This window comes from Phascolarctos cinereus, unplaced genomic scaffold, assembly GCF_003287225.1.
Source record: "Phascolarctos cinereus isolate Bilbo 61053 unplaced genomic scaffold, phaCin_HiC Scaffold_5;HRSCAF=322, whole genome shotgun sequence".
Taxonomy (NCBI): Eukaryota; Metazoa; Chordata; class Mammalia; order Diprotodontia; family Phascolarctidae; genus Phascolarctos; species Phascolarctos cinereus.
The window spans coordinates 2,878,428-3,087,983 of record NW_027555958.1 but is presented as its reverse complement, the minus strand read 5'-3'; the positions used below and the strand labels follow the sequence as shown (position 1 = coordinate 3,087,983).

The 209,556-nt window shown below is 43.6% G+C and overlaps 1 protein-coding gene and 6 pseudogenes across 6 annotated transcripts; 6 read left to right on the top strand and 1 right to left on the bottom strand.

Moving 5' to 3' along the window:
* Positions 1-22,300: 22,300 nt before the first annotated feature.
* On the top strand, positions 22,301-170,326 carry LOC110198831 (UDP-glucuronosyltransferase 1A1-like). Of its 6 annotated transcripts, none has more exons than XM_020973343.1 (5): positions 22,301-23,242; positions 162,277-162,408; positions 163,703-163,790; positions 165,586-165,805; positions 168,723-170,326. In XM_020973343.1, exons 1-5 carry the CDS (start codon positions 22,385-22,387, stop codon positions 169,018-169,020), a joined length of 1,596 nt encoding a protein of 531 aa, XP_020829002.1. In that variant the 5' UTR covers positions 22,301-22,384; the 3' UTR covers positions 169,021-170,326. The 6 variants fall into 6 exon arrangements, with proteins under 6 accessions (XP_020829002.1, XP_020829000.1, XP_078010726.1 ...); XM_020973341.2 differs by lacking the exon at positions 22,301-23,242 and adding an exon at positions 41,125-42,065; XM_078154600.1 differs by lacking the exon at positions 22,301-23,242 and adding an exon at positions 103,359-103,658.
* On the top strand, positions 37,095-38,042 carry LOC110198834 (UDP-glucuronosyltransferase 1A6 pseudogene; annotated as a pseudogene).
* On the top strand, positions 53,261-54,550 carry LOC110198835 (vacuole membrane protein 1 pseudogene; annotated as a pseudogene).
* On the top strand, positions 61,134-62,260 carry LOC144457454 (UDP-glucuronosyltransferase 1A6 pseudogene; annotated as a pseudogene).
* On the bottom strand, positions 69,097-71,070 carry LOC110198830 (alpha-(1,6)-fucosyltransferase-like; annotated as a pseudogene).
* On the top strand, positions 81,800-82,852 carry LOC110198833 (UDP-glucuronosyltransferase 1A6 pseudogene; annotated as a pseudogene).
* Positions 151,183-152,069, top strand: LOC144457880 (UDP-glucuronosyltransferase 1A1 pseudogene; annotated as a pseudogene).
* Positions 170,327-209,556: the final 39,230 nt, after the last annotated feature.

Genomic DNA, 209,556 nt, shown 5'->3' with positions numbered 1-209,556 from the left:
GTCCTCCTTTTGGCCTGGGAGCTCCTTGCAGGCTGGGACTGCCTTTTTCCTTTCTTTGTATCCTTAGGGTTTAGCACAGTGCCTGACACGTGATATGTACTTAATAAATGCTGCTTAGCTTGACCGGATGGTTCCTTGAGAAAACATCATGGCATAGTGAATCAAGCTGTATTCCTAGAGTCAAAAGCCCTGAGTTCACACCCTGCCTCTGATCCCTACTGGCTGGTGACCTGGGTAGGGGTCTTCTCCTCTCCTGGCCTCAGTTTCATCCTCTAGAAACTAAGGACATTGGACTAGATGGGCTCTAAGGTCCCTTCCAAGTCTGCCTATGGTCCTGTGGCTCTCTGCACATGCCTCCTGCCCCGCCTGGAGCCACCTGCCCCCTTCTTCCCTCCAAAGCTTCTTTTCCTCCCTTTCTCCCTCTCTCCTTCCCTCTCTCCCTGCAGGACCTCCCATGACATGCTCTCCTCCCCTCCCTCTTGAGGCCCTCAGTCTTGTCTTCCACTTAACAACATCAGTCATTGACACTGAGATAGCACAGTATCCACAGAGCTCCAGCAGTGTGCAGAAACATCTAAGAGCCTCAGCCACAGCAGCACCCACAGGCCCAAGGCCAACTCTCCATCCATCTCCTGTAGGCATTGTCCGGGGGCTGAGCAGAGTGCTTGGTGCATAGGCTCAATCAATGGTTTTCCTTCCTGCCTCCCTTTCTCTCTTCCTTCCTCCTCCCCTCCTTTCTTCCCTCTTTTCTTTTTTTCCTCCTTCCCTCCCTTTTTCCCTTCCTTCCTCCTTCTTTTCCTTCCTTCATCCTTCCTCCTTTCCTCCCTCCTTCCCAACATTCCTCCATCCTTCCCTCCCTCCCTTCCTCATGTCTCCCTTCTCTCTCTCCCTCCCTTCCTATCTCACAACAACCTTCTGAAGCAGTATTTGTCTCATTTACAACCAAGGAAACTGAGGCTGAAAAGTAGAGTGACTTGCCTAGGGCACATAGGCACCTAGCGTCTGGGACAGGATTGGAACCCAGATCTTCCTATAGCTAAGGCAATCATTCTTTCCACAAGGATGCCTACCGTGTTCATGCAGGTGACCCCCACATTGGCATCTCCAGGTGGGACCTCTCCCTGGTACCCAATAGAGGGCATGTCCTGTGGCCAGCTGATTATATTCACCTGAGAATCCTGCTTGTACTCTCTCCAAGCATCTAGAGTGGGAATGTTCTTCTTTTTGAAAGAGCCTGCCCTTCCCTCTCCTCCTTTTTCTGTTTTCTTGGGGGTATCACCATCCTTCCAAGAGCTTCAGAGCCTCCAAGATATTCTCTCCCTGCCTTCATTCAATCAATTACCAGACTTTGCTGGTTCACCTCAATGTTCCCTTGCGCATCTCTCCTTTTCCATCCTCTTATGTGGCCACAATCTAGTTCCATCTTTCACACAGCCACCAGTGACATTCTTAAAACCCAGGTCTTACCAAGTCACTGCTCTCCTCAAGAAGCCATGATGACTCCCTCTGGCCTCTAGCTCCTCTGTTTGGCCTTGAAAACCCTTCACAAGTTTGCTCCCAGCCACCTTTTCCCTCTTCTCCCCTCACCCCTTGCTCCAGCCAGCCTGGCCTTTTTTCATTCCTTTCCCATCACATTTCCTCTCCTGTCTCCATGCTGTCCTCTATGTCCACAGCGTACCCTCCCCACACTTCCCCTCGGGATTGTGGGATCACTAGTCTCCTCAAGGTTCAGCTCAAACACACCTCCTCCATGAAGCCATTCCTGGCCATCATCACCACCACCAGGGTCGGTTACTCCTCTTTCTCCAAACATTGACCTGGAATAAGAGGGATGCTTCATATCCCCACCACAATCATTGTAGAAGATCTAGACTTCTGGGTTGAATCAGCCCCCCATCTCACTTCAAGTAAATGTGTTAATGAGGTAAAAACAATTACATCCATTAATTAATCCAAGGCATTTCAATTAGGTCCAGAAAAAACTCTTGATCAGGGTGAAAAGGGTGGAGGCCATTGGGGGAAGCAATACTGACAGGAAGAATGTTGGGCTTGGCTGAAGAGAGTAAGTGGGGCTGGCCTCTTCCACCCTGGCATGGTCTCTGGAGGGCAAGCTCTTCACCTGCCCTGTCCTGCATTGCTAGAGTCGGCGAATCCCAAGCTCTCTTGCCCCAGAATCCCCAGGAGTGACTAGCAAGGCTAGGATCTGGTCTAAGTCCTGTGACTCCACATCCAGCCCCCGTCTACTGAACCACACTTCCATCCAGGAGCAGAGAAGGTTTGGCCTGAAGAAGAAAAGAGGAGACTTAGCAAGGATGTGGTAGCTACTTTGGAGGATTCAAAGGGTTTGGACCAGAGGGTGGAAAATGCCGAGGAGCAGACAGACACTTGGGATCTTAGAACTGGAAGGGACCCCAGAGGCCATTTAGTACAACCTCCCTCATTTGGAGGGATGAGGAAATTGAAGTTCAGAAAGGCTAAATGATTCTCCCAGGGTCATGCAGTACTATGTGTCAGAGGCAGGATGTCAGCCAGTGCCCATTCCATGGTGCCATACTGTCTCCCCTAAAAAGCTCAATGTCAGGAATCAACCTTCAAACAATGAGAGTTGTACCCAAGTGGACTGGGCTATCTCTGGAGGGGATGGGCTCCCTGTCACTAGAGGTCTTCACCCAGATCCTGGATGACCCATTTGTCTGGTACATTGTAAAACAGAGTGATTCCCAGGCATGGGCGGATCTTGATGGCCTCTGTACTCCCTTTCTGGTCATCTGAGCTGCATGGATTCTGGGGGGATGGGGCTCTTCTGTGATCTCTCATTCTCCCATCTTCCCAACTTTCCTTGATGTTTTCCTGATAGATAATACTACTCTTCTCTGCTGATGACTCCACCCCTGCTCAGAAGTCACCAACTTCTCTGGCTCCACTCTTCTTCCTTGGGCCCTTACTGAATGGCCAATGGCCGCTCATTGAAATGGGCCGTGGGTCCACATCATTATCCTCCGGAACACAAAATGTTGCCTCCTCCTCAAAGAATACAGAGGCCTCTTCCACAGGAAAAGCCTCCTCACAATTACCTCTAAATGTCTTGGGAGCCCTTTTGGCCCACACTCTTCTATACCATATTTTTGTTCCCTCTGTCTCTCTAGTAAAGGGAAGAATTTGCCTCTCTCTTCTCTATCACATTCGTTTTCTCATTTATATCTTCTTTGTAGCACTTTTTATATTCTTTCAATGAATTCTCCATTCTCCCCAATAACCTGGAAAACACGGACATGCTGCTTTTCTGTAGGATAAAGCCCAACATGTATTTTGTACTTCCGTACCCAAGTGTAAACGAAAATAGGAATATCACTTGGGTGGCTACATGGACGATGAGTGGAAGAAGGGAGGGGCTGGTCATAGAGGAACCAAAAGAGAGGCTTCTACAATTGTCCAGGTGAGAAGTGATGAGCTAAGGAAGTGCAAGCATGATGAGGAAGTGATGGATGACAGAAACGCCACGAAGGCAGAGCCAGCAGGGATGGGCACAGACGTGATGGGGTGGAAGTAGCGGTAGGGTGGGGCGAGGGAGTCAAGGATGACTTCAAGGCTGATAGAAAGATCAGGCAAGCATGGCGGTCATGCAAGGAATCAAGGAAGCAGTTGGTGATGTGGGCCTGGGCTCAGCAGAACAGTGAGGGACATTGATCTAGACATGCTGACTTGTCCATCACAGGCACTGAGTTAGCAGCTGATGCTACGAGAACTGAAAAAAGCAGAAATATAATTCTCTCACTAGCTCTACCTACCTTGTTTCTCCTCCCATCTCCAAATATTCATCTCTCTCCATTTCCCTAGCCATTTGGCAGTTGCCTCCTGATCCCAACTGGCTTTTTTAAAAGTTTTATTTAAAGGTTAATAGTGAACATGCGGCCACTAGGTTGCACAGTGGATAGAGCACTGGGTGTGGAGTCAGAAAGATCTGAGTTCAGATCTGGCCTCAGCCACTTATTAGCTATGTGACCTTGGGCAAGTCACTTAACCCTGTTTGCCTCAGTTTCCTCATCTGTCAACTGAGTTGGAGAAGGAAATGGCAAACCACTCCAATATCTCTGCCAAGAAAACCCCAAGAAGAGTTGGATGTGATTGAAACAACTGAAGAGCAAAAGTGAGCGTCCATTGAGTCTCCTAGCTGTAGGATTCTCCTGTTGGTGATCCTCTTTTCTTTCAACTGGGACATTAAGGAAATCTCTCTTTGGGCAGCTGGCACCCATTTCCTGAACTCAAGAACTCTTGCTCTCAATATTGCCCTCAGGTCATTCCCAAGGATGGAAATGCCCTTTCTCAGGATTGACAGTCTGACCTATGTTCAAAAAAAAAAAAAGGGAATAGGCAAAAGATTCAATGACAAATGGGAGGAATTCCATTTTCCAGAGTATCTGGGCCACTATCAACTGCTCACCATTGCTATGTGCTTCTCCTACAATCTTCCATTTTCTGCTCCCCTTCCCCTTGCTATACCCTAGTCTGGAAGTCCAAGGGGAAATGGGATAGGAAAGAGTGGAAACATCTTACAGCTCACTTTTATAGACTACCAGGTGGGCAGCTCCTTCTATTGGATGTTTTGTTTTTCTTTGCCTCAGTCAACCAATAAAGAAACAGGACCAACTAGAGGACTTTTCATGTCCTACTAGCAACATGCCCAGCTCCATTCCTAAAAGGTCCTTGCCCCCAGGACATTCTGACCATGGTAATCAGGCTGTTCTCTAGATCACCCCTCTTACAAAGGTTATTGTCCTTTAAAGTGAGATTATATAAACCCCTACAAAGCTGGAAAGAAAACTGGAATGAGACAAGTGGTTGGAGGCTGAGGAGGTCAATGTCCCTTGTTGTTTTCTTTTAAATGTAACCTCTGATCAGAATAAAATTATTGAGAAGAATTACAAAATCACACAAATCCAGAATCTCAGAGAAATAACGGACCTCAAAATGGTAAAACACTTCCTTTCCTCCTTCCTGCCTGGGTTTCATGTTACATAGGCTTGTATTTTGTCTCCGCCTAGCTTTCCTTTTTTTCCTCTCATATTTCTTTTCTTCCTTCTTTTCTCTCTGGGATCTATTTTTTCTGAAACAGAGTCTCTCCCTCTCTCAATCTGTCTCTCTCTGATGAGACAATTTCTCCCTTCCCCTCTTTCTCCAGTCAAGTCATACTTCCAGTTACCCATGTATTCTTTGAATTCTCTTGACTCTCTCTGTATATCTCAGCCTCAGTCTCTCTGTCTCTATCTCTCTCCCTCCCTCTCTCCTTCCTCTCTTTTCTCTCTTCCTTTTCTTCCTCCCTCTTTTCTTCTCTTCCCTTTACCTCTCCCCTTCTGTCTTCTTTTCCCTTCTTTTTTCCTTCCTTCTCTTTATCATCTTTCTCCTCTATGACAAAGCTCCAAGTTCACTCGACCTATAATTCCAACCTCTTGAGACATAATGCAGATACTGATTCTATTATTCAACATATTCTATTCCCAAGAGTCTGTGAATACCCAAATCTACTACCTTGTTACTCAGTTGTCATTCTTGCCATCTTTGATGGAAAAAAAATGTTAATAATGATGATGAAACTTAAAAATGCTAGCTTTTTTTTTAAAGAACTAGTTGTCTGACATTTAGCAGCCCACCATGACCGAAACAACTGAACAACAAAACTGAACAACCATAGAGTCCCCTAGATGAAGAAGTCTTCAAGTAGAGATTGGATGACCTTTTATTCATTCATTCAACAGACTTTCTTATGCCAGGCACTGTCCTAGGTCCTGGGGATACAAAAACAGACAGGAAATAATCCATCCTCTCAAGAAGCCAATATTCATTCTACTGGGGAGAAAGAAAAAACATGAATATAGAGAAGTAAATATGAATTACACACAAAGTAAATAAAGTCATTTGGAAGGAGTGGGTGGGGGGCTCAGGTGTGGCTGTGCAAGAGACAGCTCTGGAGTGAAGCCTGGAAGGAAGCTAAGGATTCTTCAAGACAGGGGTGAGCAGGGAGCATATTCCCTGGTAGAAGTTGTGGGGACAGCTTGGGTCAAGGCACAGAGGTGAGACATAATATCCTGTACTAGGCTGTACTTTAGAGCTGATGGAGAAGAGGAATGAGTGAGGTGGCCTACGGCCAGACTTCCAAGGGCTTTCAGGGACAGCAGAGATCATACTTGTTCCTAAAGATGATAAGAGCCACTGGCATTTGTGGAGCAGGGAAGTGATGCAGTCAGCTGTGAGTTTTAGGAAGACCATCTTCAATAGCTGTGGGAAGGGTGGATTCAAGCGAGGAGAGACTTGAGGAAAGGACAACATTATCTTCTTTGTTGCAAATGGAATTACTTTTCATACATGCTTTCTGAAGCAAGATTGCTCCTGTTTCTCTTTCCAAATGTTTTTTTCAACAAATTCCATCCTATGGTCAAGATGTCCCTCTTTCCTACTTTTTGTTTACACCATTTGTTGGATCTGCTTCTTACCCTTCAACTCTCATATTCTGACCCAACTTGTCTACTTACCACCTGTGCGATGTTGGGCAAATCAATTCTTTTGGCCCCAGTTTCCACATCTGTAGAATAAGAGAGTTGCACATAAATCATCAGCATTTCTATATATTACCAAAAAAATCCAGCAGAAAGAGATAGAAAGAGAAATTCCATTTAAAATAACTGCAGATGATATAAAATAGTAGAGAGTCTATCTGCCAAGACAAACCTAGGAACTATATGAACACAATTAAAAAACTTATTGGAGAAATATTAATTGCTTGTGGGTAGGCTAAGCCAATATAATAAAAATGACAGTTCTACCTAAATTAATCTACTTATTTGATGCCATACCAATCAAAGTACCACAAAAATATGTTATAGAGATAGAAAAAATAATAACAAAATTCATCAGGAAGAACAAAAGGCCAAGAATATCAAGGAAATTAATGAAAGAAAAAAGTGTAGGTGGTCTACCCATACTGGATCTCAAAACTGTATTACAAAGTGATAACCAACAAAACGATCAGGTACTGGCTAAGAAACAAAATTTGTGACATGATACACAATAGTATTCCATCACAATCATATACCACAATTTGTTCAGCCATTCCCTAATTGATGGACATCCTCTTGATTTCTAATTCTTTGCCACCACAAAAAGAACTGCTATAAGTACTTTTGTACATATAGATCATTTTCCTTTTTCTTTTATCTCTTTGGGATATAAACCTAATGGTGATATTGCACTATCAAAGGGTGTGGACAGTTTTCTAGCCCTTTAGGTGTAGTTCCAAATTGTTCTCTAGAATGGTTGGATCAGTTCACAACTCAACCAACAGTTCATTAGTGTCACATTTTTTTACATCCTCTCCAGCACTTGTCACTTTCCTTTTCTGTCATGTTAGCCAATCTGATGGATATGAGGTAGTACCTCAGTGTTGTTTTAATTTGCATTTCTCTAATTAGTCATGATTTAGAGTATTTTTTCATGTGACTATTGATAGCTTTCAATTCTTCTTCTGAAAACTTCCTTTGACCAACTCTTATTTTTATAAATTTTGCTCAGTTCCCTAGTATTTGAAAAAGAAGGTTTTTATCAGAGAAACTTTTTGCAAATTTTTTTTTCTCTTTCCTGTTTTCCTTCTAATTTTAGCTGCATTAATTTTATTTGTGCAAAAGCTTTCTAATTTCATATAATCAAAATTATCTATTTTGCTTTCCATAATCTCCTCTATCTCTTGTTTGGTCATAAACTCTTCTCTTATCCACAGACCTGATAGGAACATTTTCCCATGCTCCCCTAATTTACTTATGATGTTACCCTTTATGTTCTAAATTACAATTTTGACCTGATCTTGGTATACAGTATGAGATCTTGTTCTATGGCTAGTTTCTGCCAAAATACTTTCCTGTTTTCCCAGAAAAATTTTTGTCAGATGTTAAGTTCTTACTCCCAAATCTTGCATCTTTGGATTTATCAAATACTAGCTTACTATGGTCATTTACTACTGTGTTTTGTGTACCTAATCTATTCCATTGATCTAGCAATTTATTTCTGAGCCAATGCCAGATTGTTTTGATGATTATCACTTTGTTTGAGATCAGTTTGAGATCTGGTATTGCTAGGCCACATTCCTTTACATTTTTTTTCATTGATTCCCTTCATATTCTTGATCTTTTGTTCTTCCAGATGAATTTTGTTACTATTTGTCTAGCTCTATGAAATAATTTTTTGGTAGTTTGACTGGTATGGCACTGAATAAGTAAATTAACTTATGAAGAACTGTCATTTTTATTATATTGGCTCAACCTACCCATGAGCAATTAATATTTCTCTAATTGTTTAGATCTGACATTATTTGTGAAAAGTAACTGTGTTCACATATTTCCTGGGTTTATCTTGGCAAGTAGACTCCCAAGTATTTTATATTGGCTATAGTTATTTTAAGTGGAATTTCTCTTTCTATCTTCTCCTGCTGAGTTTTGTTGGTAGCATATAGAAATGCTGATAATTTATATGGGTTTATTTTATATCCTGCAACTTTACGGAAGTTGTTAATTGTTTCAATTAGCTTTTAGTTGATTCTCCAGGATTCTCTGAGTATAACACAATATCATCTGCAAAGAGTGATAGTTTTGTTTCCTCATTGCCCATTTTTATGCCTTCAATTTCTTTTTCTTTTCTTGTTGCTATAGCTAGCATTTCTACTGCAATATTGAACAATACGGGTGGTAATGGACATCCTTGCTTTGCCCTTGACCTTACTGGGAAGGCCTCAAATTTGTTTCTGTTACAGATAATGCTTGATCTTGGTTTTGGATAGATGCTACTTTTTATTTAGGGACAGCTAGGTGGCACAGTGGACAGAGTGCCAGGTCTGGAGTTAGGAAGATTCTTCTTCCTGAGTTCAAATCTGACCTCAGATACTTATTAGCTGTGTGAGTCTGGGTAAGTCACTTAACCCTGTTTCCTCATCTGTAAAATGAGCTGGATAAAGAAATGGCAAACCACTTGAGTATCTTTGCTGAAAAAAAAAACTCAAATGGGGTCACAAAGAGTTAAACATGGTGGAAACTACCAAACAACAATACATGTATCATTTTAAGAAAGGTTCCATTGAGTAGACTTCTGAGAGCCAAGATGGTGGAATAAGCAGTAAATTGCTGTAGCCGTCCCATAGTCAACTCTAGCAACCATAAAATAGCCTCCCAGAATAAATCCTGGAACAGCAGAACCAGCAGAGAGACAGAGTGGAGGGGTCTTTTAGCCTGGGAGACTTGGAGGATCGGCAAAGGTCTGTCTTGCTTGGGTAAAAGGGGAGTGCATTCCAGGATAGGAAGTGTCCTGGCAAGTTAGCAGCAAGCCCCACCTCAGCAAACCAGCCAGAAATACTGAGCCCCCGTATGATGGATCAGACAAAGGCCAACACCAGGACCACCTATGTGCCTTAGCATAGCTAGGGTAACTGGTAGACTCCAGGTCCAGGACCATATGCTTCATGGAGCACCAGGAGGTGGGGAGGAGGTATCCTCCAGAGTATAAAGAAAGTAGCCCAGACCTCCACATGCCACACCACAGCCCAGGGTAAACAGGCACCCTCCAATGGCCATATCTCCACATGTTTCAATGTAGCCCCAGGGAAAAAACAGAAAATCTCCATCAGGCCTCAGCACATGCCAGACACCACCACTAGGACTCCAGCTCAGCATCAGGTAAGCTGCCAGAGCCCAACAGCCTCCAGTAGCTCTAGCCACCTCCCCTTAACACAGCACCAGGTGCCAGGGTCCCCCGTAGGCCTCAGAGCAACATTGGTGTAGCACTAGGTTAACAATCAAGGCCTACCACCTATGGAACAAGAATCCTGAGACAGAGCCCTTTCCACCCTGGAAGCAGAGATCAAATTTAAAAGAAAGGAAAAAAGGCTAACAACAGTAAAAAAAAAAAAAAAGATGAGCAAGAAACAACAAAAAAAGAATCTAACCATAGAAAGTTATTATGGTGACAGGGAAGACCAAGACAAAAACTCAGAAGAGGACAACAATGTCAAAATACCTCTGGGCAAACCCCCAAAGGAAAATGGGGAGTGGTCTCAAGCCCAGAAAGAACTTATGGAAGAGCTCAAAAAGGAGCTTAAAATAAGAGGTAGAAGAAAAAATGGGAAAAGAAATGAAAGTCATGCAAGCAAATTATGGAAAAAAAAGTCAATAGCTTGGAAAACTGCTTTAAAAGAATTGACCAAATGGGAAATGGGATACAAAAGTCCACTGAAGAAAACAGCTCCTTAAAGAGTACAGTTGGCCAAATGGAAAAGAAAGTACAAAAGCTAACCACGGAAAATAGCACCTTAAAAATTAGAATTGGGCAAGTGGAAGCCAATGATTCTATGAGACAACAAGAATCAATGAAATAAAGTCAAAAGAATGAAAAAACGGAAGATGTAAAATACCTTATGGGAAAAATAACTGATCTGGAAAATAGATCTAAGAGAGACAATATCAGAATCACTGGACTGCCTGAAAGCTATAATCAAAAATAGGACATGCACAGCCATATAACCAAGGAAAACTGCCCTGATGACCTGGAACCAAACGGCAAAATAGGCATTGAAAGAATCTACTGACCACCTCAGGAAAGAGATCCCAAAATAAAACCCCCAAGAAATATTATAGCCAAATTTCAGATCTATCAGGTCAAGGAAAAAAATACAACAAATGGCTAGAGAGAAATAATTCAAATATTGGAAGTCACAATCAGGATCACACAGGACCTAGCATCTGCAACACTAAAGGACCAGAGGTCATGGAACATGATTTTCTGGCAGGCAAAGGAGCTAGGACTACAACCAAGAATCACTTACTCATCTAAATTAAGCATAACACATTAAAGGGAAAAATGCCCATTCAACAAAATAGAAGCATTTCAAGTTTTCATAAGGAGAAGACCAGAACTAAACAAAAAATTTGACCTCCAATAGCAAGATTCAAGAGAAGCATAAACAGGTAAAAAGGGAAGTGAAAACATAAGGGATTCAATAGAGCTAAACTATTTACCTCCCTACATGGGAAGATGATACTTGTAATTCCTAAAAACTGTATCACTAATAGTACAGCTAGAAGGAGTATACACAGACAGAGGGTATGGGTATAAAGTGAATTTGAGGGAACAAAATAAAAAATTAAGAGATGAGAAAGAAGAGTACAATGGGTGCAGAAGGAAGGGAGAGGTAAAATGGGGTAAATTATTTCATGTGAAGAGGTGCAAAAGACCTATCACAGTAGAGGGGTAAATGAGAGGGTGGACAATGAGCATCACTTGAAACTTACTCTCATCAGAACTGGTTCAAAGAGGAAATAATATACACAATCAGTAGAATATAGAAATCTATCTTACCTAGCAGGGAAGTAGGAGAGGAGGAGATCAAGTAAGGGGGTTTGAGACTGACAGAAGGGAGGGCAGATCAGGAGATGTGGGAGACAGAAGCAAAACACTGGTGAGGAGGGAAAGAGTGAAAGGAGAGAGAGGACAAACAGGAGGAAGAATAGGATGGAGAGAAATACACAGGTAGTAATCATAATTGTGAATGTGAATGGGATGAACTCTCCCATAAAATGGAAGCAGATAGCAGAGTGGATCAAAAACCAGAATCCTATAATATATTAGAAATAGTCTACCTGGCAGATCTGTGGGGAGGGGAATAATTCCTGACCAAACAAGAGACAGAGAGCATTACAAAATATAAAATAGATAATTTTGAGTATATTAATTTTAAAAAGCTATTACACAAACACAATCAATGCAACTAAGATTAGAAGGAAAGCAGAAAGCTGGGAAATAATCTCTACAGCAAATGTCTCTGATAAAGGCCTCATTTCTCAAATATATAGAGAACTAAGTCAAATTTATAAGAATACAAGCCATTCCCCAATTGATAAATGGTCAAAGAATATGAACAGACAGTTTTCAGATGAAGACATCAAAACTATCTATAAGCATATGAAGAAGTGCTCTAACTCACTTTTGATTAGAGAAATGCAAATTAAAACAATTCTGAGATATCACCTCACACCCATCAGATTGGTCAACATGACAAAACAGGAAAATGATAAATGTTGGAGAGGATGTGGGAAAATTGGAACATTATATGCATTGTTGGTGGAGTTATGAACTGATCCAACCATTCTGGAGAACAATTTAGAACTATGCCCAAAAGGTTATAAAAATGTGCATACCCTTTGATCCAGCAATAGCACTTCTAGGTCTGTACCCCAAAGAGATCATGCAAATGGGAAAAAGGCCTACATGTACAAAAATATTTATAGCAGCTCTTTCTGGTAAAGAATTGGAAATTGAGGGGATGCCCATCAATTGTGGAATGGCTGAACAAGCTGTGGCATATGAATGTAATGGAATACTGTTGTGCAATAAGAAACAATGAACAGGGCTTAGATTCTTATAATCTAGCCACTGCTCAGATTCTCAGAATCTAGCCAATAGCTCACTAATGTTCAGACTCTTTAAGAGTCTGCCCAATATGGCAGATATTCTAATAAACCTTGTCTTTGGCTGAAAAAAAAAATTAGAAAAGAGGGCAGCTAGGTGGCACAGTGAATAGAGTTCTAGCCTTGGAGTCAGGAAGACCTGAGTTCAAATCCAGCCTCAGACACTTAACACTTACTGGTTGGTTGCCTCTGGGCAAGTCACTTAACCTCAATTGCCTCACCAAAAAGCAAAAAAAAAAAAATTAGAGTGGAACAATTGGAAGCTAGTGACTTTATGAGAAATTAAGACATTGTAAAACAAAACCAAAGGAATGAAAAAATAGAAGACAATATGAAATATCTCATTGGAAAAACAACTGACCTGGAAAAAAGATCCAAGAGAGATAAATTAAAAATTATTGAATTATCTGAAAGCCATGATCAAAAAATGAGCCTAGACATCATCTTTCAAGAAATTATCAAGGAAGGGGTGGAGACAAGACAGTGGAGTAAAAGCAGTGACTTGCTTGAGCTCTCCCCTGAACCCCTCCAAATACCTGCAAAAAATGGCTCTAAACAAATTCTAAATCAGCAGAACCCACAAAAAGACAGAGTGAAACAAATTTCCAGCCCAAGACAGCCTGGATGATTTATCAGAAAGGTGTATCATGCAGGGCAAGAAGAGGAACACAGTTCAGCCTGGGTGTGCAGGCAAGCCAGGCCTCAGTGAACCTGGGGCAGGCCTCAGAGTTCTCAACTGTGGGCAGCTGAGACAGTTTCCAGACTTCTCAAACCAGGAACACCAATGACAACTTAGAAGGTCAGTAGGAAAAGTCTGTATCTGCGGTGGTCCCAGCCTCAGTCCCCAAGCTTGGCCCTGGGGTGGCAGCTCCTTCCTCAGCTTCCAGTCCACAGACTGATTTTGTGAATAGCTAACTCAGCTCACCACAAGAGCAAGGCTCCTATACTAACTCTGAAGGGATAAGGCCAGCTTGACCTTCTATCTCTAATGTGCATTGATGAGGTGGGAGAGCAGTGTAAGGTTCCTGTATCTCTTAATAGGTCAAAGAACTTGGGCAATATTTTAATACTCACCTCAACAGGCTTCGGATGTCTCCAGCTTCTTTAAGCTGGAGAACACCCCCCACAGAACACACGGGACAAAACAACTTTCAGTAGTTCCTCTTTATTCTTCCTCTCCTTCTCCTCCCCTCCTCTCCTTCATTGCTCTTTTCTTATCTATTTTTCTCCTTGTAAGCTCCAAATAAGCTCCCATTGGTTACCCTTTCTTACCTCTGCCCAGGCAAGCCACTGTACGCCACCCTGAAGATCTTGGCCTTGTAAGGAGCGCGTATCAAGAGTAGCGCTGACCAATCATTTACCCAAGATCGCCTCCTTCACCTCATGTCTTTTACATGATACCAGAGGTCCTCAGGCGACTACGTGCACTCCCTTAGGCTAAAGGTGGCAGGGGAGTCCGGGTCAGTCGGAACACACCCTACAAGCAGATGGAAGCAACTCCATTTAATTTTAACAAAGCATTCACTTAAGTAGTAAAGTAACAGGAACTTCTTCTCAAGTTATCATGATGTAGAGCTCATGCTGTGCTAAGGGCAGTGCATGTACATCCTGTGCACTTATCTGACTCCAATCCCAGATAAACTGCTAATGACCATACAATAACTAGGGGAGTTAAAGATTGTTAAAGATCCATAGAACGGAGCACCGAACCAGGCGACCTTTGCTCATAGATCAGTCACCGGAGAGGGGCCTCCACCCATTAGTGAGACCTCATGAATAGCCTGTGGCCCTGTACATCCTCACAGATCCCTAACAGACTGAGGGGGAATTGAGTGGCTGATCAGAAAGGGATTGCAGGGATCTCTTTGCTGGCACAGGATTCTCTTGCTTTGCCCGTGCTTGGATCTGGGATATGGTTCTGGATGGTGGTCCTGGGGCGAGGAGGAGTGCTGGCGTGGTGGAGCTTGCAGTGGCTGTAAAGAGAAAATCCTCCTCACAGTTCCAAGACAGAAAAGAGTGCTTGTAGTCACTCATAGACCAGAGCACAGTCCAGGAAAGGAGTAAACATCTCATCTTTGATCATACCACCTTTGAAGAACTGAAAATTTATAGGTCCCTAGAAGTATCTCTGAAAACAGCTGCACCAAACCCCTACCTTAACAAAGAGTTGAAAACTCAAGTAATTGGCTGTGAACATGAGCAAACTGCACAAAAAGTCAGACCATAGAGTCTTTCTTTGGTGACAAAGAAGATCAAAACATACAACCAGAAGAAGACAACAAAAGTCAAAGCTCCTACATCCAAAGCCTCCAAGAAAAATATGAATTGGTCCCAGGCTGTGGAAGGGCTCAAAAAGGATTTTGAGAAGCAAGTAAGAGAAGTAGAGGAAAAACTGGGGAGAGAAATGAGAGTGATGCAAGAAAATCATACTGAAGAAAATAACACCTTAAAAAATAGCTTGACCTTAATGGCAAAAGAGGTCCAAAAAGCCAATGAGGAGAAGAATGCCTTAAAAAGCAGAATTGGCCAAATGGAAAAGAAAGTCTAAAAGCTTACTGAAGAAAATATGTCCTTGAAAATTAGAATGAAGCAATTATGAGAAATCAAGACACTATAAAACAAATCCAAAAGAATGAAAAAATAGAAAACAATGTGAAATATCTCATTGGAAAAACAACTGATCTGGAAACTAGATCCAGGAGATACAACTTAAAAATTATTGGACTATCTGAAGGCCATGATCAAAAAAAAGAGCCTATACATCATCTTTCAAGAAATTATCAAGGAAAACTGCCCTGAAGGAGAAAGGGAGAGGTAGAATTGGGTAAATTATCTTACAGAAAACAGACAAGAAAAGGCTTTTACAATGGAAGGGAAATGGGGGAAGGTGAAAGGAGTAGGATTAAGGGAAATATAGTTAGTTTTTCACAACATGACTACTATGGAAGTGACTACACATGTATAACCTGTATCAAGTTGCTTGTCTTCTCAATGAGAGTGGGTGGGGAGGGAGGAAGGGAGAAAATTTGGAACCCAAAGTTTTAAAAACAAAAGTTAATCATTGTTTTCAAGAGCAACTGAGAAATAAGATACACGGGAAATGGGTTACAGAAATCTTTCTTGCCCTACAGGAAAATTGAAGGGGAAGGGGATAAGTGAAGGGGGAGGAGAGATAGAAAGGAGGGCAGATTAGGGGGGAGGGATGAGATGGGGAGAAAATTTGGAACTTAAAATCCTGTGGACGTGAATGTTGAAAACCAAAAATTATTAAATTAATTAAAGAATAAGAAATTATCAAGGAAAAAAAAGAAATGATGAACAGGCAGATTTCAGAAAATTCTGGAAAGACTTGTATAAACTGATGCAAAGTGAAATGAGCAGAACCAGGAAAACATTGTACAGTATCAGCAACATTGTGTGATGATCAGCTGTGAATGATTTAGTTCTTTTCAGCAACACAATGATCCAAAGAGCTCAAGAAGGAAAATGCTGCCCATATCCAGATAAAGAATTGATGGACTCTGAATGCAGATCGAAGCATTTTTTTCACATACTTCATTCTTTCTCACTTTTTTCTTTTGATCTATTTCTTCTTTCACTATTGTGACTAATATGGAAATATTTTTTACATGACAGCACATGTATAAACTATATCAAATTGTCTACCATTTTCAGAGAGGGGAGGGGAAGGAGGGAGGGAAAAATTTTGGAACTCAAAATCTTGTAAAAATTAATGCTAAAAATATTCTGAACATGTAACTGGGGAAAATAAAATATTATTAAAAAATAAAAAGAAAGTAAAAAGAAAGGTCCCATTGATTCCTATGCCTTTTTTCTAGTGTTTTTAATATGAACAATATTGTATTTTGTCAAATGCTTTTACTGCATCTTTTGAGAAAACCATGATTTTTGTTGTTATTTTTATTGATGTGGTCAATTTTGCTTATAATTTTCCTAATATTGAATCAGCTTTGTATTCCTGGTATAAATTCTACCTAGTTATGCTTTATAATCTTTGTGCTATATTTCTGTAATCTCCTTGCTAGCATTTTATTTAAAATTTTTGCATCAATATTCATTAAGGAAATTGTTCTATAGTTTTCTTTCTCTGTTTTTGCTCTCCCTAATTTAGGTATCAAAATCATATTTATGTCATAAAATGAATTTGTTAGGACTCTTTCTTTACTTTTTTTTTCAAATACTTTATATAATATTGGGATTAATTGTTCCTTAAATGTTTGGTAGGATTTGCTTGTGAATCTATCTGTTCCTGGGAATTTTTTTCTTAGGGAGCACATTAATGGCTTATTCAATTTCTTTTTCTAAGATAGGGTTATTTAAGTGCTCTATTTCTTCTTCTGTTAGTCGGGGTAGTTTATATTTTTGTAAATATTTAACCATTTCACTTAGATCATCAGTTTTACTGGCATATAATTGGCAAAATAACTCCTACTAAGTGCTTTCATTTCCTCTTCTTTGGTAGTACATTCACCCTTTTCATTTTTGGTACTAGTAATTTGGCTTTCTTATTTATTTTTTTAAATCTAATCAATGGTTTATCTATTTTATTGTGTGTGGGGGGCTTTCCCCATAAAACCAGCTCCTATTTTTACTTATTAGTTCAGTGTGTTGGTTTTTTTTTTTAACTTTTGATTTTATCCATCCCTCCTTTGATTTTCAGGACTTTTATTTTGGTGTTTAATTAGAGATTTTTAATTTGCAATCTTTCTAGTGTTTTTTACCTGTATGCCTAATTCATTGGTCAGTTCCTTCTCTCTTTTATTGATGTACACATATAGAGATATAAATTTCCCCAAGTACTATTTTAGCTGCATCTCACAAACTTTGGGATGTCATCTCATTATTGAAATTCTCTTTAACGAAATTATTGATTGTTTCTATTATTTGTTTTTTGACTCATTCTTTCAGATTTCATTATTTAGCTTTCAATTAGCTTTTATTCTCTGCTTCCATGGCTCTTTATTAAAATGTATTTTTACTTCGTTGTGGTTGGAAAACAGTGCATTTAATATTTCTGCATTTAGTTGTGAGGTTTTTATGCCCTAATACATGACCAATTTTTGTAAAGGTACCATGTACAGCTGAGAAAAAGGTATACTCCTTTTTGTTCCCATTCAGTTTTCTCCAGAGTTCTAGCATATCTAACTTTTCTAAGATTCTATTCATCCTCTTAACTTTTTTCTTATTTATTTTATCATTAGATTTATCTAGCTCTGAGAGGGGAAAGTTGAGATCCCCCACTAGTATAGTTTAACTGTCTATTTCCTCTTATAATTCATTTAGCTTTCCTTTAAGAATTGGATGTTATGCCATTTGGTGCATACATGTTTAATACTGATATTACTTCAATGTCTATATTCCCTTTTAGTAAGATGTAGTTTCCCTACTTATCCCTTTTAATTAGGTCTGTCTTTGCATTTGCTTTTTCTGAGATCATGATTGCTACCCTTGCCTTCAGCTGAAGCACAATAAATTCCACTCCAACTCCTTATTTTAACTCTGTATTTGTCTCTCTATTTCAAGTGTATTTCTTGTAAACATATTGTTGGATTCTGCTTTCTAATTCATTCTGCCATCTGCTTCTGTTTTATGGGTGAGTTCATCCCATTTACATTCACAGTTATAATTACTAACTATGCATTTCTCGCTATCCTATTTTCTTGCATTTATCTTCTTTTCTCTCTCTTCTTATCCTGGCCTTCCTCTAAAACCTTTTTTGTTTCTGACCACTGCATTTTTAAATCAACTCTCCCTTTGATCTTCTCTCCTTTCTCTTATCCCCTTCCCCTTCTACTTCCCTGTTAAATAAAATAGATTTCTATTAACAATTGAGTGTATGTATATATATATAGTTTCCCTTTTTGAACCAACTTAGATGTGAGATTCATGTGTTGCCTGACTGCCTCCCTACCATTTTCCCCTCCATTGTAAAAGCTCTTCCTTGCTTGCTTCTTTTATGTGAGATAATTTTTTCCATTCTTCCTCTCCTTTGCCCCTTCTCCCAGGGCATCCCTCTTTCTCACCTATCCATTTTTTCACATCATCCCTACATAACTGACTCACTCCTACACTCCCTTTCTATGTAGAATCTTTCTAACTACCCTAATAATGATAAAGTTCTTAGATGATATATGCATCACCTTTTCATATAGAAAGGTATACAACCTCCCAGGATAGTTGTGATGATCCAATGAGATAAAATTTTTAAATCTTGCCTAGCACAGTGCCTGGCACATAGTAGGCATTATATTAATGTTGGTCATTATTATTATTATTATTATTATTATTATTATTATTATTATATGGCATAAATGTATACAGAATAGCTACAAAAAATACAAGGTTTAGGAAGGGGTTAGGTATTTACGGAAATTTTTCATGTAAAAGCTGGTAGTTGAACAACATCTTAAAGGAAATTAGGGACTTTGTAAGTTTAACTTTATTAAGTCCTTTATGATTTCGCTTTCGTGTTTGCTTTTTTATGCTTCTCTTGAGTCTTACATTTGAAAGTCAAATTTTTTATTCAGCTCTGGTCTTTTCATCAGGAATGTTTAAAAGTCATCAGTTTTATTAAATATCCATTCCACCACACCCCACCTCCCCCAAAGACTTATACTCAGTTTTGCTGGGTAGGTTATTATTGGTTGTAATTCCAGCTCTTTTGCCCTCTAGAATATCATATTCCAAGTTCTCCATTGCTTTAACGTTGTAGCTGCTGAATCTTGTGTTATCCTGACTATGGCTCCATGATATTTGAGTGGCTTCTTTCTTGTTGCTTGACATATTTTCTCTTTGGCCTGGAAGCTTTGGAATTTGACTATAATATTCCTAGGAATTTTCATTTTGGGATCTCTTTAGGGTGGTGATCAGTAGATTCTTTCCATTCCTTTTTTATCCTCTGGTTCTAGGATATGAGGACAGTTTTCCTTGCTATTTTGTTTATGCTCTTTCTTTGATCATGGCTTTCAAGTAGGATTCCAATAATTCTTAAAGTATCTCTCCTTCATCTATTGTCCAGGTCAATTGCTTTCTAATAAATATTTCACATTTTCTTCAACTTTTTCCTTTTTTAAAATTTTGTTTTATTGTTTCTTGATATCTCATGAAGTCATTGGCTTCTGCTTGCCCAATTCTAATTTTTAAGGATTTATGTTTATCAGTGATTTTTGTATGTCTTTTTCCATTTGATCAATTCTGTTTTTTAAGGTGTTATTTTCTTCAATATCCTCCTCCCTTTTTTTTCTTTACCAAGCTATTGTCTTTTCATAATTTTCTTTCTTTGCTTTCATTTCTTTGCCTATTTTTTCCCCTCTATCACTCTTATTTGATTTTTAAAATCATTTTTCTTTTTTTTTTTTGAAAATCATTCTTTAGCTCTTCCAGGAATGCTTGTTGCACTTGTGTTCAATTCACTTTTTTTTTCTTCCAGTTCAGCTTATTATTGAAATTTCATAGAAGAGGAAACTGAGGGCCACAAAGGTAAAAGTGCTTTGGTGAAGGACACTCAAAGAGTAAATAGCAGACCTTGGATCTTCACTCAGTTTGTCAACACCAAAGCCAGCCTCTAAAATGCATTATATTGGCCTTCAGAGGGTCACTCAGTTGGCTCTGGGACTCAATTTCCTCATCTGTAAAATGGGAGTGGGGTGGATTAAATCAACTCTAAGGCCCTTCCTCTCTCTAATACTCTATATCCATCTACCCAATCCTAAGAATTTATCCATTCCCCACTCTTTATGGCTCTCCTCAGATGGGAGCTGGATCCATTTTTGCAAACACAGATGGTTAAGTAACTTACCAGTAGGTGCCCCTAGCACTGGTTTCAGTTACTGCTTTAGTAGAATGTGGGGCCTCTCTAACAACTCAAAGGACTTTGGGCTAAAGTTGAGCCTAGAATTACACAAGATTTTAATTGGCTCCAACCCCATTTTATTGCTTACACTGCATGTTGGTTATTCCATTTCCTTTATTTCTCTGAACGTTGCCCTTGGTGCAGGAGGATGGAAGTGTCTTCAGCTGGTTGGACTAGGGAAGCCTTCCTGCTAACAGGGTTGCCAAACCTATATAGAACCATACTTTTGAGTCTAAAGGTTTCTCTACCTTGCCTGGTCCCTTGACCCAGAAATCACAAATCTGGGCTCCCAGATAGGCATCCAGTAAAGATGAGATGACAAAATGGTGGGAGGGAGATGGGGAGCTGGCAGAGTTAACAGTGGAAGAGAAAAGAGACCTGGATTGAATAAATCAGAGGATCTCATTTGCACCGAGGTTTGTTGACTTCTGATCCAACACTTATTGACTTGACTGTTGGCAAGATCTTTTCCTCAATTGTGACCCTATGGTTTTGTACACCACTCTGGTAAGCTCTCCCCTTGGCCCATCTCTCACCACAGAGGAAGTGTATAGGCTTCCCAATTCAGAACTGAAAAGGGCCTGAGAGGTTGAGTCCACCTCTCACTCCCTTCTTGCAGATGAGGAAACAGGCTGAGAGAGAGGGGTTAAGTTACTTTCCAATTGTCAAACACTAGTAAGTGTCTCAGGCAAGATTCACTCTGCCCACCATACCATGACACCCAGTTGGCTTTGCCAGGGTGAAAGATTAATTAAACAAACCCAGTGCTGTTCCTTTCTATTTTTTTCTGCTGAAGACATTAAGAGAAACATCTACCCTTTGTTGTACTTGGGATCTTCCTCTGCCTCCCTCCTCCTGAAATCATGTCAAGGTGTGCTGAGCTCAATGTCTGCTGAAGATGCCCTGGCCAGACTGAGGGTCTCTCTCACAACAAATACAGGCACACACAGGCAGTTACAGGCATGTACACACATATAGGCACACACAGACACAAATGCACACAAGTAGTTACGTGCACATGAAGCAAACACACACCTCACACCCCTCCTCACAAGCACCAGCGCAGACACTGCTGTGGTAGGACATGCACATGCACACGTGCACATACCCAAGCTCATACACACATACACGCCCATGCATGAACACAGGCAGGGTTCCCTTTGCTCACACAGCTGTAAGGATAGACAGCTAGTGTCTCTGTAGTAGGACAGCTTGCGGAGCTGCCCCCCCCCTCACCTTTCTCATCATCTCACACCTTTTCTCTGCCACTGAACGTTGATCCTACTGAGCCGGCCTCCTTGCTGGGTCTTCACACATGATGCTTCATCTGCCAAGGATTCTCTCTAGCCATCCCCCATGCCTTGGGTGCTCTCCTTCCTCATCTCTGCCTCCTGGCAGTGTTCCAGCTAAAATCCTGCCTTCTACAGGAAGCCTTCCCTGATCTCTTTTCATACTCCTGCCCTCCACATTATCTTGTTTGGACATAGTTGTTTGCAGGCATATCCCCTACTAGAATGTGAATTCCTAGAGGACAAAGGCTGGCTTTGGCCTTTCCTTATATCTCCAGTGCATGGCACACAGCTGGTGTTTAATAAATGTGTGTTGACTGCCTGACACACACAGGGAAATGCTGGTTGCACTCCCACTGCGTCACCCATCCCCAAATTCCACTGGTCACCTTCTCCAAATTTTTATCTTTAAAAGTTCCATATGAAGTCTCCTGTAGGGGCTCTACTGTGTGGTTACCCAATTCATTAGTCCTGCCAGAGGCATTTATGAAGCATGCTCAAAATTGGGGTTAAAGTGTGCTCCTCCTAGATGATTAAAGACTATCTGTGCTCCGTGAGTGTGCCCTGATTAGCACATGCGATTAGTCAATCATTGACTAATGCCATTATTGTATAAGAAGGGCACCCTCCCTTCGTGCTGGCAGCCTTCCTTCCACTCCCTTTCACTGGGAGGCTTCCTCAGAAGCCCTACACAACAGCTGGCTTCCTCTGTGCTTCTAGCCCCAATGGCTTCTCCCCTTCAGCCTGGTGGCCTCATTCCCCTCTGGACATTTCTCCTGCTGGTTGGTGGTGTGGCAGAGGCAGGCAAGCTGCTGGTGTTGCCCATGGATGGGAGCCACTGGCTCAGCATGCGTATGGTGGTGGAGGAGCTGCATCAGAGAGGACACGAGTTGGTGGTCATCATCCCTGAGGTGAGCTGGAGGCTGGTGAAGACAGCCCCATACACCGTGAAAACATACAAGCCCTCCTACAGCTTCGAAGACCTCAACCGGGTATTCAAGAGATTTTCTGATAACCAGTGGGATGACATAGATAAAGGCCTGCTCATGTTGATGAACCCAAACATCACTTCATTCTTTGAGTATGTTTTTTCAAACTGCAACAGTCTATTTAAAAACACTGAGCTGTTGCAGTACATAAAGGAGAGTGCATTTGATGCCATCTTTTTCGATCCTTTTGACCAATGCGGCTTCATTGTGGCCAAGTACTTCTCCCTCCCATCAGTGGCCTTTGCTCGGGGGCTCTTTTGCCATTACCATGAGGAGGCGACCCAGTCCCCCGGTCCCCTGTCTTACATCCCTCGAGGACTCACTGGGCTCTCAGACTCCATGACCTTCATGGAACGCGTTTGGAATTCTATCACCCATCTTCAGGAAATGTTGCTGTGTCCCTTTTTCTTCCAAAAGACCTTGGATTTTGCCACTGATGTTCTCCAAAGGCCCATGACCTCGAAGGAACTGTACGGAGACACGTCCATCTGGCTGCTGAGAGGTGACTTTGTCTTCGACTACCCCAAGCCCTTGATGCCCAACGTGGTGTATGTTGGTGGCATCACCTGCCATGAGGGGAAGCTCCTGTCTCAGGTGAGTCATCTTCTTTGTGCACAAGAGGTCTTGGTTTGGGAGGAGGAATGGGAGCAGGAAGAAGGCTTTCTAAATGCCTCAAGTCAAGATGCCTTCAGTTCACATTTATCGGTCATTTCTTAATCATCATCGTGATCATAATCGTAGTAGTGGTCAAAGAGTTAAGATTTTGATCAATCAGTAAACATGTATTAAGTGCCTACTATGTGTCAGTCACTGTGCTAGTTCTGGGAATACAAAAAGAGGTAAAAGTCAGTTTTGGCCCTCAAGGAGCTTACAGTTTAATGAGGTTTGCAAAACACTTCACAAATATTTCTTAATTTGATCCTTAGAACTCTGGGAGTTAGGAGCTATTATATATACAGATGAGGAAACTGAGGTTGAGGGTAGTTAAGTGACTTATCCAGGGTCATTCAGCTAGTAAGTATCAGAGGCAAAATCTGAGCCCTGGTCTTCTTGACTCCAAGTCCCACCCATTATCTCATGATATCTCATGATTTCTTTTGTTGAGGTTTATGTTAATTAGTTGAGAGGGAGCTTGGCATGGTAGATGGAGGGTTGCCTGAGGTAGGAAAACCTGGGTTCTAGTCTCAACTCCAATAGATACATGCTGGCTGTGTAACTGAGTAACCGCTCAGCATTCCCAGGTAACTCGCTAAGAAGCAGAGCTGCGGCTCATTGGCATTGGCAGAGAGAGTTTTTATCCTGAGAATTCCATTCATCAATAAAACAAGGTCGGAGGACACCCTGGAGGTGGGGCCAGGCTACCTCTCTGTTTTGATTTATCAACATTGATCTCTCCCATGAGTGTGAAAAGAGGATACAAGAGATGAATGGAAGCAGAGTGTGCTGGTCTAAGAGTCAAGAGATCTGGTTTCTCTTCCTGGCTCAGCCACTGACCCACCGAGTGACTCTGGACAAGTGGTCTCAGCTTCCCTTTCTGTAAAATGAAGGGTTGGGCACAGTGCAAGGAAAGGGCTCTGGATTTGGAGTCAGAGGACCTGGGTTCAAATCTCAGCTCTTTCATTTACTACCTATATCCCTCAGGCTAGTGACTAACTCGTTCTGGGCCTCAGTTTCCTCCCTCCTAAAATGAGAGATTTGGATTAGATAATGACTAAAGTGCTTTCTGACACTGGATCGGTGGAGGATGAGGAGCTGTGCGGCCTCAGACAAGTCTCTCCCACTCTCTGGTCCCTAATTCTCCTCTGTTTAAAAACAATGATGGGGTTGGATTGAATGATCTCCAAGTCCCTGGCAGGTCCTGCTGTCTCTGAACCTTGGTCAGTCAGCTCGCCCCAAGGCAGCTCTGCAAGCCATCCTGTTCTTGTGCCGTAGACAGGCGCCTTTATTTTACTCCCCTGGCTCGGTGAAGAGAACATCTATGAACCCCTAGAGGCCAATTGCACCCTCGGCTTGGGAGTGAGTGCAGACGAATAAAAGGTGTAATTGGTATGTAGGGTCTTCTGCCTTAGCTGGGATTTCCCTTGCAGCCTTAACAAGCGAAACTGGTTTTTTTGCGTTGTTGGCTGGCAAGGGGTGGAACCTGTGACCCACGCATCTCCTCTCATTCACTGGCTGATCTTGGGGCCACTGGGGAGCTCCCCAGAAGGAAAGCTCTGCAGACGGTGGGGTCCCACCGGAGGGTCCAGGGCACTCCGTCCCTTCCGGCTGTAAGGGTCCATGGGCTGGGTTCTATAGTCCCTCTTGGTTCAATCTTCTCAGAGTCGCCAAGCAAGGCAGGAAAGACTAACTGATAAGGCCTGCTCTTGCCTAGGCCTCCCTCGGTTCTTCCCGGTCCCTTCCAGGCATCATGCCTCCGCACGTCTGAACCAGAGGAAATCGAGCCCCCTGTTTGGAAGCTTTTCAGTAGAACTAAGCATGTGACCTGGCTCCAGTAAGATGGAGGCATTCGTCAGGGCTTCAGCAGCCCCTCCGTTCTCGTGCATTATTGCCTAGTGATAGATCATAGGGACCTGCCGCAGCCTTTTAAGCTGGGGAGTGACGTGCTCAGAACCTCGGCTGGAGGAAAACCACTTCGGCAGATGCGCAGAGGGTGGAGTAGAGCAGCGCTTCTCAGTGTGAGGCCTGAGCCCGTATGTGGGATCACAAAAACTTGTCAGCGGGTCACGTTTTCTGAACACGCAATGACCAAAACTTAATTCAAAGCCTCATGAACCGCGCTTCCCCATGTCGCATCACGCCACTTCACCAAGCACGCAACACACGCACTTTGCGCTATGCGTGACCTTACACCGAGCAGCGCCAATAAACGCTGCCAGAAACAGCTCTGCTCAGATTCGAGACTACGGTCTGTTAAAAATGGCAGCGTTTCTACTGTACGCACAAAATTGTTAAATGGATTTCAGCGTGGGATTAGGACAGAATTTCCGACAACTTCTGAAATGGCCCTAGACATACCATTTTGTACTATGTATTTATGCAAAGTGGAGTTCTTAGCATTGACGACTATAAAATCAAAATATCAATCAACTCTGAAAAATGCTAAAGATGCTCTCTGTCCTGCAGCATCAAATATTCCACCAAGACTTAATTCTTTATGTAAAAATAAACAAGTACATCCATCTCATTAGTATGCAAATTTGCTTTCATCTTTAATAAATGGTAAAATTACACGTATATCAAAGAATTGTTTTAAAATAAATTTCTTTGTGATTTATTATCATCATAATAAGTATTATTTATATTTATTATTATATTATATATAACATTCTATATAATTTTTTTATATATATACCTATATACCTGGAGTTGTGTAAAAGTTTCTCAGGTGAAAAGGGATTGAGAGTGGAAAAAGTTTAAGAAGCCCTGGATTAGAAAAGAAGAGTCAAAGCAGGGAGGCTAATTAGGAAGTAATTAGGTGCGTAGGTGAGACATAAACGCACTACGTCCTCATCTCTGACCCTTGGCATCTCCAGTTTTCCTCAAAGCTGAGTTCAAGCAACATTACCTACCTTCACAAAGCCTTTCCCGAGCCCCCAGCTGCCAGCACACTCCTTCTGTAAGAAAGTGACCTCATATTTATTGCATGCATTTTTAGGATATATTTGTATGTATTCATGTCATCTCTCAGGAAAAATGTAAGCTTCCTGAAGGCAAGGACTGCTTGATTCTTGTTCCTTCCAACTTTAAATCTATGATTTTATGAGCTGGGTTTGATAATTGACTCTGCTGTTCATTACCTGTGTGACTTTGGGCAAGTCCCTTTAAATGGAGGGAAGGCTAAGCCTCATTTTCCCCATCTGTAAAATGAGGGGAGGGGTAATTAGATGGATGCTGGCTGAAGTCCTTTCCTGCTTTGACCTATGACCCCATAAACTGACACTAAATATCTCCTCCTGTCAGAGCACTGGCTCATGGTAGAATTATCTTTGTCCACAGAAGCTCAGACACTTTCTCAAGCTTGGGAGGATCGTGAGCTAGTCCTGATCTTTTCTCCTTCTGAATCCAGGGCCGGTGCTCTATTCACTGTGCCACCTGGATGCCCCTGGCCCCAATCTTTTGTCCTCCTGAATCCAGGGCCAGTGCTCTATCCACTGTGCCAACTAGCTGCCCCTGGTCCTGATGTCTTGAAGTCCTAGCTTCGAGATATGAGTCCTGGAAGCCTTGGCAGAAAGAGGAGGAGGAGTGGGGGGGGGGGGAGAAAAAGGGAGAAAAAATTTTCAACTCAAAAGCATATGGAAAAATAAATTTTTTTAAAAATAAAAATAATAATAAAAAAAAAGAAAGAAAGAGGAGGAGGAAGCAGTGTTCCTCCCCCTTTTCTTGGTAGGAATAGCATTAGGTGAAATTTGTTGGGGGGGAAAAAAGAAAGCAGTGATTGGCCTCCTTTCTCTGCCTACTCACCCCTTCCAGATGTATCCTGTGGTTGTTGTGGCTGCTGCTGTCACGTGTGACTCGGCGTGACCCCATGTGGGGTTTTCTTAGCAAGGATATTGAAGTAGTTTGCCATTTCCTTCTCCAGCTTATTTTACAGATGAGGAAACTGAGGCAAACAGAGTGAAGTGACTTGCCCAGGGTCACACGGCTACTATTACATGTCTGAGGCTGGATTTGAACTCAGGAAGATGAGTCTTTCTGATTCCAAGCCCAGTGCTCTATGCACTGTTCCACTTAGCTGCCCCTTTTGACAGTTGTTTTCTGTCAATCAGAGGTGTCCAAAAATGAAATGTCACCTAATTTCATTCATTTATTCATTCATCAAACCTTTATTAAGTACCTACTATGTGCCAGGGACTTCGCCATCCATGGAGGTGTTGAAGATTAATGTGGACAAAGGTTTGTTGAACTTCATAAGGGGTAGGGAAGGATTTTTGCATATGAAAAGTAATTGGACTACAATTTAGCAGTGAGGACCTAGAGAGCCACATGTAGCCTCGAGGCTGCAGGTTCCCCACCCCTGTACTAAATGACCTCTAAATCCAACCCCTTAGGGGTTTTATGGTTGCAGGCAAATACGAATAACAAATAGAATGGGATGCTTCAGTTCCCTTAAACTGAAGGGATGGCAAGGAGCCATGGTCATCTAGGAATAACTCCAGGGTCAATGTTTCAGCTCATCCCCTTGACAGTAACTCTTAAATCTGGGCTTCTTTTGCCTTGCTCAGTTGAAGCCCAGTGGGCTGCAGGCATCTTCATTTCCAGGGCAAATGTCCCAGCGGGAGTCTCTTCTCTTCAAGTTCTTCCTGCCATTGCTTGCCCTGGCTACTGGGGACAAGCTGCTGGTGGTGCCCATGGAGGGCAGCCACTGGCTCACCATGCGTCCTGTTCTGGAGGGGCTCAGCTGAAGGGGCCACAAGGTAGTGGTTCTCCTGCCCCACACGAGCTAGCGGATGAAGAGCCGGGACACCTTTACCACTAAAATATACCAGGTCCCATACACCGGAGAGCAGCTCAGTGAAGCCTTGAATGTCTTTGTGCTGGCCAATCTTCAGAAGCACCCATGGCCCCTGCCTTTTGTCAAGATTTTGCAAAGCACAAGGCCATTTGCAAAACTTATGGAGACTTCCTGTGAGAGTTTGCTGAAGAGCACTGAGCTCATCCAGGACCTGCAAGAGTCACTTTGACGCCATCCTCATCAACCCCCTCTCAGTCTGTGGGACGATCCTCGCCGAGCACCTCTCGCTTCCTTCTGCCGACCTGAGCCGGGGGCTGATGTGCAACTTGGACTACAGCTCAGCGCAGTGTCCGAGCCCCCCTGCCTGTGTGCCAAGGCTCCTCTTCACATTTACAGATCATACGACCTTCCTGCAAAGGCCGCCCAACATCTTCGTCTCCTCCATGGAGCCATTCTCCTGTTCTACTTGCACGCCATTCGACAGAATTGCCTCAGGGTTTCTCCACGGGGACGGGCACGTCAGGGACCTTTTGAAGCAGGCTGCTGTCTGGCTGTTGAGATATGATTCTGTTTTCGAGTTTCCTCGGCCAGTCACGCCCAACATGGTCTTTGATGGAGGCTTGCACTGCCGCCCGAGCAGACTTCTGCCGAGAGGTAGGCCCTCTTTCTGTTCAGTCAGAACTTCCATCCAATGGGATATAGGGGAGAGGCAAGAGTGCAGGTGGCCTCCATGGTCTTTCTTTAATAGCCCAACTCAGCACTTGGAAGGAATCACTGCTTCTCCAGGGCTCAGGGGACTCAATTTCTAAGGGAGAGAGCTGGACTCCACGACTTCTGGCTCTGCATTCAGTCTTCTGAGAATCAATTTGTTCACATCTTCTCTTTCCCCCTCCCCCATCATCAGTTTGTAAGCTCTTTGAGAACATTCGTGGAGGCAGGCCCCTGCAGACAGTGAGGATCTTTTTTGTTGAATGAGTGAATGAATGCAGATTTCTGGGTTTTCTTTGGGGGGAGAGAGAAGGGGCAACTATGACCTTTGCCTTCTCTTGGAACCTGCCTATCTTTGAGATCTCTAGGAAATCCATCTCTGAGTGGGTCTGACAGTCTTTACATTGTGCTACCTCGGGTGCAGATTCCTTCTGAGTCTTTGACTACGGATTGCCATGGCCAAAAATAAACGAATAAATACATACATAAGGGAAGACCTCACTCACAAAGAGTGGACTCCCATGGAAAACCTATGGGAGGACGTACAGACAAAAATCTTCTGTGTTGGGCAGAGACGGGCAGACTGCAACTTGATCATCAGTGGGAGCTCCAGAATCAATGAGATCCTAAGTCCAGTGAGGCCTCCAATCGGGCCCCGAGCACTTTCCAACCTCACCTTCCTAAGAGCCATGTCCCCTTCCTCACACAGTAGATTGAGGTCTGAAGAGCATGAATTCCGCTGTGTGGTGGTCCCACACTGTGGGTAGAACAAGCATGGCAGATCCCTCTTGTCAATGGGCTCTGGAGCCCATTCTATCCCTGCACCTATGATTCTAATCAACGTGTTTACTTCTGTTCATTTCTCCTGTTTCTGACTTGACAGGCTATTTAAACAGGTCAGGTGGGAGCCGCTGTGATGGCTTCCAGGGTCTTGGGTCAGGGGAGGTCCTTGAGCTGTGCTTTGGAGGAAGCTAGGGATTCTAAGAGATGGAGATATGGAAAGGGAGAGGACTCACTTGGGTAAAGGCATGGAGGCAGAGGGTGGACTGTCCTGAACGGGGGCCGTCTAGCAAACCAGTTAAGGCAGAAAGAAAAGGGTTTGGGCTGGGTAGCCCTTGGCATCCTACTTTGTCAGCAATAGAGAATCAGTTACACTCATGTCAAGCCTTTTAAAAAATGCCAGGGTATTTCTGCCCACTCTGGGTCCTCTGGATGTCGGCAGCCTTGAGCAGTGAGAGCTGATCCTCTCCATGGGCCTGAGGTGGGGCAGGATCTCCAAGACTAAGTTGGACTTGTATTGGCAAAGTTGCTTGGCTGGTTGCTTTTCTAAAAGACTTTCATCCACAGAAGAGGGTAGAGAAGGGTTTAATGGCTGACCCTGTTAACCTCCCAGTGTCCTTGCTGCTCTCTGCTAGGCAAGGGTCATCACCCAGGCAAGAAGCATTTCTCAAGCGTCCTCTTTGGGCGAGACCAGTTTGGGAGCAATCAGGCCAAGGAAGCTGTCAGGGAGCTGGGATGGCTCACCCAGCCAGCTCTGTCGCCTCTGCAAGGCGGTGTAGAGTAGTATATTTCTTTTTCTTTGGCCTAAAGCAGTTCAAACAGGTTATTTTTTTTATCACAGAAAAAATTGTGTGCATTAAGTTGGTCTACCATCAGCACGCTGAGCAGAAAGTGGTAAATGATAGGGAGGCAGGTCAAGTGCATTTGGAGCCCAGGTAAACAGCCAAGTCTCCAAATTGTGCAGTACACGCTTATCTGAGAGATGTGCCTGGCAAAGGCCTTTGGGGACCACAGGCTAGTTAATGCTGAGGCTCAGCAGGGACCCGAAGCCTCAATTTCTCATTAATCCATCCTGTCAATTTGTTTGTCAAGGGCCAGGCCAAACAAATAAGTTAATCTGTGCCTCACCCCATTGGGTGAGTGGCTCCTGAGCTCCTTTCTACCCCAAAGGAATTTGATCCCACACCCTGAAGAGACAGGGACGCCCAGGGATTCTTTTCAAGCCCTACACCCCTTTGGTAGGCAGTCTGCTGAAGTGGATGGGGTCTATCCCAGAAGCACGCTTTTAAACACACTAAATCAAAAGCACGGTTTAGAGGAAACAACCTGAGGCAAAGCCCCTTCCCTCAGTCAGGGCCAAGGTGGATGCGGGAGCTGTGACCTGGGAGTAAGGGCAGCCAAGGCGAGGGAGAGAGCTGCCTGACCAGGTGGGCTTCTACTGATGGAGTCTGGGAGAGAGCTTGTGGTCTGGCCCTTTGTGACTATGAGGACCTCCCTACTTGACAAACTGTGGGGAGAGATGATTCCAAGAGCGAGCCCAAGAGGAGCTGGGGAGATGGCATGGCTTGGTTGATGTATTATTATGTAAGAAGAGCTGAAGACACAGAGAGAAAGGAGGTGACTTCTGAGAAGAGATGGTGCTTGTGATGAGAGGAAGGGAGGCATAGTAACACCCGGCATGCCAGCCTCAGAGCCAGGACAGACCTGGGTCTCTGACACACCATGGCTGTGTGGTCCTGGCCAAGTCACTTAAGTGCTCAGGGCTCTAGGCAGAGCTCTAAGACTACAGATTGCAGGGAAGGCACCAACCTGCATCAGCAGAGGTTTTCTCACCTGGGAGCTCACTACAGTAAGTGAAATCATGGATCAAATCTCTATCCCCTATTTCCCTTGACAACTGGTGAAAAGGAAATTGCCTAATACCCACTTTGCAAACATGTGAAGAAGAACCAGCTAGTGAGATGGGGAGAGTTTGGGCTTAATCCACCAATAACTGGTCAGAATCAAAATATTAGATATAATTATTAAGAGACATGTTTAATGTCATATATATATTGTGCATATATATGTAGAAAGAGAGAGAAGGAAGAAGGAAAGAGAGACAGAGAGAGGAGAAACAGAGAGAGAGAGAGAGAGAGAGAGAGCGACAGAGACAGAGAGAAGAGAGAGAGACAGACAAAGACAGAGAGAGCAGAGAGAGACAGAGACAGAGACAGAGACACAGAGAAAGGAGAGAGACAGAGAGGAGAGACACAGAGAGATAGAGAGACAGAGACAGAGACAGAGACAGAGACAGAGAATATTAAGTGCTTCTTATGTGCCAGAAAATGTGGACTGAAAATATAAACTAAAGCAAGCCACTCAGCCCCTGCCCTCCAGGAGCTTACATTCTAGGGGATGTCCACAGGGCAGATGGGGAAGCCGTGGAAGGGATGGCCCAAGAGAAGACAGCATGAGTGGAGATGTCTGCAAAGACTCGTTCTGCCAGCAGAAACAGCTGCGATTCCATGTAGTTAGCAAGTGAACAGTTGGCTAAAACAGGAAGTCAGGGAGATAGAACACCAGCCCTGAAGTCAGAAGGACCTGAGTTCAAATCAGGCCTCAGAGCAAACACTTGACACTTACCAGCTGTGTGACCCTGGGCAAGTCACTTAACCCCAATTGCCTAAAAAAAAAAAGGGAAGTCAGTAGGGGGTGGTTTCTTCCCAGTCTCTTCTCCTTTTGGCCATGCCCCCCAGGAAGTGCTGTGTAGCCCGGCCCACTCTGCCTCCCCCACGCTCCTTGCAGCTCCAAAGCATTTTTGTCCTTCTCATTGGGTCTTGTTTTGCAAAGCCCCAAATCCCTCCCAACCCACCTTCTCAATGGAATTTTCCTGGAAACAGCTAATTTGAGAGGACTTAAATTTTTTGTCTTTTTGTCGATACTCTTTGTTTTTACATACTGTTTCCTTTCTCAGTGTACCCCTTCTTCCTGCCCTCCTCAGTGAACCATCCCTTAAAACAACACAAAAAGGGGGGGGGAGAAGCAGTGCAGTAACATAAACCAGCACATAGACCACAGCTGACAGAGTGTGTACTATTCTGTATCCATAGGCCCCCACCTCTGCAAAAAGGGCAGAGAGGTCCATTTTCTCTGCTTTCCTCCTGGACCAAACTAATAGCAGGCATCTGAACAGCACTTGAAGGTTTATAGTCAATAGACATTGATTAAGCACCTAGGAAGAGCCAAGTTTAAAGTCACCAAGGACTACAACTCAGGTCTGCTAGCCCCACGTTTTTCCATTAATAGTGACAATAAAAATTGCTAACATTTATATTAGTGCCTACTATGTGCCAGGCACTGGGACAAGTGCTTCCCATCTAATATGTCATTTGAGCCTTATGACAACCCTGGGAAGTAGGTGCTACTATTATCCCCATTTTACAGATGTAGAAATTAAGGTAGAGAGTGGTCCAGTGACTTGCCCAGGGTCACACAGCTAGTAAGTGTTTGAGGCTAGATTTGAACTCAGGTCTTCCAGATTCCAGGTTCAGATCTCTATCTCTGGTATGGCCGACTTGCTCTGTTATCTTGTTGCCTGTCTTCCTTTTTCTGACCTCTTTGAGCATACATGGATGGTATCATTCAAGCAGTCTTCTTCAGGGTGGGACTTGTGGGACTTGCCCCAAAATCCAGAACTGATGGTAATATTCCAACTGAGTCCCTGGTGAAGGCTCTCGCCTGGTCGGTGAAGTTGCCAGAGCAGGGTTGCAAAATGCACACCCCGAAGGTCTTTCTTGGCAGTGCCTCCCCCAGAGACCCCAAGAACTGATTAGGAAATGAGGCCCTGGGGTAGATAGACAGTAAGCCAGGCGCTTCCCAGGCCAGCTCGGCAGCAGCCCAAGTCTTTGTGGTGTGTTGGCTGGAGAGGGGGAGGCAGACAGCTGCCTCATTGGTCATCGGGGTGGCACAAAGGACCTCTTACAAGCTTATGGGCCCAGCAGGGAGAGGAGATGGGGACTGCACCTGGGACTTACCCAGGGTCACCCAGTCAGGATGAATCTGAAGCAGGATTTGAGCCCTATTCTTTGAGGCCACCACACTACTTCAATGACCCTTCAGTGCCTTAGTGAGTGGTCCTCATGTGTGGCTGTGCCTCTGCCAACTTCGCCTGACTGGTCCACCATCAGGCATGCATGTGCATCACACCTTTCACCCCAAGTGGCCCTCCCAGAGCTTGGACTACCCTGGCATGGCCTTTGTGAAGCCAAGGTCCCCTCTGCATCATGAAGGGGGGAGCAAGGAGAACATTCTGATGGCCCCAGCTACAATCCAGCCAGGAAGATGGCCGTCATTGAACCATGTCATCTACCCAGCTCTGATACCGATCCTCTCTGGCCTTACCAGCTATCCCCACTCTAGGCACTCTGTCCCCCTGGGCTGGGCCATCTTCCCTACTACTCTGCCGTCCACAGGTTTACCTGAGCCTCTCCCTCTTGACATCACTTTGCCTACAGTAGAACAGAAGCCCCTTGAGGGTGGAGACTGTTTCAGTTTCCCTTTTGTATCCCCAGTGCCCAAATCTCATGATCACAGATGAGAATTCCCCTTCCCCCAGTTTTACAGATGAACCTCAGACAGAAGAGATCACTTGCCGATGACACAGCCAGCTGAGAAAACTCCTACTAAGACAGAGAGGTGCCCCTCTGCCCTAGGGTCTCGAGGGCCTGGGGCCCGGAGGCTGCTCTCTGCCCGGTGTCCTTAACATTGCTGACACAGCCAGCAAGTGTCTCAAATGTGGACAGAGATTGGAACCCAGGTCTTTCTCACTCACTTTCTCACTTTCTTCATTCTTCAAGGTGCTCCACTGCTTTTCATAGTAGGTTCTTATTGGATTGAGATGCTCATTGGAATGATTTGATAGGGATGAGCTAACTTAAGCCCGGTAAAAAACAGGCCTCTCCCTCCAGAACCATCAAAGGCTGTCATTTTCCATGGCTGAGTTTTCTGGGTAGGGATGGCCTTAGCCCTTGAAGCACACCTTGACTTTTCCTGGTGCCATGTTCACTGGGAAAGCTTCTAAAATGTGCCACAAAAGAATCAGCTTTGGGGACTGCGTGCGAGCACATTTCATGCTCTGGTTGGGGCTGGCGGCCAAAGCCATGGGAATGAGGGTGGGGCAGAGAACAAGCCCACAAAACCCTGGGAACCCATGCACCTGTGTGCTTAGCCATGGCAAGCCTGGACTGGTGAGCCTTGAGGAGCCATGTGGCCCCTGATCTCTTAATCGCCCACTGTTGTTGGCTGTCCCATAAATTGTCTCACTCTGTCACCATCGTTCAGCCCTCTGGGACAGGCAGAGGCTCTGGGTGTCCTTCCTTCAGGTCGCCACTTCATTTTAGAGACATAGAAACAGATTTAGAGGGATGAGAGGACTCACCTGAATGGGGAGTGGGAGGAACCTCAAGAGCTTTCTGACCCAACCTCCCCATTTTACAGATGAGGAAAATGAGACCAAAGATAGAAAGCCAAAATCCCACAGGGACTGGATTTGAACTCAGGTCCTGTGGTACTAGCTATCTCCAGGGCCCTGCAACAAGGCCAGGGGCCATGTTTCAATCCCTAGAATCCTACCTTGGGATGTGGCTTCACTTTTGCCCTACTCAGGTGAGGATATAGCTCCCTATCGCCACCTGCTGGATCGTCCAGATCCCCTTGCTTCACTGGCTCCCTTCCTAACAGACAGAGACCCTTCCTGGTCTGGGTGCTAGTGATTGCCTAGACAACACTACAGAATTTGGTTGTTATTCTCATCTTTTTCAAAGGGATTCAGAGAAAAAGAGTCCTAGAACAAATGCCGTTCTTGCTGTAATAGCCTGTCTGTAGCCAGATTTGAACTTGAATGTCCCTGACTCCAGGTCCAGTGCACTATCCTTCATCCCACCTAGATGCCGCTGTATTAGAAAGTCATTTGATAGTCCTTATGAAAGGTGATGGTGATGAGGGTCTGACCTAGGTGGTGGATACATGAGGAGAGAAGGAGCACAGCTGAAGAGCTGTGTGACGTGACAAGTAACTGAACTTCTCAGAGCCTTGATCTTGCATTTGTCTAGTACCTGTCCCAGCTGCCTGGCAGGGTTAATGTTTAAGCCTGGGGTGGGGTGGAGGGTTGATACCAAGCCATGATTACTCCAGAGCTGAGTGTGGAGAGAAGTCAGGGGCTTCCTTGGCTTCCCCAGTCTCTCTCTCTCCTTCTCTGTAAAGTGAACACAGGTGAACTCTGAGGTCCCATGCTGCTCTCCATCTAGAACCAATGGTGCCATGATGCCACAGCAATCTGTCTCAGGAGCCTTCACGCATTAGTCACAGTTCTACCTTTTGGAGACCCATGGATGAACTCTAGAAACCTCTGTCACATGGCAGCTCTTCAGATCTTTGATGACGGCAACCCTGTCCTACCACCTGGCTTGGGATCCTGAGAGGAATGGGAGGAACTGTCTGTCAGGCAGGGTGGCCAAATGGGCTGCTTGTTTCAGCCTCTGGTCCTCCCTTTCCCTCCTCCAAGACTTGTCTTCACCAGGATAAGAGCTCCCTTTCATTCAGGGTTTCCTCCCCTCCGTGACATGTTTCCTGATGCTTTGGAATGCTGTTCACCAACCCCTGGAGCTGGAGTTCTTCACTCTTTTTGTGTGCTGGTTCTCTTAGGTAACAGTCTAGGGAAGCCTATGGAGCCCTCCCTTCTCAGAATCTTATTCTGAAGTGTGTGAAATAAAATACCTAGGAATAAAGTACACAATGAAGTGAAATGTATTGAAATGCAGGTATCAAAACTGAAAAACCAAGTTAAAGGATCCCAGGTTAAAAACCACTTCTCAAGGCCCACTCCACTTTGTCCAGAACTGGACATGATACTGCAGGACATAGTCTCATCAAGGCAACAGAAATGAGGCTCTTAGCTTCTCCAACTGCAGCTACAGGCTGTGGTTCTTTGACAGAAGTTATGGTTCCATTATTTGCTCTCTTCCCACTGTTGACACTCATTGAGTTTGAGGTACACTAATATCACCAGGTCCTTTTTCAAGCCAAATCTCTTCTAACTTGTATGTGTCCAGCTTATTTTTGGACCAAGAGTTATAAGAGTTTAGGTTGATATCTCTTGATTTTATATTTTTAAATTAGGCTGACCATTCTTTCAGCCCATGGAAGTCTGCTTGAATTTGGTTGTCATCCAACATATTAACCACCTCACCTAGTTTTATGGCCATTGCAAACTTGTCAAACCCACTGGTTATATATCTTTACTCATAAAAGAGTTGTGCAAGGTGTGCCGCAAGGTGTGACTTGACATCTTGGAGGTGAAAGCTGATCTACAGCCTATGTGGTTGCTAAAATGAGGGAGGTATCATTTCAGGGAAGGACCATGCTCACACCTGGACTCTGCATGCCCAGTCAAAGGTAAATATTAATGTGTAGACTTAGATCTGCTTGGAGACAAAAATTCCTCCAGAGCTTTGGGGAAAGAGAAGAGAGATTTTTCTTTATTTCCAACATGAAAGCTCACATTTTTCTCCCCTTCTATTGGGGAGTAGGAAGCCTTTTCTTCTTGAGTTTCTGGGCCAAGGCTGAAAGTGAGAAACTCCTGGTTTTCCCTCAAGATGGAAGTCATGGCTCAGCATGTGGATGTGATTGAAGAGCTCAGTAAGAAGGGGCATGAAATTATGGTCCTAGTGCCTGAAGTCAATTTGCTCCTTAAAGAATCAAAATTCTACAAAAGAAAACTCTACCCAGTCTCCTACTTCCACTCTGAAATGGAGAAGCGATTCCAGACATTTGGCCACAATCTCTTTGCAGAGAGATCTTTCCTGAGTAAAGCCTGGGTTGAGTACTGGAACGTCCAGCTTGTCATCGACATGTACTTCCTCAACTGTGACAGCCTGCTGAAGGACCCTGAGACCATCAGATACCTCGAAGAAAGCCAATTTGATGCCCTCTTCACAGACCCTGCCTTGCTATGTGGGATGATCCTGGCCGAGCATCTCTCCATTACTTCTGTACACTTTTTCTGAGGCTTTCCCTGTGCTTTGGAGCATACGATGAGCAGGACCCCCAACCCCATATCTACCATCCCCAGATGCTATACTGCCTTTTCTCACCAGATGACCTTCTATCAGAGAGTAATCAACTTCCTGGTGAATTATTTAGAGACCCTCCTCTTCAAGGACTTGTACACAAAATACCTAGACATTGCTGCAGACTTCCTAAAGAAAGAGGTGACCCTGCCAAGCCTCTATGGACAAGGATCCATTTGGCTGTTGAGATATGATTTTGTGTTTGAGTATCCCCGGCCCATCATGCCCAACATGGCCTTCATTGGAGGAATAAACTGCAAACCGAGGAAAAGACTACCACAGGTTTGTGATTTTTGCTTTCTTGGGCTCTTCTATCTCTTAACTCTGCCTCGGACCTGGCCTGTGATGGATGTCTGGTCAATGTTTGCTGGCTGGAACTGACATGCATTGAAATGAATTAGTAGATTGTGCCATTCCCCATCACTGATTCAACCAATCACACTGTTATTGTTCTGGATAGAAGAGATCCTGGTACCTTAAATTTGTGCATGTCTGCTGACCAGAGGACAGACTGACTGACTGTATTCCATACAGAAGGGGGTGGCATTTCCAACTAAGGGAACAACCAGGACATTCACTTAGTGGAGTGGGGGAGAAAGATGGAAGGAAGGAAAGAAGGAAGGAGGGAAGGAAGGACGGAAGGAAGGAAGGAATAGAATAGCAAGGGCCCTGGACTTGAAGGCTGGGCATTCAGGTTCATATTCCGATCTCTGCTCTGTACTAGCTGAGTGACCTGAGGAAGTCACATTTCCTTCCTGGTTCTCATTTTCCTTAGGTTTCAAATGAGGGACTTGGACTTGGTGGTCTCCAGTGTCCCCACTAACCCTTCTTACGGCTATTCTCTTGAGATCTAGGACCTAGTTTCTAATCCCAGCTCTGATCCTTTCTGAGTGACCTTGGGTACGTCACTTGTCTCAGGGCCTCAGTTTCCTCATCTATATGATGAGAGGATTGGACTAGATTAATCATTTCAGTTCTAGATAAATGATCCTGGTGGAAAAGATTTGTATGAGAAGAACAGGAGATAAATTTGGGCAGGAAAGATGGGAGCAATCCTCAAAGTTTAGAACAGAAAAAAATCTTTTTTCCCCATATATTTGTATTTTTTTTATTAAATACTTCCCAATCACGTTAACAAGATTTTTAACATTCTTTTTCTGAAAATTTTACTTTCAAATTCTCTCCCTTCTTCTCACCCCTTGAGAAGTCAAGCAATATGATAGCAGCTATACGTGTGAAGTCATGGAATAAGTATTTCCTTGTTAACCATCTTGCAAAAAAAACCCCACAAAAAAACCCAAGAGAAAAAAAAACAGTGAAAAAGAATGCTTCAATCGGCATTCAAAAGTCAAGATTACAAAGAAATCTTTCCAGCAGATCTAACAGAACTTCAGGCTTTTCAGATGAAGCCACTGAGAGCTGGAGACATTCAGTGACTTACCCAAGATCACAAAGTGTGTGGGGGACCATTTCCTGAGCCTCTGGCCAGGGCTCTCCCTGTCTATTGTACTACTGTCACTATGGGGGAGGGGTGATGACAAGGTAGAACAGCAACATGGAAGTATTTATCATGGCACCGCACGTGAGGAGGGGGTGGAGTGACCAGTCAGTAGTTTGTAGATTGCTCATTTATATAATAGTATTTAGTAAATCTCTACTCTGTACAAGGCATTGTCTTGGGCTCTCGAGGTGATGCCAGGTCAAATCAGAAAGCATTTATTAAGTGCCTAATGTATGTCAGACCCTGTGCAAAGTGCTGGACGTGCAGAGAAAGACAAAAGGACAGTCCCTGCCCTCAAGGAGCTCACAGTCTAATGAGGGGATAAAGCATGGAAACACGCCCATACAAAAAGGCATCAACAGGAGAAAATGAAGAACATCGACAGATGGAAGGCAGTGACAGGAAGGGCTTCTTGTGGAAGTGAATACTCTACTGGAGACCTGAAGGAAGGCAGAGGAGGCAGGAGACAAGAGAGAAGGAGGAAGAGAATTCCAGTCATGGAGGGCAGGCAGCCAGGAAAATTGCCCAGAGTCCGGGGATGAATGGTCATATGGGCAGAAGAGCCAGGACACCAGTGTCACTGGGTCCCAGTGTAGGTGGGAGGGTCACTGGATCCAAATATATGTGTTGGGGCATGATGTATAAGAAAAATAGAAGGACTAGAAACATAGGAGGGCGCTGGTGATGAAGGGCTTTGAATGTGGTGATGAGGGCCTGTAGCAGGGTGGTGGCATTGTCAGAGGTAAGGGGTGTATCCAAGACATGCTTCTGAGGTGGAATTGAGAGGACATGGTGACCAACTGGTAATCGGGGGTTAATAAGAGAGTGAGAAGGTGAGGATGATACCTGGGTTTCCAGCCTGTGTGCTTGGATTAGGGGGAGGAAATGGTGGTGCCCTGGAGAGTAAAGGGGAGTCTAAAAGTGTGAGTTTGGGGTGAGAGAGTTACTTACATTTTGGACACTGTGAGTTGAAACTGTATCTGGGACATCCAGGTCAGGATGTCCTATAGGTATTTGACCATATACACTGGAGGTCTACAGAGATTGTGGATATAAAAGGAAAAGAAACATGTTCCTGTACTCTACATAAAAATGGATCTTAGTGATTAGGAATATGAAGCCCAAAGAAATATGATTACCTGCATTTAAGGAGTTGATCATTTTATACCTGCCATTGTGGTGTGGAAATCTGGTTGGTGGGACACCAGGGGAGGTTGTTCTGTTCTCGGAAGCAGGAGAGAGAAGACTATTTGATGCTCTGTGGGGTCTGTGCCATGCCTTCCCTCCACTAGCCCAGATCACACTCTTCCTTACTTGTTTATCCAGGATGGTTCTTGCCCATGTCTTCCTAGAAATACTACTGCTGTCTAACTGAATCAAGGCCTTTTTTTTTTTTTTTGGCAATTGGGGTTAAATGACTTGCCCAGGGTCACACAGCTAGTAAGTGTCAAGTGTTTGGTCTGAGGCCAGATTTGAACTCGGGTTCTCCTGACTTCAAGGCCAGTGGTCTATCCACTGCACCACCTTGCTGCCCCCAGTCAAGGCCTTTCTTTAGGTCTACTAATATTTCAGGAGCACCAGAAAAGCATGTAGTTTGTCCACTGGTGTCTGATCAGGCTTCTCACCCTATGCTTCTCACACGCAGCCCACCTTCTCTTCTGGGCCCACAATTCCTGGATGATCCCCTTCTGCCTCCTCTTGCCCATTGATACTCACCCTTAATATGTTGACTGACAGGTTGCCAAATGAAATATTTTGGTCAAAAGGAAGAGAAATCAAATATGACAGAGATAGAGACATTGACATTATTTTTAATGATTAATCTAGGAAGTCAATCATATGAGTGGACAGCCAAAAGTTCATTCTCTCTTCAAAGTATCTTTTGCCTCATAAAATTTAGTGCTTTCATGACCAGGCAAAGATAAGGCACTGAGTTATTAAGACAGGGACCAGAGCAGGCTTTCCAGATCCTGCTCACTCTCAGAGCTTCTGGACCTTGCAGCGATGGCCACGGGGATCCGACCTTGGCCCTGGGCTCTGGTGGGGCTGGTTTTCTGTGCTGCTTGCCTACGCTCTGCCAAAGGGGGTAAGCTGTTGGTGATCCCCTTTGACGGCAGCCACTGGCTCAGCATGCGTCAAGTGGTCCAGGAGCTCAATCTGAAAGGCCATGAGAGTGTTGTCCTGGCACCAGAGCTGTCCGGGCACATCAGGGAAGGATGGTACTATGCTTTGAGGACCTTTCCAGTCACTTTCAGCAAGGACCGTTTTCATGAGTTAATCGGGTCTCATTTCCAATGGTCGTTTGACCAGAAACCTCTTCTGAAGAGATTCTTTGACATTGCTGTACTCTTTAAGATGGTGAGTGACATGTACTTTAGCTTTTGTGTGGACCTAGTCCACAACAAGGAACTGATGAAGTCCTTGGAAGAGGCCCACTATGATGCCGTTTTAACTGATCCTGCTAATATCTGTGGACCCTTTCTGGCTCTTTATCTGTCCATTCCAGCTGTTTATTTCTTGAGAGGACTCCCCTGCGGTTTAGATACTGAAAGCACTCAGTGCCCTGATCCATCATCCTATGTCCCTAAATGGACCACAGAAAACACGGACCACATGACATTCCTACAGCGGGTTAAAAACTTTCTATACCCTTTGCCCCACAACATGGTGTGCCAAGGATTCCTGAAACCCTATGAAAGCCTGGCTTTAGAACTTCTTCAGAGAGACACGAGTGTGGCAGATATCCTGAGCCATGGGTCTGTGTGGCTTGTGAGGACAGACTTTGTGATGGATTACTCTAAACCGATCATGCCAAACATGGTCTTCGTTGGAGGCATCAACTGTGCCAGTGCGAAGCAGCTCTCCCAGGTTGGTATGTTACCAACAGCCGGCGTGATGTAAGACAGAGTGGTGAAGAAAAAAGGGGAAGGGTGACTGGAGAAAGAAAAGTTGGGCCAGGTGAGCCTGAGGCCAGTGCTCATAAGACTAGTGTATTTTCAGGCATTAGATGATTACATACTACAGAAAACAGCTTTGTACCATGAGAAATGATCTTCAAGCGCTAATTAATAACATAAACCATCTAAGCAGCTAAAGATTCTCATTTTTTCATGAGAAAGTAGTTGTAATGCCAGATTTCATATCTATTGTTTTCCCTGCCCAGTTCTTAGTATTGTCTACCCGAGTCAGCCACCTGGCCTCAAGGCTGAGCATGAGTGAGAACTTAGAATCAACAAATCATAACAAATGGAGCTAGGGCAAGGGTTATTTATGGGAGGGGTTATCCCCCAGCAAGCCTCTATATGTACTGACCCCTAAAGTGTATAAGGACTTAGAGATTTTCTACAAGGACTCGGCCTCCCACAGTATGTGATGCATTAGCCAACATTGCAGGTACTAACCAGTGAATTAATTAGAACATCTTGTTTCTAAGAGAAAATCTGACTACATTTTAATTAGTCCCAAACTTTTGGTGACACAGGGTATGCCAGGAAAAGATTGTCTTATAAGTTTTGTGACATTTTCTGTTTTAGGCAGAACTACGGGGTTGACTTCAGGCAGAGGCATATCTCTGAGTGGTTTTCTTTGCAAACACTTTTTGCCATGCTCTCTTTGTGTCCTCAGTTTCCTGTAGTTCTCTAGTCTTTCAGGCCCTTAGGAATCAGAGGACCTGGCTCTGCCACTGACCAACTATGTGGCCATGGGGAAAGGGGTCTGCCCACTTTGCAGTTCATTTTCCTCTTTAGTGTAATAAGGGAGATGTAGTACACAGGCTTGGGCTTCTTAAATGACTCTTTGGGTCCTTGGTCAGAGGCTCACAGGCTCATAGGTTGAAGGAAACTCAGAGACCTTCTAGCCCCTCCCCTCAATTTACAAATGGTGAGAGGCAACCTGATTTGGTGGATAGAACATTGGACCTGAAGTCAGGAACACTTGGACTCAAACGTTTTCTCTCTATGTGTGATGCTGGGAAAGCCACTTACTGGACAGAGATGCCAAGTCTTTGGCCACCAGTTCCATCATCTGTAAAATGAGCCTGGACTCAATGACTTCTAAGGTCTTCAAATTCTAAAGCTATGAGACTATAGACTTGAGGGCAGGTAGATAGCAGAGTGAACAGAGTGCCAGACCTGGATTCAGGAAGACTCATCTTGCCAGCTGTGTGAACCTGGGCATGTCACTGAACCCTGTTTACCTCATCTGTAAAATGAGCTCAAGAATGAAATGGCAACACTCCAGGATCTTTGCCAGGAAAACCCCAAATGAGGCCATGACTGAAAATGACTGAACAATTACTACAACAAAATGAAATTCAAATTCAGGAAATTTAAATGCCTTGCCACAGGTCATGGAAGTAGGAAGCCTTAGAGGCAGGTGCTGCTTGAAAATATTATATATACATATATATATACACATATATATATATACATATATATGTATATATATACACATATATATACATATATATACACATATATATATATACATATATATATATACACACACATATTCCCTCCATTACACGTTCAAACAATGTTTTAACATTTTTCTTTTTATTTTGTGTTCCAAATTCTATCCCCTTCTTTCTCACCCTTTTGTTTTGGTTTGGTGTGGGTGGGTCATCCCATCAAAGCCACCTTGTGTCTGCACCCTTCTTCTATGTATACTACCTTTTCATTGCCCTTTTAGTAATAAAGTTCTTAAGGGATACAAATATTATCTTTCTATATAGAAATATAAACTATTTCACCTTATTGATTCTCTTGCATATTTTCTTTCTTGTTTCTTTTTTATCTTTTTATGGTTTACTTGAATCTTATATTCGGAGATCAAATTTTTTATTCAGTTCTGGTCTTTTAATTACGGATGCTTGAAAGTCCTCTATGTTGTTAAATGCCCACTTCTTTTTAGCAAACACTGAAATATTAAGATTTTAAAAAGTCATTTTTTACTAATGATGCTACACTTCTTTTTCATTCAACACTATAGTCCAAATAAGCTTGTAAGATATGGGACTTTTTTCACCTTTAGTGGGCCTAGAAAGGTTTTCCCTTTTGAGAAAATGGTGAATTCTGATAAATCTATTGACATATTGTGAAGCAGAAATATTGTGGAATTAAACAAATTTCCCAAAGTAAATCAGGCCTAGGAAGTGGCCTGATTTAAAACACACTGAAACTCTCCATTTTAAAGCAGGTACTATTCCTCCAAGTTAAGCTTAATATCCAATGTCATCAATATGTGGTTTGAGGATGAAAGAAAACGTGCTGAAAAATGTGAACTGAATGACAGATTTGGAGAAGAAATGTTTGCCAAAACCCCAGTGATGTTGCGTATTAAATTCATGGGAGTAGGGAGCCTTAGAGGCAGGAACTGCTTGATGAACATGGATTTTCTTTTAAAAATAATATAGACGCATATTTTGTTTTTCTCAAGTTATATGTTAAAACAATTTTAACATTTCTTTTTTTTTATTTTGAGTTCCAAATTCTATCCCTCCCTCTCTCCCTCCCACCCCTCCCTGAGACAGTAAGTAATCCAATGTAGGTTATACATATATAGTCATGTAAAACATTTCCATATTAGCCATTTTGTTATGAGAAGCTTCTTCCCAACCTGTCCTCCTCATAAGTATTTTACTTCTGATCACAGCCTGTCCCCAATCTATGCTCCCTTTTATCACTCCTCCATTCTCTTATTTTCATTCCCTTTTACTTCCTTATAAGGTAAAATAGATTTCTGTATCTAACCAAGTGCGTTCTTTATTCCCTCTTTGAGCCAATTCTGCTGAGAGTAAAGTTTAAGTTTTGCCCACCACCATCCCCATCTTCCCTTGCATTATAATAGCTTTTTCACACCTCTTTTCATGAGAGATAATCTGCTCCATTCTATCTCCCTTCCCACCTTCTTCTTCCAGTGCAATCTTCTTCCTCACCCCTTTGTGTTGGTTTGGGGGGGATCATCCCTTCAAAGGCACCTTGTAACCATACCCTCTGTCTATGTATACTCCCTTCTAATTGCCCTGTTATAATAAAGTTCTTGAGGGTAACAAATACCATCTTGCTATATAAACTGTTTAACCTTATTGATTCTCTTATGTTTTCTCTTTCTTGTTTCTTTTTTCTCTTTTTGTGTTTCCCTTGAGTCTTGTATTTGGAGGTAATTGTTTTTATTCAGTTCTGGTCTTTTTTTATCTTTTTTATCTTACACTTGAATACTAAAACTTAAATACATAACAAAATAAAAAGAAACATAAACTTAAATATTAAAACAAACATAAAATAAGAAAAGAAAAAAGCATGTCATGTGCATAGCAGAACATAAGAGAGAATTCGAAATACATAACAATAAATTTCCATTTCAAGAAAGCCTTTATATTAAATACTATGCATTGTGTTGAAAGCTGTCCATCTTTTCTTTGCTTCCTTGAAGTTTTTTTTCCTCTGCTGCACACTTTTTACTTTGTTCTTCTTTTCCCCCTTCCTCCTCCTCCCCTGTAGGCTACAATTAAGCATGGATATATTTATATATAGATATTGATATATACGGATACATACATTCCCTAAGAGATTCTACTCTTAATCTTTGTTTTTAGGTTTGTGCATATCTCTTATTTCCTATCCCTCCTGACTCCTCTACTTTACTTCTACTGCTACCTTGCCTTCCTCTTACTTAACCTACCCCCTTCCAACAATCCTTCCCTTATCTTCCCATTCCCATTAATCTAAACATCTTTCTATGTCCCCCTTTGACCTATTCCCTCACTCTACCCTCTCAAGTTTCCTCCCTTATCCTTTCCCCCTCCCTATCCCCTTAGTATTTTATTTCTTTCTAAATTCAGAAGACTTATATACTCTTCTACATTTATAGGTATTGTTTCTTCTTGAACCCATTCCCAATGAAAGTAGGTTTCCAGAACTAACAGCCCTCCCCCATCTCATTTTTCTGTATTGGTTCTCCTTCTCTCCCCTCATTTGTATAATTACTCTTTTTAGCTGTTCCTGAACAGTTTTACTTTTTGAAGTCATAGCATGCTCAGGTCTACCCCAATTTTTCTTCTTAGCTACCTAATCACTAATAACAATCTTAGACATATGTTTTACTTTTTACATAAATTAAAGGCTAACAGTATGTCCTTGTTGAGCCTCCTGTAATTGGTCTTTGGTGTGTACCTTATGTTATCTTGGCTTTTGTATGCCAAATCTTCTATTAAGCTCAAGGTTGTTTTGTTTTGTTTTTTTAACAAAGTCCTGAAAGTCTGACAATTCATTAAATATCCATTTTTCCCCCTTCAGGATTATGCTGGAACTTAAAGTTTTTTTCTCTTTTTTTCTTAATTTATTTTGATTTATCAACAATCAGTTCCATATGCTTTTGAGTTTTAAATTTTTCTCCCCCTTGCTCCCCCCCTCCCTCCCCAAGATGGCACACAATCTGATATAGGCTATCCATATACGTTCCTATTAAACATATTTTCACATTAGTCATGTTGTAAGGAAGAATTAGAACCAATAGAAGGAACCACAAGAAAGAGGAAACAAAACAAAACAGAAGGAAAAAATAGCAAATAGTATGTTTCGATCTGCATTCAAACTCCATAGTCCTTTCTTTGGATATGGATAGCATTTTCCATCATGAGACTTTTGCAGGTGTCTTAGATCCTTGCGTTGCTGAGAAAGGCTAAGTCTATCAAAGTTAGTCATCACACAACATTGCTGTTCTGTGTACAACATTCTCCTGGTTCTGCTCACTTCACTCAGCATCAGTCCATACAAGTCTTTCCAAGTTTTTCTAAAGTCTGCTTGCTCATCATGTCAAAACGATGGATGTTTGATGAAGGTCTCTACTAGCATTTGCTATGTTGTAGAACGGTGAGGCAGGTCAGGAGCTTCACTGGAGACTGGGAGAGGCTGGGAGCCACCTTGTGAATTATACAGCAGTGGATTAAAGGTCTTTGGAGGTGTCTCAGAATCAGATCATCCCAGCTTGTATTTTTCATACCTGATGCTGCAAAATCATATAGTAACTTTCAGTTTTCCAAGGCCTTCAAGGCCCTCAGCCTCAGGAACTCTTAGTGCCTGCCTGTTCTTATGTCAAATGGATTTTAACAGTTCACATCTTCCAAGCAGCAACACTGTAGCCAGGGCAGCCCTTCCGAGAAGCACCTTTGGCCCCAGGGGCAGCCTGCATCCTCCACCTTTGCTGCATGAAGAAGAGAGCCAGTTCTGGTCTTTTAATTAGAAATGTTCCAAACCCCTCTATTTCATTAAATATCCATTTTCCTCCCTGAAGGATTGTATTCTGTTTCAGCAGCAAGACCCTGAACGTATATTTTCTATATGAAAATGTCAACATTATTGATATGTCCTCTGATATTACAAATATTAATTTTTTGAAGTATACATGTAACAGTGACTACTTTGGCCCCACTGCCTGAATGCCAGCTAGGTCACATGTGACCCCAACTCAAGGAGGGAGAGATTAGGGAGGTCTAGGCCCTTGGCAAGCGTCTCTAGCTCCCATCAATGACGTTCACCCTACAGTAGCCACCAAGAGACAAATTAGCTTTTACAAAGCAAAGCATAAGCACAAATGTGCTCCCTTAACTCATGGGACTAAATCCTTCCTTAGTCTCTGGGAAGGGAAGGGAGATTAGGCTCCCAGCTTAGTTCAGTTCCTATGGAACCTAGTCCCAAGTTCAAATTCAACCCCTCACCTTGCGCTCATGTCCTGGGAAACTCCGACTTCTTTGACCTGCTTTGCCCAGGTGGCTGGCTGCAACATCTGGATTGGCATCCTGGCTACAATTCTCCCAGGACTCAAACTCCTGGGTCTCGTGGTCAGCACTTCCAGCACCTGAAAGTGAGGATGGCAAAGAGACCAGAGACCACAGTTCCGTTGTTCAGGGCTGCAAGAGAAAGGCAGGGGTGAGTGGAAGATGGAGTGGAGGGGAGAAGTATCCCCCTCCCCTCCTGGTTTGGTTCATGGCTACTGCTCTGAGAGTAAACTGGGATCTTCACCCTTCAGATGCAACAGGAGAGAGAAACTGGCCCATTCTGGCAGGTTTTTTTTTCAGCCAAAGACAAGGTTTATTAGAACATCCATCATATTGGGCAGACTCTTAAGGAATCTGAACATTAGTGAGCAATTGGCTAGATTGTAAGAATCTGAGCAGGGGGAGCTAGGTGGTACGATGGATAGAGCACTGGCCCTAGAGTCAGGAGGACCTGAATTCAAATCTGACCTCAGACCAAACACTTGACACTTACTAGCTGTGTGACCCTGGGCAAGTCACTTAACCCCAATTGCCTAAAAATTTAAAAAAAAATGAAAACAAAAAAAAAAGAAGAAGAAGAATCTGAGCAGTGGCTAGATTTTAAGAATCTGAGCCTCTGGCAGTTTTTTTTTGTAATGTCTTTTTTTATTAATTTATTTATTTTTAGTTTTCAACATTCACTTTCACAAGATTTTAAGTTCCAAATTTTCTCCCCATCTCTTCCTTGCCCTTACCCCAAGATGGTATGCATTCTGAATACTCCTTCCCCTAATCTGCTCTCCCTTTTATCTCTTTCCCCCTTCTCTTATCCCTTTCCCCTTCTATTTTCCTGTAGGGCAAGATAGATTTCTGTACCCATTGCCTGTATATCTTATTTCCCAGTTGCACGTGAAAACAATTTTTAACATTTGTTTTTAAAACTTTGGGTTCCAAATTTTCTCCCTTCCTCCCTCCCCACCCACCCTCATTGAGAAGGCAAGCAACTTGATACTGGTTATACATGTATAGTCATGTAAAACACTTCCATAGTAGTTATGTTGTGAAAAACTAACTATATTTCACCTTGTCCTATCTCACCCCATATCTATTCTATTCTCTCTTTTGACCCTGTCCCTCCTTAGAAGCATTTGCTTCCCTAGTCTGCCCTCTTCTCTATCATCCTTCTGCTCTCTTGTCCCCTTCCCCCCTATTTTCCTGTAAGGTAAGATAGATTTCCATACCCAATTGAGTGTGTATGTTATTCTCTCCTTAAGCCAAATCCAATGAAAATAAGATTCATTCATTCCCTCTCACCTTCCCCTGTTTCCCCTCCACTATAAAAGCCTTTTCTTGTCTGTTTTATGTGAGATAATTTACTCCATTCTGCTTCTCCCTTTCTCCTTCTCCCAGTAGAATCATCTCTCACATCTTAATTTTATTCTCCAGATATCACCCCTTCATCTTCAACTCACCCTGTGCCCTCTATTTATGTCTGTATATACATACATATAATTTCTCCCTCCAACTACCCTAATACTGACAAAGGTCTCATGAGTTACAAATATCATCTTTCCATGCAGGAATGTGAACAGTTTACCCTTAATAAGTCCCTTATGATTTCTCTTTCCTTTTTACCTCTTCATGTTTCTCTGGAGTCTTGTATTTGAAAGTCAAATTTTCTATATAGCTCTGGTCTTTTCATCAAGAATGCTTGAAGGTCCTCTATTTCACTGAATGTTCTGACAGTTTTTAAAGGTACAACCTGGACCTCAGTATGGAGCCAATTAAAAGCAGCTCTTCCACCCCAAACAGAAGGAGATACAGAATGCCTCTATTCCAGACTATCTGGGCATGTTCCAAATATCTCCTTGCCAGAGAGAGAGGGGTGAGGTAGGAGGAAGGGAGGGATGGAGAGAGAGAGAGAGAGAGAGAGAGAGAGAGAGAGAGAGAGAGAGAGGGAGAGAGACAGAGACAGAGACAGAGAGAGAGAGAGAGAAGAGAGAGGAGAGAGGGAGGGAATTATGCAGCATTTGGGAGATGAAAACATAGTTCTCTGTATTCTCCTTTCAGATTTCTTCAGTGTCTCTTTGGTTTTGTTGATGTTTTGCCTGTACATTACACTTATAGGTCACTCCCACTTGATGAGAGGTCTCTTGTAACAGAACAAAAGAGTTCAGTAAAACGTGCATTATACAGTACTCCAATCTGAAAATGTATGCATTTCACATCTTTAGCAACTACCCGACTTCCCCATTTAAAAAAAAATAAATCAACCGAAGTTCATTTTCTCTCTCTCCCACACTCTGCTCCATTGGAAAAAAGAAAAGAAAAGCAGATAAAATTTCTTATAACAAATAAGCACAGATAAGCAAAACAAATTCCCTTAATGGCTGTCTTTGACAATAGCCATGTCTCGCTCTGCACTCCGAATCTGTCCCTTTTCTATGACAGTCCTGTGGAACCATGAATGTCCATTCTATTGATCATAGTTCTTATGTCTTCCAAAGTGGTTTGTTTTAAAGTGTTTTGATCATGTAAATTATTCTGCTGGTACTGCTCATTTTATTCTTGATCAGTCTATAGAGGTCATCCAAACTATTCTTTTCACACTACTGATGTCATAGCATCAATTGTTCTTCTGACTCATTCATTTCACTCCGCATTAATTCATAGGAGCCCTTCCAAATCTCTTTGAAATCCTCTACTTCCTCATTTTGTGCACAGCATGATGGCATTCCCTCACATTCAGATTCCACAGCTTGGTCAGCCATTCCTCCATGAGGTGGGGTTCCGGCTTTGGCCAACACAAAAAAGAGCTGCTAAACCGATTTTTCTGTGTAAAGCACTTTTTCTTCTTTCTTTGATCTCTTTGGGCATAGGCCTAGCAGTGGCATAACTGGGTCCAAGGATTTAGTAACTAGGTATGTATAATTCCAAATGACTTTTCACAGCTGTGTCCACTTTATACATCTTCAGCTGATTTAGTCAATCAATGAATAGTTACTATGTGAAAGTTACCATGGATTCACAAAAATTAAACTATCCCTGTTCTCGAGGACCTTAAATTCTGCTGGGGATTCAATACAGTTGGACTTTCCTCATCTAGGACAAATATTTGGAGATTCTGTTGACATACTTTTTTAAGCTGGCATGGACAAAGCATTTGTTATGCCTTCACTTTCTTTACATCCTTTACATTTTGTGGGGCTGCCTTAAATCCTTCCACAGCTCTGTGTCGTGCAGGCCTGAATTAAAGTTACCTTGCTTCATGACCTAGGCTCAATCAAACAAGAAGTAGGGATTAGCGAAAGAGTGAAGATAACACCAAAGCCTTTGCTGTTCCCTCTGCAGTTCAAGGAGTGGCCTTGTCAAAGTCCATTCTGTGCTGTCTCTCCAGCAGGGCTGTTTTTCATGGAGATACTTCTTGGGGTCATAGATCATAGGAATTTTGAACCACGAACACCCTGGCTGCCCCTATCAGAGCCTGCCGCCGGGAAACCCTCCCCCACCTTCTGGTCTGTGTATTTCTTTGTTGGCTTCAGAAGTGATGCCAGTCCCATCCTTGATTCCCCTGGTCTTAGATGTCCAATATTCCATCGGGTTCTGGTTTGTCACAAATGGCGATCTTTCAGTTCTATAATTTCATTTTTTCCCCCTATTCAGGTTTATATTCAGCTTTGCTGAGCAAAGCCCTACTGTTTAATGTAGGCAAAGGCTGCCAAGTTTTGGTGTTTCCCTTATTAAATACCATAGAGTTACAGAGCTACAATTTTTTTTTATGTTGCTTGTTCTATTTTCTCCTTTCAAAGGAACTTGAAACTTGGCTAAGAGTTTTCATTCTGGGATCTCTTCTTAGGTTTCTTCTGATTCTTACATTTCCAAATCAAATTTTCTGTTCAGGTCTGGTCTTTTCCTCAAGAAAGTCTGAAAATCCTCTAACTCATTAAAGGATACACATGCACTTTTGCTATGTCAGGTGAGGCCTGGGAGGGAGCTATTCCTTCCTGATGCAGGATTTGGTTTGCATACTCCATATTTTTATCCCAGACCAAGTTTCTTAAGAATACTGCCAGATGCTTTCACATCAGATGCTTTCTTCAATAGGTCTTCAAAAGTAGAACAGGTCCTGGGCCTGGGCTCCGGCTTCTGCTCGCTGTTTCTGCTGCTCAGCTTCTGCTCCTTGACTCTTGCACTGCTCTGAAGTTCACAACTTAAAACAGCTTCAGGGCAAATCAGCTTGCAGTCTTCTTTTCTTCTTCATTCCCCTACTCTTCTCTCCAGGGCCAGCTCTCAATAGAACTCTGCTCTTGACTCCTGTGGCAATGCAGGCAATGCACATGCCTTGGCCGCAGGTGTGCTTCTGCCCTCTTGCCTTTGCACTGCTTTGCAAGTGCCCTGGTCCTTCCCACGTGTTTCTGCCTGCCTGTGTAGTTCAGCTCTTTGAACCCTGGGGGAATGCCCCAGTCCTGGTTATTTTCAGGTGGGCAAACATCCAGGCTGGGGGTGGGGATGGCTCTGGTCCTAATTAGAAAAGAATTCTTAGGAGCAGCTAGGTGGTCCAGTGGATGGTGCTCAGACCTTGGAGTCAGGAGGACCAGAATTCAAATCCAGTCTCAGACCAGATACTTGACACTTACTAGCTGTGTGACCCTGAGCGAGCCACCCAACCCTGATTGCCTCACCAAAAAGGGGGGAAAAAATTCTTAACTTGCAAACTGAGTTATTTTAAATATATACACATCAATATCTATATTTCATATAATAAAATACTATGTATTTTATTCTATGCATTTCAAATATTCAGATAAGGTATCTCAATACAAAAAATAGGAACTTGGGGTGTGTAGTGTTGTCGAGGGTTAGAGGTTTAGGGGTGCTGGACCCCAAAATCATAACAGCCAGGTCCTGCCCAAGTGAATTTGACCCAAGCCTTCTTTCAGGCAAAGACAAGATTTATTAAAGATCCACCATATGGGCCAGACTCTTCAGGAATCTAAGCATTTGTGTCACTAATGCAAGTGGGCCAGATTTTAAGAATCTGTTGACATAATTGAAATCTAAAATATGCCACATCTAAATTGGTTTATGAAAGGCTGAGCAACATAACATCTAAAGTCCTGTCTAACTCCTCTGGTTTTTTACTTGTATGATTGCTGAGTGGCCAGTAGCAGAAAGCTTTATGAAAGAGGTATAAATTCCCTTTCCAGTATTCAGGGATGTGAACTTTCTAACACACAGCCTGGAACTTCCTAAGCTGTTGTGATTGTGTTGTCTTTCAAGGCACAACTGCAAGTGGAGCAGTGTCCTGGTTGGGTTCACCATTCGTTTATGCACCATCATCTCAGAAGTTAGGCTGGAAGCCTGCATGTGGAGAGTTGGCACAGCCATTGGAGAGCAGCCCCTTTAGTTCATGGCCAAGGCAGGGTGGCTGTCAGGTGTTGAACCTGATGAAGAGGCATCCCAGGAATTTGAAGAGATGCTGTAGCATGCAGATTCTCCACAAGACTTTGCATTTCAGCCTAAGTTAGCAGGTCAGAACATGGTACAGAGGGGTTTGCTTTTTGGGAATTTTGTACTGCACTTCAATTCCACACCTGCTGTTTGATTTGGCAGGAATGACATGTGGATACTTCTTGTTCCCTTTTAGACTTTCTTTGGTGCAACCCTTTCTGGAAAAGCAGTGGTTAAGATGCACACCCAGATGCTCTTCATTATTATAACTTTCAACAAACACATAGTAGAACAGCTCTGGCTCTCACTGGGGGCTGTCCTCAGCCTAGGTGCTTCTCTGCAGAAACCTTTCCAAGAAATGGAGGCTCAGCAGCAGAAGCTTCACCAGAAGACAAAAGAGGGTGTGACACAAGGAGAAAACTGGTTTTCCTGGGTGTTTGAAACTCTAGTTATGATCACAGGTATGCTCCTTCATCTTATCCATCATCGCTGCCATGGCACAAAGCTTTGCCCAATGAATCTAGCAGCAAATGTACTCGGAGAGGGAAAAAAATGAGGCTGATATGTAATTTAACATGCTCGTTCACAGAAACTAGAATGATGGGATCTACCTAACTTGACAGTATTGTAAGCAGGGAGATGAAAAAAATCAACCCTTTTGGAGGTGAGGGGAAGAAAAACTTTGTTTTTGAAAGCACTTAGTTCATACTTTTCATTGACAGACTTGTATGGAAAGGAAAGATATAAAGTCTCTTCTTCATGCAGTCTAAGTTAGGTTTCCTGAGTTGGATGGCATGTGCCATTTAATGTCATTTTCAGTTACTTCCAAAATTAATGCACAACATTACAACTAAAGACTTCAAGCCACCTCCCTCACCAAAAAGCCCTTCTCATCAAGTGCATCAAGCTCATTTGGCTCAGCATAAGTGGGCGCTTTCTTTTTCTAAATCATCAAAATACAAATAAATGATAATAGATTGGATAAGAGCCTTCCATATTTCTCATGGTGATATTTAATAGTCTACCCTGCCCAGCCTTCTTTCCTCAACCACCCAGAACAAAAGGTCATCCTATAATGCATTGCACACCTCTGGGCTGCCTTTTACATTTTAAGACAGTGTGAGCAAAATCTGGCTGGTGCCTCAAAATTAGCTGGCACCCACTTTTCATTCTCTATATTTAGAATGAAGTCACACACACAAACTTTATGAAGTCATCTCTGATCATTCAGTATAAAACAAGAAGTCGATGGAGGGCACGTTGGGGGGTAATGTGGCAAGGAGGATGTGGAGCCAGGTTGTCAAGGGTTTTAAATGCTAACAAAGGAGTTTCCATTGCTTTCTAGAGGCCAGAGGAGCAGCAGAAGGTATTCTAACTACCTAAGGCTTTAAGGGGAGGGGAGAGTGGGAAAGGAGGAGGTCTAATCCTGCCAGATCTCAGACTTTATGATAAAGTTTTAATCATCAAGATGATTTGGTACTGAGGTCTCAAACTATATTATAAAGCAGTAATTACCAAAATAAGCTGGTACTGGCTAAGAAATAGAGTGGTGGATCAGTAGAACAGATTAGGTACAAATTATGTCATAGTAAATGACCATAGAAATCTAGTCTGTGGTAAACCCAAAGGTCCAAGCTTTTGGAACAAAAACTCATTACTTGACAAAAACTACTTGGAAAAGTGTAGCACAGTATGGCAGAAACTAGGTGTAGACCAGCATCTCACACTATGTTTCAAGATAAGGTCAAAATGGGCACATGATTTACACATAAAGAGTGATGCCTTAAGTAAATTAAGAGAGCATAGAATACTTTATTTGTCAGATCTATGGATAAGGGAAGAATTTAGGATCAAAGAAAATATAGAGAACATTACCGAATGTGAAGTAGATACTTTTTATTTTATAAAATTTTAAAAAGTTGCACAAACAAAACAAATGCACTCAAAGTTAAAAAGAAATCAGAAAACTGGGACGTTTTGCAACAAGGCCTCATTTCTCAAATATACAGAGAACTGAGTCAAATTTATAAAAATAAAAGTCCTGCCCCAATTGATAAATGGTCAAAGGATGTGAACAGGCAATTTTCAGAAAAGGAAATCGAAGATATCAATAGTCATATAAAAAATGTTCTAAATTACTATTGATTAGGAAATGCAGATTAATACAAATCTGCTGTACCAACTCACACCTATCAGATTGGCTAATATGACAAAAAGGGGGAAATGATAAATGTTGGTGGGGCTGTGAAAAACTGAGGATGGGAATGGAAAACTGAGACACTAATGCTCTGTTGGTGGAGTTGTGAACTGATCCAACCGTTCTGGAGAGCAATTTAGAACTATGCCCAAGGGGCTATAAAACTGTGCACACCCTTTGATCCAGCAATACCACTGCTGGATCTATATCCCCAAAACAACAAAAAGGCAGGGGGGTGGGGAGGGAAAGACCTAGTTGTACCAAAACATTTATAGCAGCTCTTTTTGTGGTGACTAAGGATTGAAATTTGAGGGGATGCCCATAAGTCGGGCAATGATTAGACGAGTTGCGGTTTCTGGTTGTGATGGAATATTACTGTGCTATAAGAAATAACAAGCAGGTGATATCAGAAAAACTGGAAAGACTTGCATGAACCGATGTAAAGTGAAGTAAGCAGAACCAGGAGAACACTGTACTTAGTAACAGCAATACTGTACGATGAAGAACTGTGAATGACTAAGCTATTTTCAGCAGTGCAATGATCCAAGACATTCCCGAAGGACTAATGATGAAGCATACTCTCCACTTCTAGAGAAAAAAAACACTGATATTGTTTGAATACAGCCTGAAGCATACTATTTTTCACTTTCTTTTCCTTTTTTTCTCTTATTTAGTTCTTGTATGAAATGACTAATATAGAAATATTTGACGTGATTACACATGTATAAACTACATCTGACAGCCTACTGTCTTGGGAGGTAGAGAGGGAGGGAGGGATAGAATTTAGAACTGAAAAGTGAAAAAACAAATGTTAAAAAACTGTTTTAACATGTAAATGGGGGAAAATTTTATATATATATATATATATATATATATACATGTTAAATATTTTTTATTGATATTCAATTTAACAACTATTCAAAAACAAATTCTGAAATACCTCAGCAAAAGGATTATCCTTGTTAAATGGAAAAATGGTGTATAGGACTTAAACTTTTTTAAAAAATTAGGCTATGCACTCCATTTATTTAGTCTCAGAGAAATGAAGTTTCTCACATGTTAATTTTCTGGATAATTGAAGTTCACCATGTAAAGTATTGACTTAAAAAAACTTTAAACATTTTAGATAGAAGTCTTTTTATAACTGTTCCCTGTATTTCCCAAACCTCTTGAACAGAGTATACTTAGGGCAAAAGTGATGAACAATCATTTATTAGTACCAGGACTCAAGGAATAATATCAGCACAGTCATTGAGGTTTGCAGGTTTATTTATCTTTAATTAAATGATAATGCTTTTTTTCCCAGTTATTCTGCCTGCTTTTTATATTATCCATGGTATGCTTTGTTGTCCCTTCTTCTGGCTATCAATGCTTCTACCAAAAGGAGCCCCTTTATAACCAGGGTGATTATAACTGTGTCCCAATGGGTTTTAGTGACAGTATGAGGAGTTTTCCAATGAGTAAAAAGCATGAGTCTTATGGTTCTTATGGAACCTGTTTTGGCTGCTCAAAGGCCTCTTTTCTTTCTTTTCTGTTTTTTGTTTTCTTTTGCTTGTTTGTTTCACTTACTGCCAGGTTCTTGGTGGTGTTCTGGATAGTTGAGGTTGCGACATAGGCTGCCTCGGAATAAGTGAGTTATTACTGTATCCACACGAGCAAAGCAATGTTAGTATGGACTGTTGGCCAGGCTGTGAAAGTGTCCTCATTACATAGAAGAGGACATCGTCATGGCATTCATTAAACTGAGATTGTGTGCCCATAAAGTCTGTCAGACGATGTTGGGCTAGTACCAATAGGACCTTCTCCTGGCTTCTTGGCTGGTTTCTCTTCCTGAGCAGCAAGAGTCGATGCAGGTTCCCAAGCTGCTGCAGCTGGCATTGAAGGCTCAGATGTGGGTGGAGGGCTGGGAGCCAAGGCCGGGGAAGAGACAGGGCTTGAGCTGCAGATCTGCTGTGGATGAACTAACTGTAGTAGTGGGAGCGGGATCATATGGTTGAGTTGTCCATGGTGACGGTGTGGAAGTGGCTGCTGCCTTGGGTTTTGTCACCATAACCACCACAAAGTTCTTCTCATCAATTGTGGATTCCGGGAGAGCAGTATCACCGTTGAGGATTTTGCCTGAATAAATTCATTTTTGGCCTGCTACTGGAAAGGCATCCTTTCTCTCTTTCGATTCAGCCTTCTCTTTCAGTGGCTTCATGGTTTCCTCAGGATTGATGGAGATCTTGAAGGTCAGTTGTTGGAGGGTCTTCAGAGTGTTCTGCATGGTGCCGTCACTGCTGCCCCAGATGCCAGGGTTGCTCTGGGCTTGGTTGGTCTCTCGGGCCTGCTAAGAGGGAAGTCGAGGTGGCTGGTGGGCTTGGTCACATTCATCCTGTGAGGCAGCCTTTCCCATCGGGCCTGGGCTGCTGCCACCCCCGCAATCACCTTTTCTCTCCATCATGGGGCCAGTGGGGAGTCTGTCCTCACAAGCTGTGGACAGGTCTGGGAGGCAGGCAGTGAAGCCACTGGTTCATGAGGGACTGGGCACCACCACTGTGACTCGCTTCAACATCCCCCCTCCCCCTCTCACACACACACACACACACACACACACACACACACACACATATATATGACAGGTCAGAAAACATCGTATCATTGTTTATAACGTATCTTTGAGAAGACTCATTGAAGGGTACCAGAAATAAAATAAAATAAGATGCCTGGGTAACCCACACACACACACACACACACACACACACACACACACACACACACACACACACACAAAGATGATTTGGTGGTGGTTTTAAAAATTGAGAAATCCATCAGCAGAAGAAATTAGGTACATGGCAAACAGAAGAAAATGAACCCAGGAGCCCTGTGTTTGATAAACCCCAAATCCTCAGCTATTGGTGTAAAGACTCACTCTTCTACTGGAAAAACTGGGAATCAGTCTGGCAAAAAATTAGGTGTAGACCAACACTTCACATCATATACAAAAGTAAGCTCCAAATGCATACGTGACAAATATGAAAGATCGTATCACAAAACAATGAAAGATTTGCAAAGCACTTTATATCCTCTATTTCGTTGGATTATTATGAGGTTAGTAGAGGAAGTATCCCATTTTATAGATGAGAAAACTAACTATAGGAGAAGATGAGTGACTTTCTGGGGGTTATGCAGCTAGAGTATGTTGAAGGTAGGATTTGAAGCCAGGTCTTTCTAACTACAAGCACAGGCCCCTATGCATGACTCCATGCTATTAAAAGTGTGTGTGCATGTATAATAAATAGTCAGTCAGTAAGTCAACAATCATTGTTAAGCATCCACTATGAACCAAGCACTGTGCTAAATTCTAAGGATACAAAGAAAGACAAAATACAGGCTCTGCCCTCAAGGACTCCACAGTTTAGTAGAGGAGACAAGTTGCCAACAGCCATGTACAAACAATACACAAAATAAATTAGAGATAAGGGACAGAAGAACAGGCAGAGAAATTAAACAGGACCAGGAAAAGCTTCATGCAGAAGATAAAAGGTTATCTCAGGCTTGAAGGATGCCAGAGATACAACATAGAAAGGAGGAGGAAAAGAATGCCAAGCATGAGGCATGGCCACTGGAAAAGCCCAGAGTGTCCAGATGGAACAGCAAGGTGACTGTATTTCAGTATCGTACAGTGTGTGGAGTGGTGCAAAATGTGAGAAGACTGTACAGTTAGGAAGGGTGCAGGTTGGGAAGGGATTTGAATGCTAAACAAGTATTTTAAATTTTATCCTGGAGGTGATAGGAAGCGATTGGAGCTCACTGAGTAGGCCAGGGCAAGGGGTTAACATAGTCAGACCTATGCTTATAGAAAATAACTTTGTCAGCTGAATGAAGGGTAAATTGAAGTGGGGAGAGACTTGAGTCAGGGAGATCAAATAATGATAATTATAATAGCCAGCACTGATATAGTGCTTTAAGGTTTGCAAAGCATTTTTAAAATATGTGATTTGATCCTCACAACTACTTTGGCAGGAAAGTACAGGTGGTGAAACTAAGGCAGACAGCAGATAAATGACTTGCCCAGGGACACATGGCTAGTAAATGTCCATGGCCTGATTTGAACTTGGATGTTCCTGACTCCTGGTGCAGTGCACTATCCTTCATCCCACCTAGATGCCTCTGTAATAAAAAGTCATTTGATAGTCCTGGTGAGAGGTGATGGTGATGAGGGTCTGAACTAGGTGGTGGATACATGAGGAGAGAAGGAGCACAGCTGAAGAGCTGTGTGACGTGAGACAAGTAACTGAACTTCTCAGAGCCTTGATCTCTGCATTTGTCTAATGCCTGTCCAGCTGTGTGCCAGAATTATTATTTAAGCCTGGGGTTGGGGGTGGGGGGGGGGTTGATACCAAGCCATGATTACTCCAGAGCTGTTTGTGGAGAGAAGTCAGGGGCTTCCTAGGCTTCCCCAGTCTCTCTCTCTCCTTCTCTGTAAAGTGAACACAGGGGAATCTGAGGTCCCATCCTGCTCTCCATCTAGAACCCAATGATGCCATGATGCCACAACAATCTGTCCCTCAGGAGTCTTCACCCATTAGTCTCAGTCCTACCTTTTGGACACCCATGGATGGACTCTAGAAGCCTCTGTCACATGGCAGCTCCTCAGATCTTTGATGACAGATACCCTGTCCTACCCTTCTGAGGGGAGTGGGAGGAGCTATCAGGCAGGGTGGCCAAATGGGCTGCTTGTTTCAGCCTCTGGTCCTCCCTTTCCCTCCTCCAAGACTTGTCTTCACCTGGATAAGAGCTCCCTTTCATTCAGAGTTTCCTCCCCCTCTGTGACATGGTTTTTTGATTCTTTAGGATGCTGTTCACCAACCCCTGGAGCTGGAGTTCTTCACTCTTTTTGAGTCCTGGCTCTCTTAGGTAACAGTCTGGGGAAGTCTATGGAGCCCTCCCTTCTCAAAATCTTATTCTGAAGTGTGTGAAACAAAATACCAAGCAGTAAAATACAAAGGAAGTGAAATGTATTGAAATACCAGTATCAAAAATACTGAAAAAAACAAGTTAAAAGACCCCAGGGTAAGAACCTTCTCAAGACCCATCCCAATTTATCAAGAACTGGCCATGATACTGCAGAACATGGTCTGATCAAGGCAACAGAAAAGGAGGCTCTTAGCTTCCTCCAACTGCAGCTGCATGCTTTGCCTCTGCTTCCCATTGTTGACACTCATTGAGTTTGAAGTCCACTAAGATCACCAGGCCCCTTTTTAATCCAAATCTCTTCTAAGTTGTACTCATGCAGCTTATTTTTCAGACCAAGGATTATAAGACTTTAGATTGATATCTCTTGATTTTATATTTTTAAATTAGACTGACCATTCTTTCAGCCCATGGAAGTGTGTTTGAATTTGGTTGTTATCCAACATATTAACCACCTCACCTGGTTTTAAGTCCATTGCAAACTTGTCCATCGTTACCCATAAAGAGATTGCATGAGGTAAGGCTGAGGATAGAGCCCCGTGACTTAGCATTGGAAACCCTCCCAGAGGTGAAGGCTGATCTACTGCCTATGTGGCTGCTGAAATGAGGCAGGTATCATTTCAGGCAAGGACCATGTTTACAACAAGGCTTTGCATGCCCAGTCAAAGGTAAATATTAATCTGTGGACTTAGGTCTGCTTGGAGAAAAAACTCCTCCAGAGCTTTGGGGAAAGAGAAGAGAGATTTTTCTTTATTTCCAACATGAAAGCTCACATTTTTCTCCCCTTCTATTGGGGAGTAGGAAGCCTTTTTTTCTTGAGTTTCTGGGGCATGGCTGAAAGTGAGAAACTCCTGGTTTTCCCTCAAGATGGAAGTCACTGGCTCAGCATGCGGGATGTGATTGAAGAGCTCAGTAAGAAGGGACATGAAATTGTAGTCCTAGTCCCTGAAGTCAATTTGCTCCTTAAAGAATCAAAATTCTACAAAAGAAAACTCTACCCAGTCTCCTACCCCCAGGCTGAACTGGACAACCGTTTCGAGGCATTTGGCCATAATCTCTTTGCAGAGAGATCTTTCCTGAATAAAGCCTGGGTTGAGTACTGGAATGTCCGGCTTATCATCGACATGTTCTTCCTCAACTGTGACAGCCTGCTGAAGGACCCTGAGACCATCAGATACCTCGAAGAAAGCCAATTTGATGCCCTCTTCACAGACCCTGCCTTGCCATGTGGGATGATCCTGGCCGAGCATCTCTCCATTACTTCTGTATACTTTTTCCGAGGCTTTCCCTGTGCTTTGGAGCATACGATGAGCAGGACCCCCAACCCCGTATCTACCATCCCCAGATGCTATACTGCCTTTTCTCACCAGATGACCTTCTATCAGAGAGTAATCAACTTCCTGGTGAATTATTTAGAGACCCTCCTCTTCAAGGACTTGTACACAAAATACCTAGACATTGCTGCAGACTTCCTAAAGAAAGAGGTGACCCTGTCAAGCCTCTATGGACAAGGATCCATTTGGCTGTTGAGATATGATTTTGTGTTTGAGTATCCCCGGCCCATCATGCCCAACATGGCCTTCATTGGAGGAATAAACTGCAAACCAAGGGAAAGACTACCACAGGTTTGTGATTTTTGCTTTCTTGGGCTCTTCTATCTCTTAACTCTGCCTCGGACCTGGCCTGTGATGGATGTCTGGTCAATGTTTGCTGGCTGGAACTGAAATGCATTGAAATGAATTAGTAGATTGTGCCATTCCCCATCACTGATTCAACCAATCACACTGTTATTGTTCTGGACAGAAGAGATCTTGGTCCTCTAAATTTGTGCATGTCTGCTGACCCAGAGGACAGACTGACTGACTGTATTCTCATAGAGAAGAGGGCTGACATTTCCGACTAAGGGAACAACCAGGACATTCACTGAGTGGAGTTGGTAAGCAGGAAGGAGGGGAGGAAGGAAGAAAGGAAGGATGGACGGAAGGAAGGAGTAGAATAACAAAGGGCCTGGACTTGAAGGCAGAGAACTAAGGTTCATATTCCAATCTCTGCTACATGCTAGCTGAGTGACCTGAGGAAGTCACATTTCCTTCCTGGTTCTCATTTTCCTTAGGTGCCAAATGAGGCACTTGGACTTGGTGGTCTCCAATGTCCCTCCTAACCCTCCTTAGGGCTATTCTGTTGGGATCTAGGACCTAGTTTCTAATCCCAGCTCTGATCCTTTCTGAGTGGCCCTGGGTAAGTCATTTCTCTCCAGGCCTCAGTTTCCTCATCTACATAATGATGGGATTGGATTAGATTATTCATTCGAACTCTAGACAAATGATCTATAGGGGAAAGATTTGTATGAGAAGAACAGGAGACAAATTTGGGGCAAAACCGACCAATTTTCAAAGTTTAGAAGAGGAAAAATATCTTTTTTTATATATTTTTATTTCCTTGTTAAATAATTCCCAATTACATGTTAACGAGATTTTTAACATTCTTTTTCTGAAAATTTTACTTTCAAATTCTCTCCCTTCTTCTCACCCCTTGAGAAGTCAAGCAATATGATAGCAGCTATGCATGTGAAGTCACGGAAAAAGTATTTCCTTGTTAACCATCTTGCAAAAGAAAACCCATGAAAAAAAAAGAGAAAAAACAGTAAAAAAGAATGCTTCACTCAGCATTCAAAGTTCAAGATTAGAAAGAAATCTTCCAGCAGATCTAATGGAACTTCAGGCTTTTCAGATGAAGCCACTGAGAGCTGGAGACATTCAGTGACTTACCCAAGATCACAAAGTGTGTGGGGAACCATTTCCTGAGCTTCTGGCCAGGGCTCTCCCTGTCTATTATACTACTGTCACTATGGGGGAGGGGTGATGACAAGGTAGGAGACAGCAACATGGAAGTATTTATCATGGCACCACACGTGAGGAGGGGGTGGAGTGACCAGTCAGTAGTTTGTAGATTGCTCATTTATATAGTAGTATTTAGTAAATCTCTACTCTGTACAAGGCATTGTCTTGGGCTCTTGAGGTGATGCCAGGTCAAATCAGCAAGCATTTATTAAGTGCCTAATGTATGTCAGACCCTGTGCAAAGTGCTGGACGTGCAGAGAAAGACAAAAGGACAGTCCCTGCCCTCAAGGAGCTCACAGTCTAATGAGGGGATCAAGCATGGAAACACGCCCATACAAAAAGGCATCAACAGGAGAAAATGAAGAACATCGACAGATGGAAGGCAGTGACAGGAAGGGCTTCTTGTGGAAGTGAATACTCTACTGGAGACCTGAAGGAAGGCAGAGGAGGCAGGAGACAAGAGAGAAGGAGGAAGAGAATTCCAGTCATGGAGGGCAGGCAGCCAGGAAAATTGCCCAGAGTCCGGGGATGAATGGTCATATGGGCAGAAGAGCCAGGACACCAGTGTCACTGGGTCCCAGTGTAGGTGGGAGGGTCACTGGATCCAAATATATGTGTTGGGGCATGATGTATAAGAAAAATAGAAAGAGTAGAAATATAGGAGGGCGCTGGTGATGAAGGGCTTTGAATGTGGTGATAAGGGCCTGTAGCAGGGTTGTGGCATTGTCAGAGGTGAGGGGTGTATCCAAGACATCCTTCTGAGGTGGAATTGAGAGGATGTGGTGGCCAATTGGTAATCGGGGGTTAATAAGAGAATTAGAAGGTGAGGATGACACCTTGGTTTCCAGCCTGTGTGCTTGGGTTGGGGGGAGGAAATGGTGGGGCCCTGGACAATAAAGGTGAGTTTAAAAGTGTGAGTTTAGGGGAGAGTGAATTACTTCCATTTTGGACATTGTGAGTTGAAGCTGCATCTTTGACATCCAGGTCAATGTGTTTGACCATGTGACACTGGAGGTCTACAGAGACTGTGGATATAAAAGGAAAAGAAACATGTTCCTATATTCAACATAAAATGGATCTTAGTGATTAGGGATATGAAGCCCAAAGAAATGTGATTCCCTGCATTTAAGGAGTTGGTCATCCTATACCTGCCATTGTGGTGTGGAAATCTGGTTGGTGGGACGCCAGGGGAGGTGGTTCTGTTCATGGAAGCAGGAGAGAGAAGACTGTATTTGATGCTCTGTGGGGTCTGTGCCACACCTTCCCTCCACTAGCCCAGACTGCACTCTTCCTTACTTGCTCATCCAGAATGGTTCTTGCCCATGTCTTCCTAGAAATACTGCTGCTGTCTAACTGAATCAAGGCCTTTTTATTTTTTTATTTTTTATTTTTTGGCAATTGGTGTTAAATGACTTGCCCAGGGTCACACAGCTAGTAAGTGTCAAGTGTTTGGTCTGAGGCCAGATTTGAACTCGGGTTCTCCTGACTTCAAGGCTGGTGGTCTATCCACTGCACCACCTTGCTGCTCCCAGTCAAGGCCTTTCTTTAGGTCTACTAATATTTCAGGAGTACCAGAAAAGTATGTAGGCTCTCCATTGGTGTTTGATTAGGGTTTCTCATCAGAAGAGTGCCCCACAATTCCTGGATGATGTCGTTCTGGGCCCACAATTCCTGGATGATCTCCTTCTGCCTCCTCTTGCCCATTGATACTCATCAGTAATATGTTGACAGACAGATAGGTTGCCAAATGAAATATTTTGGTCAGAAGGAAGATAAATCAAATATGACAGACATTGACATTGCTTTTAATGATTAATGTAGGAAGTCAATCATATAAGTGAACAGGCAAAAGTTCATTCTCTCCTCAAAGTACCTTTTGCCTTATAAAATGTAGTGCTTTCATGACCAGGCAAAGGTAAGGCACAGAGTTATCAAGACAGGGACCAGAGCAGGCTTTCCAGATCCTGCTCACTTTCAGGGCTTCTGGACTTTGCAGAGATGGCCACAGGGCTGCAACCTTGGCCCCAGGCTCTGGTGGGGCTGGCTTTCTGTGCTGCCTGCCTCAGTTTTGCCAAAGGGGGAAAGCTACTGGTGATCCCCATGGATGGCAGCCACTGGCTCAGCATGCGTGAAGTGGTCCAGCAGCTCAGTCTGAGAGGCCATGAGAGTGTGGTCCTGGCACCAGAGCTGTCCACGCGCATCAGGGAAGGACAGTACTATGCTTTGAGGACCTTTCCAGTCACTTTCAGCAAGGACCATTTTCATGAGTTAACTGAGTCTCATTTCCAATGGTCGTTTGACCAGAAACCTCTTCTGAAGAGATTCTTTGACATTGCTGTACTCTTTAAGATAGTGAGTGATATGTACTTTAGCTTCTGTGTGGACCTAGTCCACAACAAGGAACTGATGAAGTCCCTAGAAGAGGCTCACTATGATGCTGTTTTAAATGATCCTGTTACTCCTTGTGGAGCCCTGGTGGCACAGTATCTGTCCATTCCAGCTGTTTATTTCTTGAGAGGAGTCCCCTGTGGTTTAGATATTGAAAGCACTCAGTGCCCTGAACCATCTTCCTATGTCCCCAAATTTGCAACAGAAAACACTGACCGGATGACATTCCTACAGCGAGTCAAGAACATTCTGTATCCTTTGCCCCAGAAGATGGTGTGCCAAGTCTACCAGAAACCCTATGAAGTCCTGGCTTCAAAACTTCTTCAGAGAGACATGAGTATAGTGGATATTCTGAGCTATGGATCTGTGTGGCTTCTAAGGACAGATTTTGTGATGAATTACCCTAAACCGATCATGCCAAACATGGTCTTCATTGGGGGCATCAACTGTGCCAGTGCAAAGCAGCTCTCTCAGGTTGGTACGTGATACCTTAGCCCACATTGCAGGTGCCACTGAGCAGGTTAAGTAGAGCCTCTTGTTTCTAATTAGTCCCCAAACTTTTGGTGACACAGAGTGTGCCCAGAAAAGATTGCCTTAGATGTTTTCTTGTGGCAGTTTCTTAATTAGGTAGAACCGTGGGGTTGGCTTGAGGCAGAAGGATGTGTCTGAGTGCTTTTGTTTAAAAATTGCTTTTGCCATGATTTCTTTGTGTTCTCATTACCCCTGCTTCTCTGGTGTTTCGGGTCCATAGGAATCAGGAGACCTGACTCTTCCACTGACCAATATGTTGTCATGGGGAAAGGGGTCTGCCTTCTTTGCAGTTTATTTTCCTCTTTAGTCCAATAAGGGAGACATAGCACACAGGCTTGGGCTTCTTAAATGAGTCTTTGGGTCCTTGGTTATAGCCTCAGAGGCTCATAGACACACCTCAGAGACCTTCTAGTCCCTCCCCTTATTTTACATATGGTGAGAGACAACCTGGTTTGGTGGATAGAACACTGGAGTTGAAGTCAGGAACAGTTGGATTCAAACATTTTCTCTCTGTGTGTGATGCTTGGAAAGCCAGTAACTGGGCAGAGATGCCCACTCTCTAGGCATTAGTTTCATCATCTGTAAAATGATCACGGACTCAGTGACTTCTAAGGTCTCTTCAATTTCTAAAGCTATGAGCCTATAGAACTGAGGGCAGCTAGATAGCAGAGTGGACAGAGTACCATGTAATGGGAACCTTGACTAGGTTGGAGGCTCTGGGATTGGAGAAAAGCTAAGGAATATGACAGACGAAATGAACATTGACTCAATTAGACATAGGAAGTGACAGGAGACAGGGGTTGAAGGAGAGGAAAGACACAACTCCACATTTTGAATCCAGGTGACTCAAAGGCTGCAGTTGCCACAAACAGAAATGGAATGGTTTGGGTGAAGAGGAGTGGGAAGTTGGGGAAAATACACTGATTTGTGTTTCAATTACAAATCTCAATTCAATTCAATAAACACTTCTGGAGAAATGATTTAAGAAGAAAGGCAATGTGGTGTAGATGATAGAGAGATGGCCTTGGAGTGAGGAGGGTGAGGGTTCAAGTTGTCCTCTGCCCCAAAGGATTGCACATCAGGGACTCTTTCTGACCAAAAATACAAAAGTGTTCATTGGAACAGATGGGAAGAGTAGGAGACACTTGGCTTCTATGACCACATGATATTCTCTTTATTATACGTGGGCAGGTCTGATCTGACACACACTATAGACTTCGGGAGGCCTGGGAGATAGTGGCAAACATCTCGCGGACAGAAGGAAATGATTAGCCAAGGGACATCTTATCATTCCATGACCTTGATGAAAGGTTGCTTTTTTGTTGTAGTAGTTTTATAATCAGTATTCCAGAGTTCTTTGGGGTGGGAATTTGCTCCATCCAAATAGTTAACAACTTGTTCTTCACTCTTGGCCTAAATAACTGTTCCAGGCACTGAGCCATTATTAACTGCATGCTACATGACAGGCACTCTGCTGTGCTCCAGGACACACAAAGAGGCAAAAATCACCTCTGCCCTTTAGAGCTGACACTCTAATGGGATGAGACAGCGAGCAAATAATGAGGCACATTCCAGGTGGATGCAACTGATGGAAGTTAATGGGAGAGAGGAAGGATTCATAGCTAGGGAGCAGAGGAAAGCCTCCTGAAGTGGGTGAAATGTAACTGAGACCTGAGGGATGCCAGGAAAACCAAGGTTCTAACAGAGATACCTGCTGCAGGAATAGTGATGAAGACTGTGCTCTGTGCTATTGCATCAGCTGTTGGGGAGGGAGGCCATCCACTGAAGACAGGGGCACTGAGGTCCTTGACTCATGAAAACTAATGTAGAATACTCTTCATTCAGAAAGGCATGTGGTGGTCATTATTCCCAAGAGTTTGTCTCATAATCTTGTTGGATAAACACTTTCCAAGTAGCATTTCCTAGCAAACCCCCTTCATGGTTCTTCCATCTACTTCTTTTTTTTTGTTTTTTGTTTTTTGGGGGGTTTTTTGCTGAGCAACTTTATATTAAGCACATAGGCAAATTTAGCTTTGCTTCTCAGAACAGAATGATTGTATTCAGGGACCATACAGGAACGTCTACTTGATCCCTGAAGATTTCTCAGGAGAAACAGAAAGTCAGAGAAACTGAAGTTAGGCATGAGGAAAAAGCTACAAAACTCCTCCCCTTTCTCCTTTTATCATCATCTTCCATTTTACTGTATGTTTTCATTACAATGTTGATTGCCAGTTCTCTCACTGACCGGAAATAGGAAAAAAAAATTACAAAACTTTCGTTTTTTAAATTTATTTTTTGTTATCAAAGACAAGGTCCAGAAACATTAAGTACTGAGGAATTTGGTCATGACATTGTTTTAGAAAAGTTCCTAATGGAGGGTGAATAGTTTATCTTCAGATGTATCCTTCATTTATTAATGATGAGGTGATGAATCAATGCAATTACCTTAAAAAAAATTGAAGAAAAGAACATCTAATTGTCATTCTCAATCTGTTGGTTGAAGCGGATTTGGTGGTCATGGCACCACCAGTCATTAAGAACCAATTCTTCCCCCACTAAGATAAGTGGAGTTCGGTTCTTCTGAACAGGTCTGAACAGATCTCTCAAATATAGGCACCATGTTTGAAATCTCACACATATGCAATATGTTCATGTCACTCAAATTACATAATGTGGCAGTGTTAAAAAAAAATGTCAGAATTATAGTCAATTAATGACAGAGACAGTGTAGGCCAAATGCTCACTTGATGATGAATGGATGGAACCTTGAAAGAAGGGGCAAGGGAGAAAACAACTGTTTGCATGTGAGTAGGCTACTGGTCTGCGCACAGGGGCAAGTGCATCGTAACAAAATGTGTTCGTTAGGGAGGAATTCTAGTGATGGTTCATCCACTTGTTTTAAGCTGTTCATTCAGTCTCAGTCCTGAAGGCTCTTATTTGTTTAACTCTGGGTTAAAACATAAATTCAAAGTCTAGTTACTATGCTGTTTGGCTCAAACCAGGTGAACTGAATGAGTCTGTTCCATTCCCTTGCTTGCAAATTTATTTCTCAGCTTCTGGGTATGTGGGGTACTTGACTCTCTCTATTTTCTCCTTCACTTTATGGGAAGGGTACAAGCCTGTTCTCCCTAGTTTTCTATCAACACCTTTAGAATAGCCATCCCAGTGGTTTCCAGCCACGCCAATAACATCTCCAGGGTCCATGGGGATTTCATCAGCAGCTCGTGGTTGGTTAGGATAAATAGCAATCTGGTTGTGGTCATTCTTGCCCCCAAAATAATAAACGTCATCCAAAGAATGGAAGTAGGCAGAGGCATCTGGATGCAATGTCTGCACAATTTCATAAGCAACTCGACAGACCTGGGATGAAAATGTACAGACTAGGAAATCTGCCTGTGACAGAAAGCGTATATCCAAGATCACATCTCGTAGGGAATTTTCTGCATATCGATTGTGTAGTCCAGCTGACCGGGACATGGAGTTATCACTGATAAATTCATAATTTGGTTACTTACAGCATCATCCTTATAGGAACTGTCTCCTATGATGTTGTTTCTCCTAATGTGTTTTCACAGAACCAATGAAATCATGTTAGGTGGGGTAAGCTTGGATTTTGCCTCCTTCAATAAGGAAGGATCATCTGTGGCCAAATAAACTCTTTGTTTTGTCCACATACATTCTGTGTTCAAGAAGCTGGAAATGCTCTTCTATGTGCACTACATATTCCTCAATAGGATGGAACACACCTTCTGTCCCCACTTTGTCTGTACGTTAGACACAAACTCCCATAACTGGATGCTTGAAACCAAGCTTTTTGGTGCCCTCTTCCGTTTCCTTTTGTATCCAAGGCTGCGGATGAAGGCTGTCAACAATGGGAAGCTCTGCTACCTGAATGTTTGGGTCATTTATCTCACCTGTCCAACATCCAGCAGTAGTACCTGTTCAATCTGTTCATGTCTCACTTACAGGTCTAAATACAGTCTCGCATCCACCAGTAGCATAGCACTAGTTATGGGATTCCAAACTGAGAGTTCTCTGAGTGCCATACGCAATCACGAAGCAGCAGACAATAAGGTGGAGTTGACACCCATATCCACAGCCTTTGTTGATATTATATACCAGCTTCTTGGCTTGTCTGCAATCCTTGGGGTTCTGAAGACATGTTATTCTCCTCTGGACCAGCTCTGTCAGATCTTTGGCTTCTTTTTCCTGCCAATCACTTGCTCCATCTGCTTGACTGAGGTAGTACAGATCTGTCATTATTGACCTTTCCTGATTACCCAAATCAAATAGAAATTCATCCACATGTCTTTGCAGTTGATTCCCTTCTAAGTTTTTCAATTTCTTCAATTCACTCTGGAGAAAAAAAAAACAGAGCTCTTTAGCTCCATTTTCAATTCTCCTCCTCAGTAGTTTATGATCCTTCCCTAGACCTGCATCTCTGATTTGCTTCTTGTAATTTTCTATCTGTTCTTTGGCTTTTAAAAGCTGTTCTTCTAAAGCACATACCCTTCCTGCAGCTGGTCCCTGGTCCATGGGACCTTCTGGTATCCTGAGAGACTCTGCCATCTGCCTCAAGTCTTCATTCTGTTGTTTTAAGCGTTCAAGCTTTGCCAGTATCTTGGAGAGCTCTCTGCTACAGTGATCAGGATGATCATTGGCCCGTACCAAATGTCCACCAAAGTAAAACAACAAAGGCCCCCAAGCAAAGAGAATGAGCATAATCCAATGCCAGGAGCCAGTCCATGCCCTCATTTTCAGGTTCTCAACTCTCTCCATTTGCATCTAGAGCTCAAAGAGCTGCAAACAACATGGTGACTTGGACACTAGAGCAAAGGTGGATTGGTTGCCTTTTCTTTTTTTTATTTCAGCACATGATGTTTCAAACAAATTAGTATTAGTTGGGAGTTCTGGGGCAATTTCTTTCAGAAGTCCTTCCGGTGTTGTGAGTAGGAAGCTTTTGTTCCAGTCCTTGGATTTGACATTCTTCCTTTCCTTTGTAAGGAATATACTGCCACAACCACAAGATGTTTTCAGAAGAATGTGCTTCTGAGTCATTGAAATTATCAACTGTAAGCCAATTCATGGTGACATCTTGGAATTCTTATGAATTTTTCATTTCTGATCTGTCCATGTTCCATGGAGGCAGAGGAGGAGGGCTCCAGTGGCTCATCTCCAACCACCGCCCCCTCCGGCCATTGCTGCCCTGGGAAAGAGAGGTGGGAGTGGGACAGGTGGTAGTGGGGAGGCGGATGCTACTCTGGACACGGGGAGGAGAGTCTTCCATCTTCTTCTGAAGGCCCATTGAGTGATGTGCCTGAACCATGTGAAAGGCCACAGAGGCTGGAGGGTCATCAGAGTGAGATGAGTGTGTGTGTGTGTCTGTGTGTCTGTGTGTCTGTGTGTCTGTGTGTGTGAAGGTGAGAGAGTGGGGGACAGAAAGAGAGTATGTGAGAGAGTGGGGCAGGGGAGTGAACAACCATCCACATACGTAGTAACACATAAGCAATGTATTCTATGACATTATAAGAGTATCACAGTATAGTATAGATAACATATAATTATCACATATCAATTATGTTTATTGTATCATGGAATAAGAGAAAGAGAGCTAGATTGAGAGACAGGAGACCCGAGTTTGAATCTGCAATCTTCTTTGTCCTGGGTGCCTCAGCATCTCAGTCTGGAGAGCAGCTGGGAGGGCTAGGGCATGACAGTCCAGGAACTAAAGAACAAGGGGAAGGGGAGAGATTCATCTTCTCTTTTATTAACTCATTTTCACTTTTTTTTTTACTAAAGCCAATAATGTGACATGCCACATAGCTCATGCAATCAAACTTCCTTAGGTTCTGTTAGGAGAGGGAGAAGGTCCCAGACCAGGAGAGGGATGGTTCTGCTTTGTCCTGCCCTAGCAGACCACATCTGGGTACTTAGGTGGAGTTTTGAATGACATAGTTTCAGGAGGGCATTGGTCAGTCTCAAGATTTTCCAAAAAAAAAAGAGGTAGGTGATGAGAGCCTTGTGAGTGGAGAAAAGGCAAGAGATATGACAGATGATATGAACTTAGACTAAATAAGACATGGGAAGTGATAAGAAAATGTGGATGAAGAAAAGGAAAGACCCAACCCAAGGTTGTGAATCTTGGTGACTGCAAGGCTGAGGGTGCCATGAATAAAAATAAGAGGTTTGGGTGAAGAGGAGTGAGAAGTTGTGGAAAATACACTGAATTGTGTTTCAATTGCAATGCTAATTCAATTTAGCAAACATTTCTGGAGTAACAATTTAAGACAGAGAGACAGTGTGGCAGAGATGATAGAGGGGTGGCCATGGAGTGAGAAAAATGAGGGTCCAAGTGTTCCTCTGACCCAACGAACTACAAATCAGGGCCTGTTTCTGACCAGGAAGGCAGAAATGTTAGTATGAGCAGACAGGAAGGGTAGGAGACACTGGGGTTCTATGACCACATCATCTTCTCTTTGTGTTACATGAGCGGGTATGATCTGACACACTCTACAGACTTGGGAGAGCAGGTTACAAAGAGTTCTGAGGAAGGAGAGGGGGATCCCCTCCCTTAGGACCTTACAACTGGACATTAGATGGTTCAAGAGGCCTTGGGAGCTTCCAAGAATGAAACTCAGACAGAAAGCCAAAGAGGAAGCTGAGAAGGAAGAGAATCAGAGCAGAGCAGAAAATAGGAGAGAGATATCCGAGGAAGAAGGAGGGGACACCAGTGTCCAATGTGGCAGAGAAGTCAGGTCAACTGGGAACAGAAACCACATCCAAGGGGGATAAGTAAGGAGTGAGCAGGGAGGAAATGTCATCTGGTGCAGACCACTCATTAATAACAACGAAGCAGGAGAAAGTTGGAAAGAAGAATGGGCAGCCAAGCTGCTGGTCAAGTCCCTTCCACTCTCTCGGCCTCAATTTTCTATTGTGTAAAATGGCAAAATTGGATGAGATGACTTCTAAATCCCCTTCAACCTCAAAACTGGGGAGACTTGATCCTGATATACATGTGCTGTCAAGGCAGTTTTGCTCTGAGTGTGTTTTTTGGTCTAGGGGAGGAGAAATCAATCTGGAGGAAGAGAGAACAGTGGAGAGTGAAAGAACGATGTTGACATTTCTTTTAATGATTAATCTAAGGAAGTTCATCATGTATGTGAATAATCAAAAGTTCCAATTACCTTTTCCTTCATTAAATTTATTGCTTCCATGACTAGGCAAAGATAAGGCACAGAGTTATCAAGACAGGGAACAGAGCAGGCTTCACAGATCCTGCCACCCTCAGGGCTTCTGGACTTTGCAGAGATGGCCACAGGGTTCCAACCTTGGTCCTGGGCTATGGTGGCACTGGCTTTCAGTGCTGCTTGCCTGGGCTTTGCCAAAGCCGGGAAGCTGCTGGTGATCCCCATGGATGGCAGCCACTGGCTCACAATGCGTGAAGTGGTCCACGAGCTCACTCTGAGAGGCCATAAAACTGTGGTCCTAGCACCAGAGCTGTCCATGCACATCAGGGAAGGACAGTACTATACTTTGAGGACCTTTCCAGTCACTTTCACCAAAGACCTTTTCCAGACGATGATGCACAAAAATTCCCAGAAGGTGTTTGACCCAGAACCTTTGTTGAAGAGATTTCTCGATATGATTACAATCTTGAAGAATACCACTGACATGTACCTTAGCTTTTGTACGGACTTAGTCTATAACAAGGAACTGATGAAGTCCCTGGAAGAGGCCCACTATGATGCCATTTTAACTGATCCTGTTTTCCCCTGTGGAGCCATTGTAGCACAGTATCTGTCCATCCCAACTGTTTACTTCTTGTGAGGACTCCCCTGTGGTTTAGATGCTGAAAGCACTCAGTGCCCTTACCCATCTTCCTATGTTCCTGGATTGGGCACAGAAAACACAGACCAGATGACATTCCTACAGCGGGTAAAGATCATTCTATACCCTTTCTCCCAGAACATGTTGTGCCATATGTTATATTCACCATTTGAAAGACTGACTTCACAACTCCTTCATAGAGACATGAGTATAGTAGATGTCCTGAGCCATGGGTCTGTGTGGCTTGTGAGGACAGACTTTGTGATGGATTACCCTAACCCGATCATGCCAAACGTGGTCTCCATTGGGGGCATCAATTGTGCCAGTGCCCAGCAGTTCTCTCAAGTTGGTATGAGATACTTTAGCCCACCTTGCAGGTACTACTCTGTGGATTAATTAGAGCATCTTGCTTCTAAAAGCAAATGTGGCTACATTTTTAATTATTCCCCAAACTTTTGGTGACCCAGGGTGTGATGAGAAGAACATTGCCTTAGAAGTTTTGTTATATTTTCTGAATTAGGCAGAACTGTGGAGTTGGCTTCAGGCAGAAGGATATGTCTGAGTGCTGTTGCTTGCAAACACATTTTGCCATACTTTCTTTGTGTTCTTATTACCTCTAGTTCCCCAGTCTCCAGTCAGGTCCTTAAGAATCAGGAGACCCGGCTCTGCTACTCACCAGCTGTGTAGCCATGGGGAAAGGGGCCTGCCTTCTTTGCAGTTTATTTTCCTCTTTAGTCAAATAATGGAGACACAATACATGGACTTGGCCTTCTAAAAGGAGTCTTGGGTTCTTGGCCATAGGCTCACAGTCTCATAGGTTGAAGGGACCTCAGAGACCTTCCAGTCCCTCCTCTCATTTTACAAATGGTGAGAGGCAACCTGGTTTGGTGGATAGAACACTGGGCATGAAATTAGGAAGACTTGGATTCAAACATTTTCTCTCTGTGTGTGATACTTGCAAAGCCACTTACTGGACACAGATGCCAAGTCTTTGGCCATCAGATTCATCATCTGTAAAATGAGCCTAGATTCAGTGACTTTAAAGATCTCTTCAATTTCCAAATCTATGAGCCTATGGAATTGAAGGCAGCTAGGTAGCACAGTGGACAGACTGTCAGACCTGGATTCAGGAAGACTCATCTTACCAGCTGTGTGAATCTGGGCGAGTCACTGCACCCTGTTTGCCTCAGTATCCCCATCTGTAAAATGAGTTCAAGAAGGAAAAGGCAACAATCCATTTTCATTCCCAATAAAGCCCCAAATGTGGTCGTGAAGAATGAGACACAACTGAAAAATGACTGAATAACTATAACAACAAAATACAATTCAAGTTCAGGGAATTTAAATGATTTGCCACAACTCATGGAAGTAGGAAGCCTTAGAAGCAGGTGCTGCTTGATGAACATATATTTTCCTTTAAAAAATATATATATATATATATATACATATATATATACATACACATATTCCCTCAATTTTCTAAATCATCAAAATACAAATAAATGATAATAGATTGGATAAGAGCCTTCCATATTTCTCATGGTGATATTTAATAGTCTACCCTGCCCAGCCTTCTTTCCTCAACCACCCAGAACAAAAGGTCATCCTATAATGCATTGCACACCTCTGGGCTGCCTTTTACATTTTAAGACAGTGTGAGCAAAATCTGGCTGGTGCCTCAAAATTAGCTGGCACCCACTTTTCATTCTCTATATTTAGAATGAAGTCACACACACAACCTTTATGAAGTCATCTCTGATCATTCAGTATAAAACAAGAAGTCGATGGAGGGCACGTTGGGGGGTAATGTGGCAAGGAGGATGTGGAGCCAGGTTGTCAAGGGTTTTAAATGCTAACAAAGGAGTTTCCATTGCTTTCTAGAGGCCAGAGGAGCAGCAGAAGGTATTCTAACTACCTAAGGCTTTAAGGGGAGGGGAGAGTGGGAAAGGAGGAGGTCTAATCCTGCCAGATCTCAGACTTTATGATAAAGTTTTAATCATCAAGATGATTTGGTACTGAGGTCTCAAACTATATTATAAAGCAGTAATTACCAAAATAAGCTGGTACTGGCTAAGAAATAGAGTGGTGGATCAGTAGAACAGATTAGGTACAAATTATGTCATAGTAAATGACCATAGAAATCTAGTCTGTGGTAAACCCAAAGGTCCAAGCTTTTGGAACAAAAACTCATTACTTGACAAAAACTACTTGGAAAAGTGTAGCACAGTATGGCAGAAACTAGGTGTAGACCAGCATCTCACACTATGTTTCAAGATAAGGTCAAAATGGGCACATGATTTACACATAAAGAGTGATGCCTTAAGTAAATTAAGAGAGCATAGAATACTTTATTTGTCAGATCTATGGATAAGGGAAGAATTTAGGATCAAAGAAAATATAGAGAACATTACCGAATGTGAAGTAGATACTTTTATTTTATAAAATTTTAAAAAGTTGCACAAACAAAACAAATGCACTCAAAGTTAAAAAGAAATCAGAAAACTGGGACGTTTTGCAACAAGGCCTCATTTCTCAAATATACAGAGAACTGAGTCAAATTTATAAAAATAAAAGTCCTGCCCCAATTGATAAATGGTCAAAGGATGTGAACAGGCAATTTTCAGAAAAGGAAATCGAAGATATCAATAGTCATATAAAAAATGTTCTAAATTACTATTGATTAGGAAATGCAGATTAATACAAATCTGCTGTACCAACTCACACCTATCAGATTGGCTAATATGACAAAAAGGGGGAAATGATAAATGTTGGTGGGGCTGTGAAAAACTGAGGATGGGAATGGAAAACTGAGACACTAATGCTCTGTTGGTGGAGTTGTGAACTGATCCAACCGTTCTGGAGAGCAATTTAGAACTATGCCCAAGGGGCTATAAAACTGTGCACACCCTTTGATCCAGCAATACCACTGCTGGATCTATATCCCCAAAACAACAAAAAGGCAGGGGGGTGGGGAGGGAAAGACTAGTTGTACCAAAACATTTATAGCAGCTCTTTTTGTGGTGACTAAGGATTGAAATTTGAGGGGATGCCCATAAGTCGGGCAATGATTAGACGAGTTGCGGTTTCTGGTTGTGATGGAATATTACTGTGCTATAAGAAATAACAAGCAGGTGATATCAGAAAAACCTGGAAAGACTTGCATGAACCGATGTAAAGTGAAGTAAGCAGAACCAGGAGAACACTGTACTTAGTAACAGCAATACTGTACGATGAAGAACTGTGAATGACTAAGCTATTTTCAGCAGTGCAATGATCCAAGACATTCCCGAAGGACTAATGATGAAGCATACTCTCCACTTCTAGAGAAAAAAACACTGATATTGTTTGAATACAGCCTGAAGCATACTATTTTTCACTTTCTTTTCCTTTTTTTCTCTTATTTAGTTCTTGTATGAAATGACTAATATAGAAATATTTGACGTGATTACATATGTATAAACCACATCTGATAGCTTACTGTCTTGGGAGGAAGAGATGAAGGTAGGGACAGAATTTAGAACTCAAAAGTGAAAAAAAACAAATGTGAAAATTGTTTTAATGTGTAATTGGCGGAAAATAAAATAAATAAACAAAAAAGTGAGACTAGATCAAGAAATCATCAATAGGAAGATCAAAAGTCAGAAAAAATCTTAACAGTGCTTATAATGGATCTTAGAGAAAACTCATTAAAGGGCACTGGAAAGAAATAAGGTGCCTAGGCGGCCACAAAAAAGGATGATTTGGTACTGGTCTTTAAAAATTACGAAATCCATCAGCAGAAGAAATTAGATATATGACAAACAGAAGAAAATGAACCCAGTAGCCCTATGTTTGATAAACCCCAAATCCTCAGCTATTGGTGTAGGGACTCGTTATTCTACAAAAACTACTGGGAAAACTGGCAATCAGTCTGGCAAAAATTAGGTGTAGACCAACACTTTCTACCACATACCAAAATAAGCTCCAAATATACACGTGACAAATGTGAAAGATCCCATCATAAACAAATTAAAGGAATAGGGAAGAAATTGCCTGTCAGTTATATGATTAAGGGAAGAATTCAAAACCAAACAAGGGATAGAAAGGAGTATGCAAAAGAAAACAGATGATTTCAATTATATAAAATTAAAAGGTTTTTGCATCAACAAAACCATTGCAGCAAAAATTCAGAGGGAAACAGTTATTTGGGGGAAAAAATCATTGCAGCAAGTTTCTATGATACAGGTCTCATTTCTAAGATATATAAGGAACAGATTCAAATTTGTAAGACTAAAAGTCATTTCCCAATTGATAAATAGTTAAAGGATATAAATAACTTACATTCTCTCTCTCTCCCTCTCTCTCTCTTTTTGGCTAGGCAATGGGGTTAAGTGACTTGCCCAGGGTCACACAGCTAGTAAGTGTCAAGTGTTTGGTCTGAGGCCAGATTTGAAGTCAGGTCCTCCTGAATCCAGGACCTGTTCTTTATCTGCTGTGACATCTAGCTGCCCCGATAACTTACATCCTCATGGGGAAAACTATATATGTAAAGTACTGGTGTGCAGGAAAGGCTGTTATGGACAAAGACATTGAAGAGAATGATCAATAGGGTCACAGGACAATTGACTAAAAGAACCTTTCCAGGAAGGGGGCTGGGTCTAGGCAAGAGAATGTCAATGTTTACCAGTCACAGCACACGTCCCAAGGGTTAGGTAATCATCTATTAGAAAATGTTGCTCTTAATTGTTTAGAGCTCAGTTCTGTGTCTGAGAAGTTGTGGGTAACAACTTAGTTTATGAGTATGTTGTGATTTGACTATAGTTGATGGCTTGAGTTGTTGTGTATACTTTGAGGTCTGGATTTGGAGTGGAGGGATTTGTCATCTGTCAACCATGAAAAATAGAGAGCTTCTGATGTATAATTCTAACAAGGATTACCAGATGTAATAATAATTTTAAATGACTTTCCTAAGGTGACACGAGCAGAGAGTGTTAAACTGAGCATTTCAGCCTAGGCCTTTTATTAGTAGTGATGATTACGATGATGATGATGATACGAATAGTCATAATAATAAAAAGCATATGATGATTAAAGATTGGCAAAGCACTTTATATACCATACCTCATTGAATTACGATGAGGTAGGAGAGGAATGATCCAATTTTACAGATGAGAAAACTAACTATAGAAGAAGATGAGTGACTTTCCCAGGGTCATGCAGCTAGTGAATGTTGAGGGTAAGATTTGAAGCCAGGTCTTTCTAATTACAAGTACAGTCCTCTGTACATGACTCCATGCTATTAAAAGTTTGTGTGTGTGTGTGTGTGTGTGTGTGTGTGTGTGTAATAAATAGTCAGTCAGTAAGTCAGCAATCATTGTTAAGCTTCCGATATGAAGCAAGCACTGTGCTAAGTTCTAAGGATACACAGAAATGCAAAATGCAGTCCCTGCCCTCAAGGACCCCACAGTTTAGAAGAAGAGACAAGTTGTGAACAGCCATGTACAAACATTACACAAAATAAGTTGGAGATAAGGCACAGAAGAACAGGCAGAGAAATTAAACAGGACCAGGAAATGCTTCATGCAGAAGATAAAAGGTTATCTCAGGCTTGAAGGATGCCAGAGGTACAACATGGAAAGGAGGAGGAAAAGAATGCCAAGCATGAGGCATGGCCACTGGAAAAGCCCAGAGTGTCCAGATGGAACAGCAAGGTGACTATATTTCATGATCATATGGTGTGTGGAGTGGTGCAAAATGTAAGAAGACTGTACAGTTAGGAAGGGTCCAGGTTGGGAAGGGATTTGAATGCTAAATAAGTATTTTAAATTTGATCATGGAGGGGATAGGAAACTACCAGAGCTCACTGAGCAGGCCAGAGCAAGGGGCTAACATAGTCAGACCTATGCTTATAGAAAATAACTTTGTCAGCTGAATGAAGGGTAAATTGGAGTGGGGAGAGACTTGAGTCAGGGAGATCAAATAATGATAATTATAATAGCCAGCACTGATATAGTGCTTTAAGGTTTGCAAAGCATTTTTAAAATATGTGATTTGATCCTCACAACTACTTTGGCAGGAAAGTACAGGTGGTGAAACTAAGGCAGACAGCAGATAAATGACTTGCCCAGGGACACATGGCTAGTAAATGTCCATGGCCTGATTTGAACTTGGATGTTCCTGACTCCTGGTGCAGTGCACTATCCTTCATCCCACCTAGATGCCTCTGTAATAAAAAGTCATTTGATAGTCCTGGTGAGAGGTGATGGTGATGAGGGTCTGAACTAGGTGGTGGATACATGAGGAGAGAAGGAGCACAGCTGAAGAGCTGTGTGACGTGAGACAAGTAACTGAACTTCTCAGAGCCTTGATCTCTGCATTTGTCTAATGCCTGTCCAGCTGTGTGCCAGAATTATTATTTAAGCCTGGGGTTGGGGGTTTGGGGGGGGGTTGATACCAAGCCATGATTACTCCAGAGCTGTTTGTGGAGAGAAATCAGGGGCTTCCTAGCTTCCCCAGTCTCTCTCTCCTCTCTGTAAAGTGAACACAGGTGAACTCTAAGATCCAATCCTGCTCTCCATCTAGAACCCAATGATGCCATGATGACACGATAATCTGTCCCTCAGGAGCCTTCACCCATTAGTTGCAGTTCTACTGTTTGGAGACCCATGGATGGACTCTAGAAGCCTCTGTCACATGGCAGCTCTTCAGATCTTTGATGAGGGCAACTCTGTCCTACCCCCTGGCTTGGGATCCTGAGAGGAGTGGGAGGAATTGTCTGTCAGGCAGGGTGGCCAAATGGGCTGCTTGTTTCAGCCTCTGGTCCTCCCTTTCCCTCCTCCAAGACTTGTCTTCACCAGGATAAGAGCTCCCTTTCATTCAGGGTTTCTTGATTCTTTGGGATGCTGTTCACCAATCCCTGGAGCTAGAGTTCTTCATTCTTTTTGAGTCCTGGCTGTCTTAGGTAACAGTCTAGGGAAGTCTATGGAGCCCTCCCTTCTCAAAATCTTATTCTGAAGCATGTGAAACAAAATACCTAGGAATAAAATACAAAGGAAGTGAAATGTATTGAAATGCCAGGGTAAGAACCTTCTCAAGACCCATCCCAATTTATCGAGAACTGGCCATGATACTGCAGAACATGGTCTAATCAAGGCAACAGAAAAGGAGGCTCTTAGCTTCCTCCAACTACAGCTGCATGCTGTGGTTCTTTGCTTTGCCTCTGCTTCCCACTGTTGACACTCATTGAGTTTGAGGTCCACTAAGATCTCCAGGCCCCCTTTTAAGCCAAATCTCATCTAAATAGTACTCAGGCAGCTTATTTTTCAGATCAAGGATTATAAGACTTTAGATTGATATCTCTTGATTTTATAATTTTAAATTAGACCAACCATTCTTTCAGCCCATGGGTGTCTGCTTGAATTTGGTTGTCATCCAACATATTAACCACCTCACCTCGTTTTATGTCCATTGCAAACTTGTCCAATCTTTACCCATAAAGAGATTGCACTAGGTAAGGCTGAGAACAGAGCCCCATGACTTGGCATTGGAAACCCTCCCAGAGGTGCAGGCTAATCTACAACCTCATGGGTGCTGAAATGAGGCAGGTATCCTTTCAGGCAAGGACCATGTTTACAGCAGGGTTCTCCACGCCCAGTCAAAGGTAAATATTAATCTGTGGACTTAGGTCTGCTTGGAGACAAAAATTCCTCCAGAGCTTTCTGGAAAGAAAGAGAGATTTTTCTTTACTTCCAGGATGAAAGCTCACATTTTTCTCCCCTTCCACTGGGGAGTAGGAAGCCTTTTCTTCTTGAGTTTCTGGGCCAAGGCTGAAAGTGAGAAACTCCTGGTTTTCCCTCAAGATGGAAGTCACTGGCTCAGCATGCGGGATGTGATTGAAGAGCTCAGTAAGAAGGGACATGAAATTGTGGTCCTAGTCCCTGAAGTCAATTTGCTCCTCAAAGAATCAAAATTCTACAAAAGAAAACTCTACCCAGTCTCCTACCCCCAGGCTGAACTGGACAACCGTTTCGAGGCATTTGGCCACAGTCTCTTTGCAGAGAGATCTTTCTTGAGCGCAGCCTGGGCTGAATACTGGAATAACCGGCTTGTCATCGACATGTTCTTCCTCAACTGTGACAGCCTGCTGAAGGACCCCGAGACCATCAGATACCTCGAAGAAAGCCAATTTGATGCCCTCTTCACAGACCCTGCCTTGCCATGTGGGATGATCCTGGCCGAGCATCTCTCCATTCCTTCTGTATACTTTTTCCGAGGCTTTCCCTGTGCTTTGGAGCACACAATGAGCAGGACCCCCAACCCCGTATCTACCATCCCCAGATGCTATACTGCCTTTTCTCACCAGATGACCTTCTACCAGAGGGTAATCAACTTCCTGGTGAATTATTTAGAGACCCTCCTCTTCAAGGACTTGTACACAAAATACCTAGACATTGCTGCAGACTTCCTAAAGAAAGAGGTGACCCTGCCAAGCCTCTATGGACAAGGATCCATTTGGCTGTTGAGATATGATTTTGTGTTTGAGTATCCCCGGCCCATCATGCCCAACATGGCCTTCATTGGAGGAATAAACTGCAAACCGAGGAAAAGACTACCACAGGTTTGTGATTTTTGCTTTCTTGGGCTCTTCTACCTCTTAACTCTGCCTCGGACCTGGCCTGTGATGGATGTCTGGTCAATGTTTGCTGGCTGGAACTGACATGCATTGAAATGAATTAGTAGATTGTGCCATTCCCCATCACTGATTCAACCAATCACACTGTTATTGTTCTGGACAGAAGAGATCCTGGTACCTTAAATTTGTGCATGTCTGCTGACCCAGAGGACAGACTGACTGACTGTATTCCAATACAGAAGGGGGTGGCATTTCCAACTAAGGAAACAACCAGGACATTCACTTAGTGGAGTGGGAGAGAAGGAAGGAAGAAAGGAAGGAAGGAAGGAAGGAAGGAAGGAAGGAAGGAAGGAAGGAAGGAAGGAAGGAAGGAAGGAAGGAAAGAAGGAAGGAAGGAAGGAAAGAAGGAGTAGAATAGCAAGGGGCCTGGACTTGAAGGCAGAGCGCTGAGGTTCATATTCCAATCTCTGCTATGTACTAGCTGAGTGACCTGGGGAAGTCACATTTCCTTCCTGGTTTTCATTTTCTTTAGGTTTCAAAGGAGGGACTTGGACTTGGTGGTCTCCAGTGTCCCCGCTAACCCTTCTTATGACTATTCTCTTGAGATCTAGTTTCTAATCCCAGCTCTGATCCTTTCTGAGTGACCTTGGATAAGTCACTTCTCTCAGGGCCTAAGTTTCCTCATCTATATAATGAGAGGATTTGATTAGATTATTTATTCTAACTCTAGAGAAATGATCCCTGTGGAAAAGGTTTGTGTGAGATGAACAGGAGATAAATTTGTGTAGGCAAGATGGGCCCAATCCTAAAAGTTTAGAATAAAAAGAAATCTTTTTTTCAAACATTTTTATTTTTTTAAATACTTCCTAATCACATGTTAACAAGATATTTAACATTCTTTTTCTGAAAATTTGAGTTCCAAATTCTCTCCCTTCCTCTCAGCCCTTGAGAAGTCAAGCAATATGATAGCAAGTATGCATGTGAAGTCTTGGAATAAGTATTTCCTTGTTAGCCATCTTGCAAAAAAAAACAACACAAAAAAAAATCTCTAGAGAAAAAGACAGTAAAAAAAGAATGCTTCAATCAGCACTCAAAGTTCAAAATTAGAAACAAATCTTCCAGCAGATCTAATGGAACTTCAGGTTTTTCAAATGAGTTCCCTGAGAACTGGAGACATTCAGTGACTTACCCAATATCACAAAGTATGTGGGGGTCAGTTTCCTGAGCCTCTGTCCAGGGCTCTCCCTGTTCATTATACTAGTGTCACTATGGGAGCAGGCTGATGACAATGTAGGAGAAGGTAGCATGGTAGTATTTATCATGGCACCACGTATGATGAGGGAGTGGAGTGGCCAGTTACTAGCTTGTAGATTGTTCATTCATCCAAATAGTATGTATTACATCTCTACTCTGTACAAGGCATTGTCTTGGGCTCTCCAGGTGATGTCAGGTCAAATCAACAAGCATGTACTAAATGCCTAATATACATGGGTTTACATATATGTGTGTATGTATGTACATATACATATATGTGTGCGTGTATGTGTGTTTGTGAGTGTGTGTGTGTGTGTGTGTGTGTGTGTGTGTGTGAGAGAGAGAGAGAGAGAGAGAGAGAGAGAGAGAGAGAGAGAGAGAGAGAGACTCTGTGCAAAGTGCTGGACATGCAGAGGAAGACAAAAGGACAGTCCCTGCCCTCAAGGAGCTCACAGTCTAATGAGGGGATCAAGCATGGAAACAAGTCCATACAAAAAATCATCGACAGGAGAAAATGAACATCCACAGATGGAAGGCAGTGACAGGAAGGGCTTCTTGTAGAAGTGAATACTCTACTGGAGACCTGAAGGGAGGCAGAGGAGCCAGGAGACAGAGAGAAGGAGGAAGAGAATTCCAGTCATGGAGGGCAGGCAGCCAGGAAAATTGCCCAGAGTCCAGAGATGGAAAGTCAAGAGTGGCAGACCAGTGTCACTGGGTCCCAGAGTAGGTGGGAAGGTCATTGGATCCAAACTGTATGTGTTTGGTCATGACATGTAAGAAGACTAGAAAGGTAGGAAAGGGATGGTGATGAAGGGCTCTAAATGTGATGATGAGGGCCTGTAGCAGGGTGGTGGCATTGTCAGAGGTGAGGGGTGTATCCAAGACATGCTTCTGAGGTGGAATTGAGAGGACATGGTGGCCAATTGGTAATCAGGGGTTAATAAGAGAGTGAGAAGGTGAGGATGACACCTGGCTTTCCAGCCTGTGTGCTTGGGTTGGGGGGAGGAAATGGTGGTGCCCTGGACAGTAAAAGGGGAGTTTAAAAGTGTGAGTTTAGGGGGGAGTGAATTACTTCCATTTTGGACATTGTGAGTTGAAGCTGCATCTTTGACATCCAGGTCAATGTGTTTGACAATGTGACCCTGGAGGTCTACAGAGATTGTGGATATAAAAGGAAAAGAAACATGTTCCTCTACTCAAAATAAAAATGGGTGTTAGTGATTAGGGACATGAAGACCAAAGAAACGTGATTCCCTGCATTTAAGGAGTTGGTCATCTTATACCTGCCATTGTGGTGTGGAAATCTGGTTGGTGGGACTCCAGGGGAGGTTGTTCTGTTCACGGAAGCAGGAGAGAGAAGACTGTATTTGATGCTCTGTGGGGTCTCTGCCATGCCTTCCCTCCACTAGCCCAGATTGCACTCTTCCTTACTTGCTCATCCAGGATGGTTTTTGCCCATGTCTTCCTAGAAATACTGCTGCTGTCTAACTGAATCAAGGCCTTTCTTTAGGTCTACTAATATTTCAGGAGCACCAGAAAAGCTTTTAGGTTGTCCATTGGTGTTTCATTAGGGTTTCTCACCACAAGAGTGGCCCACCTTCTCTTTTGGGCCCACAATTCCTGGATGATACCCTTCTGCCTCCTCTTGCCCATTGATACTCATCAGTAATATGTTGGCCAACAGATGGGTTAACAAATGAAACATCAGAATCCTAGAGCTGTATGGGCTCATAACAGTGACTTGGTAGTTCTGGTCAACTCAACAGTAATGAGTAAGGTGGAAAGGAGGGGGAATTTAGGAAAAATCATAATGGGATCTATTTTGGCCACGTTGAGTCTGACCTCCCCCTGGGAGCTTTCCTTATACTTCATTTAGTTCTGGTGGTTTTCTAACATCCTTTGGCCATTGATTCCCCAAGAAATCATGTCCAATTGTCCAGCAACTAGGAAAGCATCCCTTTCATTTACCAGCTCCCTCTTGTGTTCTAGAAACACAAAGTGAGTCTTATAAGGAAGGCAGTGTTGCATAGTGGTGCCCTAGTGGAGAGAGAGAGAGAGCTAGTGCTGAAGTTGGAAATCCCTGGGTTGGAATCTCACTTGTGGTCTTTGCTCTGTGGCTAGGAACAACTGACTATAGTGCTCTGCACCTCAGTTTCCTCATGTCTAAAATGCAGATAATAAGATCGATAAGAGTCTCAGCAATCCTGCAGATTAATGCATGTGTCGTAGCAATGCCATGTGCTAAATGGGTAGCATCAGTTTAGTGGCCACTATGTGCCAGGCACTGTGTAGGCCCTGGGGCCACTGAGACAAAAATGCAAACAGTCCCAGCCCTCATTCTGTACCCTTCTATGAAATGAGGTTCTGCAATCAACCTCTGTGTGTGTGTGTGTGTGTGTGTGTGTGTGTGTGTGTGTGTTCTAATTTCCAGAGATTCCATCACAGACTTGCATTTTAGATAGAGTTTCTGAGTTGGAACTCAAATCCACCTGTGGAAACAGATCATCAGCAAATGTTTAACAAAGGGCAAATAACCTAGTGCTCCACACAGTGGGAGGGACCATGGAGTCACAATCAATAAGAACAATGGAAAAATACAGAAGATGTTCCAAAGCCTACCATGACTTAACGGCTTTGATGCCATTTTAAAATTATTGTTTATCTTGAAGATTTGCTAGCTCAGATCATTGAACATGGTTTGGAGCTGACCAAAGTCCCAACCTAAGGAGTACTGCAAGGATGATGACTTTTTGAATTCATCCATTCATTCAACAAATGTTTACTGCTCCCCTCTCATATAAAAGGAAGACTCGTGCTGGGTATTCTGGAGAATCATAGAATCTAAGGCTCTGAGATTTTGAGCTGGAGACAGTCATCAAGGGCAGCTGCTCAAATCCCTCTCATTTTACATGGAATATAGTGGATACAGGGAGGAAATAAGTATTCAAAATTCACCAGATTTATTCAGCATCTATTATGTGCGGTACGGTTCCCACTTACCTTGCCCATTCTCTTTCCTATGATTCCCTTTTCACATCCTCTGTCCGCTTTCCTTTCCTTGCAGCCCATTCCATGCCCCATTTCCACACATTGGCACAGAGAGACCCATCTCAGTAACACACTACCTACCAGCTTTGTGGAAAGCACAGCCCATGTGCCATCTCCTCCAGGGGCCGCTTCCTACTCCTCCCCTTCCCCAGTCATTCATAGGCTCTCCTTCTTGATATCACTTGGCATTTCTGTTCCATCTTCTTTGTGTTACTGACTTGTTCCTGGGCTTTGCCCCACATCCCCTCTAACATGTCGCCCCTTAAGTAGGTGGTCTTCTGGTTTGGTCTTTGTATGCCAAACACACAACAGGCACTGGCTCTAATAAATAGCCAGTGTTTGTCAAATTGCATTGAATTTAAAAGAAGTCTTGGTCTCTGCCCTCAAGTACATGAGGGATCCATGTATAAGGTGGTAGGAAATGAGGGATGGCATAAGAGAGAGGAAATCCCCAGCACTAGTGTGTGAGTACCCAAAGGTGGTGAGGCACCGGACCAAGGTCATCCAATGATGTTTTCTCTAGTGCACTTGATTCTTGGCTCACAGCTACCAAATGCTAGGCTTTCGGCCAGATGGGTCCAAAAGATAGAACCAGTCAGTAATGCTTTGGTCCTAAACTCTTCAATCGATCCGAGATCTCCATGAAATGGATAGCTTCTTTGGGGATGCAGATTGGCTGTTCAACTCTTCCGAGTGCCTTGAGAAACAGCCATGTTTCCATTATTGACTTCCAAACAGTCCCCTACTGCCTGTGAAAGTAGTCCATCGCACCACAGGACAGTATTTCAGGCAAAACCCATATTCCACTCCTTAATCAACAAGTAATATGCGTCAGGATTGGTGCTATTCCTTAGATCAGGGAGACCTGAGTTGAAATCCCAAATCAAACACATGGTGTGGGACCCTGGAAAAGTCACTTACCCTCTCTCAGGTCTCAGTTTTCTCATATGTAAAATGGGAATGATAACCACACCTACCCTCAGGGTTGTTATGAGGATAAGATGACATAATATTTGTGAAGGACTTCTCAAATTTTAAAACACTGCATCAATGTGAGATGATGGTGATGATGATGATGATGATGATGAAGCTATGCCTTTTCAGCTCCCTTGCAGCTCCGAGATTCTACCATTTGCTACTGCCAAACTCACAACATCAGGCTTCTGAAACAAGGTTGAGGCCTGATGCAATTGGGAATGAAAGAAGGAAAGCAATGGGAATAGGTCTTATCTACTCATAGTAGTCAAGGGAGGAAGGCTAGGAACGATCCAACGGAGGAGACCGTGGGCAAACCCCATCTACTCCCTCCATGCCTTTCCACAGTCGGTTTGTCATGTGCAGATGTCCTCTATCCTTTCTCCAGCATCGTAGAGTCCCTACTCAAATCCCAAGTCAATTGGCACCTACACTTTCTCGTTGCCTCCTTCCTCTTCCCATCTACTTTGTGTGTGCTTGTCTGTGCATATGTTCAATTCTCTTAAAAGAATGCATGGCCTCTGAGGATGAGGCTTATTTCCCTTCTCTGCTTGTAGCCCCAGAGCCCAGTATGATACTTCAAACAGGTTGTGTTTGTCCTTCACTCTCAAAGAAGACCGTAACATCAGGGAGATGATGACATGACTTGCAATTGACTGCTTTGAGTGAGGGAGGGCTGTGCAAGGTCACTAGACTCACTTTCTCCTCCAGCACAACCTCAACTAGAGTGGGGGCTTAGCAAATGCTGTGTTGGAAAAGATTGAATGGGAAGAGACTGGAAGATCAAGTTAGATCGTGGATTTTGCAATAGTCTAGGCAAGAAGGGATGAGGGAAGAAACTAGGACAGGTGCTCTGGAAAGAAAGAGAAAGGGATGGCTGACAGAGATGGTGGTGAGGTAGAGTTGGCAAGGGCCCCCAACTAATTGAATGTTGGACTTGAAGGAGAGGGAAGAGTCAAGGCTAACTGGGATGGTGAGCCTGAGTAACTGGAAGGCTGGTGAAGCCATGAACACAAGAAGGAGAGCTTGGATACGAAGGGATCGACGTGAGGTAGAACAGGTTCCAACTCCAATTCAGTGCGATTCCTTACACACTTGCTAAGCAACGGCTATGTATGAAGTCGAGGGGCCCAGTTCTTCTTCTGCCACACTGAATTACAATTTGGGGTTTCTTTCTGACCAAGTAGTCAGAAATGTTTGTGTGGGCTGACATAAAGGAGTAGGTGCTTGGGTCATGTGACCACATCATTTCTTTATAATACATCAAGCAAGCAAGCAATAAACATTTATTAAGCAACTGCTCTGTGCCAGGCATGGTGTGAACCACTCAGGAAAAAAAAAGAAAAGAAAAGAAAAGAAAAGAAAAGAGAAGAGAAGAGAAGAGAAGAGAAGAGAAGAGAAGAGAAGAGAAGAGAAGAGAAGAGAAGAGAAGAGAAGAGAAGAGAAAGAAAAGAAAAGAAAAGAAAAGAAAAGAAAAGAAAAGAAAAGAAAAGAAAAGAAAAGAAAAGAAAAGAAAAGAAAAGAAAAGACAGTCCCTGCCCTCAAGGGGCTTACCATCTAAGAGTAGGGAGACAACATGCAAACAAATATATACAAAACAAGCCTATACAAGATGAATAGGAAGTAATTAAGAGAATGTATGCACTAAAATTAAGAGAAGTCAGCAAAGGTTTTCCGTAAAAAGACAGAATTTTAGTTGGGACTTAAAGGAAGGCAGGAAGGTCAGTAGGCAGAGCAGAGGAGAACGAAAGCATCCCAGGCAAGGGAAACAGCCCTTGAGAAAATGTCTGGAGTTGAGAAATAGAGTGTCTTGTTCTTGGAACGGCCAGGAGGCCAGTGTCACTGGATCAAAAAGTATATGGTGGGGACAAAGGCGTAAGAAGACTCAAAAGGGAGGAGGGCGATGGGTTCGAAAGACCTTTGAATGACACACAGAGCATTTTGTATTTGCTCCTAAAGATAACAGAGAGCCACTGGAATTTGTTGAGGTGACGGTGTGACATTACTGGACCTGTACTTTAGGAAAATCACTTTGGTGGCTGAATGGAGGATGGATTGAAGTAGGGAGAGACTGGAAGCAGTCAGACCCACTAGCAGCTATTGCCACAGTCCAGGGGTGAGGTGATGAGGGCCTGCACTAGAGTGGGGGCAGTATGAAAAGACAGAAAAGGGCATATTGGAGAAATTCTGCAGATATTTCAATGATTTGGACAGGACGAGTGAGAGATACTAAAGAATCCAAGATGACTCTGAGATGAAGAACTTGATGTCCTGGAAGGATGGTCTCACCATCTACACTATCAGCCAAGGTACAAAATGGAGGAGATTTAGCAAGAAAGATAATGAGTTCTGTTTTGGACAAATGGAGTTTAACATGTCTACTAGATGTCCAGTTCAAGACGTCTGAAGGATGTTGGAGATGAGAGATTGGAGGTCAGTAGAGATTTAGGGGCAGGACAGATATGTTTGAGAATCATCAGCATAGAGATGGTAATTAAATCCATGGGAGCTGATGAGATCCAGCAGGATCTGAAATACATTGTAGACTTTGGGAGAACAGATTACAAAGAGCTCTGAGAAAGGAGAGAGGATCCTCTCCCTTTGGACCTAAAAACTGAACATCAGATGGTTCAAAAGACCTTGGGGTCTTCCAAGAATGAAACTCAGACAGAAAGCCAAAGAGGAAGCTAGGGAGGAAGGAGGAGAATCAGAGCAGTACAGAAAATGGAAGAAAGAAATCCAAAGAAGGCGGGGACACCAGTGTCCAGTATGGCAGAGAAGTCAAGTCAGATGGGAACAGAAACCACATCACAAGGGAGTAAGTAAGAAGTCAGCAGGGAGGAAATTCAACCTGGTGCAGACCACTCATTAATGGACAATGTGCAGATAAGTTCTCAGGCAAGTCCTTTCCCTTCTCTTGGCCTCAGTTTTCTCTTCTGTAAAATAGTGGGATTGGATGAGATGACTTCTAAATGCCCTTCCACCTTGAAATTTGGGAGGCTGTAATCCTGACATACAAGTATGTATTGCTAAAGCAGTTTTGCTCTGAGTGTATTTTTGGTCCAGAAGAGGACAGATCAATGGAGAGGGAAAGATATTGGCATTTCTTTTAATGTTAATCTAAGGAAGTCAACCAAACATACATGTGAAGAACCAAAACTTTAATCTCTCTTCCAATTACCTTTTGCCTCATTACATTCAGTGCTTCTGTGACCAAACAAAGATAAGGCACACAGTTGTCAAGACAGGAAACAGAGCAGGGTTTACAGAACCTGCGCTTTCTTAGGGGTGCTGGACTTGGCAGAGATGGCCATAGGGCTCTCAGCTTGGCCCTGGGCTCTGGTGGGGCTGGCTTTCTGTGTTTTCTGCATGGGCTTCATCAAAGGGGAGAAGCTGCTGGTGATCCCCATGGATGGCAGCCACTGGATCAGCATGCATGACATAGTCCAAGAGCTCAGTCTGAGAGTCCATGAAAGTGTAGTCCTGGCACTGGAGCTATCCATGCATGTTAGGGACTGATAGTACTACTCTTTGAAGACCTTTCCAGTCACTTTCAGCAAGGACCATTTTCAATAGTTAATGGGGTCTCCTATGCTTTTGACGTTTGACCTGAAACCTTTTCTGATGAGATTCTTTGACATTGCTGTACTCTTTAAGATGGTGAGTGACATTTACCTTAGTTTTTCTTTAAACCTAGTCCATAACAAGGAGCTGATGAAGTCCTTGGAAGAGGCTCACCATGATGCTGTTTTGACTTATCTGTTAACCCCTGCAGAGCCCTTGTGGCCCAGTATATGTCCATTACAGCTGTTTATTTCTTGTGAGGACTCCTCCGTGGTTTAGATACAGAAAGTACTCAGTGCCCTGACCCATCTTTCTATATCCCCAGATTGGCCATAGAAAACACAGACCAGATGACATTTCTACAGTGCATCAAAAACATTCTATACCCTTTGCGCCATGGCATGATATGCCATGTGATATATTCACCTTTTGCAAGGCTGGCTTCAGAACCCCTTCAGAAAGACATGAGAATAGTGGATATCCTGAGACATGGATCTGTGTGGGTTATGAGGATAGGCTTTGTGATGGATTGCCCTAAACCAATCATGCCAGATACGGTCTTCATTGGGAGCATCAACTGTGCCAGTGCCAAGCAGCTCTCTCAGGTTTCTATGTGATACATTAGCCAACATTGCAGGTACTAACCAGTGGGTTAATTAGAGCCTCTTGTTTCTAAGAGGAAATCTGGCTACATTTTTAATTAGTCCCCAAACTTTTGGTGACACAGGGTGTGCCAGGAAAAGATTGCCTCAGAAGTTTTGTGACATTTTCCAAATTAGGCAGCACTGTGGAGTTGGCTTCAGGCAGAGGGATATATCTGAGTGGTTTTCTTTGCAAATACTTTTTGCCATGCTTTCTTTGTGTCCTCAGTTTCCTGTAGTTCTCTAGTCTTTCAGGCCCTTAGGAATCAGAGGACCTGGCTCTGCCACTGACCAACTATGTGGCCATGGGGAAAGGGGTCTGCCCACTTTGCAGTTCATTTTCCTCTTTAGTGTAATAAGGGAGATGTAGTACACAGGCTTGGGCTACTTAAATGAGTCTGTGGGTCCTTGGTCATCAACTCACAGACTCATAGGTTGAAGGGACCTCAGAGACCTTCTAGTCCCTCCTCTCATTTTACAAATGGTGAGAGGCAACCTGATTTGGTGGATACAACATTGGACCTGTAGTCAGGAACACTTGGACTCAAACGTTTTCTCTCTATGTGTGATGCTGGGAAAGCCACTTACTGGACAGAGATGCTAAGTCTTTCGCCATCAGTTTCATCATCTGAAAATGAACCTGTACTCGTGACTTCTAAGGTCTCTTCAATTTCTAAATCTGTGAGCCTATAGAATTGAGGGCAGGTAGATAGCACAGTGGACAGAGTGTCAGACCTGGATTCAGGAAGACTCATCTTGTCAGCTGTGTGAACCTGGGCGTGTCACTGCACCCAGTTTGCCTCAGTTTCCTCACCTGTAAAATGAGCTCAAGAAGGAAATGGCAAGGGCATCTACGTGGCATACAGGATAGAGCTCCGGCCTTGGAGTCAGGAGAACCTGAGTTCAAATCTGACCCCAGACACTTGACACTTATTAGCTGTATGGCCCTGGAAAAGTCACTTCACCCCAATTGCCTTACCAAAAAGCAAAAAAAAAAAAAAAAAAAGGAAGGAAATGGCAACATTCCAGTATCTTTGCCAAGAAAACCCGAATGTGGTCAAGAAGAGTTGGACATGGCTGAAAATGATTGAACAACTACAACATCAGCAAAATACAATTCAACTTCAGGGAATTTAAACAGCCTGTCTCAAGTCATGGGAGTGGGAAGCCTGAGAGGCAGGTGCTGCTTGACGAGCACAGATTTTCTTTTTTTAAAAAGATTTATGTTCCAAATATCTCCTTGCCAGAGAGAGAGGGGTGAGGAAGGAGGGAGGGAAGGAGGGAGGGAGGGATGGAGAGAGAGAGAGAGAGAGAGAAAGAGAGAGAGAGAGAGAGAGAGAGAGAGAGAGAGAGAGAGAGAGAGAGAGAGAATTATTCAGCATTTGGGGGATGAAAACATAATTCTCTGTATTTTCCTTTCAGATTTCTTCAGTGTCTCTTTCGTCAATTCATTTTTTAAGGTTTTGTTGATGCTTTGTTTTCACATTACATTTATATGTTACTCCCACTTGATGAGAGGTCTCTTGTAACAAAATAAAAGAGTTCAGTAAAATGTATATTATACAGTACTCCAATCTGAAAATGCATACATTTCACATCTTCAGCAACTACCTCACTTCTCTATTTCAAAAAATTCAACAGAAGTTTATTTTCCCTCTCTCCCACATTCTACACCATTGGAAAAAAGAACAGCAGACACAATTTCTTGGCACAAATCAGCACAGACAAGTAAAACAAATTCCCTTAATGGCTGTCTTTGACAATAGCCACGTCTCGCTCTGCACTCGAATTTGTCCCTTTTCTATGACGGATAGCATGTTTCATCAGCAGTCCTCTGGAACCATGAACATTCACTCTATTGATCATAGTTCTTATGTCTTCCAAAATTGTTTGTTTTAAAGTGTTTTGATCATATAAATTATTCCGCTGGTACTGCTTATTTTATTCTTTATCAGTCTATACAGGTCATCAAAACTATTTTTTATACTACTGATTTCTTACTTGCACGCCACATTCGACAGAATTGCCTCAGGGTTTCTCCACGGGGACGGGCACGTCAGGGACCTTTTGAAGCAGGCTGCTGTCTGGCTGTTGAGATATGATTCTGTTTTCGAGTTTCCTCGGCCAGTCACGCCCAACATGGTCTTTGATGGAGGCTTGCACTGCCGCCCGAGCAGACTTCTGCCCGAGGTAGGCCCTCTTTCTGTTCAGTCAGAACTTCCATCCAATGGGATATAGGGGAGAGGCAAGAGTGCAGGTGGCCTCCATGGTCTTTCTTTAATAGCCCAACTCAGCACTTGGAAGGAATCACTGCTTCTCCAGGGCTCAGGGGACTCAATTTCTAAGGGAGAGAGCTGGACTCCACGACTTCTGGCTCTGCATTCAGTCTTCTGAGAATCAATTTGTTCACATCTTCTCTTTCCCCCTCCCCCATCATCAGTTTGTAAGCTCTTTGAGAACATTCGTGGAGGCAGGCCCCTGCAGACAGTGAGGATCTTTTTTGTTGAATGAGTGAATGAATGCAGATTTCTGGGTTTTCTTTGGGGGGAGAGAGAAGGGGCAACTATGACCTTTGCCTTCTCTTGGAACCTGCCTATCTTTGAGATCTCTAGGAAATCCATCTCTGAGTGGGTCTGACAGTCTTTACATTGTGCTACCTCGGGTGCAGATTCCTTCTGAGTCTTTGACTACGGATTGCCATGGCCAAAAATAAACGAATAAATACATACATAAGGGAAGACCTCACTCACAAAGAGTGGACTCCCATGGAAAACCTATGGGAGGACGTACAGACAAAAATCTTCTGTGTTGGGCAGAGACGGGCAGACTGCAACTTGATCATCAGTGGGAGCTCCAGAATCAATGAGATCCTAAGTCCAGTGAGGCCTCCAATCGGGCCCCGAGCACTTTCCAACCTCACCTTCCTAAGAGCCATGTCCCCTTCCTCACACAGTAGATTGAGGTCTGAAGAGCATGAATTCCGCTGTGTGGTGGTCCCACACTGTGGGTAGAACAAGCATGGCAGATCCCTCTTGTCAATGGGCTCTGGAGCCCATTCTATCCCTGCACCTATGATTCTAATCAACGTGTTTACTTCTGTTCATTTCTCCTGTTTCTGACTTGACAGGCTATTTAAACAGGTCAGGTGGGAGCCGCTGTGATGGCTTCCAGGGTCTTGGGTCAGGGGAGGTCCTTGAGCTGTGCTTTGGAGGAAGCTAGGGATTCTAAGAGATGGAGATATGGAAAGGGAGAGGACTCACTTGGGTAAAGGCATGGAGGCAGAGGGTGGACTGTCCTGAACGGGGGCCGTCTAGCAAACCAGTTAAGGCAGAAAGAAAAGGGTTTGGGCTGGGTAGCCCTTGGCATCCTACTTTGTCAGCAATCGAGAATCAGTTACACTCATGTCAAGCCTTTTAAAAAATGCCAGGGTATTTCTGCCCACTCTGGGTCCTCTGGATGTCGGCAGCCTTGAGCAGTGAGAGCTGATCCTCTCCATGGGCCTGAGGTGGGGCAGGATCTCCAAGACCTAAGTTGGACTTGTATTGGCAAAGTTGCTTGGCTGGTTGCTTTTCTAAAAGACTTTCATCCACAGAAGAGGGTAGAGAAGGGTTTAATGGCTGACCCTGTTAACCTCCCAGTGTCCTTGCTGCTCTCTGCTAGGCAAGGGTCATCACCCAGGCAAGAAGCATTTCTCAAGCGTCCTCTTTGGGCGAGACCAGTTTGGGAGCAATCAGGCCAAGGAAGCTGTCAGGGAGCTGGGATGGCTCACCCAGCCAGCTCTGTCGCCTCTGCAAGGCGGTGTAGAGTAGTATATTTCTTTTTCTTTGGCCTAAAGCAGTTCAAACAGGTTATTTTTTTTATCACAGAAAAAATTGTGTGCATTAAGTTGGTCTACCATCAGCACGCTGAGCAGAAAGTGGTAAATGATAGGGAGGCAGGTCAAGTGCATTTGGAGCCCAGGTAAACAGCCAAGTCTCCAAATTGTGCAGTACACGCTTATCTGAGAGATGTGCCTGGCAAAGGCCTTTGGGGACCACAGGCTAGTTAATGCTGAGGCTCAGCAGGGACCCGAAGCCTCAATTTCTCATTAATCCATCCTGTCAATTTGTTTGTCAAGGGCCAGGCCAAACAAATAAGTTAATCTGTGCCTCACCCCATTGGGTGAGTGGCTCCTGAGCTCCTTTCTACCCCAAAGGAATTTGATCCCACACCCTGAAGAGACAGGGACGCCCAGGGATTCTTTTCAAGCCCTACACCCCTTTGGTAGGCAGTCTGCTGAAGTGGATGGGGTCTATCCCAGAAGCACGCTTTTAAACACACTAAATCAAAAGCACGGGTTTAGAGGAAACAACCTGAGGCAAAGCCCCTTCCCTCAGTCAGGGCCAAGGTGGATGCGGGAGCTGTGACCTGGGAGTAAGGGCAGCCAAGGCGAGGGAGAGAGCTGCCTGACCAGGTGGGCTTCTACTGATGGAGTCTGGGAGAGAGCTTGTGGTCTGGCCCTTTGTGACTATGAGGACCTCCCTACTTGACAAACTGTGGGGAGAGATGATTCCAAGAGCGAGCCCAAGAGGAGCTGGGGAGATGGCATGGCTTGGTTGATGTATTATTATGTAAGAAGAGCTGAAGACACAGAGAGAAAGGAGGTGACTTCTGAGAAGAGATGGTGCTTGTGATGAGAGGAAGGGAGGCATAGTAACACCCGGCATGCCAGCCTCAGAGCCAGGACAGACCTGGGTCTCTGACACACCATGGCTGTGTGGTCCTGGGCAAGTCACTTAAGTGCTCAGGGCTCTAGGCAGAGCTCTAAGACTACAGATTGCAGGGAAGGCACCAACCTGCATCAGCAGAGGTTTTCTCACCTGGGAGCTCACTACAGTAGTGAAATCATGGATCAAATCTCTATCCCCTATTTCCCTTGACAACTGGTGAAAAGGAAATTGCCTAATACCCACTTTGCAAACATGTGAAGAAGAACCAGCTAGTGAGATGGGGAGAGTTTGGGCTTAATCCACCAATAACTGGTCAGAATCAAAATATTAGATATAATTATTAAGAGACATGTTTAATGTCATATATATATTGTGCATATATATGTAGAAAGAGAGAGAAGGAAGAAGGAAAGAGAGACAGAGAGAGGAGAAACAGAGAGAGAGAGAGAGAGAGAGAGAGAGAGCGACAGAGACAGAGAGAAGAGAGAGACAGACAAAGACAGAGAGAGCAGAGAGAGAGAGAGACAGAGACAGAGACAGAGACACAGAGAAAGGAGAGAGACAGAGAGGAGAGACACAGAGAGATAAAGAGACAGAGACAGAGACAGAGACAGAGACAGAGAATATTAAGTGCTTCTTATGTGCCAGAAAATGTGGACTGAAAATATAAACTAAAGCAAGCCACTCAGCCCCTGCCCTCCAGGAGCTTACATTCTAGCGGGGATGTCCACAGGGCAGATGGGGAAGCCGTGGAAGGGATGGCCCAAGAGAAGACAGCATGAGTGGAGATGTCTGCAAAGACTCGTTCTGCCAGCAGAAACAGCTGCGATTCCATGTAGTTAGCAAGTGAACAGTTGGCTAAAACAGGAAGTCAGGGAGATAGAACACCAGCCCTGAAGTCAGAAGGACCTGAGTTCAAATCAGGCCTCAGAGCAAACACTTGACACTTACCAGCTGTGTGACCCTGGGCAAGTCACTTAACCCCAATTGCCTAAAAAAAAAAAGGGAAGTCAGTAGGGGGTGGTTTCTTCCCAGTCTCTTCTCCTTTTGGCCATGCCCCCCAGGAAGTGCTGTGTAGCCCGGCCCACTCTGCCTCCCCCACGCTCCTTGCAGCTCCAAAGCATTTTTGTCCTTCTCATTGGGTCTTGTTTTGCAAAGCCCCAAATCCCTCCCAACCCACCTTCTCAATGGAATTTTCCTGGAAACAGCTAATTTGAGAGGACTTAAATTTTTTGTCTTTTTGTCGATACTCTTTGTTTTTACATACTGTTTCCTTTCTCAGTGTACCCCTTCTTCCTGCCCTCCTCAGTGAACCATCCCTTAAAACAACACAAAAAGGGGGGGGGGGAGAAGCAGTGCAGTAACATAAACCAGCACATAGACCACAGCTGACAGAGTGTGTACTATTCTGTATCCATAGGCCCCCACCTCTGCAAAAAGGGCAGAGAGGTCCATTTTCTCTGCTTTCCTCCTGGACCAAACTAATAGCAGGCATCTGAACAGCACTTGAAGGTTTATAGTCAATAGACATTGATTAAGCACCTAGGAAGAGCCAAGTTTAAAGTCACCAAGGACTACAACTCAGGTCTGCTGGCCCCACGTTTTTCCATTAATAGTGACAATAAAAATTGCTAACATTTATATTAGTGCCTACTATGTGCCAGGCACTGGGACAAGTGCTTCCCATCTACTATGTCATTTGAGCCTTATGATAACCCTGGGAAGTAGGTGCTACTATTATCCCCATTTTACAGATGTAGAAATTAAGGTAGAGAGTGGTCCAGTGACTTGCCCAGGGTCACACAGCTAGTAAGTGTTTGAGGCTAGATTTGAACTCAGGTCTTCCAGATTCCAGGTTCAGATCTCTATCTCTGGTATGGCCGACTTGCTCTGTTATCTTGTTGCCTGTCTTCCTTTTTCTGACCTCTTTGAGCATACATGGATGGTATCATTCAAGCAGTCTTCTTCAGGGTGGGACTTGTGGGACTTGCCCCAAAATCCAGAACTGATGGTAATATTCCAACTGAGTCCCTGGTGAAGGCTCTCGCCTGGTCGGTGAAGTTGCCAGAGCAGGGTTGCAAAATGCACACCCCGAAGGTCTTTCTTGGCAGTGCCTCCCCCAGAGACCCCAAGAACTGATTAGGAAATGAGGCCCTGGGGTAGATAGACAGTAAGCCAGGCGCTTCCCAGGCCAGCTCGGCAGCAGCCCAAGTCTTTGTGGTGTGTTGGCTGGAGAGGGGAGGCAGACAGCTGCCTCATTGGTCATCGGGGTGGCACAAAGGACCTCTTACAAGCTTATGGGCCCAGCAGGGAGAGGAGATGGGGACTGCACCTGGGACTTACCCAGGGTCACCCAGTCAGGATGAATCTGAAGCAGGATTTGAGCCCTATTCTTTGAGGCCACCACACTACTTCAATAACCCTTCAGTGCCTTAGTGAGTGGTCCTCATGTGTGGCTGTGCCTCTGCCAACTTCACCTGACTGGTCCACCATCAGGCATGTATGTGCATGACACCTTTCACCCCAAGTGGCCCTCCCAGAGCTTGGACTACCCTGGCATGGCCTTTGTGAAGCCAAGGTCCCCTCTGCATCATGAAGGGGGGAGCAAGGAGAACATTCTGATGGCCCCAGCTACAATCCAGCCAGGAAGATGGCCGTCATTGAACCATGTCATCTACCCAGCTCTGATACCGATCCTCTCTGGCCTTACCAGCTATCCCCACTCTAGGCACTCTGTCCCCCTGGGCTGGGCCATCTTCCCTACTACTCTGCCTCCACAGGTTTACCTGAGCCTCTCCCTCTTGACATCACTTTGCCTACAGTAGAACAGAAGCCCCTTGAGGGTGGAGACTGTTTCAGATTCCCTTTTGTATCCCCAGTGCCCAACACTCAGGATCATAGATGAGAATTCCCCTTCCCCCAGTTTTGCAGATGAACCTCAGACAGAAGAGATCACTTGCCGATGACACAGCCAGCTGAGAAAACTCCTACTGAGACAGAGAGGTGCCCGCTCTGGGGGCCTGGGGCCCGGAGGTCTGCTCATCTGCCCGGTGTCACTTAACATTGCTGACACAGCCAGCAAGTGTCTCAAATGTGGACAGAGATTGGAACCCAGGTCTTTCTCACTCACTTTCTCACTTTCTTCACTCTTCAAGGTGCTCTACTGCTTTTCATAGTAGGTTCTTATTGGATTGAGATGCTCATTGGAATGATTTGATAGGGATGAGCTAACTTAAGCCCGGTAAAAAACAGGCCTCTCCCTCCAGAACCATCAAAGGCTGTCATTTTCCATGGCTGAGTTTTCTGGGTAGGGATGGCCTTAGCCCTCTGAAGCGCACACCTTGACTTTTCCTGGTGCCATGTTCACTGGGAAAGCTTCTAAAATGTGCCACAAAAGAATCAGCTTTGGGGATTGCATGCGAGCACATTTCATGCTCTGGTTGGGGCCGGCAGCCAAAGCCATGGGAATGAGGGTGGGGCAGAGAACAAGCCCACAAAACCCTGGGAACCCATGCACCTGTGTGCTTAGCCATGGCAAGCCTGGACTGGTGAGCCTTGAGGAGCCATGTGGCCCCTGATCTCTTAATCGCCCACTGTTGTTGGCTGTCCCATAAATTGTCTCACTCTGTCACCATCGTTCAGCCCTCTGGGACAGGCAGAGGCTCTGGGTGTCCTTCCTTCAGGTCGCCACTTCATTTGAGAGACATAGAAACAGATTTAGAGGGATGAGAGGACTCACCTGAATGGGGAGTGGGAGGAACCTCAAGAGCTTTCTGACCCAACCTCCCCATTTTACAGATGAGGAAAATGAGACCAAAGATAGAAAGCCAAAATCCCACAGGGACTGGATTTGAACTCAGGTCCTGTGGTACTAGCTATCTCCAGGGCCCTGCAACAAGGCCAGGGGCCATGTTTCAATCCCTAGAATCCTACCTTGGGATGTGGCTTCACTTTTGCCCTACTCAGGTGAGGATATAGCTCCCTATCGCCACCTGCTGGATCGTCCAGATCCCCTTGCTTCACTGGCTCCCTTCCTAACAGACAGAGACCCTTCCTGGTCTGGGTGCTAGTGATTGCCTAGACAACACTACAAGAATTTGGTTGTTATTCTCATCTTTTTCAAAGGGATTCAGAGAAAAAGAGTCCTAGAACAAATGCCGTTCTTGCTGTAATAGCCTGTCTGTAGCCAGATTTGAACTTGAATGTCCCTGACTCCAGGTCCAGTGCACTATCCTTCATCCCACCTAGATGCCGCTGTATTAGAAAGTCATTTGATAGTCCTTATGAAAGGTGATGGTGATGAGGGTCTGACCTAGGTGGTGGATACATGAGGAGAGAAGGAGCACAGCTGAAGAGCTGTGTGATGTTGGACAAGTAACTGAACTTCTCAGAGCCTTGATCTCTGCATTTGTCTAGTACCTGTCCCAGCTGCCTGGCAGGGTTAATGTTTAAGCCTGGGGTGGGGGGAGGGTTGATACCAAGCCATGATTACTCCAGAGCTGAGTGTGGAGAGAAGTCAGGGGCTTCCTTGGCTTCCCCAGTCTTTCTCTCTCTCCTTCACTGTAAAGTGAACACAGGTGAACTCTGAGGTCCCATCCTCCTCTCCATCTAGAACCCAATGACACCATGATGGCATGAAAATCTGTAGCTCAGGAGCCTTCACCCATTAGTTGCAGTTCTACCTTTTGGAGACCCGTGGATGAACTCTAGAAGCCTCTGTCACATGGCAGCTCTTCAGATCTTTGATGTTGGCCACCAAGTCCTACCACTTGGCTTGGGATCCTGAGAGGAATGGGAGGAACTGTCTGTCAGGCAGGGTGGCCAAATGGGCTGCTTGTTTCAGCCTCTGGTCCTCCCTTTCCCTCCTCCAAGACTTGTCTTCACCAGGATAAGAGCTCCCTTTCATTCAGGGTTTCCTCCCCTCTGTGACACGGTTTGTTGATGCTTTGGGATGCTGTTCACCAACCCCTGGAGCTGGAGTTCTTCACTCTTTTTGTGTGCTGGTTCTCTTAGGTAACAATCTAGGGAAGCCTATGGAGCCCTCCCTTCTCAGAATCTTATTCTGAAGTGTGTGAAATAAAATACCTAGGAATAAAGTACACAAGGAAGTGAAATGTATTGAAATGCAGGTATCAAAACACTGAAAAACCAAGTTAAAGGACCCCCAGGTTAAAAACCACTTCTCAAGGCCCACTCCACTTTATCCATAGCTGGACATGATACTGCAGGAATTGGTCTGATCAAGGCAACAGAAAAGGAGACTCTTAGCTTCCTCCAACTGCAGCTGCAGTCTCTGGTTCTTTGACAGAAGGTATGGTTCCATTACTTTATCTCTGCTTCCCACTGTTGATGTTCATTGAGTTTGAGGTCCACCAAGATCACCAAGTCCTTTTCCAAGCCAAATTTCTTCTAAGTTTTGCTTGTGCAGCTTAATTTTTAGACCAAAGGTTATAAAACTTTAGACTGATAATTCTTGATTTTATATTTTTCAATTAGACTGAAAATTCTTTCAGCCCATGGAAGTCTGCTTGAATTTGGTTGTCATCCAACATATTAACCACCTCACCTAGTTTTATGGCCATTGCAAACTTGTCAAACCCACTGGTTATATATCTTTACTCACAAAAGAGTTGTGCAAGGTGTGGCACAAGGTATGACTTGGCATCTAGGAGTGAAAGCTATTCTACAGCCTATGTGGCTGCTGAAATGAGGCAGGTATCATTTCAGGCAAGGACCATGTTTACAGTAGGGTTCTCCACGCCCAGTCAAAGGTAAATATTAATCTGTGGACTTAGGTCTGCTTGGAGACAAAAATTCCTCCAGAGCTTTCTGGAAAGAAAGAGAGATTTTTCTTTACTTCCAGGATGAAAGCTCACATTTTTCTCCCCTTCTACTGGGGAGTAGGAAGCCTTTTCTTCTTGAGTTTCTGGGCCAAGGCTGAAAGTGAGAAACTCCTGGTTTTCCCTCAAGATGGAAGTCACTGGCTCAGCATGCGGGATGTGATTGAAGAGCTCAGTAAGAAGGGACATGAAATTGTGGTCCTAGTCCCTGAAGTCAATTTTTTCCTTAAAGAATCAAAATTCTACAAAAGAAAACTCTACCCAGTCTCCTACCCACTCTGAAATGGAGAACGTTTCGACATTTGGCCACAATCTCTTTGCAGAGAGATCTTTCTGAGCGCTGGGTGAATACTGGAATAACCGGCTTGTCATCGACATGTTCTTCCTCAACTGTGACAGCCTGCTGAAGGACCCCGAGACCATCAGATACCTCGAAGAAAGCCAATTTGATGCCCTCTTCACAGACCCTGCCTTGCCATGTGGGATGATCCTGGCCGAGCATCTCTCCATTCCTTCTGTATACTTTTTCCGAGGCTTTCCCTGTGCTTTGGAGCACACATGAGCAGGACCCCAACCCCGTATCTACCATCCCCAGATGCTATACTGCCTTTTCTCACCAGATGACCTTCTACCAGAGGTAATCAACTTCCTGGTGAATTATTTAGAGACCCTCCTCTTCAAGGACTTGTACACAAAATACCTAGACATTGCTGCAGACTTCCTAAAGAAAGAGGTGACCCTGCCAAGCCTCTATGGACAAGGATCCATTTGGCTGTTGAGATATGATTTTGTGTTTGAGTATCCCCGGCCCATCATGCCCAACATGGCCTTCATTGGAGGAATAAACTGCAAACCGAGGAAAAGACTACCACAGGTTTGTGATTTTTGCTTTCTTGGGCTCTTCTATCTCTTAACTCTGCCTCGGACCTGGCCTGTGATGGATGTCTGGTCAATGTTTGCTGGCTGGAACTGACATGCATTGAAATGAATTAGTAGATTGTGCCATTCCCCATCACTGATTCAACCAATCACACTGTTATTGTTCTGGACAGAAGAGATCTTGGTCCTCTAAATTTGTGCATGTCTGCTGACCCAGAGGACAGACTGACTGACTGTATTCTCATAGAGAAGAGGGCTGACATTTCCGACTAAGGGAACAACCAGGACATTCACTGAGTGGAGTTGGTAAGCAGGAAGGAGGGGAGGAAGGAAGAAAGGAAGGAAGGAAGGAAGGAAGGAAGGAAGGAAGGAAGGAAGGAAGGAAGGAAGGAAGGAAGGAAGGAAGGAAGGAAGGAAGGAAGGAAGGAAGGAAGGAAGGAAGGAAGGAGTAGAATAGCAAGGGGCCTGGACTTGAAGGCAGAGCGCTGAGGTTCATATTCCAATCTCTCCTATGTACTAGCTGAGTGACCTGGGGAAGTCACATTTCCTTCCTGGTTTTCATTTTCTTTAGGTTTCAAAGGAGGGACTTGGACTTGGTGGTCTCCAGTGTCCCCGCTAACCCTTCTTATGACTATTCTCTTGAGATCTAGTTTCTAATCCCAGCTCTGATCCTTTCTGAGTGACCTTGGGTAAGTCACTTCTCTCAGGGCCTCAGTTTCCTCATCTATATAATGAGGGGATTGGACTAGATTAATCATTTCAGCTCTAGATAAATGATCCTGGTGGAAAAGATTTGGATGAGAAGAACAGGAGATAGATTTGGGCAGGAAAGATGGGATCAATCCTCAAAGTTTAGAACAGAAAGTAATCTTTTTTCCCCATGTATTTTACTTTATTTTATTAAATACTTCCTAATTACATGTTAACCAGATTTTTAACATTCTTTTTCTGAAAATTTTAGTTTCAAATTTTCTCCCTTCCTCTCACCCCTTGAGAAGTCAAGCAATATGATAGTGGCTATGTATGTGAAGTAATGGAAAATTTCCATGTTAGCCATCTTGCAAAAAAAAAACCACAAAAGAAACACAGGAGGAAAAGACAGTAAAAAAAAAGAATGCTTCACTCAGCATTCAAAGTTCAAGATGTAATGGAACTTCATGATTTTTGGATGAAGCCACTGAGAGCTGGAGACATTCAGTGACTTACCCAAGATCACAAAGTGTGTAGGGAACCATTTCCTGAGCCTCTGGCCAGGGCTCTCCCTGTTTATTATACTACTGTCACTATGGGGGAGGGGTGATGAGAATGTAGGAGACAGCAACATGGAAGTATTTATCATGGCACCGCACATGAGGAGGGAGTGGAGTGGCCAGTCAGTAATTTGTAGATTGCTCATTTATATAATAGTATTTAGTAAATCTCTACTCTGTACAAGGCATTGTCTTGGGCTCTCGAGGTGATGTCAGGTCATATCAGCAAGCATTTATTAAGTGCCTAATGTATGTCAGACCCTGTGCAAAGTGCTGGACGTGCAGAGAAAGACAAAAGGACAGTCCCTGCCCTCAAGAAGCTCACAGTCTAATGAGAGGATCAAGAATGGAAACACATCCCTACAAAAAGGCATCAACAGGAGAAAATGAAGAACATCGACAGATGGAAGGCAGTGACAGGAAGGGCTTCTTGTGGAAGTGAATACTCTACTGGAGACCTGAAGGAAGGCAGAGGAGGCAGGAGACAAGAGAGAAGGAGGAAGAGAATTCCAGTCATGGAGGGCAGGCAGCCAGGAAAATTGCCCAGAGTCTAGGGATAGATGGTCACATGGGCAGAAGAGCCAGGACACCAGTGTCACTGGGTCCCAGTGTAGGTGGGAGAGTCACTGGGTCCAAATGTATGTGTTGGGGCATGACGTATAAGAAAAATAGAAAGAGTAGAAACATTGGAGGGTGCTGCTGATGAAGGGCTTTGAATGGTGATGAGGGCCTGTAGCAGGGTGGTGGCATTGTCAGAGGTGAGGGGTGTATCCAAGACATGCTTCTGAGGTGGAATTGAGAGGACATGGTGGCCAATTGGTAATCAGGGGTTAATAAGAGAGTGAGAAGGTGAGGATGATACCTGGGTTTCCAGCCTGTGTGCTTGGGTTGGGGGGAGGAAATGGTGGTGCCCTGGACGATAAAGGGGAGTTTAAAAGTGTGAGTTTAGGGGGGAGTGAATTACTTCCATTTTGGACATTGTGAGTTGAAGCTGCATCTTTGACATCCAGGTCAATGTGTTTGACCACGTGACACTGGAGGTCTACAGAGATTGTGGATATAAAAGGAAAAGAAACATGTTCCTATACTCAACATAAAAGTGGATCTTAGTGGTTAGGGATATGAAGCCCAAAGAACTGTGATTCCCTGCATTTAAGGAGTTGGTCATCCTATACCTGCCATTGTGGTGTGGAAATCTGGTTGGTGGGACGCCAGGGGAGGTGGTTCTGTTTATGGAAGCAGGAGAGAGAAGACTGTATTTGATGCTTTGTGGGGTCTGTGCCACACCTTCCCTCCACTAGCCCAGATTGCACTCTTCCTTACTTGCTCATCCAGGATGGTTCTTGCCCATGTCTTCCTAGAAATACTGCTGCTGTCTAACTGAATCAAGGCCTTTTGTTTTTGGCAATTGGGGTTAAATGACTTGCCCAGGGTCACACAGCCAGTAAGTGTCAAGTGTTTAGTCAGAGGCCAGAGTTGAACTCAGGTCTTCCTGACTTGAGGGCCGGTGCTCTATTCATTGCGCCACCTAGCTGCCCCTAGACGTATTTTTCTTTATGAAGCATCTTTTCTTCTTTCTTTGATACCTTTTGGGCATAGGCCTAGCAGTGGCATAACTGGGTCAAATTATACACCAGTTGTGTATAACTCCAAATGTCCTCCCATAGCTGTACCCACTCACTGGTGTCAGTTGATTTAGTATATCAATGAATATTTACTATGTGCAAATTACCATCCATAGGGGGGAAAATAAGCTATTTCTGTCCTCAAGGACCTTAAATTCTACTAGGGATTCAACAGAGCCTGACTTTCCTCATCTAGGAGAAATAATTGGAGATTCTGTTGACATGTTTGAAATCTAAAATACGTCACATCTAAATTGGTTTGTGGAAGGCTGGGTAACATAACTTCTAAAGTCCTGTCTAGCTCCTTTGGTTTTTTACTTTGCATGAATGTTGAGTCTCCAGTAAAAGAAAACTTTATGAAAGTGACAAATTCTCTTTCCAATATTTAGGGAAGTGAACTTTCTAAGATGCAGCCTGGAACTTCCGAAGCCATTCTGATTGTGTTGCTCTTCAAAACACAATTGCGAAGGAAGGGTGGCCTGGTTGGTTTCAGGACCCTAGACACCAGTCCAGTCTTTAGGCTTCCTTCTATCCACTCTGTGTGCATGTTTCACAGGCCCATCCCTACAGTGAAACAGGGAAGCAGTTTATCTGAGGGGCAGGAGAAGCAGTTGGCTCTAGGAAAAAGAAGAGCAATCCTAGAAGTTTATCCAGAAAGCAGGAGAATGGTTATAAGTTGAGAAGTCCACAAGCATTTCGTCAGCCCGTGTGCCTTTTGCCTGTGCAGAAATCAAGGCTCAAGTATTATTCTTTACTGAATTATTTCTATTTGTGCAACCATGTATATATCTGTTGAGTCTAAGGTACATTCATTATTGATTTTGCAAGGAATTCGCTCTTCCTTATAATGAATATTTCTGAACATTTCTGTAAAAGAGTGCACAACAGGGTTCCACCCCTGTCTCAGCCCCTGAATCTTAAATGTCTGTGCAGTGTCAGACAGCCAACAAACATATATTAGAATTTACTCTCAATTAGGCACTATGCCAGGGCTGGGGGTACAAAGAAGGGCAAAATCCAGCTGCTGCCCTCAAGAAGCTCAAATTATAATGAGTGCAGTAGTGTGTACATAACTGAGTATATACAAGATATCTACAGAGTACATAAAAGATAATCTAGGAGGGGAAGGTACAGGTGCACAAGGGTCAGAGCTTGGTCATAAACAGTGGCCAAAGCAGGATTTGCATACAGTTCATCATCTCGGATTTCACAACTTGTGTAATAAACCTCAGGCAAGGTTGCTGGGTTTGGGGACTAAATCAGATGCCTTGATGACTCCCAAGGACAATTCCCCTCTAAAAAGAATTTGCCATAGCTGCTGACTTTTTCTACTGGGCAGCTGAGATATTCTTCAGTCATCACCCTTTCATGGCCTTAAAGGGCTTAGAGTTAGTAAGGAATTTGCCGGAGTGGAAGGCACTGGTTTTGAGATGGGTCATGAAACCTGGCTTCAACTCCTGCCTTGGTCACTTGCTGCCTGTGGGATATTTAACAAATCCCTTAACCTCCCTGGCCCTCAGTTTTCTCATCTTGAAATGGGCAGTTTGCATTAGGTTCCTTCCCACTCAAGATCTATGATTCCGTGATCCCATCCCAAGCCAAAGAGGTCAGAAAAGGAGGTCCATTGGTGGCCCAGAGGAGAAAAAGAGACCTGGGGTCAGGGAGAAAGAGACATTCACCCCTTTTCAATCATTAATCTGAAGAGATTAATCATATATGTAACAAACCAAAAGTTCAGCCTCTCTTCCAATTATCTATCATTTCATTGCTTTATTCCACAATGGCCAGATAAGGATAAGACATAAAACTGCCAGGCTGTGAAAGAGAACAGAGCAGACTTTACAGACCTTACTTTTTCTTACACACCCTGGACTTTGCAGAGATGGTGACAGGGCTCCGACCTTGGCCCTGGTCTCTGGTGGCACTGGCTTTCTGTGCTGCCTGCCTGGGCTCTGCCAAAGGGGGGAAGCTGCTGGCTATCCCCATGGATGGCAGCCACTGGCTCAGCATGCGTGAAATAGTCCAGGAGATCAGTCTGAGAGGCCATGAAACTGTTGTTCTGGCACCAGAGCTGTCCATGCACATCAGAGAAGGGCCATTCTACACTTTGAAGACCTTTCCAGTCACTTTCAGCAAGGACCAGTTTCATAATATGCAGGAAAATCCTTATTTGCTCTTTGAAACTGCACCTGTCCTGAAACGATTCTTTGACATGGCTGGAGGCATGAAGGATTTTGCTGACATGCAATTTGGCTTTTGTTCTGACTTAGTATCTAATAAGGAACTGATGAAATCCCTGGAGCAGGCCCACTATGATGCTGTTTTAACTGATCCTGTGGTTCCTTGTGGAGCTATCATGGCTCAGTACCTCTCTGTTCCAGCTGTGTATTTCTTCCGGGGAATCCCATGTGATTTCACAGCTGAAGGCACTCGGTGTCCTGATCCATCCTCCTATATTCCGAGGATGTTCACTGAGAACACTGACCACATGACTTTCCTGCAGCGGGTAAAGAACATTTTGTATACTTTGCCCCAGTCTGTGGCATGCCATGTGTTTTTTTCCTCTTTTGCAAGATTGGCTTCAGAACTTCTTCAGAGAGACATGAGCATAGTGGATGTTCTGAGCCATGGATCTGTGTGGCTTATGAGGTCAGACTTTCTGCTGGATTACCCCAGGCCAATCATGCCAAACACGATCTTCATTGGAGGTATGAACTGTGCCAATACCAAGCAGCTCTCCCAGGTTGGTATGTGACATGTAACAAGCCACCATGTTAGTTGCTACCCTTTGGTCAAATGAGAGCATACTGATTTTTATTTTTAGCGTATGGTTTTTAAGAGGAAAATCTTGTTACTTTTCTATTTTCTTAATTATATCTTATTTTTCCCCAACTACATATGAAGACAATTTTTAATTTTCATTTTTTAAAGTTTTGAGCTCCAAATTCTATCCCTCCCTCCCTCTCCTGCCCCTCCCTGGGATGGTAATCAATCTTATATAGATTATGTGTGTGCAATCATGTGAAACATTTCCATATTAGTCATTTTGGGCAAGAAAATTAAGAAGGAGGGAAGGAAGGAGGGAAGGAGGGAAGGAAGGAGGGAAGGAAGGAAGGAAGGAAGGAGGGAAGGAGGGAAGGAAGGAAGGGAAGGAGGGAAGGAGGGAAGGAAGGAAGGAAGGAAGGAAGGAAGGAAGGAAGGAAGGAAGGAAGGAAGGAAGGAAGGAAGGAAGGAAGGAAGGAAGGAAGGAAGGAAGGAAGGAAGGAAGGAAAATACTGTACTTTCATCTTTATTCAGACTCCATTAGTTTTTTTCTCTGGAGGTAGGTAGTATTTTTCACCATGACTCCTTTGGATCACTGTATTACTGAGAATGGCTAAGTCATTCACAGTTATTCCTTGTAAAATATTGCTGTTACTGTGCATAATGTTCTGCTGGTTCTGCTCACTTCACTCTGTATCAGTAAATCTGGCTACATTTTAATGAGTTTCCTAGATAGATGGTCCAATGTGGTCCTAGACCTGTAGAGATGGACTGGGGAGGGATAAATGTATGATCAGATTTTTTTCTTACAAATCTTTCTTTGTAGTGATTTCTTTGTGTCTTCCTTTCCTCTAATTCTCCAGTCTTTCAGGCCATTAGAAATCATGAAACTGGCACTCTTGTCTTGGTTCTGCCACTGACAGAAAGTCCTCTTCTCATAATGACTTGACTTCTTTTGGGTTTGTTTTCCTGTCTAGTTAAAGAAAGGAGATGTATAACATAAATCCAGGCTTCTTAAGTGATTCTTTGGGTCTTTGGGCATAGACTCACAGGCTTATAGATTGAAGGGACAATCTAGTCCAATTCATCATCTTACAAATGAGAAGGAAGTTGGTTTGGTGGACAGAACATTGTACTTGCAAGCATAAAGACCTGGATTTTAAATTCCACCTCAATTCTGGGAAAGCTACTTCACTTCTCTAAGATTTACATTTATCATCTCTAAAGTGAATTTTGGATCAATTATCACTATGGCCCCTTCAAACTGTAAATTTATGAGCCCATGAAATCAAGGCTCAGGGAATTTAAGTGACTCACTACAGGTCATGCAAGTAGGAAGCCTCAGAAACAGGTGCCTCACGATGAACACATTTTCTTTTTTTTTAAGTCAACATTATTTCTATCTCCCCCTTAAATAGTAACCATGAAAGAATTTAAAGAGTTCATTCAACAATTGAACAAAGATTTATTATATACAAGGTATTGAAGATACACAGAGCTTGACTTCGTGGTGCTTACCTTCAAAAGAGCATTCCATTAAGCCAGTCCCTTCCTTGTCCTGGGTCCACATTTGGAGCTTCTGTGGATATAGTTGAAACCCAAAATGTACCATATCAAATCAGTGTGTGAAAGTCTGGCCTATACTTTCTCTAAGGTCTCTTTCAGTTGCCATGATATCTCAGTCTGAATTCATGTGGAGAACAGTAAGTGAATGAGTGTTGGGCTTTAGTCGAATCTTACTAAAAAGAATTTGTCAGACAGGCACATGCTCCCCCCAATATTTAGGGATTTACACTTCCTAATTTACAACCTGGGCTTTGTAAGCAATTCTGCATGTGTTGCCCTCTCAGGCAGAAATGCAGGAGATGGGGTAGAGTCCAGGTTATGGCCAGGACCCTGGACAGCTGCCAACTTTCCTTCTAAGCTTTTATCTGTTCTAGGTGGACCTTACCCTCAGCTTTAACCCAAAGTGAAATAAAGGAATTCCTTACCTGGGGAAGTGCAGAGATTGTTGTGATTAAGGAGTTTATGCAGAAGTAGGGCAATGATGTAGAAATAAACACTATTCCCTCCATAAGGGGGAGCCCCTGTAGCAATTGCCAAAGCCTGAGCAAATGGGAACACTAACTTATTCATATATGACTATCTATTTATGTATTTGAATCTGAGAAATGTTTATTGGGGATTTTGGAAGAAACTGATTTTTTCTTGTAACTAAAATTTCTGAACATTTATATAAAAGAGTAAACAATACTGTCCTCCATCTCTGCCTCTCTTTTAATTATCTAGGCAATATATGTCAGTTCACAAGCATTGACGAAGTGCTACTATACCAGGTGCTGCACTAAGTGCTGTAGATGGGTGTGTGGGTGGGTGTGCATGTGTGTATGTGAGAGAGACAGAGATGGAGAGAGACAGAGAGAATGAGAGAGAGAAAGAGATTGAGAAAGAGAGAACAAGATAAAGTGTGTGAGAGAAGAAAGAGGGAATGATAGAGACAGAGAGGAGAGAGTGAGAAACAGTGAAAATGATAGAGAGGAATAGAGAGTGGGAGAGAGTGAAAGAGATGACAGAGAGTGAAATAGAGAGAGGCAGGGAGATGGAGAGAGTATGTGAGAGAGTGGGGGGGGGAAGTGAACAGCATTCCCACACATAGTAACACAAATAATTGATCACAGAAAGACAGACGGGGTGACATTCCTACAGTGGGCAAAGAACATTCTATGCCCTTTGCCCCATAACATGATGCACCATATGATATATTCCAATATATCATACCAATCTCCTTTGTGTGCTTAGAGGGTAGGATCTGGTTTTGGTTTTATGTAACAACATCCATCCAACCTGCTAGTGCAGGTCCTTCCCTTGGTGCTGCCTTCACACCCACCATTCTCAAATCTCCATCACGCTGGCATACTTCTTCACCAGGTGAGGTGAGAGAACAGCTATGACAATAATAAAAGCTCACACCCCAAAGCCCTCTATATACATTGTCTCCTTGGCTCCTCACGACACCAAGTGAGGTGGGTGTGATAATTATCTCCATTTGCACAAGGGGAAACAGGCTGAGATAGGTGAAAAGATCTGCCCAAGCTTGTAACTGTCCCACCTTGTGCTCCTGACCCAGGTCCAGCCCTCCAGCCCCATGCACTGCACCCAGCCACTGGCTGGATGAGACTAGGGATGGCAGAGGCCATCTCTGGCCAGAGGGAAACGATTAACCAATAAACTTCTTATCCTGCCATGACCCCGAGAAAAGGTTTCTTTTTTTTATAATCAGTCCTCCAGATTTCTTTAGGGGGGGAATTCCCTCCACCTAAAAAGTTGGCAATTCCTTCTTCATTCTTAGCTTAGATTACTGTTTCAGGCACTGGGGCACTAAGTGACAGGCCATTATTAACTGCTTCCTACATGCCAGGCACCAGGGGGGGGGCTCTGGTACACACAGGGAGGCAAAAATGACCCCTGCCCTTTGGAACAGATTCTAATGGGATGAGATAGCATGCAAATAATGAGGCACATTCCAGACAGATGCAGCTGATGGAAGCTAATGAGAGAGAGGAAGGGTTCGTAGCTGGACAGCAGAGGAAAGCCCCCAGAAGCAGGCGAAGTGTGAAGTGAGACCTGAGGGATGCCAGGAAAATCAAGGTTCTAACAAGAGACCTCCCCTGGCAATAGTGATGAAGCCTGTGCTCCATCAGGCTCAAGGGGAGGGCGGCCATTCACTTAAGCAGCTGCAGCGGAGTCTTTGACTCATGAAAATGAATGTGGAATCCTGTACATTGAGAAAGGGACATGCTGAGTCATCATTCACAGGGGCTTGTCTCATTGACCTGTCGGGTAAACACTTTCCAAATAGCATTTCCTAGCAAAGCCTCTTCATGGTACTTCCATCTACTTCTGAAGCCCCATTGAGTGACGTGCCTGAACCACGTGAAAGGCATCGGGAGCTGGAGCGTCATCAGAGTGGAGATGTGTGCGTGTGTGCGTGTGTGCGTGTGTGTGTGTGTGTGTGTGTGAGAGAGAGAGAGAGAGACAGAGAGAGAGAGAGAGAGAGACAGAGAGAGACAGAGAGACAGAGACAGAAGGAGAGATAGAAGAGACAGTGTGTGTGTATGTGAGGGAGAGACAGAGAGATGAGACAGAGAAAGGAGACAGTGTGTGTGTGTGTGTGTGAGAGAGAGAGGGAGAGGCAGAGACAGAAGGAGAGATAGAAGAGACAGTGTGTGTGTATGTGAGAGAGACATAGAGAGAGAGAGAGACAGAGAGACAGAGAGAAAGACAGAGACAGAGGGAGAGAGAGGAGACAGTGTGTATGTATGTGAGAGAGAGAGAGAGAGAGAGAGAGAGAGAGAGAGAGAGAGAGAGAGGAGATATAGAGATAGAGACAGAGACAGATACAGAGAAAGAGAGAGGAAAGAGAGGGAGTGGGGGTGTGGATGTGAACAGCCATCCATATATATAGTAACATATAAACAATGTATTCTATGCCACATTATCATAGTTTAGACAACATATTATCACGTACATATCAATTACGTTTATTGTACCACAGAAAAACAGGGAGCTAGAATGAGAGACAGGAAGCCCGAGTTTGAATCTACATTCTGCCATTTGTGAGCCCTTGGGGCCTCCACACCTTAGGCTGGAGAGCAACTGGGAGGGCTGAGGCATGGCAGCCCAGGAACCAAAGAACAAGGGGAAGGGAAGAGATTCATCTTCTCTTTTATTGACTCATCTTCGCTTCTTTTTGCTAAAGCCAATAGTGGGACAAGCCAGAAAGCTCATGCAATCAGTCTTCCTTAGTTTCTGTTAGGAGGAGAAGGAGCTGTCAGACTAGGGGAGGGATGGTTCTGCTCTGTCCTGTCCTATCAGACCACATCTGGGTAGTTGGGTGGGGTTTTGGATGCCATAGTTTTAGGAGGGCATTGATCAACAAGCTCAAAATCTTCCCAAAAAAAGCAGGTGATGAGAGCCTTGACTAGGTTGGAGGCTCTGTGAGTGGAGAAAAGGCAAGAGATATGACAGATGATGTGAACATAGGCACACTAAGACATGAGAAGTGACAGGAGACTGGGATTGAAAGAGGAAATACCAAACCCAAGGTTGGGAACCCATGTGCCTGGAAGGCTGGGGGTGCCATCAACAGAAATGGAAGGGCTTGGGTGAAGAGGAGTGGGAAGTTGGGGGAAAGAGACTAATTTGTGTTTCAATTACAATGCTGATTCAACTCAGCAAACATTTCTGGAAAAATTATTTAAGACAGAGGGGCAGTATGGCCTAGATTATAAAGGGGTGGCCTTAGAGTCAGGAAGATGAGACTTCAAATCTTCTTCTGACCCAATGAATTGCACATCAGGGCCTGTTTCTGACCAAGAAAGGGAAAATGTTAGTATAAGCAGATGTGAAGGAGAGGAGACACTGGGGTCCTATGACCACATCATCTTCTCTTTATGTTGCATAAGCAGGTACGATCTGACCCACACTGTAGACTTGGGAGAGCAGGTTACAGATACTTGAGAAGAAGGAGAGGGGGATCCCCTCCCTTAGCACCTTACAACTGAATATCAGATGGCTCAAGAGGCCTTGGGATCTTCCAAGAATGAAACTCAGACAGAAAGCCGAAGAGGAAGCTAGAGAGGAAGGAGGAGAATCAGAGCAGTGCAGAAAATAGGAGAGAGAAATCCAAAGAAGAAGGAAGGGACACCAGTGTCCAGTGCAGCAGAATAGTCAGGTTAGATGGGAACAGAACCCACCTCATAAGGGAATAAATAAGAAGTCAGCAAGGAGGAAATTCCATCCGGTGCAGACCATTAATTAATGGAAAATGGGCAATTTAGGAAGGAGAAGAAAGTTGGCAATGAGAGTGGGCAGCCAAGTGCCTGAGCAATTCCCTTCCCTTCTCTTGGTCACAGTTTTCTCTTCTGTAAAATGGGGAATTGGAGGTGATGACTTACAAATCCTCTTCCCTTCGAAATTTGGGAGGCTGCGATCCTGATGTACAAATGTTATCAAAACAGTTTTTCTCTGAGTATGTTTTTTCGTCCAGAGGAGGAGAGAAGAATGGAGAGGGAAAGAGAGAGAGATTGACATTTCTTTTAATGTTTAATCTGTAGAAGTCAATCATATACGTGAAGAACCAGTAGTTGAATCTCTCTTCCAATTACCTTTTGCTCATGAAATTTATTGCTTCCATAATGAAACAAATATATAAGGCACAGGGTTATCAGAACTGCCAGATTGAGGCAGGAAACAGAGACAAGTTTACAGACCCTGCTCTTTCTGAGGTATCCTGGACTTTGCATAGATGGCCACAGGGCTCCGACCTTGGCCCTGGTCTCTGGTGGCACTGGCTTTCTGTGCTGCCTGCCTGGGCTCTGCCAAAGGGGGGAAGCTGCTGGCTATCCCCATGGATGGCAGCCACTGGCTCAGCATGCGTGAAATAGTCCAGGAGATCAGTCTGAGAGGCCATGAAACTGTTGTTCTGGCACCAGAGCTGTCCATGCACATCAGAGAAGGGCCATTCTACACTTTGAAGACCTTTCCAGTCACTTTCAGCAAGGACCAGTTTCATAATATGCAGGAAAATCCTTATTTGCTCTTTTGAAACTGCACCTGTCCTGAAACGATTCTTTGACATGGCTGGAGGCATGAAGGATTTTGCTGACATGCAATTTGGCTTTTGTTCTGACTTAGTATCAATAAGGAATGATGAATCCCTGAGCAGGCCACTATGATGCTGTTTTAACTGATCCTGTGGTTCCTTGTGGAGCTATCATGGCTCAGTACCTCTCTGTTCCAGCTGTGTATTTCTTCCGGGGAATCCCATGTGATTTCACAGCTGAAGGCACTCGGTGTCCTGATCCTCCTATATTCCGAGGATGTTCACTGAGAACACTGACCACATGACTTTCCTGCAGCGGGTAAAGAACATTTTGTATACTTTGCCCCAGTCTGTGGCATGCCATGTGTTTTTTTCCTCTTTTTGCAAGATTGGCTTCAGAACTTCTTCGAGAGACATGAGCATAGTGGATGTTCTGAGCCATGGATCTGTGTGGCTTATGAGGTCAGACTTTCTGCTGGATTACCCAGGCCAATCATGCCAAACACGATCTTCATTGGAGGTATGAACTGTGCCAATACCAAGCAGCTTCCCAGGTTGGTATGTGACATGTAAGCCCACCATGTTAGTTGCTACCTTGGTCAAATGAGAGCATACTGATTTTTATTTTTAGCGTATGGTTTTTAAGAGGAAAATCTTGTTACTTTTCTATTTTCTTAATTATATCTATTTTTCCCCCTACATATGAAGACAATTTTAATTTTCATTTTTTAAAGTTTTGAGCTCCAAATTCATCCTCCCTCCCTCTCCTGCCCCTCCCTGGATGGTAATCAATCTTATATAGATTATGTGTGTGCAATCATGTGAAACATTTCCATATTAGTCATTTTGGGCAAGAAAATTAAGAAGGAGGGAAGAAGGAGGGAAGAGGGAAGGAAGGAGGGAAGGAAGGAAGGAGGAAGGAAGGAAGGAAGAAGGGAAGGAAGGAAGAAGGAAGGAAGGAAGGAAGGAAGGAAGGAGGAAGGAGAAGGAAGGAAGGAAGGAAAATACTGTACTTTCATCTTTATTCAGACTCGTTAGTTTTTTTTCCTGGAGGTAGGTAGATTTTTTCACCATGACTCCTTTGGATCACTGTATTACTGAGAATGGCTAAGTCATTCACAGTTATTCCTTGTAAAATATTGCTGTTACTGTGCATAATGTTCTGCTAGTTCTGCTCACTTCACTCTGTATCAGTAAATCTGGCTACATTTTAATGAGTTTCCTAGATAGATGGTCCAATGTGGTCCTAGACCTGTAGAAATGGACTGGGGAGGGATAAATGTATGATCAGATTTTTTTCTTACAAATCTTTCTTTGTAGTGATTTCTTTGTGTCTTCCTTTCCTCTAATTCTCCAGTCTTTCAGGCCATTAGAAATCATGAAACTGGCACTCTTGTCTTGGTTCTGCCACTGACAGAAAGTCCTCTTCTCATAATGACTTGACTTCTTTTGGGTTTGTTTTCCTCTCTAGTTAAGAAGCCCAGGCTTCTTAAGAGATTCTTTGGGTCTCTGGGCATAAGCTCACAGGCTTGTAGTTTGAATGGACATCAGAGACAATCTAGTCCAATCCATCGTTTTACAAATGATTAGGAAGAAGTTGGTTTGGTGGATAGAACATTGGACTTGCAAGCATGAAGACCTGAATTTTAAATTCCACCTCAAATATTTCCTAATTATGTAATTCTGAGAAAGCTACTTCACTTCTCTAAGATTCACTTTCATCATCTATAAAGTGAATTTTGGATCAATTACCTCTATGGTCTCCTCAAACTTAATTTATGAACCCATGAAATCAAGGTTTAGGGAATTTAAGTGACTCAACATAGGTCGTGCAAGGAGGAAGCCTCAGAATCAAATGCCTCATGAGAAAAAAGTTTCCTTTTTTAAATCAACATTATTTCTATTTTCTCCATTAAATACTAAACATGAAAGAACTTAAAGTGTTCATTCAACAACTGAACAAAGACTTATTATATACAAGGTTATTGAGGATACACAGAGATTGCCTTCGTGGTGCTAACCTTCAAAAGAGCATTCTATTAAGCCAGACCCTTCCTTGTCCTGGATCCACATTTGGAGCTTCTGCTTATATACTTGAAATCCAAAACATGCCATATCAAATTAGTTTGTGAAAGTCGGGATTATACTTTCTCTAAGGTCCTTTTCAGTTGCCATGATATCTCAGTTTGAGTTCATGTGAAGAGCAGCAAGTGAATGAGTGTTGGGCTTTAGTTGAATCTTAGTAAGAGAGAATTTGTCAGAGAGGCAAATGCCCTCCTCAATATTCAGTGATTTATACTTCCTTATTAATAGCCTGGGCTCTGTAAGCAATTCTGAATGTGTTGCCCTCCAAGGCAGATATGCAGGGGTTGGGGTAGTGTCCAGGTTGTGGCGAGGACCCTGCACAGCTGCTAACTCTCTTCTTCCTAAGCCTTTGTCTATTCTAGGTGAACATTACTTTCAGCTTTGCCTAAAGTGAAATAAGGGAATTACTTACTTGGGGAGGTGGCAGAGGTTGTTGTAATCAAGGAGTTTATGGAGAAGAATTAGGACAATGATGTAGAAACATTATGCCCTTCATAAGTGGGAGCCCATGCAGCATTTGCCAAAGCCTGTGCAGAAGGGAAGAATTATTTATTCGTATATGACTTTATGTATTTACCAAATCTGAGAAATGTTTGTCATGGATGTTGTAAGAAATCGATTTTTTCTTGAAAGTAAAACTTCTGAACATTTGTATGAAAGACTAAACAGTACTGGCCTCCATCTCTACCTCTCTCTAATTTTCCAGGCAGTGTTCGTCAGTCCACAAGTATCAATAAAGTGCCTACTATACCAGGTGCTGCACTAGGTGCTGTAGATACAAAGACAAGTATGTGTCTGTGTCTGTGTGTGTGTGTCTGTGTGTGTGTGTGTGAGGGGGGGGAGGATGGGCAAGAGGGAGTGATAGAGAGAGAGAGGAGAGAGAGAGAGAGAGAGAGAGAGAGAGAGAGAGAGAGAGAGAGAGAGAGAGAGAGAAAGGAGAGAGAGTGAGAAAGAGAGAGAAAAACAGAGTATGTGAGAGAGTCTAGGTGGGGAGAGTGAACAGCCATGAACACACATAGTAACACACAAATAACTGGCCACAGAAAACACAGACGAGATGTCATTCCTACAGCAGGTAAAGAATATTTATCTCAGGGCAGTGAAGTGGCGCAGTGGATAGAGCTCTGACCTTGGAGTCAGGAGTACTTGAGTTCAAATCTGTCCTGAGACACTTGACTGTGTGGCCCTGGGCAAGTCACTTAACCCCAATTGCCTCACCCAAAAAAAATGCAGAAAAAGAGAGTGCTTTGTCCTCTTTGTTCCAGAAAGAAGTGCTCCATATTCTATATTCACCTTTTGTAAGCATGGCTTCAGAACTCCTTTAAAGAGACATGAGTATAGTGGATGTCCTGAGCCATGGATCTGTGTGGCTTATGAGGACAGAGTTTGTGATGGATTACCCTAAACCAATCATGCCAAATGTGATCTTCATTGGGGGCATCAACTGTGCCAGCGCCCAGCAGCTCTCTCAGGTTAGTATGTGGTACATTAGCCAACATTGCAGGTGCCACCCAGTGGACTACATCAAGCATGTTCTTTTTAAGAGAAAATGTTGCTGCATACTTAATGAGCCACCAAAGGTAAGATGATCCAGGGTGGTCCCAGAAAATCATTATAAGCTGTATAGAAACAAATTAGAGGTGATGCTTGAGATGGGAATAGTTTGCCTGCGAACCTTTTTACAATGATTTCTTGATTTTTTTTCATTGATTTTACTACCCAAGTCTTTCATATGATATGAAATCAGGAGAGCTGAGTCTAGTCTGGGATCTGCTACTGTCTAGCTGTACGAACTTAGGCAAGTGGGTTTACTTTGCCAAGTCAGACACTTCTCCCTGCACAAGTAATCCCCTTCCAACCTGTCTCCTGCAGCTGCTCCCTGGCTATTGGCTATTTCACTACTGCCTACAAACATGCCCATTTCTCACCCTTCTTCAAAATATCCTCATTGGATCTCTCTAGCCTTGTGCACAATTGTAGTATAATTCTTAGGGTTTTAGGGGGCTAAACCCCTTGAGAAGGTCATCCACAACATATGTCTGCACTTCCTTTCGGCTCCCTCTTTTCTTAGCCCTGCAGTCTGTTTTTTCACTGCACTTTTCAACCCAAATCGCCCTCTCCAAAGTTACCGATGAGTTCATAATGGCCAAATCCGACGGCCTTTTCTCAATGCTCATCCTTCGTGACCTCTAGGCAGTCTTGGACTTCATCAGTCGCCTTCTCCTCCTTCCGGCTCTCTCTAGGTTTTCATGACCCCTGCCCTCCTAGTCCTCCTCCCTACCTGACTGCACCTTCTCAGTCTTCTTTGCTGGATCATTATCCATGTCATGCTCACTTATAATGGGTGTCCCATGAGACTCTGTCTGGAGCTCTTTCCTCCCATTCTATTTCACTTCACTATTTCATCATTTCCCATGGTTCCAAATATTATCACTATGCTGGTGTTTCTCATGTTATCGAGTCTTAATCTCTCTGCTGACCTCAGTCTTACATCTCTAACTGCCTGTTGGGTATATTAAACTGGATGTCTTACAGATGTCCTAAATTCGACACATCCCAAACTGAACACCCTATCTCTCCTTCCAAAGGATTCTCTCCTCCTAACTTTCCTGTTACACTCAAGGGCATTACCATCCCTTCCACTCCCCCACACTCCAAGCTCAGGTGTTATCTTTGACTGCTCACTCTCTTTTCACCCCATCTGCTTATTCAATATGGCTTATGACAAAAAGTGTTAATTTTGTCTCTGTAATACTGCTACTCCTATATCACCTTGGTAGTATTTCTCCCCTTCTTATCTCCTCTGACACCTCCACCATCCTGGGGCAGGCCCTCCTCACCTGCACTCACCCCTGGACTATTGCCATAGCCTAATGGTTGCACTCCTTACCACAAGTCTCTCCCCATTCCAATCCATCATTTTCTCAGCTGTAAAGCTAATCTCGCTAAAGGGCAGGTGGGACCATATCAACATCAACACATCCACCACCACCCCCTCATACTGTAATGTGCAGTGGCTCCCTATTCCAGGATCAAATAAAAATCTTCTGGTCTTCAAAATCCTTTCTCACCTGTTTCCTCCCCTCACCCTTCCAGCCCTCTTACATCTTACAATCCTCTCCCATGCCCTCTTTAACCCAGAAACACCAGCCTCTCTGCTCTTCCTCCAAAAGATGCCCTATTTCCTAACTTCCTCTTCACTGACATGCCCCATGCCAGGAGTGCCCTCCCTCCTTCAGCTTTGCCTACTGGATCCTGTGATTTCTTTCAGGTCTCAGCTAAAGTAAATCCCACCTTATGCAGGAATTCTTTTCCAATACTCCTGAATTCTGCTCCCTTCCATCTGTGGGTTATTTCCAATGTATCTTGTCTCATTTGAACATATTGGCTTCTATATCATTTCCCCCATTAGACTGTGAGCTCACTGAGGGCAGGGACTGTCTTTTGACCTTCTTTGTATATCAAGCACTTAACACATTTGAAAAGATTCTCCTAATCCCAGGAAGTACATTTTTAACCAGATCTGAACAGAATCATTGGAGCAGAATCAGTCACACCGATCCAGCTCCTCTGGGCTCAGGCTGAAATGCTCAGAGGATTCTGGAGCCAGGGAGGAAGGCCATTGGGTATAACCAAGAGCACAGCTTGGGTGTGAGTCATCACTCTGACACTAAGTGTCTCCATTTCTTCTTCTGTGAAATGAGGCCATAGGACTCAATGACCTCCCACCAAGCCTCACCTAGCTCTGAGGGCCTATGATCTTAAGTCAGATGGACAGCTGGTCAGTTGCTCTCTGGGTTTGCTCCAAGCTCAGACTTGAGAAGGGAGCACCATTTTTGTTTTAAAGCTAAGGACCCTAGTCTCCTTTGTGTGCTTAGAGGGTAGGATCTGGTTTTGTTTTTACGTAAGAACATCCACCCAACCTACTAGTGTAGGTCCTTCCCTTGGTGCTGCCTTCACACCCACCATTCTCAAATCTCCATCACACTGGCATACTTCTTCACCAGGTAAGGTGAGAGAACAACTATGACAATAATAAAAGCTCACACCCCAAAGCCCTTTATACACATTGTCTCCTTGGCTCCTCACAACACCAAGTGAGGTGGGTATGATAATTATCTCCATTTGCACAAGAGGAAACAGGCTGAGATAAGTGAAAAGATTTGCCCAAGCTAGTAATTGTCCCACCTTGTGCTCCTGACCCAGGTCCAGCCCTCCAGTCCAGGTGCACCACACCCAGCAACTGGCTGGATGAAGCTAGTGATAGCAGGGGCCATCTCTGGCCAGAGAGAAATAATTAACCAATAAACTTCTTATCATGCCATGACCCTTAGCAAAGGTTTCTTTTTTTTATAATCAATCCTCCAGATTTCTTAGGGAACTCCACCTAAAAACGTGGCAGTTCCTCCTTTACTCTTACCCTCAGATAACTGTTTTGGGCACTGAGGCCTTAAGTGACAGGCCATTGTTAACTGCTTCCTACATGCCAGGCACTGTGCTAGGCTCTGGTATGCACAGTGAAGCAAAAATGACTCCTGACCTTTGGAACAGACACTCTAATGGGAGAAGAGAATGTGCAGATAATGAGACATATTCAAGATGTATGCAGTTTATGGAAGGTAATGGGAGAGAGGAAGAATTTGTAGCTGGAAAGCAGAGGAAAGCCCCCTGAAGCAGGCAAAGTATGCACTGAGACCTGAGGGATGCCAGGAAAACCAAGGTTGTAATAGGGAGACCCATTCTGTGATAACAGTGATGAAGACTGTGCTCTGAGCTGTTCCATCAGAGTCCATCCACTGAAGACAGCTGCACTGAGCTCCTTCACTCACAAAAATGGGTGTGGATTCCTCTTCATTCAGAAGGGGATATGGTGGTCATTATTCCGAAGGGTTCATCTCATTGATTTGGATAAACACATTCCAAATAGCATTTCCTAGCAAACCCCTTTCATGCTTCTTTCATCTACTTCTAAAAGCCCAATGAGTGATGTTTCTCAATCATGTGAAATCCCACAGAGTCTGGAGGGTCTTCAGAGTTATATGGATGTGCGTGTGTTTGTGTGTGTGTGTGTGTGTGTGTGTGTGTGTGTGAGAGAGAGAGAGAGAGAGAGAGAGAGAGAGAGAGAGACACGGAGAGTATGTGAGAGAGTGCAGCGGTGGTGTGAACAGCCATCCACATACATAGTAACACATAAAAAATGTATTCTATGAAACATTATCACAGTATAGACAACATATTATTACCACATACATATCTAACCCTAACCCTAACCCTCTGCCTCTAACAGTAACCCTAAATGTTTATTGTAATATGGAAAAACAGAGAGCTAGATTGAAAGACAGGAGACCGAGGTTGAATCTGCAATGTGCTCCTTGAATGTCTTTGGGCCCTCGGCATCTCAGCCTGGAGAGCAGCTGGGAGGGCTGAGGCATGGCAGCCCAGGAACCAAGGAATAAGGGGAAGGGGAGAGGTTCACGCTCTCTTTTATTGACTCATCTTCACTTTTATTTTTACTAAACAAATAATCGGACAGGTCATATAGCTCATGCAATCAATCTTCCTTAGGTTCTGTTAGGAGGGGAAGGAGCTCTCAGACTGGGGGAGGGATGGTTCTGCTCTGTCCTGCCCTATCAGACCACATCTGGGTAGTTGGGTGGGGTTTTGGAAGACATAGTTTTCAGATGGCATTGGTCAGCAAGCTAGAGATCTTTACAAAAAACAGGCGAGTGATGAGAGCCTTCACTTGGTTGGAAGCTCTGTGAGTGAAGAAAGGGAAAATATATGACAGGTGATATGAACGTAGACTCAATAAGACATGGGAAGAGACTGGAGTCTAGGGAAGAAGAAGAGGAAAGACATAGCCAAAGTTGTAAATCCAGGTGACTAGAAAGCTGTGGGCGCCATCAACAGAAATTGAAGGGTTTAGGTGAAGTGGGAAATTGAGGAAAATACACTGATTTGTGTTTCAATTGCGATGCTGATTCAATTAAGCAAACGTATCTGGAGAAATGATTTAAGAAGGAGGGGTAGTGTGGTCTAGATTATGGAGGCATGGGCTAGGAGTCAGGATGATGAGGGTTCAAGTCTTCCTCGGATCCACTGAATTGCACATCGGAGCCTGTTTCTGACCAAGAAGTATGAGGAAGCATAGGAGACAATGGGGTCCTATGACCACACCATCTTCTCTTTATGATACATAAGCAGGTATGATCTAACCCACATTGTAGATTTGGGAGAGCAGGTTACAAAGAGTTCTGAGAAAGGAGAGGGATCCCCTCCCTTAGCACCTTACAACTAAATATCAGATGGCTCAAGAGGCCTTGGGGTCTTCCAAGAATGAAACTCAGACAGAAAGCCAAAGAGGAAGCTAGAGAGGAAGGAGGGAATCAGAGCAGTACAGAAAATAGGAGACAGAAATTCAAGGAAGAAGGAGGAGACACCAGTGTCCACTGCAGCAGAGAAGTCTAGTCAGATGGGAACAGAAACAACATCATAAGGGAACAAATAAGAAGTCAGCAGGGAAGAAATTCCTTCTGTTATGGACCATTCATTAATGGAAAATGGGCAGATAAGGGAGGAGAAGAAAGTTAGCAATGAGAGTGGGCAGCCAAGTTCTTGGGCAAGTTCCTTCTCTTTTCTTGGCCTCAGTTTCCTTTTCTGTACAAAGGGGGCATTGGAGGAGATGACTTCAAAATCTCCTTCCACCATGAGATTTTGGAGGCTGTAACCATAACAGACAAATGTTGTCAAGATGGTTTTGTTCTGAGTGTCAGTTTTTGGTCCAGAGGAAGAGAGATCAATGGAGAGGGAGAGGGAGATATTGAAATTTCTTTTAATGATTAATCTAAGGAACTTAATCCTGTACGTGAAGAATCAAAAGTTCAGTCTCTCCCCCAATTACCTTTTCTTTCATTAAATTTATTGCTTCCATGACCAAGGAAAGCTAAGGCACAGAGTTATGAAGACAGGACCAGAGCAGGCTTCACAGATAGTGTTCGCTCTCAGGGCTTCTGCACTTTGCAGAGATGGCCACAGGGTCCTGACCTTGGTCCTGGGCTCTGGTGGCACTGGCTTTCTGTGCTGCTTGCCTGGGCTTTCCCCAAGCGGGGAAGCTGCTGGTGATCCCCGTGGATGGCAGCCACTGGCTCAGCATGCGTGAAGTGGTCCAGGAGCTCACTCTGAGAGGCCATGAAACTGCGGTCCTAGCACCGGAGCTGTCCATGGACATCAGGGAAAGACAGTATTATACTTTGAAGACCCTTCCAGTCACTTTCACCAAAGACCTTTTCCAGCAGATGATGCACAATAATTCCCAGAAGGTGTTTGACCCAGAACCTTTGTTGAAGAGATTTCTTGATATGATTAGAACCATGAAGAATACCACTGACATGTACCTTAGCTTTTGTACAGAGTTAGTCTATAGCAAGGAACTGATGAAGTCTCTGGAAGAGGACCACTATGACGCCATTTTAACTGATCCTGTTTTCCCCTGTGGAGCCGTTGTAGCACAGTATCTGTCCATCCCAATTGTTTACTTCTTGTGAGGACTTCCCTGTGCTTTAGATGTTGAAAGCACTCAGTGCCCTTACCCATCTTCCTATGTTCCTGCATTGGCCACAGAAAACACAGACCAGATGACATTCCTACAGCAGGTAAAGAGCATTCTATACCCTTTATCATAGAACATGTAGTGCCACATTATATTCACCATTTGTAGGGCTCACTTCATGACTCCTTCGTAGAGATATGAGTATAGATGTCCTGAGCCATGGGTCCGTGTAGCTTGTGAGGACAGACTTTGTGATGGATTACCCTAAACCAATCATGCCAAACATGTGACAGTGCCAAGCAGCTCTCTCAGGTTGGTATGGGATAACTATAGCCAACATAATGAGTGGGTTAATTAGAGCATCTTGCCTTTGAGAGAAAATCTGGCTACATTTTTTAATTAGTCTCCCAACTTTTGGACACCCAGGGTGTGCCCAGAAAAGATTACCTTAGAAGTTTTGTGACAGTTTCTGAATGAGGTAGAACCATGGGGTTGGCTTGAGGCAGAAGGATATGTCTGAGTGCTTTTCTTTGCAAATTCTTTTTGCCGTGATTTCTTTGTGTTCTCATTACCCCTTGTTATCTAGTCTTTCAGGGCCATAAAAATCAGGAGACCTGGCTCTGTCACTGACCAACTGTGTGGCCATGGGGAAAGGGGTCTACCTTCTTTTCAGTTTATTTTCCTCTTTAGTCCAATAAGGGAGACATAGTACATAGCCTTGGGCTTCTTAAATGAGTCTTTGAGTCCTTTGTCATGGGCTCACAAGCTCATAGCCACACCTCAGAGACCTTCTAGTCCCTCCCCTCATTTTACAAATGGTGAGAGGCAACCTGGTTTACTGCATAGAGCACTGGACTTGAAGTCAGGAAGAGCTGGATTCAAACATTTTCTCACTCTGTGATGCTGGGAAAGCCACTTACTGGACAGAGATGCCCACATCAGTTTCATCAAAAAAATCAAAAGATGAGCCTGAGTCAGTGATTTCTAAGGTCTCTTCAGTTTCTAAAGGTATAAGCCTATAGAAGAGGGGGCAACTACATATCACAGTGCACGGAGTACCATGTGATGAGAACCTTAACTAGGTTGGAGACTCTGTGATTGGAGTAAAGGCAAGAGATATGACAGATGATATGAACATAGACTCCATAAGACATGGGAAGTGACAGGAGAGGTTGAAGGAGAGGAAAGATCCAACCCAAGGTTGTGAATCCAGGTGACTTGAAGGCTGGGGTTGCCATCAACAGAAATGGAATGGTTTGGGTGAAGAGGAGTGAGAAATTGGGGGAAATACACTGATTTGTGTTTCAATCGCGAATCTCCATTCAGTTCAATAAACACTTCTGGAGAAATGATTTAAGAAAGAGGGCAGTGTGGTGTAGATGATAAAGAGGTGGCATTGGAGTCAGAAAGATACCAGTTCAAGCCATCCTCTGCCCCAAAGGATTGCAAATCAGCATTCTTTCTGTCCAAGAATGCTGAAGTGTTAGTTGCAACAGATGCGAAGAGTAGGAGACACTTGGCTCCTATGACAACATGACATTCTACTTTTTTATACGTGAGCAGGTATGATCTGATACATGCTATAGACTTGGAGAGACCTAGGAAATAGTGATGGCTGTCTCATGGATAGAGGGAAATGATTAACCAATGACCTTCTTATCATTTCAGCACCCTGATGAAAGGTTTCTTTTTTGTTATTGTTTTATAATCAATATTCCAGAGTCCTTTGGGGTGGAATTTGCTCCACCCAAATAGTTGATAATTTGTCCTTCATTCATGGCCTAAATAACTGTTCCAGGCACTGAGTCATTAAGTGACAGGCCATTATTAACTACTTCTTACCTGCCAGGCACTCTGCTGTGCTCCAGGACACACAAAAAGGGAAAAATCACCTCTGCCCTTTAGAGCTGACACTGTAATGGGATGAGACAGTGAGCAATAATAAGGCACATTCCAGACATATGCAACTGATGGAAGATAATGGGAGAGAGGAAAGATTAATAGTTGGGGAGCAGAGGAAAGCCTCCTGAAGCAGGTGAAGTGTAACAGAGATCTGAGGGATGCCAGGAAAATCAAGGTTCTAACAAGAGACCTGCCCTGGCAACAGTGATGAAGACTGTGCTCTGAGCTTTTCCATCAGGCTGAGGGGGGAGGGAGGCCACCCACTGAAGACAGCTGCACTGGGCTCCTTGACTCATGAAAACAGGTGTGGAATCCTCTTCATTCCAAAGGGGACATGCTGGTCATTATTCACGAGGGCTCATCTCTTGACTTGTTGGATAAACACTTTCCAAATAGCATTTCCTAGGAAACCCCCTTCATGGTTCTTCCATCTACTTCTGAAGGCCCATTGAGTGATGTGCCTGAACCATGTGAAGGGCCATAGTGGCTGGAGGGTCATCAGAGTGAGATGGGTGTGTGAATGTGTCTGTGGGTGTGTGTGTGTGTGTGCGTGTGCGTGAGTGTGTGAAGGGGAAAGAGGGGGGCAGAGAGTATGTGAGAAGGTGGAGCAGGGGAGGGAACAACCATCCACATAGATAGTAACACATAAACAATGTATCCTATGACATTATCACAGTATAGTATAGACAGTATAGACAACATATTATTATCACATACATATCAATTATATTTATTGTACCATGGGATAAGAGAAAGACAGCTAGATTGAGAGACAGGAGAGCTCAATTTGAATGTGCATTCTGCTTTGTCCTGGGGGCCTCAGCATCTCAGCCTGCAGAACAACTGGGAGGACTGGGGCATGACAGCCCAGGAACCAAAGAAGAAGGGGAAGGGGAGAGATTCATCTTCTCTTTTAGTGACTTATTTTCATTTTTTTGCTAATGCCAATAATGGGACAGGCCCCAAAGTTCATGTAATCAAACTTCCTCAGGTACTGTCAGGAGAAGGAGAAGTTCTCAGACGAGAGGAGGGATGGTTCTGTTCTGTCCTGTCCTATCACACCACATCTCGGTAGTTGGGCAGAGTTTGGGATGACATAATTTTAGGATGGCATTGGTCAAGTTCAAGATTTCCCCAAAAAGGCAGATGATCAGAGCCTTGACTAGGTTGGAGGCTCTGTGAGTGGAGAAAACGCAAGACATATGACAGATGATATGAACATAGACTCAAGGAGACATGGAAAGTGACTGGAAAATGAGGATAAAGAAAAGGAAAGACTCAACCCAAGGTTGTGAATCCAGGTGACTGGAAGGCTGAGGGTGCCATGAACAGAAATGGGAGGGTTTGGGTGAAGAGCAGTGGAAAGTTGGGGAAAATACTTTGATTTGTGTTTCAATTGCAATGCTAATTCAATTCAGCAAGAAATTCTGGAGTAATGATTTAAGCCAGAGACAGTGTGGCAGAGATGATAGAGGAGGTGGCCATGGAGTCAGGAAGATGAGGGTCCAAGTCTTCCTCTGACCCAGTGAATTATATATCAGGGCCTGTTCCTGACCAAGAAGGTAGAAATGTTAGTATAAGCAAACAGAAAGGGAAGGAGACTTGGGTCCGATGACCACATCATCTTCTGTTTATGATGATACTTAAGCAGGTGTTGTCTGACACACACGATAGACAATAGGAGACATGCAAGATACTGGCTGCCAGCTCATAGCCAGAGAGAAATGATTAACCAATGAACTTCTTATCATTCCATGACCCTGAGGAATGGTTTCTTTTCTTATAATTACTTTATTTATTTTTGGTTTTCATCATTCATTTCCATAAGATTTTGAGTTTTAAATGTTCTCTCCCTCCCACTTATCCCCCCAAGATGGTATACAATCTAATATAGGCTCTATACATACATTCATGTTAAGCATGTTTTCCCATTAGTCATGATGTAAAGAACAATTGGAACCAGAAGAATGAAGCAATAAAAGAAAACAAGGGAAAAGGAGAGCAAATAATATGCTTCCATCTGCATTCAGACTCCATATTTCTTCCTCTGTGTGTGGATAGTAATTTCCATCATGGGTGTCTTTTGGAGTTGTCTTAGATTCTTGAATTGTTGTGAAGAGCCAAGTCTACCAAAGTCACTCATCCCATAATGTGGCTGTTACTGTGTACAATGTTCTCCTGGTTCTGCTCACTTCACTCTACGTCACTTCATATAAGTCCTTCCAGGTTTTTTTGAAGTCTGCCTGATCATTATTTCTTATAGCATAATACTATTCCATTACATTCATATACCACAACTTGTTCAGCCATTCCCCATTTCATGGGCTTGCCCTCAATTTCCAATTCTTTGCCACCCAGACAGAGCTGCGATGAATGTTTTTGTACATACAGGTCCTTTTCCCATTTTTATGATCTCTTTGGGATACAGACCTACAAGTGGTATTACAGGGTCCAAAGGTATGCACAATTTTATAGCCCTTTGGGCATAGCTCAAATGGCCCTCCAAAATGGTTGGATCATTTCACAACTCGACCAACAATGTATTAGTGTTCCAATTTTCCCACATCTCCAACATTTGTCATTGCCCTGTTTTGTCATATTAGCCAATCTGATGGGTGTGATGTGGTACCTCAGAGTTGTTTTGATTTGCATTTCTCTAATCAATAGTGATTTAGAGCATTTTTCCATATGACTGTAGATAGCTTTAGTTTTTTCCCCTGAGAACTGCCTGTTCATATCCTTTGACCATTTGGCAATTGGGGAATGACGTGTATTCTATAAATTTGACTCAGTTCTCTATATATTTTACAAATGAAGCCTTTATCAGAAGCACTGGTTGTAAAAATTCTTTTCGATTTTTCTCCATCTTTCCTAATCTTGGATGCATTGGCTTTATTTGTGTAAAAACTTTTCAATTGAATGTAATCAAAATTATTCATTTTGCATTTCATAATGTTCTTTATCTCTCGTTTGGTCATAAAATCTTCCTTTCTCCATCGATGTGAAAGGTAAACTATTCCTGCTCTTCTAGGTTACTTATACTATCAGTCTTCATATCTAAATTGTGTACACATTTTGACCTTATCTTTGTATAAGGTGTAAAATGTTGATCTATGCCCAGCTTCTGCCATATATTTTTCCAGTTCTCCCAGCAGTTTTTGCTAAATAGTGATTTCTTATCCCAGAAGCTAGGGTTTTTGGATTTATCAAATAGTAGATTAGTAGAGTTACTGATTGTTGTGTCTTGCATACCTAACCTATTCCACTGATCCACCACTCTATTTCTTAACCAATACCAAGTAGTTTTAGTGATTGCTGCTTTATAACACAATTTAAGATCTCGCACAGCTAGGTCACCTTTCCTTGCATCCTTTTCCATAGTTCCCTTGATATTCTGGAATTTTTGTTCTCCTAGATTAATTTTATTATGGCTTTTTCTAGCTCTATAAAATAATTTTTGGTAGTTTGATTGGTATGGAACTGAATAAGTAAAGTAATTTAGATAGAATTGTCATTTTTATGATATTAGCTCGGCCTACCCATGAGCAACTGATGTTTTTCCAATTACTTAGACCTGATTTTATTTGTGTGAAAAGTGTTTTCTAATTGTGTTCATATAGTTCCTGGTTTTGTATTGGCAGGTAAACACCCAAATATTTTATAATGTCTGCAGTAATTTTTTTTTCTCTTTTGGTGAGGCATTTGGGGTTAAATGGCTTGCCCAGGGTCACACAGTCTGAGGCCAGATTTTAACTCAGGTCCTCCTGACTCCAAGGCCAGAACTTTATCCACTTGCCATGTAACTACCCCTTACACTAATTTTAAATGGAATTTCTCTTTCTATCTCTTGCTGCTGGGCTTTCTTATTAATATACAGAAATACCAATGATTTTTTGATAGATGCTGTCTGTTGTTTTAAGAAAGACTCCATTTATCCTTATGCTCTCTAGTGTTTTTAATAAGAATGGGAGTTGTCTTTCATCAAATTATTTTTCTGTATCTCTTCAGATAATCATATGATTTGTTAGTTTTCTTGTTGATATGGTCAATTATGCTGATAGTTTCCCTAATACTTAACCAGCCTTGCAATCCTGGTATAAATCCTACCTGGTCATAGTGTATTATCTTTGAGATAAGGTGTTGTAATCTCTTTGCTAATGTTTTATTTAAATTTTTTCATCTATATTCATTAGGGAAATTGGTGTATAATCTTCTTTCTCTCTTTTGGCTCTTCCTGGTTTAGGTATCAGCACTATATTTATATCATAAAAAGAATTTGGTAGGACTCCTTCTTCACCTATTTTCCCAGATAGTTTATATAGTATTGGAATTAGCTGTTCTTTAAATGATTGATAGAATTCACTTGTAAATTCATGTGATCCTGGAGATTTTTTCTTAGGGAGTTCATTGATTGCTCGTTCAAGTTCTCTTTCTGAAATGGGTTTTTTTAAGTATTTTATTTCTTCTTCCATTAATCTGGGCAATTTATATCTTTGCAAATATTCACCCACTTCACTAAGATTGCCAAATTTGTTGGTATAGAGTTGGGCAAAATAGCTCTTCATTATTGTTTTGATTTCTTCTTCATTGGTGGTGAATTCACCCTTTTCGTTTTTGATGCTGGTAATTTGGTTTCATTCTTTCTTTTTTTTAAATCAAATTAACCAAAGGTTCATCTACTTTATTGGGTGTTTTTCCCATAAAACCAGCACTTAGTTTAATTTATTAGTTTAGTAGCTTTCTTAATTTCAGGTTTATTACTCTCTCATTGGGTTTTCAGAATTTTCTAATTTGGTATTTAATTGGGAATTTTCAATTTGTTCTTTTACTAGCTTTTTTAGTTGCATGCCCAATTCATTGATCTCTTCTTGCTTTATTTTATTCCTGTAAGTATTTAGAGATATAAAATTTCCTCTAAGAATCTTTTTTGCTGTATCCCATAAGTTTTGGTATGTTGTCTCATTATTATCCTTGTCTTGTATGAAGTTACTGTTTCTATGATTTGTTGTTTGACCTATTCATTCTTTAGGATTAGATTATTTAGTTTCCAATTAATTTTTACTTTATCTTTCCATGGCCATCTATTACATGTAATTTTACTTGCATCATGATCTGAACAGGATTCATTTAATATTTCTGACTTTTTGCATTTGTGAGGCTTTTATACCCAAGTACATGGTTAATTTTTGTGTAGGTGCCATATGTGCTGCCAACAAGAAGGTACATTCCTTTCTGTACCCATTCAGTCCTCTCCAGAGGTCAACCATATTTAACTTTTCTAAGATGCTATTCATTTCCTTAATTTCTTTCTTGTTTATTTCATGGTTCGATCCATCTAAGTTTGAGAGGGGAAGGTTGAAGTCCCCTGCTACTGTAGTTTTGCTGTCTATTTCTTCCTATATCTCCCTTAACTTCTCCTTTAAGAATTTCATTGCTATACCACTTGGTGCATATATGTTTAATAATTATATGACTTCAATATTGATGGTACTTTTTACCAAGATGTAGTTTCCTTCCTATCTCTTTGAATTAGATCTATTTTTGCTTTTCCTTAGCCTGAGATCAGAATTACTACCACTTTCTTTTTTTTACTTCAGCTGTTCCAGCCTTTTACCTTTACTCTGTGTGTATTCATGTAGAGCAGCTGGGAGGGCTGAGGCATGTCATCTGGGGAAGGAAGAAACGAGGGGAAGGGAAGAGATTCATCTTCTCTTTTACTGACTTATTTTCACTTCTTTTCACTAAAGCCAATAACGGGATTGGACCAAAAATCTCATGCGATCAATCAATCTTCCTTAAGTTCTGTTAGGAGAGTGAGAAGGTCTCAGACTAGGGGAGGGATGGCTCTGCTCTGTCCTGCCCTATCAGACCACATCTGGGTAGTTGGATGGGTGTTGGATGCCATAGTTTTAGGAGGACATTGGTAAATAACCTGCAGATCTTCCCAAAAATGTAGGTAATGAGAGCCTTGACTTAGTTGGAGTTTCTGTGAGTGGAGAAAAAGCAAGAGATATGGCAGATGAGATGAATATAGACTCAATGAGACATGGGAAGCAACAGACCACTGGGGTTGAAGGAAAGGAAATACCCACCCCAAGGATGGGAACTCAGGTGCCTGGAAGGCTGGGGGTGCCATGAACAGAAATGGGAGGTGTGGGTAAAGAGGAGTGGTAAGTTGGGGAAAATACACTGTTTCAACTACAATGCTGATTCAATTTAGCAAACACATCTGGAGTGATATTTTAAGACAGAGAGGCTGTGTTGCAGACATAAATAAAGGGGTGTCCATAGAGTGAGAAGATAAGGGCCAAGTCTTCCTCAGACCCAGTGAGTTGTAAATCAGGGCCTGTTTCTGACCAAGAAGGCAGAAATGTTAGTATGAGGAGACAGTAAGGGGAGGAGACAGTGGGGTGCTATGACCACATCATCTTCTCTTTATGATACATAAGCAAGTATGATCTGACCGACACTGTAGACTTAGGAGAGCAGGTTACAGAGACTTCTGAGGAAGGAGAGGGGATCCCTTCCCTTAGGACCTTACAACTGAACATTGGATGGCTCAAGATGCCTTGGGGTCTTCCAAGAATGAAATTCAGACAGAAAGCCAAAGAGGAAGTGAGAGGGAAAGAAGGAGAATCAGAGCAGTGCAGAAAATAGGAGAAATTCAAGGAAGAAGGAGGGGACACCAGTGTCCAGTGTGGCAGAGAAGTCAGGTCAGATGGGAACAGAAAGCACCTCATAAGGGAGTAAGTAAGAAGTCAGCAGGGAGCAAATTCCATCTGGTGCAGACCACTCATTAATGGACAATGGGCAGATAAGGGAGGAGAAAAAAGTTAGCAATGAGAGTGGGCAGTCAAATGCCTAGGCATGTCCTTTCCATTCTCTTGGCCTCCGTTTTCTCTTCTGTAAAATGGGGGGATTGGAGGGGATGACTTCAAAATGCCCTTCTACCTTCAAATGTGGGACGCTGCAATCATGACATACACATGTTGTCACGATGGTTTTGCTCTGAGTGTGTTGTTGATCCAGAAGAAGAGAGATCAATGGAGAGTGAGAGACTGCAATTTCTTTTAATGATTAATCTAAGGAAGTTCATCATGTAAGTGGAGAATCAAAAGTTCAGTCTCTCTTCCACTTACCTTTACCTTCATTAAATTTATGGCTTCCATGACTAGGCAAAGATAAGGCACAGACTTATTAAGATGGACCAGAGCAGGCTTCCCAGAAAGTGCTCACTCTCAGGGCTTCTGCACTTTCCAGAGATGGCCACAGGGTTCCAACCTTGGTCCTGGGCTCTGGTGGCACTGGCTTTCAGTGCTGCTTGCCTGGGCTTTGTCAAAGGGGGGAGGTTGCTGGTGATCCCTGTGGATGGCAGCCACTGGCTCAGCATGCGTGAAGTAGTCCAGGAGCTCACTCTGAGAGGCCATGAAAGTGTCGTCCTGGCACCGGAGCTGTCCTTGTACATCAGGGAAGGACAGTACTATACTTTGAGGACCTTTCCAGTCAATTTCAGCGAAGATCTTTTCCAGGAGAATATGCACAATACTACCAAGAAGATGTTTGACCCAGAACCTTTCTTGAAGAGATTTCTTGATATGATTACACTTATGAAAAGTACCGCTGACATGTACCTTAGCTTTTGTAAGGATTTAGTCTATAACAAGGAACTGATGAAGTCCCTGGGAGACGTCCACTATGATGCTGTCTTAACTGATCCTTTTGTGCCCTGTGGAGCCCTGCTGGCGCAGTATCTGTCCATTCCAGCTGTTTATTTCTTGCGAGGAGTCCCCTGCGGTTTAGATGCTGAGAGCACTCAGTGCCCTAACCCATCTTCCTATGTCCCCACAATGGGCACAGGAAATGCAGACCGAATGACATTCCTACAGCGAGTAAAGAACATTGTGTACTCTTTGACATATAAAGTGCTGTGCCATATTGTATATTCACCTTTTGCAAGGCTGGCTTCAGAACTCCTTAAGAGAGACACGAGTGTGGTGGATGTCCTGAGCCACGGATCTGTGTGGCTTATGAGGACAGACTTTGTGATGGATTACCCTAAACCAATCATGCCAAACATGATCTTCATTGGGGGCATCAACTGTGAAAGCACCCAGCAGCTCTCTCAGGTTGGTATGTGGTACATTAACAATTTTGCAGGTGTCACCTAGTGGGCTAAATCGAGTATCTTCTTTTTAAGAGAAAACAATACTGCATACTTAATGAGTCCTCAAAGGTAAGATGATCCAGGGTGGTCCCAGAAAATCATTACAACCTCTATAGACACAAATTAGAAGTCATGCTTGAGATGGGAATAGTTTACCTCCAAACGGCTTCTTGCAGTGATTTCTTTCTTTTTTCATTGATTTTACTACCCAAGTCTTTTGTGTGATATGAAATCAGGAGAGCCGAGTCTAGTCTGGGATCTGCTACTGTCTAGCTGTGTGAATTTAGGCAAGTGAGTTTACTTTGCCAAGTCAGACCCTTCTCCCTGCACAAGTGATCCCTTTCCATCCTGTCTCCTGCAGCTGCTCTCTGGCTGTTGGCTATTTCACTACTGCCTACAAATACGCCCATCACTTGCTCTTCTTCAAAATATCCTCATTGGATCTCTCTATCCTTGTGGACAATTATCCTACATTTCTCGGGTTTCTAGTGGGCTAAACTCCTTCAGAAGGTCATCCACAACATGTGTCTGCACTTCCTTTCCACTCCCTCTTTTCTTAGCAATGCAGTCTGTTTTTTCACTGCACCTTTCAACCCACACCACCCTCCCCAAAGTTACCGATGAACTCATAATGCCCAAATGCTTTGGCCTTTTCTCAATCCTCATCCTTCTTCAACCTATGCAGTCTTGGACTTCATCAGTCACCTTCTCCTCCTTCCTGCTCTCTCTAGGTTTTTGTCACCCCTGCCTTCCTGGTTCTCCTCTGTACCTGAATGCTCCTTCTCAGTCTCCTTTCCTGGGTCATTGTCCACATCATACTCACTTACCATGAGTGTCCCTTGAGACTGTCTGGAACTCTTTTCTCCTCTTTCACTTCATGATCTCATCATTTCCCAAGGTTCCAAATATTATCACTATGCTGGTGATTCTCATATTATCCAGCCTTAACCTCTCTTCTGACCTCTAGTCTCACATCCCTAACTGCCTGTTGGGCATATCAAACTGGATGTCTTACACATGTCCTAAATGCAACATGTCCCAAACTGAATGCCCCGTCTGTCCCTCCAAAGTATTCTCTCCTCCTAACTTTCCTGTTACACTCAAGGGCACTACCATCCCTCCCAGTCCCCAGGCTCCAAACTAAGGTGTTATCTTTGCTCACTCTCTTTCCATCCCACACAATTATTCAATATGGCTTATGACAAGAAATGTTAATTTTGTCTTTGTAATGTTCCTCCTCCTATATCACCTTAGTAGTATCTCTCCTCTTCTTCACTCCTCTCACATTGCCACCATCCTGGGGCAGGGCCTCCTCACCTGTCCTCACCCCTGGACTATTGCCATAGCCTAATGGTTGGACTCCTTACCACAAGTGTCTACCCATTCCAATCCATCCTTTTCTCAGTTGTCAAGCTAATCTCACTTAAGGACAGGTGGGACCATATCAACACCAACACATCCACCACCACCCCCTCATACTGTAATGTGCAGTGGCTCCCTATTCCAGGATCAAATAGAAATCTTCTGGTCTTCAAAATCCTTTCTCACCTGTTTCCTCCCCTCACCCTTCCAGCCTTCTTACATCTTACACCCTTCTCCCATGCCCTCTTCAACCCAGAGACACCAGCCTGTCTTCTTCATCCAACAAGGTGCCCTGTCTCTTGCCTTCCTCTTCACTGACTCGCCCCATGCCCAGAGTGCCCTCCCTCCCTCAGCTTTGCCTCATGGATTCTGTGATTTCTTTCAGGTCTTAGCTAAACTAAATCCCACCTTATGCAGAAATTCTTTTCCAATACTCCTGAATTCTACTCCCTTCCATCTGCTGATTATTTCCAATGTATCCTGTCTCATTTCTGCGTAGTTCGTTACGTATGTCTACCCCATTATATTGCAAGCTTAATGAGGGCAAGGACTGTCTTTTGGCCCTCTTTGTATATCCAGCATTTAGCACAGTTGAAAAGATTTTCCTAATCCCAGGAAGTACATTTTTAACCAGATCTGAGCTACATGGAGCAGAATCAGTCACACCGATCCAGCTCCTCTGGGCACAGGCTGCAAGGCTCAGAGGAGTCTGCAGCCAGGGATGGAGCCCATTGGGTATAACCAAGAGCACAGCTTGGGTGTGAGTCATCACTCTGACACTAAGTCACCCCCACACTAGTGCCTCCATTTCTTCTTCTGTGAAATAAGGCCGTATGACTCAAAGACCTCCCATTAAGCGTCACCCATCTCTGAAGGCCTATGACCTTAAGTCACATGGACAGTTGGTCAGTTGCTCTCTGGGTTTATCCAAGCTTACACTTGGGAAGAGAGTGTCATTTTTATTTTAAAATTAAGGACCCCAATCTCCTTTGTGTGCTTAGAGGGTAGGATCTGGTTTTGGTTTTATGTAACAACATCCACTCAACCTGTTAGTGCAGGTCCTTCCCTTGGTGCTGCCTTCACATCCACCATTCTCAATTCTCCATCACGCTGGCATACTTCTTCACCAGGTGAGGTGAGAGAACAACTATGACAATAATAAAAGCTCACACCCCAAAGCCCTTTATACACACTGTCTCCTTGGCTCCTCACAACACCAAGTGAGGTGGGTGTGATAATTATCTCCATTTGCACAAGAGGGAACAGGCTGAGATAGGTGAAAAGATCTGCCCAACCTAGTAATTGTCCCACCTTGTGCTCCTGACCCAGGTCCAGCCCTCCAGTCCAGGTGTACCACACCCAGCCACTGGTTGGATGAGACTAGGGATAGCAGAATCCATCTCATGGCCAGAGGAAAATAATTAGCCAATAAACTTCTTATCATTCCATGACCCTGAGGAAAGGTTTCTTTTTTCATAGTCAGTACTCTAGATTTCTTAGGGAACTCCACCTAAAAACTTGGCAATTCCTCCTTCACTCGTACCTTCAGAGAACTGTTTGGGTACTGAGGCCTTAAGTAACAGGCCATTGTCAACTGGTTCCTACATGCCAGGCATTGTGCTAGGCTCTGGTACACACAGTGAGGCAAAAATGACCCCTGACCTTTGGAACAGACACTCTGATGGCAGAAGAGAATATGCAAATAATGAGACAAATTCAAGATGTATGTAGTTGATGGAAGGTACTGGGAAAGAGGAAAAATTTGTAGCTGGAAAGCAGAGAAAAGCCCCCTGAAGCAAGCGAAGTGTGAACTGACACCTGAGAGATATCAGGAAAACCTAGGTTCTAACAGGGAGACCCATTCTGACAACAGTGATGAAGTCTGTGCCCTGAGCTATTCCATCAGGTTGAGGGGGAGGGAGGCCATCCACTGAAGACAGCTGCATTGGGCTTCTTGACTCATGAAAGCAGGTGTAGAATCCTCTTCATTCAGAAGGGCATACGGTGGTCATTATTCCAAAAAAGTTCTGAGGAAGTAGAGGGGATCCCCTTCGTTAGCACCTTACAACTGAATATCAGATGGCTCAAGAGGCCTTGGGGTCTTCCACGAATGAGACTCAGACAGAAAGCCAAAGAGGAAGCTAGAGAGAAAGGAGGGGAATCAGAGCAGTGCAGAAATTGGGAGACAGAAATTCAAGGAAGAAGGAGGGGACACCAGTGTCCAGTGCAGCAGAGAAGTCTAGTCAGATGGGAACAGAAACAACATCATAAGGGAATAAATAAGAAGTCAGCAGGGAGGAAATTCAATCTGGTGCAGACCATTCATTAATGGAAAATGGGCAGATAAGGGAGGAGAAGACAGTTAGCAATGAGAGAGGGCAGCCAAGTTCTTGGGCAAGTTCCTTCTCTTTTCTTGGCCTCAGTTTTCTTTTCTGTAAAAAGGGGGGATTGGAGGAGATGACTTCAAAATCTCCTTCCACCCTGAGATTTTGGAGGCTGTAACCATAACAGACAAAAGTTGTCAACATGGTTTTGCTCTGAGTATAAGTTTTTGGTCTACAGGACGAGAGATCAATGTAGAGGGAAAGGGAGATATTGAAATTTCTTTTAATGATTAACCTAAGGAAGTTAATCACATATGTGAATAATCAAAAGTTCAGTCTCTCTTCAAATTACCTTTACTTTATTAAATTTATTGGTTCCATGATTAGGCAAAGATAAGACACAGAGTTATCAAGACAGGGAACAGAGCAGGCTTCACAGATTCTGGTCACTCTCAGGGCTTCTGGAGTTTTCAGAGATAGCCACAGGGTTCCGACCTTGGTCCTGGGCTATGGTGGCACTGGCTTTCTGTGCTGCTTGCCTGGGCTTTGCCAAAGCGGGGAAGCTGCTGGTGATCCCCGTGGATGGCAGCCACTGGCTCAGCATGCGTGAAGTGGTCCAGCAGCTCACTCTGAGAGGCCATGAAACTGTGTTCCTAGCACCAGAGCTGTCCATGCACATCAGGGAAGGACAGTACTATACTTTGAGGACCCTTCCAGTCACTTTCACCAAAGACCTTTTCCAGCAGATGATGCACAATAATTCCCAGAAGGTGTTTGACCCAGAACCTTTGTTGAAGAGATTTCTTGATATGATTACAATCTTGAAGAATACCACTGACATGTACCTTAGCTTTTGTACAGACTTAGTCTATAACAAGGAACTGATGAAGTCCCTGGAAGAGGCCCACTATGATGCCATTTTAACTGATCCTGTTTTCCCCTGTGGAGCCATTGTAGCACAGTATCTGTCCATTCCCAACTGTTTACTTCTTGTGAGGACTCCCCTGTGGTTTAGATGCTGAAAGCACTCAGTGCCCTTACCCATCTTCCTATGTCCCTGGATTGGGCACAGAAAACACAGACCAGATGACATTCCTACAGCGGGTAAAGAACATTCTATACCCTTTGTCCCAGAACATGTTGTGCCATATGTTATATTCACCATTTGAAAGACTGACTTCACAACTTCTTCATAGAGACATGAGTATAGTAGATGTCCTGAGCCATGGGTCTGTGTGGCTTGTGAGGACAGACTTTGTGATGGATTACCCTAACCCGATCATGCCAAATGTGGTCTTCATTGGGGGCATCAACTGTGCCACTGCAAAGCAACTCTCTCAGGTTGGTATGTGATACTTTATCCTGCGTTGTAGGTGCTACCCAGTGGGTTAATTAGAGCATCTTGTTTCTAAGAGAAAATCTGGCTACATTTTATTTAGTACCCAAACTTTTGGTGACCCAGGGTGTGGTGAGAAGAACATTGCTTTAGAAGTTTTTGGACATTTTCTGAATTAGGCAGAACTGCAGAGTTGGCTTGAGGTAGAGGGATATATCTGGGTGCTTTTGTTTGCAAAGGCTTTTTGCCATGCTTTTTTGTGCTCACTTTGCGTCTGGTTCTCCAGTCTTACAGGTCCTTAGGAATCTAGAGACCTGATTCTCACCAACTGTGTAGCTATGGGGAAAGGGGTCTGATGTCTTTGCAGTTTATTTTCCTATTTAGTCAAATAAGGGAGATGTATACACAAACTTAAGCTTCTTGATTAGTCTCTAGTATTTGGTCAGAGGCTTATAGATTAAATGGACCTCAGAGACCAGGTAGTTCCTAGCTTCATTTTACAAAAGATGAGAGGCAACTAGGTTTGGTGTGTAGAACACTGAGCTTGAAGTCAGGAAGACTTACATTCAAACATTGTCTCACTCTGCGATGCTTAGAAAGCCACTTACTGGATAAAGATGCCTACTCTCTGGGCATCGGTTTCATCAAAAAATCAAAAAATGATCCTGGACTCAGTGACTTCTAAGGTCTCTTCATTTTCTAAGTCTATGAGCCTATACAACTGAGGACAGCTAGATAGCACACAGGATAGAATTCCCGGTTATGAAGGCCTTGACAAGGTTGGAAGTTCTGTGAGTGCAGAAAAACACGAGATATGACAGATGATATGAACATTGACTCAATAAGACAGGAGAAATGACTGGAGATGGGGGTTAAAGGAGAGTAAAGACCCAAGTAAAGGTTGTGGATCCAGGTGACTGGAAGGCCATCACCAGAAATGGAAGAGTTTGGGTGATATGGGAAGTTGGGGAAAAGTTGACTGATTTTTGTTTCATTTTTAATGCCGATTCAATTCAGCAAGAAATTCTGGAGTAATGATTTAAGCCAGAGAGGCAGTGTTAGAGAGATGATAGAGGGGTGGCCATGGAGTGAGAAAGAGGAGATTCAAGTGTTCCTCTGACCCAATGAATTATACAACATGGCCTTTTTCTGCCCAAGAAGGCAGAAATTATTAATATGAGTAAACAGGAGGGGTCAGAGACTCTGGGGTCCTATGACCACATCATCTTCTCTTTATGATAGGTAAGCAGTTATGATCTGAAACACACCTTAGACTTTGGAAGACCTGGGAGTTAGTGGCAGCCCTCTCATGGCTGGAGGCAAATGATTAACCAATGAATTTCTTCTCATTCCATGACCCTGAGGAAAGGTTTCTGTTTTTTGTAATCAGTACTCCAGATTGCTTTGCAGTGGGAACTCCTTCCACCTAAATATTTGGAAATTCCTCCCTCACTCTTAGCCTTAGGTGACTGTTTCAGGAACTGATATATTAAGTGAAAGGCCATTATGAACTTCATCCCAGGCACCATGCTGGGCTCTGGCATACACAGCAAGGCAAAAATGACCCCTACCCTTTAGAAGGAGACACTCTAATGGGAAAAGGCAGTGTGGAAATAATGAGATACATTCAAGATATATGTAGTTGATGGAAGGTAATGGGAGAGAGAAAGAGGAGGAAGAGAGAAGAAGCTGAAAGCCTCCTGAAGCAGGCAAGTGAGAACAGAGACCTGAGGGATGCCAGGAAAACCAAGGTTCTAACAGAGAGACCTGCCCTGGCAACAGTGATGAAGCCTGTGCTCTGAGCTATTCCATTAGGCTGAGGGGGGAGAGAGGCTATCCACTGAAGATAGCTGCACTGGGCTCCTTCACCCATGAAAATTGATGAGGAATCCTCCTCATTCAGAAAGGGAAATGGTAGTCATTCTTCCCAAGGGCTCATCTTATGGACTTGTTGAACAAACACTTTCCAAATAGCATTTCCTAGCAAACTCCCTTCATCGCTCTTCCTTCTACTTCTGGAGTCCCACTGAGTGATGTGCCTGGACTTCAGAAAGGCCACAGAGACCAGAGGGTCATCAGAGTGGAGATCTATGTGTGTCAGTGTGTGTGTGGACAGAGGAGAAGAGAGAGAGAGAGAAGAGAGAGAGAGAGAGAGAGAGAGAGAGAGAGAGAGAGAATGTGATACAGTGCGGCAGCAGTGTGAACAGCCATCCAGTAAATAGTAACACATAAACAATGTATTCTATGACATATTATTACAGTATAGACAATTTATTATTATCACATATATATCAATTTATTGCAACATGAAATAAGAGAAGGAGAGTGCGGTTTGCTACATTTTTGGCTAAACATTTTCTCTCTGTGTGATGCTGGGAAAGCCACTTACTGGACAGAAATGCCCACTTTATAGGCATTAGATTCATCATCTGAAAAATGAGTCTGGATTCAGTGATTTCTAAGGCCTGTTCAATTTCTAAATCTGTGAGCCTATAGAATTAAGGACAGCTGGACAGCACAATGGATACAGTGCCAGGTGATGAAGGCCTTGACTAGAATGGAGGCTCTGTGATTGGAGAAAAATCAAGAGATAAAATGCAAGATATGTACATATACTCAAAAAGACATGGGAAGTGACTGGGATACTAGGGTTGAAGGAGGGGAAATACCCAATCCAAGGTTGTAAATCCTGGTGACTGGAAGGCTGGGGTATCAATCACCAGAAATGGAAGGGTTTGGGTGAAGAGGACTGGGAAGTTGGGGAAAATTGACTGATTTGTGTTTCAATTGCAATGCCTGTTCAATTCAGCAAACACTTCTGGAGTAATGATTTAAGACAGAGAGGCAGTGTGGCAGAGGTGCTAGAGGGGTGGCAATGGAGTCAGGAAGATGAGGGTTCAAGGGTTCCTGTGACCCAATGAATTACAGATCAGGGCCTGTTTCTGACAGAAAGGCCAAAATGTAATTGTGAGGAGACAGGAAGGGTAGGAGACACTGGGGTCCTATGACCACATCATCTTCTCTTTATGATACATAAGCAGGTATGATCTGACCCACACTGTAGACTTAGGAGAGCAGGTTACACAGACTTCTGAGGAATGAGAGGGGATCCCTTCCCTTAGGACCTTACAACTGAACATTGGATGGCTCAAGAGGTCTTGGGGTATTCCAAGAATGAAATTCAAACAGAAAGCCAAAGAGGAAGTGAGAGGGAAAGAAGGAGAATCAGAGCAGTGCAGAAAATAGGAGAAATTCAAGGAAGAAGGAGGGGACACCAGTGTCCAGTGTGGCAGAGAAGTCAGGTCAGATGGGAACAGAAAGCACCTCATAAGGGAGTAAGTAAGAAGTCAGCAGGGAGCAAATTCCATCTGGTGCAGACCGCTCATTAATGGACAATAGGCAGATAAGGGAAGAGAAGAAAGCTAGCAATGAGATAGGGAAGCCAACTTCCTGGGCATGTCCTTTCCATTCTCTTGACCTCAGTTTTCTCTTCTGTAAAATGAGGGGATTGGAGGGAATGACTTCAAAATGTCCTTCTACCTTCAAATGTGGGACACTGCAATCATGACATACACATGTTGTCACGATGGTTTTGCTCTGAGTATGTTGTTGATCCAGAGGAAGAGAAATCGATGGAGAGGTAAAGACAGCAATTTCTTTTAATGATTAATCTAAGGAAGTTAATCATATAAGTGAAGAATCAAAAGTTCAGTCTCTCTTCCAATTGCCTTTTCCTTCATTAAATTTATTGCTTCCATGACTAGGCAAAGATAAGACACAGAGTTATCAAGACAGAGAACAGAGCAGGCTTCCCAGAAAGTGCTCACTCTCAGGGCTTTTGGAATTTGCAGAGATGGCCACAGGGTTCCAACCTTGGTCCTGGGTTCTGGTGGCACTGGCTTTCAGTGCTGCTTGCCTGGGCTTTGTCAAAGGGGGAAAGCTGCTGGTGATTCCCATGGATGGCAGCCACTGGCTCAGCATGCGTGAAGTGGTCCAGCAGCTCACTCTGAGAGGCCATGAAAGTGTTGTCCTGGCACCAGAGCTGTCCATGCACATCAGGGAAGGACAGTACTATACTTTGAGGACCTTTCCAGTCACTTTCAGCAAAGATCTTTTCCAGGAGATGATGTACAATAATTCCCAGAAGGTCTTTGACCCAGAACCTTTCTTGAAGAGATTTCTTGATATGATTACAATCTTGAAGAATGCCACTGACATGTACTTAGCTTTTGTACAGACTTAGTCTATAACAAGGAACTGATGAAGTCCCTGGGAGACGTCCACTATGATGCTGTTTTAACTGATCCTGTTATTCCCTGTGGAGCCCTGGTGGCGCAGTATCTGTCCATTCCAGCTGTTTATTTCTTGCGAGGAGTCCCCTGCGGTTTAGATGCTGAAAGCACTCAGTGCCCTGACCCATCTTCCTATGTCCCCAGATTGGCCACAGAAAACACGGACCGGATGACATTCCTACAGCGAGTAAAGAACATTGTGTACTCTTTGCCACATAACAGTGTGCCATATTCTATATTCACCTTTTACAAGGCTGGCTTCAGAACTCCTTAAGAGAGACACGAGTGTGGTGAATGTCCTGAGCCACGGATCTGTGTGGCTTATGAGGACAGACTTTGTGATGGATTACCCTAAACCAATCATGCCAAACATGATCTTCATTGGGGGCATCAACTGTGCCAGTGCCCAGCAGCTCTCTCAGGTTGGTATGTGGTACATTAACAATTTTGCAGGTGTCACTAGGCTAAATCAAGTATCTTCTTTTTAAAAGAAAACAATACTGCATACTTAATGAGTCCTCAAAGGTAAGATGATCCAGGGTGGTCCCAGAAAATCATTACAACCTCTATAGACACAAATTAGAAGTCATGCTTGAGATGGGAATAGTTTACCTCCAAACGGCTTCTTGCAGTGATTTCTTTCTTTTTTCATTGATTTTACTACCCAAGTCTTTTGTGTGATATGAAATCAGGAGAGCCGAGTCTAGTCTGGGATCTGCTACTGTCTAGCTGTGTGAATTTAGGCAAGTGAGTTTACTTTGCCAAGTCAGACCCTTCTCCCTGCACAAGTGATCCCTTTCCATCCTGTCTCCTGCAGCTGCTCTCTGGCTGTTAGCTATTTCACTACTGCCTACAAATACGCCCATCATTGCTCTTCTTCAAAATATCCTCATTGGATCTGTCTATCCTTGTGGACAATTATCCTACATTTCTTGGGGTTTTAAGGGGCTAAACTCCTTCAGAAGGTCATCCACAACATGTGTCTGCACTTCCTTTCCACTCCCTCTTTTCTTAGCAATGCAGTCTGTTTTTTCACTGCACCTTTCAACCCACACCACCCTCCCCAAAGTTACCAATGAACTCATAATGCCCAAATCCTTTGGCCTTTTCTCAATCCTCATCCTTCTTCAACTCTATGCAGTCTTTGATTTCATCAGTCACCTTCTCCTCCTTCCTGCTCTCTCTAGGTTTTTGTCACCCCTGCCTTCCTGGTTCTCCTCTGTACCTGAATGCTCCTTCTCAGTCTCCTTTCCTGGGTCATTGTCCACATCATACTCACTTACCATGAGTGTCCCTTGAGACTGTCTGGAACTCTTTTCTCCTCTTTCACTTCATGATCTCATCATTTCCCAAGGTTCCAAATATTATCACTATGCTGGTGATTCTCATATTATCCAGCCTTAACCTCTCTTCTGACCTCTAGTCTCACATCCCTAACTGCCTGTTGGGCATATCAAACTGGATGTCTTACACATGTCCTAAATGCAACATGTCCCAAACTGAATGCCCCGTCTGTCCCTCCAAAGTATTCTCTCCTCCTAACTTTCCTGTTACACTCAAGGGCACTACCATCCCTCCCAGTCCCCAGGCTCCAAACTAAGGTGTTATCTTTGCTCACTCTCTTTCCATCCCACACAATTATTCAATATGGCTTATGACAAGAAATGTTAATTTTGTCTTTGTAATGTTCCTCCTCCTATATCACCTTAGTAGTATCTCTCCTCTTCTTCACTCCTCTCACATTGCCACCATCCTGGGGCAGGGCCTCCTCACCTGTCCTCACCCTGGACTATTGCCATAGCCTAATGGTTGGACTCCTTACCACAAGTGTCTACCCATTCCAATCCATCCTTTTCTCAGTTGTCAAGCTAATCTCACTTAAGGACAGGTGGGACCATATCAACACCAACACATCCACCACCACCCCCTCATACTGTAATGTGCAGTGGCTCCCTATTCCAGGATCAAATAGAAATCTTCTGGTCTTCAAAATCCTTTCTCACCTGTTTCCTCCCTCACCCTTCCAGCCTTCTTACATCTTACACCCTTCTCCCATGCCCTCTTCAACCCAGAGACACCAGCCTGTCTTCTTCATCCAACAAGGTGCCCTGTCTCTTGCCTTCCTCTTCACTGACTCGCCCCATGCCCGGAGTGCCCTCCCTCCCTCAGCTTTGCCTCATGGATTCTGTGATTTCTTTCAGGTCTTAGCTAAACTAAATCCCACCTTATGCAGAAATTCTTTTCCAATACTCCTGAATTCTACTCCCTTCCATCTGCTGATTATTTCCAATGTATCCTGTCTCATTTCTGCGTAGTTCGTTACGTATGTCTACCCCATTATATTGCAAGCTTAATGAGGGCAAGGACTGTCTTTTGGCCCTCTTTGTATATCCAGCATTTAGCACAGTTGAAAAGATTTTCCTAATCCCAGGAAGTACATTTTTAACCAGATCTGAGCTACATGGAGCAGAATCAGTCACACCGATCCAGCTCCTCTGGGCACAGGCCGCAAGGCTCAGAGGAGTCTGCAGCCAGGGATGGAGCCCATTGGGTATAACCAAGAGCACAGCTTGGGTGTGAGTCATCACTCTGACACTAAGTCACCCCCACACTAGTGCCTCCATTTCTTCTTCTGTGAAATAAGGCCGTATGACTCAAAGACCTCCCATTAAGCGTCACCCATCTCTGAAGGCCTATGACCTTAAGTCACATGGACAGTTGGTCAGTTGCTCTCTGGGTTTATCCAAGCTTACACTTGGGAAGAGAGTGTCATTTTTATTTTAAAATTAAGGACCCCAATCTCCTTTGTGTGCTTAGAGGGTAGGATCTGGTTTTGGTTTTATGTAACAACATCCACTCAACCTGCTAGTGCAGGTCCTTCCCTTGGTGCTGCCTTCACATCCACCATTCTCAAATCTCCATCACGCTGGCATACTTCTTCACCAGGTGAGGTGAGAGAACAACTATGACAATAATAAAAGCTCACACCCCAAAGCCCTTTATACACACTGTCTCCTTGGCTCCTCACAACACCAAGTGAGGTGGGTGTGATAATTATCTCCATTTGCACAAGAGGGAACAGGCTGAGATAGGTGAAAAGATCTGCCCAACCTAGTAATTGTCCTACCTTGTGCTCCTGACCCAGGTCCAGCCCTCCAGTCCAGGTGTGCCACACCCAGCCACTGGCTGGATGAGACTGGGTATAGCAGAGGCCATCTCATGGCCAGAGGGAAATGGTTAACCAATAAACTTCTTATCATTCCATGACCCCGAGGAAAGGTTTCTTTTTTTCATAGTCAGTACTCCAGATTTCTTAGGGAATTCCACCTAAAAACTTGGCAATTCCTCCTTCACTCTTACCCTCAGATAACTGTTTTGGGCACTGAGGCCTTAAGTGACAGGTCATTATTGACTGCTTCCTACATGCCAGGCATTGTTCTGGGCTCTGGTATGCATAGTGAGGCAAAAATGACTCATGACCTTTGGAACAGACACTCTAATCGGAGAAGAGATATCAGACACATTCAAGATGTATGCAGTTGATGGAAGGTACTGGGAGAGAGGAAGAATTTGTAGCTGGACAGCAGAGGAAAGACCCCAGAAGCAGGCGAAGTGTGAACTGAGACCTGAGGGATGCCAGGAAAATCAAGGTTCTAACAAGAGACCTCCCCTGGCAATAGTGATGAAGACTGTGCTCTGAGCTATTCCATCAGGCTGAGGGGCAGGGTGGCCATCCACTGAAGACAGCTGCGCTGGGCTCCTTGACTCATGAAAATGGGTGCAGAATCCCCTTCATTCAGAAAGGGACATGCTGGGTCATCATTCACAGGGGCTCGTCTCTTGACTTGTTGAATAACCATTTTCCAAACAGCATTTCCTAGCAAATACCCTTCATGATTCTTCCATCTACTTCTGAAGGCCCATTAGGTGACATTCCTGAACCATGGGAAAGGCCACAGATGCTGGAGGGTCATCTGAGTGCAGGGTTTGTGTGTGTGCCACGTGTGCCCCATGCCACCAGCACATGAACCTTCTTGACATTCAACATCAAAGACAAAACGTCTTCTCTTTCACTTCTGAGCCACGTGTTCTGGATTTTCACATGGGATTCTTGAATAAGCTTGTTCCGGAGAAAGCATCAGAAGTGTCCAAAGTTCTCTCCAGGGACAAAGGTATTGGCTATTGTTTTCATCCTATGGCACTTTTCGCTGTATTTGCCGTGTATCAGGAGGGCTGTAGGATGGTATTTGGTTAGGGTATTGTAGCCCCTCTCCCCTTCCCAATCCCCAGGGAGCATCACCAACTCAGAAATATTTCCGTTCAGAAGCACAGACCGCTCCATTCAAGTCAACCAATCGGTAATCATTTCTTATGCTCCTGTTGTAAACCAGGCATTGGCTAAGTCCAGGGGATACAAAGAAAAGCAAACAGTCCCTGCTCTGGGTGAGATGGAATTCTTGCGGGGGAGGGGCGTCAGATATGCGTAAGTCAGTATTTAAAAGCTGCGTACAGATCTACAAAGCACCTACCATGTGCCAGCTACTGTGCTTTATGTGGGAATACAAAGACAAAACCAAAACGGGCCCTGTCCTCAAAGACTCTCATCTCCATCCAACTAGCTCCAGCACCAAGCTTTGATACTGTGCTTATTCCACACCAGGATCTTTGCAAGGTGCTGGGTTTGTAAAGAAAAAAGGGAATGATTTCCTGCCCTCAAGGAGCTTATATTCAATGAGGAAGATTGATAAGCATGTGTGATATGAAAAGGGTGGGGGAGAATGCTTCCACCCATCCGCACAATAAGGGCATGGACAGATCGGAACTGGGGGGATTAGAAAAGACTGCTTCCGCATTGACTTAACATCATTGTGCACAAGGGCCAGAATGGGTCAGAAAGGCCAGCTGGTCCTGCTGTCTTTGACACATCAGGAGCCTGAAGCCCCAAAGGCAGTAGCTCTAACATTCACCTGGACGTGCAGCTGTGCAGATTTCAGAGATTGTGGCCCACGTGTTCTCCTTAGGCTCTTTGAGATAAGGGGCAGGCGAGAGGGGAACTCTCTACATAGAAAAGTGTTTGAAGCCCAGAGCAGGAAAATCACTAACTTACTGGGTCATGTGCTCTTTGGGTAAATTACACATTATGACCAATGTGTTTCTGACCCTTGAAGAGAGGGCTCCAGCACAAGACAGATTCTATCGAGTCAGGATGCTTGATTCTGATGGGTTTGAGAGAAAACCTTTCAGAACTGGCATCAAGCACAGACTGCTGGGGGACAGGGGCAGAATCTATCATTCCGTCAGCTAGAGGGCTCTGTGTGTGGAATCATTCTCCACTGATAGAGGCCACAGCACCATCGGTGACTTAGAAGATCAGCCCTAAGGCTTTCTCAGGGGACTTAGAGGCTAAGTGACTTGCCCAGGGTCACCAAGCTTGAAATGCCTGAGATAGAATTCAAACCAAGGTCCTGCTGTCTCCCAGATCAGAACATTCACTTGGGAGGTTTCATTCAGTCAAACAGAGAGGCAGCGTTGCCCAGTGGAAGGCGTGCTGGCTTTGGCGCCAGAGGAACTGGATCCAAATCTTGCCTCCGCTGCTTAGCTGGGCATCACTGGGCTCATCGCTTCGTCTCCCGGCTGTCTCCTGTGCAATGTAGAGGAGTGGGGCTAGACGACCTCCATGGAAGGTCCCTGTGGTCAGAGGAGGCTACAATACGTTCTTTGCTCTTTGGATCTGACGCCTTGGTTGTCCTGGGTTTCTTACACCTGACCTAGAATAAAGGGCTACTACCAGCCACCCCCTTAATCTTGGTTCTGACACAGATGAGCTGACACTGCATGAGCAGCCAGAGGCTACCCAGATTTTCACAGAATGTTAGGCAACCTCCCCAAAAGGCAAGAAGAGTTTGCAATGAGAAGCTGGGCATGTGTTGTGATCTCTGTTATTGGGGAAGAATATCTACGTGGATGAGATCATACATTGACAGACTCTATGGTAGTCTGGCGGTGGAAAGCCATGGCGCAGCGTGCCCACCACATTTGGCTAGCTTGGCACGGGAGAGTCCTTAGACTTCCCACTGCTTTAGCTTATAAAAGCAAATGCCTTGTTCTTTGCAGTTTACCCTTTGTCAGTAAGGGCGATCCTGGGGCTCGGCTAAATACTAACTTCTCATACAGAGCATTTGGAAGTAAAAAGATAAAGAATTAAAGACCAAAGCTCTCTGGTCTAAAGAGAAGCAGCTTGCAGCAGGCTGACGGCAGGAGAGATGACTGCTCACTATTCCAGTGTTCTAGGACTCTTTCTTTGGGTGTCCTGCTTGGGGTTGGCAGAGGGGGGAAAGTTGCTGGTGATTCCAGTGGACGGTAGCCACTGGCTCAGTATGCACGGGGCTCTTCAGGAGCTACGGCTCAGAGGACGCGAAATTGTGGTGATTTCCCCTCAAGTGATGGCTCTTATCCAAGAAGCCACATTGTATGACCTCAGACGGTATCCAGTGCCCTTCCAGAAGGAGGATCTGGAGGCCAGCTTTCAATGGATTAAACACGATCCCTTCCAGAAGTTAACAGTCTGGGAGTCTTTTTCTAGAGCAATGGATAGGATGAAAAATAGCTCTGACTTGCTTTTTACTGCCTATTCCCACTTGGTCTACAATAAGGAGCTAATGATCAGCCTTGAAGACATGGGCTTTGATGCCGCCTTCACTAATCCATTCCCTTCCCTGTGGCCCAATCACAGCCAAGTACCTCTCTCTGCCTGCTGCCTACTTTGGGCCCGGAATGCCATGTAGTCTTGACTCGGTCAGCACTAGATGCCCCAACCCTTCCTCATATCCCAAGAAGCTTCTCAAGCAACACAGATCAGATGACTTTTAGGCAGCATGTGAAAAACGTGTTGCTTACTGTGGCCCAGGTCTTTCTCTGTGACTTTGTCTATTCTCCATATGAGCATCTTGCTTTTGAACTCCTTAACGGAGAGGTGACCATTGTGGACCTTCTGAGCTATGCATCGATTTGGCTGCTGAAAAGCAACTTTGTGAAAGAGTATCCCAAGCCAGTCATGCCCAACATGGTTTTCACTGGGGGCATAAACTGTGGTCATAAAAAGCCATTGTCTCAGGTAGGTATTGGAGCAAACAGACTCCTTTTCTTTTGAGCTTCTCAATCAGTCAAGTACTTTTCCAGTGCCAACTACAAACCCAGTACTTTATGGGGCACTCAAGATACCAATACAAAAATGAGAGAGCCCTGACCTCAAGAAGTTTATAGCCTTCTCAGTAGATATAGCATATTCACAGAGAAGTAAATACAGGATACTTAGAGGGAAATAAAGAAATACAGTATAATTTTCAGTGTGGGGATGATGAGTGGCCCTAAGAATGAACTGGGGGAATCCAATGAGGTAGAATTTCAGCTGAGTCTTCACCACTGTGTAAGCAAGGCAGTCCAAGATGTGTAGATAAAGAGAGAAAGAAATCTAGGCACAGATGACACACTGTACAAAGGGATGGAAGCAGAAGAAGAGATGCCCTGAATGTGCTGCTTTATGCCAGCATAGCATGGCATAGGCCAGTCTGACCTTGAGTATCTTTATTGGCTTGATTGTTCACATTTTCTGCAATAACACCTCACACTTGTATCCAGCTTTTTCATTTTCAAGGCACTCACACTTAATTATCATCTCCCTTGGTTCTTGCAATAGTCCTGGCAGGTCACCATGCACAATTATTGGTATTTGACACATCAGCCAACCAAGCCTTAGAGAAGGGCAGTGATCCGTGCTCAAAACTGGTCAATGGCAGAACAAAGGCAATTCGTTGACCTTTCATTCCTCCTTGTGAATTTTGTTATTCTTTCTAACTGTAGACAATATTCTTTTGGGAGTTTGATTGGTAAAGCATGGAATAAGTAAATTAATTTAGATAGTATTGCCATTTTATTACATTGGCTCAACCTCTATTTCTCTAGTTATTTAGGTCTATATTTCTTCAGTGTTTTATAGTTAGATTCACACACTCCCAAATATTTTATAGCTTCTGTAGTTATTTGAGAGAATTTTTCTTTTTTAGTTCCTGCTGGATTTTGTTGATTAATATAGTATGAATAATGATTTACATGGATTAATTTTATATGCTCAAAACCTTACTGATATTACTAATTATTTCAATTAATTTTTAGTTGACTTTATAGGGTTCTCTAAGTGCATCAGCATATCATCTATAAAAGTGATCATTTTCTTTCCTCTTTGCCCAAGCTAATTCCTCCAATTTCCTTTTCTGGTCTTATTGATACATCTAAGATTTCTACCACTACGGTAAATAGCAATAATGATAATGGGTATCCTTGTTACACTGCTATTTTTCTAGGAAAGGATTCCAACTTTTCTCCATTACACAATGTTTGCTTTTTCATTTAGCTAAATACTATTCACAATATTAAGAAAAAGTTCATTTATTCCTATAATTTGTAGAGGTTTTTACTGGAAATGAATGTTGGATTTTATCAAAAGTCCTTTCAGAATCTATTTACCTAATCATATGGGTTTTATAATTTATATCATTAATAGGGTTAATATTCATTAATATTTATAGTATTCCTTATGTTGAATGAATACTACTTTCCTGGTATAATCAAAACCTACATATAATGTATAATCTTTCTAATACGTTGTAGTAGCCAACTTGCTAATTTTTTTTTGCATCAATGTTCATTAGGGATATTAGTCTACACTTTTCTTTCTTAATTTTACCTGTCTCTGGTTTAGGTGCCAAGACCACATTTGCATTGTAGAAAGAGATTTGGAAAGGTTTCTTTCTTTTTTATTATTTCAAACAATTATGCTGTACTGAAATTAATTTTTATTTGAATGTTCGATAAATTCATTTTAAAAATCCATCTGTTTCTAGAACTTTTTGCCCTCTGGAAGTTCAGTTATGTCATTCAATTTCTTTTTTCTGACATTGAGTGATTTAAATATTCTATTCTTTTATCAATCTGGATATTTTATATTTTTGTAAGAATTCATCTACTTTCACTAAGTTGTAAGTTTTGTTAGCATATACTTAGGCAAAATAATTCCTGATGGTTTCCTCTATTTCTTCTATAATTATTGTTAAGTTCTCATTTTCCATTTTTGATGTGAAAAAAATTGGCTTTCCTTTCTTTTTTTAATCAAGTCAGCTAATTGTTTATCTATTTTACTATTTTTTTAAATAATCAATTTTAATATGCTTAATATGAATGTATAAGTAGAGCCTATATCAGATTGCGTGTTGTCTTGGGGAGGAGGGAGGGAGGAGGAGAGGGAGGGGAAGAAAATTTAAAACTCAAAATCTTACAGAAGTGCATATTGAAAACTAAAAATTAATTAATTATTTTAAAAATAATCAATTTGTAGTTTTATCAAATCAATAGTCTTTTCAATTTTATTAATCTCTTCTTTAATTTTCAGAATTTCTACTCAATTTAATTGGAAATTTTTGTTGTTCAAGTTTTTTAAAATTGCATGAACAATTCATTGATTTGTCCTTTCTCTCTTTAATGATGAAATTATTTTAGAGATATAGATTTTTTCCTCAAAACTGCTTTAGTTGCACTCCGTAAGTTTTGATATGCTGTCTCATCATTGCCATTTTCTTTGATGAAACAGATGTCCCATAGACATCTTTAACTCAGCGTGTCCACGACTTATTTTATTATCTTCCCACCCAAACCTTCTCCTATTCCTAACTTACCTGTTAATATCCAGAGCACCACAATCCTCCTGGTTACACAGATTTGCAACCTGGTTATTATCTTCAATGCCTTACTCCCTCACACTCCATACCCAATTAGTTTTCAAGCCCTCTCAATCTTACCTTTAAAGCACCTCTCATCTTCACCCTTCTCTCTTGTGATGCTGATGCCACTTGCTGAAGGCCGTCATCATCTCATACCTGGACTATTACGATAGTTGCTGTTTGTTCTCCCTGCCTCAAGTCTCTTCCCATTCCAGTTCATCTTCACTCAGCTACCAAAGTGAAGTCATGAACATATCATAGTCCCATCGCTGTTCAATAAACCCCCAAGGCTCCCTACTGCCTGTAAGATCAAATATAAAATCCTCTGCTTGGCTTTTCAACTTCGTCATAACTTGGCCCCTTCCTACCTTTCTGTCTTCTTACACTCTACCTCCTTCTATGTACTCTGCAGTCCAGTAACACTGGTCTCTTTGACAAGCAATCTCTTGACTCTGTGCATTTTCTCTGATTGTCCCCCATGCCTGGAACTCTCTCCCACTTCATCTCTACTGTCTGCAAAATGCCTTTACTAGTCATGCTTCATCTAAGTGCCTTCCTTCTGAGACTACCCTCAATTTATCCTGTGTATATCTTGTCTGTATATAGTTGTTTGCATGTTGTCCCCCACACATGCACTTTAGACTCTGAGCTCCTTAAGAATAGAGAGTGTTCATCGGCCCTGGAGCTAGGAGGACCTGAGTTCAAATCCAGCCTCAGACACTTGACACTTCCTAGCTGTGTGACCCTGGGCAAGTCACTTGACCCTGATTGCCTCACTGAGAAAGAGAGAGAGAGAGAGAGAGAGAGAGAGAGAGAGAGAGAGAGAGAGAGAGAGAGAGAGAGAGAGAGAGAATAGGGGCTGTTGTTGTTTGTCTTTCTTTGTATCTCTAGTTTTTAGCACAGTTCCTGACACATAATAGGCACTTAATAAATACTACTTTTGTGGTTTGACTTTAAAATTATGTTATTTAGTCTTCAATTATGTTTAAACTATTTCTTCACTTTTTTGTTGAATACAAATTGTATGACTTTGTGATCATTAAATTATGCATTTAGTGTTTCTGCTTTTCTACATTTTGGGTGATGTATTTATGCTCCAATATATAATCATTTTTTTAAGTTGTCATGTACAGCTGAGAGGCAGAGAAATTCCTTTCTATTCCCATTCAATGGTTACTAGAGAGCTATCATTTTCAATTTTTCTAAAGTTCTATTCAAGTCCTTAGCTTCTTTCTTGTGTATTTTCTGGTTTGATTTGTCTAGATATAAAAAGGATATATTAAGGTCCCCCACTGTTACGGTTTTATTATCTATTTCTCCCTATAATTTAATTAACATTTTTAAATATTTAGATGCTATGTTATTAGGTGCATACATATTAGGTATTGAAATTTATTCATCATCTATGCTATTCCTTTATTCACCATGCCCTCCCTCTTAGCCCTTTCTCTATCCCCCTCATCCCTGTTTCCCATTTCCCTCTTGAGTTTAATGTATTTCTGTGATGAAATCTTTGTGTTTATGTGTAATTGTGTTCAATATTACTTTATCAGACATACACAAAAATCAGGTTCATGTGAAAAATCGGGTACCTCTTCCTCCATTGCTGCATATGCTTTATCTTATACACCTCTCAGTACATTTCATTTAAGGAGCAATTCTCCCTCAAGCCCTCAGAATAATGTGTCTCCTGATCATTTTATCTGAGAGACTATGTCTCTTCTCAAGCTGATTTCATCGGTATGCATTATGTAATTTTTTCTCTCCCTTTAAGTAAGCAAAATGTCCACACACAAAGAGGACAAAACCTTGCATAAGCTTTCCAAAGCAATCACTCTAGATGGAAACTTTTTCCAGTTTCTTTCCCCAATCTGTAAATCTGAGGCCAAGGTCATAGAGATAATTGGGAAATAAATAGTAAAGTAACAAGAACTGTGTGTACAAGGTCTTTGCCCTATGAAACCTGAATAGAGACTTGTATGTCATGTATCCTTTAACTACCTGTGCTAACTTGGCAGTCATGTGTATTGTTAGAAGCTTGAAGGCTCCATTTTCCCCTCTCTAAATTAGGATGGTTCATTTTTCTTTTCCTCACAAGTCATATTTTCTGCCTCATTTCATAGGAACTTGTCTAAGGGAAAGGATGCAAATTGGCTTTGTTCTCTTTAAATGAGGAAGCCTTATATCCTATGTATAATTGCAATTATGGATGTGTATGAGGGGAGGTTGAAGAAGTGTGGAGGAGCCAGAGTGTTTAAGCCTTTTATTCATATTAACATGTTACAGTAGAAACTGAAGACCTGGTTCTAGAGCTACCTATGCCATCAACAACCTGAGTGACCTTGGGCATGTCACTTTCCATCTTCAGGGCTGTTTCCTCCTATGAGTAAGGGGAATTTGGACTGACTCCCTTCTTTAAAGTTACGATCTTCTGAAGTCCTCCTTCCCAGCATTTTGTCCTTGAACTCTCCAAGAACATTCCAATGAAGAATAAGTTCTAGCAAGAGGGCCCAAGCTGGATAGACCCATGTGTAAGTCCAGGACTATGTCTGCCACCTGAGGAGCAGCCTAGCTAAATTCATAGAGACTCATCACCCACTTTACAAGATGATCAATTATGTGCCCACAGCAACACCTAGAGATCACCTTCTGAGGTGTAGAGGGGTTGCAATCTGTTTTGGTGGAGGAAATGCTCATACCAGTGAAACTCCATGGATCCTGGAAGTATTGAGATAGGAATGAGTAGCACAGGCTGAATCTGAATCAATGACATTTATGTAGCACATTACAGTTTCCAAGAGCATTCATGTGAATGAATAATCAGCTTGATTCTATGATTCTACATGGAATCTGTCTGTGCTGGAGCATATAGGTTCACAGAGGATGTCAATTTCTGTGTTCTCTCCTCCATTCTTAGGCTGTAGCTGAAGGAAGGAAATGCCACAAAACAAGGTCTCTGGCAAGCACCTGACTTCACTTTTAGGATCCCAGACTCATCAATCACCAATTTAGAGATGGAAGGGACCTTAGAGGCCTTGTTTCCCAACCACCTCATTTCACAAATGAGGAGTTGGGGGCTCAGAGAATTGAAGGGGCTTGCCCAAAGTCTATTTACAGGTAGTAGATAGCAGACCCTGAACCCAAACTCAGAGTCTCTGACTCCAAAGTCAGTGTTCTCTCCACTGTACCACACTACCTCCTCTTCCTCCTAAGGAACTTCATTAAGGGACTTCTCTGTCTTCCAATGTCATCACAGCTCTCTTCAACCACCTAGATTTGGTTCCCACTGAAGGAAAATACAGACAGCCCCCACCCTTTGACCTCTTGCAAAGGGGAAACACAGTGCAAATGGGTGAGGGCCTCCCTATTGCCAGGACTTTCCTACCCTTTGCTGTGCAATATCTGCCCATCACTGGTGCCCACCATTGTGCTGGTTTTGCACAATGGGCCTCCTGCCTAGGACAGTCCTCCCTATCTCCCTCCCTGCAGCCTCTTGACTGTGTTAATTAGATTAATTAATGATATTATTGTGCTTTACAGTTTTTAAAGGGTTCTCATCCAAATTTGGTTGCAGATACACCTCTGTAGACACCCACTCCTCCCAGCCAGTCAGTCAGTTGGTCAATGAACAAGCATTTATTAAGCACTTACTATATTCCAAGCATTATACTAAGCACTAAGGATGCAAAAAGGGCAGCAACGACAGTAGTCCCTGCCCTCATGGAACTCCCATGGGGAAGACAAACAGCTACACGAAAGCAAAATAGATAAGGGATACATTGGGGGTAAGCTCAAAGGCATTAACTGGATCTCCTCTGGATTATTTCTGGGAGACCATGGACAGGCATCACTCAGAGAAGGTGTGGGAGGGCTATGATTTGCCCTGATGGAGGGAGTTCCCATGTTGATAAGTTATCTGACCCCTTGCAGGCCAGGGTCCAGAATACCTCTTTCATATCAGATGATCTCTGGGGAGCAGCAGATAACACCTATAGGGTCCCTATTGGTGAAAACCAAGAGAGGTCACACTGATCCATACATGACCTTGCGTGTCTGGGCATTTACCAACAGCACTGGCCTGGAGCCTGGGCTCTGGGACTCGGGCCCAATACTAAGCCAGAAACCAAAATATTGGCCAAACTGCAATGATGCAATCTATAACGCCTCATCCCTTCGTCTTACTTCTATAACTGCCGCGGGGCTTTTTTGGGGTCTTTGTTGTCTGGCCAGCCTATTGTAAGTATCCAGATGATTATTAAACTGCTTATACTCACCCTGGAGCTCCCAGCCTGAGTATCACCCTGGTCTCCCAATATGGGGGAACTATGAATGTCCCCAGACCAGACAAGATCTTTTGACCCAGTAAACCCCCACTCTTGGGCTCTCTTTAACTTCTACCATGCAAATTTATCATTATCTTTATGTTTGGCTTCCTGATTAAATATTAACCTATATCAGTGTCTGTAACAGGAGAAGTATGCAGAAGAAGAAGGACTAGGCAAAGTCCAATGTAGCAAATGTTGACCAGGTGGACATTATGTCTGGAGTACTGAAACCTCAACATGTCCTATTCCTTTGGACTTATTGCTTGGCATTTGCAGAGGGGGGCAAGTTGTTGGTGGTTCCACAGGACGGCAGTCATTGGCTCAGTATGCATGGAGTCCTACAGGAGGTGCGACGGAGAGGACATGAGATCGTGGTGGTTGCCCCTGCAGTGACTCTACATATTAAAGAAGCACCATTTTATACCCTCACCCGGTTCGCAGTGCCTTTCCAGATGGGAGACTTGGAGGCCCATTTCCGTAAGATGAATCACAAAGCTTTTGAGAAATTACCATTTTTAGAAAATTTTTTCACAACAAAGGAGAGAATAAGAAATGTCACAACTTTGCTTCTGTCTGCCTGCTCACATTTGGTTTATAACAAAGAGCTGATGACCCGCCTTGATGACAATCACTTTGATGCTGTTTTCACAGACCCTTTCCTACCCTGTGGCCCGATAGTAGCCAAGTACCTCTCTCTGCCTGCTGTCTACTTTTTGCATGGATTGCCGTGCAGTTTAGACTATGATGCCACACAGTGCCCCAATCCTCCTTCCTACATTCCTCGAGGGTTATCTGAGAGCACAGATCGCATGACATTTTTGCAGAGAGTTAAAAACATGCTGGTTACTATATTCCAATTCTTTCTTTGTGATTTCGTGTATTCCCCATACATGCGTCTTGCTTCTGATCTCCTAAAGAGAGAGGTGACGGTTACAGACCTTCTGAGCCATGGATCCATTTGGCTTCTGAGAAGCGATTTTTTAAAGGACTATCCCAGGCCAGTCATGCCCAATATGATTTTCATTGGGGGAATAAACTGCGCTTACACAAAACCATTACCTCAGGTGAGCACTGGGTCAACATCCTCCCTCTCTCTCAAGGCTCCTGACTGAGAAGCGGATCAGTTAATGGTTTTATTGTGCTTTCCACATTGGGTTGCGGGTGCTCTCATGTTATCTCAGTTTTGTTCTGCAATAACCTGAAGAAGTAATTGGGTAGGGAGTTAGTATTGCCATTTTACACGTAGGACAATTGGGAACACGGAAAGATGTGGAAAGTTACCCCTCTAAGGTTGCATGGACAGAGCAAGAATTAGAGCCCAGGCCTTCTGATTTACTTGCCAGCACTTGCCAGTGTCCCCTGCCCCGCTGCCTTCCTAGCTGATGCTGCCGTGGCTCAGGCACTTTGGGGCAGCGAGCGCTTCCTCCTCTCCTCCCTCGAAGGCATTGTTTGTCAGCTTGTATGCACGTTTGGTCTTTGTGTAGATAGCTTGGACGTTTTGGTGGCAGGATTGCACTTGTCGTTCAGTTGTGTCGGACTCTTCGTGATCCCGTGGACCAGAGTGCACCACACCCTTCTATCCTCCACCATCTCCCAACCTCTGTCCAAGTTCATGTTCATGACACTCTCTATCCATCTCATCCTCTGCTGGTCCCTTTCTCCTTTTGCGTGATCCTTAGTATGGGTTTCTTCATCAATTCTCATTTTCCCCTGCCTATTCCCCAGCCCTCTGTTCATTCAGTCAGATATTGAGGTATCCCTGAGTGCCAGGCACCCTGCTAAGCACCAAGGGAGAAACAGTCAGCCTAGACCCTGTCCCCCGCCTTCCCTGGTTCAACGACTCAGAGAAGATGGCCTTCATCACTTAGCTCTGATCTCTCAGTCTTCTTTCAGCTAGAACTGTTTGATTCATTCCTAGGTAACCTTTATGCAGCATGGCTCAGGTGTTTAAAGTCTGTTGTCTCCATTTTCTCCTTTCATCCTCACAAAAAATCTATGAGTTGTGTATACCAAGTAGAGCTGCCCATTGTACTTTGGGTAGCTGTGGCTGGGGAAGGGGGGAAAGAAAAGGGGGGACAAGTGGGGCCGGGCAGGGGGGAAGGCAGGAAGGGGCAGGTTGGGGCAAGCACCAGCAGGCAGAGGGACAGGTAGGCAGAAAGGTGGGGAGAGTTTTCTGGGATTGGGGGGAAGTTTTAAGGAAGGTGATGCCCACTTAGTCAAACCAACTATTTTACCTTACTTAGCACAGTGCCTGACACATAACAAGCAAAGTAGAAATACTAGCCACTGTCATCATCACCATTATTGTTGTTGCCATTATTGCTAGATATGAGGAATATGAAATGGCAGATAGGTTAGCAACTTGACCACAACGAAGCTTATATGTGAATAGTAGGAGTTCAAACCCAAGCCCTCAGTCAACAACTCCAGTGCTTCATATACATGGCAACTCCCCCATCCATCCTGGTTTTATCATTTGCTGGTGTAATCTGAGTTCCATGGGGCCACAGACTGTTTCTTTGCATCCCCAGAACCCAACATGGTGCCCATCACAGGGTGACTGCTTAGTAAGTGCTTCTTGATTAATCCATTGGTTCATGGAGCAACAAGAATAAGAGAAATCCTTCTCCTTTAAATATTTCAAGATTGGTGATTGACAGGTTTCTTGTCATGCTGGTGGTATTTGGCATGCTCTTGCATGTTATTCTCCCTTATGAAATATTCAAAATATTCAGAATGGGGTCTGCCAGGGGAACAGGGACTAGACTTTGTTCACTTACTAGTTGAGTAGCTTTAGGCAAGTCATTTAATTTCTCTGAGACTGATCTTTTTTTCATCTAAAAAAGGGGACCCACCATCCTTATTGATTTGTGGTAAGGATAAGATAAACTATAAAGTATAACAACTCAACACCGATGTAAGTTTGCCTCATCTTCCTTTCACATAGTAGGATCTGGCACCTTAGGAAGTGAAATGATGTTTACAAAAGAAATAAAAATAAAATATTAAAAAGCAAACAAAAATGGTGGAAGGGAGTGGTTGACATGTGGGGAGTTTACTCAGTCATTGTGGGAAGGAGTTGACATCTATCAGGTTTTTGGTGACAATAAGTTCATCTTTCTTGGTCTGCTATCCCTTTAACCACATTGCCTTGTTATTCTTTTCTTTTTCAGAACCAGGCTTTCTCTGGGCTCAGAGAAGGATATTATGCACAAATTGATTGATATTCATTAAATTAGATGCTTTCCTCTCATTTTAGGAATTTGAAGCCTATGTGAATGCTTCTGGGGAACATGGAGTTGTGGTCTTCTCCTTGGGCTCTATGGTCTCAGAAATCCCAATGACCAAAGCCATGGAAATTGCTGAAGCTTTGGGCACAATACCTCAGACAGTAAGGACAACACTCTGCTATTCTTTTATATCTCTAGACAAAGTCTAATCCATGCCCACCCAGGACTCATCTTTACTAGGACATAGGTTTGGCGTTTCATTGTCAAGCTCTCTTCCTCCACCTCCCAGTCAAGTTCCATTGAATTTAGCCAAAGTTCAGTCAACTATCCTCCTTCCAAGTGCATTTTGAAAGTAAGACAGAATAGACTTTATTGGATATTTGTTTTTCTTTGATATATTTTGGATAGGACTAAAAAGTTGACTGCTTAGTAAAAATATCAGATTGGACATTGTGGCATCTATTAATGGATTAAGTATCTGAATTGTATCATAGAAGTTAGACTTGGACCTGGAAGATATCTTAGAGGTCATCAAAACCAACCTTTCTCCATTTTACAGACAAAGAAACTGAGGCCCAGAGAGATAAAGGACTTTTCCACTGTCCCATAGGTAATAAGTAACAGAGCTAGGATTAGCCCTTAATTCTCCTGGCTCTAAATGCAAGGCTCTCTACCCACTACATCCCACCCATAGGTCCTACAAATTATCCTCTTACCATTTCCAAAATACTTTGGACCATTTACAAATCACATCCATTTTGGAATTTTGTTATTGAATGAATACTCAATTTAATGGTGGAATATTGCCCCCAAAGACTTGTGAAGGCCTTCTAGCTCAACTTTCTTATTTTATAGATGAGAAAACCCCAGAGAGGTCCATCCAAGATCACACTGGTATCAATCAAGTGGCAATCTGGGCTTTGAACCCAGGTCTGCTAACTCCAAATACACCATACTTCTTTCTTGTGAGTTAGAAATGACATTCATCCTGAGGCAAAAAAAGAAAAGTTTTTTAGAATGAGTCATGGGTGCATGCAAAAGGGGGATGATTAAAAGGATTTACAGCAAGTTATAGATATATTGTCTGTGGCTTCTATACCATACATAAATTCCAAAACTTCAGGGAAAAGTATGGTCATAACTCTTTCTATCCCAACCTTTATTCAGGTCACTCTAACCTGGACTACCATATAAGTAAGGAGCAACAGTAACCTCAGGCTCTTCCAGAAACTAGCCACTGAACCAAGGGATTTTATTTCTTGCTTCAAGTAGGCTTATTTTCCCAAAGAGTACAAATGGGAGCTAGGCCTAAAATGAAGGATGTGTTTTATCTTTGATGGAGTAGCTGAAGGCTCTATATATTCATCTCAGGTCATTAGTGGTCACTGCTTCTGCTACTAGGCTAAAACTATGTCATGAGCTTTTCTCAAATTCTTTACTTTTTGCTCCTTCAAGGTATTGTGGCGGTATACTGGAAAACCACCATCTAATCTGGCCAAGAACACCAAACTTGTGAAATGGCTTCCACAGAATGATCTGCTTGGTATGTGCTCAAGCATGTAGTGGGGGTAGGAGGGATGAAGTATGAATGTTAAAGTGAGGTTACAGTGGTGTCTGTAGACTATATCCAAGTGACCATCAGTAGACAGAACCAGGGGCAGCTCCAATGGTTTTTAATTGATAAGGTACATGCAGAATCATAGTTATTGTCAGTGCTGGGAGGGACCCCCCCCCCAAGGCCAGTTAATCCAACCTGGACCTCTGTAGGAATCCTTTGATGATTTCCCTTACAAGGGATCATTTTTTCTTTGACTGAAGACCTCCAGTGAAGACATACCCACAACCTCCCAAGGCATTCCTTCCTTTCAGCTTTGAGAGAGTCTCAGTGTTATCAAGTTTTTCCTGATATCAAGGCTGACTCATCTTTTTGCACAGTTTCTAATTTAGCCTTCTGGGCCAAGCAATAAGGGCTAATTCCTCTGATCCATGGCCATCCTTCACATACTTGAAGACAGATCTCATATACTCCTTTGAGTATTCGCTTCTCCAGGCTCAATTTCCCCATTTCCGTAATCATTCCTGATATAGCATGGATTCCAAGCCATTCACCCCCCAGGTCACTTTCTTCTGGATGCTCTCTAGCTTATCAATGTCCATTCTAAAATTTGGCACCCTGCACAGACCACAATGTTCCATACGTCTGACAAGGGAAAGGTTCAGTGATGCACTGTGAATTTGCACAAGCTTCTGGTTGACTCAAGTTTGTAGTCCATAGAAATCCACAGACTTTCTTCAGGCAAAAAAGGTATGAGTGTCAGTGGTAATAGGTTGGACTAGATGGACTAACTCTAAGATTCTCTGATTCTTTCAGTTCTGGAACTCTGGGAGCTCTGACCATGGGCATAGGCTGTGAAGAGGGTCAGATGGGGAGCCAATAAGTGACTGTGATTGCTCCTTTCTGGGTCCATAGACATGAGTCAGTAAGCATAATAATGGCTCAAGGTCAACTTTCCTGAAATCAATTAACCTAAGGACTATTTGCCCAAATTTGTAATAAAAAGAAAACCTTGCTGTTGTGACATCACAATGCCTCAATCCAATATTGGTTGGCCCAGCTAACACATAGGAGTATCACCTTTAAAGAAATGGCCTTTAAGAAAATTAATTGTAGTAAAATCATTGTACTTACCTAAAGGTGCTATGGGGTGGTATGGGAGGGTCTAAGTGGTAGCTAGAAGTCCTCAGTCATCAAAGGAGGATTCTGGGAAGGCAAGTTTTAAAGCTCAGAAACATTTTCACGACTGTCCCAGGTTAAAAAATTACATTTTGGGCAGAATTACAATTTGGCAGCTCGGTGGTGCAGTAGATAGAGCACTAAGCCTAGAGTCAAGAAGACCTGGGTTCAAGTCTAGCCTCAGTTACTATTAGCTGTGTGACCTGGGCAAGTAAGTTAACCCTACTTGCCTTAGTTTCCTCAACTGTAAAATGAGATGGAGAAGGAAATGGTAAAGCATTCTAGTATCTTTGCCAAGAAAACCCCAAATGGGGCCACAAAGAGTCAGATAGAACTGAAACAACTGATCAACAATAAAGCATGCCATGGGGCATGTAAATGGATGAATAACAGAACTTGTATAATACCATCATGGGGCCAAGCCTATTAGTGTTCTCTAGCACTTGGCCAATGAAGTATATTTTAGAAAAATACTCTGATTTCCCACAATAGATAATAGTAACATTGACTGTTTATAGTGCCTTCAGACTGAAATATTATATTCCCTGAAAGCTAATAGATTACCAAGCTATAGAGAAATTCTTTCTCTATTTTCCTTCCTAAGCTCACCCAAAGACCCGGGCATTCATCACTCATGCTGGCTCTCACGGGACCTATGAAGGACTGTGTAATGGAGTGCCAATGGTGTTGATGCCTTTGTTTGGAGATCAGATGGACAATGCTAAACGCATGGAATCAAGAGGGGCAGGGGTGATCCTGAATGTCCTTGAAATGACATCTGATGATCTCAGCAAGGCACTGAAGACGGTTATCAATGATAAAAGGTAAGAAAACAGGTTGGGATGGCATGGCCATTTGCCATAGATACTTCTAATGCTGCTGTGTCCCTTCAACCTAATTTGTACAACTCCAGATGTCTAGTAAGATAAATTGGGAAACAATCATCCATTTTGATTATATTTTAAGTCAACAGCTTATGGGGCTCTTTTTGTACATTGCTGTCACTTTCCAATGTCTCCTCTCCTAACCCTCAAAGGACCCTCCCTCACAACAAGGAGTATAAGTATTCAAAACAAATATCTCTGAGCACAAATGCCCTCTGTTGACTTCCTAACAAGTAGTTCTATTTGACATGTGGTAAAACCTCAAATACTTGGGACTTTATGACCTCCTAGGAATTCCACCTTGCACCTTGGGATGGCTGTAATTGACAAGTGGAAATCTGCTTCAATATGTCTCCCTCCCCTGCTCCCACTTCCACCCTCAGGGACCAGCCAAGACAAGTCTCATCTCCCTTCCGTGTGGCAGTCCCTCAAACCTTGAAGGCAGCTGTCATGTCTCCCCTAAGTCTTCTCTTCTCTAGACTAAATGATGCCCAGTTCTATTAGCCAATTCATATTCAAGTCCACTCACCATCCCAATCACCCTCCTCTGTACGTGCTTGACTTTGTTAGTGTCTTTCACAAAACTAAGGAACCAGCCTGAACACAAGACTTCTGAGTTGGTCTGGCCAGGTATCCTCTTCATAGAAATTCTGCTTTTATCAAGGCAGCCCCTTCCAATTTTCTGACTGCCATGACATACCCTTGAGCAATATCAAGCTTGCAGTCCCTAAGACATGCACATGAACTGTGGTCTAGTCACACTTCTTCCACCCTCTTATTGGACCTGTCTCTTTTTTGATATTTCATTTGCCAAATACAGTTTTAAGAGCCCTTTCTCATTGTCCTTTGAGTTAACCAACAATCTTCTTTTACTGCAGCCTTTAGGGCTGTCATGATTCATCCAGGGTTTGGTCACCTTTGCTTTCCTTCTCCCCCAGTGCCTGGTGCACAGTCACTTCCTGATTGACTGAGCTGAGTTAGTTAATGAGCTCCCAATGTAGCCACATTAAGATCTTCAAACAGTTCACCTTTTATTCCTCTTCACTGAAATAAATAATTTTGATTCATTATTTTGAGCCTCCTCCCCTTCTTAAGCTGATTTCCTTTGTAGAACTTTAAGCCCTGGCATCCTAGCCTTTTTTTTTTTTTGGAACTCTGAAATTCACTCTTTCAAAATCTTGGGCATCAGGAAGATTTCTGACATTTCCCCTTCTATTGCAGACATTGTAATGAAGTGTTCACTTTCCCCCCATTTCCTGTTATGTTTATTTCAGCAAAATCCCTGTCAGTAATCAGATTCAGATCCAAGAGAATGGTTCTTCTTGAGATTTACTCCATATCTTGAAAAGTTAGCAAGGCTTTGGAGGAGTTACTCCAGCTCTCTGTCTTATGCAGGAAGACACTTCTAGAAGGTATTCGGGTAACTAGAGGATCCCATTTCTCTACCATCCTGCCACCATACTAACTTTGTGATTCACTTCACGAACCCATCATTCTTCCTTCTGGCCATGCAGTCTGCTGTTTACTTCTTCCACTATCGTTCCTCTGTCTCTTCCTCCATCAATCCTCCCCAAACACTCTCCACCATGTTTCACCACCTCAGTTTGTACTCCCCACAGGAGCAGATTTCTTGATATACATTCAATAAATTCCTGTTGCACTGAATTGAATTGAATCTACAATGTTATTCCATCCTCTTTTATCTACTCTCCTCCATTTGGACACGTTACATCCTTCCACTGGTATATTCCACTCATAAGTCACATATCATTAATTAATAGAACTCCACATTTCTGTGCAGGCTTCTTCATAATTGTTTTTCTTCTTTTGCAAAACCTGCTAAATTCTGTGGTGTCTAGCTCTGTGGCTATATGCAGACAATTTTCTTCCTCCCTCACTGTTTTCTGTTTAATGCCCTCTTGATCAAATTCACAAATCTTCAGCCAATTTCATTTTTTGGCCCTCATTAGAGGCATTCCATCCCCAGTCAAGTTTATCATTCCTAGATCTTAAACTGTGGTTCAGAAATTCAAATCTTATTCTCTGACACCATCTTTAAGCTCTTAGGCATTACTTATCTGGTTGTGTTTGATATACAGTTAAAATGTTTCTGCCAATGCCCTAATGCATAAATCAATGTCCTCCAGATGTTCTTTGTATGAGAAGATCTTCTGAAGAGATCCAGCTTGCTGTACTGAGTGAAAAATAACCATCTGAAATCTCAAGGCCTGTCTCTTATTCTTACTTTATGAGGGACCATGGACTAGTCTTTTTGACTCTCTGATCCCCATTTTCCTCTTTCATCAAATGAGGAAGTTGGACTTCATAATCCCCAGAGATTCCTTCCAGCTCCAGCACTCATGAATTTCTGGCCACCTGATGGCTCTTCCTTTAGATATTGTCTATCTGAAGCTGATCCTTTGCCATGATGGTGTCTTCTGTCCATCTGTTGATTCATCTCAGAATTGATCTGTGATTTTAGTTCTTCCTTTTGGAAATGGGTCACACCCACAAGAATGTGAATCCACCATCCCTGGAGATCTTCAAGTGGAGATTGAATGATCACTTCTTGAGGCTGTTTTAGATGGGATTTATGCTTTGGGAGTAAGATTGATCAGTTGACCTCTGTGGTTCTTCCAGCTCTATAATCCCACGATTCCATAATTCCTTAATTCTGGAATCTACACACCTAACTTCTTCTGAAGTGACCAAATAACACTGAAAAAGAAATAGACAACATCAAGGAAAGAAAGTCTGGGCTTCTGTGTAGCTTGGCTATTTTTAGAGCAACCCAAAGAGGTAATAACTTTCTATCATTGAAGGATTTGTATATTAATTTACCTTTTAATATTTTTAGCTACAAGGAAAACATCATGCGTCTCTCAGCTCTTCACAAAGATCGGCCCATCAGTCCCCTTGACCTTGCTGTGTTCTGGGTGGAATTCGTGATGAGAAACAAAGGGGCCCCACATTTACGTGCTGCTGCCCATGACCTCAACTGGATCCAGTACCATTCTTTGGATGTCATTGCTTTCCTCTTGGCTATTGTGTTGACTGTTGTACTAATTGCTGTGAAATGCCTCAAATTTTGTTTCCAGAAATGCTTTGGCAAAAAAGAAAAAGCTAAGAAAGCTACCAAATCTAAGTCTCATTGAGCCACATTTTAAAAATTAGGTGAAATTTTAGTTTGTTCTCCCTATGAATCATGAAAATGTACCCATATGAATTACATGCACCCACAAATACACATGTGTACCCTCATGCATACAAGTCATTTTCAAATCAATTTTTGATAAAGAAAATCTCAAGCTTATTTAGTTGCTTATTAAAGTAGGAACATGGAGCTTGAGAGCTGGAAGATAACCATTTAGTCCAACCACCTCATATTACAGCTGAGAAAATGGAAGTGAAATAAGGGGAAAACTTTTGGGCTGAAGATAAGTCTTAGAGGAGGGACCTGATAGCTGCTTTCCTGTTTCACATGGAGAAAAGATCGGCTGCATTCTGCTTGGCCTCACAGGACAGAATTAAGAACAATGGGGACTGAGGGAATTACATCATTTAGATCAGGGTCAGTGAAAACTTCCCTAACAATTGGAACTATACAACAGGAATTGTCTGCCTCAGGAAGAAGTGAGTTCCCATTCACTGGGGCTTTCCAAGTCAGCTCTGGATGACCAGTGTCTAAGAGGTTGTATAAATACAATTTGGGAGGTTGGTCCAGGTACAAGTTGGACTGAGGTCTTTTCCAACTCTCAGATTCTGTGATTCTAATACCTGCTCCAGGATTACATGGCCAGTTTGCAGCTGAGCTAGGGTAGAAGCCAGGTCTTCTTACTGTCAGCCCTCCTTTCTCCCTCTCAAGACACAAAAAGTTAGAACACCGACTGCAGGACTGATTCTCCTTCCCCATTCTTCAAGATTCTAGCTTCAAATGATTTGCTTAGAACAACTGGATGAGTCAGCTATCCATTTGGAGTCATCTTTTTTTAAACTGGAAAACACATACAGCACCCCTTTCAGGTGGCTTCCTAATGAGTTGTGATTGCTAATCATTTATTATAAATGTTAATGCATTTCCCCACCACCTCCTCTCTAGTTCCAGTGGGCATTTCTTTGCACACTGTTGGGTTGAAGTCTTCCACCACATGGGCTTAAGATTCACATGGTTCCTTTGGACACAGGAAAGCGGGAACATCTACTTAGGCTGCTGCTCATCCTCATAATGTTGAGAATTAATTAGACTGTGTCCCTCAAAGGTAATGGATTGTTTCTGCATTGAAAGACCATGATAGATCAGGCCAAACAAAAGAAAAATGCCATGTGGTTTTCTGCTAGTCCAAATGGATCAGAATGTTATTGGTCATCCACAAATAGTGTTTGTAGCAAAGTCACAAGTTATCATCTTGCTCAAAACAAAACTAAATATATGAATAAATCCTTAGTAATTATTTCCCTGAAGGCTCTTGTTTGTGAATTTATTTGGTTTTTGTGTGCATTGTTTTGACTTCTTTTGATAACTATATAGTCACTGATTGAGTCAACAATTTATGTTAATGGAATAGCAACAGTCCTAGTGGAGTTTTCAGCCTAATAGGGCCACTAAGAAGCATACTCTGATATGCTGCTACTCCTCTCTCCCTCCAAAAATCTACCTCCCTCTAAAACCCATCTGTCCCTTCTCATTCTTCCTGATTCTTGTCAAAATCTCCCAATCATTACTCAATAGGACTGAAACACTCAATGTCCCAGAAGCCTTCCTCCTAATCTCTCAGCACAATGTGGGTACAAGTGGAGCACATGAGCTGTCCATTTAGCTCTGTGGCCTCTGCTGTGGGACTGCCCATCCCCCTTTCCAGTTACACATCTTTGGGCCAATCTTTCTCTTTTTTTTTTTTAGGCAATTGGGGTTAAGTGAGTTGCCCAGGGTCACACTACTAGTAAGTGTTTGGTCTGAGGCTGGATTTGAACTCAGCTCCTCCTGACTCCAGGGCCTGTGCTTCATCCACTGCACCACCTAGCTGCCCCCAGGGCATATTTCTTTAACATTATTTCCAGTGTTCAATTATTCAATGGAGACAGAGCTGTAGAAGGATGGAATCTTAGGGTTGTAGACCTAGAAAGGAACTCAGAAACCATCAAATCTAGCCTCCTTATTTTGCAGCTGAAGAAAGTGAGAGACTAGAGAGAGGAAGCCAGAGATCTTCAGGCTGCTGTGTGCTGAAGCCAAGGTTCCAGCGCCCCTGCTCTGACTCCAGGATCAAACCGAGCAGATCTGGGGCAGTCTTGTTTCCATCACCATGCTGCTTACCATTTCCCTTTGGGCGACTGGTAATCTCAGTTCTTTGGCATCCCCAGTGTTGCATGGCTTACCGCTGAAAAGTACCGCTAGAAGAATCTTGGTATTTAAAAGATATATATCTTGGGAAAGAAAGGCTGGGTAGAAGGAACCACAGGAGCTCAGAGAAAGGAGAGAGGAATTCTTGATGCAGGAAGAGGGACTCATGGACAGCGTCACAGACTGAATGACATTTGAGCTGAAACTCCAAGGGCAAACTGGATTTGGATGGAGTTGGGAAGAAGGAAGGGCATTCTAAGGAGAGTGAACATCTTGACCAAAGCAAGAGATGTGGGAGAGTATGGGAGTATAGTCAATGAAAAGCAAAGGTACATTTGGGGGGGGCAGGAGTTTGGAATTCTTCCCAAAGGAAATGAAGAATCAGCATAGGTTTTAAATCAGGGGCATGACATGAATAAGGGAGGACAGCAACGTTAAAGATGGATTCAAGCTGGGAAAGATTGGTGGCACAGAGACAACTTAGAATATAGTCCAAGAGAAGTGAATGATGGCTGAATCTGGACAGTTTTAATGGGAAAGTATAAAAGGTCCAGATGAGAGAGGTCAGATGATGTACAAAATGACATTAGCTGATACCACTGAGCTTGACCAGAGAGGTCCATCTGTGAAGTCTGACAAAGACGTAAGGGTCACCAAGCTAGAAGGACTTAGGATGACACACACAAGACCAGGTGGAAATATGTTAGCACGTGTGTCCCATCCTTGGCAGTCTTTTAAGCATAGCCAGCCCTGAGCCTCAGCTTCCTGCACTCTGAGGCATAGTCAGGACTCCACTGATATCCAGTGCATGTGGTCATGCCCGAGGTACTGACTCCCATTGATCAGGCCTAGGTCTTGTTGTCCATCTCTCTTGTAGATACAGTCACCTGGGGGAGAAGTGTCAATGAGGGAAGTGTCAACTCATCCACATTATTGATTAATAGTGAGTGGTCATCTTCTAAGACGCTCCTTTTTACTTCTTTAGAAAGACTCACCTCTTTGCAGAAGAAGAAATCAAAGCTATCTATGTTCATATGAAAAAAATGCTCTAAATCATTATTGATGAGAGAAATGCAAATTAAAACAATGCTGACATACCCCCTTACACCTATCAGATCGGCTAATATAACAACAAAGGAAAATGTTGGATGTTGGAGGAGGTGTGGGAAAACTGGGACACTAAGGTGCTATTGGTGGGGTTGTGAACTGATCCAACCATTCTGAAGAGCAATTTGGAACTGTACCCAAAGGGCTATAAAACCATCCATATCCTTTGATCCAGCAATACCACTGCTGGGTCTGTATCCCAAAGAGATCATAAGAAGGGAAAAGGACCCCTTTGTACAAAAATATTCATAGCAGCTCTTTTTGGTGGTGGCAAATTTGGAAATTAAGGGAATGCCCATCAGTTAGGGAATAGCTGAACGGGTTGTGGTATATGAATGTAATGAAATACTACTGTGCTATAAGAAACAATGAGCAAGATGATTTCAGAAAGACCTGGGAAGACTTACATGAAATGATGCAGTGAAATGAGCAGAACCAGAACGTTATACACAGTAAGAGCAACATTGTGCAATGATCAACGATAATAGACTTAGCTTTTCTCAGCAATACAATGATCCAAGACAATTCCAAAGGTCTCATGATGGCAAATGCTATCCACATCCAGAGAAAGAACTGATAGAGCTGAATGCAGATCAAAGTGCACTATTGTCACTTTCTTTCCTTTTTTGTCTTTTGATGTGTTTCTTCTTTCACAATATGACTAATATGGAAAAATGTTTTACATGATTCCACATACATAACCTGTATCAAATCGCTTGCTATTTTAGGGAAGGGAAGGAGAAGGAGGGAGAGAGAGGGAAAAAAATTTAGAATTCAAATGATTCAAATTTAAATGAATATTAAAAATTGTCTTTACCTGTAATTGGAAAAAATACTATTCAAAAAAGAATCACCTCTGTGGATTCAAGTTTTTATATTCTGCCAATTATCTTTGCTGTGTAGGCCATACATCTTACTTTCATGAATTTTACTAAACGGACAGCTAGGTGGTGCAAGTGGATAGGGCACTGGGCCTGGAGTCAGGAAGATCTGAATTCAAATCTAGCCCCATACACTCCCTCATAATGTGACCCTGGGAAAGTCACGTGATGCCTGCCAGCCTCAGTTTCCCCATAGGTAAAATGAGGATAATAGTAGCACTTACCTCACAGTTGTGGTGAAGAACAAATGAGATAATTATGAAGTTCTTAGCACAGTGCCTGGCATGTAGTAGCTGCTATACAAACATTAGTGATCTTTATTTACCACCATTCAGAGAACAATTCATTCCGGCATTTCATAAAGTGCTTGTAAAAATAGGAAAAGAAAGTATCTTAACAAACTCCTTCTAGTATATAAATGTCACCTTGATACCTAGAACTTGGAGAGTCAAAACAGGGAAATAAACCCAGCATAAACTAATCTACCTAATGAGCCTTCAAGCCAAATTTTTAAATCAAATATTAGCAAAGAGGCTGCAGTGACACTTTACAGAGATTCAATGTTAGGATCAAGTTTGACTCATAACAAGAATGCAGGGTTGGTTCAATATTAGGAAAACTGTCAACGTACGAGACCACATTAGTAAAAGCAAAAATCATATAATTCTATCAATAAGTATAGGAAAAGCTTAGAACAAAACACAATACTCACTTCTGGAAGAAAAAAAAAGAACACTAGAAAAATGGGATGAAAAGGCCCTTTTCTTAATATCTATCATAAACCAAGAGCAAAAATCACAAGTAATGGAGAGAAGACCAGAGAACTTTCAGGTAAGAGAGGGAGAAAGTTAAGATGTCCATTCTTTTTTTTTTTTTTTTAGGCAATTGGGGTTAAGTGACTGCCCAGGGTCACACAGCTAGTTAAGTGTCAAGTGTTTGCTCTGAGGCCGGATTTGAAGTCAGGTCCTCCTGACTTCAGGTCCAGTGCTCTATCCACTGAGCCACCTAGCTGCCCCTAAGATGTCCATTCTTACTGCAACGAATGGATATCATGCTAGAAATGGGAGCTATAGCAAGAAAACAAGAAAAAAAAATGAAGGAATAGATTTTACAGATGACAAAGAGGACCTCATAGAGTCAACTCAAATTAATCAAAATAATGACTTCAGCAAAGTTGTCAGATATAAAATAAATCCACAGAAATCATCAATATTTTTGTGTACTACCAAAAAACCTAACAGAAAAAGATAGAAAGAAAAATTCCATTTAAAATACTTATAGAATACCAAAAATACTTGGGAGTATGCCTACAGGAACTCTCTGACTAAAATTACAAAACACTCTTTCCATCATCACCATCATCATCATCATCATCATCATCATTCTATCCTGGCTCCCCAGGACCAGAATATAAAGGCAAAGTGAGCTAGCTGTAAAGGAATTACTCAAGAAACATCATGCAGGAGAATTTTATCAAGGTTTTAAAGAGTAACCAATACCTAGGTAACACAAATTGTTCTCAAAGATTGAGAAAGAAAACACTCTTCCAAGCTCCTTGTGACTGGTGCTTAGACCAGGAAAGGATCAAGAAAAGGAAGAGAAGTCTAAACCATTACATTATCCTTAATAAATACATATCCCAACATTTTAAATAAAATCATGGCAAAAAGATGACAACAACATGGCCAAGAGAGTGAACTTCATGCTATTTCCTTGCTATTTCCTTTCTATTTCGAGAGCAGCCAGGGTGGTGCAGGGGCCAAAAGACCTTGGTTCCAGGCCAGCCCCTGACACAGCCTGGTTGGGGGAGCTGCTCGGCACTCTAGGCAATTTTCTCAGACTGTAAGACTCAGGGAAGGTACCAAGACCCTACACTGACAGAGAGATTTTCCTGACCCGAGTTTCTTGTGCCAGTGAAATCAGGCCCAGTTCCCACCCTGACGTAGAGTTAAGACTATGCAGCCAGAATCAGTCTGGAGTTAGCCCAGATCTTGGTCTGCATCCTGGACTCAGTGAGCTGCTAGGAGGGTCCAATAATGACATCTAAGGCAGCTGTTCAGATCACCCTCTGCCTGTCCCTTCTCCTCTTACATAAACACTGTCCAGGGCTTTCCATGGTCCATCCTCACACACATGAACCCCATCCATCTCTCATCTCTGAGCCTTTGTCTTCCATGCCAGGACTGCCTTCCCTCCCTTAATCCCACCTTGTAGAATTCCTAGATTCCTTCAAGGCTTAGGCCAGGTGCCCACAGAGCCTATCCCTACCCCAGCTGCTAGTTCCTCCTCCTACAAAACAGAAGAAAACAAAAACCGAACCCCACTAGCCTTGCATGCCCCTGGCATAGTAGAAGCTAATTAAGTGTTTGTTGAGTGAATGATTGATTGAGTGAATGGATGAATGAATGAATGAATGAATGACCATCTTCCCAAGCCATCCTATTTGGCAAGCCTTTCACTGCCAAACTCCTGGGAAAAGTGTAACATTCACTGCCTCTACTTCTTCTCTTCTTTCCAACCCCTTGCAATCTGGCTTTGGACCTGACTCTGCTCTTTCCAAAATGATGGGTGGTTGCTTCACTGAAGGAGTCAACCACAGCTTTCGCTTGGCCTTCATCTTTCTAGTCTAGTTCAATGCCCAGCCCCCTCCTGGCTGCTCTTCCCTCCCTGGCCTTTGCAATGCTGTTCCTCCTTGATTCTTTGCCTACTTGTCTGGCCTCTCCTGCCCCATCCCTTGGCAGAGGTGGGAGACCACAAGGGGGGCACATCACACATCTTTTCTCCCATTTTTGATGGCTGGATGAATTGGGCTGATTTTTCCCTCTTCATTTTCTTTAAATAATATGGGATGATTCTCTTGGAGGGGAAATTAGAGTGATTTTTTAAAAGTCAAAAGACATCAATAAAAACTTATTTTAAAATAGAAAAAAAAAAGTCATTCTGGAGTTTGTCTTGGATGCCCCAAACAGGTAGCTGCTGAAGCCCATGATAAGAGATGGCCACTAACCCCAGGGGCACGAAGGTTACTGTAATTATCCATGAGAGAAGCACTAAAAGGGGGCAGCTCTCATACCTCTCTAAGGTAGCCAAGAGGAAAGAGGATTCTGCCCATCACCAGTCGGTTAATCTGACATCTCCAGCTCAGAAATGATTCACATATGTAATACAAGAGTCTGTCAGTGAGGACTGAGAGAACAGTGCCCTAAGAACTTGCAGACCCATAAATCATGGCTTAAAATAGGCCACACAAAATCAGCCTAATTGTCTTCTATTTTTAATGCAAATTCTTTTCATTGATTTTTAAAATGGACATCCCATTAGAACACATTAATCATGACCCCAGAAGCGTATTTATGCTACAAAAAGCCCCAGGTGAAGGCTAAAAAGCCATTTCCAGCCTCTGAAAATCAAGCAGCGGTAAGACAAAAGCAGAAGACTTTGATCTAGGAAAAAAACCATTCTGGCTAGAATGATAGGGTAGGAGCTGTAATGATGGCCATTAGTGGCCTAGTGAGTGACAGCAGTACCTTGTACTGCAATGCCACTGCTTGCCCTTGGGAGCCACAATGCCGAGCCTAGCTTCTGTCAGAACCCAGCTCAAGGACCACCTTCCATAGGCAGCCTTTGTGGACCCCTCTCCCAGACACAAATCTGCATCCAATACTATCTATTGCACCAGCTCTCCTTCCTGTCTACATCAAGGGATTTTTTGGTGTTACATAGATGCCAGCCCTTGCAGGTGTTTGGCACACACCTCTGCATAGGCATGTTCTCTCACATGCTAGACTAGAAGCACCCTGAGAGCAGGAACCGTTTTCATTTTTCTCTGTGTCCCCAGCATCTAGCTCAGTGCTAGGCACATAGTAGGGGCTGAATGGACACCTGCTGATTCATTAATTCACTGACATGCTAGTCAAAGACACATGTGGGTTGGCTGCAGTTTTCTTCATGCTGCAGACGCGAGGCAGGTTGGCTTACCTTAGTGTGTGGGCTCCACCCACCTATCTCCCTGGAATGTAGCTTGATATTTATGGGAATAATTTTTTAAATTATCACTCTCCTCCTTCCCACCTGCATCCACTTTCACCTTCTGGAAGCACCTGGAAACTCATCTGCTCCTCTGAGAAAAGGCAGAGGGAATTCTTCTCCTGAGTGGGGTGACATGTTCTTCATAACAGCCATCAGTCTGGAGCTGAGAGGGACCACAGGGGCCATCAAAGTCCAACTTAGAGAGGTGTAGGCCTTTGCCCAAGGTCAAAAGAATAGCAGGAGGAGAGAGTCGCTGCTCTGAGTCCATAACCACTGACCTCTCCACTCCATCGTTCTGTTCAGGCTTCCCTCTGGAAGGGGCACAGAACAGAAGCTTCTTCTTTGTTGTTTAGTAACAAGCTTGGCTCTGCCATATTAAAGTCTAGGGAGGTCGTACAAGATGTCATCCATTGCTTGTTATCCGTTGCTTAACCATTGCTTATGTTTGCTGCAAGCCATTAGGTTTATCCTTTTAAAAAAGATTCAGAACTAGAAAGGATTTAGAGGTTACAGAAATGTCAATCTAAAGCCAAAAAGGACCTTGGATGCCGTCCTGTCCAACTGTCCCATTTTACAGATGAGGAAATGAAGGCCTATAAAGGTTTCTGATCTTGTCCAAGGTGATGTGTATAGTAAAGCACAGAGCTGGTACAATAGATAGAGTGCTGGTCCTGGAGTCAGGAAGAGCCGTTTCAAATGCAGCTTCAGACACTTACTAGCTGCATGACCCAGGGCAAGCCACTTAACCACTGTCTGCCTCAGTTTCTCCAACTATAAAATGGGGATAATAATGGTACCTCCCTTCTAGAACTGTCGTGGGGATAAAACAAAATAGTATTTGTAAAATACTTTTCAAACCTTAAAGTGCTGGGTAAATGTTAGCCATCGTTATTGTGAAGCTGGTTTTCTGCACCCAAGAGCAAGATTCACCATTTTCTTTCCTTGTTGAATTTTGTCTGGTCAGGTCGAGCTTAGGCTGGAGTTTGGTAAGATGCTTTGGATCTAGACGCCACCTTCCAAGGTATCGGCTAGTCCTCTCGGTTTTGTTTTATCAGCAAATATTTGCCCCTATGCTTTTGAGACCATCCTCTGGCATAAGAGGATCTCCCCCCCAGGAAGGATGTAGGGGTCCCCTACTGACCCTTGCTTTCCACAGCAGGGCTTACAGTGCCATGCTGCCCCAATATGAGGGTGGTCATCCTTGGAGTACCCAGATCATGTCTAAGGAGAGGCCCTGAGGCAGCCAGAGGCATTGAGGAAAACAACCCCTTAATGAGTGTGGCTGCTGAGAATATCATGTAAAACTACGGGAATCGGTTCAATTCAAAGCTTCACTACAAGCAAGGGGGGAGAAGGGGCAGGGGAGAGAGGGGAAGGGATCCAACATGCAACTTAAGCATGCACACTAACATAGAGTATAACTCACATGAGGGCAGTGCTGCTTTGAGGGGCACAGAGACTTGGGTCCATTCAGCAGAAAAGGGGTGCTCCTGCCGGAGGGGAAGCTGTGCTGCTGCTGGAGGAGAGGAATAGGCAGCATTCAGGAGGAGGAAAGGGTAGCTCCCAAGTGCTCTCCCGAGAGCGAGGTTCTTCTACTATGACGTGGGCTGGCCTCCCTGCAGCTGGCTGAATTCCATACCTGGGATCAGGGCAAAATATTATTTGGGGCGAATGGTGATTAGGGAGAAAAAACAAGCTGCTGGTAAACAAAATATTGCTTGGAGGACACAGCTGTACCAACCTTCGAAAAACGTTATTGTCAGTATTTTCCCATGAGTATATTCTATAAGCTGCAGACTCCCTTAAGGGCAGATAGTCATGATGATCTCAGGACCAGCAGGCCCGATCTTAGAACATCTCAGTTTTGTATTATCTGCAAATTTGGTGAGTATGCTCTCTGTGCTTTTATCCAAATTAATAATAAACTTGCTAATGCCATAGGGCCAACCAGAGGTCCCTGGAGCATGCCACGCAAGACCTCTTTTCATGTTGACATCGAACCATTAACAGCCACTCTGAATCTGTCCTGCCAGGCCCGCGGGTCGTGAACTTATCCAATTGTATTATCAGCTACTCCGTATCTATCTTCCCTACAAGAACAGTAAGTGATACTTTCTTGAAAGCTTTGCTAAGATCGAAGTAAACTCATTCCACATCATTTCTCTTATCTCCAACGTCAGTAATCTTCAGTAATCGGGTGAATAACAGGCATAGGTCAGCTTGGCCTGTTCTGACCCTTTGTCATCACCGCTTCCTTATCTAGATATCCCCTGACTCATTAATATTAAACTAGTTAATATGAAGTTCTTTGGTGTCTCTGTTCTCTGATCTCTTTAATGATCTGGTCTAGAGTTTTTTCCCAAGTCAAAGTGAAGCTCATTGGAAGACGACAGAGTGTGCAGACACTGCTCTCCTCCCATCATTCCCTCTCCTGTCCTATAGACTCACTTCCGTGACTTCCATGACTTTTCCCATGTCACTGACACGGCCCTCACGCACATCACTTCTAGTCGAAGCGGGGTGGGGAGTTTCCTGTACATCCAGCCAGGGCCAGTACTCTTCTCCCAGAACTCATTTGGAGAAGAAACTAAGGTTGCTTAAAAGTAAAGGCCCAGGGTGCAGGAGGCTCAAACAGCCCTGAGGCTCTTGGGGAATTTGCCATCGAAGGAGAAAGAGTTGGAAAGTGGAGAGAAATGTTGCAGAATTTAAGGGGAAAAGACTGAAATTGAAAGATCTCAAGAGGAAGAAAACTCAGCGCAAGTAGATAAATCAGCAGAGACAATGTTAGAGTGAAGGGAAAGGGCCCACCGGGACATCTGAATGAGTCCCAGCTTCTCTGTGAAACCGACAAATGAACCAACGCCTGACGAAGCAGAAGACTCGCACGTTCCCAAGAAAGCAGGGAGTCACATAAGGACTCCTAATATTTCAAGAGAAAAGTAAGGTGAAAGGAAATAAGCACCTACTGTGTGTCAAGTGCTCTACAATATCATCTCATTTGATCCTCACTGCAACCCCGGGAGATAGGTGCTATTATTATCCCTATTTTACAGATGAGGAAACTGAGGCAGACAGAGGTGAAGTGACTAGTCTGAGAACAGATTTGAACTCGTGTTCCTGACCCCAGGCCTGACGCTCTATACATTGTACTATTTAGCTCCCTGAACGCATCTGACATCAGGATTTTCTCTTTGGGAATTCATTTAAAGCTTTTAATTTTTTTTTTCTGAAATGGAGTCATTCAGATTCTCTGTCTTGGTCTCTTATCTGGGCAATTTATATTTTTGTAAAATTCATCAAATCCGTATAAGCTATCAGTATATAATTAGGTAAATTGTTTTGAATAATTTTCTTTATTTCTTCATTTTTGCAAATTATTTTTCTTTTTTACACTGACAATTTGGTTTTCCTCTTTCTTTTTAAATCAAATTATCTGAAAGTTCATTTAAGTCATTACTTTAATAAAAACAGCTTTTTGTGTTAATATACTGGGATTTTCTGTTTTACATTTTGCTAACCTCTTCTTCACTTTTCAGAATTCCCAAGCCAAACTGGGACTTTGTATTAGAGCAAGGATCTGTGTACTTCTGAAGGAAATGTTGGGACTGTGTTTGGTCCTGAGTTGTATTTTTTGGCATCTTGGTCTGGGTATTGAGTGTTATGTTCTTCAAGGATCTCAGTGGTGACTTAGACAAGGGCCTTACCGACTTGTACTCTAAGGGGTCTGATCTAGGTCAAAGTCTGATCACTGCCCCCTGGTCAATGTCTTTACACTGATTTGGATCTAAACCGAAGGTGTCAAATTTGGCCCATAAAAACTCTCCAAAACTCCCAATCCTGAACCAGATTAAAATGTAATTGGGAAACGTTTGACAAAATAAATAAAAATGTAATACAGTACAGATAATGTTAATTTGTGGTTTTTGAAGTCAATACGTGATGCGCAGGCATCCATTTCCATTCAAGTTTGACATCACTGGTCTAGGCAACACAACTATAGGCATGCCCTTGGTAAGAGCTCCAGCAATGTGTTACCGGTCCTAGCCCTTGGACCCCTCAGCTATCTGGGAGGCTCCATAAGGTCAGAACAGCAGAACTGCAGGCTCCTCCTTGGTATGAACTCTATGCCATGGTCTGGCAACCCACCTCCCAGGGCTGTGGGCTGACTCCACAACTCCACTCTGGGGACAGTGTTATACTACTAGTGCCCTTTTCAAGTCAATATGTATTTATTAATCACCAACCATGAGCTAGGCACTGTGCGGGAGATAGAAAGAAAGAAAAAAAAAAGCAAAAACCTCCTGCTCTCAAAAAGCTCCCAGTCTAATAGAGGAGACAGTATCCAAATAAGTATGTACAAAGAAGTTGTAGACAGGCTAAATGGGAAATAATCCCAGAGGAGAAAGCACTGAGACTAAGAAGGCCGAGTAAAGGGCCCTTACCCGGGTACAACCTCAGGCCAGATCTGAGCTGATGACATTGTCCTAGAGCACAGCCGCAGTGGGCTTAGGGCCCCAAAACCCCGTGCTGCAGTTGGAACAACACAGCTACCGGCTAGCTTCTATTCCTCCTGCCTGGACTAGAAAGATGATTCACTGCATTTCCTCCTTGGATTTCCTGGTCTCTCTGTGGCACTCTTCCTAAGTCTTTGTTACAGGAGCTGGGGGGGAACTGGGCTGAAATGCTACCTCCTAATCCATCGTCTGGGCTTTTCTACACATGTGGTCAACCTCCCACCCACCCACTCCCACTAAAGTATAATGTCCTGAGGGCAAGGATATTTGATTTCATTTTTTTTTTGTCTTTACATTCCCAGTGCCTATTGTGGGGCCAGACATACACAAACTACTTTCTTAATAAATGCTTGTTAGATGGAGGCATGAATTCTTTGTGTTGATGGTGAAAACATAGATAAGTAGACAAGAGGTAATGTGAACCCTGACCGTTTAAGTGATTCAAGCAAGCCTTCTCATAGGAGAAAACCCCTGAGACAAACCTTGAACAAAGTTAAGAACTGGAAGAAGTAGAGGTGATAAGTGACTGCATTCCAGGCAAGAGGGACAGCTTCTCACAGCCACAGACATGGAAAGTGTAATACTGAGTTTTAGGAACAAGTCAGCCACTTCGGTTGAAATGTAGCCTGCTTGAAAGAGAGGAATACGAACTAAATCTGGAAACAATGATGGAAGCCCCTGTGAAGGGCTTTAAACACCAAGGTAGGCTGGTCTTCTCCTGGAGGCAAAAGAGAGACACTGAAGGTTTTAGACAGAAGAATAGCATGGTCAGGTCTGTGATTTTGGCAGCTATATGTGTAGAGAATTATCAATTCTACTTACCTCCAAACTATCTTAATGGTTATCTCCAAGACTACGTGTAGAATGTACCACCGATGTACCACAGCTCAACAAATAAGCAGAATATTGCCAATTATCCCTATGGGTCGTATTCCACAACACAGATCATGGGTCAGAAGCATAAATTAACAGCTGGGAGGGAGTTCAGAGGTCTTCTAATCCCACCCCCTCATTTTATAGACAACTGGGGCCTGGGAAGGGCAAGTGGCTTACCCAAGTCGCAACCAGGATCATAGCCCTAGATCCAGAAGGGCCTTAGGCCTCAGCTGGTCCAACCCCCCCCCATTTTACAGAGGAAAAAACTGAGGCCCAGTGACAAAGGCAGTGTGTAAATCCAGGTCCTCAGTCTTGAAATCTTTCCCTCCCTTCATGATGGCTTCTGTCTCATTAAAGAGTATCCCCAGTGTCTGGCCCATCTAGTAAGTAATTAACACTTTGTCCTGCATTTATTCTGAAATGCACGAGGATGAAAGAAAGTTTACCGAAGACAAATGAAAATTAAGTCAGTTCCACCACTGCTTGCATCATGTGCTGAGTACCGAGTCCTGGGCCCTGATGAGCCCACCTCTGATTCCCCGTCCCCTCCAAAAAGGGGAATGATTGCAAAAGCAGAGTCCCACAGGTGCACCGCTAACTTCACCGCGTGCACCAGCCATCCTGACTCCACGGCCTGCTAAGCACCTTCGTTTTTTTTCAGCTGTCAGTCAACAACATATCTCTGAGCCTCCCTTTCTCCATATACCAAATGAGGAGGGGGGTTGGGCCAGACAGCCTTAAGTCCTTCCCAGCTCTAACCTTTTGTGATTCTACCACCTATGGAATGCCTGCTGTGTGTATAGCGTATAGAGCACCACACAGGAGACAATCCACAAGAAGCATGTTGTACTTGGGAGCCAAAAGGACCCTGTTTGACTTCTGAACCTGACACTTCCTAGCTGTGTGACACTGGGCAAGTCATTGACCTCTCTGAGACTCAGTTTCTTCATCTGTAAAATGGGGATTCGGATACAGGGTTGAGTAGGGGGGTACTTGTGAGTAGCAAATGAGGAAATGTGCATAAAAGCACTCTGAAAACTTCAGAGCACTGTAGACATGTGCATTCTCATTATTACAAGGCTTTTCTTGGCCCAGACCTTTGATGTCAAGAATGTGGTGAATCCCAGTGTGGAAATGCACTCCACCAATACAGATCAGCGGCTCCTTTCTAACTTAGAGGCTCTAAGAAGGAGTTTGGGTGACATGCCCAGTAGGTGTCAGATTAAGACTTGAACCCAGGCCTTCCTGACTCTGAGGACATCTCCCTGTGCTGTCTCCCCCTCGTTCTTACTGGCATTAAAGCAACCTTGCAGAACGCTTGTGAATCCGTAGCCCCCCATTTTTATCCCCACCCCCTAACACCACAAAGTTCCTGAGAACATCCACTTCTCCACTCCACTCCAGCCCCTTTATTGCAAATAAAAACAACTCCTGAAGCAATAGGACATCTGCTCCATAGATTGGCCCCAGCCTGGCAGGCCCTGACCAGGGGCAGCCTAGACTCAGAACTGGGAAAGGCCTCAGAAGTCTCATCTTACAGGAGAAGAAACCAAGGCCCAGAGAAGTCAAGTGACTTGCCCAAAGTCACAAGGGGCGGGGAAGCAGGGGGGTCAGAACCCAGGCCCTCTGACTCCAAATCCTGTGTTCTTGAAGCTACATCCCTCTGCCTCCAGGACCAGGGCTGTTTTCATACCTGAATGTCAAGGAAACCTGGAGATGAGATCACCTTGTTCTCTTAAGTGTGGTAAGGACCCACTGAAGAAGGAGTTGAAGCATGGTACAATGGCAAATAAATGTAGGTTTGGAGTCAAAGGGCCCAGGTTCAACTTGTCAAGTCAGTGAGCATTTATGAAGCACCTGCTGCATAGCAGGCGTGGTGCTGAGCTCTAAGGATACAAAGAAAGTCAAAAAACACTCCTGCTCTGGAGGAGTTCGCAGTCTAATGGGAAGACAACATGCAATTTTCTACAAACAAGGTTTTTATGAATTACAGACACTATCAGATGGCACTAAGATTAAGGAAGATTGGGAAAGGCTTCTGTGCCGGTAAACACCTGCCTCTCTGGGGTGGGGGGAGTAAGTGTTGTTCTGTTATTTCCGACTCTTTGTGACCTCATTTGGGGTTTTCTTGACAGAGTTGGTGGAGCAGTTTGCCATTTCCTTCTCCAGTTCACTTGACAGATGAGGAAACTGAGGCAAACAGGGTTAAGTGACTTGCCCAGGGTCACACAGCTAGTGTCTGAGGCCAAATTTGAATTCAGGCCATCATCCTGTCTGCAGGCCTGACAATCTATCCATATCCATTAAGCCGTCTAGCTGCCTACAAAATAAGTAGGATGCACTTTTTAGCTTAATTTGCTTCATTAACAATTTCTCCATCACTTTCTTAAGCCTAGACAATCAACAAAACAGGAAACCAAGCCCTGATATGTAGCATTTGCTTATTTACCAGGTATAAGTGCTCCCATTGAAAAGTTTGCAATTGGCAGGTTTAAGCTGGTTCCAGGGCTCCCCCTGGCTGAGACTTGGAGGAAAACCAGGAGAGCCAGCAGGTGGCACTGAGGAGGGAGAGTTACTGGCCCCGGGGACAATGGGAGAAGATGCCCACAGGGTGGGTCATGGACAAGGAACAAGCGTCTTAGTAAGGTGGGAACCACCTGGGCAGGTCTCAGCGTCTTTGGCCTCATCTGTAAAATGAGAACACCAGTGAGGACCCTTCTCAACCTCTATGTAGGAGACGCCCCAGCTGGTCCAGAAGGTGTATCTTCCTATTATTGAAATCCTCTGGGTCCCACAGGAAACGCGGTCATCTTCTAAGTCCTGGGAGGTCCAGATCTTAGAACAACAATTCTTTAAAAACCCTCTGGAGTTCCTCAGAGGAGGCAAAGCTAGTCAGCCACTTCTTCTGCAGATTGAATTGAATTGAATTGAATTCGATGGTGCCAGACTTGGACTCCTCCATCATTGGAGAAGAGAAGACCTCTCTGGGAGTAGAGTCCATCCCCTGTGCCTTTCACGCGCACACAAAAGCAGCCCTAAGTGTCTGCCAGCTCAGGCGCTCCTGCTGCTGCTGCTGCTACTGCTGCTGCGGCACCTGATAAATCATTGATATAAATTAATGGCCATGAAAGAAACTGATCCACCCTGATCCGTAATTACTGGAAGCAGCCTCATGTATTTTTCATGAAAGTGTCGCTCCATCTCTCAGAGGGTTTTTCTTTTTCTTCTGAAATGCAGTATCTTGGCTATTTCTCTTGCTTTCAATAAAAGCTTTCAACAGCTTCCAGGGCCCCATCCTTCCCAGCTGCTGAGGGCTCATCTCCTTCGCTCTGGTTCCAACACGGAAATCTCATGAACCAAAGCCAGGATATTGTCAGATTGAGGGAGGGGCACTGAGTGAGCTCAATGCCACCCCTCTGTGATGCTTTGCCCAAATCCCATCAACTCCTAGGAAATGGCCCATGGTAAGAAGTTTGCAGGAATTGAATCTAGCTCCCAAGTTGATGATTCAATAAATTATGGATAGTGCTAACTTCAATTAGGAGATAATCCCATAAAACCTACTTGGTGTTCTCAGCTAGATTTAGGCAGAAGGGCTGCTGGGGAAAAAAAACAAGTTGCAATGTTGAATTGAGAGTCCAGAAATGTGGGTTCTAATCCCAGCTCAATTGCTAACCTCGACCTTAGAGAAATCACTTCTGCTCTCTGGGTCTCAGTTCTCTCATCAGTGGGATGGGGGTGGGGAGGGAACTAACCTTTCCAGCTGATAGAGCCAAATTTCTGAAAAAGCTTTATGAGAAGCCCTCTCCAGATGTCCTCACCCGATGGTGCCTCACCATCAAGACAATCTTGTGTTTCCTTTGTGTGTACATCTTAGATACATGTGTTGTGTGTGTACCTCTTGTTTCTACCAGGAGGGAATGTTAACAGAATTTTACTGAGCCGGTCTCTAACCTGGGAATGCTTGGAGCTGCACAAAGCAGGCCTAGAGAAAGGTCTGCCAGCAGTCGGGTAGTGGAGTTAATTAATTAGTTTCATTATGAGGAACACATTTGCAAATTGGGAATTCTCCTGCTCAGAAGTCCACCTTGCTGAAGAATTCAACACACATCACATGTGGAAAGGGAGGGGGAGAAGGTGGATTACAATCATTCCCAAGGCTAGAGTGGTTTCCCAAAGGCAAACACACAAGTGGAAGACGATACAACAATTCTGGAGTCCCATGGGAGCAATGTTGCTCAAGTCGTTGGGGGTCCTTACCTGATGGGTCACAGACCAGAGCTCTGTGATGGGAACAGGTTTTACAGTCGTCGATTGGCTTCACTTCAGGTACACGAGCACTAGGATTCGGCGGCTGTGAGCCTTGTCAAGGTTTGACTGATCAGTTCAAATTGCATTGGATCTTCTGGCCACAAGCTAGAAAAGGCAACTCTGAAAAATCTAATCTATGAGTATATTCATTACACATATCGATTATCATTAAAATCATCATTCCCTCCCTTCGGCCATAAAGGTGGTAACGACCCTTGAAGGCCAATGAGGAATATTCATTTGAAACATGATTTTAATTTTATGTAAGAGTGAGTGAGTTACAAGCTGAATGCCAAGATAGATGGCAAGGCAAATAAAGAAAAGAAACATCAGACCAGGGAGGGCAGAGCGGAGACGCTGCCAAGGTTTTCAGAACACCAGGAGAGAGATCAAAGCGGGGGAGAGGGAGACGTGGCCCCTATCCCATAGATTTCAGTTTGCTCATTTACGGCACTGAGGTCTTCCTCTTTGTGGGATGTTTGACATAGACATAACATTCCTCCACAGTGGCTGCCAGGCACCCCCTCCCTCTGCCGTTAGGGTGTCCAGCACTCGACGGTTTTGTAATAGCATGAGGGCATGTGAATCAACCTGCATTTGGAGGCTGGTAACAAGCTTCCCTGGGCACTCCAGGCCCATGGCTGGTTCTGCCAAGAGGCTCCCGACAGATGAATGCAGCGTGCTAGAGGTGGCTGAGGCCAAGGATCCATCAGATGCCAACAGGACCACACCAGGCAGAAAGGCAAGCCTTCACTGCCGATGGAGGGACAACCTTAGCTGGAGATGAATCAGCAGATTGGTTCCCAGGGAATAGGGACAAAGCAGGCAGAGTGCAGACAAAAGTGCAGAGGCTTTCCTGGAAGGGAGGGAGGCTGTGATATAGCGAGTGTGGAGCTGCCTAGGAACAGTCCCGTGGAAGGGAGACATTCAATGGCAAAGGGACAGGTATCAGAGGGTGAATCCAAGGCAGAGTGAGTGAGGCTCACAGAACTCAGTGCCTCCAGGCGTGGGTCCTGGTTACAGAACCAGAGACCTTTCTGGGATTCCCACACTAACCCGGAAATTGAGAAGATGCTTTTGTTGTGGGTAAAGGTCAGAGGTCTGCTGCCTGATTTGGTAGGGCAGGCCCCAGCCTTCCACTTGCTACAGGGGGCTTCTGCAGTATAATGAGATGCCCTGGTCCCGCTGCGGCCAGAGGAATCAAGTGAGGTGTTTAGAAAGCTGCCAATGTGGCGTTCAGAATACAGGTGAGATTACATCGCATGGGACGGAATGATCCAAGTTGAGAGCCCATGTTGCTGCTTATGCCCTGGATGCAGAGTGGAGCTTGAATCTCTAGAGAGACCCCTGAGTGTAATGGACCCTGAGGTAAGGGCCTGATGTGCTAGGGACCTGAAAACCTACCGTTAAGTCCACTAATTAATTCTCAGTTAATGCGTTTCTTTTTGTTATGGACAGGTGTAGTGCTTGTGACTGTGGTAGTATCCTGAGAATGTGCATAGAAGTGAGGGCAGGGCGCACTAGCTGCTCCCTTCACATAAGCTACTGCTTTATAAAGCAGACTGGGACCGTGGATTCTCAGTCCAGGGAGGAGCAGGGGTTTTCAGAGCACAGCTCAGATGGCCAGTAGAATACAACCCTGCCACTGGGGTCATGATCCAAGCTTCTAATGGGGCGGCTAGGCTAAATCTTCAAGGGATTGGCAACTTGAATAACACACCCACCAGTCAGATAAGCAGTTGTATTGGGCTCCTGAGTGGGCGGTTCAATGGGGTAGGCATATGAGCCTATGGAGCAGAGTGAAGGGAGTAGGAGTAGGATAAACATTTTGGAAAATGACAGGCCAGGGGCAGCTAAGTGGTGCAGTGGATAGAGTACCAGCCCTGAAGTCAGGAGGACCTGAGTTCGAATCTGGCCTCAGACCAAACACTTGACACTATCTCTGTGACCCTGGGCAAGTTACTTAACCTCAATTGCCTAAAAATCAAACAAAATTTCGAAAAATTTAAAAAAACAAAAGCAAATGAGAGGCTAGAGACTGCTATGGTAGCGAGGAAGAACAGGCTTAGTTCACAGAGGGAGCAACTGCAGACCTCAGGCCACATCCAGTTTCTTGGGTCAGTTGTCTGCATCTGATGTTGGCTGCTTCTCATCCTGGGGTCTTGGGAACAGCTGTCTACCTAAGGCATCAGCTGCTTCAGATGCCGCTTGACTCTTAGGGTCAGGTCCCCAGTGGGTTCCATAATCCAAGCAGATGATGTCCTTTTGAGATGCGGCAGGTGGATTGAGGATTCCATTCCCCCGAGATTGGCTGCAGAGGGGCTGGTGAGCAAGACTTCAAAGGGGCCTTTCCAACGTGGCTCCTAGGAGTGTTTTCAGAAGTGACGTTTCCGGTAGACCCAGTCACCAGTTAGATCAGGGGCTGTCTCGGTTGGGATTTCTGAACAATGGGGCTGAGACAAGCTGGTGAGTCTCTGTTATTTTCCGAGCCAGCCTAATGCAGTATTGTAGGAGGGGGCCTTCAGCTGCTGAGCTTCCCACCGACCAGAACAGCAGCATTGAGCGTCCTGTTACTATCTCATAGGGACGGAGCTTGTGGGAACCAAATGGTCTGAAAGGGCTAAAGTAAGGGTTTTGGGCTAGAGGACGTTAAGCTCCTCAGAGAATTTAGCAGGGGCAGTTTTAAGTATCCCATTAATTCTTTCAACTATTCCTGATGACTGGGGGTGATAGGCCTTAGGAGCTCCCCATTATGGGATATTTTTTCTAAGAGGATTTTGCTACCCCAGGAGCTGAGGCAGTATGGCAGAGGAATACTTGAACCCACAGGGAAAACACACAGACCATAATCAAAGCATTTTTATAACCAGATGGCAATTGAATGAAATCGATCTGCCGGATTTCAAAGGGTACATGTAGGAGAGGAAACGGCTCACGGCCTGGCTTCTGAGGCTTGGATGCATCGTGGTAGGGTGGGCAGGACACATCTCATAGGGTGACAGCAGCACAGAGGCAACTCCAGCCCATAGGTCCACAGTCCTACCAAATCCACATCCCTCCTTCTGCAGCTTCTCTTGCTTTGTGACAAGCATTCTTTTCTGGGCAGTGGCTATTTCTTCTTTTGGTAGGCGAGGAGGCTTAGGCAGGCTTTCAGGACAAGATGGACATACTAATAAGGCCCTACTTATGGGGACTTGTATCTCAGGAATTTGGAGAGTTAAAGCTTCAGTTTTCTCTGCTTGGTCACCCAAGTCATTTCCATGAGCATGAATGATGTTTGCTTGGCTGTGCTCTGGAATCTTAATTACTGGTGCGGCCTAGGGAAGCAGTAAACAGTCTAATAGATGGGAAACCTAGTTCTGATTTTTAATGGGCTGTCCTGAGGAGGTGAGGAAGTCCTGATGTTTCCATAACATCCCAAAGTCATGTGCCAAAGTCTCATCTTCTCCTTCCCCCTGAGGTAGATGGGTGCTAGGACTGAATGTGCTCAGGCCGGCTACACTCCCTCCTTTCTCAGAGGCGAATAAATCAAACAGGAGAGCTAACTTCACAACAATAGGCAGGGCACTGAACTGATCCCCCTGAGCTAGAAGGAACTAGATTGAAAGCCAGAGGACTGGAAGGCATTGAGGAAAGGGAGCCTAAAGGAATGGGGACACTTTCAGATGTGGAAGGTGTCGAGATAAAAGACACAAGGAAACAGTCCCTCATGGATCAAATGCAGTGGTGGCCTGTCCCAGTAAGTGGCTAGGAGCCTCAGAGACCAGGACAAAGTGATGAAAAGTGCTGATTCCTCCAATAAAAAGGGACAGCGGATCTGAGAGATGGGCTACAATGGTCTCATTGGCAATCCCCACAACCGAGACACACTCTTGACTCTGCGGGAGGGGAGTGAGGCAGGCAGAGGGGTTTAAAACTGAAAGTCTGGCACTAGTGTCAACTAGAGCAGACTCCTCCTGCCTCTGTATGAGCAAGGAGGCATCTCCAACAGGAGTTATGGGAATAGGTATGACCTGTACATCCCCCTCCTTTTGCCAGCCATCCTGCCAGCCGTCCCTGGACCTCAGTCATGCTGAGTGATCAGGGTTGCAGGGAGGGTCCTTTAATGTTTTATGGAGTCCTTTCTGGCACCAACTCCTAGTCTCCCCTTTCTGGACTGAGACAGCCATGAGTTGATACAGATCCAGATACCCGGGTCTGTATAAACACAGAGTGAGTTGGAACAGCTCAGCAAAACCTATGGGGTCCTCCCTGGGACTGGGGCACTCTTGGGCAATAGCCTGGAGTTCTCTAAGCTGCCAGGGCTTGAAACCACAGGTCTTGATCAAGCCACTCTCCTCGGAGTTTTTTTCCTGGGAGAACTTTGGCTTGCACCTTAAAAGAGAACACAGAAGCTGGGAGCTGGTGGAGCTTTTTGGTAAAGGCAGGTATATTTCAGGTAGCTGGGTAGTTTGGGGGTTGTCCAAGTGCTTTTCATTTAATCTTTTCTTTCACTGATTCTAACTTAGGCCTATGCTCTCTTTCTCTTGCCTCTGAGTACCATTTATCATAGCTATCCCACTCCAGAGCTTGAGTTTCCTTATTCATCACCCATTACTGCCTTAAATACTCTAATTTGGTCTTATCAAAGATGCCCCAATGAGACCAGCAAAGTTTAGGGTCATCACTAGTCAAAGCAGCCCAATCCTGGCAATATAAGGGACAGTTAAGTCCATATTTCTTATACATTTGAAAGGCTGGCACATGTTTGTTCTGGGGGTTTTTTTAACAGGGACTGCTGTATCTTCTCCCACACCTTTACCACACATCTGTCCCATTTTAAAGGTGGACACTCAGAGATAATAACACCACTTAGCTAACAAGTACACACAATACAAGTATAACAAGTACACTACAAGGGGGGTGTAACAACCCAAATACACAATCTACAAGTACACAAATACAAGTAATCCACACTGTGCTAGTAATCCACTTGAATTACAGAAGTAAACATTGTACAACTCTACCAGCAGATAATTAAAGCACAATTAAGGTGTTCATTTCAATGGGTTTAACCACACCCAAACCAGACTCTGGGCTCCTGGAGCCAGGCAAAGGCTGACCCTGGACTCCACCACTAACAAAGCAACCAACTTTCCATGTATGTTTTGACCTGGGAATATGGTGGAAGGAGAAGGACAAAAATGACCCCTGGGCAACTGGCCCATTCCAGGACAGACAAGGACAGCAGGGGTAAGGGACAAAGATGTTGCCCAAGGAGATGGCCAAAAGCTAGAGTGACATCATGGCGCAGCAGAAAGAGCCATGATTCGGGGTCAGATTCTGACGCTGCCACTGCCTGCCCTGGGACTCTGGGAAAGATAACAATAATGACAAGTGGCGGCCTGGCCCTTTAAGGTTTGCAAAGCACTTCACAAAAGTTACCTCACTCAATCCTCACAACAGCCCTGAGAGGCAGGTGCTACTATTGTCCCTATTTATCAGCTGAGGAACTTAAGGTGGACCGAGGTTAAGTGACTTGCCCAAGTTCACACAGCTAGTCTGAGGCTGAATTTGAACTCAGATCATCTTGCCCCAGCACTCTGTGTACTGTGGTGCCCTCTAGCCACCACTAATGTAACATTATCTCTTACAGTCACTGACTCTCAGTTGCCATAGCTGTAAAGTAAGGGGAATGAACTTCATTGGTGGTGGTGGTCCACCTGGACCTCGGTCTCAGAGGCTGTGATTCTATCATTCATTGTTCAGTTCAGTGAGCATTTATTTAGTGCCTCATTGTGCTAGGGACTGGAGCTATAAATGTGGATGTGACAGTGCTTGGCCTCAGGGAGCTGCCGCTCTTTGGTGGGATGAGACTAGCTCTAGAACTGGAAAGGGCCTGAGAGGTGATCTGGCCCAACCTTTCCTTTAACAGAGAAGTGAAATAACTTGCCCAAAGCCACACACAGAGAGACAACATCAAAGGCAGCATTTGAACTCAAGCCCTATGACTCTAGATCAGAGCTTCCTAAACCATGGGTCATGACCCCACAGGGGGTCGAGTAACTAAATGTAGGGGTCGAAAAAAATTTGGCAACTGTGAAAGGTCTCTGAACACACAACAACCAAAAATTAATTCAGAATCAAACGCATAATGAACCAAGGTGTTTCTGGCAGTGCTTACCCATGTTGCATCGCACGACTTCACTGCAGCCTTGGTTCTGAGCACACAATATACACACTTTGCACTGCACACGCCATCACACCACACAACACCAATGAACACTGCCAGAAACACCTCGGCTCAGATTCAAGACCATTGTATGCTATGGATTGCAACGTTTTTACCACACATACGTTTTCTGCTCTTACAGAAACATAATCATTTAATTACAGAAAATAAAGACTTTTAATATTTTCCTACCATCATTCCTCAGCACGTTAAGTATCAAATTAGTATATCTTTGCATTGTATTGTGTTAGAATGTTTGATTTTAAAAATCACTGCTATCCATTCTTGATGAAAAGCCCATAAAATTTGACTTTCAAATATAAGACTCAAGAGAAGTATGAAAAGGTAAACAGGAAAGAGAAATCATAAGGGACTTATCAAAGTTGAACTGTTTACATTCCTACATGGAAAGGTGATATTTGTAACTCATGAGACCTTTGTCAGTATTAGGACAGTTGGAGGGGAAAAAAAGTATATGTATATATGGATCGATTAGATAGAGGGCCCAGGGTGAGTTGAAGATTAAGGGGCAATATCTAAAAAATAAAATTAAGGGGTGAGAGAGGATTATACTGAAAGAAGGAGAAAGAGAGAGGTAGAATGGGGGAAATTCTCACATAAAAAAAAAGACAAGAAAAAGCTTTTACCTCACAGGGGAGGAGGGGGGAGGTGAGAGGGAATGAGTGAATCTTATTCTCATCAGATTTGGCTTTCGGAGAGAATAACCCAATTGGGTATGGAAACTTATCTTACCCTACAGGAAAATAGGGGGGAAGAGGATAAGAGGCTCATGATAGAAGGGAGGGCAGAATGGGGTAGGGGGTAATCAGAAGCAAACATTTCTAAGGAGGGACAGGGTCAAAAGAGAGAAAAGAATAAACAGTGGGTGGGATAGTATGAAGGGAAATATAGTTAGTTTTTCACAACATGACTGCAATGGAAGTACTTTGCATGACTACATATGTATAACCTGTATTGAGCTGCTTACCTTCTCAGTAAGGGTGGGTGGGGAGGGAGGAAGGGAAAGAATTTGGAACCCAAAGTTCTAAAAACAAATGTTAAAAATTGTTTTTACATCCAACTGGGAAATAAGATAGACAGGCAATAAAGATAGACAGGCAATAGGGTATAAAAATCTATCCTGCCCTACAGGAAAATAGAAGGGATAGGAATGGGGGGGGGTGATAGAAGAAAGGGCAGATTAGGAGAAGGGGTATTCAGAATGCACACCATCTTTGGGTGAGGGGAGGGACAAGATGGAGAGAAAATTTGGAACTCAAAATCCTGTGGAAGTGAATGTTGAAAACTAAAAACATATTTTTAGATAAATTTTTAAAAATCGTTACTATCTCCTTCTTTTATAGAAACATAAGTGTTTAATTGCAGCAAGTAAAATCAAAAGCCCTTTAATAATATTTCTCCATGTTCACCACTTTATGTGCATGTAAATGTGAACACTAATTTTTTTTAAATTAAGTACAAACAAATATAATTTCATAACTTAAAGCTAGTGTTTGAGAAATTATTAGCAATATATATTTACATTTTAGGACAAAAATATTTTTGGTTATGGATAAGTGGCTAAATTTAGATGGAAGAGGTAAAAATACTGATGACAATGCAACAGAGTTTTTGCTACCAAGTTGTAGTATACTTAAATCGACAAGAAAAAAAAAATATGTCAAATCATTTTTGCAATGTGGATTTACTTCTACTAATGATGATGGTGTGGAAAAGCCTCTTTGCTTAATTTGTAATGAAGTTTTGGCTGTGGAGAGCATGAAACCAGCCAAACTAAAATAACATCTTAATACTAAGTGTGCAGCATACTGCAATAAACCAAAGGAATATTTTGAATGACTTTTAAAATCTTCAAATAAAGAAAAACAATGTCTTGAGAAATGTGTTACTGTCAATGAGAAGTATTTACTCTTATCTTATGAAATTTCTTATTCAACTGCAAAAAACTAAAAAGCCCTATACAATAGGAGAAGATCTCATGTTACCTGCTGGTATTAAAATGTCAGAATAGTTCATGGGGGAAAGTATGGGGATGAAATTCGTAAAATTCCTTTATTGAATGATATTGTTTCCAAAAGAATTTCTGAAATTAGTAATGACCAATTCCAGAAACTAATTACCAGGCTTAAGGGAAGCCCAAAGTTTGCAATTCAGTTAGATGAAACAACTGATATTTCTAACATGGCAGAATTGTTACTTTATGTAAGATATGTTTATGAAGGAAGCACACATGAGGAATTATTGTGTTGACACCATTTGGAAGGGCACACAAGAGGGCACAATGTATATGTGTGTGTGTGTCTGTCTGTCTGTCTGTCTGTCTTAAAGTCACTTAAAGTCATTTTTCACAAATGAAGGTTTACAGTGGAAAAAATTGCATTGGAGTCGACACAGACAGTGCTGGAGCAATGACAGGTGAGAATGTTGGATTTGTAGCAAAAGTTAAAGCTTCTGGCAATGCACATATCACTTTTACTCCCTGCACAGTCCATCGGCAGGCACTTGTAGCCGAAAAAATATTACCAGAGTTAGATGTTGTGCTTCATGACACTATCAAAATCATTAACTTCATTAAAATCCATGCCCTTAACAGTCATTTGTTTTCAAACCTTTGGAAAGACATGGACTCTGATTGCAAAAGCTTATTACTACATGCAAAGGTAAGGTGTCTTTCAAGAGGGCAAAATTTAAACAGATTATTGAAATTGGAAGATGAAGTTTTTATATCTTTACTGAGCAGAAATCCAATTTTGTTAATTTTTTCATAATGACTTATGGCTTTCAGAACTGTGCTATTTGTTGGACATTTTTGAAAAACTCAATGATTTAAATGTGTCTCTTCAAGGAAAAACTGTAACATATTTATGTCAAAAGATAAAACTGAAAGTTTTACTAAAAAAGCAATGTATGGGCTCAGATTCTTATAATCTAGCCAATAACTTACTAATGTTAAGACTCTAAGAGTTTTCCTAATATGACAGATGTTCTAATAAATATTTTCTTTGACTGAAAAAAGGCTTGGGTCAAATTCTTTTAGACAGGACCTGTGTGTTGTGATCTTGGGGTCCCAGCACCCCAGACCCCTAAACCTCAACATTTTGGTGGCCTGTATGGGGAAACTGCCTAACCCCAAGTTCTCCTCCAGCCAAGACTAGAAGGTATGTAAGCCTCCCCCCACCCCTTCTTTCTTACTCTGCAGTTGGGGTCTCTCTCCAAGCACCAAGGCTTGTAAGTGCTTTTTGGGCTGACAGTTACAAGGCTGTCTCACACTCAGCCAGATGCTCTCAGGCTCTCTATCCACTGGGTCAGTTAGAGACCATGGACCTGGGTAAACCTTCAGCAGCATAGAGGACAAGGATGGACGCCCTATCTAGAAGTGTATGCCCAATTCTGTCCATACTCTTGGTGCTAGAGAACTGGGGAAAGCTACAGTTGCTTTTTGGTTCCCTGAGGCTTATTTATTCCCTTCCCTCTACACCCCTGAATTCTCCTTCATGGAGGTTACAGGGGAAAGTTAGAACAGCTGAAAATATCTTGGCAGATTCTGGAGGTTTTGTGATTGATCATTAAGGAGTTTGAAACTCCTCCTTACAACCCTAGTCACTGTTTTTTCCCATTCCCCTTGATTGAGTCAAGAGGATATCTGTTAACCCCTCTCATAGGAGAAGAGAGTTTCATCCTTTATTCCTCACCTTTGATTTTACCCTCCCCCACCTGGGAAAGGAAGGAGGGGGGAGTGGCAGCAGCTACAGTGTGAGCCTCCCTGGCAATGGCCTTGGGCCCTAAGGCAACCTTTGCCTGGAAGCATCACCCAGGTTCAGCACATCCTGCTCAAGGTAAAGGAGCTGCCCTCCTAGAGTAAGCATGCCCTTTTAAAGTTGTTTTAACTGTTAATGATGAGATGTTGATTCTCTGTGTAAAGTAATTTGCAAATGAATTTAACAAAATTGAAGTCACCTGATTGGTAATGGCTTTGTTTCAAGTTTCAAATTGGTGAACTTCTTGTATCAGTTATCTGAAGCAACTGTTCATAATTTGGTTACTGCTAAAATAATTTGGCTATTGTTGGTTATTGTTTTAATGTGGAAACTAGCCAAAAGCTTGTTTGGGTTGTGGTGTGCTGGGAATTTGCAAGTTATAGAAATCTCTAATAATTGGCTTGTTATACCAGGAAAAATATAAGCTCGAGATGTAAATCCTCGAAAAATTTTTCCTAAGCTGCGATTAGTGAAACTTGCTGTGTGAGGTAAAAGCTCATAGGATTTTATTTTGAGTTATCTGATGGATCATAATAATCCATCGATAATCAACTGTGTGGGACAGAGACCACTTACTCGAAATTAAAAACAAAGACTTAGATACCTTGAAAGTAGAAAGGAGTTTATTGCTTTCTCATGAGAAAGGGTACCACCCCTAGTCACCATTGCCAGCCAGAAGAGTACGAATTCATTTCAGAAATCAAGACTTATTTATACCCTAACGTGAGCTCCTCTCCCTAATCCCCTTCACCTTATCCCATTGGCTGGGCTTTCAGGGGGTACAATCTATTCAGGGAGACACAAGTTTGCCCGGGAGACAAGAAAAGGCAGGAAGTTTTGCAACTTCAGGCAGTTCAGATTGGGGGTAGGGCTATTCTTTATGCTAAGTACTTAAAAACAGGGTCTGAGCAGGGCAGGGTTTTGAAAACAACAATACAAGAACCATTAACAAGAACTAATGACCCTTTGAGGAGGCTTTACTTCTGAGAGATCATCTCTCACGTCGATAATCCACCATCTGAGAGAAATGCCACAAGCTACTCAGAGAATGTGATACTGGTGGGAAGTCAGCATCAGGAAAAGCTGAGAGGACAATTTTAGCCTCAGTCTAAGACAGGATCCTTCTGGCTCAGTTTCCCCATTACATTCCTTTGAAAGGGAATGTTACCCACCTGGCTATTCCTGAGTCTGACTATGAGTTGGATTTGATACTGCAAGGTTGGAAAACTGAATTATCTGAATCCAAACAGAGGTAAGAATGTTTTATCCTCTCATATTTGGGCCCTAAATCTAGTCCCTGCTTTATATCTGGGCCCTGCAGTCTTCTCTGTCAGATTTGTGTTTTCCACACTACAGGCCATTCTGCTACAGTTGGTAGCAAGCAGTGGGTACCAGCCAACGTCCCCTCATCATTCCTTGGATGCAGCCTATGCTTGGTTCCAGTCAACCTCCTCTTTGGGACTCCCTCAAGGCAAGGACAGCTCTACACCCCTTGCCAGCAGAAAGCAGTTTCAGAAGCCAAGACCTTCTCCCCTTACCCCAAAAGAATTTGGGTCGGATCTAGACTGCAGAAAGGAAAGACTCTGAACTTTCCAGCATGGCCAAATCTCTGGCGTTAGCCTGAGGCTAAAATTCCGCTACACCCAATCTCCCAGTTCTCTGTTACCCTTAACCTAGCCTAGACCTCCCTATGTCCCCAGGCCACTTGCCACCCTTAATCCTATCTAGGCTCCATTCTACCTGGGCCACTCCTAGATCCCTCCCATACTCTTTCTGTATATAAGGTCCATCTTGTCTCCATTAAGATGCTTAGATTCTTATAATCTAGCCAATAGCTTACTAATGTTCAGACTCCTTAAGAGTTTTCCCAATATGACAGATATTCTAACAAACCTTGTCTTTGGCTAAAAAAGAAAAAGTAATGTATGGAAGAATAGGGTGGAAAATTGTTCTTTAGAAATGTTTACAGTTGTGGGTGATTTTATCATTGAAAATAATCTTCCCAAAGATTTAATTATAGGAGTTATAACTGATCATCTGAAGTGTCTGGAGACAGTTACAGAAATACTTCCCTTCAAATTTTGATTGCAAAACACTAAGCTGGGTTCATAAACCATCCTCAATTGAAATAAAAAAATGTCAGTCATCTACCATTAAAAGTTCAAAAAGAATTTGCCGAGTTATCAAGTGACACAGATTTATGACTTCAGTTTCCTTAAAAATCATTAAATGATTTTTGGCTTGGGATTAGGACAGAATCTCCAACAATCTCTGAAATGGCCCTAAATGGACTTCTGCCATTTTGTATTACATATTTATGCAAAGTGGCATTCTCAGCTTTGAAGGTTATAAAATAAAACTGTTGATCAACTCTGAAAAACATTGAAGATGCTTTATGTCTTGCAATATCAGATATTCTGTGAAGATTTAATTCTTTATGTAAAAATAAACAAGCACATCAATCTCATTAGCATGCAAATTTGCTTTCACCTTTAATAAATAGTAAAATTATTATGTATACCAAAGAATTGTTTCAAAATAAATTTCTTTGCAATTTATTATCAGTAAATGTTTGATTTGTCTACCTATTTTATATACCTATATACTCAGGGTCATGTAAAAAATTCTTGGACAAAAAGGGGTCACAAGCAGAAAAATGTTAAGCAGCCCTACTCTAGACCAGGGCTTTTCCTGCTGGTCCACACTGCCTCTAATATGCTATGCAAACAGACAAAGTTAACACGAGGGGGGTGGGGAAGGTCTTTTTTTCCCTGGAAGGATCAAGCAAGGCTTGACTCCTGGGCCTTGGCATCTGAGCTGAGCCTGAGGGGGATGATGGCTAGGGGAGGCAGCAACGAGGAGAGGGGACAGTCCGGCCAACCCCAAGGCATGGAGGCTGAAAACAGCATTTGACTGGACAGTCCATGTGAAGGTAGAAATTCAAGATAAAAAATGGATAAGGAGGGCATCCTGTGAGAATGCAAAGCACCATGCTTCTGAGTCTAGGGCTTATCGCAAAGGAAACAAGGAGCTACCAGGGGTGGTGTGCAGGATGCAGAAGAAAGGTAGTGTGGGCAGCTCTGAGGAGGATGCAGGGCAGCAGAGGAGGCCCGTCTGGAGGCCATTAAAACTATCCATGTGAGGGGTTACCAGGGCTGAGCTGGTGGAGATAAGGGGGTCAAAGGGATCCCCAAAGTTGTGGCAGTTGAAACAAGGTTTGGTGACTGACTGGATTGAGGGGAGGAGGCAGAGTCAAGGAGGACACGACCATTTCAAGTTGGGTGTCTAGTTTAATGGGGAACAGCCATCATGGAAGATGACAACAAGGTGAGGACAAAGGGCTGACTGTCTTCTCCCTGTGCTTAAGCTTTAGGCCTGATATTTCTGCTATTTGGGGCAACCCCTTCTAACCCTAAACCTGTTATTAGGAACTGGGAGAGTCACATTAATTAATAATAACATTAAGAGAATAGGAATCCTGCTAGCAGAGGCAGTGTGGGAAAGGAGATGGAGGGCTGGCTGCCTTGGAGGCTGGTCTGAGTTCAAATCCTGCCTTGGGCACAATCTCTCCATGTCCACAAGCACATCCCTTCAGCTCTCAGTGCCACCAGACTCCCAACCCTGTGGATTGGCATCCCCACACTGATGATCAAATCTCCCAGGAGCCTGTGAGCAGCTAGAGATCAGGGACCACTTCTGCCTTTGTTTGCATCCCCAGACTCAGCACAGTGACTGTCACCGAAGCAGCTCCTTAACTTGGCTTACTGCTCTGATGACGAAGACCACGGAATCGGCGTGCCACCGGCAGTTGGGTGGCACCCTGGATAAAGTCCTAGACTTGGAGTCAGGAAGAGCTGAGTTCAGATCCTGTCTCATACACTTGCTGGCCCCTTTCCCGGCCCTTGTCCGCCTCTGCTTCCTTCTCTATAACATTGGGATGACTCTAGAATTCACTTAGCAAGCCCACTGTAGGAGTTACGGAGGATAACTCGTGTCCGTAGCGTGTCTGGCAAAATTTGAAATGCTAAGCTGCTGCTGCTGTTGCTGCTGCTGCTGCTGCTGCTGCTGCTGCTGCTGCTGTTGCTGCTGCTGCTGTTGCTGCTGCTGCTGTTGCTGTTGCTGTTGCTCTTGCTGCTGCTGCTGCTGTTGCTCAGTCTTTCTTTTCAGTCACGTCCAGCTCTTTAGGCTTTCTTGGCAGAGATACCGGAGGGGGTTGCCATTTCCTTCTCCAGCTCCTTTTGCATATGAGGAAACTGAGGCCCAGACAGGTTGAGTGGCTTGCCCAGGGCCACCCAAGAAATCAATGAAGTCACAGGTCACAGATCTCCACTTAGTCCCTCCCTCCACTCCCCCAAAGCCTATTGTGTGCTTATTACTGAATAAGAACGATAATCAGTATGTATTCTGGGAATATGGACTATGTTTGCAAGCTAATCAATTATTTCCATATTTTGGGGTCAGGCGCTAATGCATTTGTATTCCCCAATATTTCCACCACCACTAGCCCTCCCCCGTGTCATTGGAAAGATGGAGATCAAAGCTAATGGAACCCCAACTCTCAGGCTAGAGACATCTCCATCACTCAGATTGGGTAAATTTCCATGGTGCCACGTGGGGTGTGGGGCCAGAGGCCAGGCCACAGAAGCCCCTGCTCCCCCACCCCAAATTGGCCTCCAGGGTCCCTTCTTGACAAAGAGCCAATTATCCCCTCTCTGCAGCTCTTGACCCCTGAACCCATACCCACACCAGGCATTTGTAGTCATTTGTAGTCATCGCTTCTAACAATTAAAAATATGAGCTCCCTTTTGAGCTCCCTAATGCTTCTTGCCTCTTTTAGGCCTGGGGGGTGGGGGGAGGCAGCCTCCCCCTCTGGGAGCTGTCTGCCCTCCGCAGCTAGATGGAGGCGGCCAGCGAGAGCCTCGTGGCAGCAGAAAAGTGCTTGGAATGTCTCTGCGCTCCCCACATGAGACTCCCTCATTTGGATAAAAGGGAGGAAATGGGTCCTGAGTACCTGAGCCTCTAAAGAGGAGAGAAGAGGGTCAGATAGGGCACAGCAGCACTGATGGGTGGATTTTTAATAAATAAAACTGTTTCCTCAGCTTCGGGGCTCCGTTGCCAGAGGCCTCTAGTAATGCATCTTTCCCAGAGGCTCGGTGCAGTTCCATGTCAATTCTAACTGTGATTTCAAAGTGTCATCTCCTCCCTGGTCTTGATGTCCGATAAATTCAGCTACTGAAGACAGGGACTGCTGACAGTTTGCCTTTGTGTCACCAAGTGCCTAGCACAATGCCTGCGACCTCATCATCACTCTGTGTGGATGGCTTGGTTGATAATGGATGACTTGGGAGAGCTTCCAAGCAAAAAGGTCATAGCTAGCTTCCCTAAAGATGAAGGGAGGACTTGGAGGCTGGGGTCTTGAGCCTCCTCTTTGGAGAGTTGAGGGGTTGTAAGTGCGGGAGGGATTAGCCTTGGCTAATTCTGCTTGTCCCTGGAGGGCAGAACCAGAAGCAGCAGGGCTGCTTTAGGCTTGGGGTCCAGAAGAACTCCCTAACAACTGCAGTGAGCCCGAGGCAGAATGGGCCGCTCCAGAGCTGCAGGCGTCCCTCGCACTGGAAGTCCTCAAGCGAAAGCTAACCGACTACTCGCTCATCGGGAATGCTGCAGGAAGGGGTCTAGTCTGGGCACCAGACCGACCAGCTGATGCCGTGTTCCCTCCCAACTCCAAGACTGTGGGGATGTAAACAAACCACCTCCATGTCCTTTTTAGTAGAGACACAGAGGAGGGACACATTAGACCATGCGTCTTGATTTCAATTCCAACCAAGAAGCATTTGTTAAGCACCTACAATGTGTGAGGCCTAAGGCAACCAATACAGAAAATGAAATTGCTCCTGCCCTCCAGAAGCTCCATTCTACTGGATTTTTAAATTTCAGCAAATCATTTGGTAAAGTCTCTCAGAATATCTCTCTGAAGAAAACTGAACTAAATTGAGCTGAACAAGGATGGACTCGGTAGATTTGTAGTTTATTTGTGAATTGTAGCCACCAGGAGCCTCAAAACCTTTAACAAAATTGTCAAGCAGAACATTGGCCCTGGAGTCAAAAGACCTAAGTTCAAATCCCACCTCAGGCATTTACTGGCTGTGTGACCCTGGGAAGTCCTTAACCTCTTTCAGTCTCAGTTTCTTCATTTGTCAAATGGGAATAATAATTAGAACCTACCTCCCAGGGTGATTGTGAATGAGCTCATGTATGCCAAATACTTTGCAAACTTTAAATGCCACATAAATGGTAGGTATCATTACCTATTAAATCCATGGTGGAACTCTGGGCCTCAGATTCCTCTTCTGAAAAATGAGACATTTGGACTTGGGTTTTTGAGGTTCATGACCCTTTATATTGTGAAGGGAGGGGGATAGTAGGGGCAAGAAGACCTGTTAAGAATCTCTTCTAGTCTACCCTCCCTCGCTTCCCAGGAACATGGCGATGGGGGTGTGTGCTAGGTCTGGGGCAGAGAATAGAAGTATTATGTTGTCAGTAATAATCCCCACTGCATGATTTACTTACTTCAAGCTGTATTTGGCGAAAAGATATATCAAGACTGTAGAATAATTTGGACAGCGCCTAGAACTAATGGGATTTGAGCTAGGATACTCCACTTTCATTTACCCACAGGCTCATACCCAAAGTCCTGAGGCATAGGGGAGATCTGGCCTCCTTGATGTCTGCAGATTCCAAGAAGTGGAGAAGGGAAGAAAAGCAAAGGCATTTGCCCCAAGCCTTGCCACAGATCCCTGGTGAGAGGTGAAAGAGGACCTGAGTCATTGGCCCAGTATAATGGCCACAGCCAACTTGGAGTCATCAGACTGGGACCACCCAAAGCCAGGAGCCAAAGGAAAGCCATGGAGGACAGATAAATACCTCCTCCCCAGTGGAAGCTGGCCTCCAGCAGAGCAGGTGGCTGCCTGAGGGGCCCCTGAGAGTCTTCAAGCAAAGGCAGCATGGCCACTTGTGGGGAATGGACAGAGGGGCTTCTTTCAGGAAGGGAGGGCCCAAACCAGAAGGCCTCTGAGGTCCCTGCCTGCCCTGGCTGTGATGCCCCAAAAGGCAGCTCTCCTCCTCTGCAGCCCCAGATGAGGTGGATGCAAACGTCTCCAGGGAATGGCAGAGTGGATGTAGCGGAACTCAGCTCCCATTGGCCTGGGCCACAGCATCTCTTCAACAAGGACTGTTGCCAAGTCCCCGTCCCTTCTGCCTTGGGTTTCTGCAGAATTCCTCATCTCTCTCTAGAAACTGTCATCTTATTCGATTCTGACGGTGCGTGATGCCCATCTGGGAATATCACTTCAGACCTTTGTTCTGCCCTCCATCCTGTGAGCCATCCATTCCAGCTTTGTGCAAGCTGAAAGACGAGGAGTGTACAGGCTACATCATCATTCAAATTACTGGGAAAATGATTAAATGGCATGGGGCAAAAGAGAGGGGGGGGTGCCTAGAGACCTCTAGCTAAGTCAACCTCAGTAGAGAAGACCCGAGCCGTGTAATCAGTCAGTCAGTCAACAAGCCTTTATGAAGTATCTACTATGTTCCAGGCATTGTGCCAGCCCTGGGGATATGAAGGAAGACAATGACAGCCCCAGCCCTCAAGGGGTTTCAAAAGAATCAGGAGATTCAAATCTTGACTCTGCCATTGGCTGGATCACATTTCCCCTCTCCAAGCTTCAGTTTCTTCATCTGCAAATTGGGCGTAAGGATGTCTGCACTCCCTGCCTCACAAAGGTGAGGTGTTGTAAGGATGATAATTCACAAACCCAAGAACTACAAGTGAGCTGTCTTTGGGTGCAGTCATGCAATCAGATCTGAGGCCAAGTGACAATATTTCCTGCCTTCATTTCTCCTCCTCCCACAGGTCTGTTCAAGGGGTCTTGGTACCCCCCTTCGTGGCTCCCAGGGTCTAATACTAACCTCTCTGATTCCTGTGTACAGAGCCCCGCAGTCTGGCTCCAAGCCATCTTTCCAGCTATTCTCACGTTATTCCCCCATCCTCCCCCAACTTAGAGCTGGACAGGACCTTTCAGGTCATCTTAAGGATGGGGAAACTGAGGCTCAGAGAGATGAAGAGACTTGCCCAGGGTTATACAGAGAGTCAGTGGTGTAGCTGGGATTCCGTCTCCGGACTCCTAATCCTGAGACTGTTCCGTAGTGCCCCTCCCATAATCAATCTGAAACAATCAGTCAACAAGCCTATGTGTACTAAACACCCCTGCATTCAGAGACATAGGAGCACACCTGTTATCAGAGCACACACGGTGCAGACCCATAAGCATGTGCACCATTGCCATCCCTCCTGCATCACATTCCACTGATGTCTGGGCTTGGACTCCACCGCTTACTAGCAATGGGCCAGGCTGGTCATCTCCCTGAGCCTTAGCTTCCTTACACCAAAAATGAGGGACAGTGCAGTCCAGTAGGAAGAGGGCTTTGGGGACTCCTTATCAGGTCCCTCTTCCTGTCCTCAGAGGTAAGAAAGATCCAGGAGCCCTGGGGGGCAGCTGGGCGCAGGCAGGACCTCTGGACACAAGAGCTGTCCTCAGATGGAACGGTGCACCTCCCTTCCAGCCTCCCCCTCTCAGACTCCTCAGAATCAGCTCCAGCACCACCTCCTCCAAGATTCCTCTCCTGGTCCCCACTCGCAGCTGCCCAGCCATCCCCTCGGCATCCCCCTTCCTTCTATTCTGTGCATACCCGGTATGTTCAGACTTAGATGTTGTTCTTCGATTGGAGTGTGAGCTCCTTGAGGGCAGGAACTCTTTTTGCTTTTTCTTTGTATCACCACCACTTAGCACAGTGCCTGGCACATAGTAAGTGCTAAAGAAACCATTGTGGATAGAGGACTGATTGGTGCATTTCCCCCTCCTTAGAAATCTTTCATCAAATGCTGGACAGCCATTTGTCGGGTTTATTGAATCAGGATTCATTTCATGTGTGGGCTGGACTAGGTGGCTACAAAGTTCCTTCCAAAGATTCCATTTTCTGATTCCATCTGCCTGTGAAACCTGTGGACAAGCCTTCTCTAGACCTCAGTTTCCTCATCTGTAAAATGAGGGGCTTAGACTAGCTGGTCTACAGCCTAGAAGTAGATGGCATGAAAAGTCCTTTTGGGGATCTGACAGTCAAGGTAAAAAGCGATCCCTCCAGCCCCTCTCAGCTCTAATATGTTGGGGTTCCGAGCGTCAGAGACCCCCTCCAAGCCCTCATTTCTGATGCTTGCTCAGGGGAGCCACCTCCTGGACCCTAACAAGATTGAGGGAGATGTTTTCCTTTTCAAAGAGGGAAGGACCCCACCAGGCAGTGCCTCCAACGAGGTTTAAGCACTTTGGGGAGGAAGCAGAATGATGCTGCTCACCCAACCCTAGCAACAGCAGGGAGTGATCTTGAATGAGCAGGATTCTTCAGGAAAAGGATAAATGAAAAGTGAGATGGTCAGGATGCCTTCAACGGATGAGGTGCTGAAATATTCCTGATGTGGAAGTGTCTGCTTCCAGATGAACGAAGCCATTTCCACTTCAGGCCATCTCGGAGTCAGGAAGGTCTGAGTTCAAATCCAGCTTCAGACACTTACCAGCTGCTATGACTTGGGTAAGTCATTTCACCTCTGTCTGCCTCAGTTTCATTATCTGTAGAATTAGGGCAGCTAGGTGGCACTGTGGATAGAGTGCTAGCCCTGGAATCAGGAAGACACATCTTTCCAAACTCAAATCTGGCCTCAGACACTTACTAGATGGATGACTCTGAACAAGTCACTTCATACTGTTTGCCTCAGTTTCCTCATCTGTTAAATGAGCTGGAAAAGGAAATGGCAAACCTGTCCAGGATCTCTGCCAAGAAAACCCCAAATGGCATCACAAAGAATTGGAAACAACTGACAATGAATGAAAAACAATGAAATATGGGATAACAACAGCATCTGCCTCCCAGGGTTGTTGTGAAGATCACATGAGATTACTTCCGTAAAGTGCTTTGCAGCCAGAAATTCCCGCTGTCATCCTCATCAGCCTCATTAAGCTAAGATCCCTGGACTCCAGAGCTGGGGGTCTTGCCATGGCCCCATGCTGCATGGCTTCTGGCACAACCGCTATGTCACAGTGCCACACACCCTGCTGATTGTCCTAGCTGGAGGAGAGGCTGCCTGTGGGTACTTAGATACAAGCAGGATTCCTTTTGTCACCTGTGGTACCCCAAAGCTCAGGGTGCTGGGAAGCCCACCTCCCTCCTCCTCCTCTCCCCTTCCTTGAACCTGCCCATACTCAGACAGCAGGATTATGGTGCACTGAAGGGCCCCTGTCAGCAGTGCCCACCATGCCCTGTATCCTAAATATCTGGGGTGAGTAAAGGCTCCAGAAAGGCAGGGGCCAGCCATGCTTTCCTGAGTTGTGGCTGCACCTCTTCTTCCCAGCCAGGGGTCTGGCTCCCTCCTCTGCTTTCCTGAATGACTCACATTCTGCTCTTTGCCCCAGCCCTGGTCCTATTTCCAAACATCCCTCTTTCTGCAGAGGGTACCGCCACCACTGCCACCGTCTTGCCCATCCACAATCTCAGCATCATCTTTAACTCTTCTCTGTTACTTATCCTCATCTTTTATCAATTACCAAATCTGGTTGACATTACCTTCCCAGCACATCTTGCATCCACTCCTTTCTTTCTGTTCTCACTATATCTTCCCCAAGCCAGACCATCACCTCCTATTTGGCTTCCCTGACTTCAGGCTCCCTGCTCTCCAATCCATTCTCCACAAAATGATATTCCTATAACAAAGATCTGACTGGGTCCCTCTCCTGTTCAATGATCTTCTGGCTCCTCTAGCATGATAGACAAAATCCTCAGCCTGATCGTCAGAGCCCTCCACAACAGTATGACTCCCACCCACCTTTTTGGTCTGATTTCACTGTTCTTGTGCTAGAAGGTAAGCTCCTTGAGGGTAGCCACTTTCATTTTTTATTTTCAGCTCCCTAGACCTGGCACACAGTAGGCACTTAATAACTTCCATTGTTATGATACTGTTATTGCGCAAAAAAGGTGAAATGGGTTTGGAAGTGGATGGCTTTCTAAGCGTCTTCCCCAAACAGCTGGGAGAGGCCTGTTAAACAAGTGCCCCTCCCTTTCCATTTAATCAGCACTGTTGCCCTCAGTTGTCAAACTCTCTTGGACCACTTTCTTTAACAAGCATTTCCACTTGCATTTGTGGTTTTCTGAGGGTGTTGATCATCATCTGTTAGCTGGAGAGTGACTGGGATGTGGCCTCTTGGAACACCAGTAGGCTCCTAGTAGGTCTCTTGAACTTGGCACCTGCCTCTGAGAATCTCTGCAGGCATCGGCTCAGTCTCTCATTAGGTCCTGACCATGCAGATACCAAATGGCTCCTGCTTCCCCCCAACCTCCTTTCAGTGGCCTGACCTTTGTGGTCCTCCCTTTGCAAGCATCCCACAGAGGAGGAGGCGGGGCTCTGGGCTCTGAAATATATCAGAACCTTCCTCTTGAGAAGCTTTGAGCACAGCTGGAATCCAGAGGCCAGAAGAAGGCTCTGCCGCTCTCAGCAACCATGGTGAGTCGGGGGCTTTTCTTCTTGCTGAGGAATTCCTTGTAGCTCCCAGCAAGGGATGTAAGACAGGGGCTCCTGCTGCTCCTTGCATCTGGGCAGCCTCTGGCTTTGGGGGGAAACTCACAACTTGGAGAAGGGGCAAAGCTTAATTTTCTGAAAGCCATCAGGTGGGGATGGGAAGAAGTGATTCATGAGTTAGCTTGGTGCTGGTTTTGACTCACATAGAGTACCCTAGAAAGATTTTCTCTTTGCTAATTTTTACCGCTGAGAGTATTTCAAAACGGGAACTCAAGGTTTCATTCCAGTTATACCTCCTACCCATGTACCCTGCTGAAAAATTCATGGTGATCAAAGCTTTATGGCTGTGATGGGGATTATTTGGGGGAGGGGAGGGATGCCTCAGCTCAGCTGCATTTTGGGTGGGATGCCTCAGAGAGACAAGGATGGAGGGGTTCTCCTGAGGGTTCTGTGATGAATGGTGGAGTCGGTTAACCAGCTTCCAGAGATCCAAGGCAGGTGGAAAGCATGGTCAGCCTTTTCACCAAATGGCATAAAGTTGACCAAGAAGTGGCAACTTTAAAATATTAACTGACAGGAGGAGAATGGGAAATGGGGCTGGTAATTAAGTTGTGCAGCTCAGTCAGGTGTCTACTTGCTCAAGCAGGCTCATCATCTGGATTATTTAAAAGCCAGGCAGAAACACTGTGGCACTTTAGAGACTTGGATAAATAATTAAAGTGTTTATTCTCATTTAATTTTTTACATCCAGCCATGCCCCTGGTCACTTTTCTAGAATGTTAAGATTCCTAAATAAAACAGAAAGTAGACCTTCTCTCTTCCCCCCTCCCCACTCCCCCTGTCCCATATCAACCCTCTTGTCTAGTTGTTCCTAAAAACTGTTTCTGTTCATGGGATTTACAAGCCCTGTATTTATAAGGGAAACATCCACTCTGGGGCAGAAAACTCCAGCTTTCAAAGTGTGAGGGCTGGGGAAGGGGAGAGGGAATAGGTGATTTGGAGCCAAGGGACCTGGGTTAGAATCTTGA

What these genes read in the sequence shown, in the direction of transcription:
- LOC110198831 (XM_020973341.2), top strand. Translation starts at nt 41,202, where the DNA reads ATGGCCACGGGGATCCGACCTTGGCCCTGGGCTCTGGTGGGGCTGGTT. An exon ending in TGGGCACAATACCTCAGACA is followed by an intron (nt 162,409 to 163,702) that starts GTAAGGACAACA and finishes TGCTCCTTCAAG; the next exon opens with GTATTGTGGCGGTATACTGG. An exon ending in TCCACAGAATGATCTGCTTG is followed by an intron (nt 163,791 to 165,585) that starts GTATGTGCTCAA and finishes TTCCTTCCTAAG; the next exon opens with CTCACCCAAAGACCCGGGCA.